Genomic DNA, 288,358 nt, shown 5'->3' with positions numbered 1-288,358 from the left:
TTTAAAGAGACAGTGTTCCCATGTTTTCTACCTCTGTGTGCCGCCACATGAGTGAACTACCACAGTAAATATAAATATATATATATATATATATATATATATATATATATATATATATATATATATATATATATATATATATATATATATATATATATATATATATATACAGCTCTGGCAAAGATCAAGAAACCACCACATCAACATCTGTCATGGGCAACCCAATCTCCAGACCTGAACCCCATTGAAAACCTCTGGAATGTAATCAAGAGGATGATGGATAGTCAAAAGCCATCAAACAAAGAAAAACTGCTTAAATTTTTGCTCCAGAAGCAGTGTGAAAGACTGGTGGAAAGCATGCCAAGACTCATGAAAGCTGTGATTAAAAATCATGGTTATTCCACAAAATATTGATTTCTGAACTCTTCCTGAGTTAAAACATTAGTATTGTTGTTTCTAAATGATTATGAACGTGCTTTTTTTTTGCACTATTTGAGGTCTGCGAGCAATGCATTTTTTTGTTATTTTGACCATTTCTCATTTTAAGAAAATAAATACAAAATTTATAACTTGGAATTTCGGAGACATGTTGTCAGTAGTTTATAGAACAAAAGAACAATTTACATTTTACTCAAAAATATACCTATAAAGCGAAAAATTTGCAGTAGTCTCTTAATTTTTGCCAGAGCTGTATATATATATATATATATATATATATATATATATATATATATATATGTATATATATATATGTATATATATATATATATATATATATATATATATATATATACATTTTTCAGAGTTAGGTAACTTAAAGACCACATGTTTCCGTCCTTCCTCAGAACACAATTAAAATTCAGTTGGCTAAACAATGAGTGATTTGCTTTATATATAAAAACTGCTCAATTAAGGGATTATTCAAGAAACATTTTAACTGGCAATCTTTTTAAGAAAAGAAGCATAATGACATTTTTGCCAATTAACCTAATTTGACAGTAATAGGAGTGAACAGGTAAAATAAGTCTTTTAAGCTAACCAATCTTAAGTAATAATTACATATTGTTGCAGAATAAAAAAAACATTTACTAACATAGGATAGTAAAATTGTTAATAATTTCAGAAAAACATTGCATTGATCTATGAGAAAGTAAAGCTATAGTTGTTTGCTTTGAAATTGCCACCTTAAAGTGAATCTGTCACCTACTTTTTTGCATATAAGCTGTGGCCACTGCCATCAGGGGCTTATCTAAAGCATTGCGTAATGTTGTAGATAAGCCCCTGGTGTAACCTGAAAGATAAGAAAAACAAGTTGGATTTTACTCACCTGGGGGGGGGCGGTCCGGTGCCTCCCATCTAAATGCAATGACGTCCTCTTCCTTGCTTCCTGTCGCGGCTCCTGCACAGGCGTACTTTATCTGCCCTGTTGAGGGCAGAGTAAAATACTTGAGTGCGCAGGCGCCAGGAAAGATCAAAGAAGCCCAACGCCTGCGCTCTGCAGTACTTTGCTCTGCCCTATGTGGTTCTGTCGTGTGTGCTCACCGTTCTTGTGATCATTTAGACCCCATGGGGTGAGATCTTTGGTGGAGCCCCAGATTGAGAGAGATTATCAGTGGTCTTGTATGTGTTTCATTTTCTTATTATTGCTCCCACAGTTGACTTAATCACACCAAGGTGCTTTCCTATTGCAGATTCAGTCTTCCCAGCCTGGTGCGGTGTAATAGGGTGCAGGGTAGACTATGTCACCACGGAACAGACAGACCAACTGTTGAGGGGAATTTATTAACAGGAGTAAGATTATCCTCACAGGGAGTAAACAGGGGGTTAATAGAGATAAAGCAAACAGTAAACAGTTAAGCAGAATCAAAATAGTTAATGAGTGTTCTTGTAACTTATCAGTCAAGGGAGGTCCTGACTGGAGGGTCCTTATTCCAATGTGGGTACAGTCACCAGCAGCGCTTGAGATCCTGAAGTCTCTCCTCTGTCCCCTGGAAACTGGAGACTCCGGGGTTAAGTATTTTCAGTCTTTTCTCCCAGTGAAGCTGGAAGCAGGAAGTAACACAGCCACTCTGCTGCACAGTCTCTGTATATTAGCCTGGCAGTCTTTCTGCAGTAGCAATGCTACACACACACTGAGCAGTTTACTTCTCACACTCAGGGGTCCTGGCTTGTCACTGCGGTCACCATGGCTGCGTGCTCAGGTCACTGTCAGGGGATACGTCTACTCTGATTACGGAGGCTTCCAAGTCCACACTCTCACATCCAGCCTTCACTACGGCTGGTATCTCAGCCTCAGTGCCCTTACAGGGAGCACTCTCCCTCGGGGAGCGCGGCGCTGCAGCCTGCTTTGTCTCTGGCGTGCTGTCCCCTCTGTCTCACGCACTCTGTTCTCCCACTCTTTTCTGACCACACCCCTCTCTCTTCCTCTCTGCCCCCAGCAGTCACATGGACCCCCTCTGTCCAGGGCAGAAACTCCTCCCCCCAACAACCCAGCTGTCTGACTAAGTGGTTCCAGGTAAGGAGCAGGGAAAGCAACCTCCTTACAGCAGGGCAACAATTTTGTTTCTGGTGTCCTTAGGCAGCTCTTTGGTCTTCAATAGTGATGAGTAAGTATACTCTTTGCTCAGGTTTTCCAGAGCATGCTTGGGTGGTATTTGTTAGTGTTCGGAGATTTAGTTTTCATCTCCGCAGCTTAATGATTTACAGCTACTAGCCAAGCTGAGTATATGTGGGGGTTGCCTGGTCGCTAGGGAATCCCCACATGTAATCAAGCTGTCCAGTAGCTGTAAATCATTCAGCTGCGGGTGATGAGAACTAAATCTCCGAACACTAACAAATACTCAGAGACCACCCGAGCGTGCTCAGGAAAACCAGAGCAACGAGTATACTTGATCATCACTAGTCTTCACCATAGTGGAGTTTGGAGTGTGACTGTTTGAGGTTGTGGACAGGTGTCTTTTCTACTGATAAGTTTAAACAGGTGCCATTACTACAGGTAAAGAGTGGAGGACAGAGGAGCCTCTTAACCCCATTACCCCAAGGGTGATTTGCATGTTAATGACCAAGCCAATTTTTACAATTCTGACCACTGTCCATTTATGAGGTACAGGAAAGATATATATCTTGGTACCGTGTTAGCCAGTAGATAGAAAAATATTTAGAACTGAGAGTCCTCAGTGGTTGATACCTTTTAATGGCTAACTGAAAAGATGGTAACAAATTGCAAGCTTTCGAGACTACTCAGGTCTCTTCATCAGGCAAAGACTAAAAGAAATTCTGAAGAATCACATATTTATGCACAACATAGCACAGAAAAAAAAAAAAAAGGAAAAACCATGGATAAGACAGGTGACATGAAGCAGAATTACCATGAGTGATAAACAGTTATGTCCATAAATATTGGGCCAGTTCTTAGATAAGGATTGTTTTATTGATGTCTGGTTCTGTTGTGATGACCCCTCATAGTCTGAGGGGCAAGTTCCTTAGTTGATGTAAAAAGACATAAATCCGTGCAACACATTCATTCCTGAAGTGAGACTGTCAAAGGTCGTCATTAGGGTTGAGCGACTTTTAGGATCGAGTCAGGTTTCGTGAAACCCGACTGTCTCGAAAGTCGGATCGTGTGAAATCGGCCGATTATTGTGAAAAGTCGGGGGGCCGACCGAAACACGAAACCCAATGCAAGTCTATGAGGATTTTTCTCTCTCTCTCTCTCTCTCTCTCTCTCCTCCGTCCCTGCAAAGTTTGTGTTTCACTGTGCAAATCGCTATATCCCAAACGTTAAGATGGCAGCTTTACCCCCTGTGACGCCGCACAAAGCAAGCCGGAACCTATGTCATCACGCTGCCCACACTCCTTCATTGGCTGAAAAAATAGCGGGGAAAGCGTCATATGAAACGCGACTTTGGCGCGAAGATCGCCAACCGCATGGCCGATCCCACAGTGGGATCGGGTCGGGTTTCATGAAACCCGACTTTGCTGAAAGTCGGCGATTTTTGAAAATGTCCGATCCGTTTCGCTCAACCCTAGTCGTCATCAGTTTATATTCCCAGACTCTTCTGTCTCTCTGAGATTTGAAGCTACCTTTTATCACAAGTAATTTCATGTCCATAATGTTATGATTTGGGAGACAAAAATGTATTGCCACAGGTATATCCATTCTTTTTTCTCTTATTGTATGGCGGTGAGAATTCATTCTTGTTCTAAGCTTTTGCCCTGTCTCCCCTACATACAGACCCCCAGTTGGACATTTAGTACAAATAATTAGGTACACCACATTAGAAGTGACGCAGCTGAAAGTACCTGGTATCTTGTAGTCCTGATGTGAATTGGGGATCTTTATCTTGCCCGTGGTCATTCTAAATGGACAGGTTTTACATTTTTTCTGATTGCAAGGACAGGTACCTGCAGCTGTTGGAGAGGACAGGGAGCTCTTGACAATGATGCTTCTTAGATTTGGGGGCTGCCTAAAACACAGTAGTGGGGGGTCAGGAAAAATGGATTGTAATCGGGCATCTTTTTGTAGTAAAGGTTGTAATTTCCGTGCAGCTTCCCTGAGCACCTGCAGATTTGGATTGTAGGTAACTACTAGAGGTACCCGGTTATTTTCTTCTTTAGCTTTGTAATGTAGCAGGTGATTTCTTGATATTCTGGTGGCTCCTGTAATCTGGTTTTCAATTGTTCTTGGATGGTAGCCCTGATTCAAAAAGGTCTTTCTGAGGTGACCAAGGTGTTCATCCTTGTCCATTGTATAAAACAAGAGGGGATTATAGGGAGAGAAATGGGAAGCGCAGACTTCTGAGTGTAGTAGTTAGTTTCCAAAGGTGTGTACTCAGTGTGAATCCACTCACCTTTTTGGTGTCTTGATATACTGTGTATAGATCCAATCCATGGATCACTCCATGCCTCTTTCCACTCAGTTTGCTGCAAAGATCTGGGAACTGATGAGCGCACTGAACAGTGCTTTCATAGGCGATAACACTTTGTGAATGTTTTTCCCAGCAATATGCGCTCCTGAAGGATGATGATGGAACTCGATATTCTGATTCAAGGATGATTTTTATTTCAAACTAAAATACAACCGGTTTCGACTTCTTGGAGTCTTCCTCAGGTATAATGTCATGCATCCATCATCATCCTTCAGGAGCGCATATTGCTGGGAAAAACATTCACAAATCCTTGTCCATTGGGTTGGAACATATACGATTGTATCTGATGGCTTGGCTGTAGAGAATAGAGTTTTTTATGAGTTTTGGATGGAAACTGTCCCATTTAAGGTATGTTGGATGGTCGATTGGCTTCTGATACAGGGATGTCTCTATTTTATTGTTCTGCAGCTTAATGATGGTGTCCAAAAAGTTAATTTCAGTGCAGGAGTAGTTGAGGGTCAAGTTGATGGTAGGATGAAATTGATTAAACTGTTCATGGAACGACTTTAGCTGTGGCTCAGACTCCGTCCAGATGATTAAAATGTCATCAATGTAGCGGTAGTACGCCAGAGGCCTGATGGGACATGAGGACAAAAAGTCGCTTTCAAGCTTGGCCATGAATAGATTTGCATACTGTGGGGCCATTTTACTTCCCATTGCTGTGCCAGTCTCCTGTAGATAGATCTTCTTGTCAAATTGAAAGTAATTGTGGGTGAGGATGAATTTTATAAGTTTCACCACAGAATGTGCATCAGTCCCTGTGTTTTCCAGGAAGAATTTGCAGGCATTTAATCCATCCTGGTGTGGGATATTGGAGTACAAAGATTCCACATCCATGGTGGCCAGGATGGTTCCTTCTGGTAGAGAACCTATTGCTGATAGTTTATTCAATAGGTCAGTTTTGTCCTGAATGAAGCTGGGTGTATCCTTTACCAGGGGTTTAAGAATACCCTCTACCCATGAATTTTCATGCCCTTAAATCACAGAGATACGTCACAAAAAATACTTAAGTAATATTTCCCACACTTCTACTTTATATCAGCACAATTTTGGAACCAACATTTTTTTATATAGGAAGCTATAAGGGTTAAAAGTTAAACAGCGATTTCTCAATTTTACAACACAATTTTTTTTGTGACACCATTCTAAAAACTGCACCCTTCAAGGTGCTCAAAACCAAGTTCAAGACATTTATTAACCCTTTTAGGTGCTTCACAGGAATTTTTGTAATGTTTAAAAAAAATAAACATTTAACTTGTACTTCAGATCCAATTTTTTTCATTTTACCAAGGATAACAGGAGAAATTGGACACTATAAGTTGTTGTGCAATTTGTCCTGAGTATGCTGATACCCCAAATGTGCAGGTAAACCACTGTGTGGACGCATGGCAGAACCCGGAAGGGAAGGAGCGCCGTTTTACTTTTTCAACGCAAAATTGGCTGGAATTAAGATCGGACACCATGTCGCGTTTGGAGAGCCCCTGATGTGCCTAAACAAGGGAAACCCATACAAGTGACACCATTTTGGAAATCAGACCCCCAAGGAACTTATCTAGATGTGTTGTGAGCACTTTGAACCCCCATGTGTGTCATGATCTCTGCAGGCAGAGATCATAGCAAGCCTATAGAGGGACAAGCTCTCGGAAGATGGAACTATACTGACCATGAACTAAGCCTGCCGCGCAACTAGAAATAGCCAGGTAGCATTTCCTATTTATAGCTAGATGCCCAGCTCTGGCCTAAGACCTAAATAGCTAGCAGAGGGAAATATAAGACCTGGCTCACCTCTAGAGAAATATTCCAAAGAAGACAGTAGCCCCCCACATATAATGACGGTGAGTTCAGATGAAACAACAAACGCAGCAGGAAAATAGTCTTAGCAAATTTGAGGTCCGCTTACTAGATAGCAGAAGACAGATAGTATACTTTCATGGTCAGCAGAAAAATACTAACAAAACACCATCCAGAGATTACCTTAAACTCTGGCATTAACTCATAACGCCAGAGTAGCAATCCCTGATCGACGAGAGCTCTCCAGACACAGTAACAAAACTTCAGCTGCGAACTGGAACAAATAGGCAAAACAAAACATGGACAAAAGTCCAACTTATCAGTAGTTGTCTAGAAGCAGGAACAAGCACTGAGAGGCATCAGATAACATTGTTGACCGGCAAGAAACCACCAGAGAAATGAGCTTAAATAGCGACACCCACTACTGATGGAATCAGGTGAAACAGGAAAGAGGATGACAAGTCCAATTCCACAAGCGGCCACCGGGGGAGCCCAGAATCCAAATTCACAACAGTACCCCCCCCTCAAGGAGGGGGCACCGAACCCTCACCAGATCCACCAGGGCGACCAGGATGAGCCCTATGGAAGGCACGAACAAGATCAGAAGCATGAACATCAGATGCATTGACCCAAGAATTATCCTCCTGGCCGTAACCCTTCCAGTTGACCAGATACTGGAGTTTCCGTCTGGAAACACGAGAGTCCAAAATTTTCTCCACAACGTACTCCAACTCACCCTCAACCAACACCGGAGCAGGAGGCTCAAGAGAAGGTACAACAGGTACCTCATACCTGCGCAATAACGACCGATGAAAAACGTTATGAATGGAAAAGGACGCAGGGAGGTCCAAACGGAAAGAAACAGGATTAAGAATCTCCAATATTCTATAAGGGCCGATGAACCGAGGTTTAAACTTAGGAGAAGAGACCCTCATAGGGACAAAACGAGAAGACAACCACACCAAATCTCCAACACAAAGCCGAGAACCAACACGACGATGACGGTTGGCAAAACGCTGAGTCTTCTCCTGTGACAACTTCAAATTGTCCATAACCTGCCCCCAGATGTGATGCAATCTCTCCACCACCGCATCCACTCCAGGACAATCCGAGGATTCCACCTGACCGGAGGAAAATCGAGGGTGAAACCCCGAATTACAGAAAAACGGGGACACCAAGGTGGAAGAACTGGCCCGATTATTGAGGGCGAACTCTGCCAATGGCAAAAAAGCAACCCAATCATCCTGGTCAGCAGAGACAAAACACCTCAGATATGTCTCAAGGGTCTGATTAGTCCGCTCGGTCTGGCCATTAGTCTGAGGGTGAAAAGCAGATGAAAAAGACAAATCTATGCCCATCCTAGCACAGAATGCCCGCCAAAATCTAGACACAAATTGGGTACCTCTGTCAGAAACAATATTCTCAGGAATACCGTGCAATCGGACAACATTCTGAAAAAACAGAGGAACCAACTCAGAAGAAGAAGGCAACTTGGGCAGAGGAACCAAATGGACCATTTTAGAGAAACGGTCACAGACCACCCAGATGACAGACATCTTCTGGGAAACAGGCAGATCTGAAATAAAATCCATCGAGATGTGTGTCCAAGGCCTCTTAGGAATAGGCAAGGGCAACAGCAGTCCGCTAGCCCGAGAACTACAAGACTTGGCCCGAGCACAAACGTCACATGACTGCACAAAGACTCGCACATCTCGTGACAGAGAAGGCCACCAGAAGGATCTTGCCACCAAATCCCTGGTACCAAAAATTCCGGGATGACCTGCCAATGCAGAAGAATGTACCTCAGAGATGACTCTGCTGGTCCAATCATCCGGAACAAACAGTCTATCAGGCGGACAACGATCCGGTCTATCCGCCTGAAACTCTTGCAAGGACCGCCGCAGATCAGGAGAAAAGGCCGACAAAATTACTCCCTCCCTAAGGATACCTGTGGGTTCAGAATTACCAGGAGAGTCCGGGTCAAAACTCCTAGAAAGGGCATCTGCCTTAACATTCTTAGAACCCGGTAGGTATGACACCACAAAATTAAAGCGAGAAAAAAACAAAGACCAGCGCGCCTGTCTAGGATTCAGGCGTCTGGCAGTCTCAAGATAAATCAAATTTTTGTGGTCAGTCAATACCACCACCTGATGCCTAGCCCCCTCGAGCCAATGGCGCCACTCCTCAAACGCCCACTTCATGGCCAAAAGCTCCCGATTCCCAACATCATAATTCCGCTCTGCGGGCGAAAATTTGCGAGAAAAGAAGGCACAAGGCCTAATGACGGAGCAGTCGGAACCTCTCTGCGACAACACTGCCCCAGCTCCGATCTCCGAAGCGTCAACCTCAACCTGAAAAGGCAGATTCACATCAGGCTGACGCAACACAGGGGCAGAGGCAAAACGGCGCTTAAGCTCCTGAAAGGCCTCTACAGCATGAGGGGACCAATTAGCAACATCAGCGCCTTGTCTGGTCAAATCAGTCAGTGGTTTAACGACATCCGAAAAACCAGCAATAAATCGGCGGTAAAAGTTGGCAAAGCCCAAAAATCTCTGAAGACCCTTAAGAGAGGAGGGCTGAGTCCAGTCACAAATAGCTTGCACCTTGACGGGATCCATCTCAATGGAAGAGGGAGAAAAAATATACCCCAAAAAGGAAATTTTCTGGACCCCAAAAACGCACTTAGACCCCTTCACACATAAAGAATTAGACCGCAGAACCTGAAAAACTCTCCTGACCTGCTGGACATGAGAGTCCCAGTCATCAGAAAAAATCAGAATATCATCCAGATATATTATCATAAATTTATCCAGAAAATCGCGGAAAATATCATGCATAAAAGACTGGAAAACTGAAGGGGCATTAGAAAGACCAAAAGGCATGACCAAATACTCAAAGTGGCCCTCGGGCGTATTAAATGCGGTCTTCCACTCATCCCCCTGCCTGATCCGCACCAAATTATACGCCCCACGAAGATCAATTTTAGAGAACCACTTAGCACCCTCTATACGAGCAAACAAATCAGTAAGCAATGGCAATGGGTATTGATACTTAACAGTGATCTTATTCAGAAGCCGATAATCAATACATGGTCTCAAAGAGCCGTCTTTTTTTGAGACAAAGAAAAACCCAGCTCCCAAGGGAGAAGAAGATGGACGAATATGTCCCTTTTCCAAAGACTCCTTTATATATTCCCGCATAGCAGCATGTTCCGGCACAGACAAATTAAACAAACGACCCTTTGGATATTTACAACCCGGTATCAAATCTATGGCACAATCGCACTCACGGTGCGGAGGTAACGACCCAAGCTTGGGTTCGTCAAAGACGTCTTGATAATCAGAGAGGAACTCAGGGACTTCAGAGGGAATGGACGACGAAATAGAAACCAAAGGTACGTCCCCATGAATACCCTTACATCCCCAGCTCAACACAGACATAGCTCTCCAGTCCAAGACTGGGTTGTGAGACTGCAACCATGGCAATCCCAGTACCAAATCGTCATGTAAATTATACAGCACCAGGAAACGAATAATCTCCTGGTGATCCGGATTGATACGCATGGTTACTTGTGTCCAGTATTGTGGTTTATTATTAGCCAATGGGGTGGAGTCAATCCCCTTCAGAGGAATAAGAGTCTCCAAAGGCTCTAAATCAAAACCACAACGATTGGCAAAGGACCAATCCATAAGACTCAGAGCGGCGCCAGAGTCAACATAGGCGTCCGTGGCAATGGATGACAAAGAGCAAATCAGAGTTACAGACAAAATAAACTTAGACTGAATGGTGCCAATGGAAACAGACTTATCAAGCTTCTTTGTACGCCTAGAGCATGCCGATATAACATGAGTAGAATCCCCACAATAGAAACACAATCCATTCTTCCGTCTAAAATTCTGTCGCTCACTCCTGGACAGAATTCTATCACACTGCATACTTTCTGGCGTCTTTTCCATAGACACCGCCAGATGGTGCATCGGTTTGCGCTCCCGCAGACGCCTATCAATCTGAATAGCCATTGTCATGGACTCATTCAGACCTGCAGGCAAAGGGAACCCCACCATAACATCCTTAACGGCATCAGAGAGACCTTCTCTGAAAGTTGCCGCCAAGGCGCACTCATTCCACTGAGTAAGCACAGACCATTTACGGAATTTTTGGCAGAAAACTTCAGCTTCGTCTTGCCCCTGAGATAGTGCCATCAAAGTTTTTTCTGCCTGAAGTTCCAAATGAGGTTCCTCATAAAGCAAGCCCAAGGCCAGAAAAAACGCATCCACATCGCGTAACGCAGGATCCCCTGCTGGCAATGAGAAGGCCCAATCTTGAGGGTCACCCCTGAGCAAGGAAATCACAATCCTAACCTGCTGAGCAGGGTCTCCAGCTGAACGAGACTTCAGGGACAAATAAAGCTTACAATTATTTCGGAAATTCTGGAAGCTAGCTCTATTCCCTGTGAAGAACTCCGGCAAAGGAATTCCCGGCTCAGATACCGGAGCATGTACTACAAAATCTTGTAAATTTTGTACTTTCGTGATGAGATTATTCAAACCCGCAGTTACACTCTGGAGATCCATTATTGTCAGGTGCACACAGAGCATACAGAGATTAGGAGGAGAGAGAGAAAAAAGACTGCAGCAAGGCAGACTGGAGGAAAAAAAAAAAAAAAATTCCAGCAGACTTCTTATAACTCTCCTTTCTCAACCTGGGTCTTTAACACTTTAGTGGGCCGGTCAAACTGTCATGATCTCTGCAGGCAGAGATCATAGCAAGCCTATAGAGGGACAAGCTCTCGGAAGATGGAACTATACTGACCATGAACTAAGCCTGCCGCGCAACTAGAAATAGCCAGGTAGCATTTCCTATTTATAGCTAGATGCCCAGCTCTGGCCTAAGACCTAAATAGCTAGCAGAGGGAAATATAAGACCTGGCTCACCTCTAGAGAAATATTCCAAAGAAGACAGTAGCCCCCCACATATAATGACGGTGAGTTCAGATGAAACAACAAACGCAGCAGGAAAATAGTCTTAGCAAATTTGAGGTCCGCTTACTAGATAGCAGAAGACAGATAGTATACTTTCATGGTCAGCAGAAAAATACTAACAAAACACCATCCAGAGATTACCTTAAACTCTGGCATTAACTCATAACGCCAGAGTAGCAATCCCTGATCGACGAGAGCTCTCCAGACACAGTAACAAAACTTCAGCTGCGAACTGGAACAAATAGGCAAAACAAAACATGGACAAAAGTCCAACTTATCAGTAGTTGTCTAGAAGCAGGAACAAGCACTGAGAGGCATCAGATAACATTGTTGACCGGCAAGAAACCACCAGAGAAATGAGCTTAAATAGCGACACCCACTACTGATGGAATCAGGTGAAACAGGAAAGAGGATGACAAGTCCAATTCCACAAGCGGCCACCGGGGGAGCCCAGAATCCAAATTCACAACACATGTGCTTCACAGAAGTTTATAACTAGTGATGAGCAAGCACTAGTGTTGAGCATTCCGATACCGCAAGTATCGGGTATCGGCCGATACTTGCGGGTATCGGAATTCCGATACCGAGATCCGATACTTTTGTGGTATCGGGTATCGGTATCGAAACAACATTAATGTGTAAAATAAAGAATTAAAATAAAAAATATTGCTATACTCACCTCTCCGACGCAGCTTGGACCTCACCGAGGGAACCGGCAGCGTTCTTTGCTTAAAATGCGCACGTTTACTTCCTTCCGTGACGTCACGGCTTGTGATTGGTCGCGTGCCGCCCATGTGGCCGCGACGCGACCAATCACAGCAAGCCGTGACGTAATTTTCAGGTCCTCAATGCCTAATTCTAGGCATTCAGGATTTTAAAATTACGTTCCGGCTTGTGATTGGTCGCGTCGCGGTCACATGGGCCTAATTCTGCATTCAGGACCTGAAATTAAGTCACGGCTTGCTGTGATTGGTCGCGTCGCGGTCACATGGGCGGCACGCAACCAATCACAAGCCGTGATGTAATTTTAAAATGCGCGCGTTTCCTGCCTCCCGTGACGTCACGGCTTGTGATTGGTCGCGTCGCCCATATGACCGCGACGCGACCAATCACAAGCCGGAACGTAATTTTAAAATCCTGAATGCCTAGAATTAGGCATTGAGGACCTGAAAATTACGTCACGGCTTGCTGTGATTGGTCGCGTCGGGGCCACATGGGCAGCACGCGACCAATCACAAGCCGTGACGTCACGGAAGGAAGTAAACGCGCGCATTTTAAGCAAAGAACGCTGCCGGTTCCCTCGGTGAGGTCCAGGCTGCGTCGGAGAGGTGAGTATAGCAATATTTTTTATTTTAATTCTTTATTTTACACATTAATATGGATCCCAGGGCCTGAAGGAGAGTTTCCTCTCCTTCAGACCCTGGGAACCATCAGGGATACCGTCCGAAACTTGAGTCCCATTGACTTGTATTGGTATCGGGTATCGGTATCGGATTAGATCCGATACTTTGCCGGTATCGGCCGATACTTTCCGATACCGATACTTTCAAGTATCGGACGGTATCGCTCAACACTAGCGAGCACTAAAATGCTCGGGTGCTCGTTGCTGGGGTCGAGCAAATTGGAATACTTGGGACTCGACCAGAGCAACGAGTTCAATGTAAGTCTATGGGAAACCCGAGTATTTTTACCACAATCCCTTGTAAGGTCTAAAAATGTCTGAAAATGATGGAAACACCGCTTAAATGACACGGGAACATCATGAGGATCGCCCCTGAAAGCATTTCTGATTCCAAGGTCACAGCCGTAAGGAATGTTGTCCGAGTTTCACGCCATTTTTACAGGTGCACCAAAAACATACAAAAACGAAACCAAAATGGATTTGGCTGGGAAAAACAGTGCCTTGTGAAAGTATTCGGCTCCCTGGAACTTTTCAACCTTTTCCCACATATCATGCTTCAAACATAAAGATACCAAATGTAAATTTTTGGTGAAGAATAAACAACAAGTGAAACACAGTTGTGAAGTTGAACGAAATTTATTGGTTACTTTAAATTTTTGTGGAAATTCAAAATCTGAAAAGTGGGGCGTGCAATATAATTCAGCCCCTTTAACTTAATACTTTGTTGCACCACCTTTTGCTGAGATTACAGCTGCAAGTTGCTTGGGGTATGTCTCTATCAGCTTTGTACATCAATAGACAGAAATTCTTGCCCATTCTTCCTTGGCAAACAGCCCGAGCTCAGTGAGGTTTGATGAAGATCATTTGTGAAGAGCAGTTTTCAGCTCTTTCCACAGATTCTCAATTGGATTGAGGTCTGGAATTTGACTTTGCCATTCTAACACCTGGATACGTTTATTTGTGAACCATTCCATTGTAGATTTTGCTTTATGTTTGGGATCAATGTCTTGTTGGAAGACAAATCTTCATCCCAGTCTCAGGTCTTTTGCAGACTCCAACAGGTTTTCTTCAAGAATGGTGCTGTATTTGGCTCCATCCATCTTCCCATCAATTTTAACCATCTTCCCTGTCCCTGCTGAAGAAAAGAAGGCCCAGTGGGGATGGTGTGTTCAGGGTGATGAGCTGTGTTGCCTTTACGCCAAACATATCATTTGGCATTGTTGCCAAAATGTTTGATTTTGGTTTCATCTGACCAGGACGCCTTCTTCCACATGTTTGGTGTGCCTCACAGGTGGCTTGTGGCAAACTTTAAACAACACTTTTTATGGATATCTTTGAGAAATGGCTTTCTTCTTGCCACTCTTCCATAAAGGCTAGATTTGTGCAGTGTACGACTGATTGTTGTCCTATGGACAAGACTGTCCCACCTCAGATGTAGATCTCTGCAGTTCATCCAGAGTGATCATGGGCTTCTTGGTTGCATCTCTGATCAGTCTTCTCCTTCTTTGAGATGAAAGTTTAGAGGGACGGCCGGGTCTTGGTAGATCTGCAGTGGTATGATACCCCTTCCATTTCAATATGATCGCTTGCACAGTGCTCCTTGGGATTTTAAAGTTTTGGAAATCATTTTGTATCCAAATTTGGCATTAAACTTCTCCACAACAGTATCACAGACCTGCCTGTTGTGTTCCTTGGTCTTCATGATGCTCTCTGTGCTTCAAACAGAACCCTGAGACAATCATAGAGCAGGAGCTTTTATGCGGAGACTTGATTACATACAGGTGGATTGTATTTATCATCATTAGGCATTTAGGACAACATTGGATCATGCAGAGATCCACAATGAACCTCTGGAGTGAATTTGCTGCACTGAAAGTAAAGGGGCCAAATAATATTGAACGCCCCACTTTTCAGTTTTTGAATTTTCAAAAAAATTTAAAATAACCAATACATTTCGTTCAACTTCACAATTGTGTTCAACTTGTTGTTGATTCTTCACCAAAAATATACATTTGATATCTTTATGTTTGAAGCATGATATGTGGGAAATGATTGAAAAGTTCCAGGGAACCGAATACTTTTGCAAGGCACTGTATGTTAAGGTACATCCTTTCCAGGGTAATGACTTGTATATAAGGCAAAATAATTAACCCCAGACCAAAATGTTCCTCCACCACTTGGGCTATGTTCACATGCAGCTTTTTTGATGCGTTTTTCAACTTTAACATTGCTTTCAACCAATACAAATGCATTCACTGGGAAATGTAATTGTAACTTTTAACAACCCTAGCTGGCCATATGGTGTGTGACACATAAGGAGTAGTGTTGAGCGATATCTTCCGATATGCAAAGGTATCGGTATCGGATTGGATCGGCCGATATCCAAAAAATATCGGATATCGCCGATACTGATACCCGATACCAATGCATATCAATGGGACACAAAATATTGGAATGGTTCCCAGGGTCTGAAGGAGAGGAAACTCTCCTTCAGGCCCTGGGATCCATATTCATGTATAAAATAAAGAATAAAAATAAAAAATATTGATATACTCTCCCCTCCGACGGCCCCGGTTCTCACCGGTCCAAGCGTCTGCCTCCGTTCCTAAGAATGCAGAGTGAAGGACCTTCGATGACGTCGCGGCTTGTGACCGCTCACGTGACCAATCACAAGCCGCGACGTCATCGAAGGTCCTTCACTCCCTGCATTCTTAGGAACGGAGGCACCGCTAAGAGCCAGGGTCCGCCGGAGGGGTGAGTATATCAATATTTTTTATTTTTATTATTTATTTTTTACATGAATATGGATCCCAGGGCCTGAAGGAGAGTCTCCTCTCCACCAGACCCTGGGAACCATACGCACCGCACACTTCCGATTCCGATTTCTGATATCGCAAAAATATCGGAACTCGGTATCGGAATTCCGATACAGCAAATATCGGCCGATACCCGATATTTGCAGTATCGGAATGCTCATCACTAATAAGGAGACATATCTTGTTTAATTTATGAAGGAGGGACTCTTAAGGTACCTTCACACTCAGCAACGTTACGAGAACGACAACGATCCGTGACGTTGCAGCTTCCTGGTTAGCGATCTCGTTGTGTTTGACACGCAGCAGCGATCTGGATCCCGCTGTGATATCGCTGGTCGGAGCTAGAAGTCCAGAACTTTATTTGGTCGTCAGGTCGGCGTGTATCGTCGTGTTTGACAGCAAAAGCAACGATGCCAGCAATGTTTTACATGGAGCTAACAACCTGTAAGAACGATAAGTGAGTCACCGTTACGTCACAGGATCGCTCCTGCATCGTTCTGGAGCTGCTGCGTTTGACGTCTCTACAGCGACCTAACAGCAACGCTGCAGCGATCGGCTCGTTGTCTATATCGCTGCAGCGTCGCTAAGTGTGACGGTACCTTAACAAATATTAGGGACTTCGTGCTGCACCCATAGGTTATGTATTATCCTTCACGGGGGTCTGCCTGCCGGGGGTCTGTACGAGCCTGCCGGGGTCTGTGTGGCCTGCCGGGGGTCTGTGCGGGCCTGCCAAGGGTCTGTACGGGCCTGCCGGGGGTCTGTACAGGCCTGCCGGGGGTCTGTGCAGCCTGCCGGGGGTCTGTGCGGCCTGCCGGGGGTCTGTGTGGCCTGCCGGGGTCTGTGCGGCCTGCCGGGGGTCTGTGCGGCCTGCCGGGGGTCTGTATGGGCCTCTCGGGGGTCTGTGTGGCCTGACAGGGGTCTGTGCGGCCTGCCGGGGGTCTGTACAGGCCTCTCGGGGGTCTGTGCGGCCTGCCGGGGGTCTTTGCGGCCTGTTGGGGGTCTGTACGAGCCTCTCGGGGGTCTGTACGGCCTGCCGTGGGTCTTTGTGTTTGTGTGCAGGCATCGTCCGATGGGACTACAAGTCCCATCGGTCTATGCCTGCTACAATGGCAGTGATTGACACATTAGCCAATGATGGGACAGTAGTAGTCCCATCATCCGGCTAATGTGTTGAATTTAAAAAAAACAACAACTGCATACTACATACATACAACATACATACATGCATACTACATACATACTACATACATACTACATATATACTACATATATACATACTACATACATACTACATACAACATACATACATACATACTTCATGCATACATACATACTACATTCATATTACGTACAACATACTACATACATACTACATACATACTGCATACATAAATACATACTACATACATACTACATACATACATACATACATACTACATACACACTACATTCATGCAACATACTACATACATACTACATACAATGCATTCATACATACTACATACATACAACATACAATACAGACTAAAAGTTTGGACACACCTTCTTATTTAAAGATGTTTCTGTATTTTCATGACTATGAAAATTGTACATTGACACTGAAGGCATCAAAACTATGAATTAACACATATGGAATTATATACTTAACTAAAAAGTGTGAAACAACTGAAATTATGTCTTATATTCCAGGTAGCCACCTTTTGCTTTGATGACTGCTTTGCACACTCTTGGCATTCTCTTGATGAGCTTCAAGAGGTAGTCACCGGGAATGGTTTTCCAACAATCTTGAAGGAGTTCCCAGAGATGCTTAGCACTTGTTGGCCCTTTTGCCTTCACTCTGCGGTCCAGCTCACCCCAAACCATCTCGATTGGGTTCAAGTCTGGTGACTGTGAAGGCCAGGTCATCTGGCGTAACACCCTATCACTCTCCTTCTTGGTCAAATAGCCCTTTTTACAGCCTGAAGGTGTGTTTGGGGTCATTGTCCTGTTGAAAAATAAATGATGGTCCAACTAAATGCAAACCGCATGGAATAGCATGCAAGATGCTATGGTAGCCTTGCTGGTTCAGTATGCCTTCAATTTTGAATAAATCCCCAAAAGTGTCACCAGCAAAGCACCCCCACACCATCACACCTCCTCCTCCATGCTTCACGGTGGAAACCAGGCATGTAGAGTCCATCTGTTCACCTTTTCTGCGTCGCGCAAAGACACGCTCATCAGACCAAAGCACAGATTTCCACTGGTTTAATGTCCATTCCTTGTGTTCTTTAGCACAAACAAGTCTCTTCTGCTTGTTGCCTGTCCTTAGAAGTGGTTTCTAAGCAGCTATTTTACCATGAAGGCCTACTGCACAAAGTCTCCTCTTAACAGTTGTTGTAGAGATGTGTCTGCTGCTAGAACTCTGTGTGACATTGACCTGGTCTCTAATCTGAGCTGCTGTTAAGCCTGCGATTTTTGAGGCTGGTGACTGGGATAAACTTATCCTCAGAAGGAGAGGTGACTCTTGGTCTTCCTTTCCTGGGGCGGTCCTCATGTGAGCCAGTTTCTTTGTAGCACTTGATGGTTTTTGCCACTGCACTTGGGGACACTTTCAAAGTTTTCCCAATTTTTCGGACTGACTGACCTTCATTTCTTAAAGTAAAGATGGCCACTCGTTTTTCTTTACTTAGCTGCTTTTTTGTTGCCATAATACAAATTCTAACAGTCTATTCAGTAGGACTATCAGCTGTGTATCCACCAGACTTCTGCACAACACAACTGATGGTCCCAACCCCATTTATAAGGCAAGAAATCCCACTTATTAATCCTGACAGGGCACACCTGTGAAGTGAAAACAATTCCCGGTGACTACCTCTTGAAGCTCATCAAGAGAATGCCAAGAGTGTGCAAAGCAGTTCTCAAAGCAAAAGGTGGCTACCTAGAATATAAGACATAATTTCAGTTGTTTCACACTTTTTTGTTAAGTATATAATTCCACATGTGTTAATTCATAGTTTTGATGCCTTCAGTGTGAATGTACAATTTTCATAGTCATGAAAATACAGAAAAATCTTTAAATGAGAAGGTGTGTCCAAACTTTTTGTCTGTACTGTACATACTACATACATGCAACATACTACATACATACATACATACAACATACTACATACATACTACATACATACATACATACTACATACATACATACATACTACATACATACATACTACATACATACATACTACATACATACAACATACATACTACAAACATACATACATATTACATACATACTACATACAATACATTCATACATTACATACAATACATACATACAGACATACAGTACATATAACATAGAGTACTTACTCACCATCACTTGTCATTTTGATCCCCGAAGCCAGTGTTATCTGTAAAAAAGATTAAAATAACACCCAATATACTCCCTGATCCGCAGAAATCCACGAGTGTCCCAAGACGATTAGTCCTGGTTATTTTCAGGATGGTTGTCAGCCTTCTACCTTGATCAGTATTCCATTGGTGACCGCCGCATTTTTCCCTCCGTATTTTCAGCACAGGTGACAAGTGTGCTTGGAAGGTGAGATTGTGTCCTTCCTATCTATCTGGGGCTACTATTTGCCGGTTTGTTTTGTGCTCTATATGTATATATCTTTGGGGGAATATCACTACCCGGGGTTCTCGTGTGGCAGTCTGACAGTACTCTGTTATTATGGTTCTGAGCATATTGTGGCGGACTTGCCAGTGATTATCAAACTGTGTACACACTATTGACCAAGTGTTATATTGGATATATGTCCTCCATTATCATATGGGAGCTGTGTGCATACTGAGTAGTTTTGGAAGTATATACACGGAGGGAGTTTTGTTCACATGTTTTTAATTGTTTTTATATGTATCAATAAAGCTTGTTTGATTCACTTTATATTTGGTGGTGTGCATAAATTATAGTGGCTTTCTTTTCTTCTGTTACTATTGCTTGTCCTATTAGCCACGTTATGCACCCCCAATTGTTATTTATTTATCGATATTATAGTGCGCCAGCTATTTCTATATGGTTAACATACATATTACATACATACTACATACAATACATTCATACATTACATACAATACATACATACAGGCATACAGTACATATAACATAGAGTACTTACTCACCATCACTTGTCATTTTGATCCCCGAAGCCAGTGTTATCTGTAAAAAAGATTAAAATAACACCCAATATACTCCCTGATCCACAGAAATCCACGAGTGTCCCAAGACGATCTCCCGTGGAGAACGGCAGCATCAGCTGATGCGACCGCTCTCTAGGGGCTCCAGGAATACAATGACGGGAGGAAGGTGTCCATCCGCACTGTATTCCTCCGCTGCTGTAAAAAAATAGTCCCTAGTCTCACTTTTGGCATTGCTGTGTGAGAAATTTTCCCAGGCAGCAATTGCCATAAAGTGAGACTTTGTCCTAAGGTAACCTCTCAGTGATGCACTGCAGGAGCCATTGTCTCCTGTCAGTGTGTCACTGCAGGTCCTATAGAGTAGTGACATCACCTGATGTCACTGTTCTATAGGGGAGATCTGTTGTGAACTATACTTTTTGGCTCCCTCTTGTGGTCACTAGTGATTTGGCACTTGGATTGTCTTTTACCAGGTTGGTGCTCACCTGCTTCGTTAGGCCTGGGGTGTTGCTATTTAAACTTCCTGGATTCTCAGTCCAGTGCCTGGCATCGTTGTAATCAGTTCACTTCTGTTTGCTCCTGTCTTCAGGTCCTGGTTCTTTGCAAGATAAGCTAAGTCCTGCTCGTACTCTTGATCTTTTGCATTGTTCATATTTTTGTCCAGCTTGTACAATATGTGATTCCTGTTATTGCTGGAAGCTCTTGGGGGGCTGATATTCTCCCCCCACACCGTCAGTCGGTTTGGGGGTTCTTGGATATTCAGCGTGGATATTTTGCAGGGTTTTTGCTGACCATATAAGTCTTCTTACTATATTCTGCTATTAGTCAGTGGGCCTCTCTTTGCTAAATCTAGTTCATTCTTACGTTTGTCTTTTCTTCTTACCTCACCGTTATTATTTGTTGGGGGCTTGTATTACTTTGGGGTCTTTTCTCTGGAGGCAAGAGAGGTCTTATTTTCCCTGATAGGGGTAGTTAGTTCTCCGGCTGGCGCGTGACGTCTAGGATCAACGTAGGTACGTTCCCCGGCTGCTGTTAGTGTTTGCGCTAGGATCAGGTATATGGTCAGCCTAGTTACAACTTCCCTATGAGCTGGTATTTATGTTTTGCAGACTTTGCTGTAATCTTTGAGGTCCCCTGCCATTGGGATCATAACAGTATGCCAGGCCATAAATAGTTAATGCATTGCTGAAGTGGGATTAAAAGAAAAGAAGTTCTGAGTTTTTTGTTTTTTTTTCTTCCTCCCCTTTATCTCTGAGTGGCTTGAAGCTTTGCTGCAGACATGAATGTTCAGACCTTGATTACTAGTGTGGATCAGCTTGCTGCACGTGTGCAGGGCATTCAGGATTTTGTTGTTAGCAGTCCTATGTCAGAGCCTAAGATACCTATTCCTGAGCTGTTCTCTGGAGATCGATTTAAATTTAGGAATTTTAGGAATAATTGTAAATTGTTTCTATCTTTGAAACCTCGTTCGTCTGGAGATTCAGCTCAGCAAGTTAAAATTATTATCTCCTTCTTGCGTGGCGACCCTCAGGATTGGGCTTTCTCGTTAGCGCCAGGAGATCCTGCATTGGCGGATGTTGATGCGTTTTTTCTGGCGCTCGGATTGCTTTATGAGGAGCCTAATCTTGAAATTCAGGCAGAAAAAGCTCTACTGGCCATCTCTCAGGGCCAGGATGAAGCTGAGGTGTACTGCCAAAAATTTCGGAAATGGTCCATGCTTACTCGATGGAATGAATGTGCTCTGGCCGCAAATTTCAGAAATGGCCTTTCTGAAGCCATTAAGAATGTGATGGTGGGTTTTACAATTCCTACAAGTCTGAATGATTCTATGGCGCTGGCTATTCAGATTGATCGGCGTTTGCGGGAGCGCAAATCCGCTAAACCTCTGGCGGTGTTGACTGAACAGACACCTGTCTCAATGCAATGCGATAGAATCCTGACTAGAACCGAACGACAAAATCATAGATGTCAGAATGGGCTGTGTTTTTACTGTGGTGATTCTACACATGTTATATCAGCATGCTCTAAACGCCTAACCAAGGTTGTCAGTCCTGTCACCATTGGTAATTTGCAGCCTAAATTTATTTTGTCTGTGACTTTAATTTGTTCATTGTCTTCCTACCCTGTTATGGCATTTGTGGATTCAGGTGCTGCCCTGAGTCTTATGGACTTGTCGTTTGCCAAGCGCTGCGGTTTTGTCCTGGAGCCTTTAAAGGTTCCGATTCCTCTCAGAGGAATTGATGCTACGCCACTGGCGGAAAATAAACCGCAGTATTGGACATAAGTGACCATGTGCATGACTCCTGAACATCGGGAGGTGATTCGTTTTCTTGTTCTGCATAAAATGAATGATTTGGTCGTTTTAGGTCTGCCATGGTTACAGACCCATAATCCTGTTTTGGATTGGAAGGCTATGTCTGTCTCAAGTTGGGGTTGTCAGGGAATTCATTGCGATTCTCCGCCGGTGTCTATTGCTACTTCTACTCCTTCAGAAGTTCCTGAGTATTTGTGTGACTATCAGGATGTATTCAGTGAGTCCAGGTCCAGTGCTCTTCCTCCTCATAGGGACTGTGACTGCGCTATAGATTTGATTCCTGGCAGTAAATTTCCTAAGGGACGATTATTTAATTTGTCTGTACCTGAGCATGCCGCGATGCGTTCTTATGTCAAGGAGTCTTTGGAGAAGGGGCATATTCGTCCATCCTCTTCCCCTCTCGGTGCGGGATTCTTTTTTGTGGCCAAGAAAGACGGGTCTTTGAGACCTTGTATAGACTATCGGCTTCTGAATAAAATCACTGTTAAGTTTCAGTATCCATTGCCGCTATTGTCAGACTTGTTTGCTCGGATTAAGGGCGCCAAGTGGTTCACCAAGATAGATCTTCGTGGTGCGTACAACCTTGTGCGCATTAGGCAGGGGGATGAATGGAAAACTGCATTCAATACGCCCGAAGGTCATTTTGAATACTTGGTGATGCCCTTTGGGCTCTCTAATGCCCCTTCAGTGTTTCAGTCCTTTATGCATGATATCTTCCGGAAGTATCTGGATAAATTTTTGATTGTGTATCTTGATGATATTCTGGTTTTCTCGGATGATTGGGATTCTCATGTGAAGCAGGTCAGGATGGTGTTTCAGGTTTTGCGTGATAACGCTTTGTTTGTGAAGGGCTCAAAGTGTCTCTTTGGAGTGCAGAAGGTTTCCTTTTTGGGTTTTATTTTCTCCCCTTCTGCCGTGGAGATGGACCCAGTCAAGGTCCGAGCTATTCATGATTGGACTCAGCCCACGTCTGTGAAGAGTCTTCAGAAGTTCTTGGGGTTCGCTAATTTCTACTGTCGCTTTATCGCTAATTTTTCTAGCGTTGTTAAACCTTTGACGGATATGACCAAGAAAGGTTCTGATGTGGCTAATTGGGCTCCTGCAGCCATGGAGGCCTTCCAGGAGCTGAAGCGCCGGTTTACTTCGGCGTCTGTTTTGTGCCAGCCTGATGTCTCACTTCCCTTTCAGGTTGAAGTGGATGCTTCTGAGATCGGTGCTGGGGCTGTTTTGTCGCAAAGAGGCTCTGGATGTTCTGTGATGAGACCATGTGCCTTTTTCTCTAGGAAGTTTTCGCCTGCTGAGCGGAACTATGATGTTGGTAATCGGGAGTTGTTGGCCATGAAGTGGGCATTTGAGGAGTGGCGTCATTGGCTCGAGGGTGCTAAGCATCGTGTGGTGGTCTTGACTGATCACAAAAATCTGATGTATCTCGAGTCTGCTAAGCGCCTGAATCCTAGACAGGCTCATTGGTCATTGTTTTTCTCTCGTTTTGACTTTGTGGTCTCATACCTGCCTGGTTCGAAGAATGTTAAGGCTGATGCTCTCTCTAGGAGCTTTGTGCCTGACTCTCCTGGAGTCTCGGAGCCAGCTGGTATTCTTAAAGAGGGAGTGATCGTGTCGGCCATATCTCCGGATTTGCGACGTGTGTTGCAGAGATTTCAGGCTGGTAGACCTGACTCGTGTCCACCCAACAGACTGTTTGTTCCTGATAAATGGACCAGCAGAGTCATTTCCGAGGTTCATTCCTCGGTGTTGGCAGGGCATCCGGGAATTTTTGGTACCCGAGATTTGGTGGCTAAGTCCTTTTGGTGGCCTTCCTTGTCACGGGATGTGCGGTCATTTGTGCAGTCCTGTGGGACTTGTGCTCGGGCTAAGCCTTGTTGTTCTCGTGCTAGCGGGTTGCTTTTGCCCTTGCCCGTCCCGAAGAGGCCTTGGACGCACATTTCCATGGATTTCATTTCTGATCTTCCGGTGTCTGGGGGAATGTCTGTCATCTGGGTGGTGTTTGATCGTTTTTCCAAGATGGTCCATTTGGTGCCCTTGCCTAAGTTGCCTTCCTCTTCTGATCTGGTTCCTTTGTTTTTTCAGAATGTGGTTTGTTTGCACGGCATTCTGGAGAATATCGTGTCCGACAGAGGATCCCAGTTTGTGTCCAGGTTCTGGCGATCTTTTTGTGCTAAGATGGGCATTGATTTGTCGTTTTCATCTGCCTTCCATCCTCAGACTAATGGTCAAACGGAGCAAACTAATCAGACACTGGAGGCTTATTTGAGATGTTTTGTTTCTGCGGACCAGGATGATTGGGTGACCTTCTTGCCATTGGCGGAGTTTGCCCTTAACAATCGGGCTAGTTCCGCTACTTTGGTTTCGCCATTCTTCTGCAACTCTGGTTTTCATCCTCGTTTCTCCTCGGGTCATGTTGAGTCTTCTGACTGTCCTGGGGTGGATTCCGTGGTGGATAGGTTGCAGCGGATTTGGAATCATGTGGTGGACAACTTGAAGTTGTCACAGGAGAAGGCTCAGCGTTTTGCCAACCGCCGCCGCGGTGTGGGCCCCCGACTTCGTGTTGGGGATTTGGTTTGGTTGTCTTCTCAGTATGTCCCTCTGAAAGTTTCCTCTCCTAAGTTTAAGCCTCGCTTTATTGGTCCTTATAAAATTTTGGAAGTTCTTAACCCGGTTTCTTTTCGTTTGGATCTTCCGGTGTCGTTTGCCATTCACAACGTGTTCCATAGGTCTTTGTTACGGCGGTACGTTGTGCCTGTGGTTCCTGCTGTTGAGCCTCCTGCTCCGGTGTTGGTTGAGGGCGAGTTGGAGTACGTGGTGGAGAAGATCTTGGATTCTCGTCTCTCTAGACGGAGGCTCCAGTATTTGGTCAAATGGAAGGGCTATGGTCAGGAGGATAATTCCTGGGTGGCCGCCTCTGATGTTCATGCGGCCGATTTGGTTCGTGCCTTCCACGCTGCTCATCCTGGTCGCCCTGGTGGTCTTGGTGAGGGTTCGGTGACCCCTCCTTAAAGGGGGGGTACTGTTGTGAACTATACTTTTTGGCTCCCTCTTGTGGTCACTAGTGATTTGGCACTTGGATTGTCTTTTACCAGGTTGGTGCTCACCTGCTTCGTTAGGCCTGGGGTGTTGCTATTTAAACTTCCTGGATTCTCAGTCCAGTGCCTGGCATCATTGTAATCAGTTCACTTCTGTTTGCTCCTGTCTTCAGGTCCTGGTTCTTTGCAAGATAAGCTAAGTCCTGCTTTCGTACTCTTGATCTTTTGCATTGTTCATATTTTTGTCCAGCTTGTACAATATGTGATTCCTGTTATTGCTGGAAGCTCTTGGGGGGCTGATATTCTCCCCCCACACCTTCAGTCGGTTTGGGGGTTCTTGGATATTCAGCGTGGATATTTTGCAGGGTTTTTGCTGACCATATAAGTCTTCTTACTATATTCTGCTATTAGTCAGTGGGCCTCTCTTTGCTAAATCTAGTTCATTCTTACGTTTGTCTTTTCTTCTTACCTCACCGTTATTATTTGTTGGGGGCTTGTATTACTTTGGGGTCTTTTCTCTGGAGGCAAGAGAGGTCTTATTTTCCCTGATAGGGGTAGTTAGTTCTCCGGCTGGCGCGTGACGTCTAGGATCAACGTAGGTACGTTCCCCGGCTGCTGTTAGTGTTTGCGCTAGGATCAGGTATATGGTCAGCCTAGTTACCACTTCCCTATGAGCTGGTATTTATGTTTTGCAGACTTTGCTGTAATCTTTGAGGTCCCCTGCCATTGGGATCATAACAGAGATCATCGTGGGACACTCGTTATTAATTGGACTACGGCGGACAGGTAGTATAAGGTTTATTATTTTATGTTTTTTGCAGGCACTGAAGTATTGTAAGTATGGTTAAATGAAGAATATTAAAATACTTTTTTCCTAAGGTGTGTTTTATTAACCCTTTACTAGTATTGGATTAATAATGGAGAGGCGTCTTATTGACACCTCTCCATTATTAACCAGGCTTAATGTCACCATGCAATAGCAAGGTGGCATTAACCCCTTATTACCCCATATCTCACCGCTACACGGGCGTGGGAAGAGAGGGGCTAAGTGCCGGAATTGGTGCATCTTACAGATGCGCCATTTCTGGGGCGGCTGCGGACTGGTATTTGTAGCCGGGGGGGCCCCAATATCCATGGCCCCTCTCTAGGCTATGAATATCAACCCGCAGCTGTCTGCATAGCCTTTCTGGCTATAAAATATAGGGGGACTCCACATCATTTTTTGGGGGGTCCCCCTATTTTAATAGCCAGTAAAGGCTACGCAGACAGCTGCGGGCTGATATTCATAGCAGGCTACAAATATTGGCCCCCGGCCGCTGGCTTTCCCCTTGTGGCGCAGAAAATTGCGCTGGAGCCCACCCTGTTTTTTTCAGTTTTTTTTTAAATTTAACGCTCATTAAGGCCTCTTTCACACTTGCATCAGTACGGGTACGTTGCTATGTGTGGAGCCGACGTACCGACACACATTGTGAAATTTGTGCATGACGTGGGTGGCGGATGCAGTTTTTCAATGCATCCGCTGCCCATTCTGAAGTTCGGGGAGGAGGGGGCAGAGTTTCGGCCGCGCATGTGCGGTAGAAAATGGCGGACACGACGGACAAAAAAGTGTTCACTTGAACATTTTTTGTGCCGACGGTCTGCCAAAACACGACGGATCCATTGCACGACGGATGCGACGTGTGGCCATCCATCGTGATCCGTCGCTAATACAAGTCTGTGGGTAAAAACGCATCCTGCGAGCACATTTGCAGGATCCATTGTTTTCTGCTGGATCCGTTTTTTTCTCATAGAGTTGTATTAGCGTCGGGTTGCGCCTGTTGGCCACACGTTTCATCCGTTTTTTGCCGGATCTGTCAAAAAAGCTGTTTCTGCCGGACGGAAAACACATACAGAGGAACGGTTTTTCTGTCCGGCGAAAAAATGCACAGCGATGGATCAGGCGAAAAACGGATGAAACTGAGATGTGAAATGATGAATCCGGCCTCCGAATCCATTTTTTCATGTATATTTCCATTCAAATCATGCACATTTCCCGTTTATTTATTTATTTCCAAAAACTGCATCAAAACTGCGCAAAACCCGCACCAAAAACTGCATCAAAACTGCACCAAAACTGCATCAAAAACTGCATCATAACTGCACCAAAAACTGCATCAAAACTGCACCAAAAACTGCATCAAAACTGCACCAAAAACTGCATCAGAAACCGCATCAAAAACTGCACCAAAAACTGCATCAAAACTGCAACAAAAACCGCATCAAAAATCGCACTGAAAACTGCATCAAAACCTGCATCAAAAACTGCACCAAAAACTGCATCAAAAACTGCATCAAAAACCACATCAAGTGGATTTTGATGCGGATCCGCAGCGTTTCTGCAGCTGCGGATCCACAGCGGTTTCCCATGAGTTTACAGTACAATGTAATCCTATGGGAAACCAAATCCGCAGTGCACATGCTGCGGAAAAAAACACGCAGAAACGCAGCGGTTTATTTTCCTCAGCATGTCAATTCTTTGTGAGGATTCCACTGCGGGTTTGCACCTGCTCCAATAGAAATCTGCAGCTGAAAAACCGCAGAGGAAACCGCAAAAGAAACCGCGATAAATCCGCAGTAAAATCTGCAGCAATTTTTCACTGCAATGGAATCCGCAGCGTGTGCACATGGCCCAAAAATCGCACCAAAAACTGCATCAAAACCTGCACCAAAAACTGCATCAAAACTGCACCAAAAACTGCATCAAAAACCACATCAAAAACCGCACCAAAAACTGCATCAAAACTGCACCAGTTTTTGATGCAGGTTTTGATGCAGTTTTTGGTGCCGTTTTGATGCAGTTTTGATGCAGTTTTTGGTGCAGTTTTGATGCAGATTTTGGTGTGGTTTTTGATGCAGTTTTTGGTGCAGTTATGATGCTGTTTTTGGTGAAGTTTTTGATGCGGTTTTTGGTGCAGTTTTGATGCAGTTTATGGTGCAGTTTTGATGCAGTTTTTGGTGCAATTATTGATGCAGGTTTTGGTGCAGTTTGATACAGTTTTTGGTGCAGTTATGATGCAGTTTTGAATGCAGTTTTGGTGCAGTTTTGATGCAGTTTTTGGTGCTGTTTTTGCACGGTTTTGATGCAGTTTTTGGAAATAAATAAATAAATAAATGGAAAATGTGCATGATTTGAATGAAAACATGCATGAAAAAATGGATTCAGATGCCGGATTCATCATTTCACATCTCAGTTTCATCCATTTTTTTTTTGATCCGTCGCTGTGTGTTTTTTCGCCGGACAGAAAACCCGTTCCTCTGTATGTGATTTCCGTCCGGCAGAAACAGCTTTTTTGAAGGATCCGGGAAAAAAGCGGATGAAATGTGTGGCCATCAGGCGCAATCCGGCGCTAATACAACTCTATGAGAAAAAAACGGATCCGGCGGAAAAATATGGATCCTGCAAATGTGCTCGCAGGATGTGTTTTTTACCCATAGACTTGTATTAGCAACGGATCGTGACAGATGGCCACACGTCGCGTCCATCGTGCAACGGATTCGTCGTGTTTTGGTGGACCGTCGGCACGAAAAAACGTTCAAGTGAACTTTTTTTGTCCGTCGCGTCCTGCTATGAATATCATCCCGCAGCTGTCTGCGTAGCTTTTACTGGCTATTAAAATAGAGGGACCCCCCAAAAAAATGATGTGGGGGTCCCCCTATATTTTATAGCCAGAAAGGCTATGCAGACAGCTGTGGGCTGATATTCATAGCCTAGAGAGGGGGCATAGATATTGCCCCCCCCAGCTACAAACACTAGACCGCAGCCGCCCCAGAAATGGCGCATCTGTAAGATGCGACAATTCCGGCACTTATCCCCTCTCTTCCCACTCTCATGTAGCGGTGGGATATGGGGTAATAAGGGGTTAATGTCACCTTGCTATTGTAAGGTGACATTAAGCCGGGTTAATAATGGAGAGGTGTCAATAAGACGCCTATCCATAATTAATCCAATACTAGTAAAGGGTTAATAAAACACACACACATTAGGAAAAAAGTATTTTAATATTCTTCATTTAACCATACTTACCATTTTTCAGTGCCTGCAAAAAACATAAAATAATAAACCGTATACTACCTGTCCACCGTAGTCCAATTAATAACGAGTGTCCCATGACGATCTCCCCTATAGAACAGTGACATTGGGTGATGTCACTGCTCTATAGGACCTTCAGTGACACACTGACAGGAGACAATGGCTCCTGCAGTGCATCACTGAGAGGTTACTAGAGTTCAAAGTCTCACTTTATAGCAATTGATGCGTGGGAAAATTTCTCACACATCAATGCCAAAAGTGAGACTAGGGACTATTTTTTTACAGTGGCAGAGGAATACAGTGCAGAAGGATACATTTCTCCCGTCATTGTATGCCTGGAGCCCCTAGAGAGTGGTCGCATGAGCTGATGCTGCCGTTCTCCACGGGAGATCGTTTTGGGACACTCGTGGATTTCTGCGGATCAGGGAGTATATTGGTTGTTTGTTATTTTAATCTTTTTTACAGATGACACTGGCTTCGGGGATCAAAATGACAAGTAATGGTGAGTATGTACTCTATGTTATATGTACTGTATGTCTGTATGTATGCATTGTACGTAATGTATGAATGTATTGTATGTAGTATGTATGTAGTATGTTGTATGTAGTATGTATGTATGCATGAAGTATGTATGTATGCATGTTGTATGTAGTATGTATGTATGTAGTATGTATGTACAGTATGTATGTAGTATGTTGTATGTAGTATGTATGTATGTATGTAGTATGTTGTATGTATTGTTATGGTTCTCAATGGCAAGAGAACATAGCCCAGCAAACATACGAACTAGCTCTTGGAAGGATGGAAACTAAACTGACCATGAACTAAACCTGCCGCACAACTAACAGTAGCCGGGTAGCGTAGCCTGCGTTTTATCCCTAGACGCCCAGCGCCGGCCGGAGGACTAACTAATCCTGGCAGAGGAAAATACAGTCCTGGCTCACCTCTAGAGAAATTTCCCCGAAAGGCAGACAGAGGCCCCCACATATATTGGCGGTGATTTTAGATGAAAATGACAAACGTAGTATGAAAATAGGTTTAGCAAAATCGAGGTCCGCTTACTAGATAGCAGGAAGACAGAAAGGGCACTTTCATGGTCAGCTGAAAACCCTATCAAAACACATCCTGAAATTACTTTAAGACTCTAGTATTAACTCATAACATGAGAGTGGCAATTTCAGATCACAAGAGCTTTCCAGACACAGAAACGAAACTGCAGCTGTGAACTGGAACAAAATGCAAAAAACAAACAAGGACAAAAGTCCACTTAGCTGGGAGTTGTCTAGAAGCAGGAACATGCACAGAAAGGCTTCTGATTACAATGTTGACCGGCATGGAAGTGACAGAGGAGCAAGGTTAAATAGCGACTCCCACATCCTGATGGGAACAGGTGAACAGAGGGGATGATGCACACAAGTTCAATTCCACCAGTGGCCACCGGGGGAGCCCAAAATCCAATTTCACAACAGTACCCCCCCCTCAAGGAGGGGGCACCGAACCCTCACCAGAACCACCAGGGCGATCAGGATGAGCCCTATGAAAGGCACGGACCAGATCGGAGGCATGAACATCAGAGGCAGTCACCCAAGAATTATCCTCCTGACTGTATCCCTTCCATTTGACCAGATACTGGAGTTTCCGTCTGGAAATGCGGGAGTCCAAGATTTTTTCCACAACGTACTCCAACTCGCCCTCAACCAACACCGGAGCAGGAGGCTCAACGGAAGGCACAACCGGTACCTCATACCTGCGCAATAATGACCGATGAAAAACATTATGAATAGAAAAAGATGCAGGGAGGTCCAAACGGAAGGACACAGGGTTAAGAATCTCCAATATCTTGTACGGGCCAATGAACCGAGGCTTAAACTTAGGAGAAGAAACCCTCATATGGACAAAACGAGAAGACAACCACACCAAGTCCCCGACACAAAGCCGAGGACCAACCCGACGCCGGCGGTTGGCAAAAAGCTGAGTCTTCTCCTGGGACAACTTCAAATTGTCCACTACCTGCCCCCAAATCTGATGCAACCTCTCCACCACAGCATCCACTCCAGGACAATCCGAAGATTCCACCTGACCGGAGGAAAATCGAGGATGAAACCCCGAATTACAGAAAAAAGGAGACACCAAGGTGGCAGAGCTGGCCCGATTATTGAGGGCAAACTCCGCTAAAGGCAAAAAAGCAACCCAATCATCCTGATCTGCAGACACAAAACACCTCAAATATGTCTCCAAGGTCTGATTCGTCCGCTCGGTCTGGCCATTAGTCTGAGGATGGAAAGCAGACGAGAAAGACAAATCTATGCCCATCCTAGCACAGAATGCCCGCCAAAATCTAGACACGAATTGGGTTCCTCTGTCAGAAACGATATTCTCCGGAATACCATGCAAACGAACCACATTTTGAAAAAACAGAGGAACCAACTCGGAAGAAGAAGGCAACTTAGGCAAGGGAACCAAATGGACCATCTTAGAGAAACGGTCGCACACCACCCAGATGACAGACATCTTCTGAGAAACAGGAAGATCTGAAATAAAATCCATCGAGATGTGCGTCCAAGGCCTCTTCGGGATAGGCAAGGGCAACAACAATCCACTAGCCTGAGAACAACAAGGCTTGGCCCGAGCACAAACGTCACAAGACTGCACAAAGCCTCGTACATCTCGTGACAGGGAAGGCCACCAGAAGGACCTTGCCACCAAATCCCTGGTACCAAAGATTCCAGGATGACCTGCCAACGCAGAAGAATGAACCTCAGAAATGACTTTACTGGTCCAATCATCAGGAACAAACAGTCTACCAGGTGGGCAACGATCAGGTCTATCCGCCTGAAACTCCTGCAAGGCCCGCCGCAGGTCTGGAGAAACGGCAGACAATATCACTCCATCCTTAAGGATACCTGTAGGTTCAGAATTACCAGGGGAGTCAGGCTCAAAACTCCTAGAAAGGGCATCCGCCTTAACATTCTTAGAACCCGGTAGGTATGACACCACAAAATTAAACCGAGAGAAAAACAACGACCAGCGCGCCTGTCTAGGATTCAGGCGTCTGGCGGACTCAAGATAAATTAAATTTTTGTGGTCGGTCAATACCACCACCTGATGTCTAGCCCCCTCAAGCCAATGACGCCACTCCTCAAAAGCCCACTTCATGGCCAAAAGCTCCCGATTCCCAATATCATAATTCCGCTCGGCGGGCGAAAATTTACGAGAAAAAAAAGCACAAGGTTTCATCACGGAGCAGTCGGAACTTCTCTGCGACAAAACCGCCCCAGCTCCGATTTCAGAAGCGTCGACCTCAACCTGAAAAAGAAGAGCAACATCAGGCTGACGCAACACAGGGGCGGAAGAAAAGCGGCGCTTAAGCTCCCGAAAGGCCTCCACAGCAGCAGGGGACCAATCAGCAACATCAGCACCCTTCTTAGTCAAATCAGTCAATGGTTTAACAACATCAGAAAAACCAGCAATAAATCGACGATAAAAGTTAGCAAAGCCCAAAAATTTCTGAAGACTCTTAAGAGAAGAGGGTTGCGTCCAATCACAAATAGCCTGAACCTTGACAGGATCCATCTCGATGGAAGAGGGGGAAAAAATGTATCCCAAGAAGGAAATCTTTTGCACCCCAAAAACGCACTTAGAACCCTTCACACACAAGGAATTAGACCGCAAAACCTGAAAAACCCTCCTGACCTGCTGGACATGAGAGTCCCAGTCATCCGAAAAAATCAGAATATCATCCAGATACACAATCATAAATTTATCCAAATAATCACGGAAAATGTCATGCATAAAGGACTGAAAGACTGAAGGGGCATTTGAAAGGCCAAAAGGCATCACCAAATACTCAAAGTGGCCCTCGGGCGTATTAAATGCGGTTTTCCACTCATCCCCCTGCTTAATTCGCACCAAATTATACGCCCCACGGAGATCTATCTTAGAGAACCACTTGGCCCCCTTTATGCGAGCAAACAAATCAGTCAGCAGTGGCAACGGATATTGATATTTAACCGTGATTTTATTCAAAAGCCGATAATCAATACACGGCCTCAAAGAGCCATCTTTCTTAGACACAAAGAAAAAACCGGCTCCTAAGGGAGATGACGAAGGACGAATATGTCCCTTTTCCAAGGACTCCTTTATATATTCTCGCATAGCAGCATGTTCAGGCACAGACAGATTAAATAAACGACCCTTAGGGTATTTACTACCCGGAATCAAATCTATGGCACAATCGCACTCCCGGTGCGGAGGTAATGAACCAAGCTTAGGTTCTTCAAAAACATCACGATAGTCAGACAAGAATTCAGGAATCTCAGAGGGAATAGATGATGAAATGGAAACCAAAGGTACGTCCCCATGCATCCCCTTACATCCCCAGCTTAACACAGACATAGCTTTCCAGTCGAGGACTGGGTTATGAGATTGCAGCCATGGCAATCCAAGCACCAACACATCATGTAGATTATACAGCACAAGAAAGCGAATAATCTCCTGATGATCCGGATTAATCCGCATAGTTACTTGTGTCCAGTATTGTGGTTTATTACTAGCCAATGGGGTGGAGTCAATCCCCTTCAGAGGTATAGGAGTTTCAAGAGGCTCTAAATCATACCCACAGCGTTTGGCAAAGGACCAATCCATAAGACTCAAAGCGGCGCCAGAGTCGACATAGGCGTCCGCGGTAATAGATGATAAAGAACAAATCAGGGTCACAGATAGAATAAACTTAGACTGAAAAGTGCCAATTGAAACTGACTTATCAAGCTTCTTAGTACGCTTAGAGCATGCTGATATAACATGAGTTGAATCACCACAATAAAAGCACAACCCATTTTTTCGTCTAAAATTCTGCCGTTCGCTTCTGGACAGAATTCTATCACATTGCATATTCTCTGGCGTCTTCTCAGTAGACACCGCCAACTGGTGCACAGGTTTGCGCTCCCGCAGACGTCTATCGATCTGGATAGCCATTGTCATGGACTCATTCAGACCCGCAGGCACAGGGAACCCCACCATAACATCCTTAATGGCATCAGAGAGACCCTCTCTGAAATTCGCCGCCAGGGCGCACTCATTCCACTGAGTAAGCACAGACCATTTACGGAATTTTTGGCAATATATTTCAACTTCATCTTGCCCCTGAGATAGGGACATCAAGGCTTTTTCCGCCTGAAGCTCTAAATGAGGTTCCTCATAAAGCAACCCCAAGGCCAGAAAAAACGCATCCACATTGAGCAACGCAGGATCCCCTGGAGCCAATGCAAAAGCCCAATCTTGAGGGTCGCCCCGGAGCAAAGAAATCACAATCCTGACCTGCTGAGCAGGATCTCCAGCAGAGCGAGATTTCAGGGACAAAAACAACTTGCAATTATTTTTGAAATTTTGAAAGCAAGATCTATTCCCCGAGAAAAATTCAGGCAAAGGAATTCTAGGTTCAGATATAGGAACATGAACAACACAGTCTTGTAAATTTTGAACTTTCGTGGTGAGATTATTCAAACCTGCAGCTAAACTCTGAATATCCATTTTAAACAGGTGAACACAGAGCCATTCCAGGATTAGAAGGAGAGAGAGAGAGGAAGGCTGCAATATAGGCAGACTTGCAAGTGATTCAATTGGAAGCACACTCAGAACTGAAGGAAAAAAAAAAAAATCTTCAGCAGACTTCTTTTTTCTCTCCTTTCTCTGCCAATTAATTTAACCCTTTGCGGGCCGGTCAAACTGTTATGGTTCTCAATGGCAAGAGAACATAGCCCAGCAAACATACGAACTAGCTCTTGGAAGGATGGAAACTAAACTGACCATGAACTAAACCTGCCGCACAACTAACAGTAGCCGGGTAGCGTAGCCTGCGTTTTATCCCTAGACGCCCAGCGCCGGCCGGAGGACTAACTAATCCTGGCAGAGGAAAATACAGTCCTGGCTCACCTCTAGAGAAATTTCCCCGAAAGGCAGACAGAGGCCCCCACATATATTGGCGGTGATTTTAGATGAAAATGACAAACGTAGTATGAAAATAGGTTTAGCAAAATCGAGGTCCGCTTACTAGATAGCAGGAAGACAGAAAGGGCACTTTCATGGTCAGCTGAAAACCCTATCAAAACACATCCTGAAATTACTTTAAGACTCTAGTATTAACTCATAACATCAGAGTGGCAATTTCAGATCACAAGAGCTTTCCAGACACAGAAACGAAACTGCAGCTGTGAACTGGAACAAAATGCAAAAAACAAACAAGAACAAAAGTCCACTTAGCTGGGAGTTGTCTAGAAGCAGGAACATGCACAGAAAGGCTTCTGATTACAATGTTGACCGGCATGGAAGTGACAGAGGAGCAAGGTTAAATAGCGACTCCCACATCCTGATGGGAACAGGTGAACAGAGGGGATGATGCACACAAGTTCAATTCCACCAGTGGCCACCGGGGGAGCCCAAAATCCAATTTCACAACAATGTATGTAGTAAGTATGTGGTATGTTGTATGTATGTAGTATGTATGAATGTATTGTATGTAGTATGTATGTAGTATGTTGTATGTATGTAGTATGTATGTAGTATGTATGTATGTATTATGTATGTAGTATTTTGTTTGTAGTATGTACAGTATGTAGTATGTTGTATGTAGTATGTATGTAGTATGTTGTATGTATGTAGTAAGTATGTAGTATGTTGTATGTATGTAGTATGTATGAATGTATTTTATGTAGTATGTATGTAGTATGTATGTAGTATGTATGTATGTATGTATGTAGTAAGTATGTATGTATTATGCATGTAGTATTTTGTATGTAGTATGTATGTAGTATGTATGTATGTAGTATGTATGTTGTATGTAGTATGTATGTATTATGTATGTAGTATGTATGTATGTAGTATGCATGTTGTATGTAGTATGTATGTAGTATGTATGTATGTAGTATGTATGTATGTATTATGTATGTAGTATGTATGTAGTATGTAGGGTTTTTTTACATTCAACACATTAGCCGGATGATGGGACTACTACTGTCCCATCATTGGCTAATGTGTCAATCACTGCCATTGTAGCAGGCATAGCCCGATAGGACTTGTAGCCCCATCAGACGATACATGCACACAAACACATAGACCCCCAGCAGGCCGCCCAGACCCCCGAGAGGCCCGTACAGACACCCGGCAGGCCGCACAGATCCCCAGCAGGCCACACAGACCCCCAAGAGGCCCGTACAGACCCCTGAGAGACCCGTACAGACCCCCGGCAGCCTGCACAGATCCCGGCAGGCAGCACAGACCCCCGAGAGGCCCGCACAGACCCCTGAGAGGCCCGTACAGACCCCTGGCAGGCCCACACAGACCCCCCACGGTCCCACACAGACACGCAGTCTCCACCCACGCACTGCCCACACTTTTCCCCCCTCCGGAACAAGATGTACAAGGAAAGAAAGGGCTTATTTTCATTCCGATATTTGTGTCCCATTGACTTGTATTTGTATCGGGTATCGGTATCGGCGACATCTGATATTTTTTGGATATAAGCCGATGCAATCCGATCCCGATATTTCCGAATATCGGAAGGTATCGCTCAACACTACTGTGAGCTAATAAATTACAAATATTATCTCAATACATGCTTATGAGTACTATTATTGTCTGCACAATATATCTATATTACGGTACCGCTTTGTCTTTGGTACTGTATCTATATTATGCACTAAGCACCTTATTAATTCAAAATTTTATTATTTTTTATTCGACAGGAGTACTTTTTCTCTAGCTGTGGTTTTGAACCCCCTCTATTTTATTCTGACACTTTCTATGCATATTATACCATTTGCTAGTGGCGCAGTGTAGTGCCACCATTAGGGCAGAATTGTTAAATGGGTTGGCTTTTTCATTATAGCCAGGATCTTCAGGGTTTTGACTACAGCTTTTCTTTACTTACCGTATATACTCGAGTATAAGCCGACCCGAGTATAAGCCGACCCCCCTAATTTTGCCACAAAAAACTGGGAAAACTTATTGACTCGAGTATAAGCCTAGGGTGGAAAATGCAGCAGGTACCGGTGAATTTCAAAATTAAAAATAGATACTCCATACCGTTCATTATGGCCCCATAGATGCTCCACATAAAGCTGTGCCATATATACAATGCTCTGCACCATTGCCCCATAGATACTCCACATAAAGCTGTGCCATATATACAATGCTCTGCACCGTTGCCCCATAGCTGTGCCATATATATAATGCTCTGCACCGTTGCCCCATAGCTGTGCCATATATATAATGCTCTGCACCGTTGCCCCATAGCTGTGCCATATAATGCTCTGCACCATTGCCCCATAGCTGTGCCATATAGTGCTCTGCACCGTCCATTATTGCCCCATAGCTGTGCCATATAGTGCTCTGCACCATTGCCCCATAGCTGTGCCATATAGTGCTCTGCACCATTGCCCCATAGCTGTGCCATATAGTGCTCTGCACCATTGCCCCATAGCTGTGCCATATAGTGCTCTGCACCGTAAATTATTGCCCCATAGCTGTGCTGCTGCTGCAATAAAAAAAAAAAAACACATACTCACCTGTCTTGCTTGCAGCTCCTCGGCGCCATCTTCCCGGCGTCTCCCTGCACTGACTGATCAGGCAGAGGGCGGCGCGCACACTATATGCGTCATCGCGCCCTCTGCCTGAACAGTCAGAGCGGAGAGACGCCGGGAAGATGGCGCGACACCCGGCGTGTGGAACGAGGACAGGTGAATATGTCATACTTACCTGCTCCCGGCGTCCAGCTCCTTCCCCCTGCCTGTCTTCGGTGCCGCAGCCTCTTCCTCTATCAGCGGTCACCGGCACCGCTTCATTAGAGAAATGAATAGGCGGCTCCGCCCCTATGGGAGGTGGAGTCGCCTATTCATTTCTCTAATGAGCGGTCCCACGTGACCGCTCAGGGGAAGAGGCTGCGGCACCGAAGACAGTGTGACAGGCAGGGGTGGAGCCAGGATCGCCGGGACTAGGTGAGTATATGACAGTGCTCACCCGCCGACCCCACCACCGATCATGACTCGAGTATAAGCCGAGATAGCACTTTCAGCCCAAAAATTTGGGCTGAAAATCTCGGCTTATACTCGAGTATATATGGTAATTTCATGGTCCTTGTTTCTTTTAAAGGCAAGAGGTCACTTCAATACTGAATTTACACATATTTCGTAATGGTAGGTACCATGCGAAAATAAAGGGAAGGGATCATAAAAATAGCTTAAAAGAATAACCTTTATTAAGTAACATTAAAATAAACAAATTTAAAAAGACAGAGTATATAGCCTCCAATTAGGAGGGGGATTTTTTTCTGTGGCAGAAAATATATATATCAAATACAGTGGAGTTATATTGGAACCTTGAGTAAATACAAAATAAAGGGATTATTACACTTGTCTTAAAAGCAGCTGAGCAAGAAATGAAGGGGTGATTGGGGGGAGGAGGTGTTACTTAGTGGAAACCATAATATGTATGTTTTTTGCCACCAAGTTTTTGTAATAACAATACTGCACACTGCCCAATACAATGGAAAAACAATATATAACAGGATGAGTCCCCAATACTGGTAATAAAGAGGGCTTATAGGATTGTGTATATGAGAAAAAGAGCAGGTATATGATTGCAGTTAAATGTGGAATTTTTACCTGCTGGTAGATGGATGCTCAGAAAGGTACTGCAACTGTCATGTTCCTCAAATCAAATGCCCGACAGGCGCCATTTCGCTATTGTAGCTTCTTCCAGGGGCCCTTCACTTTATTTTCGTATGGTACCTACCATTACAAAATATGTGCAAACTTTTCTATACTTACCTTACTCTACAGTTAGCCAAACGTACCCTTGGAGCACCCTATTTACTTATTATTTTTTATGTGAATTACAATTTACTTCACACTCATCTAGTAATTTTTGGTCAGATGGGTTATACCCTGTGCTTGAAGCCTCTTTTGTGTATTGTATCCCCATCTTTTTATATGTGTTAATATATGTTTAATAAAATTTGTACTTTTGTTTCTAATTATTAAGGCATTTGCTTCCCATTGTCTATAGGATTTATTTGAGATTAGAAGTGCCAGTAATCTAAGTCTATTAATTGTTAATATTCTTAGATAAGTAATAGTGTCTGGGCAACTGGAACTGTGGGACTATGACAGGCATCAGCTTTCGGAAAGTACCTGTATACACCAGGTGGAAAAGCAGCATTTCCGTAGCTAACAGATTGGAGATGGTGAAGTTCAAGCTATTAGCTTTGCCATTTGTAGGAGGAAACAATCTTTTACGTGACCACAACTGCATGACCAAGGGATAGCTGCTGTGCTGTGAGCGACTGGAATAGGGAGAAAACAACAAACTGCTGAATTGTGAATGAAATGTTATGGTGGATTGAGAAAAATGTGATGTGCTTTGTGTGTGAGATCTGTCAATAATGGAAGGCGTGTTCACTTCCGTAACAGCTGCTTAGCTCTGGGAAATGAACAATTGCATAGATAGCACCACAAAAATAATAATCATAAACAGAAGTGCAACTTACTGCGCTGAAATATGATGCTTCAAAAAGAAAAAGCTGGGCAAAAATATAGTGAACACTTGTCTCAACGGCTTAGGCCTCTTTCACACTTGCGTCGGTACGGGTCCGTCGCTATGCGTCGGGTCGACGTACCGACGCACGTTGTGCACACAGTTTTTCAACGCATCCGCTGCACAATCTGAAGTCCGGGGAGGAGGGGGCAGAGTTTCAGCCGCGCATGCAGAGACACAAGTCTTGTCTGGGGTTCGCTGCGTGCTGTGTCAACACCAAAGAGTAGCATAAAATATTCAGTCACTGAACCGCAAAAGAACGTGGTCCGTAAAGTCAATATACCTAACTAACTATAGCCCTTGTATCTCCTGGCGCTAAAAATATATTGTGATGCGTGTACCTTTACTTAGTGCAGCGTCACAGTGGGCTTTAGAGTCCTTTTGCAAGGTCTGCTCTGAACAAAATAACCAGCACACGCAGGCGGAGCTCCTTCAGCTGATGAGCAATACTGAGGATGCTTGTTGTGTGACTCTCTCACGGAGTGTAGCACCTTTCTCTCCAGATCCCAGTCCCTTCTGTTCCTTAACAGCTTGTATGACAGGATTTCCCCCGCATCAGGACAGGTTCGGATCCCAGACCAGCTCAGCTCTAATCTGCGGCCTTCTTCTAACTCAGAGAGGTGCTGTCACGAGAAGATATAATTGGATCCTTCTCCATCACATCTTCACTCATCCCTCATTCCTGCAGACCCTGCACAAGATGGCTGCGCTTCCTTTTTCTGTGTTTAATGTTATATAACCCTCCTATAACAGCTTATGGGCATAAAACAGTCTCTTAACCATGTTCAACAACAGCAACTCTTGTGGCCAGTTAACAAAATTAACTATAAAGAAACAAATATATTTACAACAAATACAGGGATTATTCAGGTGTGCGTACAAGTATCCTCAATTATACCACCCTGGTAGGCTGACACATATCTCATATTTTAGCGCAGTGAGATTCCCAGACTAACGCATGTTGAGAGCGCATGTTTGAATTCATGCATGCAGTAGTCAAATTATTGCAATTTTTGCCTCTACTGAGTGTTTTTTTTTACAAAATTGGCAGATAACGTGAGTCGGGTTATCCTTGTCAATCTAAAAAAATGCCTGGAATAGGCAACCCTTGCCGCCCATGCGAACTGCAGACTTGCCACCACTGCTTGTCGTGTGTAACGGAACAGAGGCGGCTTAGCTTAGTTAGCTTACACTCCCACGCCACCAGGCCATGATTAAGTGGGACGTGCATCCCAGGTGGTAATGGAATGTGGACCCACTGGACCATAGAGGGGGACACTGGCATACCTGGACTAGGGAAGGGCAGCGACTGGAGTCTGTGGCAGCTGAACATGTGGGCAAGGTGATGACATGCAGGACTAGGTGACACCGCACAACTTCAGGTATGAAGAAACATAAAGTTTACTTAGACAACGTCATCATACAGAACAAAACACATAACAATGCTAGGCTCCCAAACATCACAGGTCCGCAGATGTCAGATGATGGCAAGAGGTCAACACAGGTTGCTGCAGTCCAGGGTCATCTGGCACAGGCATATCAGGAGAACCTCTCTCTCAGGCCTCAGGCGTAGCACAGGCACAGCAGGAGAACATCAGACACCGCCCTCGGACAGACGTCATAATGAGATAGACCCCAGGGAACAGGCCGGACATCGGGACACAAGCAAAACACTGACAGCACGGATCCAGGAACACCAACATAGAAGCTCAAGACATCGGCTGGTCAGATCAAGGACACACAGGCAGAGCCGTCACTGAGGAACACGAGTAGACTGGAGACTCCCTAGAAACAAAGAGGAGGAGCCCATCCAGGAGCAAGATTGGAACCGAATCTGAAACACCGGCTGGACCACCAGGACCACGGACTGTATATCTGGACACAGGCTGGACATCTAGGACAAAGGCAGGACATCTGGACTGCGGACAACAGACATGTCTCCAGGCAGGAAATGTCAGGACACAGGCAGGGGTAGTCAGTCAGGCTCCAGGTACCAGGCAGTGTCATCAGACTCCAGGCACCAGACAGCAGTCATCAGGCTCCAGGCACCAGGCAGCGATCGCCAGACTCCGGACATCAAACACAACCTAGAAAGGAACTCAAGCGGTATGGTGCAAGCACCGCAGGATCATACCGGAGCTGTACAGAGACAGCACCGCATAGCAGGCTGAACACAGCATAGTAGACACTCAGCAGGAACACTGGACTTCAAGACATGGAAGGACTTCAAGAACATCACACAGCAAGAATCCATATTCAAGGGCAAGGACTGTGGTATCAACACATAGACAAGATGGGTCCAGGGACAAAGACATCAGCTTTCCTATAACTGATAGCAGGCAGAAGACGAGGCAGACCAGGAGCCACATGGAGCACCAAACACACGTGGCTAGGTTCTGCAACCTAATGAGAAGCTCTGGCCTTTAGCGTGGCGATCCCTCAGTCACTATCTAGCAAGGGCAAGGTCGTCGATCTGCATGAGTCCTCGACAAGGAATGGTGAAGGAACAGATGGTATTTGAAAAGACGGAGCCAAGTGCCTTGGTTCTTTTTGATCTGCCACCTCACTAGCACGCTCACGGAAGTGGAGATTTATACAGATGGTGAGGGAGATCAGGTTGTCGAGGGTAGTTGGTAGGTCTCGACCAGCACCAGCTAGTTCATCCTTAATATCTCTGGAAAGCCCCTCCCGGAATGTCACCACCAAAGCTTCGTTATTCCATCCGAGTTCGGATGCCAGGGTGCGAAAGCGTACCGCATATTGCCCCACAGAAAAATTGGACTGACATAAACTCAGAAGAGTGGAAGCTGTCGAGGTGGTTCACCCGAGGTTCATCAAACACTTTGCAAAAAGCTTCCAAGAATGCAGGCAAACTGGAGATGATCGGATCCTCTCTCTCCAATAATGGGGGCAACCAAGCCAGGGCCTTGCTTCCAAGGTGTGACATAAAGAATGCTACTTTTGCTTGGTCTAACAGGAAGTGGAACTTTAAGTAGGAGCTGCCCCTCAGCAATAGGCTGGGGACAGCAATTCAAGCGCACACACTGTCCCAAATAAAATAAAAGCAGGGAAGGTGTGGCTGCGCGCACCTTAAGCACAGACAGAAACCAGTACAGCATAGCCAGCACAGGAACTGAGGCCTAAGGTACCTGGCAGCGGCTGCAAGCCTAGACACATGTGGAAAGTCAAACACCAGCTACAGAGGACCTCGCAACCCGTGAATAGCTTCTACAGTGACAGCCAGGGACCGAATGTGCGGATGGTCATGCAGCGCAGCAAAGACATTACAACACATGTACGGCTATGTAGCAGAGCAGGGAACTGAGCAGCATCCATACAGGTAACAGTCAACAGTATCTCAGCTGATTAGGGGGAAAAGAACAAAGGGTAAGAGCACAGACATGCAGAGTAGTGCTGGGGAAACAAGGCACAAACACACCGGTGTAACTTTGTGCTTGCATCACCCGGTATCTGTGCGGAAAGACGCAATGTAAGCTCCTCGTCTTCCTCCTCCTCCACCTCCTCTGCTGAGTAACTCAGCTGTGTGCCTCTGGGTTCACAACAAGTGTGATCTACAACCTCACAGTAATCCACTCTATTCTCCCACTCCTCCCTCTGAGAGTCACTCTTCTCCTCTTGATGCAGCACTTGCCATTCACTGGAGCAAATGTTCTTTCTGGCCCTCATCTGCCAGACATAGAGGAGGGCATCCCACAACCACCTCTCCTGACAAGCCTACAACCTACAGTAGCCGTCGTTCCTGCATACTGCTGCACAAGCAACTCTACCCTCACCTCACCCATCCCTTGTAGACTGTGAGCCCTCATTGGCAGAGTCCTCTCTTCTCCAGTACCAGTCGGTGACTTTTATTGTTTAAGATTATTGTACTTGTTTTTATTATGAATACCCTTTTCACATGTAAAGCTTCATGGAATAAATGGCGCTATAACAATAAACAATAGTAATAATACCGCCTTGCAGCTGCCAAAGAATGGGAGTTGAGTAGCCCGTCCAGTAGCAGAAGTTATCAAAAAGTTGTGCAATTACAGTATTTTCACTCTGGGGAAATTGATACCACTTTAGTGGTGTGTGACAATAATTTTTTGAAATGTGGACAATCCAAGTTAGCTCTCCATCTGGTGGGTTGCCTGTAGAGGAAGGGGTGTCGGAGGTCCATTATCCTATTTTGACTCAGGGGAAGTTGATACCACTTTAGTGGTGTGTGGAAATACTTTTTTTAAATGTTTACACTCCAAGTTGGGTCTCCTTCATGTGTGTTGTCTGTAGCAGTAGGGCTCCCAGACTGGCAGGCCTGCACTTACTTTCAGTCAACTAACTGTGTCACTAGCCTTAAATTCTTATAACATTTGTGGTCTAACAAGCTGATATTTGTGCCACCTGAGTGTGGCTGAGAAAAAAAGCAGTTTGAGCTGTTGCATGAAGTATCAGGGCTTCCAGCAAAAAAGGCTTACATCTCTCCCTCATCCATCTCGTCTTAATTGAAACTTAAATTCAAAGCTCTAAATGCTGGCCCAGACCCTGATACCTCATGCATGGCCCATGGCTGACTGTTGCTGTGCCATTAGCAAATGTTCTACTGTGGGTTCATTGATGCCACTTTTCCTGATGTTTGCCCCTAAGTTTTGGAGATGTTTGGACTCCAAGTTGCCTCTCCTTAATGTGTGTTGCCTGAATTTGGCAGATCTCTCAGAGCAGGAGGCCTACACATGTCACTCATCCACCTTTTAATTATCAATGTTTCACCTAGAAATGCTGTTGCAAAACCTGCCCCATGCATCCATGCTGCGCAGTTATAATATTTGGACTCTGGGTCAATTGATGCCACTTTTATTGGTGTCTCCCCCTAATTTGACCTGTTTGGTAAGTTTTTACTCCCCCCTTAAGGTGTTGCATATGCATTTGGTTTTGCCTCTAATTGAATTCATTTTGGGGAACATATTCGGCGAACATGGGGACATTCGTCTAACTGAACATGAAAGGTTCGCTTATTTCGCTTCTCTACTCCTACGTCCAAAACGATTTTGATTTGTAAATGTGATTCCCTGAGTCTTGACTGCAACAGAGTATTACCCCAAATGATTTGTATTAGGAAATGGGGTCCCCAATATTAGCAAAAACTATTTTGATTAGTAAATGTGACCCCCTGAGTCCTGACTGCAACACAGTATTAGGCCAAACGATTTAGAATAGGAAATGGGATTTGGTGCCTGCACCCCAATATTAGAAAAAAACATATTGATTAGTAAATGTGAACCCCTGAGTCCTGAATGCAACACAGTCTTAACCTAGATGATTTGGATTAGGAAATGGGGTTTGGTCCCTGCACCACAATATTAACAAAAATGTTTTGATTAGTAAATGTGACCCACTGAGTTCTGACTGCAACACAGTATTAGCCCAAACAATTTGGATTAGGAAATGAGGCTGGGTGCCTGCACCCCAATATTAGCCTAAACAATTTTGATTAGAAGTTATGACCTACTCAGTCCTGACTGCAACACAGTATTAGCCCAAATGATTTTGAGTAGGAAATGTAGACTCCTGCCTTCTCCTCACACATCAAAATCCACAATAGACCACTTCAAAAGGCTCATGCTGAAGGTTTTACCATGGCCCTCATAGCCATCTGATCTGAACATCATTGAAAATCTGTGGTTAGACCTCAAAATAGCAGTGCATGCAAGACAACCTGTAACAACCCTGCCGGCATCACTGCATGGCCTTCCATTCCCTACCTGCCTGTTACATCAACTCACTCACCCATTGCCATGCTGTGAGATCTGTCTGCTGCCGGCTCCATGCCATGTGCTTCATGGCCGCTTGCTCTGTGTACACTTTCTGTCTGTGTGCATAGGGGGGCGGCGCCAGCAACTCCGGATTCTTATTGAGACTGTGTGAACCTCCCTAAGGTATCCCTGGCCAATAGCCTAGAGGCCTCTAATACTTAAGGCATCCTCCCCCATTGGAGGATGCCTGAGCAAACTATTTCCCTCAGTTAGCATTTGCTACTGAGCTGCCAGGTCATGTCTGTTTCCTGTCTCTGAGGGCTGCAATATGCAGGCCTATATCTGTGTTCTGTTTGCGTCTCTGTGTACGCCACCCAATGGGGCGTTGTACCCTGGTCTGAATCTGTGTTCCGTTACTTCTATGTCTGAACTCTGGTCTATGACTGTTCCTTCTTTGTTTGTTTACCATTCTCACTCTGAGGTGTTTACCCCTGCGTTACCTCCCTGCTCTGCTTGCCACTATCAGTGGCTCTGCATGTCTCTGCTCTGTTCACCACTACCTGTGGCTCTGTGCTTCTCTGCTCAGTTCTGCCACAACCTGTGGTTCTGTGCCTCTCAGCTTTGCTCGCCACAACCTGTTGCTCTGCACCCTCTGGCTCTTGGCTTTGCCTCCTGCGGTTCTGGCTCTTGGCGTTGTCTCCTGCGGTTTGCTCTTGGCTCTGCCTCCAGCGTCTCTGCTCTTGGCTCCACCTCCAGCCGCTCCATTCTTTGCTCCGCCCCCAGTGGCTTTGTCCTTGGCTCTGTCTCCTCCTCTGCCTTCTCCTTCTCTGCTCTTAGCTCTGCATTCTCCTTCTCTGCTCTTAGCTCTGCCTTCTCCTTCTCTGCTCTTAGCTCTGCCTTCTCCTTCTCTGCCCTTAGCTCTGCCTTCTCCTTCTCTGCTCTTAGCTCCGTCTTCTCCTTCCTGCTCTTACTCCGCCTCTTGTGGTTCTGCTTTGCATCCGCTCTTGCTCTACCTTTGTTCAGCAACTTGCCGTACAGGTCTCTACCTGTTTCTTTATATTCACCAGTCTGCACAGGTTCTTACCTGTTTCCATATACCCTCCAGTCTGAACAGGTTCTTACCTTTTTCCATACACCCGCCTGTATACCAGTTCCTACCAGAGTATCAGCCCTGTCCACCTGTCTGCCAGAGTTCCAGCCATGCCCGTCTGCCTGCCTGTATCTCCGTCAAGCCCGTCTGCCCATCAGGGCCTCTGCCTTACCCGTCCGTCAGCCAGTGTCACAGCCATGCCTGCCTGCCTGTGTCTTGTCCCCCGGTGGGATCAGCATCCACAGTCAGACTCCACCCTGGAGTGGTACCTGGTAGCTACCTACTGCACAAGTCTGACCTCACCATCGGAGACTCCAGCGAACACCTAGGAAGCTACTTAGTTACGCCCCTTCCAGGGAAGTCTGGTCTGTGGTCCAGTGGGGCCACACCCCTGCACGCCCGCACCAACCAGTCTGGGCGCGAGCGTTACACAACCCAGGAATCTCACAGAACTGGAATAATTTTCCTAGGAAGAATGGATGAAAATCCATCAAACAAATACTTACAGAATATTGGCTGTTAAAAGGAGGTGCTACTAGGTACTAACCATGCAGGATGCCCAAACTTTTGCATTGGTCCATTTTCTTTATAGAAATTTTAAAAATGTGAAAGATGAAAATATTTTTTTGGCCTAAAATACTAACAAAAAGTGCCATCTTTAACTTTAGATCTTTTAGAGATCATTTAATCTTCAACTTGCTTAACTGTTCAAAATAATAGTAATTTTGACCAGCAGTGCTCAAACTTTTACATGTGTGAATTGATTTCTCTGCCTATGTGAATTGGATGGGTTGCTACTGATATCTGGTGAGAATTTCAATAGCACCTTTAGAAATATGTACTTCGAAAATTGGTGACATGTTCAATGCTCAGTTCACCCGCTGTTTATATATATATATATATATATATATATATATATATATATATATATATATATATATATATACAGTATATATATGCATATATATACTGTATACACTGTAAGAATCATGTCGGTCTGGTAGTCGGGGGCAGGTATATCTCGCCCAGGTATTTGTCCTATGTGAATTAGGCCGCTCAGTATCTTCAGGATAATGATGGGTTAATGAGTGCGGGAATAAAGGATGACCAGCTGAGGGTTTCCGGTGTCAGCCTGGGGCACACAGATTGCCTGTCTGTGTGAGTCAAACGTGAGTGAGAGCTGTGATCAAGCACTGTGTGTTGTTAGCTGGGTGGGAGAAGCCCCCCAGTTGTTAGATAGCAGCGTATTTGTTTAGTTAGTGCCGGACAGGCTAGGATTTATTTTTATGCTTTGTTTTATCTATGTTGCTTTCACGTTAATAAATCTGACTTGAAGTCAGTCTGCTAAGAAACCTGCTGTACGCCTCAGATTCAATGCACAAACCACGTGACCTTTGACCCCAGCAAAGGCGATCCCGAAGTGTTTTGTCACATTGTGGTGGAGAACGCGGGCAGTTACGTGGCACAGGCGACAGTATGGAAGACGTGGTGAAAGCCCTAGTACAGTCCACTGCCGTACAGCAGCAGGCCACTGCCGCACAGCATGAAGCTAATCGCTTGATGTCCGCACAGCTGAAGGAGTTAATGGACATGACGGTTTCAGACCGCCAGCTCCTCCAACAGGTGGCGCAGCGCCTGGTGAGCATGCCTGAGGCAGACCCGGAAGCAGAGTCCAGAAGGATCCATGTGAGTCGATACTGGCAAAAGTTGACTGCAGAAGATTACGTCGAGGCATACCTGACAACGTTTGAGCGGACGGCATTGAGGGAGAAGTGGCCGAAGGCACGCTGGGCCGATTTGATTGCTCCGTTTCTCTCCGGCGAGGCCCAAAAAGCTTACCATGACTTGGACCCGGAAGTCGCTCAGGACTTCGAGAAGCTGAAAGTTGAGATCCTGGCCCGGCTGGGTGTAACGACGGCTGTCCGTGCACAGAGGGTACACCAGTGGACACACCAGCAAGATAAACCGGCGCGTGTCATGAATCCCCAATGGCTAGGGATAGCACAGGATTAGCAAAGTATAATAAATATCGGACGAGCTCTAGGGTGATGGAACCTGGGCTGACCGCTGCCCTACGCCTGACAAACGCAACTAGAGATAGCCAGGGAGCGTGCCTACGTTGGTTCTAGACGCCACGCACCAGCCTAAGAGCTAACTAGTACTGCAGAGAAAACAAAGACCTCACTTGCCTCCAGAGGAATTAACCCCAAAGATATAGTTGCCCCCCACATGTATTGACGGTGAAATGAGAGGAAGGCACACACATAGAGATGATGTATATAGCTTTAGCAAATAGAGGCCCGCTGAAAACTAGAAAGCAGAATGACACAAAAGGGGACTGAGCGGTCAGCAAAAAACCCTAATCAAAAAAACCATCCTGAGATTACAAGAACCCATGTGCCAACTCATGGCACATGGGGAGAACCTCAGTCCACTAGAGCAACCAGCTAACAAAGAGACATTCTAAGCAAGCTGGACAAAAAACCAAACAACTGAAAATCAGCACTTAGCTTATCCTGAAAGATCTGGGAGCAGGTAGGCAGGAACCAAACAGAGCACATCTGAACACATTGATAGCCGGCAAGGGAAATGACAGAAAGGCCAGGTAAAATAGGAAATACCCAGCCTCTGATGGACAGATGGAAACCAAAGGCCGCAACCCACCAAAGTCACCCAGTACCAGCAGTAACCACCAGAGGGAGCCCGCAAACAGAATCCACAACAGTACCCCCCCCTTGAGGAGGGGTCACCGAACCCTCACGAGAACCCCCAGGGCGATCAGGGTGAGCTCTATGGAAGGCGCGGACCAAATCAGTCGCATGAACATCGGAGGCGACCACCCAGGAATTGTCCTCCTGACCATAACCCTTCCACTTAACCAAATACTGGAGTTTGCGTCTGGAAACACGAGAATCCAAGATCTTTTCAACAACATACTCCAATTCTCCCTCCACCAGCACCGGAGCAGGAGGCTCGACCGAAGGAACAACAGGCACCTCATACATCCGCAACAACGACCGATGGAACACATTATGAATAGCGAACGATGCTGGGAGATCCAAACGGAAAGATACAGGGTTAAGAATCTCCGAGATCCTATAAGTACCGATGAACCGAGGCTTGAACTTAGGAGAAGAGACCTTCATAGGGACAAAACGAGAAGACAACCACACCAAGTCCCCAACAAGAAGTCGGGGACCCACGCGGCGACGGCGATTAGCAAACTGCTGAGTCTTCTCCTGAGATAACTTCAAATTGTCCACCACCTGATTCCAAATGTGATGTAGCCTGTCCACCACCACGTCCACTCCAGGACAATCCGAAGACTCCATCTGACCAGAGGAAAAACGAGGATGAAACCCCGAATTACAAAAAAAAGGAGAGACCAACGTGGCCGAACTAGCCCGATTATTAAGAGCAAATTCGGCCAGTGGCAAAAAAGCAACCCAGTCATCCTGATCAGCAGAAACAAAACACCTCAAATAAGTTTCCAAGGTCTGATTAGTTCGCTCCGTCTGGCCATTCGTCTGAGGATGGAATGCAGACGAGAAAGACAAATCAATGCCCATCTTGGCACAAAACGTCCGCCAAAATCTAGACACAAACTGGGATCCCCTGTCAGAAACGATATTCTCCGGAATCCCATGCAAACGAACCACGTTCTGAAAAAACAAAGGAACCAACTCAGAGGAGGAGGGCAACTTAGGCAAGGGCACCAAATGAACCATCTTAGAAAAGCGGTCACACACAACCCAGATAACGGACATTTTCTGTGAAACCGGGAGATCAGAAATAAAATCCATGGAAATGTGCGTCCAAGGCCTCTTCGGGATGGGCAAGGATAACAACAACCCACTAGCCCGTGAACAGCAAGGCTTAGCTCGAGCACACACTTCACAAGACTGCACAAAGGTACGCACATCCCTAGACAAGGAAGGCCACCAAAAAGACCTGGCCACCAAGTCTCTTGTACCAAATATTCCAGGATGACCAGCCAACACAGAAGAATGGACCTCGGAGATGACTCTACTGGTCCAATCATCCGGAACAAACAGTCTTTCTGGTGGACATCGATCCGGTTTATCCACCTGAAACTCCTGCAATGCGCGTCGCAAGTCTGGGGATACGGCGGACAATATTACCCCATCCCTAAGGATACCAGCAGGCCCAGTGTCTCCAGGAGAGTCAGGCACAAAACTCCTGGAAAGAGCATCTGCCTTCACATTCTTTGAACCTGGCAGGTATGAAACCACGAAATTGAAACGAGAAAAAAATAACGACCAACGAGCCTGTCTAGGATTCAAACGCCTGGCAGACTCAAGGCAAATGAGATTCTTGTGATCAGTCAAGACCACCACGCGATGTTTAGCACCCTCAAGCCAATGACGCCACTCCTCAAATGCCCACATCATAATTGCGCTCGGCGGGCGAGAATTTTCTAGAGAAGAAAGCACATGGCTTCATCACCGAGCCATTAGAACTTCTCTGTGACAAAACCGCCCCCGCTCCAATCTCGGAAGCATCAACCTCCACCTGGAAAGGAAGTGAAACATCTGGTTGACACAACACAGGAGCAGAAGAAAACCGGCGCTTAAGTTCCCGAAAGGCCTCCACGGCCGCAGGAGACCAATCAGCAACATCAGCACCCTTTTTAGTCAAATCAGTCAAAGGTTTAACAATACTGGAAAAATTAGCAATGAACCGACGATAAAAATTAGCAAACCCCAAGAACTTCTGAAGGCTCTTAACAGATGTAGGTTGTGTCCAGTCACAAATAGCCTGAACCTTAACGGGATCCATCTCAATAGTAGAAGGAGAAAAAATGTACCCCAAAAAAGAAATCTTCTGGACTCCGAAGAGACACTTTGAGCCCTTCACAAACAGAGAATTGGCCCGCAAAACCTGAAACACCTTCCTGACCTGTAGAACATGAGACTCCCAGTCATCAGAAAACACCAAAATATCATCCAAATACACAATCATAAACTTATCCAGATATTCACGGAAAATATTGTGCATAAAGGACTGAAAGACTGACGGAGCATTGGAGAGTCCAAAAGGCATTACCAAATACTCAAAATGGCCCTAAGGCGTATTAAATGCGGTTTTCCACTCATCACCCTGTTTTATCCGCACCAGATTATACGCACCACGAAGATCTATTTTAGTGAACCACCTAGCCCCCTTAATGCGAGCAAACAAATCAGTAAATAATGGCAATGGATACTGGTATTTGACTGTAATCTTATTCAGAAGGCGATAATCTATACAAGGCCTCAGGGAACCATCTTTTTTTGCCACGAAAAAAAAACCTGCTCCCAGAGGGGACGAAGATGGATGAATATGTCCCTTTTCCAAGGACTCCTTAATATAATTCCGCATAGCAGTATGCTCTGGCAGTGACAGATTAAATAAACGACCCTTAGGGAACTTACTGCCAGGAATCAATTCTATAGCACAGTCACACTCTCTATGGGGAGGGAGCGAATTGAGCTTAGGCTCCTCAAAAACATCCCTATAATCCGACAAAAACGCAGGGATCTCCGAAGGAGTAGATGAAGCGATAGAAATCGGAGGTGCATCATCATGAACCCCCTGACATCCCCAGCTTAGCACAGACATTGTTTTCCAGTCCAGGACAGGATTATGAGTTTGTAACCATGGCAGACCAAGCACTAGTACATCATGTAAATTATACAGTACAAGGAAGCGAATCACCTCCTGATGAACGGGAGTCATGCGCATGGTCACTTGTGTCCAATACTGCGGTTTATTCATAGCCAATGGTGTAGAATCAATTCCTTTCAGAGGAATAGGAACTTTCAGAGGCTCTAGACTAAAACCGCAGCGTTTAGCAAATGACCAATCCATAAGACTCAGGGCAGTGCCTGAATCCACATAGGCATCGACGGAAATGGAAGACAGTGAAAAAATCAGAGTCACAGACAAAATGAACTTAGACTGCAGAGTATCAATGGCAAAAGATTTATCAACCCTTTTTGTGCGTTTAGAGCATGCTGATATAACATGAGCTGAATCACCACAATAAAAACACAAACCATTTTTCCGCCTATAACTTTGCCGTTCACTTCTGGACTGAATTCTATCACATTGCATAGTCTCAGGTGCCTGTTCAGAAGACACCACCAACTGGTGCACGGGTTTGCGCTCCCGTAAACGCCGATCAATCTGAATGGCCATAGCCATAGACTCATTCAGACCTGTAGGCGCAGGGAACCCCACCATAATATCCTTAATGGCCTCAGAAAGACCATTTCTGAAGTTTGCAGCCAGGGCGCACTCATTCCACTGAGTAAGCACCGACCATTTCCGAAATTTCTGACAATATATTTCCGCTTCATCATGCCCCTGAGAGAGGGCTAATAAAGCCTTTTCAGCCTGAATCTCTAGGTTAGGTTCCTCATAGAGCAATCCCAATGCCAGAAAAAACGCATCCACACTGAGCAATGCAGGATCCCCTGGTGCCAATGCAAATGCCCAATTCTGAGGGTCGCCCCGTAGTAGTACTGCAGAGAAAACAAAGACCTCACTTGCCTCCAGAGGAATTAACCCCAAAGATATAGTTGCCCCCCACATGTATTGACGGTGAAATGAGAGGAAGGCACACACATAGAGATGATGTATATAGCTTTAGCAAATAGAGGCCCGCTGAAAACTAGAAAGCAGAATGACACAAAAGGGGACTGAGCGGTCAGCAAAAAACCCTAATCAAAAAAACCATCCTGAGATTACAAGAACCCATGTGCCAACTCGTGGCACATGGGGAGAACCTCAGTCCACTAGAGCAACCAGCTAACAAAGAGACATTCTAAGCAAGCTGGACAAAAAACCAAACAACTGAAAATCAGCACTTAGCTTATCCTGAAAGATCTGGGAGCAGGTAGGCAGGAACCAAACAGAGCACATCTGAACACATTGATAGCCGGCAAGGGAAATGACAGAAAGGCCAGGTAAAATAGGAAACACCCAGCCTCTGATGGACAGATGGAAACCAAAGGCCGCAACCCACCAAAGTCACCCAGTACCAGCAGTAACCACCAGAGGGAGCCCGCAAACAGAATCCACAACAGGCGCGGTCTCAGATGTTCGACCTGATCTGCTTGACAAAGAAATGGCTGCAACCCGAGGTACTGACAACACCCGAAATAATCCAGCGGATTGTCTTGGACAAGTACCTGAGAGTACTACCACCAGCGCTGAAAAAGTGGGTAAGCCAAGGAAATCCCACGACAGTGGATCAACTTGTGGAGTTGGTCGAGCGTTATTCCGTGACAGAAGGACTTCCCGACGAAACCGCTAGCACCCGGTCTGTGCCTTCTCCTCGTGGAACCGGTAAGACTGTTCCAGCGACTACGGGTGAAGGAAAATTGCCAAAAACTGTGGGGGAGGAACACGGGACTGCTCGTACTCCGAGACCGAGAGGGTTGGACGGTGGTCTCAGTAGGGGGCCTGTTAGGTGTTTCCGCTGCCGTGAGAAGGGCCATATCTCTGCGAACTGTCCTGTTACCACTGAACCCATGCAGTGCGATGTTACAGACTCTAAGAAACGCATGTCTTTGGTTACACGGCTAGTGAATGTGAATGCGGGTCAAAAGGATATAGCGAAACACCTGTGTGAATTATCTGTTGATGGGAAAAGTGTTGTGGCATTACTAGACTCTGGAAGTGTGGTGACTCTGGTGAAAGCTAGTCTGGTGGCACTTCCATCTGGTTCGTCTGACACATTTTCTGTAACGTGTGTGCATGGTGACACCTGCTCGTACCTAACAGCGGTCATATCGATTTCCACTCCCTATGGGTCTGTGCAACACAAGGTGGGACTCGTTCCCGCATTGTTACAGGATGTAATCCTGGGCAGGGATTTTCCCCATTTCTGGCAGTTGTGGGATAATCAGTGGCTCCTTCACGGTAGTTGTGAGTCTTTTCCCATGCCATCTGGAGGTCCCGAACTCCTAGAGGAGGTCCCACAGGAAGACGTTGCTGGGGAGGTTATTGAAACTAACCTTCAGTTCCCCTTCTCAGTTCTGGCGGGGGAAACTGAGGAAACTGAGGAAACTCAGCGAGAGGCGGAGGCAGACAGCCATCCAGCACCTGGCCTGCCAGATTTGGGAGTCCAGTTGGATGACTTCCACAGCGAGCAAATGAAAGATCCTACCCTGATTCCGGCTAGGAAAAATGTAAAAATGATAGATGGGGTACCCATAGAACCTGACACTAGGCTAGCGTACCCGTACATGGTTCTTGAAAATGATTTGCTCTACCAGGTAGAGAAAAAAGGAGAAGACACTGTGCAACAGTTAGTGGTACCCAAACCTTATTGGCGGAAGGTACTGGACCTGGCCCACGGACATATAATGGGGGGACATCTGGGGGTACAGAAAACCACAGAAAGGATATCGCATTGTTTTGTGTGGCCCGGAATACATAGTGATGTACGTAACTATTGTGAGTCCTGTCCAGAGTGCCAAATCTCTGCGCCTAAAACTCGGTTCTGTAGCCCTTTGGTACCCCTCCCTATCATTGGAGTCCCTTGTGAGAGAATTGGGATGGATCTGGTTGGGCCCCTTCCCGGTCCGCACGTGGGCACCAACATATCCTCGTCATCATGGACTATGCCACTCTTTACCCAGAAGCCGTCCCTTTACGTAACACTGCTACCAAAACGATCGCCAAAGAGTTGATACAAGTGTTTAGTCGGGTGGGAATTCCAAAACAGATACTCACCGACCAGGGGACTCCCTTTATGTCAAGGGTGATGAAGGAGCTCTGCAGACTCTTACAAATAGACCAGTTGCGTACGTCTGTCTATCACCCTCAAACAGATGGCCTGGTTGAGCGGTTCAACAAAACCTTAAAACAGATGCTCCGGAAGGCAATAGACAAAGATGGGAAGAACTGGGATTACTTGCTACCCTATTTGCTGTTTGCCATTAGGAAAGTTCCCCAGTCTTCCACAGGGTTTTTGCCTTTCGAACTGTTGTACGCCCGTCGTCCCCGGGGACTGTTGGACGTCGCAAAAGAAACCTGGGAAGGTCAAGTCACTCCCTTTAAAACGGTGATCGACCATGTAACACAAATGCAGGACCGTATTGCCGCTGTCATGCCCATTGTTAGGGACCATATGTTACAGGCCCAGGGAGCCCAGAGGCAAAGTTATGATAGAGGTGCTAAGGTCCGTACGTTTGCATCCGGGGATAGGGTGTTGGTCCTAATCCCTACAGTGGATAGTAAAATTCTGGCGAAATGGCAGGGCCCCTTTGAGGTCATGGAAAGAGTTGGTGAGGTGAACTATAAAGTGTACCAGCCCGGTAAGAGAAAACCAGAACAAATTTATCATGTGAATCTGATAAAACCCTGGAAAGACCGCTCTGCCCTAACGGCGGATCTGCCCCGTCCGGTTTGCGCACCTACCGTACCGGAGGTGCAGATTGCCGAAACTCTCTCGAAACAACAAAAATCTGAGGTTAAGCAGTTTTTGTTACAGAACCGACAGTTTTTCTCGGAAAAACCTGGCCGGACTAAGCTGGTGAAACATGAGATTGTTACAGAGCCTGGTGTCACAGTTCATGTGAAGCCATACCGGATTCCGGAAGTATGCCGTGAAGCCGTCTCCCGGGAGGTGGTGGCAATGCTGGACTTAGGAGTCATTGAGGAGTCACACAGCGCCTGGTCCAGTCCAATCGTGTTGATACCTAAGCCGGATGGCTCTATACGGTTTTGTAATGACTTTAGGAAACTGAATGCGGTTTCTAAATTTGATGCGTACCCTATGCCTCGGGTCGATGAGTTAATCGACCGGCTGGGTAAAGCCCGATACATTACGACCCTGGATCTAACAAAGGGGTACTGGCAGATCCCTCTGGCCGAGGCGGCCAGAGAGAAGACGGCATTTGCTACACCGGAAGGTCTGTCTACATGCCGTTTGGACTTCACGGAGCTCCAGCAACATTCCAGAGGTTGATGGATCGGGTCTTGAGGCCCCACAGGCAGTACGCTTCGGCCTACCTGGATGACATCGTAATTTACAGCTTGGACTGGGAAACTCACCTCCGGAAGGTACAGGCGGTGATTGATGACCTGCGAGACGCAGGCTTAACGGCAAACCCCAAGAAATGTCACATCGGGCTTGAAGAAGCCAGCTACTTCGGCTACGTGATTGGCAGAGGAGTGGTTAAACCACAGATCGACAAAATACAGGCAATTCAGGGCTGGCCGCAACCAGTGAACAAGAAACTAGTACAAGCTTTCCTGGGGATCGCCGGCTATTATCGCCGGTTCATACCCAATTTTGCAGCCATGGCTACCCCCTTGATGGATCTTACCAAAGGGAAGGGTTCCGTCATGGTAAAATGGACCTCAGCGGCTGGAGAGACCTTTCACAGCCTGAAACGAGCTTTGTGCTCTCAGCCCGTATTAGTGACTCCTGATTTCAGCAGCGAGTTTGTGGTCCAAACTGATGCTTCTGATACTGGGGTCGGAGCTGTACTTTCCCAGGTGAGGGACGGAGAGGAACACCCCGTCCTCTACCTCAGCCGGAAACTGAATGTACATGAGCAGAGGTATGCCGTGGTTGAAAAAGAGTGCCTAGCCATTAAATGGGCTCTCGACTCCCTCAAGTATTACCTGGCAGGTAGGAAGTTTAAGCTGGTCACAGACCATGCCCCTCTCAAGTGGATGCACCTCCACAAAGACCGTAATAGTCGGGTAACCCGGTGGTTCCTTGCCCTGCAGGCTTACTCTTTCACGGTGGAGCACCGCCCCGGGGTGCAGATGGGGAACGCTGGTGCCCTGTCCCGAGTGCACTGTTTCGAGAGTGTTCTTGCTCGACCTGAGTGGTCTGAGCAGGGGGGGAGGATATGTAAGAATCATGTCGGTCTGGTAGTCGGGGGCAGGTATATCTCGCCCAGGTATTTGTCCTATGTGAATTAGGCCACTCAGTATCTTCAGGATAATGATGGGTTAATGAGTGCGGGAATAAAGGATGACCAGCTGAGGGTTTCCGGTGTCAGCCTGGGGCACACAGATTGCCTGTCTGTGTGAGACAAACGTGAGTGAGAGCTGTGATCAAGCACTGTGTGTTGTTAGCTGGGTGGGAGAAGCCCCCCAGTTGTTAGATAGCAGCGTATTTGTTTAGTTAGTGCCGGACAGGCTAGGATTTATTTTTATGCTTTGTTTTATCTATGTTGCTTTCACGTTAACAAATCTGACTTGAAGTCAGTCTGCTAAGAAACCTGCTGTACGCCTTAGATTCAATGCACAAACCACGTGACCTTTGACCTCAGCAAAGGCGATCCCGAAGTGTTTTGTCACAACACACACAGTATCTATATATATGTCTATACATATATATTTATCTATACATATATATATTTATACTGTATATATACATACAGTTGTGTGAAAAGGTTTCCTATTCTTTTGCATGTTTGTCACACTTAAATGTTTCAGATCACCAAACAAATTGAAATATTAGTCAAAGAGAACACAAATAAACACAAAATTCAGTTTTTAAAGGAAGGTCTTTATTATTAATAGAAAAAAATCCAAACCTACAGGGCCGTGTGAAAAAGTGATTGCCTCCTAAACCTAATAACTGATTGGGCCGCTCTTAGCAGCAACAACTAGAATCAAGCATTTGCAATAACTGGCAATGAGCCTTTTATAATGCTCTGGAGGAATTTTGACCCACTCATCTTTGCAGAATTGTTGTATTTCAGCCACATAGGTTTCGGGGCATGACCTTTTTAAGGTCATGCCACTGCATCTCAATCAGATTAAGGTCAGGACTTTGACTTGACCACTTCAAAGTCTTAATCTTTTTTTCTTAAAGGGACTCTGTCACCTGAATTTGGAGGGAACAATTTTCAGTCATATGGGCGGAGTTTTCGGGTGTTTGATTCACCCTTTCCTTACCTGCTGGCTGCATGCTGGCCGCAATATTGGATTGAAGTTCATTCTCTGTCCTCCATAGTACACGCCTGCGTAAGGCAAGATTGCCTTGTGCAGGCATGTACTACGGAGGACAGAGAATGAACTTCAATCCAATATTGCAGCCAGCATGCAGCCAGCGGGTAAGGAAAGGGTGAATCAAACACCCGAAAACCCCGCCTGTTGTGAATTTGGATTCTGGGCTCCCCCGGTGGCTACTGGTGGAATTGAACTTGTGACATCATCTTCCCTGTTCACCTGTTCTGATTAGATCTGGGTGTCGCTATATAACCTGGCTTCTCTGTTAGATGCTTGCCGGTCAACAATGTTATCAGAAGCCTCTCTGTGCTTGTTCCTGCTCCCAGACATCTACTAGATAAGTTGGACATTCGTCCATGTTTTGTTTTTGTATTTTGGTTCCAGTTCACAGCTGCAGTTTCGTTACTGTGTCTGGAAAGCTCTTGTTGATCAGGAATTGCCACTCTGGTATTATGAGTTAATGCCAGAGTCCTAAAGTAATTTCTGGATGTGTTTTGTTAGGGTTTTCTACTGACCATGAAAGTATGCTTTCTGTCTTCTGCTATCTAGAAAGCGGACCTCAAATTTGCTAAAACTATTTTCCTGCTGCGTTTGTTGTTTCATCTCATATCACCGCCAATATATGTGGGGGGCTTCTGTCTCCTTTTGGGCATTTCTCTAGAGGTGAGTCAGGTCTTATATTTCCCTCTGCTAGCATTATTTAGTTCTCCGGCCGGCGCTGGGCATATAGGGATAAAAAGTAGGACATGCTACCTGGCTACTTCTAGATGATGCGGTAGGTTTAGTTCATGGTCAGTACAGTTACATCTTCCAAGAGCTTGTTCCTATAGAGGCTTATGCTAGTTCTCTGGCCATGGAGATCATGACAGTTTGACCGGCCCACTAAAGGGTTAAAATCCTTGGCTGAGAAAGGAGAGAAATAAGAAGTCTGCTGAGAGTTTTTTTTTTTTTTTTCCTCTGTGCTCTTAATTGGATCACTTGCCAGTCTGTCTATGCTGCAGTCTTTCTTTTTTTTCTCTCTCCTTATAATCTTTGAATGGCTTTGTGTTCACCTGTTAATAATGGATCTTCAGAGTGTAACTGCAGGTTTGAATAATCTCACCACGAAAGTACAAAATTTGCAAGATTTTATTATTCATGCTCCGGTATCTGAGCCGAGAATTCCTTTGCCGGAATTCTTCTCAGGGAATAGATCTAGCTTTCAGAATTTTAGAAATAATTGTAAGCTATTTTTGTCCCTGAAATCTCGTTCTGCTGGAGACTCTGCACAGCAGGTTGGGATTGTGATTTCCTTGCTCCGCGGCGACCCTCAAGACTGGGCTTTTGCATTGGCACCAGGGGATCCTGCGTTGCGCAATGTGGATGCGTTTTTTTTGGCCTTGGGCTTGCTGTATGAGGAACCTCATTTGGAACTTCAGGCAGAAAAAACTTTGATGTCCCTATCGCAGGGGCAAGATGAAGCTGAAATTTACTGCCAAAGATTCCGTAAATGGTCTGTGCTTACTCAGTGGAATGAGTGTGCCTTGGCGGCTACTTTCAGAGAGGGTCTCTCTGATGCCATTAAGGATGTTATGGTGGGGTTCCCTGTGCCTGCAGGTCTGAATGAGTCCATGACAATGGCCATTCAGATCGATAGGCGTCTGCGGGAGCGCAAACCTGTGCACCATCTGGCGGTATCCACTGAGAAGACGCCAGAAAGCATGCAGTGTGATAGAATTCTGTCCAGAAGCGAGCGGCAGAATTTTAGACGGAAAAATGGGTTGTGTTTCTATTGTGGGGATTCTACTCATGTTATATCAGCGTGCTCTAAGCGTACTAAAAAGCTTGATAAATCCGTTTCCATTGGCACTTTACAGTCTAAATTTATTTTGTCTGTGACCCTGATTTGCTCTTTGTCATCTATTACCACGGACGCCTATATCGACTCTGGCGCCGCTTTGAGTCTTATGGATTGGTCCTTTGCCAATCGTTGTGGGTATGATTTAGAGCCTTTGGAAACTCTTATTCCTCTGAAGGGGATTGACTCCACCCCATTGGCTAATAATAAACCACAATACTGGACACAAGTGACTATGTGTATTAATCCGGATCACCAGGAGACTATTCGTTTTCTAGTGCTGTATAATCTACATGAGGATTTGGTGCTGGGATTGCCATGGCTGCAGTCTCACAACCCAGTCCTTGACTGGAGAGCTATGTCTGTGTTGAGCTGGGGATGTAAGGGGACTCATGGGGACGTACCTTTGGTGTCCATTTCATCATCTATTCCCTCTGAAATCCCTGAGTTCCTGTCTGATTATCATGACGTCTTTGAAGAACCCAAGCTGGGTTCACTACCTCCGCACCATGAGTGCGATTGTGCTATAGATTTAATTCCGGGTAGTAAATACCCAAAGGGTCGTTTATTTAATCTGTCTGTGCCTGAACATACTGCTATGCGAGAATATATAAAGGAGTCCTTGGAAAAGGGACATATTCGTCCATCGTCATCTCCCTTAGGAGCCGGTTTTTTCTTTGTGTCAAAAAAAGACGGCTCTTTGAGACCATGTATTGATTATCGGCTTTTGAATAAAATCACGGTTAAATATCAATACCCATTGCCGTTGCTGACTGATTTGTTTGCTCGCATAAAGGGGGCCAAGTGGTTCTCTAAGATTGATCTCCGTGGGGCGTATAATTTGGTGCGGATCAGGCAGGGGGATGAGTGGAAAACCGCATTTAATACGCCCGAGGGCCACTTTGAGTATTTGGTGATGCCTTTTGGTCTTTCTAATGCCCCTTCAGTCTTCCAGTCCTTTATGCATGATATTTTCCGCGATTTTTTGGATAAATTTATGATAGTGTATCTGGATGATATTCTGATTTTTTCGGATGACTGGGACTCTCATGTCCGGCAAGTTAAGAGGGTTTTTCAGGTTTTGCGGTCTAATTCTCTGTGTGTCAAGGGTTCTAAGTGCGTTTTTGGGGTTCAGAGAATTTCCTTTTTGGGATATATTTTTTCTCCCTCTTCCATTGAGATGGATCCTGTCAAGGTTCAAGCTATTTGTGATTGGACGCAGCCCTCTTCTCTTAAAAGTCTTCAGAAATTTTTGGGCTTTGCCAACTTTTATCGTCGATTTATTTCTGGTTTTTCGGATGTCGTTAAGCCATTGACCGATTTGACTAGACAGGGTGCTGATGTTGCTAATTGGTCCCCTGATGCTGTGGAGGCCTTTCAGGAGCTTAAGCGCCGTTTTTCTTCTGCCCCTGTGTTGCATCAGCCTGATGTGACTCTTCCTTTTCAGGTTGAGGTCGACGCTTCTGAGATCGGAGCTGGGGCAGTGTTGTCGCAGAAAAGTTCTGACTGCGCCGTGATGAGGCCTTGTGCCTTCTTTTCCCGTAAATTTTCGCCCGCTGAGCGGAATTATGATGTTGGGAATCGGGAGCTTTTGGCCATGAAGTGGGCGTTTGAGGAGTGGCGCCATTGGCTCGAGGGGGCCAGACATCAGGTGGTGGTATTGACTGACCACAAAAATTTGATTTATCTTGAGACCGCCAGGCGCCTGAATCCTAGACAGGCGCGCTGGTCATTATTTTTTTCTCGGTTTAATTTTGTGGTATCGTACCTACCAGGTTCTAAGAATGTTAAGGCGGATGCCCTTTCTAGGAGTTTTGAGCCTGATTCACCTGGCAACTCTGACCCCACAGGTATTCTTAAGGAGGGAGTTATCTTGTCAGCTGTTTCTCCAGACCTGCGGCGGGCCTTGCAGGAGTTTCAGGCGGATAGACCGGATCGTTGTCCGCCTGATAGGCTGTTTGTTCCTGATGATTGGACCAGTAAAGTCATCTCTGAGGTGCATTCTTCTGCGTTGGCAGGTCATCCTGGAATTTTTGGTACCAGGGATTTGGTGGCAAGATCCTTCTGGTGGCCTTCCCTGTCACGAGATGTGCGAGGCTTTGTGCAGTCTTGTGACGTTTGTGCTCGGGCCAAGCCTTGTTGTTCTCGGGCTAGTGGATTATTGTTGCCCTTGCCTATTCCTAAGAGGCCTTGGACACACATCTCGATGGATTTTATTTCAGATCTGCCTGTTTCTCAGAAGATGTCTGTCATCTGGGTGGTGTGTGACCGTTTTTCTAAGATGGTTCATTTGGTTCCCCTGCCCAAATTGCCTTCTTCTTCCGAGTTGGTGCCCCTGTTTTTTCAAAATGTTGTTCGTTTGCATGGTATTCCTGAGAATATCGTTTCTGACAGAGGAACCCAATTTGTGTCTAGATTTTGGCGGGCATTTTGTGCTAGGATGGGCATAGATTTGTCTTTTTCGTCTGCTTTTCACCCTCAGACTAATGGCCAGACCGAGCGGACTAATCAGACCCTGGAGACATATCTGAGGTGTTTTGTGTCTGCTGACCAGGATGATTGGGTTGCTTTTTTGCCATTGGCGGAGTTCGCCCTCAATAATCGGGCCAGCTCTGCCACCTTGGTTTCCCCGTTTTTCTGTAATTCGGGGTTCCATCCTCGATTTTCCTCCGGTCAGATGGAATCCTCGGATTGTCCTGGAGTGGATGCGGTGGTGGAGAGATTGCATCATATCTGGGGGCAGGTGATGGACAATTTAAAGTTGTCCCAGGAGAAGACTCAGCTTTTTGCCAACCGTCACCGTCGTGTTGGTCCTCGGCTTTGTGTTGGAGATTTGGTGTGGTTGTCTTCTCGTTTTGTCCCTATGAGGGTCTCATCTCCTAAGTTTAAGCCTCGGTTCATCGGTCCGTATAAAATATTGGAGATTCTTAACCCTGTTTCCTTCCGTTTGGACCTCCCTGCATCCTTTTCTATTCATAACGTTTTTCATCGGTCGTTATTGCGCAGGTATGAGGCACCGGTTGTGCCTTCCGTTGAGCCTCCTGCTCCGGTGTTGGTTGAGGGTGAGTTGGAGTACGTTGTGGAAAAAATCCTAGACTCCCGTGTTTCCAGACGGAGACTCCAGTATCTGGTCAAGTGGAAGGGATACGGCCAGGAGGATAATTCTTGGGTCACTGCATCTGATGTTCATGCCTCTGATCTGGTTCGTGCCTTTCATAGGGCCCATCCTGATCGCCCTGGTGGTTCTGGTGAGGGTTCGGTGCCCCCTCCTTGAGGGGGGGGTACTGTTGTGAATTTGGATTCTGGGCTCCCCCGGTGGCTACTGGTGGAATTGAACTTGTGACATCATCTTCCCTGTTCACCTGTTCTGATTAGATCTGGGTGTCGCTATATAACCTGGCTTCTCTGTTAGATGCTTGCCGGTCAACAATGTTATCAGAAGCCTCTCTGTGCTTGTTCCTGCTCCCAGACATCTACTAGATAAGTTGGACATTCGTCCATGTTTTGTTTTTGTATTTTGGTTCCAGTTCACAGCTGCAGTTTCGTTACTGTGTCTGGAAAGCTCTTGTTGATCAGGAATTGCCACTCTGGTATTATGAGTTAATGCCAGAGTCCTAAAGTAATTTCTGGATGTGTTTTGTTAGGGTTTTCTACTGACCATGAAAGTATGCTTTCTGTCTTCTGCTATCTAGAAAGCGGACCTCAAATTTGCTAAAACTATTTTCCTGCTGCGTTTGTTGTTTCATCTCATATCACCGCCAATATATGTGGGGGGCTTCTGTCTCCTTTTGGGCATTTCTCTAGAGGTGAGTCAGGTCTTATATTTCCCTCTGCTAGCATTATTTAGTTCTCCGGCCGGCGCTGGGCATATAGGGATAAAAAGTAGGACATGCTACCTGGCTACTTCTAGATGATGCGGTAGGTTTAGTTCATGGTCAGTACAGTTACATCTTCCAAGAGCTTGTTCCTATAGAGGCTTATGCTAGTTCTCTGGCCATGGAGATCATGACACCCGCCCATATGACTTAAAATTGTTCCCTCCAAATTCAGGTGACAGAGTCCCTTTAATTCATTCAGAGGGGGACTGGTGTGTTTTGGATCATTGTCTTGCTGCATAACCCAAGTGCACTTCAGCGTGAGGAAACGAACATATGGGCAGACATTCTCCTTCAGGATTTTTTGTTAGACAGCAGAATTCATGGTTCCATTTACCACATTGTCTTCCAAGTCCTAAAGCAGCAAAACAGTCCCAGATCATCACACTACCACCACCATATTTTACGGTTGGTATGGTGTTCCTTTTTGAAATTGAAATGCTGTGCTACTTCTACTCCAGATGTAATGGGACACAAACTTTTGTCTCGTCAGTCAACAGAGTATTCTCCCACAAGTCTTGGGAATCATCAAGATGTCTTATGGCAAAACCGAGACAAGCCTTTATGTTCTTAATGCTCAGCAGTGGTTTTCACATTTGAACTTTGCTATGCAGGCCATTTTTGCCCAGTCTCTTTCTTATGGTGGAGTTATGAACACTGACCTTAACTGAAAAAAGGGAGGCCTGCAGTTCTTTGGATGTTGTTGTGGGGTATTTTGTGACCTCTTGGATGAGTTGTTGCTGTGCTCTTGGGGGAATTTTGGTTGGCCAGCCACTTCTGGGAAGGTTCACCACTGTTCCATGTTTTAGCCATTTGTGGATAATGGCTCTCTCTGTGGTTTACTGGCGTCCCAAAGCATTAGAAATTGCTTTATAATCTTTTCCAGACTGACTTTGCTTCTCATTTGTTCATGAATTTCTTTGGATCGTGGAATGATGTCTAGCTTTCCAAAGATGTGATAAACCACAGTAATTTATGTTTTAAAGTGTGTAGGGCAATCACTTTTTCATATAGGTCACTGTAGGTTTGGATTTATTTTTTCCTTAATAATAAATACCTTCATTTAAAAACTGCAATTTGTGTTTACTTGTTTTATCTTTCCCTAATATTTAAATTTGTTTGGTGATCTGAAACATGTAAGTGTGACAAATATACAAAAGAATAGGAAAACAGGAAGGGACAGCACATTGCACGCAATGCTGATAGGGGCTTACAACTCTGGATGGACACCCCTCCCCTTTGTATATTAGGGAACCTCCTTTCATCTTGATCTTTGGAGTTCTCTCCTCTGGTTGATGATTCAGATAAGTCTTACTTTTGATATCTGGCATTAAGTATGTCTCCTGATGAACCGACTTTTGGAGAAATGCGTCGAGATAAGCATACTTAATAAGATATGGCTATGGAATATTCAATGGAGAAGTCATCAAGCACAAAGTAACACTGTGGCCGAGAGTGAATAGGTGTCACTCTCCCATCATAATCACCAAACAAAGGTAATTGAACGAGAATACTCCCAGATACATTGCATGCAAAAACATGGAGTAGAAACAAAATCTCACCAATCATTATAAAACAATTCATTTATTTAGTTAAATAGTACATACAAATACCTCAACATACATATTACAATTAATACCCAGATTCAGGAAGTACAAAAGGAAAAAACTAGTGGTAAACCAGGGAAACAGTGGGAGATATAGTATATTCCCTCATGGTAACAGCATGACTCCAATCACACTGCGCAGAATTCTAAGACACAGTCTGTCAGTGAGTCTATCACATAGTTATTTAATTCTATCAACCACTGGTCCAGAACTGCAGTTATTCAATCAGCATGCTTACCCATGAATTGGGGTGACTCCCACGACTTCCCAAACGCCCCTGACGCGCGTTCCGCGGTCCAGCTTTCTCAAAGGGGGGGTCGGAATGGAATATTGTAGCCTTATTTTGCTGATTGTGGTACATTATGGAGTATAATCAATATGAAGGTGAATTGTCATTTGACCATTTTACTGTGAATTGTCATTGGATCATTGTACTGTGAATTCTGACTGGGGGGCTGCTCGTTATGGTATATGAATAATTATGTGTCCTGCTTGCTGCCTATGGTACATTGAATCTATTGCTCAAAAAGTAAAGGGAACACTTAAACAGCAGAATATAACTCCAGGTAAATCAAACTTCTCTGAAATCAAACTGTCCACTTAGCAACACTGCTTGACAATCAATTTCACATGCTGTTGTGCAAATGGAATAGACAACAGATGGAAATTATTGCCAATTATCAAGACACACTCAATAAAGGAGTGGTTCTGCATGTGGGGACCACGGAACACATCTCAGTACCAATGCTTTCACTTTTCTCACTTTTGAATGTTGGTTATGCTTTCACACTAGTAGCAGCATGAGACAGACTCTACAACCCACACAGGAGGCTCCGGTAGTGCAGCTCATCCAAGATGGCACATCAATGCGAGCTGTGGCAAGAAGGTTTGCTGTGTTTGTCAGCATAGTGTCCAGAGGCTGGAGGCGATACCAGGAGACAGGCCAGTACACCAGGAGATGTGGGGGCCGTAGGAGGGCAGCAACCCAGCAGCAGGACTGCTACCTTAGCATTGTGCAAGGAGAAGCAGGAGGAGCACTGCCAGAGCCCTGTAAAATGACTTCCAGCAGGCCAAAAATGTGCCTGTGTCTGCAAAAACGGTTAGAAACTGACTCCATGATGATAGTCTGAGTGCAAAACGTCCACAGATGGGGGTTGTGCTCACAGCCCAACACCATACAGGATGCTTGGCATTTGCCACAGAACACCAGGATTGGCAAATTCACCACTGGTGCCCTGTGCTCTTCACAGATGAAAGCAGGTTCACACTGAGCACATGTGACAGACGTGACGAGTCTGGAGATGCCGTGGAGAGCGATCTGCTGCCTGCAACATCCTTCAGCATGACCAGTTTGGCAGTGGGTCAGTAATGGTGTGGGGTGGTATTTCTTTGGAGGGCCGCACAGCTCTCCATGTGCTCGCCAGAGGTAGCCTGACTGCCAATAGGTACCAAGATGAGATTCTCAGACCCCTTGCGAGACCATATGCTGGTGTGGTTGGCCCTGAGTTCCTCCTAATGCAGGACAATGCCAGACCTCATGTGGCTGGAGTGTGTCAGCAGTTCCTGCAAGATTATTATTATTTATTTACATAGCACCATTGATTACATGGTCCTGCACATGAGAAGGGGTTACATAGAAATTACAGATATCACTTGCAGTAAGCAAACTAACAATTACAGACTGATACAGAGGGGCAAGGACCCTGCCCTTGCGAGCTTACATTCTACAGGGTGGTGGGGAAGGAGACAGTAGGTCGAGGGTTGCAGGAGCTCCGGTGTTGGTAAGGCTGTAGCTCCAGTAGTGGTGAGGAGGCAGTGGGGTCAGTGCAGGCTGTCAGCTTTCCTTAAGAGGTGGGTTTTCAGGTTCCATCTGAAGGACCAGAATGTAGTTGATAGTCGGACGTGTTGGGGCAAAGAATTCCAGAGGATGGGGGATATTCAGGAGAGGTCTTGGAGGCGGTTGGGTGAGGAGCAAATAACTGGAGGAGTGAAGGAGGTCTTGGGAGGACCGGAGATTATGTGAGGGAAGATATCGGGAGATTAGTTCAGAGATATATGGAGGAGACAGGATATGGATGGCTTTGTAGGTCAGTATTAGTAATTTGAACTGGATACTCTGAGGGAATGGGAGCCAGTAAAGAGATTTGCAAAGGGGGGAAGCGAAGGAGTAGCGAGGAAAGAGATGAATTAGTCAGGCAGCAGAGATAAGGAAGAACTGGAGAGGTGCAAGGGTGTTAGCAGGGAGGCCACAGAAAAAGATGTTGCAGTAGTAAAGGCGGGAGATGATGAGGGCATGCACAAGTATTTTACTAGATTGATGGATGAGGAAAGGACGGATTCTGGAGATATTTTTGAGCTGGAGGCGACAGGGGGTGGAAAGAGCTTGGATGTGTGGTTTGAAAGACAGGGCAGAGTCAAAGGTTACTCCGAGGCAGCGGACTTCCGGTACGAGGGAAAGCGTGATGTCGTTAATTGTGATAGATAGGTCAGGTAAGGAAGACCTATGAGATGGAGGAAAGATGATGAGTTCAGATTTATCCACATTGAGTTTGAGTAAGTGAGAGGAGAAGAAGGAGGATATGGCTGATAGACACTCCGGGATTCTGGACAGCAGAGAGGTGACGTCTGGGCCAGAAAAGTAGATCTGAGTGTCATCAACATAAAGGTGGCACTGGAAGCCATAGGACTTTATGATTTGTCCCAGGCCAAGTGCATAGATTGAGAAGAGTAGGGGTCCTAGAACAGAGCCTTGGGGGACTCGAACAGAGAGAGGGTGGGATGAGGAGGTAGTGTGGGAGTGGGAGATGCTGAATGTGCGGTTGGAAAGGTATGAGGAGATCCAGGATAGGGAAAGGTCTTTGATGCCAAAGGAGGAGAGGATCTGTAGTAGGAGGCAGTGGTCAACTGTGTCAAAAGCAGAGGACAGGTCTAGAAGGAGGAGTAAAAAGTATTGTCCATTAGCTTTGGCTGTAAGTAGGTTGCTAGTAATTTTGGTCAGGGCTGTCTCAGTTGAGTGATGGGGCGGAAACCAGATTGTAGATTGCCAAAGAGCAAGTTAGATGAGAGGTGGGAGGAAAGTTCAGCGTGGGCGTGCTGCTCCAGGAGTTTGGACATAGCAATTGGATTGAGGGTTGGCTTTTTAAGGATAGGCGTGATTGTGGCATGTTTGAAAGCAGAAAGGAAGGTGCCACAAGTTAGTGATAAGTTGAAGAGGTAGCTTAGGGATGGGATAAGAGTGGCGGTGAGGTTGGGGAGGAGGTAGGACGGGATGGGGTCGAGCGCACAGGTGGTGAGGTGCGATTTGGAGAGAAGACAATTAAGCCTCCCTTCAGTGATGTTGGATAGGGAGGTTATGGGGTTTGGGCATTGGTCTGGTATACAAAGGGGTTGTGGTGGTTGAACAATGAAGATTTGCCTCACTTGGTCGATCTTATTTTTAAAGTGTGTGGCAAAGTCCTCTGCAGAGATGAGGGAGGTTGGAGGGGCAGTGGTGGACGGAGGAGGGAGTTAAAGGATTTGAATAACTGTTTGGGGTTGTAGTATAGGGAAGATACGAGGGTTGTGAAGTAGGCCTGTTTAGCAGAGGTGAGAGCAGATTTAAAAGCGAGTGTTGCCTGTTTGAATGCAGTGAAGTCATCTTGCGAATGTGTTTTCTTCTAATGCCGCTCTGCAACCTTGGATGAAGGCATTGAAGCTATGGACTGGCCCGCCCGTTCCCCTGACCTGAATCTGATTGAACACATCTGGGACATCATGTCTCGCACCATCCACCAACGTCACGTTGCACCACAAACTGTCCAGGAGTTGGCGGATGCTTTAGACCAGGTCTGGGAGGAGATCCCTCACGAGACATCTGTCGCCTCATCAGGAGCATGCCCAGGCATTGTAGGGAGGTCATACAGGCACATGGAGGCCACACACACTACTGAGCATCATTTCCTTGTCTTGAGGCATTTGCACTGAAGTTGGATCAGCCTGTAACTTCATTTTCCACTTTGATTTTGAGCATCATTCCAAATACAGACCTCTGTGGGATATTAGTTGTAACTTACGTTGATAATTGCAGTTTGAGACCCCTGATATATACAATGGGTACGGAAAGTATTTGTCATGAATATACACAGCTCTGCTACATCTCTCTGTTTGTGTGACTGACAAGCTGCAGCTGTGGTTTTCCCACAGCCACTCCTTTCTCCCCCTGCACGAAATAGCTCTTCTTCTCTCTTTGCCTGCAGGCAACTCCCTCCCCCTGCATGCAGCTGTAATGTGAAACCAGTGTGCTGTGAGCAGGCCTACTCAGCCATCTGCAAAAAGCACATGGTTGGGGGGCATTCCCTTTGTTCTCTTAAACTGGTATATAATTGCGCAGCTTAGGTCTGGAAGCAGGACAAATACATTTTTGGCCTCTGCATCGGCCGGGCCATCACACAGTGTGTTTTCTAAGCTCAGCACCTGGCAGAATTTGAAAAACGCATTACTGCTTAACCAGGGCTCAAAGCCAAGCCATGTTTGGATTTAAATGAACCCCTATGTCATGTTGAGCACAATGATAATTGTGTCGTCCTTCCCTGAGATATGTTTAATAGATGGTTTTTCATAACTTTGGAAAGGGGAGTGGAGTCCATGTCACAGCCCACTCAGTGAGGTCAGCACAGGGGGAGTGCCTTGATTTTGGGCACAGGTATAAGATAGTATGACCTCATTTTGCACTAGTCTTTGTCCAGGGAACTAGCTGAGAGACACTCTGTGATGCATTTTGATGTATCACCACTCCCCCGCTCTGCATGGTCTGCTATGAAAGGACATAACCAACTGTAAGTTTATTTTCCTCCTTAATCCCTTTTATTTTTGCAATTGTCTGTACATACGATACTTGTCTCCTTTTATAATATCTTTTTACACTTTTGTAAACACTGTCTACCTTTTGGAGTAAAATATATAAAATTACTAGCTTCGTTTCTCCTTGCTCTATAACATGCTTTCACGTTCTCTGAAATAAATTTCGCTACTAATTGGGTTGGCTCCTGACCCGTTATTAATTAAGAAATAGGAGCTGGTGGCAGCAAAAGTGTCCTCCTGAGCCTTTGGGAAATTTGGCAGCGACAGACAGCGTTGATAATTATTGTTCCCTCCTGAGTGGGAGTAGTTATATTGTCCTCGCTGCAGTGTACCCAATAGTCAGTACCTAGCAAGGCAGCCTTTCTGGTGACTAATCATCCTAGGTGCAGTTTCCTGTCCGATCTGAGGGTAAGGGGGGCACCAGAGAGCTGCAAGTTCCAAACTGGAACTGGGAAGTGGGATATAAATAAATCCCCTTCAGAAAAGAATTGGGGGCAACCAAACAACCCCGGTTCATGACATATTGGTGGCAGCGGTGGGATGATAAAAAATATCCCCCCTGTGATTCCTGAAAGTCAGTATTCATAGTCCTTTAAGTTTTTCACTCTTTGTTTCATTGCAGCCATTTGGTAAATTCAAAAAAGTTAATTTTTTTCTCATTAATGTACACTCTGCACCCCATCTTGACTGAAAAAAAACAGAAATGTAGTAATTTTTGCAAATTTATTAAAAAAGAAAAACTGAACTATCACATGGTCATTAGTATTCAGACCCTTTGCTCAGTATTGAGTAGAAGCACCCTATTGAGCTAGTACAGCCATTAGGCTACTTTCACATTTGCGTTTTAATCTGCAGCGTTTAATCCGCAAACGCAAGGACACGAAAAACGCAAGAAAATGCGTGTAAACGCAGCATTTTAAAACCCGCATATGGTTACCGCATGCGTCATTAAAACGCTGCGTTTACATGCTTTTTCTTGCGTTTTCCATGCGTTTGCGTTTTTTGTTGAAAAAAATTACAGGAGAAAAATCTAGATCACAAGAAACAGCCAATGGAACTACAGAGGGCGTGTATTATGGGATATCTATATTTAGACCCTAGGACAGCTGAAATCTTCAGATTTTTCTCCTGTATCCTGTGACAAGATGGATCTTCACATGGATAGCTTTTACTTCAAACTGGATCTGAGCATCAAGATTTTTCTGGCGTGTGCGTTTGCTTGGGAGCAACACCAAAACCGGGAAAGACAGAGAAGGACACGGCGTAGGCGGTTTTGGCAACACCCCATAGTAGAACTGCGGGAGAGCCGTGGTGCATATCACACCCTGTATGGCGAGCTCAATGAGAACCCAGAAAAATTCCCGGAATATACAAGGATGTCACAAGACTCTTTCCGGGATTTGCTTGATCGCGTCCAAGGAGCCATCCGGAGAAAGGACACACAGCTCCGTAGAGCCATTCCACCAGAGGAACGTCTCCTGGTTACCTTAAGGTACGTAATAATTCTAATCAAAAGCTATCCATAATGTTTGCAGGTCTGACATGTATTTTTGGCATTTTTGTAAATTATTTATTCTTTCTACAGATTTCTAGCAACTGGAGAGAGCTTGTCATCCCTTCATTTCCAGTACCGCCTTGGAATTTCCACGCTGTCCGGAATTGTTTTTGACACCTGCCGGGCTTTATGGACCATTCTCCGTGAGGAATTTATACCCATACCCACGGAGGACATGTGGAAAGAAATTGCAGAAAAATTTTGGACTGTTTGTGATTTTCCCAACTGTTTGGGTGCGGTGGATGGGAAGCACATCCGGATTATCAAACCAGCCAGAACGGGATCACAGTTCTTCAACTACAAGAAATATTTTTCAGTAGTTCTCATGGCAATAGCCGATGCGGACTGTCGCTTCATTGCTGTGGACATTGGTGCTTTTGGCCGTGGCAACGATTCACAGACTTTTAAAAACTCTGATATGGGCCGACGTGTTTATGGCAAAAATTTTAATTTCCCACAGCCACGACCACTCCCCTACACTCAAGGCCCACCGCTGCCATTTGTAATGGTTGGGGATGAGGCCTTTCAGATGAGTGAAAATCTCCTGAAGCCCTATTCAAGTCGGGACTTGAACCGCACAAAACGGATCTATAACTACAGACTAACCAGGGCACGCAGAACAGTAGAGTGTGCCTTTGGGATTATGGTGTCCAAATGGCGCATTCTAGCAACTGCCATAAATCTAAAAATGGAGACAGTGGATGAGGTGGTTAAAGCCTGTGTGGTTCTCCACAATTTCATTCTGGCTAAGGAGCGACCCACCATAGAACTTGATGAACCTGTTGCAAACCCTGATTACCGTCATCACCCGCTGCGGTCAACAGTTGAAGTAGGCCACATGCGTGACCAATTTGCTGCCTTTTTTGATTCTGACATTGGGCGTGTGCCATGGCAGGACAATATGGTGTAAAATGTACTGCTGGCTTCGGGTCTGTAAAGTTATATTTGAAATGTTAATGTTTTTTCTAATAAAATAATTGTGTTTTACTTTCTTCACCATGTCTCCTATCTATTTCCTTAACAAACCACTTAGGGTTTTTGGGCTTAGGTTGTTGACGTCATTGCATCCTGTCTTGGTTCACCAGTAGCTATTTGCCACAGACTGTATAGACGATGGCTGTTAGGTGTCGCAGTATTTGTCCAGTACTTAACATCAGCATTTGTAAACCAAAACCAGGAGTGGTAGTTAAATGCTTTTAGTGGTGCATATGTGTTTATTGAACTTTTTCTCACATAGTTCCACTCCAGGTTTTGGCTTATAAATAGTGCTGTAAAATACTGAGCAAACACTGACAGTGTGACGGCAGCCTACACCACAGGTCTATAGTCATCAAGTCAGGTGTCAGAAATAATGAATTCATGATGCAAATGGCTCTTGAATTCATTTTTCCTGACACTTGTCCGGGTGAGTATAGATATGCCATGTATGACGTACATTGTCCCTTCACTTTGTGTGAAATATATGTAATGTACCAAGAAGATAAAATGGAGGTAATACTAGGGTTGAGCGAAACGGGTCGGCAATTTTCAGAAGTCGCCGACTTTTGGCAAAGTCGGGTTTCATGAAACCCGACCCGACCCCTGTGTGGGGTCGGCCATGAAGTCGGCGATCTTCTGAATCTAAAATCGGAATTCCGATACCGATTCCCGATATGTTTAAGATATCGGGAATTGGTATCGGAATTCAGATTTAAGTGTAAAATAAAGAATTAAAATAAAAAATATCGCTATACTTACCCCCTGACGGGCCCTGGTACTAACCGGGAACCTTCCTTCCTTAGAATCAGCCTTCCAGGACCTCGCGGTGACGTCGCGGTGACGTCGCGGCTTGTGATTGGTGCGCGGCCGCCCATGTGACCGTGACATCACCGGAGGTCCTGGAAGGGCTGATTCTTAGGAAGGAAGGCTGCCGGAACGACGCAGGGCGTGTCCGAGAGTGAGTATATACCTAATAGGAATATACTCACCCTCGGCTTCGTTCCGGCAGCCTTCCTTCCTAGGAATCAGCCCTTCCAGGACCTCCGGTGACGTCACGGTCACATGGGCGGCCGCGCACCAATCACAAGCCGCGACGTCACCGCGACGTCACCGCGAGGTCCTGGAAGGCTGATTCTAAGGAAGGAAGGTTCCCGGTTAGTACCAGGGCCCGTCAGAGTGTAAGTATAGCGATATTTTTTATTTTAATTCTTTATTTTACACTTAAATATGGATCCCAGGGCCTGAAGGAGAGTTTCCGCTCCTTCAGACCCTGGGAACCATTGGAAACCCAATGCACTGCATTGGGTTTCGAGTTTCGGCCGACCCCGACCCCGACTTTTTTATAGGATCGGCCGATTTCACTCGACCCGACTTTTGAAAAAGTCGGGTTTCGTGAAACCCGACCCGATCCTATAAAAGTAAAGGTCGCTCAACCCTAGGTAATACAATGCATTTCTCAAATCAGCAGGTCAGGGGTCATAAATAATGTTTCTGATAAGACACGACCTGTTGAGTATAGTTGTGCTGTGTATTACCACCATTTTGTCTTCTGTGTGCGACCAAAAGTCACGGAGTAAACTGAAAGAAGTGTTTTTGGATAAAATACAAGTGTTATTTTTGGGGTCAACCTCATATCTCTCAACCAAACACACACCACGCTTCAGTGTTCTGCTAAGTAACTACTGGAGGTTGGAGGTGGCCCCCAAAAAAGTGTTCAACGCATTTTTGGTTATTGGCGCACGGTGTGTGTTGACGGCGGCGAAATACACAATTAAACAAACCTTATTGGGGCAAAACACAGGTTTATTAAACACAAACAAAAAAAATAATTAACTGCGCCTGCTTGGGGTTGAGTGCCGATATTGTGGGGTGTCGAGCTGTGAGGTCTGGCTTATTGTAGCCGACATAGGGGTGGCAGGAGAAGGCGCTATAAAACTGCTGGGGTCAGGAAGTTAATGGATTGGGCTAGACACATGAGAGGGCTGAGACACACTTGAAGGGTGAGACAAACCAGACATTACAGACACATTGGGAGGTGAGGGGGGAGGGATAGCAATGTTTTTTTTTGCTTTGTTTTGCCTTTCCCTTTCTTTGGTTGGCGCGGGTTAGTTGTTGTGGTGGGGGGGAACGCCAGGGCAGGGTCCGGCAACGGCAGTCTTGTGGTGGTGGCGGGGAACGCCAGGGCAGGATCCGACAACGGTAGTCTTGTGGTGGTGGCGGGGAAGGCCAGGGCAGGGTCCGGCAACGGCACTCTTGTGGTGGTGGCGGGGAATGCCAGGGCAGGGTCCAGCAACGGCACTCTTGTGGAGGTGGCGGGGAACGCCGGGCAGGGTCCGGCAACGGCACTCTTGTGGTGGTGGCGGGGAACGCCAGGCCAGGGTCCTGCAGCGGCAGCATGGTGGTGGCAGTGGAGGAGGCCCAAGCAGGAGCAGCAGTTGTCATGGTGGTGGCGGTGGGCTGACCCACTGCACTGGGCATGGTGGTGGTGCTATAATACAGTCCGGCAGTGTTTGGAATGGAGGTGGCCGTGCAGTGGTATGCAGCAGATGTCGGCATTGACGTAAAGCGTGACAGTGTGGGCACTGGTGGAAATGCCCCCACTGTCTGCTGAAAATACCGACTCTGCTGCATAGCCTGCACGTAAGCAGCATTGCAGGCCTGCATAACAGTAATCTGGAGATCGGGACTAAGGTGTTCCGACATGCCCTGTTCTATTTGATTAAAAAAATGATGTGCTGGCCTCTGGAGGTCGGTTTTCACTTGGGCAAGGGCTGTGGTAACCTCCTGGATACGTGTGCTCATATGACTAATGGCAGTATCCAGTCGGTCACCCATCGCCTTGAGTCCCTCGTGGAAGACCGAGCTCAAGTGCAGAAACTCGGGCATGAGTGACCTGTCCGCGGCCCTCTGCCGCTGCCGGGAGGAGCCCATAAAAAATTGGCTAGAGGCAGAGGACTGGGGAAGGGGAACACCTGATGGACCAGCTTCCTGGTCTCCAGGTTGTGTGGCAGGCCCACTTGCTGCAGCGCTGGAGGATGGCTGGGACGGGTCCGTGGCTGACTGATGAAGGACCGCTCCAGAACCTGGGCCAACAGTGGAGCTCCAAGTGCTGTGGAAAAAAAAAAAAATTAATACCAAACATTTACAAAAAGATAACTCAAGAGTTATATAAACATTCAGATAGGGAAAGGTCACACTAGCACTATTTGGAGTGAATTTTACATCAGAATTTGCAAGCCAGGAGTGCAACAGTAGGAAGAAAAGTTTCATAAAACCACATGCTCAACTTCTGCATGCATCAACCACTACTTGTTTTGGATTAAAAATACTGATGTAAAATATGAAGAGACGATGGAGGCGATACAAGCCATATCTCTATACGAGACACATGTATACTCACCAGGACAAGTGCCAGGAAAAATGAATTCAGGAGCCATTGGCATCCTGAATTCATTATTTCTGACACCTGACTTGATGAGTATAGATCTGTTGTGTAGGCTGCTGTCACACTGTCAGTATTTGCTCTGTATTTCAAATCAGTATTGGTAAGCCAAAACCTGGAGAGGAACTATGTGGGGAAAAGTATTCAAAGAACACGTACCCCACTTCTGCATGTATCAATCACTCATGGTTTTGGATTCCAAATACTGATGGAAAATACGAATGGACGATGGAGGTCATACGAGACACATGTATACTCACAGGACAAGTGCCAGGAAAAATGAAGTCAGGAGCCATTGGCATCCTGAATTCATTATTTCTGACACCTGACTTGATGAGTATAGATTTGTTGTGTAGGCTGCTGTCACACTGTCAGTATTTGCTCTGTATTTCAAATCAGTATTGGTAAGCCAAAACCTGGAGAGGAACTATGTGGGGAAAAGTATTCAAAGAACACGTACCCCACTTCTGCATGTATCAATCACTCATGGTTTCACATTCCAAATACTGATTCAAAATAGTGACCCAAAAAAGCTAGCATTATACAAAACGTTTTTTTTTCTTTTTTAACCAATATACTTACGTTCTTCGTGCAAGGACCGGTCTCAAAAACGCAAGGATGCGGTGGTACTTGTATTTTCGTATCCTTGCTCCAGAACCACTTGGAAGCCGGCTCTCTTGGCGCAGGTCCTTGTTGAAGCGGTCCTTCATCGATCGCCAACGTGTTTTGACTTTTGACACTGTTGACAAAACAAAACATAATAGTTAGGACAATGGTCTTTTGACCGTGGTCACACAACTGGGTGTGCTGTGAAAAAGTAATGACTTTTTCTCATCATACACAGTTGTGTGAGCATGGACAAGGTATTGACTACATCACACTGCATTGCGATACTTACCAAATGCAGAACGGACCCGAGCCGGGGCGTTGGCCCAGCCATCCCACAACGCTGTGGCCACCTCATTCCAAAGCCTCCGGATCGTCACGTTGTTGGCGTGCAGTGGATCCCGGGTTTCCCACAATGGGACTCGCTCATGGACAAGGGAGATGAGGTGTTCATTCTCAATGAGGTCCTCATCCCCTTCTGGAACCTAAAAACAAAAAGGACATTAATATTGGAGGCATTCACATACGGAAGACAGAAAACAGAATCAGAGGAATGGCATGAATATTGAAATAAAAAAAACACTGGTGCTGAAGCAAAAGGGAAAGAAAGAGAGTAGTATAAAGAAATGAAGATTCAAGATTTGTAAAGTGAGGATACAATAAACAGTCATCCAGGTATACTTACACGCTGCGGCCGTGCCACCCGACCGTGACTACGCTGCTCCTGCCCAGTCTCCTGCCCAGTCTCTTCCGCTGTAGAAGAAGTGGTCTGAAAAAAGGAAAATATACATTGTCATATGTGTAGATGTGACAGTAAATACTTACCAATCTGAGGAGGTGAATACTCACTTCGCTGACATGTTCCCCTTGTGCAGGCCCAGGCGTTTCCTCATCAGAAGAAGAAGACATTCTGATGTGTGCAGAAAGAAAGAAATGGCAGAAATTAGGGCATATAAACACAGATTATAGAAAAGAAATGCATTGGATAGGATATACTCACATAGTTCTGAGGCTTGTTAGCTTGTTTGCTGCTCCAAGAGGTTGTGAGGCGTCTAGTCTGCAAGACAGTCTGATGAGTAGTGAACTGCAAATGTCCACTTCCTCCCTTTATCACCTTGTATGTGGAGGGTGGCTTATCAGTGTCTAGACATGTTTTTCTCAATTGAGACGCATGCGTCGGCAAACGCAAGCAAACGCATGTGCTGAAAAACGCATGCGTTTACATAGACTACAATGCGTTTTTTTGGCGCAAAACTTGCGCAATCAGCCGCTTACGTTTCAAGGCGGCAAAATGACTCCTCTAAAAATTACTACATGTTGCATTTCCGCGCCAAGACGCAGACGACTAGACGACGCATGCGTCGTCAAACGCGGCAGAACGCGAACAAACAAAAACGCATGCGTCGTTAATGTTAAAGATAGGAATACACAACACATGCGGATATTTGCGGAAGAAACGCTGCGGACACAACCGCAAATGTGAATGCGGCCTTAGTCTTCTTGGGAATGATGCAACAAGTTTTTCACGCCTGTATTTGGGGATCCTCTGCCATTCTTCCTGGCAGATCCACTCCAGTTTCATCAGGTTGGATGATGAACGTTGATGGACAGCCATTTTCATGTCTCTCTAGAGATGCTCAATTGGGTTTAGGTCAGAACTTTGGCTGGGCCAGTCAAGAATGGTCATAGAGGTATTCTGAAGTCACTCCTTTGTTATTTTAGCTGTGTCCTTAGGGTCATTGTCTTGTTGGAAGCTGAACCTTCAGCCAAGTCTGAGGTCCAGAGCAGTCTGGAAGAGGTGTTCATCCAGGATATTTCTGTACTTAGCCGCATTCATGTTTCCTTCAAGGACAGCCAGTTGTCCTGTCCCTGCAGCTGAAAGACACCCCATGACATGATCCTGCCATGTTTCACTGATGGGATTGTATTGAGCAGGTGATGAGCAGTGCCTGGTTTTCTCCACACACACCTCTTAGAATTATCACCAAAAAGATCTATCTTCATCTCATCAAACCAGAGAATCTTATTTCTAATAGTCTGGGAGTTCTTCATGTGTTTTTTTCAAACTCTATGTGGGCTTTCATATGTCTTGCACTGAGGAGAGGCTTCCATTGGGCCACTCTGCCATAAAGACCCAACTGATGGAGGCCTGCAGTGATAGTTGACTTTGTGGAACTTTCTCCCATCTCCCTACTGCATCTCTGGAGCTCAGCCACAGTGATCTTTGGGTTCTTCTTTACCTCTCTCACCAAGGCTCTTCTCCTACGATTGCTCAGTTTGGCTGGATGGCCAGGTCTAGGAATACTTCTGGTGATCCCAAACTTCTTCCATTTAAGGATTACGGAGGCCACTGTGCTCTTAGGAACCTTGAGTACTGCAGAAATTCTGTTGGAACCTTGGCCAGATCTGTGCCTTGCGGCAATTCTGTCTCTGAGCTCCTTGGCCAGTTCCTTTGACCTCATGATTCTCATTTGGTCTGAAATGCACTGGGAGCTGTGAGGTCTTATATACACAGGTATGTGCCTTTCCAAATCAAGTCCTATCGGTTTAATTTATGCGCTAAGCATTCTCAATTTTTTCATATTTCTAGTTCAGTAATGTGATTCTATTTTCATATTTCATATTTACATGCCATAGCGCTACAGAGTGCTACCTGTTGGTTTTAGGTATATTGTGCAGGCAGAACCAGGGGTGGGATTCAGCCGGTTCTCCCCGGTTCGATGAAACCACTTGTTAAAAAAGCAGCCGATTCCCCGAACCGGGGATATTCAGAGCAGCGATCCGGTGCCACACCTCCCAACTGCGCTGTATCCCATGGGGCAGTCCCGATTTTGAGAGTGCCCCGTGGTACCGCACTGCAGAGTCGCATCCCTCCACCCGCAGAGAGCTGCACACCACATATATGGCTGCCGCTGCTCTGTGCACACAGGACCTGTGATGAGGTCACAGGAGGGGAGGAGTCAGGTGTCACATGATCAAGAGCCTCCATGTATTGCAGGGCTCTGCCGTACTGTCATGATGCTGGATGAAGGTAAGCTTATGTGTGGGGTCAGGAGGTGTTTACAGTGTGGATGTAGCAGAGCCGTGGCCGTGTGTGTACGAGGTGCACGGAGCAGAGCCGTGAGTGTATGACGTGTACGGAGCGGAGCTGTGTGTGTGTATGAGGTGTACGATGCGGAGCCGGGTGTGTACGAGGTGTACGAAGCGGAGCCATGTGTGCAAGGTGTACGAAGTGGAGCAATGTATGAGGTGTACGGAGTGGAGCCATGTGTGTACATGGTGTACGGAGCTGAGCCGTGTGTACGAGGTGCACGGAGCGGAGCCATGTGTGTACAAGGTGTATGGAGCGGAGTCGTGAGTGTACATGGTGTACGGAGCTGAGCCATGTGTGTACGAGGTGTATGGAGTGGAGCCATGTGTGTACGAGGTGTACGGAGCAGAGCTGTGTGTAAAAGGTGTACGGAGCGAGCCATGCGTGCAAAGTGTACAGAGCGGAGCCGTGTGTGTACGATGTGTATGGAGTGGAGCCGTGTGTGTACGAGGTGTACGGAGTGGAACTGTGTCTGCAGGATGTAAGGAGCAGAGCCGCATGTGTACGAGGTGTACGGAGCATAGCCACGTGTGTACGAGGTGTACGGAGTGGAGCCGTGTGTGCAAGGTGTACGGAGTGGAGCCGCATGTGTAGGAGTAACTATGTGTGGCCATAATACTGTACGCAATATCATGTGTGGCCATTATACATTATTGAGCATCATGTGAGGCCATTATACAGTATTGAGCATCATGTGTGGCCATTATACAGTATGGAGCACTGTGTGGCCATTATACAGTATTGAGCATCATGTGTGGCCATTATACAGTATGGAGCACTGTGTGGCCATTATACAGTATTGACCATCATGTGGCAATTATAAAGTATTGAGCATCATGTGTAACCATTATACAGTATGGAGCACTGTGTGGCCATTATACAGTATGGAGCATCATGTGGGGCCATTATACAGTATTGAGCATCATGTGTGGCCATTATACAGTATTGAGCATCATGTGTGGCCATTATACAGTATGGAGCATCATGTGTGGCCATTATACAGTATGGAGCATCATGTGTGGCTATTATACAGTATTGAACATCATGTGTTGCCATTATACAGTATTGAGCATCATGTGTGGCCATTATACAGTATGAAGCATCATGTGTGGCCATTATACAGTATGGAGCACTATGTGACCATTATACAGTATTGAGCATCGTGTGGCCATTATACAGTATTGAGCATCATGTGTGGCCATTATGCAGTGTGGAGCACTGTGTGGCCATCATACAGTATGGAGCACTGTGTGGTCATTATACAGTATGGAGCATCATGTGTGGCCATTATACAGTATGGAGCATCATGTGTGGCCATTATACAGTATGGAGCATCATGTGTGGCCATTATACAGTATGGAGCACTGTGTGGCCATTATACAGTATTGAGCATCGTGTGGCCATTATACAGTATTGAGCATCATGTGTGGCCATTATACAGTATTGAGCATTATGTGTGGCCATTATACAGTATGGAGCATCATGTGTGGCCATTATACAGTATGGAGCATCATGTGGGGCCATTATACAGTATGGAGCATCATGTGTGGCCATTATACAGTATTGAGCATCATGTGTGGCCATTATACAGTATTGAGCATTATGTGTGGCCATTATACAGTATGGAGCATCATGTGTGGCCATTATACAGTATGGAGCATCATGTGGGGCCATTATACAGTATGGAGCATCATGTGTGGCCATTATACAGTATTGAGCATCATGTGTGGCCATATTTTTGTTTAGAATTAATGTTTATGAAACAGTGTGATCAGCAGTGATAAATGGGTGTGGTTGGGACGTGGATATGGGTGTGACTAGTTGTGAAATGGGTGTGGTCAGAGGCGTGGCCTAAAATTTGCTACGACGCACTGAGCGTGCCCCAACTTTGTCCCTCTTTCCCTTCTTTAAAAGTTGGGAGGTATGGTTTGACTGCGCCCCTACATGTATATGTTTGAGGAAAAAGTGTGTGTAATTGGGTGTGGCTTAAAAATGGGTGTGGTTTTCCTACACACAAACACAGAACCTGTTGTTAAAAATTTGAATCCCACCCCTGGGCAGAATCCAACATTTCATAAGTTTAACCCAGCTTCAGCCATCATAGCCAGTTAGAGCGAATACTGAAATACAACAATTAACAATCAGCATATGCTGTTTAACAATTTAATGCATAAGTATTTTATTGTTACTTGAAGTTTGTATGTTCTCTCCGTGTTTGTGTGGATTTCCGCTAGGTACTCCGGTTTCCTCCCACATTCCAAAGACATACTGATAGGAAATTTAGATTGTGAGCCCCATCGGAGACAGCGATGATAATGTATGTAAAGCGCTGCGGAATATGATAGCGCTATATAAAAATAAAGATTATTATAAGTAACTATGCCTATCTTCAGCGTTAGTATTCGGAGCCATCAGAATATTCAGACAATTGTTTCATATTTAGTGTTGAGCATTCCGATACCGCAAGTATCGGGTATCGGCCGATACTTGCGGGTATCGGAATTCCGATACCGAGATCCGATACTTTTGTGGTATCGGGTATCGGTATCAAAACAACATTAATGTGTAAAAGAAAGAATTAAAATAAAAAATATTGCTATACTCACCTCTCCGACGCAGCCTGCACCTTACCGAGGGAACCGGCAGCGTTCTTTGCTTAAAATGCGCGCTTTTCCTTCCTTCCGTGACGTCACGGCTTCTGATTGGTCGCGTGCCACCCATGTGGCCGCGACGCAACCAATCACAGCAAGCCGTGACGTAATTTCAGGTCCTTCAGGATTTTAAAATTACGTTCCGGCGTTGTGATTGGTCGCGTCGCGGCCACATGGGCGACGCGACCAATCACAAGCCGTGACGTCACGGGAGGCTGGACACGCGCGCATTTTAAAATGTGCGCGTCTCCTGCCTCCCGTGACGTCACGGCTTGTGATTGGTCGCGTCGCCCATGTGACCGCGACGCGACCAATCACAACGCCGGAACGTAATTTTAAAATACTGAAGGACCTAAAATTACGTCACGGCTTGCTGTGATTGGTCGCGTCGCGGCCACATGGGCGGCGCGCGACCAATCACAAGCCGGGACTTCACGTAAGGAAGTTAAAGCGCAAATTTTAAGCAAACAACGCTGCCGGTTCCCTCGGTAAGGTGCAGGCTGCGTCGGAGAGGTGAGTATAGCAATATTTTTTATTTTAATTCTTCATTTTACACATTAATATGGTTCCCAGGGCCTGAAGGAGAGTTTCCTCTCCTTCAGACCCTGGGAACCATCAGGAATACCGTCCGATACATGAGTCCCATTGACTTGTATTGGTATCGGGTATCGGTATCGGATTAGATCCGATACTTTGCCGGTATCGGCCGATACTTTCCGATACCGATACTTTCAAGTATCGGACGGTATCGCTCAACACTATTCATATTATATCTTCCCCCATTATAGACTTAGAGATGCATTTCAAATCTTATACTTATGTGCAATGCTTTTCCTCTTGTTTTATTATTGTCCTATTATTAACAGTTTGTTTTCTTGCTGCTGGTTAAAAGAAATGTGAAAGACATCTTCTATGTAAAAATGTTTTTGCCTTTATTACACATTATTCTGCACAAAAGCAAGATTATGGAAGTAATTTAGGCCTGATGGTCGAATGTAAATGAATAGTGGCATAGTAATCAATCCTGATACGTTCTGTATGGAAAACACATTATTCACTGATAATATATGTGTTTTCCATGGCTAATACGATAACCAGAGCTGACACACAAGGAATAGTTGTTACACATGGCTCTGCATTACACTAGCTTTGCAATTACTAATTTATTGACAAAGGCGCTATAAATCTTTTGCATTCATCAGTGTAGATGATACCATTAACCCGATGCTCCAATATGCTAAAGGACATATAAATAATAAGGTGTGATGTAAAGTATAGAGCAAACTTGCTGCACACTGATGTGTATTCTATAACTAGAAAGTTAAATATCAATGTTAAATTTTATGAGAATTGGGACACTATTATATAGTGTCATTAATATTCACTTGTCTCCTATATCTACCCATAAAAATGTATTATTTTTTTAAATACTCTTGTCAAGCTAAAGAATGGAAAAAATACTTATGAAGTGTTTTACAATATAATAAGGCCCCTTCGTGACTCCTGAAAATATTATTAATAATAATAATTTTATTTCTATAGCGCCAACATATTCCGCAGTGTTTTACATTTTAGAGGTGACTTGTACAGACAATAAAAGACATTAAAGAATAACAATAATCACATAAATCAACAGATACAAGAGGAGTGTGGACCCTGCTACTATCAAACCAGTCCAGAAAAATCTGAGCTCCAATATGACGCTCATTCACATCTGAGCTTTGCACTGTGCCTCAAAACTCGATGGGGTATCGGTGTACTCATTAAAAATTGCACAACAAATTTTGGGATCCATATTCACCTGTTGCCCTTGTGAAAATGCAAACTTTGGGGCTAAAAAACATTTTTGAGGAAAAAAAAACATTTTTTTTACTTTCACGGCCCAACATTATAAACTTCTGTGAAGCACCTGAGGATTCAGGGTGCTCACCACACATTGAGGTAAATTCCCTGAGAGGTCTAGTTTCCAAAATGGTGTCACTTGTGGGGTGTTTCCACTGTTTAGGTACATCAACGGCTCTCCAAACATGACAAAGCATCTGTTAATTATGCCAGCAAATTTTATATTCAAAAAGTCAAATGGCACTCCCTCCCTTCCAAGACCTGATGTGCATCCAAACAGTAGTTTTTCCCCACATATGGAGTATCAATGTACTCAGGAAAAATTGCACAACAGATTGTATGGTCCATTTTCTCCTGTTACCCTGTGTCCCCCGATATGCCTGGGCCTAATTTCATCCTCCTGCGTCCCCGCTGAGATCTGCCGACCGGCACCTGGCAACAATATGAAGATTTTTCCTATTGGTTCATTTTAGTCACTGTGATAGACCCTATCACAATGATCAAAATAAAAAATAGTAAATAAACCCCCCTTTATCACCACCTTAGGGAAAAATAATAAAATAAAGAAAATATATTTATTTCCATTTTCCCATTATGGTTAGACTTTGGCTAAAGTGAGTTAGGCTAAAGTTAGGGCTAGGGTTAGTTTTAGTGTTGGGGCTAAAGTTAGGGTTAGTGTTGGGGCGAAAGTTAGGGTTAGAGTTGGGACTAGGGTTAGGGTTGGGGTAAGGGTTGGGATTAGGGTTAGGGGTGGGATTATAGTTAGGGTTGGGATTAGGGTTAGGATTTGAATTAGGGTTTGGATTAGGGTTAGGGTTGAGATTAGGGTTAGGGTTGGGATTAAGGTTAGGGTTGGGATTAGGGTTAGGTTTTTGGTTATGGCTAGGGTTGGGATTAGGGTTAGGTGTGTGTTGGAGTTAGAGTTGTGATTAGGGTTATGGTTAGGGTTGTGATTGGGGCTAAGGGTGTGTTGTGGTCAGGGTTGTGATTAGGGTTATGATTAGGGTTGGGATTAGGGTTAGGGGTGTGTTGGGGTTAGGGTTGGAGTTAGAATTGGGGGGTTTCCACTGTTTAGGTACATCAGGGGGTCTGCAATGGCGCCACCATTGATTCCAGCAAATTTTGCGTTCAAAAAGTCAAATGTGCTCCCTCCCTGCTGAGCTCTGCCGTGCACCCAAACAGTGGTTTACCCCCGCATATGGGGCATCAGCATACTCAGGACAAATTGGACAACAATTTCTGAGGTCCAATTTCTCCTGTTGCCCTTGGGAAAAAATTTGGGGCTGAAAAATTGTTTTTGTGGGAAAAAAATGATTTTTTATTTTCACGGCTCTGCGTTATAAACTTCTGTGAAGCACTTGGGCATTCAAAGTGCTCACCACACATCTTGATAAGCTCCTTGGGGGTGTAGTTTCCAAAATGTTGTCACTTGTGGGGGTTTCTACTGTTTAGGCACTTCAGGGGCTCTGAAAGCGCAACGTGATGCCCGCAGACCGTTCTACCAAAGTCTGCATTCCAAAAAAGTGCTTTTTCTCTTCCAATCTCTGCCATGCGCCCAAACAGTGGTCCCCACCCACATATGGGGTATCAGAGTACTCAGGACAAATTGCACAACAACCTTAATTATCCAATTTCTCCTGTTACCCTTGTCAAAGTAAAAATTTTGTGGTGAAAAGATCATTTTTGTGAAAAAAAATATGATTTTTTATTTTCACGGCTCTACATTATAAACTTCTGTGAAGCACTTGGGGGTTCATAGTGCTCATCACACATCTAGATAAGCTCCTTGGGGGGTCTAGTTTCCTAAATGGGGTCACTTGTGGGGGGTTTCTACAGTTTAGGTACATTAGGGGCTCTGCAAGTGCAACATAGCGCCTGCAGACCATTCCATCTAAATCTGCATTTTAAAACATCAATACTTCCCTTCCAAGCCCCGATGTGTGCCCACATATGGGGTATCGGCCTACTCAAGACAAGCTGGACAACAACTTTTGGGGTCCAATTTCTCGTCTTACCCTTGTGAAAATAAAAAAATATAATTTTTGAGAAAAAAAACTTGGGGGTTCAATGTGCTCACCACAAATCTAGATAAGTTCCTTAAGGGGTATAGTTTCCAAAATGGTGTCACCCGTGGGGGGTTTCCACTGTTTAGGCACATCAGGGGCTCTCCAAAAGCGACATGGGTCTGATCTCAATTCCAGCCAATTCTGCATTGAAAATGTCAAATGGCGCTCCTTCCCTTCCAGCCCTGCCCTGCGCCCAAACAGTGGTTTACCCCCACATAAGGGATATCAGCGTACTCAGGACTAATTGAACAACAACTTTGGTTGTCTAATTCCTCCTGATACCCTTGTGAAAATAAACATTAGGGGGTGGAAAATAATTTTTGTGGAAAAAATATGATTTTTTATTTTCACGGCTCTACGTTATAAACTTCTGTGAAACACTTGGGGGTTCAAAGTGCTCACCACACATCTAGATAAGTTCCTTAAGGAGTCTAGTTTCCAAAATAGTGTCAATTGTGGGGTTTTCCACTGTTTATGCACATCAGGGGCTCTCCAAACGCAACATGGCGTCCGATCTCAATTCCAGCCAATTCTGCAGTGAAAAAGTCAAACGGCACTCCTTCCCATCCAAGCTTTGCTGTGCGCCCAAATAGTGGTTTACCCCAACATATGGTATATCAGCGTACTCAGGACAAATTGAACAACTATGGTGATCTAATTTCTCCTTTTACCCTTGTGAAAATAAAAATTCCACTATTGGTCAATAAATTACCTCCATGTCTACGTCTACATTCTTCTCCATCATAATTATTTTTCTCTATTCTGACTAGAAGCTATCATATTTTTTAGATTCTTATTACATCTGTAGACTACCACTGGATCAGTAGGTACATTTTTAATAAAATGTGTCAAATTATAACATTCCATATTTTTCTTTGTTACAACCTTTTGCATCATATCTAGGAATATTGTTCCATATATTCTTCCAATTCTGCAATATTTGCTTCATTGTTCCTAAAGAGTAAGGTATAAGTTACAAAATTACTTGGTTGGAAAAATCAAGTTCTTACGAAGAATTGAAAAGGACAAAGCAAAGGGGAATGTGTGCAACCACAATGCATGATCCATTGCTAATTTTTCCCTCCTAATCCCAATTGCTGATCTACTGGACCAAACATTCAAAAAAGAACCTTGTACATAAAAGCACCAAGCATTTTTTAAACGATTCCTGCTGTGACCAGCTCGTGAAGTAGACTATATCACAGAATAATAATTTTTATGGTAAAGAAGGTCTGTCTCCACTGGAGATTTAAACTTTCTTTCTCAAGACAAAAAGAGTGTCCCCTTGTCTTTTGAGGGGATTTTACAAGAAACAGCTTTTAATACTTTTTGTATGGACCATTTATGTACTTGTACAAGTTAATTATGTCCCCCTTACTTTCTCAAGACAAAATAAATTGAATTATTTTAATCTTTCCTCATAACCAAGATCCTTCAAGCCCCTTTTCAGTATTGTGACTCTTCTTTGTAACTTTTTTTGATCTCCAGGGCATCCTTTCTATCAGCTGATGGCTAGACTTGAACTGCATATTTGAGATGGGGTGACACCAATGCATTGTAAAGTGGTAATATTGCATTCTTGTCCCTCTACTACCTCTTTTAATACGTCAATTTCCTGCTGGCCCTAAAAACTGCTGTTTGATATTGCATGTTGTGATTTAGTCTGTAAGATCCTTCTATACAAAGTTACCCTCTTATAGTGGATAACTTTACATTTCTTTACATTGAGACTCATCTGCCACATGGATGTCCAAACACTCAGTTTTTTCCAGTTAGCTTGTAACTTATTGACATCTTCTATACCTGCACTACCTACTTACATAGTTTTTTGTCACCTGCAAAAATAGAAACACAATCCACTGTTTTAATTAGAAAATCAATTAAATAATAGTGGACCAAGCACTCATCTTTGAGGTACACCTTTTATAACCAGTGATCATTCAAATTGGCAGTACATTTACTACTCTGTGGGTGCAGTCTTTGAGACAGTTTTCAAACAATTTACAAACCCTACTTTCTAAGCCTATAGACCATAATTTAACCATTTGCTGTCTGTATGGGAAAGTGTCAAATGCCTTTGTAAAGTCCAAAAACACTATGTCCACAGCTATCCTTCTAAGTTTCTGTTCACTGCTTCATAAAAACTTATCAGATCGGTTCAGCAACTTCTGGCTTTCACAAAACCATTCTGGCTATAATTTATAATAATATTTTCTATTACTCCTGTATATTATCCCATACGAGGTATATTTTTCCCACAATGGATTTTATGTTTACTGGTCTGTCTATAATTACCTAGGAAAACATTTTTTGAAAATGGGCACAATCAGCTGGAAAAATTATGCACAATGGCCAAGAATCACAGTGGCTTGTGAAAGTATTTACCCCCCATACTTTTACATACTTTATTACATTACAACATGTGTTTATTAAAAACATTTAAAAAAAATGGTGTGTAGTCTCCCTCTACAGTCTGGGAAGGGTTTAATAAACATTAAGCTTCCCTGGCTATTAATATCAGCTCACAGCTGTCTACTGGTTATTTAAAAAATGGACCCCAAAAATGACGTAGGGTTCCCCCTATAATTAATAACCAAAAAAGCTAAACAGGCAGCTGCAGGCTGATATTAATAGGCTAGGAAAGGGCATGGATATTTGCCCCCTCCCAGACTAAGAACATCAGCCATCAGCAACTCCAGAAATGGCGCATCCATAAGATGTGGCAGACAGCTGCAGGCTGATATTAATAGGCTAGAATGGGGCCAAGGATATTGGCCCCTCCCAGACTAAGAACATCAGCTCTCAGCCACCCCAGAAATGGTGCATTCAATTCTGGCGCTTAGCCTCTGCTGTTCCCACTTGCCCTAGTTTGATAGTAAGTGGGGTTGATAAGGCCGATTTATGGTTGCTAACATCAAGCCATCAAATATTAACCTTTAGCTGTCTGCCTACTCTTTTTTATTAATTATAGGGGGACCAGATGTCATTTTTGGAGGCGTCCTCCCATTTTAACAACTAGTAATGGCTAAGTTGAAAGCTGTGAGCTCATATTAATAGCCTGGGAAGCTCCCTGTGTATTATCCCTTCCCAGGCTACACACATTAGCCCCAGCTCTTAGCTTTCCCTTAGCGAGTTAACAAAAATTGTAGGTTATCCTATGTCATTTTTGGGGACATATTTTTTAATCATTGTAAAAACTTGTTAAACTTCAAAATGTTGGTCACTAAAATACACATCAAGAGAAAATATAAGGTCCTTATATGCAAAGGAAACTCATCACTGCTATAGGCCTAGTTAGGTATTTTACGTCCCCCTTTCTGTAAATCTGTTAACAAAAATTAAGTTTAAATGTAATATTTTTGATTGCAGATATGTTGTAACACTACTCAAAATTGCATGCTTGTGTGAAATAAAGAACAAGGCGCTTTGAATTTTCAAACAATATTTTAATAATGGTAGATACAAAATAAAAAAAATAAGACATTAACGTCATACGCCAAACCATCAGTAATATAAAACAAGCCAAACTTTAAAAAAAGCATTACAATTATAATAAGAAGGTGGAGACAAAGGACTGGAGATATAGAGGGTAAGTGAAGGAAAGGTGGGAAGACCCCATGGTCTGAAGTGTTGGATAAGAAAGGGTTGTCCACCCCAAATATACCACCCTACTCCTGTGGCTGTGGTGGCATCTCAGCACAGAAATCCTCAGTTATATATTTCCCTCAGCCATTGTCCTCTGGGTTTTGCCCCACATTCTAACCACCCAAAGCTGACAGTGGCAGGAGACATGGTGGTAAGGGGTTGCTGAGTGCCAAGATGGTTGCAGTGAAGGAAATGGTGGTGGCTTCTGGGTGGCTGACAATGAAGGAGGTGGTGGTAGCTTACAGGTGGCTGGCACTGGAGGAGGTGGTGCTGGCTTCTGGGTGGCTGGTACTGGAGGTGGAGTGTGTCGTGCAGGTGGCTTGGCTAAATGGCCTTCTTTGAGTTCCAATGGCCGGTTTTGGTTTTCCACAGAAATCTGCAACCTATACGTAGGTCCAGGCTGCATAGTGTTGACTGTGGTTCCCATAACCTTCATCCCTGGTGTTCCACAATTTGGGCCTCTGATGCACCAGAACAAACATCAGTTTCACATTGATGATGTGAGACATGTTGCTAGTTTCCAGGGAAGGCATGTTTTTTTTCTATTTATAACATCCCTTGTGTCAAATGATGGGGCAGCATGGTGGCACAGTGGTTAGCACTGCAGCCTTGCAGTGCTGGAGTCCTGGGTTCAAATCCTACCAATGACAACATCTGCAATGAGTTTGTATGTTCTCCAAACTAACAGAATTAACCCTATAGCTTCTAGAGTGGTTATAGTCACAAATCCCAGGAATAAAATAGGGCTACCGAACAATCACTCTGCATCGGCCAACAATCGAATCAGAAAGATGGGACCGACACGGATGTCATAGTATGAAGTTTTGGGGCCTTGTGTGTTAATATTGGATATAAAAGAAGACAGAAATTTGGCAGTATTTGGTGTCAATATTTTATATAACACTTTAACTTTCTGCATTGCTACGACCCAGATACACTTTGAAGCCATTCTAAAGTGTTTGAATTGTAATGCATAGTGCCACCCAAGACGAACTCCAACTCAACTTTGATGACCTATTCAAAACTAGGCTGGTCATTGAAAAGTTTAGTAACAAATTTGTTAAATTCTACATCCAGCAAAGAGCTATCTGCATAGATGGCTGCTTTATACATTTCAAAGAGAGATTGAAGTTCCTGCAATTCGTGCCCAGTAAGAGGTGATGTAGCAAAATTAAAAAGTACAAGCTGTGCTAAAGTTCTTCAGGGTACACCCACACATTTGGATGAGTCTTTTTGCATTTGGATTTTCTGCATCTTATGCAACTCTATGGGAAAATCTGAACTTAAAACTCTGAGTCCCCCTTGGAAAAATTGACATGTTGTGGATTTAAAACGTGCACTGCAGGTCAGATTACGCTGAGCAAAAAAGAAGCACAGTGGGCAGGAGATTTCTATAAATCCCACCCACTCCGCTGGAACTTTAAGATACTGCGGATTTCACACAGTGAAAACACTCCGCTTCAAAAACTCATTGTGGCCACACTGCCTGACGTAAAATAAAAGTAGCATGTTACTCTTGTCACAGAGTTGACACTGAAAAGACCCAACAAAAGGCAAAAAAAAGTTTTGTTTTGTTATTTACTTTCCTACCAAAGATAAGTTTTCCGATACATCATAAATGCCTGTCAAATGATAAAATATTTGACAGCTCTGATTCTAAAAACCCTTTTAAGTAAAACTTTTTTCTTTCAGCCAAAGAGCCTAGAAAAAGTGCTGCTAGGTGTTCTGGTCTTAGTTGAAACACATACAAAATGCATGTAAACCACACATGACTGTATCAGTAAAGTATTGTCAAAGCCAAATATTAAGAAGTGTTAAACACAAAATGTTGTTTTATTTAAAATATGAAACACCAAAAGGAGAAAAAAAAGAGAGAGATAAAAACGCATGTAAAAAAAAAAGGAACACAATAACGCAGTAAAAAAAGGAGGTTAACTAATTTACTTGATAGGTGCATAAATGGTGCAGAACATTTGAAACATCAACAATTCACCAAAAGCACATCATGGGAAAGAAGCCTTAGTGTATGTACACACGTTGCAGATTTGGCTGCGGATCCACAGCGGATTTGGTCCTGTGGATCCGCAGCAGTTTTCCATGCGGTGTACAGTACCATGTAAACCTATGGAAAACCAAATCGGCTGTGCACATGCTGCGGAAAATTCAGAGCGGAAACGCAGCAGTTTATTTTTCGCAGCATGTCAATTCTTTGTGTGAATTCCTCAGCGTTTTGCATCTATTCCTTTATAGGAATCCGCAGGAGTAAAAACACAGGCGAAATCCGCACAAAATCTGCACAAAATTTGCAGAAAACCCACAGGTAAAACGTAGATCAGTTTACCTGCAGATTCTGCAGAATCCACAAGGAAAAATCCACAATGGAATCCGCAACGTGTGTACATATCTTTAGGGTACGTGTCCACGATCAGGAATTGCTGCGGTTTTGACGCTGCGTATTTATGCAGCATCAAAAACATAGCGGCCACATGTTATAGCATAGTGGATGGGATTTCTAGAAATCCTATGTCCACTGTGCGTGTATGTGAACCTGCGGATCACTCGTGGAAACAAAAATGAAGTGTGTCTTTCAAGACCGCAGCATGACAATTTCTCAAGCGGAGACGCTAGTCTCCGCAACAGAAATTTCATCAACAGAATGTGTTGAAAGCGGTAAACACACATGGTTCAGTGAACACATGCGGATTCACCCGCATTCAGTAAAAGGCACCATTTTGAAAGTAGTGAAAGTTAGAGTTGAACGACTTTTACTTTTTTAGGATCGAGTCGGGTTTCACGAAACCCGACTTTGTCAAAAGTCGGGTAGGGTGAAATCGGCCGATTATTGCGAAACGTCAGGGGCCGACTGAAACACGAAACCCAATGCAAGTCAATGGGAAATCAAAGTCGGCAGTGAGTGGAGGACAGGAAAACACCTACAGTGCCCATTTTAATGCCAAAAACATCAATTCTTATTACTGAAGCTTGTCAATCTTAATTTACTTTATAATAATAGTTAGGCATTGAAAACTGGGCATCATTTGGCTAAAGTTGTGGGGGGATAGGGCTGGCTCAAGATTTTCGTGGGCCCAGGAAACGCGGAATACGTCACGGCGGTGGAGCAGGGAGAGGTAAGTATTTCAACTTTGCAAGTGCTGTGATCCTGAGCAAGCAGTGGGGGCCCACTCGTTGGCATTGGCACTGGCACAGGGCCCCTTATAGTACGGCGGTGTGTTTGACGGCGGGTGGCGCCTCCCACCGGCAGAGACACTTTTGCGTACTATGAGGGGCCCTGTGCCAGTGATGTCGCCAACGAGTATGCCCCCCCACCTGATGAAGGAATCTGCACTTTCATCTCCACCTTCCTCTTTGTCCCCGTGTAAGGTGGTATAGTATGCGGCAAGGGGAATCTGACTTTCAGCAGGGTCAGATTCTGGCTGTGTAGAGTGCAAGGGGAATGTAGTGGTCTGGGTCAATGTACCAGCAGACTCATCTAGCAGTGGCTGGGCAATTGGCAGGATGAGGAGGAAACACAGATATAAGCCCAAATAATAAAGTGGGCTAAATGCAGTTCAAAATTGGTAACAGGACTAACCAGGCGGCATTGCTTTGTTCAGCGGAGGACAACTGTAATGAGAGGCTGACACAGTGAGTAGGCCAAAATAAGTAAGTAGGCTAAATGCAGTTCAAAATTGGTAACAGGAATAACCAGGTGGCATTGCTTGGTTCAGCGGAGGACAATTGTAAGGAGTGGCTGACACAGTGAGTAGGCCCAAATAAGTAAGTGGGCTAAATGCAGTTCAAAATTGGTAACAGGAATAACCAGGCGGCATTGCTTGGTTCAGCGGAGGACAATTGTAAGGAGTGGCTGACACAGTGAGTAGGCCCAAATAAGTAAGTGGGCTAAATGCAGTTCAAAATTGGTAACAGGAATAACCAGGCGGCATTGCTTGGTTCAGCGGAGGACAATTGTAAGGAGTGGCTGACACAGTGAGTAGGCCCTAATAATAAAGTAGGCTACATGTCTGCCAAAAATTTTTTCAGAAATAACCAGGTGGCATAGCTAGGTACAGGGGTGGGCTCCTCTGCTGAGTAGCAGACAGTGGTAGTAGGCGCAACATATTAACTGGTCTAAATGGAGGCCAGGGCCCCTGTATATTTTAACTATCATCTATCATTTCAACAAATTTGTATTGGCAGTGCCATTGAAGGATTTAACAGCACAGACTACACAGTGGTGGAGCAGGGAGAGGTAAGTATTGCAAGTGGTAGAGCACTGTTCGAGCTGGGGGGGAACACTCTCTCGTGGGCTACGGTACTGGCACAGGGCCCCTCATATTACGACGGTGTGTCTGACGTTGGTTGTGCACCACCACGGTCAGAAACACTTCATTGTACTATGACGCACCCTGTGCCAGTGCCGTCGCCCAAGAGTGGGCACACCCACCTGTCCAGGCAAACGGCACTTGCACGGGTGCTTGCGCCAGGTGGTGACCACGGCCCTGTAGGGCGAGTCAGCCCATTTAGGGAGGTATATAAATGGCCTATGGTGGACATTCAGCAGCTGCAAATGGAGAAATTGGAGAAGTCAGTAAGAGGAGGCCAAAAGCAAGACATTTTTCAGGCAAGCTACGTGTCAGCAGGGGAAGGTGGGGCCAAATAATTTGAAATCCATGATTGGTTCATTTTAATGAAGGTTAGATCATCAACATTTTGGGTAGCCAGAAGTGTCCTTTTTTGGTCAGTATTGAACCAGCAGCACTGAATACTCTTTCTGATAGCACACTAGCAGCAGGGCATTCGAGCTCCTGTAATGCATATTCTGCCAATTCAGGCCAGGTGTCTATTTTAGATGCCCAGTAATCAAAGGGGAATGACCTGTGAGGGAGAACATCGATAAGGGCGGAAAAGTAGTTCATAACCATACTGGACAAATGCTGTCTCCTGTCACTTTGAATCGATGCAGCAGTACCAGTCGTGTCAGCGGTCGTTGCGAAATCACTCCACAACCTGGTCATAAAACCCCTCTGTCCAACGCCACTTCGGATTTGTGCACCTCTAACACCTCTGCCATGTTGCCCACTACGGCTCGTGTGAGAACCATCACCGCCGCTGTGTGCTGGGAATGCCTGAACCAAACGGTCTACAAGAGTTGCTTGTTTGGTAGCCAATATTTGCTCAAGGTTCTCATGTGGCATGATATTTTGTAATTTTCCTTTATATCGTGGATCCAGGAGGCAGCCCAACCAGTAATCGTCATCGGTAGGGTTGAGCGAAAAGGGTCGTTCATTTTCATAAGTCGCCGACTTTTGGCAATGTCGGCGTCTCATGAAACCCGACCCGATCCTTGTGTGGGGTCGGCCATGCGGTACGCGACTTTCGTGCCAAAGTCGCGTTTCAATGACGCTAAAAGCGTCATTTCTCAGCCAATGAAGGTGGACGCAGAGTGTGGGCAGCGTGATGACATAGATCTCAGTCCCCACCATCTTAGAGAAGGGCATTGCAGTGATTGGCTTGCTTTCTGCGGCGTCACAGGGGCTATAAAGGGGCGTTCCCGCCGACCGCCATCTTACTGCTGCTGATCTGAGCGTAGGGAGAGGTGCCGCTTCGTCAGAAGCAGGGATAGTGTTTTGCAGGGTACATTCACCCCCAAACCGCTTGTGCTGTAGCGATTTCCACTGTCCAACACCACCTTTTGTTTGCAGGGACAGTGGAAGCTACATTTCTTTTTCCTCAGCGCTGTAGCTCATTGGGCTGCCCTAGAAGGCTCCCTGATAGCTGCGTTGCTGTGTGTATACGCCGCTGTGCAAACCAACTGCTTTTTTCAAAGCACAAATCCTGTTGTTCCTTCCTTTCTGCACAGCTATCTTGTTTGTGTGTCCACACTTTTGTGTGCAGCAGTCCTTTTTATAGCTGCCTGCCATACTTTTCTGAGATTACTGCAGGGAGATAAAGATTGGCAAGTCTGCCTCTGTGCCAGTGCTGTGTGTGGCATCTGTCTCTCAGTGTGTGCCACAGAAAACCTAGTGTGTAATACTGGGCCTTTTTTTTTTTTTTTTTTTTTTTTTAATTCTCCCTGAAAAAAAATAAAAATAAATAGTGGGAGATAAAGATTGGCAAGTCTGCCTCTGTGCTATTGCTGTGTGTGGCATCTGTCTCTCATTGTGTGCCACCAAAAACCAGTGTGTAATACTGGGCCATTTTTTTTTTTTTGTAAATTCTCCCTGTAAAAAAATAAATAAATAGTGGGAGATAAAGATTGGCAAGTCTGCCTCTGTGCCAGTGCTGTGTGTGGCATCTGTCTCTCATTGTGTGCCACCGAAAACCAGTGTGTAATACTGGGCCATTTTTTTTTTTTTGTAAATTCTCCCTGTAAAAAAATAAATAAATAGTGGGAGATAAAGATTGGCAAGTCTGCCTCTGTGCCAGTGCTGTGTGTGGCATCTGTCTCTCATTATGTGCCACCGAAAACCAGTGTGTAATACTGGGCCATTTTTTTTTTTTTGTAAATTCTCCCTGTAAAAAAATAAATAAATAGTGGGAGATAAAGATTGGCAAGTCTGCCTCTGTGCCATTGCTGTGTGTGGCATCTGTCTCTCATTGTGTGCCACAGAAAACCAGTGTGTAATACTGGGCCATTTTTTTTTTTTTGTAAATTCTCCCTGTAAAAAAATAAATAAATAGTGGGAGATAAAGATTGGCAAGTCTGCCTCTGTGCCATTGCTGTGTGTGTCATCTGTCTCTCATTGTGTGCCACCGAAAACCAGTGTGTAATACTGGGCCATTTTTTTTTTTTGTAAATTCTCCCTGAAAAAAAAAAAAATAGTGGGAGATAAAGATTGGCAAGTCTGCCTCTGTGCCATTGCTGTGTGTGTCATCTGTCTCTCATTGTGTGCCACTGAAAACCAGTGTGTAATACTGGGCCATTTTGTTTTTTTTTTTGTAAATTCTACCTGTAAAAAAATAAATAAATAGTGGGAGATAAAGATTGGCAAGTCTGCCTCTGTGCCATTGCTGTGTGTGTCATCTGTCTCTCATTGTGTGCCACCGAAAACCAGTGTGTAATACTGGGCCATTTTTTTTTTTTTTGTAAATTCTCCCTGGAAAAAAAAAAAATAGTGGGAGATAAAGATTGGCAAGTCTGCCTCTGTGCCATTGCTGTGCGTGTCATCTGTCTCTCATTGTGTGCCACCGAAAACCAGTGTCTAATACTGGGCTATTTTTTTTTTTTTGTAAATTCTACCTGTAAAAAAATAAATAAATAGTGGGAGATAAAGATTGGCAAGTCTGCCTCTGTGCCATTGCTGTGTGTGTCATCTGTCTCTCATTGTGTGCCACTGAAAACCAGTGTGTAATACTGGGCCTTTTTTTTTTTTTTTGTAAATTCTCCCTGAAAAAAAAAAAATTGTGGGAGATAAAGATTGGCAAGTCTGCCTCTGTGCCATTGCTGTGTGTGTCATCTGTCTCTCATTGTGTGCCACCGAAAACCAGTGTGTAATACTGGGCCATTTATTTTTTTTTTGTAAATTCTACCTGCAAAAAAATAAATAAATAGTGGGAGATAAAGATTGGCAAGTCTGCCTCTGTGCCATTGCTGTGTGTGGCATCTGTCTCTCATTGTGTGCCACAGAAAACCTAGTGTGTCATACTGTTAATTTTTTTTTTTTTTTTAATTCTCCCTGAAAACAAAAAATAGTCGAAGATTAAGATTGGCATTTCTGCTTGAGTGCCGGTCGTGTGTGTGCCATCTGTCTCAAATTATTGGGGCACAGAAAACCTAATGTGTAACATTGGGCCTGGTTTTCCTTTCAGTGTCAGCCACCTATAAAGGTGTATAGAAATCCTACAGAAGTTAGAGTTCACCTTATAAGTTGTTTTACAGTAACAAATACCGTTACTTTGGTTACGTTTTGCAAACAATGAGGAAGTCTGGTGGAAGAGGTCGTGGCCGTGGGCGGTCATTGTCAGCTGGTAATGATGGTAGTGGTGGTGGAGCATCAGGTGGTCATGGTAAAAGCAGTACAGCACCTAAGTCTCGAATTGTTGAGCTAGGTTCGTCGTCTGGCTACACAAGGCCTCGAACGCTCCCTTTTCTGGGAGTAGGAAAACCGCTTTTAAAGCCGGAGCAGCAAGAACAATTTTTGGCTTTCCTTGCTGACTCAGCCTCTAGCTCTTTTGCCTCCTCTTCTGAAAGTGCAAAATGTAAAAGCAGCGCATCGTTAGTGGATGTTCACGGTCAGGGACAAGTCGCTTCCTTGTCTTCTTCACCCAGAACAAGAGAGAAGGATGCGTCAGGAGACACAACGGGTTACTCCATGGAGCTCTTTACACATACCGTTCCTGGGTTAGACAGTGAAACAGTTAACAGGCCATGCCCATTAGAAGTTGAATCGGACATGGAGTGCACTGATGCACAGCCACAGCCAGATTACTATGCTGTTCCTTTGACTCAGACCAGAACATTGCCCTCGCAGTGTACTGAGCCAGAATCAAACCCAGCTGAGACTATGGTGCCCCGTCACGAACGCTCTACCACCGGCTTACACGGTGACACAGACGAAGTTGCACACGAGATAGAAGAGGAGGTCATAGATGACCCAGTTGTTGACCCCGATTGGCAGCCATTGGGGGAACAGGGTGCAGGCGGCAGTAGTTCTGAAGTGGAGGAGGAGGAGGAGCCGCAGCAGGCATCAACATCACAACAGGTTCCATCTGCCGGGCCCGTATCTGGCCAAAAACGCGTGGCAAAACCAAAACCAGTTGGAGGACAGCGTGGCCATCCGGTTAAAGAAGCTCAGTCTACAATGCCTGAAAAGGTATCCGATAGTAGAAAGAGTGCAGTCTGGCATTTTTTTAAACAACATCCAAATGATCAGCGCAAAGTCATCTGTCAAAAATGTTCAACTACCTTAAGCAGAGGTCAGAATCTTAAAAGTCTAAATACAAGTTGCATGCATAGACATTTATCCACCATACATTTGCAAGCCTGGACTAACTACCAAACGTGCCTAAAGGTTGCAGCACCCTCGGCCAATGAAGCTAGTCAGCAACGCTACATCCCTTCCCTCACTGTAAGCCCACCATTTCCCGCAACACCTGCAGTATCTGTGCAGCTTTTGTCTCCAGGCCAAAGCAGTCAGGGAATCACCAGGTTCGTAGTAGGAAACACTGCATTTAGGGCACCGGCAAGAATACCATCTCCAACCCTCTCTCAGTCTGCCATGTCCACCGGCACCACCGCTAGTTCCACGATCTCCAGCTCTCCAGTCCAGCTCACCCTACATGAGACTCTTGTTAGGAAAAGGAAGTACTCATCCTCGCATCCGCATACACAGGGTTTGAACACCCACATTGCTAGACTAATCTCATTAGAGATGATGCCCTACCGGTTAGTTGAAAGCGAAGCTTTCAAAGCACTGATGGACTACGCTGTACCACGCTACGAGCTACCCAGTCGACACTTCTTTTCTAGAAAAGCCATCCCAGCCCTCCAACAGCATGTTAAAGACCGCATCGTCCATGCACTCAGGCAGTCTGTGACTACAAAGGTGCACCTGACAACAGATGCATGGACCAGTAGGCATGGCCAGGGACGTTACGTGTCCATTACGGCACACTGGGTGAATGTGGTGGATGCAGGGTCCACAGGGGACAGCAATATTGGGACAGTTCTGCCTAGCCCACGGTCAAGGAAAGAGTTGGCTGTAGGCGTTCGCCCCCCCTCCTCCTCTTCCTCGTCCTCCTGCAGAAGCGAGAGCTCGTCCACAGACCGCAGTCGCACATCCACTCCATCCGCAGCTGCCACTGTTGCACACCAGGTGTGCTATTATGGGACAGCTAGTGGCAAGCGTCAGCAGGCTGTATTGCCAATAAAGTGTTTGGCCGACAACAGACACACCGCGGAAGTTCTGTCCGAGTTCTTGCAGAAAGAAACTCAGTCATGGCTGGGCACTGTACATCTTGAGGCAGGCAAGGTAGTGAGTGATAACGGAAGGAATTTCATGGCTGCCATAGCCATTTCCCAACTGAAACACATTCCTTGCCTGGCTCACACCTTAAACCTGGTGGTGCAGTGCTTCCTGAAAAGTTATCCGGGGTTACCCAAGCTGCTCCTCAAAGTGCGCAGACTTTGCTCGCATATCCGCCGTTCGCCCGTACACTCCAGCCGTATGCAGAACTATCAGCGGTCTTTGAACCTTCCCCAGCATCGCCTAATCATCGACGTTGCAACAAGGTGGAACTCCACACTGCACATGCTTCAGAGACTGTGCGAACAGAGGCGTGCTGTTATGTATTTGTGGGAGGATACACGGGCAGGCAGTTGGATGGCAGACATGGAGTTGTCAGGTGTGCAGTGGTCGAAGCTACAGGACCTGTGTCAAGTCCTTCAGTGTTTTGAGGAATGCACACAGCTGGTTAGTGCAGACAACGCCATAATAAGCATGAGCATCCCCCTAATGCGTCTGCTGATGCAAAGTTTGACGCACATAAAGGAGCAGGCGTCTGCAGCCGAGGAAGAGGAAAGCCTTGATGACAGTCAGCCATTGTCTGGTCAGGGCCGTGTAGAGGACGCGGTAGCGGGCGAAGAGGAGGAGGAGGACGAGGAGGATGATGGGGATGAGTACTTTTTTAATGAGGAAGCTTCTCCTGGGCCAACAGAAATTAGTGGCGTTGCAAGGCCGGGTTCTGTTTTTGTAAGGGAGACAAGTGACGTAGATTTGCCTGTAACTGCCCCTCAAACCAGCACAACCGCAGATTTGACAACTGGAACTTTGGCCCACATGGCGGATTATGCCTTACGTATCCTCAAAAGGGACCCACGCATTATTAAAATGATGAGCGATGACGATTACTGGTTGGCCTGCATCCTTGACCCTCGCTATAAAGGCAAATTGCAAAATATTATGCCACATGAGAACCTCGAACAAATATTAGCAACCAAACAAGCTACTCTTGTAGACCGTTTGATTCAGGCATTCCCAGCACACAGCGCCGGTGATGGTTCTCACAGGAGCTGCAGGGGGCTACAGGGCAGAGGTGTTAGAGGTGCACAAATCAGAAGTGGCGTTGGACAGAGGGGTTTTCTGAACAGGTTGTGGAGTGATTTCGCAATGACCGCAGACAGGCAGGTACTGCAGCATCTATTCAAAGTGACAGGAGACAACATTTGTCCAGTATGGTTACTAACTATTTTTCATCCCTTATCGATGTTCTCCCTCAACCGTCATTCCCATTTGATTACTGGGCATCCAAATTAGACACCTGGCCTGAATTGGCAGAATATGCATTGCAGGAGCTTGCTTGCCCAGCAGCTAGTGTGCTATCAGAAAGAGTATTTAGTGCTGCTGGTTCAATATTAACCAAAAAAGGGACTCGTCTGGCTACCCAAAATGTGGATGATCTAACCTTCATTAAAATGAACCACTCCTGGATTTCAAATTATTTTGCCCCACCTTTCCCAGCTGACACCTAGCTTTCCTATAAAAAGGTCTTGCTTGTGGACTGGTCTTACTGAGTGTTCCAATCTCTTAATTTGCAGCAGCTGTTTGTCCAGCATACGACATGTTTACACCTCCCTCAATGGGAAAACTGCGCCCACGGGGCCGTGGTCTCGCCACTTGGCGCAAGTACCCGTTAGAGTGCCGTTTGTCTGAAGAGGTGGGTGTGCCCGCTTTTGGTCGACGGCACTGCCACTGGGTCCCTCATAGTACAATAAAGTGTCTCTGGCGGTGGTGGCGCGCACCCAACGTCAGACACACCATTGTAACATGAGGGGCCCTGGAATGGTACCGCCGGCCACAAGAGAGTTCACCCCCCCCCAGCTCAAACTGTGCTCTACCACGTGCAAAATTATCTCTCACAGCTCCACCAATGTTTAGTCTATGCGCTGACATCATTCAATGCCTGGCACTGACAATACCAATTTGTTGACATCTATGATGCTAGTTAAAATAGTCTGGGTCAGTGTCCTATATTGACACCAGTAAATACTGCAAAATTACTATGTCAGAAACTCAGCAGATGAGCCCACCCCTGTACCTAAGTATGCCACACTTTAGTTTTTTTGCTTTGTTGTTTTGCGAGACATTAAAATCTGTTTATTTTTTGGGAGTACTAACTGTGTCAGACACTCCTTGCAATCGTCCTCCGCTGACCACACCAATGCTGCCTGTGTACCCATGTAACCTATTTTAAAGTGCATATAGCCTATTTTTATTTATTTTAGGCCCAGTAAGCCTGTCTGCGGTCCCTCCTTGCAATCGTCCTCCGCTGAGCACACCAACGCTGCCTGTGTACCCATGTAACCTATTTAAAACTGCATAGAGCCTATTTTTATTTATTTTAGGCCCAGTAAGCCTGTCTGCGGTCCCTCCTCGCAATCGTCCTCCGCTGACCACACCAATGCTGCCTGTGTACCCATGTAACCTATTTAAAACTGCATAGAGCCTATTTTTATTTAATTTAGGCCCAGTAAGCCTGTCTGCGGTCCCTCCTCGCAATCGTCCTCTGCTGACCACACCAATGCTGCCTGTGTACCCATGTAACCTATTTAAAACTGCATAGAACCTATTTTTATTTATTTTAGGCCCAGTAAGCCTGTCTGCGGTCCCTCCTCGCAATCGTCCTCCGCTGACCACACCAATGCTGCCTGTGTACCCATGTAACCTATTTAAAACTGCATAGAGCCTATTTTTATTTATTTTAGGCCCAGTAAGCCTGTCTGTGGTACCTCCTCGCAATCGTCCTCCGCTGACCACACCAATGCTGCCTGCGTACCCATGTAACCTATTTAAAACTGCATAGAGCCTATTTTTATTTATTTTAGGCCCAGTAAGCCTGTCTGTGGTCCCTCCTCGCAATCGTCCTCCGCTGACCACACCAATGCTGCCTGTGTACCCATGTAACCTATTTAAAACTGCATAGAGCCTATTTTTATTTATTTTAGGCCCAGTAAGCCTGTCTGCAGTACCTCCTCGCAATTGTCCTCCGCTGACCACACCAAAGCTGCCTGTGTACCCATGTAACCTATTTAAAACTGCATAGAGCCTATTTTTATTTATTTTAGGCCCAGTAAGCCTGTCTGCGGTCCCTCCTCGCAATCGTCCTCCGCTGACCACACCAATGCTGCCTGTGTACCCATGTAACCTATTTAAAACTGCATAGAGCCTATTTTTATTTATTTTAGGCCCAGTAAGCCTGTCAGCGGTCCCTCCTCGCAATCGTCCTCCGCTGACCACACCAATGCTGCCTGTGTACCCATGTAACCTATTTAAAACTGCATAGACACTATTTTTATTTATTTTAGGCCCAGTAAGCCTGTCTGCGGTACCTCCTCGCAATCGTCCTCCGCTGACCACACCAATGCTGCCTGCGTACCCATGTAACCTATTTAAAACTGCATAGAGCCTATTTTTATTTATTTTAGGCCCAGTAAGCCTGTCTGCGGTCCCTCCTCGCAATCGTCCTCCGCTGACCACACCAATGCTGCCTGTGTACCCATGTAACCTATTTAAAACTGCATAGAGCCTATTTTTATTTATTTTAGGCCCAGTAAGCCTGTCTGCGGTCCCTCCTCGCAATCGTCCTCCGCTGACCACACCAATGCTGCCTGTGTACCCATGTAACCTATTTAAAACTGCATAGAGCCTATTTTTATTTATTTTAGGCCCAGTAAGTCTGTCTGCGGTACCTCCTCGCAATCGTCCTCCGCTGACCACACCAATGCTGCCTGTGTACCCATGTAACCTATTTAAAACTGCATAGAGCCTATTTTTATTTATTTTAGGCCCAGTAAGCCTGTCTGCGGTCGCTCCTTGCAATCGTCCTCCGCTGACCACACCAATGCTGCCCGTGTACCCCTGGAACCTATTTAAAAGTTCATAGAGCCTATTTATATATTTTATTTAATATTAATAAAGCCATGATGGACTACGCTGTACCACACTACAAGCTAACCAGTTGACCCTTCTTTTGCGAGAAAAGCCATCCCAACCCTCCACCAGCATGTAAAAGACCACATTGTCCATGCACTCTGGCAATCTGTGAGTACAAAGGTGCACCTGACAACAGACGCATGGACCTGTAGGCATGGCCACGGAAGGTTACGTGTCCATTACGGCACAATGGGTTAATGTGGTGGATGCATGGTCCACAGGGGACAGCCTACTAAGTCTGTCTGCAGTCCCTAATTAAAATTGTCCTCAATTCAGGTTTTCGGGCTTTTTTAAAAAATAGGAAACTGCATTTGGGCTACTAGTTTGGTTGGGGCCTACTAGTGATATCTGCCGCTCCTGGGTGTTCTCCTCCTCCTTGGTGTTCTCCTCCAGGTTTCCTTGTCTGAGCTTCAACCTTCTGGCTCTCATTAAGTATTTGTTGGTAAAAATTGGTGGTTGGGGCCTACTAACGGTGTCTGCCGCTCCTGGGTGTTCTCCTCCTCCTGAGTGTTCTCCTCCTTGGTGTTCTCCTCCAGGTTTCCTTGTCTGAGCTTCAACCTTCAGGCTCTCATTAAGTATTTTTAAATGTAACACTACAGTTGCCATATTACTTGGGTTGGGGCCTAGTAACGGTGTTCTCCTCCTCCTTGGTGTTCTCCTCCTCCTTGGTGTTCTCCTCCAGGTTTCCTTGTCTGAGCTTCAACCTTCTGGCTCTCATTAAGTATTTGTTGGTAAAAATTGGTGGTTGGGGCCTACTAACGGTGTGTGCCGCTCCCTGGTGTTGTCCTCCACTGTATAAATCTGAGCTTGAACCTTTTGGCTTTCGGCCTATAGTAGCAGATATTAAACTGCATTTGGCCTTCAACTTTGGTTGGGCCCTACTAATGGTGTGTGCCGCTCCCTGGTGTTGTCCTCCACTGTATAAAGCTGAACTTCAACCTTCTGGCTCTCATTAAGTATTTGTTGGTAAAAATTGGTGGGTGGGGCCTACTAACGGTGTCTGCCGCTCCCTGGTGTTGTCCTCCACTGTATAAATCTGAGCTTCAACCTTCTGGCTCTCATTAAGTATTTGTTGGTAAAAATTGGTGGTTGGGGCCTACTAACGGTGCCTGCCGCTCCTGGGTGTTCTCCTCCTCCTGAGTGTTCTCCTCCTCCTTGGTGTTCTCCTCCAGGTTTCCTTGTCTGAGCTTCAACCTTCTGGCTCTCATTAAGTATTTGTTGGTAAAAATTGGTGGTTGGGGCCTACTAACGGTGTGTGCCGCTCCCTGGTGTTGTCCTCCACTGTATAAAGCTGAGCTTCAACCTTCTGGCTCTCATTAAGTATTTGTTGGTAAAAATTGGTGGTTGGGGCCTACTAACGGTGTCTGCCGCTCCCCGGTGTTGTCCTCCACTGTATAAATCTGAGCTTCAACCTTCTGGCTCTCATTAAGTATTTGTTGGTAAAAATTGGTGGTTGGGGCCTACTAATGGTGTCTGCTGCTCCTGGGTGTTCTCCTCCTCCTGAGTGTTCTCCTCCTCCTTGGTGTTCTCCTCCAGGTTTCCTTGTCTGAGCTTCAACCTTCACGCTCTCATTAAGTAATTTTAAATGTAACACTACAGTTGCCATACTACTTGGGTTGGGGCCTAGTAACGGTGTTCTCCTCCTCCTTGGTGTTCTCCTCCTCCTTGGTGTTCTCCTCCAGGTTTCCTTGTCTGAGCTTCAACCTTCTGGCTCTCATTAAGTATTTGTTGGTAAAAATTGGTGGTTGGGGCCGACTAACGGTGTGTGCCGCTCCCTGGTGTTGTCCTCCACTGTATAAATCTGAGCTTCAACCTTTTGGCTTTCGGCCTATAGTAGCAGATATTAAACTGCATTTGGCCTTCAACTTTGGTTGGGCCCTACTAATGGTGTGTGCCGCTCCCTGGTGTTGTCCTCCACTGTATAAAGCTGAGCTTCAACCTTCTGGCTCTCATTAAGTATTTGTTGGTGAAAATTGGTGGGTGGGGCCTACTAACGGTGTCTGCCGCTCCCTGGTGTTGTCCTCCACTGAATAAATCTGAGCTTCAACCTTCTGGCTCTCATTAAGTATTTGTTGGTAAAAATTGGTGGTTGGGGCCTACTAACGGTGTCTGCCGCTCCTGGGTGTTCTCCTCCTCCTGAGTGTTCTCCTCCTCCTTGGTGTTCTCCTCCAGGTTTCCTTGTCTGAGCTTCAACCTTCTGGCTCTCATTAAGTATTTGTTGGTAAAAATTGGTGGTTGGGGCCTACTAACGGTGTGTGCCGCTCCCTGGTGTTGTCCTCCACTGTATAAATCTGAGCTTCAACCTTCTGGCTCTCATTAAATAATTGTTGGTAAAAATTGGTGGTTGGTGCCTACTAACGGTGTGTGCCGCTCCCTGGTGTTGTCCTCCACTGTATAAATCTGAGCTTCAACCTTTTGGCTTTCGGCCTATAGTAGCAGATATTAAACTGCATTTGGCCTTCAACTTTGGTTGGGCCCTACTAACGGTGTGTGCCACTCCCTGGTGTTGTCCTCCACTGTATAAATCTGAGCTTCAACCTTCTGGCTCTCATTAAGTATTTGTTGGTAAAAATTGGTGGTTGGGGCCTACTAATGGTGTCTGCCGCTCCTGGGTGTTCTCCTCCTCCTGAGTGTTCTCCTCCTCCTTGGTGTTCTCCTCCAGGTTTCCTTGTCTGAGCTTCAACCTTCAGGCTCTCATTAAGTATTTTTAAATGTAACACTACAGTTGCCATACTACTTGGGTTGGAGCCTAGTAACGGTGTTCTCCTCCTCCTTGGTGTTCTCCTCCTCCTTGGTGTTCTCCTCCAGGTTTCCTTGTCTGAGCTTCAACCTTCTGGCTCTCATTAAGTATTTGTTGGTAAAAATTGGTGGTTTGGGCCTACTAACGGTGTCTGCCGCTCCCCGGTGTTGTCCTCCACTGTATAAATCTGAGCTTCAACCTTCTGGCTCTCATTAAGTATTTGTTGGTAAAAATTGGTGGTTGGGGCCTACTAATGGTGTCTGCTGCTCCTGGGTGTTCTCCTCCTCCTGAGTGTTCTCCTCCTCCTTGGTGTTCTCCTCCAGGTTTCCTTGTCTGAGCTTCAACCTTCAGGCTCTCATTAAGTATTTTTAAATGTAACACTACAGTTGCCATACTACTTGGGTTGGGGCCTAGTAACGGTGTTCTCCTCCTCCTTGGTATTCTCCTCCTCCTTGGTGTTCTCCTCCAGGTTTCCTTGTCTGAGCTTCAACCTTCTGGCTCTCATTAAGTATTTGTTGGTAAAAATTGGTGGTTGGGGCCTACTAACGGTGTGTGCCGCTCCCTGGTGTTGTCCTCCACTGTATAAATCTGAGCTTCAACCTTTTGGCTTTCGGCCTATAGTAGCAGATATTAAACTGCATTTGGCCTTCAACATTGGTTGGGCCCTACTAATGGTGTGTGCCGCTCCCTGGTGTTGTCCTCCACTGTATAAAGCTGAGCTTCAACCTTCTGGCTCTCATTAAGTATTTGTTGGTAAAAATTGGTGGGTGGGGCCTACTAACGGTGTCTGCCACTCCCTGGTGTTGTCCTCCACTGAATAAATCTGAGCTTCAACCTTCTGGCTCTCATTAAGTATTTGTTGGTAAAAATTGGTGGTTGGGGCCTACTAACGGTGTCTGCCGCTCCTGGGTGTTCTCCTCCTCCTGAGTGTTCTCCTCCTCCTTGGTGTTCTCCTCCAGGTTTCCTTGTCTGAGCTTCAACCTTCTGGCTCTCATTAAGTATTTGTTGGTAAAAATTGGTGGTTGGGGCCTACTAACGGTGTGTGCCGCTCCCTGGTGTTGTCCTCCACTGTATAAATCTGAGCTTCAACCTTCTGGCTCTCATTAAATATTTGTTGGTAAAAATTGGTGGTTGGGGCCTACTAACGGTGTGTGCCGCTCCCTGGTGTTGTCCTCCACTGTATAAATCTGAGCTTCAACCTTTTGGCTTTCGGCCTATAGTAGCAGATATTAAACTGCATTTGGCCTTCAACTTTGGTTGGGCCCTACTAACGGTGTGTGCCACTCCCTGGTGTTGTCCTCCACTGTATAAATCTGAGCTTCAACCTTCTGGCTCTCATTAAGTATTTGTTGGTAAAAATTGGTGGTTGGGGCCTACTAATGGTGTCTGCCGCTCCTGGGTGTTCTCCTCCTCCTGAGTGTTCTCCTCCTCCTTGGTGTTCTCCTCCAGGTTTCCTTGTCTGAGCTTCAACCTTCAGGCTCTCATTAAGTATTTTTAAATGTAACACTACAGTTGCCATACTACTTGGGTTGGAGCCTAGTAACGGTGTTCTCCTCCTCCTTGGTGTTCTCCTCCTCCTTGGTGTTCTCCTCCAGGTTTCCTTGTCTGAGCTTCAACCTTCTGGCTCTCATTAAGTATTTGTTGGTAAAAATTGGTGGTTGGGGCCTACTAACGGTGTGTGCCGCTCCCTGGTGTTGTCCTCCACTGTATAAATCTGAGCTTCAACCTTCTGGCTCTCATTAAGTATTTGTTGGTAAAAATTGGTGGTTGGGGCCTACTAACGGTGTCTGCCGCTCCTGGGTGTTCTCCTCCTCCTGAGTGTTCTCCTCCTCCTTGGTGTTCTCCTCCAGGTTTCCTTGTCTGAGCTTCAACCTTCAGGCTCTCATTAAGTATTTTTAAATGTAACACTACAGTTGCCATACTACTTGGGTTGGGGCCTAGTAACGGTGTTCTCCTCCTCCTTGGTGTTCTCCTCCTCCTTGGTGTTCTCCTCCAGGTTTCCTTGTCTGAGCTTCAATCTTCTGGCTCTCATTAAGTATTTGTTGGTAAAAATTGGTGGTTGGGGCCTACTAACGGTGTGTGCCGCTCCCTGGTGTTGTCCTCCACTGTATAAAGCTGAGCTTCAACCTTTTGGCTTTCGGCCTATAGTAGCAGATATTAAACTGCATTTGGCCTTCAACTTTGGTTGGGCCCTTCTAACGGTGTGTGCCGCTCCCTGGTGTTGTCCTCCACTGTATAAATCTGAGCTTCAACCTTCTGGCTCTCATTAAGTATTTGTTGGTAAAAATTGGTGGTTGGGGCCTACTAACGGTGTGTGCCACTCCATGGTGTCCTCCACTGTATAAAGCTGAGCTTCAATCTTAAAGCTCTCGTTAAGTAGTTGTTTTTAAAATGTGTGGTTGGGCCCTTAAAACGGTGTCTGACGCTACTGGGTTTTCTCCTGTTTTGTTGTCCCGACCTTCAATGTTCAGGCTTTCGGCTTACATTTTAAATAATTAAACTGCAGTTGGCCTACTACTTTGGTTGGGCCTAGTAACGGTGCGTGCCGCACCTTGGTGTTGTCCTGTGTTATTTTCCTGACCTTTAATCTTCAGGCTTTCGGCCTTCATTTGTAATATTAAACTGCATAGGGCCTACTAGTGTGGTTCGGCCCTACTAATGGTGTCTGTCTGCCGCTCCTGGGTGTTCTACTCCACTGAACTAAGCAATGCCACCTGGTTAGTCCTGTTACCAATTTTGACCTGCATTTTACCCACTTTATTATTTGGGCCTATATCAGTGTTTCCGCTTCATCCTGTCCATTGCCCAGCTGGTGCTAGATGAGTCTTGTGGTACTTTGACCCAGACCACTACATTCCCCTTGCACTCTACACAGCCAGAATCTGACCCTGCTGAGAGTCAGGTTCCCCTTCCCGCATACTATACCACCTTACACAGGGACAAAGAGGGAGGTGCAGATGAAAGTGCAGGTTTCTTCAACAGGTAGGGGGCCATACTCGTTGGCGACGTCACAGGCACAGGGCCCCTCAGAGTACGCAAAAGTGTCGCTGCCGGTGGGAGGCGCCCCCGCCGTGCAAACACACCACCGTACTTTGAGGGGCCCTGTGCCAGTGCCAATGCGAACGAGTGGGCCTCCCTGCTTGCTCAGGATCACAGCACTTGCAAAGTTGAAATACTTACCTCTCACTGCTCCACCGCCGTGATGTAGTCCACGTTTCCTGGGCCCAGTAAAACCTTGAACCAGCCCTACCCCCCACAACTTTTGCCAAATGACCCCCAATTTCCAATGCCCAACTATTATTATAAAGTTAATTAAGATTGACAAGCTTCAGAAACAAGAATGGATGTTTTTGGCATTAAAATGGGCACTGTAGGTGTTTTCCTGGCCTCCACTCACTGCCGACTATGCTTCCCCATTGATTTGCATTGGGTTTCATGTTTCGGTCGATCCCCGACTTTTCGCGATAATCGGCCGACTTCACTCGACTCGACTTTGGACAAAGTCGGGTTACGCAAAACCCGACTCGATCTTAAAAAAATGAAAGTCACTCAACCCTAGTAGTGGTATTTGAGTATATTTATGCGCCCCTTACATGCACTTGCTTATTGACTACTAACTGAGTGGGCTTTTCCTAGACACATTTCTAGGTGTTTTAAGGTTTTATAATGTGTTATATATTGATACCAGCCATATAAGTTTAAATGTGCCTCTTTTGGATCTGCCACTTTCCCTTCTTAAATTATACCATTATGGTACAACTAGGAGCCAGTTCATGACCTGCATGTCATATTTTTTGCACAACAACGGTCCGTCCATGTTTTACATTGTTTCCAACATCGTGTTCTATGTCATGATCTGATTTTTTATGTCATGTAATTGTATCTAATAAAGAGTAATCATTTTATAGCTAAAAAAACTTTTTTCTCTTTTGTCATATTTCTTGTGGTTTCCACTTTCCACATCTCCTCCTAGCATTATGTAGCTACGACTGAGTTGGTGATTAGTCCGACTAGCGTGTAATACTGTGTGCATACAGGTACTTGATTCACGCGATGTTGTCATTTAATACCGTCGGCTTAATATTATATTCTATAGAGGGTATCATGTGGAATTGCTGCTATGACCTTTCTTCAGTGTTCCACATATAATGCTAGATCCTTATATTTTTGTATTTATTTTATCACTTGCAACTTCATTCATAAGCCAATGATTATCGTTTTATTATTAGATATGTGACCTGTATTCTATAAAGGATTATGACAATTAGAAAACTGTGGATGTGGAGATACGGGGTCAGTGGGTGCTCTCGTCCGCTGGCCCGGCTGTCTTTAGCAAGACTCATACCACTGAATGCCCGCTCTATCTCCCCATGGGCAATACACAGACAACACAGGGTTAAGGTAAAACAGTGTGGCAATACTTTATTGAACCACAACACACAATAGCAAACAGAACATTCCCACCATGGCTGGAATTGTTTGGTTACATGGGCGCATATAAAAGGTCACTGCGTCTCCATGTATTTCCAGTATGACATGATGTCAGAGCTCCCAGGGTCGCTACTCCATCTGTGGATGAACGCACAGGGAAGGGGTAACGACAAGCATAGGGAGATGACCAAGAACTGTCCATAGAGTCCATACAAGGTCAAAAGCCAGTTGAGATGATGTCAGAGCTCCCAGGGTCACTACTCCATCTGTGGATGAACGCACAGAGAAGGGCACTACCTATCACTACAGGCCAGCATACACACCGGTCTCCCGAGGACTCACATGGATTAAGGTATTTACTCTTTAGGGGCCTTATCTGTTATCATCACGATACCAGTTTCTTTTTAGAGCGTTTTTTCTTATAACAGGATTGGCTGATTCCCCTTAGTTGTTTTCAGATTTGGTCAGATCACAGGTACTAGTTGCATTAAACTTATGGTGTATACCTGGTCTCTCGGTTTTACTATGGCGGCACTGGTTTTTCCTTTTACTCCATTTTGGTTTCTTGAGGCTTCTACTAGGTTCGTATGGTTTATTATTTATGTTTCCTGCTATACCTTTTTTTCATGTTCCTTATTATAGTGGCAATATGAACTCACTAATTTTCGGTGACTTTCTCTTCAGGATCTCTCACTACCATGTGGAACTACATGATATTCAATGTATACAGATAATGAAATAAATTGTTCTGTATGTTACATTATTTGATAAATGATTGTTTATTGTTTATCTTAGACAACCTTGTAAAAGGATAAAAAAGCCGAAACGTTGGAGATTGTCTGTTTAATATGACCGGTAGTGAATAAATCCGTTAATATAAAGCAAAGAAAGTTGTATTTTTTGAGTGCCAGAGATTATACATATATTTTATACTGAATTTTTTCCTCTGAGCACCATTTGAGACTAAATATAGAGTGCGCCCCTCCTGTCTTTGTTTATGATGTCAGAGCTCCCAGGGTCGCTACTCCATCTATGGATGAACGCACAGGGAAGGGGTAACGACAAGCATAGGGAGATGACCAAGAACTGTCCATAGAGTCCATACAAGGTCCAAAGCCAGTTGAGATGATGTCAGAGCTCCCAGGGTCACTACTCCATCTGTGGATGAACGCACAGAGAAGGGGTAACGACAAGCATAGGGAGATGACCAAGAACTGTCCATAGAGTCCATACAAGGTCCAAAGCCAGTTGACACGAGAGTCACCACCTTGCTTATCTGACCATCTCCATGGAACCAGGCGACCAGCGGGTCCCAACCCTGGCTTTCTCCAAACATGTCCATGGTTCAGAGATGGTCACTGGATCAGATCTGTGTCCTTCCAACCGGAGCCAAAAACCCCTAGGTTGTATCCTATAGAATCCTAGATCAGTATCCCTCGTGATGGTGCCATGATGAATTGGCTGCAGTCCTTTCTATTGTCTGTTGGGTGGTTTGCAGAATGTCTGGCTGGTAGCTTTGTCTTACTTCAGTCTCCCAGGATGTGATCTCTGAGTCTTTTTATACCCAAGGCATGTAAGCTATTTTTAGAATTAGGGTACTGTCACACAGTACCATTTTGATCGCTACGACGGTACGATTCGTGACGTTCTAGCGATATCGTTACGATATCGCAGTGTCTGACACGCAGCAGCGATCAGGGATCCTGCTGAGAATCGTACGTCGTAGCAGATCGTGTTGAACTTTCTTTCGTCGCTTGATCACCCGCTGACATCGCTGGATCGTTGTGTGTGACAGCGATCCAGCGATGTGTTCGCTTGTAACCAGGGTAAACATCGGGTAACTAAGCGCAGGGCCGCGCTTAGTAACCCGATGTTTACCGTGGTTACCAGCGTAAACGTAAAAAAACAAACAGTACATACTTACATTCCGGTGTCTGTCCTCCAGCGTCTCAGCTTCTCTCCACTGTGTGAGCGTCTGCCAGCCGGAAAGCGAGCACAGCGGTGACGTCTGACGTCACCGCTGTGCTTGCCGGCTATGGCGCTTACACAGTGGAGAGAAGCAGAACGCCGGGGACAGACACCGGAATGTAAGTATGTACTGTTTGTTTTTTTTACGTTTACGCTGGTAACCACGGTAAACATCGGGTTACTAAGCGCGGCCCTGCGCTTAGTTACCCGATGTTTACCCTGGTTACCGGGGACTTCGGCATCGCTCCAGCGCCGTGATTGCAACGTGTGACCGCAGTCTACGACGCTGGAGCGATAATCATACGATCGCTGCGACGTCACGGATCGTGCCGTCGTAGCGATCAAAATGGTACTGTGTGACAGTACCCTTACCCAGGGTCTTTCAGTCCAATATCAAGTTAAGGTAAACAATGGTGATGGGATTAAGTAGCACTATTAGCATATAAGCACACATCAATAAACAAAGCTTAACACACTCAATGTACAGTCACTATTACAGACTTACACAGTATGTTAGATAGTATATCAGTTGGCAAGTCTGTCTTCTTGACCCACCAGACATAAACACTTAAATTCACAAGCCAATATACAGATAAAAAGCCAGTTCTTTTGGTTTGCAAAAAAGACATGGTTGTCTGGGAAATTAAGATACAATCTGGTTTCTTCACAGTGGATAAGACATCTGATTGCAAATCTCAAGGTATCATTTTATTCAGTTTCTTACGACCTACATGTCCAGAAAGATGGCTTAGGCTGCTTTCACACATCAGTTTTTAGCCATCAGGCTCAATCCGGCGAATTTTGAAAATAACAGATCCGTCGCAAATTGTGAAAAACTGATGCGACAGATCTGGTTTTTCGCCGGATCCGACTAGCTTATCCGGTCTGGAGCCGAATAGCTGGTCCGGGAGATGGTCCGGGGGGAGAGAGAGAGAGAGAGAGAGATAAATTTTTGCCGGATTCGTTCTTTTCAAAATTTGCCGGATTGTGCCTGGCGACAAAAAACTGATGTGTGAAAGCAGCCTTAGGCTACGGTCACACTATCAGTATGTGGTCAGTGTTTTACATCAGTATTTGTAAGCCAAAACCAGGAGTGCAACAAACAGAGGGGAAAGCTATAATAGAAACATGTCACCAAGTCTGTATTTTTGACGCACTCCTGGTGTGGTTTTGGCTAACAAATACTGATGTGACATACTGACCAAATACTGATAGTGTGACAGTAGCCTTAGGAGGGTTGATCCTACTGACAGATCATCTTTAAGGTGATTGTTGATAGATCAATCCAATCTGAAAAGGAGAAAGGGAGCAAAAAGTACTGTTGACGGGACAAGGACAATTGATTACCGTATTTTAGTGTTTGAACACTGTACCAGTTGCCTTGCATTGTGTGTCACTGCTATTTATACCCTGGACAGTACAATTTTTTTGCTATGTATGGTGATGATGATACTCTATACCAAAGGTATTTTGCCATTTGTATAAAAGTTTTCATTTGGCCAACATTTTGCACTGTTAGAGAAACACCATATTGTTTTGCCATAACAGTATCACATTGTATGGTATTGTTTTTTGTGCACTGTTTGGAGGAATGCCGGGGTAAAAGAAAGTGCTACTCAGGGAACAACAAAAACATAATGTCAGTGTTTAGAATGTTTTTACGGTTCTCCTTGTCTACCATGGGACACTGCAGCAAATAACGTGTGTGCTTGGTTAGGCAATGTAATGATTGGTGGAATGTGAGGAGATCTGTCAATGACTTTGTGAGATCTGTCAATGACTTTGTGAGATATCTGCATTCTTAAGATATATTTCTGATCTGTATCAATTTAATATTTATTATTATCCAGATCTTAATATTTAAGGGGGCCAAACAAGCATTGTCCTCTTAAAAAGACACCAGTATTGTAACTGACACATGGTGGGCAGGATTTCCTATTAAAATTTTCCATTGAAGGACCAGAGCTCTAAGTTAATCATTGAATTCAGTAAATATAATTTCGACTCTACTTAAATTAATAAGGATATTGCACTTTAGCCTGGGCAAGAGGCAAAAATAAAGAGAGAACTAAAGGCATCTTTTCAGTATTGAATTAAGCGATAGATAGATAGATAGATAGATAGATAGATAGATAGATAGATAGATAGATAGATATTGATGTCAATGCAAATACCGTAAAATAATGAAGCAAAGAATATAGTTCATAAGAAATTACAAGAAAATCTTATAACTGTTTACATACTATTTATTCAACCACAGTTTCCATTTCCAATTACATTTATCCGTGCATTTCAAAGCCATTTGGAATTATCATTATGTAGAATATTTTTAAGGAACATTCATTGCAACAGACCACTCTAGCAGCATGAAGCTGGCATGACTAATGAAACATCCGCCAAGTTAAGCTTCTAACATCATGCAATCTCCATGTGATGCTGGGGTGACAGATTGATGAATCCCAATCTTCCAATTTTTCTCCACTTTATGAAAACACAAAACTAACCATTAACCTGTTAAATTAATGAAATTGAACATGTCATTATATTGATGCTGATGGAACTACAGGCAGTATGAATCAGGGCTTGTCTGATTGGAGTCAGGTATGCATTTCAGCCATGCCGTTTCAGAAAATATATCATTTAGAAAGTCAGGACTATGTGGAGAGACCCCTCCAGTCCGATGACATTCCCAGCCATCTTCTCTCTGTCTCACTTCAGTTGGGTATGTAGGTGTGTACATAGGCAGAGACGTGTAAATCAACTGGAGTCGGGCAAGGGGAAGCTGGTCAGGGACCAAACTAGGATTTTTCTGAAATACTGCATTTACTATCTTTGCTTACAGTTGCCTTGGTTCTCTGCAAACTAAAGGCAGATTCTTTTGAAACTATATTATTTTACTTGGATAATAATGGTGTTACCTACTTTTGGAGGCAACTTTTTTCTTACTTAAATTTGTGTATTTGGGACCAATAATAATTTTTGCAATTCAACTGCATTAACAAAACTTGCACCATTTGCCTTATATACTTTCTCTGTGTTGCAAAGTCTATTTCTTAACCTTTGTTAAGACTAAGTGAGCATTATCAAAGAGTTTTCACTGGGAGCATGTATTTCTACCACTTGTATTATGTTGACCAATCATAAGCAGGCACAAATACTCAAGGGAAAGAAGAACAATCCCCCTCCATAGCTTAGAAAATTATACTCTTCTGTTAGACATAAAATGGCAGACATCATGATTTCACTGCATAGCAATTACAAGTTGCTTTGAGCAGACATATGTGATTGCTGACACCTTTGAGCATTCATCAGCTGAGTTTAGCTGTGTCACATTACAAACCTTTCTATCATCTGTCACCTCTTCTGTAGTGCCCCTCTGCCCACACTGTCTGTCTTGATATGAAAGCTCAAAGGTGTCAGTAATCTAACTTTTGTCTCTTGTGTTCAACTCACCTGATCACACTGCACGTCCATCACTAAATAAATAAATAATATTCTGCAGGGTCACAGAAGAGTCTAACTCACAACTAGGGTTGAGCGAAACGGGTCGGCCATTTTCAGAAGTCGCCGACTTTTGGCAAAGTCGGGTTTCATGAAACCCGACCCGACCCCTGTGTGGGGTCGGCCATGAGGTCGGCGATCTTCTGAATCTGGTATCGGAATTCCGATACCGAGTTCCGATATGTTTGCAATATCGGGAATCGGTATCAGAATCCATATTTAAGTGTAAAATAAAGAATCAAAATAAAAAATATTGATATACTCACCCTCGGACGCGCCCTGGTACTAACTGGCAGCCTTCCTTCCTAAAAATGAGCGCGTGAAAGACCTGCGGTGACGTCGCGGCTTGTGATTGGTCGCGTGAGCGGTCACATGGGCGGTCGCGACCAATCACAAGCCGCGACGTCATCTAAGGTCCTTCACGTGCTCATTCTTAGGAAGGAAGGCTGCCGGAAAGAAGCAGGGCACGTCCGAGGGTGAGTATATACCTAATAGGAATATACTCACCCTCGGACGCGCCCTGCTTCTTTCCGGCAGCCTTCCTTCCTAAGAATGAGCGCGTGAAGTACCTTAGATGATGTCGCGGCTTGTGATTGGTCGCGACCACCCATGTGACCGCTCACGCGACCAATCACAAGCCGCGACATCACCGCAGGTCATTCACATGCTCATTCTTAGGAAGGAAGGCTGCCAGTTAGTACCAGGGCGCGTCCGAGGGTGAGTATATCAATATTTTTTATTTTGATTCTTTATTTTACACATTAATATGGATCCCAGGGCCTGAAGGAGAGTTTCCTCTCCTTCAGACCCTGGGAACCATAGTATCCCATTGCACTGCATTGGGTTTCGTGTTTCGGCCGACCCCGACCCCGACTTTTTTATAGGATCGGCCGATTTCACTCGACCCGACTTTTGAGAAAGTCAGGTTTCATGAAACCCGACCCGATCCTATAAAAATAAAAGTCGCTCAACCCTACTCACAACTATGCAGCCCATAAAAAGTAAGTTTACTTCTGTTGAAGCTCCTTAGTGTGCCCACTCACTGAGATGCCAAATTCATGGCCCCAATAAAGGATGATGCCAAAAAACATGCCCTCAAAACACAGTATGATGTCCCCACAGTGAATTCCTCCACAGTACTCTTCATACATACAATATGATGACCCTACAGTACCCCCTGTAAAGTATGACACCCCCAAAGTGACCCCAACACAGTATGATGCCACCTCAGTGACCCCATTGCAGTAGTGTGGCTCCAACAGAGACCTCCACAGAATATGATGGCCTTCACACAGCCGTCCATATAGTGTTATGGTTCTCCATCCAGTATTATGACTCTCAATACAGTGTAATCTTCCTCCATACAGTATTATGGCCCACACACAACCCTCCACACAGGATGATGGACCACACCCAAACCACAGCACTGTATAATGGCTCGCACACTGTATAATGGTCCCCACTAGCCCTGAAAACATTATAATACCCACCTTCATATAGCCCTCTAAACAGTATAACAGTCCCTTATATAGACCTTCAAACAGTATAATGGCCTACACATAGTCTTCCAAACAGTATATTGGCCCCCACATAGCCTACCAAACAGTATACTAGTCCCTACATAGCCTGTCAAACAGTATAATGATCCACAGCATAGTCCTCCAAACAGCATAATGGCCTACACATAGCCCACCAAACAGTATAGTGGCCCATCCAATGTACTTATTGTTTTAAAAAGGATAAAAATAACTGGTTGGTCTGCCAGTATTAGCATTAGTGTCACTGATAAGGAGATGAGATGACATCTCAAAGGTGTCAGTAATTACTTATACAAAAAGGAAAAAAAAATAACCAGCTCACCTGTAGCAGCATGCGGCGTGTAGAAGCGTGGAACCCATGTAGTCTCACGTAATCAAAAAATAGGTGTTGTTCCAGCTTCTTATAAAATTCTATTTTATTTATCAAAATTAAAAAGAAAGATGATGACAGACATGAAGTAACATGATAAATGGCTATGCGTTTCAAACACGAAGTGTCCTTTTTCAATCACTTATGTCTGCTATGCTCACAGCAACTTTTTATCATTCCACAGTTAGATCAGGGTGTCCATACTCATATGTCTAATACAGAAGTAACCTGCTCTAAGCTATTGTGGGAGAGTGTTCTACTTTTTCTTGAGTATTGTTGCGTACTTATAATTGATCAATATCATACATGGGGATGAAGTTCACACCCCTAGGGAAAACTATCTGATACAAATACAACTATGCTTTTTCATCATACTGCTGAACAAAAAGTGGAATAAAATGCGATGAAAAAGTCAAATGCAAATAAAAATGGTATAGCTGAAAAAGTAATTTTGTTTGGCAAACAACAAGCTGCCATACAGCTACATCCGTGGAAAAATAAAAAAACAATAGCTCTCAGAATAGAACAATGCAAAAACAATTCTATTTTTCCATAAAATATTTTTTATAAAATTATATAAATGTGGTATTGCTGTAATCGTATTCACCCGAAGGATAAAGTTGTCTTATCGCTTTTAACACACAGTGAATGGCATAAAAAAAAACCTCCTGAATTGCTGGTTTTTATTCATTCTTCCTTCATATCGTAGTTTGAGGATTAAATGACACACCGGACCATAACACACACCCCAAATTTGAAGGAGGAAAATAACAAAAAACTGTTTAATGTGTCAAATGGGTTTCCATCTTGTGGTCTGAATTTAGCTTACCTTGGGGAGGCAGAGGTGGAGCGTGGTCACAGGAGGCAGGGTCACCGCTGCAGAAAACCGGTGGCGGCACTTCCTGATGAACCAAGATATCAATCTGCACATGCACCGCCTCTGGCAGCCATTCTCCTGGAGCCCTCTGCCTGGAGAGCAATGTGTAGAGCGGGCACTCCGCTCCTGCCTGCATGGCCGACATTTTCAAGAAGCCCACACTCCCCTGACATGTGAAGTCTTCCCTACATCCCCCTCACTTTACAACAACCCTCCAGAGTTGCCTTAAATAGGTATACTTTGCTTCTCCTACCTCATCCTCTTACTTGTTCCTTAACTGAGCCTTTATGATCATTCCTGTTGACTTTTACCTATTTACTGTCTTGCTACCATTATGACCAACTGTTTATGATCTCGTGGTATATGGTGGTCATTTTGCATTGTGTATAGTCAGGTACTATTGGATACTGTATTTTATGGGCCTATTGATTCACTTGAATCTCACCATAATTTATGAACTCATAGGGTAAGGACTAGTGTGTGTTTATTTTAGGAAAGGCGCCATTGACATCACTATTTTTCACCATAAACTTGGAGGGTTTATATGAACCCCTTTCTTTTACACATGTGTGCGTTAAGTATTGTTGGAAATATTAAACATGGAGGGTATTATTCCCCCAGTTGTGGTTCATGAGATCTGCTGTATGGACAAACTGTTGTTCGGGATGTATTTTGCACTCCTGATTGAATGTTAAGTGCTTTTGTATATTACAATATTTTGGTGTGCAAATCTTAATGCAGTGTCTTTTGTCCCCCATTTTTTCCTTGCATTGTCTTCTACATTATGTAACACCTCATCGTTGTACGTTCTTAACTGAGTGCACCCTCTCATCTTCCACACAACTGGAAAACCCTCTTCCCAGCCCAGGGCCCGCAGCATCGCCACACTCCTGTCATTGCTGGCTTCCTGGAGTAGCAACCCTGCCTCCTGTGACCCCGCTCCACCACCGCCCCCCACAGTAAATAAGTTAACCTTACCATGGTTGATGGGCATATATGAATTGGCCAATTTATGTGCTCAGAACATTCATTTTTTGTAAGTACATTTTATTTAGCAACAATGCAGTTTAGATCTCATCTATTTAGTGTTTGCATATATCTTGGCCCTTACAAAGTACTGCTGTGCTCTATTTTTGCTGTTAGTAAGCACTTACTGACCTTGGACATATGGATATGGCTTGGCTATTTTGCATGCACAGCATCTGTGCAAATGCGATTGCCGTGGAGTGTTCAGCTGATATGACAGCTGAAACCCAACAATCACTGTCAGGAGCGCTGCCCGCAGATTTTGAAAAAAAAAGTGTCTTTTAGTGTGTGACAGCAGCCAAACATAAAAAATAATATAAATCTGATAATGCTGTAATTGCAACTACCCTAAGAATTAAGTCATCTAGTCACTTATACCACACGAGGAACAGCGTAGAAAATAAATAAAACCAATTCTTGACTTGCTGTTGATTTGTTCATTCTGCCTTCCAAAGATCACAGTAAAGCTCAGCACACATTCATCTTGCATTGAGCACTTACACTGGAGTTTCCATGTAAATCTCTGAAACATGTGATTCAGACTAGCTGGGCTGGCTGCATAGCATTCTATGGGGGCTGGCTGCATTACATTCTATGAGGGTGCATTACATTGCATGGGGGCTGCATTATATTCTATGAGGCTACATTACATTCTATATAGCTGCATTACATTCTATGGGGGCTGTGTTACATTCTATGGGAGCTGGCTGCATTATATTCTATGGGGGCTGCATAACATTCTATGGGGGTGGCTGCATTACATTCTATGGATGCTAGCTACATCACATTCTATGGGGCTGCATTACATTCTTTGGGGGCTGCATTACATTATATGGGGCCGCATTACATTATAAGGCGGCTGACTGAATTACATTCTGTGGGGCTGCATTACATTCTATGTGGCTGATTTACATTCTGTGGGGCTGCATTGTACTTCTGTATGTGGCTGCATTGTGCTCCTGTGTGGGGCTGCATTGAACTTCTGTGTGGGTCTGCATTGTACTCCTGTGTGGGGCTGCATTGTGATCCTGTGTGGGGCTGCATTACATTCTTTGGGGCTGCATTGTGCTCCTGTGTGGGACTGCATTGTACTCCTGTGTGGGGCTGCATTAAACTCCTGTTTCAGGGCTGCATTGTACACCTGTGTGGGGCTGCATTGTGCCCCTGTGTGGGGCTGCATTGTACTCCTGTGTGGGGCTGCTCTGTACTTCTGCGTGGGACTGCATTGTACACCTGTGTAGGGCTGCATTGTACTCCTGTTTGGGGCTGCATTGTACTCCTGTGTGGGACTGCATTGTACTCTTGTGTGGTGCTGCATTGTGCTCCTGTGTGAGGCTGAATTGTACTCCTGTGTGGGGCTGCACTGTACTCCTGTGTGGGACTGCATTGTACACCCGTGTGGGGCTGCATTGTACATCTGTATGGGACTGCATTTTACTCCTGTGTGGGGCTGCATTGTACTCCTGTGTGGGGCTGTATTGCACTCCTGTGTGGAGCTGCATTGTACTCCTGTGTGGGGCTGCATTGTACTCCAGTGTAGGACTGCATTGTACACCTCTGTGGGGCTGCACTGTACACCAGTGTAGGACTGCATTGTACTCCTGTGTGGGGCTGCATTGTACTCCTGTGTGTGGCTGCATTGTCCTCCTGTGTGGGGCTGCATTGTACACCTGTGTGGGACTGCATTTTACACCTAAGTGGGACTGCATTGTACTCCTGTGTAGGGCTGCATTGTGTACCTGTGTGTGGCTGCATTTTAGTCCTGTGTGGGGCTGCATTGTACTCCTGTGTGGGGCTGCATTGTGCTCCTTTGTGGGGCTGCATTGCACTCCTGTGTAGGGCTGCATTGTACTCCTGTGTGGGGCTGCACTGTATTCCTATGTGGGGCTGCACTGTACTCTTTTGTGGGGCTGCATTGTTTTCTTGTGTGGGACTGCATTGTACTCCTGTGTTGGGCTGCATTGCACTCCTGTATGGGGCTGCATTGTACTCGTGTGTAGGACTGCATTGTACACCTGTGTCGGGCTGCATTGTACACCAGTGTAGGACTGCATTGTACTCCTGTGTGGGGCTGCATGGTACTCCTGTGTGGGGCTGCATTGTACACCTGTGTGGGACTGCATTTTACACCTGTGTGGGACTGCATTGTACTCCTGTGTAAGGCTGCATTGTGTACCTGTGTGTGGTTGCATCTTACTCCTGTGAGGGTCTGCATTGTACTCCTGTGTGGGGCTGTATTGCACTCCTGTGTGGAGCTGCATTGTACTCCTGTGTGGGGCTGCATTGTGCTCCTTTGTGGGGCTGCTTTGCACTCCTGTGTGGGGCTGCATTGTACTCCTGTGTGGGGCTGCACTGTATTCCTATGTGGGGCTGCACTGTACTCTTATGTGGGGCTGCATTGTTTTCTTGTGTGGGACTGCATTGTACTCCTATGTGAGGCTGCATTGCACTCCTGTATGGGGCTGTATTGTACTTATGTGTAGGACTGCATTGTACTCCTGTGGGGGGCTGCATTGTACTACTTTGGGGGGCTGCATTGTACTCCTGTGTGGGGCTGCATTGTCGTCATGTGTGGGGCTGCATTGTACACCTGTGTGGGACTGCATTGTGCACCTGTGTGGGACTGCATTATACTCCTGTGTAGGGCTGCATTGTGTACCTGTGTGTGGCTGCATTTTACTCCTGTGTGTGGCTGCATTGTGCTCCTGTGTGGGGCTGCATTGTACTCCTGTGTGGGGCTCCATTGTACTCCTGTGTGGGGCTGCATTGTGCTCTTGTGTAGGGCTGTATTGTACACCTGTGTAGGACTGCATTGTACTCCTGTGGGGGGCTGCATTGTACTCCTGTGTGGGGCTGCATTATACTCCTGTGTGGGGCTGCATTGTACTCCTGCGTGGGGCTGCACTGTACTCTTATGTGGGACTGCACTGTACTCCTATGTGGGGCTGCATTGTTTTCTTGTGTGGGACTGCATTGTACTCCTGTGTGGAGCTGCACTGTACTCTTGTGTGGGGCTGCATTGTGCTCCTGTGTGGGGCTGCATTGTACTCCTGTGTGGGGCTGCATTGTACTCCTGTGTGGGGCTGCATTGTGCCCCTGTGTGGGGCTGCACTGTACTCCTGTGTGGGGCTGCATTGTACTCCTGTGTGGTGCTGCACTGAGCTATATGGAGGACTATGGGGTGTGTATTATACTGTATGGAGCACTATGGGGCTCATTATATTCGACAAGCAAAATGCTGCTTAGGGCAGAGACAGATTGCCATATTTTTCGTGTGAGAATCACATCGTAAAACTCGTACTGGCTGTCAGCTCTCCTGACCAGAGCTTGACAGCTGCATAAAAATACATCATACTGTCTTGCTCAGGTCAGGAGAGGTGCCAGGTCAGTCCGTGCAGTGCGATGCGATTCTGGCACGAGTTATACGGCTGCCTGGCTCAGCCCTGATTCATCAAGTGATTGGATTGTTTATGCCGAAACAGAAATAATTGTTCTCAGCCGCACATCGCCGGTGTAAATTACACATGTGCTGCTGATAACATGATACTGTATGAGGACAGATTGATCTATTAATGATCGTTTTGTCCCCATCATTCTTAATCAGCGTAAAGAGGCTGGGAAAAGAGCGTCGAACTATTTCAATATTGTCGGTCACGTTCATTTATTTGCCTGAACTCAGAGCATGTAAATACAGCCAAAACGTTTATGTGATGCTGCAATATATGAGCATTTGGGGACCCACTTTAAACTTTTGCCCAGGGCCCCACTTTGTCTAACCCCTTAATGACCGTCAATACATCTTTTTATTGACTTGAGATAAAAGAGAATAGCATCACCATACAGGTGACAATCCAGCAGCTGTCAGATGTACACTATAGCTGACAACTTGCTGCATTAGCCACAGAGGCGTAGCTAGGGTTTTGGTTCAGGGGGGGCCAAGCTTCTGAGTGTGCCCCTAACCAGGTAACCTTGATTACAACTGGGTGACGCACCCTAATAGTGGAGGAGAACCTCAGCAGATGACCGCGCTGTTACTGAAGATAATCTCTATATAAAGACCAACATGGGTATTACCGCCATATGGTCAGTGGTAGATACCAGCCCTCCAGAACATATAAGAGATCACAGCACAGTTACAGATAGTGACTTACCGCTGACGTTCTTTATGATGGGAGTTGTCACTTTTCCCGTCTTTTCCATCTGGCTCAGACCTACACAACTTCTTCCAGCCAGTACTATCTGCAGAGAATACAACAAAGACACATTTCACTTCTCATATTCCAGCCCCATCACCATCTATTCCCAACCTGCACAAACTCCTGATCCTGCTGATACCCCAATACTGAGCCGCTGCTGCTGTATGTGTCACTATTACTGCACCTGATACTCCAATACTGAGCCGCTGCTGCCGTATGTGTCCCTATTACTGCACCTGATACCCAATACTGAGCCTCTGCTGCCGTATGTGTCCCTATTACTCCACCTGATACCCCAATACTGAGCCGCTGCTGCCGTATGTGTGCCTATTACTGCACCTGATACCCCAATACTGAGCCGCTGCTGCCGTATGTCCCTATTACTCCACCTGATACCCCAATACTGAGCTGCTGCTGCCGTATGTGTCCCTATTACTGCACCTGATACCCCAATACTGAGCCGTTGTTGCCATATGTGTCCCTATTACTGTACCTGATACCCCAATACTGAGCCGCTGCTGCTGCCGTATGTGTCCTTATTACTGCACCTGCTGTGTGCTTCTGTGTGCCCTCTAAATTCTAAAGCAACCCTCTATAATATAGTAATGCCGGGTGCAAGTGCCCTAGAAAACAGTGCCCATATTTTGCCCCCTAGAAAGTAATAATGCCCTGTGTGCCCCTTTGAAAGTCACAGTAACCTGAGTTCCTCTATAACAATAAGTGCTCACTTTACATTTAATAATGTCCTGAGTCTCCCCCTGTCCTCCTATACACAGTATGATGCTCTCTTATACTCAGTATAATGCCCCCTCACTGTATAGTACCACCCACACAGTATACTGACCCCTTAGTAGCCTCCAAACTGTTTGATGGCTCTAACACTGTATAATGCCCCCTCACTGTAATCCCCACACTGTACGATGGCCCCCTCACTGTAATCTCCACACTGTATGATGGCCCCCTAGATAGCCTCCATATAGTATAATGCACCAGATAGTCCTAAATGTAATATAATGCACTCCCCATAAGCCTCCATATAGTATTATACACTCCCAATAGGCCTACTATATATTGTATAATGCACCCCCATAGGCAAACTCTATACTGTACAATGCAACCCCCATAGGCAGACTCTATAGCACAAGGCAGCACCCATAGGCAGACTCTGTAGTATAATGCAGCACCCCCATAGGCAGATCTTGTAGTATCGAGCCCCCTGTCATTGTCTGTGTCGGTGACGTCAGACGCTGAGAAGGGGGATGATGGGAGAAGGAGCTAAATGTCGGTACTGCTGATCTTCCGATGATGGCAGGGGGCCCACTGCTGGCATTGGGCCCCCGCCTGCTCAGGGGCCCCATAGCGGCCGGGCAGCAGAGCAGGGAGATCGATTCTCCCTGCTGGGCTGAAGAATGTAACTGCGTGCGCAGATACAGTTATAGTAGCGTAGCTCCGGGTGGGTCCCCTCTGAGCTCCGGCCCCGGGGCGCTCACACCCTCTGCGCTCACCCCCCCAACCCTGGTAGCTACTGATTAGCCATGATCAGCGTTGACACCATCCATATCTGTTTAACCCCTAAGATACTGCTGTAAAAAGTGATTGCATCATATAAATGGTTAACAGAGTGTGGGGGCTTCCTATCTAACCCAATCGGCATACAGACATCATGATTGTGTTGTCCTGATGTTTGCCATGGCTATTCATGGCCAAATAGTGGCCTTGGAGTCTCCCAGCTACAGCGGCCTTTTCAGAAGTTAGCGACATTTAGGTGGTAAAAATACAATTTTTCATTCCTGTTATGCCACTTTACAATAATTCCTGAAAATCACCTGAAGGGTTAATAATAATAAACTACCTGACAGCAGTTTTCAATATGTTGAGGGGTTCTGTTTTTAAAATGGCATCACTTTTAGGGGTTTTTCAATATATAGACCTCAAAGTCACTTCAAACCTGGATAGGTCCCTAAAAAAATTAATTTTGTACATTTCCTTGAAAAAGTGAAAAATTGCTGCTACATTTTTAAACCTCCTAAAATGCAAACAAAATAAAATAACATTTTACAAATGGTGCTAATGTAAAGCAAAGATGTGAGAAATGTTATTTATTAGGCCGGCGTCACACTAGCGAGTTTTACGGATGTCTGAGAGGCGCAAAAACTACGCATTGCACACGGACCAATGATTTTCTATGGGGCAGCTCCTATCTGCCGTATATTTCTCAGCTGTATTTTACGGGCGTAGAAAATCGCAGCATGCTGCGTTTGTCAGCGTATTGCGCAAAAAATCCACCAATGAAAGTCTATGGAGGCGAGAAAAATATGGATTACACACGGCCCAGCAGTGTGACTTGCGAGAAATACACACCAGTGTTCTAGAGAAAAGCCGGCAATTCAGTGCGGTGTACAGTAAAATCACACTGACAGGTTAGAATAGAATAGATCAAATTAATGTCTACACATAGTATAGGGAGATATATATATATATATATATATGTCATTGAGACACATATATATATGTATATTTCATACAGCGCTAGATAGCAGAAAAGCCGGTAATTCAATTGCCGGCTTTTGCTATCTCCTTCCCAAACCCGACATGATATGGGACATGGTTTACATACAGTAAACCTTTTCATATCCCTTTTTTTTGCATATTCCTCACTACTAATGTTAGCAGTGTGTGTGTGCAAAATTTAGGGGCTCTAGCTGTTAAAATAAAGGGTTAAATCGCGGAAAAAACTGGCGTGGGCTCCCGTGCAATTTTCCCTGCCAGAGTGGGAAAGCCAGTGACTGAGGGCAGATATTAATAGCCTAGAGAGGGACCATGAATATTGGCCCCCCTGGCACTTAGCCTCTCTCTTCCCACTCCCCTGTAGCGGTGGGATATGGGACAATAAAGGGTTAATGTCACCTTGCTATTGTAAGGTGACATTAGGCCAGGTTAATAATGGAGAGGCATCAATAAGACACCTATCCATTATTAATCCTATGGTAATAAAGGGTTAATAAAACACACACACATTATGAAAAAAGTATTTTAATGAAATAAAGACACAGGGTGTTGTAATAGTTTATTATACTCTTAATCCAAATGATGACCCTCGTTCTGTAAAAAAGGAAAAATAAAAAAACAACAATATCCCATACCTCTCCGGCATTACAGTCATGTCCCACGATGTAAATCCATCTGAAGGGGTTAAATAATTTTACAGCTAATGCAACTCTGCCCCTGCCTGTAAAATCTGGGGAATGAATGGAAAGCAGGGGAACGTAGCTACCTAGACTTGCGGTGCTGCGCCCCCTGCTGGCATAACCTCATGTGAACTCGAGCGTGAGAAAATATTCAGAAAAATTCCCGCGCTCTAGTTCATATGAGGTTATGCCAGCAGGGGGCGTAGCACCACAAGTCTAGGTAGCTACGATCCCCTGCTTTCTATTCATTCCCCACTTTTTACAGGCAGGAGCACAGCTGCATTAGCAGAGCTCCTGCTTGTAAAATTAGATGTGCCTTTTCTGGGTGGCTGCAGGCTGCTATTTTTAGGCTGGGGGGCCAATAGCAATGGCCCCTTAGCAGCCTGAGAATACAAGCCTCCAGTTGTCTGCTGTCTGTTTCAGCAAGACTGGTTGTCAAAAATGGGGGGGGCCCCACATAGTTTGAAATCCAAATGTTGCTATGGAATTGTTAACACTCTACTGTTCCGTCTAAGCTGTACAGCCTCTAAATTCTCCATCCTGATTATTACCCCATGCACTGAGCTGGGTATGCCATGCATCAATTTGTTTTTGTAATAGAGCTTAAAAATCAGGCTAAAAGAGACCCAGCATGCATTTTTTTAACTATAAATTACAGCAAATTTTGATTTCCTCCAATTGTCATCATACTTGCAGTAGAGACCCTCATTTTGGGAAGTGGGTGTTGGAGAGAAGCATACGCCAGTGTGCTTTCAAATTCCAGAGCTGAATTTCAGTCCAAGTCCGGTCCTGCGAGCACAGTAGGTTTGCTGTTTGGAAAGAGAAGACGCTACAACTTTTCAGCATCCTTTTCAAAAATTATCCTTTTTTGAGATCACCAACAGGCTTTCTGTTTGGAAAATGAAGAAGCAATGGCATTTTAACAAGTCTTCCAAAGTAATCCTTTTTTATGAATTTTTCTATGAAAGCAGTAACAGGTTTGTCGCTTAGAAAGTGATCCAGCATTTACTTTTTGAAAAGCAATCCAACAATTATTCCTTATTTGGGCGCAATTACAGGTTAAATTACCTTGTAGAAGTAAGGTTTCCAAGCAGCAGTATAGTGTAAAACCCGATGGACAAGCAGAACATGTGAGACTTTCTATCAGCCGTGGTAGTGGCATCAGCCACAAGGTATAAAATTTGGACGGACAGGAAGGAGATGTTTGGCTGTGAAAGGCCAGCACTGGCAGTCTTGACTGCAGCAGTACAGTATAGTGATAGGAAACAATGGACAGGCAGGAGATATGTGGCTGTTTATTGGAAGTGGTAGCAGCTGCAAGGAATAAAACTTGATGCGACAGACAAGAAGATGTCCAGCTATGTAGGACCAGCAATGGTATCCCTGGCAGATGCAATAACACAGTATAGATATAATATGATGGACAGGCAGGAAATGCCTAGCTGGTGGCAGCAGAACAGTGTAGAACACAGTGTACAGACGCTAATCATTGGCATCAGCCATCGATGAATGAAAATTGACATTGATCCATACCTGATTTACTGTATTTTGGTAAATGTAATGTATTCCACACCTGCAGATGACAGTATGGACTACTTCAAGATGACAAAGCCAAATGTCTCACCAAATACCTTCTCTAACAGTACACTGGGGGCTGGACAATACATTATGCTCTTGACAAACTGGGCCAGTGCTTGCCACTCGTCTGATCTGCTGATGAAGAAATCCATGGAATCAGGGCTCATGGTATCTGCCAGTGAAAGGATATAGTCCATATATGACTGAACCTGGCTATTCAGGTGTCTGCTTGGTTAAAGCTTTGCTGAGCTGGTAGCACAGGTTATCCTAGAAATGCATCAATTTTGACTCCCTTTATTGAGTCAGAAAAGAATTACCTTTTTTTATATTGAGGGTTTAAAAGCATGGCAACTCAATAATTATCCTTTTGTTTGATGCTAGCAATACTCCTGGCATTCCACAAGCAATCTTGCATATAGTTTCATGCGCTCCAGCACAACCAAGTACCCCAATGGTACTTACTGGGACGGTTGCTTTTTATGGCCGGTATCATCATCATCAATTTCACACTGATTGTCAGCTCATATTGTGCCTGTGCTTAAGATAACTCCATATCCCTCTCCACTCCTACCTGCTGCTGCCCCATCCCCCCACTTACACATCCTGTGACATGTAATGCTGACTTTGGAAACAGTCCCAGGGCAGCAATGAACTTCTACAAGTTACTGATCATCCCGTTACATCTTTGTGAGTATTTTTTTCCAATATAAAAATGAGGGGAATGACATAATTGATGCCACAGTTCTCTCTACTCTCTACTCACGACTTTAGTAACCTCTTCAAATGGCTTCAGTTGATGACACACATCTCTCATCAAGTACTAATGGTGGATTTCAAAGTAACCCAAGCTCCAGTTTGCCTGCTGCGTAATATAGACAGTCAGTGCTTTACGCTGAGTGCACCAGAAACGCTTTGATTTAACTATGAAGCATGTGAAGATGTTTTAATCATATGCAAATAAAGCTGAAGATTTTGTACTGTTGAGCTGAATTTCTCCTACTACATTCCAATCATCATCGTTGCTGGCAGAGACATTCATTCATTGCTCGGGTGGGACTAAGCAACTGTGGCGAGCTGGCTCTTTCTCCTTTTTCCAATTCATACAGTGGTCCCAACATATGCAACATTTAATTCCAGCCATTGTGACACTGCAAATCAGACGGCGCTCAGGCAGACCATCTTGTTTTTTTCAAAGCCTGGAGGAGGTGTTTCACCACGTAAAAACTGCTAAAATCCCAAGCTTTCTCCTGACCCTGGACACCACCTAGTTCAAGAGAGTGCATTTCTTTAAGAACTGTTAAACGATTTAATTCAGGGCATGTGCCATGCATGGGATAGGAGGTGCTTTAACTAAACATATAGCACCCAGAATGTTCAAGGCACTGATGCTTATGACAATGCCCAGTTGCAGGTAACAAGGAGCCATCCAGCTTGAGATTTGTTGAACTCATCCACTATATGTTTTTCTCCCATGCTCAGAACCTCTAAAACTGTTACAAGAATGAATAGACCTGTTACTGTTGGGGATGGAAGTCATGTTCCTTGAGGAGTGAGGCAAGGGAGCCATTGAAGCAGGTGGATAACCGACCGCCACTCGGGCTTCTGGAAATAGCCAAGAACACTGCTCTCCTCTGCATGGCTTCAAAACTTTTGTTAAATTAGGTGAAGTAAGGATTCAACCTGGTACAAACTAAGCAAAGGTAAATATGCAGTGGTTCTCAATCCTTGGTTCCCCATAGGGTAAGTGTAAGGAGGAGGAGAACCAGGCTGCAAGTAGCTGTATTAAGCCGGATCCAGAACTGTTGAGGCTGCATCCTCTGTTCCCGAGGGGAAGCAATAGCAAGCTGGACCTTCCTTCTGACCGAGGGGGGAGGGGATATTAATGGAGAAAGTGCAGAACAGTTTGGTGCGAATGGAGGGAAGCATGCAGTCAGGTGAGTGGCACGTCCCACTTCCCCTCCCCACTGAGCACTGGCAACAGGGCCCCACTGTCTACAGAGAGACTGCTTCCAGGAAAGAAGTCAGGCATCTGCAGCAGTCCAGAGATAGGGACCGCTGCACTGAGGGGAACCGTGCCTTCAGCAGCAGCTCAGAGAAAGACTTAGCTGGAACAGATAGTGCGCAGCAGGGACCAGTGAGTTCTGCGACCCCGGAGCTTCCGTACAGTGCAGGTCCACGTTTTATTATCCCTGTTGCCACTTACAGAGACTGTGAGGAGATGTGCAGGGTGCCCGTTGGTCACCACGGAGCGCGCAACATAGAGAGAAGAGTGCAGCGCGCCCAGTGGCTGACAGAGATCGAAGTGCCATGTGGTTCATGACCGTGAGTACAGCGCATGTGATGCAAAGAGAGAACCGAGTGCTGGATAGACTTGTGTAACCCACCTTACCAGCTCATACTTTCCCGCTCACAGGAGACTATGACTTTGCCAGTGTATATTTGCAGAGCCATGTTGGGCTCATACAGTACTGTGGCTTGCGCCCTTATCAGCCACTATAGCATATGGACTAGGCCCAGCGGAAGGTACCAGACGCCGACCACTGCCTCCAGAAGATGGGACATTGTTGCCCATATGGCCTGATAGGAAAAGATCTGGCATCATCTGTTGCCGGCGCCATGACTTCCCAGCAGGGGTCACAGTTTGAGAAACTTCTGATATAAGTGTTTCACAAGAACTGCCATTAACTGATCCTTTATTTCTGAACTCTGCATATCCTTTGCAAACTGAACCGTTTATTCCCCTGTTTAACCCATTGCCTCCCTGCGTAGAGTATTCCCCTGTTATTAAACTTGTTAACCCTTGCTCTGACTCTGGTCCATTACTGCATCCCGCAACCTGCTCACATATGCACCACAGGCTAGCATAGAAAAAAAAGAGATTGGGCTGAAGTTTCAGCCCATCTTACTCAAATGACCATTAATTTTAATTATCAGTTTACTATTACACAAAAAAATTGATGGAAAGCTATGGGAATAGATAAATAAATGTAATGTCATTATATATTAATTTCTAAATTCCTTTAATTAGAAAGTTACACTCCTTCTACATGGCAAGATAATCACATTAATACATTAAAATGGCTGCCATCTTTTTACACTGATAAAAATTTCTTCTATAATCCATGTTTCAGTAAATATTATTATCTACCATATATACTCGAGTATAAGCCGACCCGAGTATAAGCCAAGGCACATACTTTTGCCACGGAAAACTGGGTAAGCTTATTGACTCGAGTATGAGCCAGTCCATATATTAGAAAATAGCCAACTGCACAACTGACATAGGGATGCCTGTCCTAGTTCCACTGGACCCAAATGGAAGAGTACATACCATAGCATAGCATTTGGCACAATAAAGAATTTTTTTTACTTCACCTGGATTGGATGCTGTCCTTCACTTTGCTATCGAGTATAAGCCAGGTCTGCATTGTCCCCTCATTCCTGACCTGCTATGCATGGCTTCCCCCTTCCCTGTCCTGGTATGAATGCCTCCCCATCCCTGTCCCTGTCTGCATGACTTCCCTGTGTCTGTATGCATGCCTCCCCCTTCCCGGTCCTGGTATGAATGCCTCCCCCGTTCTGTCCCTGTATGAATGCCTCCTCCATTCTGTCCCTGTATGAATGCCTCCCCCATTCCGTCCCTGTATGTATGCCTCCCCCGTTCTGTCCCTGTATGCATGCCTCCTTATTCCCTATCCCTGTGTGCATGTTTCCTAAAAACCCATCATACTCACCTACCTGCGCTCCCTGGGTGCTAGCCCTGCATCTCGTTCCAGCCGCTGGCGCCTGCCTGCAGCTCTTCCTGTGCTCAGCGGTCATGTGGTACCGCTCATTAAGGTAATGAATATGCACTCCATGCCTATGGGATTGGAGACGCGTCCATATTCATCACCTTAATTAGCAGTACCACGTGACCACTGAGCACAGGAAGAGCTGCAGGCAGGCGCCGGCGGCCGGAACGAGATGCAGTGCCACCATCGAGTGCGCGCAGGTAGGTGAGTATGATGTGTGTGCCGGCTCCTGGCACCCGCTGCTCCGCCGCGCCCCTCCTCCACCGGCTTTCTGTACCGTGACTCGCCTGAGGGGGGCGTTTTCAGCACAAAAAAGTGCTGAAAAACTCAGCTTATACACGAGTATATACGGTAATACTGGAGATACCAGGGCTTAAGAGGTAAGAAGAGGCTGCTCAGACTGCTGTGTACTATGTCTTTCTGATCAAATACTGGTGATACAAGGGATGCTGTGGTAAGAAAAGGCTGCTCACCCTGCCGTTCACCCTGTGTTTCTGAATACTGAGTGACTGCTGTTACCAAGGGATAACCTATATTCTTACCTCATAGTTTCAAGCTATCTCATGGTCACAGCAGCAGAAGTCTGCTCTTCGTCAGTCTTCCTTTCCTGCAACTGCCTCATATTCTACCTGTGAAATTAAAATTTTTTGAAGGAACTGCCAACAGAGGCTTAATATAGGGCTATGCTCACATTCATGTCTATTTTAATATTTATAACATATGGATTTATTTGGGTACAGGGTTGGAACTTCTTGTTGCTTAGGGTGATTGGCTTGAAAAGGTTGAGAAACACTGAACTAGAGAATAGTAAGACTAAGAGTATACAAAATGCATTCCAGATATGGCATCTGTCAGTAAACCTCTGAGATAATTAACTCATAAAGCAATGGCATGGAACTGAGGTTCTGCTGAACAAGGCAGTATACAATTATATTGCATCATGAACTCCATTAGAAAATATTATTATTATTATTATTTATTGTTATAGCGCCATTTATTCCATGGCGCTTTACATGTGAGGAGGGGTATACATAAAATATAATTTAAAAACAATTACAGATTTATTGCTTTTTTGCTCATGCAACTGGCCAAAAATGCAATAAAAAGTGATCAAAAAGTTGCTTGTGTCCAAATAAAGTACCTGTAAAAGAAACTGCTTGTTATGTGTATCAGAAATTGGAGACCAAAAATTTGGCATTGTAATATTATTAACCAGCAGTTAGTGTTGAGCAATACCGTCCGATGCTTGAAAGTATCGGTATCGGAAAGTATCGGCCGATACCGGCAAAGTATCGGATCTAATCCGATACCGATACCAATACAAGTCAATGGGAATCAAGTATCGGACGGTATCCCTGATGGTTCCCAGGGTCTGAAGGAGAGGAAACTCTCCTTCAGGCCCTGGGATCCATATTAATGTGTAAAAGAAAGAATTAAAATAAAAAATATTGCTATACTCACCTCTCCGACGCAGCCTGGACCTTACCGAGGGAACCGGCAGCGTTCTTTGCTTAAAATGCGCGCGTTTACTGCCTTCCGTGACGTCACGGCTTGTGATTGGTTGCGTGCCGCCCATGTGGCCGCGACGCGACCAATCACAGCAAGCCGTGACGTAATTTTCAGGTCCTGAATGCCTAATTCTAGGCATTCAGGACCTGAAAATTACGTCACGGCTTTCTGTGATTGGTCGCATCGCGGTCACATGGGCGACGCGACCAATCACAAGCCGTGACGTCACGGGAGGCAGGAAACGCGCGCATTTTAAAATTACGTCACGGCTTGTGATTGGTTGCGTGCCGCCCATGTGACTGCGACGCGACCAATCACAGCAAGCCGTGACGTAATTTTCAGGTCCTGAATGCAGAATTAGGCATTCAGGACCTGAAAATTACGTCACGGCTTGCTGTGATTGGTCGCGTCGCGGCCACATGGGCGGCACGCGACCAATCACAAGCCGTGACGTCACGGAAGGCAGTAAACGCGCGCATTTTAAGCAAAGAACGCTGCCGGTTCCCTCGGTAAGGTCCAGGCTGCGTCGCAGAGGTGAGTATAGCAATATTTTTTATTTTAATTCTTTCTTTTACACATTAATGTTGTTTCGATACCGATACCCGATACCACAAAAGTATCGGATCTCGGTATCGGAATTCCGATACCCGCAAGTATCGGCCGATACCCGATACTTGCGGTATCGGAATGCTCAACACTACCAGCAGTATAAAGATACCATGTCAATTAATTAATATATATATATATATATGGTATATAATTTTGGCATTGTAAAATTATTGACCAGCAGTATAAAGATACCATGTCAATTAAACCTAACAGTGAGTGAGCCATGTTTAGAGGAATGGAAAAGAACTTATAATAACAGTTTAATTTTCAATTTGCCTCCCCAAGAGAATACTAAAAAGTCTTATGTAACACAAAAGGATACCAATGAAAACAACAGCTTGTCACACAAAAACTATGTCTTCTCACTGCACCGTTGACAAAATTGTAAAACGTATAGCTCCCACAATATGGCAACCGAACAAATGATTGTTTTTCAAAGAGTATTGTTTATATTTCTCCCCAAAAAGGTTTTCTAAAAGTATTTGAATAAGATACGTGTATCTATAAATTATGTCACTGGTAAAAAATAACTCGTCATACAAGAAACAAGCCGTCATGCAACTAAGTGAATGAAAAAAGTTGTGGCTCCAGGAACGGAACAATAAAGAAGTAATTTGGCATAAATACCAAAACTGGTTTCATGGGGAAGGGGTTAACATAACCGTATTTTCTGTTTAACTTCCAAAATAAGCACTATTAGGAAGGGTGATCCGCCTTCACAATGAACCAATTGGCATGACACTTAATCTTACCATGTTTCTATTTTTATGCTTGTAGTCTATTTCCGTAACAGGCTTTAAGAGGTTTAAGACAGATCTTTACTGTGATATGAGCAGCGTTTTGGAAACATTGGGACAAGTGAATGAATCTGTGGAGCCTTGTATATGGAGTGCCAAGCACAGCATTGCCTCAAATAAGCAAAATGGGTGCAGCTAGCTCAAATGCAGATGATATTAATGCTATGGAGATACATCACTGGTACGGAAAATTTATGAGAGAGTGTCCATCTGGCCAACTAAGCTTGTATGAGTTTAAAGGATTACTTGGCCTACAGGGCATGAATCCAGAAGCGAACAGATACATTGAGCAAGTGTTCAGTACTTTTGATATGAACAAGGTAAGAATTTAATATTGAATCCAATTATATCTGTGCATTATCTGGCGGTTGATGGAATTCTCCAGCAATCTAATTTGGCCATTCTGATATAGCTTTATGTCTTATTTCACTTTATATTATAGTTGGTAAGTTCTGCTATGATAAACAAGTTATAGTAAAATAAAATATTTATAAAGCTAAAAAAAAAACAGAATTTTCCCAAATTGATTGTCTTTGAAAAATTTCAAGATAAAAATGTAATGATATTTTAAAATTATGTATATTAAAAAACTAAAGCTAAACTTCAGAAAACAAGCAGTTTGACATTTTATTAGGGATATGGTCACTTTACTAATGCTATGAAAAATCACTCACATTGTATTTAGACACGCTACGTGCCATCAACCTAAAATCTCTGCAGAGGGTCTAGCTAGATCAAGAACCAAACACGTTTTTGCAACTTATGAACTTTTGTCACAATATATCACAAAATGATTTGTTAAGCAAAGGCAATTCACAACATTAAATCTTCTTTCATTTTACTCCAAAAGAATAAAAGGAAACATCACATTCCCAGTTAAAAGGGTTTTTTTTTATCACAGTGTTTAACGGATCTCTAACAGATAAAATGAATGGAGGAAGCAGTCTGCAATAATTATTTCAGTGTCTTTATTTATAGCTTCACATCAGTGCTAATATAATGATACCATAGCTAAAAATGTTCTTAAAGTTATTGACCATAACATATCTCTTATTTTATCTTTAAATGATATGATCATATCATATAATATAAAAAAAGTATCAAACTTCAATATTACACAAGTGAAAAAGTAATTTCTCTACATAAAAGGTTTTGTCCACTATTGCACAAAAATTCATGCACCTACTTGCCTAGCGCCGTGCTTCTTTATAAAGTAGTATGTCCTACGGCAGTCAATTTCGATCAACATCTGGTGGAGTCATCACAAGTTCACTGCAACCAATCAGTAACCCAGGAATGCTGTACTCACGTGATGACCAGCCAGATGTTGATCCCAGCAGACCAACTGGAGACAACATGGCTGACTACAAAGGAGTTGCGCAAGTCTGAGAGATGATGATTCATTTATTTTATTGTTCTCAGCTCCAAGGACATATTAAAAATGAGTTGTACAGTAGTGGGGAGCCCCTTTAATACTTAGTTGTGATAACTTTAGCAGTAATAATGTTTCTAATAACTAGAGCTTTTTGGTACATTCCATCCTTTAATAACTTTTTTCGCCATTTCTTCAAGGATTTCAATTAAGGTACAATGTGCTGCTTATTGAAACCAATGACTCTAGTTCAGCTTTGTAAAATATTTCTTTTGGACAGTAGGAGTCATTTTAATTTCATATAATATTAGCGATTGGATAAAACTTAACCTTTAATAGGTATAAATATAAAAATATACAACTACAAAACATGAAAAACAGGGGAAAGGGAGAGGACCTTTGTGCTATAGTGAACCCTAGCCAACACAGAAATGGGGAAGGAAAGAAAAACAATAGGAAAAGGAACAATATTACTGACAGTGCTAATTGGTCACTAAATATACCACATTCTAGTGTCAGATACCATACCAGACAAAATCAACATGTAAAATTTCCAGTATAGGCAGTTGGCGTAGTGACCAGTACCTTTATAATACACAATAATACCCGTAACTGTCAAATGTCCCTATAGAAATAGTGAGATACTCATAGGTGGTTCATACAGGTATCCCGGTATATTGTCCCTTTGTACTGTGGTATACTATCCCACACAAGTGTCAATAGTCATTAGTAATAATCATTTATGATGGTCACTGACTCAGTTATCCCGGTATACCGTCTTTTTATACCGTAGATTCTCTATCTCACATATGTATCCATGAACACACACAGTGGCCTCTGGCCCAAACTATATCCAAACCATATAATTGTAACCCTAAAAAAGTTACTGACTATGTATGTTTTATAAATTAGCCACTGTCAATAAGTTATAGCAGCACTAGGAGGCTTTTCAAACAAATCCTGACCGAAAATGTATAACCAAACTTAGAAAAAGTAGGATCATGCTGCCCCATGAGACTTCATCATGAGCGTCCCTTTTGATCATTATGATACGGTCAATATATTTTTACACCAAACTCTGTTACCATCAGGCACCAGCATGTGTGGATTTGTCAAATGTATAAAGCCCATCCGAATGGGTAGATCTCACCCGAGGTTGGAGAGAGTCATCCTGTCTCCCCGAGGGGTGAGAAAGCCTCCATTAGACATGGCGTCTCCCGACGCGTTTCTTCCGATAGGACTCATCAGGGGAGTGTGACAACCTTTAGTAGCCGCTTTACAGGTCTCCCCATATCTGTGGTTTAAAAGCACTGAGCATGGAGGCGTGCCCGCGAGGCTCCGCCCCTAGCGTGTGACGCACTTCCGGTGCTTTGCGAGGTACTTCCGGTATTTCGGAGCGCTCGTCCAGACTGTGAAGCGCTGGGTGCCATGGAGATGAAATGCAAGCGCTCCACTCAGCAACCAAGCGCTGCCCGGCACAATGGCTAAGTAAGCTCCATACCTATAACTCAGGATGAACTTCATACCTGATAGATGTGAGACCCTCACGGAGCCTATCACATATTGTGCTAAGTGCATACCAGAACATGTCCAAATAAATATAATAGACTTAACTGTTAGGCACGGCACTTCAAAGGATGGACATGTTATTTTTAACCCTTTCCTGTCCACCCATTGATATAATTCATTGTTTCTTAACCATTTTAAAAGACACTTCCAAACAAATGGTTCTAAGAGACCAGATGTAAATTAATGAAAGACCGGAGTGAGGGTTCCCTACTGAGAGGGACCCTTCCTTGAGAGGTGGCATTTCGCGGGGAAGGAGGAGGAGCTAAACTATGATGTACCTAAATAGGATGTATAACTTAGGGGAATACCAATGGTGAATATATGTATGTGAGAATTAAAAGGAATACGGGACACCACGAACACCCCCGTCATGAGTTAAAAAGAGATCAGGTAGGGATCAGGAGAATAGTGGTTCTGGGTAGGGCACAATAGGGCGCCTTCTTTCATCTCTTTTTAACTCATAATGATCAAAAGGGACGCTCATGACGAAGTCTCATGGGGCAGCATGATCCTAGTTTTTCTAAGTTTGGTTATACATTTTCGGTCAGGATTTGTTTGAAAAGCCTCCTAGTGCTGCTATAACTTATTGACAGTGGCTAATTTATAAAACATGCATACTCAGTAACTTTTTTAGGGTTACAATTATATGGTTTGGATATAGTTTGGGCCAGAGGCCACTGTGAGTGTTCATGGATACATATGTGAGATAGAGAATCCACGGTATAAAAAGACGGTATACCGGGATAACTGAGTCAGTGACCATCATAAATGATTATTACTAATGACTATTGACACTTGTGTGGGATAGGTATTCCACGGTACAAAGGGACAATATACCGGGATACCTGTATGAACCACCTATGAGTATCTCACTATTTCTATAGGGCCATTTGACAGTTATGGGTATTATTGTGTATTATAAAGGTACTGGTCACTACGCCAACTGCCTATACTGGAAATTTTACATGTTGATTTTGTCTGGTATGGTATCTGACACTAGAATGTGGTATATTTAGTGACCAATTAGCACTGTCAGTAATATTGTTCCTGTTTTTCTTTCCTTCCCCATTTCTGTGTTGGTTAGGGTTCACTATAGCACAAGGGTCCTCTCCCTTTCAAGTTTTTCATGTTTTGTAGTTGTATATTTTTATATTTATACCTATTAAAGGTTACGTTTTATCCAATCGCTAATATTATATTATTCCTCTTGGATTAGTTACCCAGCTTATTATAGTCATTTTAATTTCCTTTTTTCATAACTCGATAGCACACATGTAAATAAGCAACTATGTAATATATCTTATCATAAAAAGAAATCAGCTTCTTTCTCATCCCAGAGCAATCATTCATTCTCAAAATGTCGTTCCCATTACTGGGATAGAAGATGGCAGTTGGTGCTCAGAAAATTCTACAGATAACTGTGACTGTTGTTTCAGGAGAACTTGCAGCAAAATGTCTGCCTCTAGCTTCTCTTACTACTTCCCTTCCCTTCTCAGTAGAACTTTAAAAGCACCAACTGTTATATCCTATCTTAGTAAAGAAGACAGATTTACTGATTTTACCCCTCAATTAAGAGTGAAAGATAAATGGAGATTTTTCTGACCATATATATTACAAAATTGCACATGTATTATTGATTGAAAAAAAATGTAAATAATGGTTACTTTCTAATGGTTTGGGGTAAATTTGTACACATGATAGCAATAAAATGCACTTTGAGAACAAATAGGCTTCCTTGACCTGTTTGTTTTGTGGCTTGTAACAAATGCAAAAGTATACACTGCTCAAAAAATAAAGGGAACACTTAAACAACAGAATATAACTCCTAGTAAATCAAACTTCTGTGAAATCAAACTGTCCACTTAGGAAGCAACACTGTTTGACATTCGATTTCACATGCTGTTGTGCAAATGAAATAGACAACAGATGGAAATTATTGGCAATTATCAAGACACCCTCAATAAAGGAGTGGTTCGGCAGGTGGGGACCACAGACCACATCTCAGTACCAATGCTTTCTGTCTGATGTTTTGGTCACTTTTGAATGTTGGTTGTGCTTTCACACTCGTGGTAGCATGAGATGGAATCTACAACTCACACAAGCGGCTCAGGTAGTGCAGCTCATCCAGGATGGCACATCAATGCTAGCTGTGGCAAGAAGGTTTGCTGTGTCTGTCAGCGTAGTGTCAAGAGGCTGGAGGCGCTACCAAAAGACAGGCCAGTACACCAGGAGATGTGGAGGGGGCTGTAGGAAAGCAACAACCCAGCAGCAGGACCGCTACCTTAGTCTTTGTGCAAGGAGGAACAGGAGGACCACTGATAGAGCCTGCAAAATGACCTCCAGCAGGCCACAAATGTGCATGTGTATGCACAAACGGTTAGAAACCGATTCCATGAGGAACGTCTGAGTGCCCGATGTCCACAGATGGGGGTTGTGCTCACAGCCCAACACCATGCAGGACGCTTGGCATTTGCCACAGAATACCAGGATTGACAAATTCGCCACTGGTCCCCTGTGCTCTTCACAGATGAAAGCAGATTCACACTGAGCACATGTGCCTTGGCATTTGAAATCACACAGGCCCATGTTGTCCCTGTCCTCAAGCACTAGTGGGGATATATTACTAATGTTACCCTGGATGGAGGAAAGCAAGATTTACTACAAGACCAATATTTCTAATGATACCAGTGGCCTGGTGGGGTAAGTGACGGAGTTAGTGACTTTGAACTCCATCACAATTCTTACCAGTATGGGTATCTTGAGACCACCGATTCTGTTAACAACGTAGCAGACAAGGCAGCCCACAACCAGACAGGCCCTTCTGGCATTTGCCAGAATTTCCAGATGGCCAGTCCAGCCCTGGCTGTAAGACATAATCATCAACATTAACAGAAATAAACACTTGAAATAGATCACTCTATAATGACTATAAAATGTATGAGTTTCACTTTTTGTATTGAAGAAATGAAATAAATTTACTTTTTGATGATATTCTAATTTTGTGAGAAGCACCTGTATATTTATCAATAATAAATGAATAGCAAATTTCATTTTGCTTTTCTTTAGAAATAATGAAAAAATAAGTTGTAATAAGGAGTTATCAAATTAACAAATAAGAGCACCAGATTCATGTATATTTGTTATACTTATATCATAATGTCAGATTTTTGCATTGAATTTGTTTTGGATATTTTCATTTATAAATAACAGGGAAAACCTTATCTCTTGGAGCCTAGTAAAGTTTAAAGTTTGACTTTTATATGTACATTATTTCTGTGAAGATTGGTCTGTGAGGAAAAATCTTTATTTTCTGTGCAGTACAAACTGACATAAGATTTAGGTAATTTCAAATACAGTCAATGAGAAAGGAGCAAAATGGAAAAAATTGGAGTTATATTTTTAGCATTGCTGATTAACCCCTTAAGCCCCGAGGGTGGTTTGCACGTTAATGACCGGGCCAATTTTTACAATTCTGACCACTGTCCCTTTATGAGGCTATAACTCTGGAACGCTTTGACGGATCTTGGCGATTCTGACATTGTTTTCTCGTGACATATTGTACTTCATGTTAGTGGTAACATTTATTCGATATAACTTGCGTTTATTTGTGAAAAAAATGGAAATTTGGCGAAAATTTTTAAAATTTCGCAATTTTCCAAATTTGAATTTTTATGCCCTTAAATCACAGACATATGTCACGCAAAATACTTAATAAGTAACATTTCCCACATGTCTACTTTACATCAGTACAATTTTGGAACCAAAATTTTTTTTTGTGACGGAGTTATAAGGGTTAAAAGTTGACCAGCAATTTCTCATTTTTACAACACCATTTTTTTTAGGGACCACATCTCATTTGAAGTCATTTTGAGGGGTCTATATGATAGAAAATACCCAAGTGTGACACCATTCTAAAAACTGCACCCCTCAAGGTGCTCAAAACCACATTCAAGAAGTTTATTAACCCTTCAGGTGTTTCACAGGAATTTTTGGAATGTTTAAATAAAAATGAACATTTAACTTTTTTTCACACAAAATTTATTTCAGCTCCAATTTGTTTTATTTTACCAAGGGTAACAGGAGAAAATGGACCCCCAAAGTTGTTGTACAATTTGTCCTGAGTACGCTGATACCCCATATGTGGGGGTAAACCACTGTTTGGGCGCATGGCAGAGCTCGGAAGGAAAGGAGCGCCATTTGACTTTTCAATGCAAAATTGACTGGAATTAAGATGGGACGCCATGTTGCGTTTGGAGAGCCCCTGATGTGCCTAAACACTGAAACCCCCTACAAGTGACACCATTTTGGAAAGTAGACCCCCTAAGGAACTTATCTTGATGTGTGGTGAGCACTTTGACCCACCAAGTGCTTCACAGAAGTTTATAATGCAGAGCCGTAAAAAAAAAAATCATATTTTTTCACAAAAATGATCTTTTCGCCCCCAATTTTTTATTTTCCCAAGGGTAAGAGAAGAAATTGGACCCCAAAAAATGTTGTGCAATTTGTCCTGAGTACACTGATACCCCATATGTGGGTGTAAACCATTGTTTGGGCGCATGGCAGAGCTTGGAAGGGAAGGAGCGCCATTTGACTTTTCAATGCAAAATTGACTGGAATTGAGATGGGACGCCATGTTGCGTTTGGAGAGCCCCTGATGTGCCTAAACATTGAAACCCCCCACAAGTGACACCATTTTGGAAAGTAGACCCCCTAAGGAACTTATCTAGATGTGTTTTGAGAGCTTTGAACCCCCAAGTGTTTCACTACAGATTATAACGCAGAGCCGTGAAAATAATTTATTTTTTTTTTCCCAAAAATGATTTTTTAGCCCCCAGCTTTGTATTTTTACAAGGGTAACAGAATAAATTGGACCCCAAAATTTGTTTTCCAATTTGTCCTGAGTACGCTGATACCCCATATGTGGGGGGGAACCACTGTTTGGGCGCATGACAGAGCTCGGAAGGGAAGGAGCGCCATTTGGAATGCAGACTTAAATGGATTGGTCAGCAGCCGTCACGTTGCATTTGCAGAGCCCCTGACGTACCCAAACAGTACAAACCCCCCACAAGTGACCCCATATTGGAAACTAGACCTCCCAAGGAACTTATCTAGATGTGTTTTGAGAACTTTGAACCCCCAAGTGTTTCACTAAAGTTTATAGCGCAAAGTCGTGAAAATAAAAATTCCTTTTTTTTTTTCACAAAAATGATTTTTTAGCCCCCAGTTTTGTATTTTCACAAGGGTAACAGGATAAATTAGACCCCAAATGTTGTTTTCCAATTTGTCCTGAGTACGCTGATACCCCATATGTGGGGGGGAACCACTGTTTGGGTGCATGACAGAGCTCGGAAGGGAAGGAGCGCCATTTGGAATGCAGACTTAAATGGATTGGTCTGCAGGCGTCACGTTGCATTTGCAGAGCCCCTGATGTACCCAAACAGTACAAACCCCCCACAAGTGACCCCATATTGGAAACTAGACCTCCCAAGGAACTTATCTAGATGTGTTGTGAGAACTTTGAACCCCCAAGTGTTTCACTACAGTTTATAACGCAGAGCCGTGAAAATAAAACATCTTTATTTTCCCACAAAAATGATTTTTAGCCCCCCAAATTTTTATTTTCCTAAGGATAACAAGAGAACTTGGACCCCAGAAGTTGTTGTTCAATTTGTCCCGAGTACGCTGATACCCCATATGTTGGGGTAAACCCCTGTTTGGGCGCACGGGAAAGCTCGGAAGGGAAGGAGCACTGTTTTACTTTTTCAACGCAGAATTGGCTGGAATTGAGATTGGACGCCATGTCGCGCTTGGAGAGCCCCTGATGTGCCTGGACAGTGGAAACTCCCCAATTCTACCTGAAACCCTAACCCAAACACACCCCTAACCCTAATCCCAACGGTAACCCTAACCACACCCCTAGCCCTGACACACCCATAATTCTAATCCCAACCCTAATCCAAACCGTAAATGTAATCCAAACCCTAACCCTAACTTTAGCCCCAACCCTAACTTTAGCCCCAACCCTAACCCTAACTTTACCTCCAACCCTAACCCTAACCCTAGCCCTAACCCTAAACGTGACTGAAATACGTGGCACTGAAATACGTGGCACTGAAATACGTGGCACTGAAATACATGATACATGGCACTTAAATACGTGGCACTGAAACACGTGGCACTGAAATACGTGATACATGGCACTGAAATACGTGGCACTGAAATACGTGGCACTGAAATACGTGGCACTGAAATACGTGCAACTGAAATACGTGGCACTTAAATATGTGGCACTGAAATACGTGATACGTGGCACTGAAATACGTGATACGTGGCACTGAAATACGTGGCACTGAAATACGTGGCACTGAAATACGTGGCACTGAAATACGTGCAACTGAAATACGTGGTACTTAAATACGTGGCACTAAAATATGTGGCACTGAAATACGTGATACGTGGCACTGAAATACGTGATACGTGGCACTTAAATACGTGGCACTGAAACACGTGGCACTGAAATACGTGATACGTGGCACTGAAATACGTGGCACTGAAATACGTGGCACTATGACTGTCAGAAAATGTTCATTAAACGGTTAGGGGTGAGGTTAGTGGTAGAGTTAGGGTTAGGGTTTGGATCTCTTTATCACCTTGATGGTGGTGGGTGGCTTTTCAGTGTGTTTTCTGTTTTTTTTTCTATAAAAACGCATGCGTTTTTAACGCAAACGCATGTGCTTAAAAACGCAAGAAAATACTGCAGGTTGTATTTCTGAAAATGAACGCATGCAGAAAAAAAACGCATGCGTTTGAAAACGCGACCAAACCCGTACAAAAAAACGCATGCGTTTTCAATGTTAAATATAGGGAAAAAACGCATGCGTTTTTTTGTGCAAAAAACGCTGCAGACAAAAACGCAAGTGTGAAACCAGCGACGCTTTTTATAGCAAAAAAGTTTTTGCGTCTCCACATTTTGAGACCTATAATTTTTCCACATTTTGCTCCACAGAGTCATGTGAGGTCTTGTTTTTTTGCGGGAGGAGTTGACGTTTTTATTGGTAACATTTTCGGACACGTGACCGTTTTTGATCACTTTTTATTCCGATTTTTGTGAGGCAGAATGACCAAAAACCTGCTATTCATGAATTTCTTTTGGGAGAGGCGTTTATACCGTTCCGCGTTTGGTAAAATTGATAAAGCAGTTTTATTTGACGGGTCAGTACGATTACAGCGATATCTCATTTATATCATTTTTTTATGTTTTGGCGCTTTTATACGATAAAAACTATTTTATAGAAAAAATAATTATTTTGGTATCGCTTTATTCTCAGGACTATAACTTTTTTATTTTTTTGCTGATGATGCTGTATGGCGGCTTGTTTTTTGCAGGACAAGATGACGTTTTCAGCAGTACCATGGATATTTATATCAGTCTTTTTGATCGCGTGTTATTCCACTTTTTGTTCGGCGGTATGGTAATAAAGCGTTGTTTTTTGCCTCGTTTTTTTTTTTTTTTTCTTACGGTGTTTACTGAAGGGGTTAACTAGTGGAGCAGTTTTATAGGTTGGGTCGTTACGGACGCGGCGATACTAAATATGTGTACTTTTATTGTTTTATTTTTTTTATTTAGATAAAGAAATGTATTTATGGGAATAATATATATTTTTTTTTTATTATTTATTTAGGAATTTTTTTATTTTTTTTTACACATGTGGAAAAATTTTTTTTTTACTTTTTTACTTTGTCCCAGGGGGGGACATCACAGATCGATGATCTGATAGTGTGCACAGCACTCTGTCAGATCACCGATCTCACTTACATCGGTGCAGGCTTACCAGCGTCTGCACTGAGCAGACACTCGGTAAGCCACCTCCTTCCCTGCAGGACCCGGATGCCGCGGCCATCTTGGATCCGGGACCTGCAGCCAGGAAGGAGGTAGGAGACCCTCGCAGCAACGCGATCACATCGCGTTGCTCCGGGGGTCTCAGGGAAGCCCGCAGGGAGCCCGCTCCCTGCGCGATGCTTCCCTATACTGCCGGGACACTGCGATCATGTTTGATCGCGGTGTGCCAGGGGTTAATGTGCCGGGGGCGGTCCGTGACCGCTCCTGGCACATAGTGCCAGATGTCAGCTGCGATAGAAAGCTGACACCCGGCCGCGATCGGCCGCGCTCCCCCCGTGAGCGCGGCCGATCGCGTATGACGTCCTATCCCGTCACCCGGAATTAAGTCCCAGGTCACCTTGACGGGATAGTACGTTATACGGGATTAAGGGGTTAAAAGAAGCACCAAAATAAAATCCAAGAAGTCAAAATTTATTAAACTAAATAAACAAAAAGATACATAAAAGGGGCAACGTGTTTCAACATCGATATTATGCCTTCCTCAAGCCAATCATGCATAATACAGACACACTGGAGAAGATATAGATAGGTACAAATGCCAGAAAATGAAATAGACAGTGACATCATGCAGTTAAAGGTACTGTACATTGGGTGTGTGGAACTGTTTAGGGGAAACTCAAAAGGGTTCAGACGTTTGACAGTTTTGATCATATCAGGAAGGCGATTGATCAGAGACAAGAGCACACAAGCAGGGCTTCTTGGTGTACTGGCTTGTCTGATCTCAGAAGCAAATCACAAGTTTTTATTACAAACACAGAGACAAAAAAAAAATAGGAATGGCTTCTTACGTTACATTACCTAAGAGAGAAGCTATTTTAATTGGAAAATAGGGAGTCATAAATTATAACTCCTGCAAAAGTTTATTATGAATTCCATAGAAGTCCTTGAAGCTCGCTTTGTCCAATTTACTAGACTTTCAAAAACAGAAAATTAAAGCTTAACACTCAGACACCTGTATATAGAGACAACGTCCTGTATTATTGCTTTCATGAATAACACTTATACATCCTGTCGTGACACCTCAGGTGTCACTGGCGCTGCCCAGGAGGCACGAATAAACATAGTAAGTGTTGAAACAAGTCACGCCGAACTCAAGGACCTTACTCTAATGCAGTGAGCACAGGACCTGGCACAGAGCAGTCACGTGACTAGGGGGTGGAACCACAGCACGTCAGTGTAGGGAATGACATGGAACACACAGTGTGCAGGGCACAGACAGAAAACGAAGTCAAATAGAGCCGAGGGTCAAAGCCAAGGTTCAAAGCCAGGAGGGAGTGAAGTACCTTAGGATAAGACAAAGAGTAAACAGGGACAAACCAGGAGAGACAGAGCAGTACAAAGCAGAATGCAAAGATGGAAGTCAGAGAACAAAACTGAGTCATACACAGCAAGGCACACTAGCACAGAGGCACAACATTTACAGACGAGAACCTGGGTTGGCAATCACAAGCCAAGTATATGGAAGTATCACCGACACACAATCCAGGATCTGCCAACATTAAATAGCCAAACAGAGGAGGACTAAAATTAACCCTGACCAGGATGGAGGTGGCCCATCCTGTCCAGAGTCATGACAGTACCCCCATCTCAACGGGGGGGCCACCGGACCCCCAGGTTTCCCAGGAAACTGGGCATGAAAGGAGCGCACCAGACGATCGGCATGAACCGATCGGGCAGGAACCCAGGATCAGTACTCAAGACCATACCCCTTCAAGTGCACAAGATACTGGAGGGAATGGAGGACCAATCAGGAATACACGATGCTCTCCACCTCGAACTCCTCCTTGCAATCCACCAACTCAGGCGGCGAGGGACGCAATGACGCTTCTTCCACAGCCCCCAATGGTTTCAGCAGGGCCCTATGGAAGACATTGGAGATCTTAAAAGATGCTGAAAGATGCAAACGAAATGCCACTGGGTTGACCACCTCCGTGATTTCATACGGGCAATATACACTTAGGTCCCAAGTTTGCCGAAGGAACCTTAAGTTTAATGTTCCTGGTAGACAGCCACACTTTATCCCCAACCCAAAGGGTGGGTCCCACAGTCCATTTCCTGTCAGCAAAAAAACTTAAACTTCCTCTGAGCCTCCCCAATATTTTTTTGGACCTCCCGCCATAAATTCTCCAACTGTAGTACAGCAATATCAGCCCCCAGGCAACCGGAATCCAGGCGAGAAAAATCTCCAAAGTGTGAATTAAACCCATAATTACAGAAGAAAGGGGAGTTACCTGTAGAGTGGTTAACATGGTTATTAAATGCAAATTCTGCTAAAGGCATTGGACCAGTCCTCTTGACTGGAAGTGGCAAGGCAACGCAAAATTTGTTTTAACGACTAATTGGTCCGTTAGGTTTAACCATTGGTCTCCGGATTTTAAACAGATGAAAAAGACAACTCAATACCCAACCTTCTGCAAAACGCCCTCCAGAACATAGACACAAACTGCACACCACGGTCAGACATCACATTCAAGGGCACACCATGCAAACGAACCAATTGTTGAACGAACAACCTAGACAAGGTCTCAGCAGAGGGTAGAGCCACTAAGGGTACAAAGTGTACTTGTTTCATAAGCCTGTCTACCACCACCCAGATGACAGAATAACCCTTGGAGGGAGGAAGATTGGTGATAAAGTCCATTGATAAATGTGTCCATGGTCTATCATGAACTGGTAAAGGAACCAATTCCCCTGCCAGCTGGTTATGAGAGCTCTTAGCGCGGGCACACACTTCACAGGCAGACACAAACTTCCTCACGTCAGATGCATGCGAGGCCCACCATAAACCCCTCGTGATGGCCCCACGAGTGGTCAAAATCCCCGGATGTCCATTTAGGGCCGAATCATGGAACTCCTGGAGGACTTTCAGTCGAAGTTGAACCGGAACAAACAATTTTCCCACCGGCTTGGACGGAGGAGCCTGAGACTGGGATTCCTGAATCTCCCATTCCAAACCTGCAGACACATCAGCCACCACCAATGGAGGTGGAACAATGGAGGATGGAGGTTCAGGGGGGAGAAACTGGGTCCAGACTACGAGACAAGGCATCGGCCTTCACATTTTTGGATCCCGGACGAAACGTGATCGAGAACTGGAAAAAACTGACCATCTGGCTTGCCTTGGGGTCATCCTTTTCACAGACTCAATATACGCCAGGTTCTTGTGGTCCATAATTGCAGTAATGGGATGAACCACCCACTCCTAAAGATGCCTCCATTCCTCAAAGGCCAACGTAATGGCAAGAAGTTCCCAATTACCCACGTCATAATTTCTCTCCACCGGGGAGAACTACCTGGAAAAGAATATTAGAAAAAAACTTAGCACTCAATACGAAAAAAACATTTTTGTTTGTGCTTCCTTTTATTAATGCATCCAGACCAAAAATAAACGTTTTCGGGTCCAACAATGGACCTTCATCAGACAAATCTTTGATATGGAACAATAAATACATAAAATGAGAAAAACATCAGAAAACCAGAATTGTCACATGATGCAAAATATATCAGAAACAATTGCTATACAATGTTGATAATAATAATTAGAACCGGTAAATATGATTCACAGACAAACACCAATAAAGAGCTCTATCCGTGAGTGCTCCGTGAGTGCTCCGTGAGTGGTGGAGGTTCCAATAAAATTGCAGACCGTGCTGTATAGCAAATATAAGGGAAATAAGGGAAATAAGGTGAAATAAGACTATATGACTGAGTAGAGCAACAATATTAATGCGTCATGATAGCACCAAGTGGTAAAAGGATACGTAGGTGGATATTAATGCCATAAAGTGGATACGGTATACACTGTAATACAGGTCTTTTTGATAGAAGTATCAAGTGAAGGTCTATACGTCAGGTGAGGGTATAAGCGACCAATATAAGTGAGTAACGTGCAAAACCTAAAAAATAAATACGTATTAATAATGACCTGTAGACAAAATGGGAATAACAAAGTGAGGAGACTGGCACTAATAGTGCCTAATATGGAATGAAAGTAAGTAGACAAAGGGTTAAACAGGCCAAAGAGCGACTAGAAAGGGTTGAACAGATGGAATAAGGCCAAATAAACCTGGATGTGGAAGCAATCCAGGTGAGGTAAGGAGCATACAAAGCTGTATTGCAGCCAAGGAAACCCCAAAACCAAACCAGCAGTGAGGTTGTCCAGAATGAAACAGGCTATATGCTCCAAATGAACAGACCCCACCTTAAGGATGAACTCTTTAGTAACAGAGCGGATCCCTTCCTTGGTTAATGGGGTTAAGTCAATAGCCACCACTTTCATGGGTTTGTCCAACCTGACTGTCCCTATCTCACAGTAGGCCACCAACCATGAGTCAATCAAGTTCACTGAAGACCCACAATCCCCAAAAGCAGAAGAGGGAAAAAAACAATTGTTCACACTTACTTCCACCTTTAACAGTAGTCTGAAGGATGAGGAAGAAAGTACCTGTGGGTCTGGGTAACCTCCTTGGCAGTTACCCAGACCTAGTAGACCTAGTCATTTCCGGAGACCTTGGAATCCGGAGGACAGGAGGGACAGTCCTTAATCCAATGACCTGGCTCTCCAGAATAGAAGCAGAGTTTTTTCTCTCTGCGGCGTCTCCTCTCCTTTTCCTTCATGGAGACTCTCTCTCCTGCGGTCCATACGGACTGGGTCATGGCCTCCTCCAGAGAGTCGGGTGGTGGGTGCAGGGCCAAGGCATCCTTTAAATGCTCGGAGATACCCTGTTGGAATAGCCCTCTGAGTGCCAAGTCATTCCAGGAAACCTCGGAAGCCCATTGCCTGTACTCAGAACAGTACCACTCAGCTGAGTGCTTTCCCTGGGTCAGACTCATAACCGTGTCCTCTGCCAGTCTCACACGATCAGGTTCATCTTATATAAGACCCAATGCCTTGAAGAACTGATCAACAGACATTTGCTCATCAGAGGTAGGAGATAGAGAGAAAGCCAAGGATTGTGGCCCCTCACGTAACAGGGAAATAACTATCTCCACCCTTTGACTCTCATCACCCGAGGATGGAGGGTGCATAGAAAAAAGTAGTATACAGCTTTCTTTAAATACCCAGAATTTTTTCATATACCCAGAAAAAGTATCAGGAAGTTTGATAGAGGGTTCAGGAGAGGATAAGGAAACACCAGACACTGTATCCTCCCCTTTGCCGGACAGAGAGGAGGCACCCCGAACAACATCAGCAGTATCTGCCATCTGTACCTGTTGGTGAGAGGAAACCAATGCCCTTTGCTCAACAGATAGATTCTGCATCATCTTACTCAGGTTAGATACCTGATCAGTCAGAGCATGCAGCGGGTCCATAACAAATACACAAAAAAAACCTGAAAAATTGTATGGGTTGGTGATAATGTCGTCTCGTGACACCTAAGGTGTCACTGGCGCAGCCTAGGGGGCACTATCAGGGGGCACGAATAAACATAGTAAGGGCAGAAAAAAGTCACGCCGAACTCAAGGACCTTACTACCAACATTAAATAGCCGCCCCAGAACCAAAGAGAGGTGGACTAAAATTAACTCTGACCTGACCAGTATGGAGGCGGCATCATCCCGTCCAGAGTCATGACAGATCCCTAATAGGGTGAATGATGAGATCACCAGGCAAGAAGAGGAGACACAGCTTATAGCTAGAGAAAAAAAACATTTTTTCATAAAATATTTGTCACAGTTACCTCCGTTAGTGTGCCTGGGATGCAGTTACTGACAGCTCAGCCGTCCAATCTGGTACAGGGGAGTGCTGAAGATGTCAATGCTTCAATTGACAGCTCAGTCATTAAGTCTGGTGCAGCCATCAGTGTGTTGATTGACAGAAGGCCAGGAGGCTCTGGCTTTCTCCAGGTGTTCATTATCCCAGGTGACTACCAAGCTATTTAACTGAACTATTTCTCCCAAACCTCTACCAGACATACATTCAGCTACTGTGTGGTTTGTCTCCCTGTGCCTTGCATTCTGTTTATAGATCTTTTGTTGCCTGACATAGGACCTCGTTCTGACCATCTTTTTGTTTACCTCCTGCTCTGATCCGCTATCCTCCTGGTATTCTGACCTTGGAATGTTACCTGACTACGCCTTTGTCTCTTCCTTCTGTTTATGACGTACCCTCCTGACTTCTAACATTGGACTCCTTGACTGTCCTGACTCACGACTTGGCAGTGAGAAATGACTCCGGGTCACAATAATACAAAGTTTCTAAATTTACTTGTAGTATTTAGATAGCAACATTTAGACTTGAAGAGAGGATCTTTCACCATTTTGTGCATGTTAAACTGGCCACATTATGGAATACTGGCTGCAGAGCTGAATAAAACATAGTTTCTATTTTTTAGAAAAATCTACAAAAGAGTCCCCTAGGCTAACAGAGGACACACCCCCAAGCCAACACATATAAACCGAAAAAACACGGTAATGGATCAATATAATGGTATAATCATAAATACTAATTTGTTCGCAGTGTGGTAATGCACAAAATCCATACCAAGATCGGGGTAAATATTCAATACAAAATTTATTAGAAAAATTATATTAATAATAATAATAATAATAAATCACACACACAAAAATAGAGGAGTAGGTGAGCAGTCAAAGATAAAATAATCACTGTATGAGATGGTATAAAACACGCTGATAAACAGCACAAGTATCACTGCCTGCTATACATGATGCAACGAAGTCATAGATATAACAGACAGGGTGCCAATAGGATCTTACTGAGGGAAAATAAATACAAGGCTGAAATAGGCTGACAATGATCTTAGTGGACACTCAGAATAATAATTTACTGAAGCATTTAATGTAAGGTAAGGTATTAAAAGATTCAAATACTGCCAAGCTTGGCTAAATACTAATACCTTGAGACATCGTGACAGGAGAGTGCAGGCGTGTTAGCAGGATACAGAGGAGCCTCGATGCGTGTTTCACTGCCTTGGCTTCGTCAGGAGGCGTGGTCTATAAAAATGGGCCGGGGTATTTATGGGAAAGTGCAAGGGACCCCTGGCGAATCGGCGCTCATACAAGCCGACAGTGAAGCGGGCTGCCACGCGATATGGATCATGGGCTTGAGATGGCCCTGTCCATCTCCACAGCAACACTCCCAGCCAGCGACGCTGCCGGAACGACACAGCGCATGCGTGGGGCGCGTCTGCACCGAAGGGGATTTATAAGAAGAAAATGGATCACCGTAAAGACAGTCAGAGTCCTTGCCATGTTTGTAACGATATTATTTTACAAATGAGAAAATGCATTTCATAATAAATGCATTAAGGTGACATGAAGGCTCATCCCTATAATATCCAGATAGAACACTTATGTCACAAGATTGGCATAGTGTGTACACCATGTCAATAAATGTGACAGTCAGGTAATCAATGCAGAGATTGTTACAGATTGTAAGGGACAAAAGATAGCATATCAATGACACTAGAAGGAGTCACACGATGTCCCTTCGAAGTACAATAAATAATATTGTGTTGATAATAGACAATACATACATACATTAATATGCCATATAGTAAATACTGCATACAATAACATAGTATGCTACAGATCGATTCTATTAGCATGTTCGGTTGGAACACAGGACTGAAAAATTAATTAATATAGTATGAGCATACAATCGCAAAAATAATAATTGTGTTGTTCACACATATTTAGTGAAACAACCATGCTCTACTAGCTCAATAATTATTCCAACCGAAGATGACAAGATAATGAAGCATACCACTGCCAGGCATTCCAGAATTGTAATAGTGATCAATTTCCATATGCATATTAGAAAATATAAGTAAGTGTGGGGGGTTTTTTTTGTTTGTTTTTTTAAAGTCCATGAATCTTCAAATATAATGATGTCATCTGATGGAACATCCGATATGGGGTCCCTTTGATAGGTGATTGAAAGATGAGGAAAGTATGAAGGTCTTACATAGAACAGCATCTAATTTAATAAAAAATAGAATCAATGAGTAAATAAACTTGAAAATTAAAAGCAGAAAAGTAACCAGGCCCAAAACTTTAAGGGTATGTGCACACGTTGCGGAATTTGCTGCGGATTTTTCCGCAGCGGATTTGGAAAATCCGCAGTGCAAAACCACTGCGGTATTCACTGCGGATTTTCACGCGGTTTCTTCTGCAGATTCCTCTGCGGGTTTTCAACTGCACTTTCCTATTGGTGCAGGTTGAAAACCGCTGCGGAATCCGCAGAAAGAAGTGACATGCTACTTCTTTTTTTCCACAGCGTTTCCGCGCAGAATTTTCCGCAGCATGTGCACAGCGGGTTTTTTTTTCCCATAGGTTTACATGGTACTGTAAACTTAGGGAAAACTGCTGCAGATCCGCAGCGTCAAATCCGCTGCGGATCCGCAGCAAAATCCGCAGCATGTGCACATACCCTAAGAACAATAGAGATTATAGGAAAGACTTGAAACTGAGGGCTTCATTCAGGCCCTTTGGTGAAAGCGTATCTAGGGTCACTATCCATCGTGCTTCTTTTTTAAGCAATCTTTGTTTTACATTCCTGCCCCGAATCCCCATATAGACGTGGTCAATGCCACAAACTGTGAACCCTTTAGGATTGCTATTGTGCCTTTCAAAAAAATGTTTCGGAATTGGTTTGAGTAGATGTGGTTCAGAACATTTGGCTGAATTTTTTATATCTCTTATATGTTCCTGCACACAAACTTTTACAGATCTGATTGTCATGCCAATATAAATACGGTCACATGGGCAACGGGCATGATATATCACTGCTTCAGTATTACAAGTAATATGATGCACAATCTTATAACTTTTATCCCCAGCTGAATCTGTAAAGTTTTTTGTTCTTACAATAGAGCAACAGGCCGAACAGTTCCCGCATGGAAAACAGCCCAATGGGGGACGCTGCTGCTGGAACCAAGGAATTTGTTCTTCGGAGAGACATAATGGCTGTTACATAATATCTCCCAAGGTGCGGGATTTAATAAGAGGATATGGAGTAATTTGGTTAGACAGGTCCCTATCTGATAGCAGTACCGGCCAATGTTTTCTGAAGATCCCATTAATCTCACACCAGTTGGAATTGAATCTAGTAATAAACCTTGGTGCTATATCTGAATTTTTGGTAATTCTTCTGGGCGACCTTGCCAGCAGAGTAGACCTGTCTGAATATAAAGCTCGAGAAAAGCCTCTATGAATGTCCCTTCGTTTGTATCTTCTATTCCTGAAACGTGTTGTTAGATCCATAGCTTGACTAAGGAAATTGCTGTCATCAGAACAGATACGGTGTGCCTGCAAAAATTGTCCTACAGGTATCGAACTTAAGTTTACGGGGATGAGAGGATGTAAAGTGCAGTAGTGCATTAGTGGCCGTTTTTTTTACGGAAAATGTTTGTCTTGATGATACCATCTATAGAATTAGAGATTTCCAAATCCAAAAAGTCAATAGAGCTTTGACTGTATTTCCAAGGTTATCTAATGTTGAATTCATTAGTATTTAGGTGGTTCAGAAATACGTCCAGCTGTGACGTTTCTATTTTTTAATTTGCCATCTCAAATTTTAGGTTACAATTTATAAAAAGCACAACTGGGTATTACTAGAGATTTGTCTCATGTATGTCTTCCCCTACCTGACACTAATTAATCATAAGCAGGAGGCATCATGCAGGGGAAAAAGAACATGCCCCCACAATAGCTTACAGCATGCTTTCTCACTGTGAGACATGTAATAACAGGCAGTCTACTCTCACTGATCTCATGGCAGAGCTGTGTTTGTGATTACAAAATGATTGGAGTAGAGCAGAGATAATTGTGATTACTAACACTTCTGCATCTTATGGTAGTCAGTGTGAGGGAAGCAGCAGTGCAGTAGAGCTATGTTTTATTGATAACACTCCTTGCAGTTTTCCTCTTACAGTGCCCCCAACACACACTAAATGCAGTAAGTAGAAAGCTGAAGAAATGTTATTAGTCACACTAATCTCTGCTCAGCTCCCAGCACTATGCACATTGCCTTGAAAAAGTATTCATACCCTGTGAACTTTCCCACCTTTTTTCACATTACACATACAAACTTAGATGTATTTTATTGGGTTATTGTGTGATATACCAACATAAAGTGGCAAATATTTGTGAAATGTTAAGGAAATAATTTGTAGAAGAAAAGATTAGAAAGCAAAAATGTAAACCTATGTATGTGGAAAGCAGGTGGAGACATACCCCAAAAGACTTGCAGCACTAATTGCAACAAATGGCGGTCCAACAAATTATTGACTCCAAGGGGGGCTGAATACAAGTGCACATCACAATTTTCAGAGTTATATTTTTAAAATAATTTAAAAAAAGCATGTATCATATCCTTTAGGCCTCCCTCACACATCCTGGTGATTCCGGTACAGGAAAAGCCAGTACTGGTGAGATTCGTGGTCCTTGTACATGTGCCATCCGTATGTATGTGACATCTGTGTGGTTGTCCATGTGACATGTACCAGAGCCTGGGAAAAGCAGTACATTTTGCAGTGATGTCAAGCACCAGCTGCTGAAGACAGCTCTCATCATTGTCACCAGGTTTCCCTGAGATTAGCGTGACCAGGCGACTATGATGGGAGTTGTATTCAGTACCCGCTGTGTACATCCTGTATAAAATTAAGAATTAAATTTTAAAAATGGTGTGGATTCCCATATAATTTTCATAACCAGCAGGGGTAAAGCCCAGAGATAGCGGCTGATGTTAATATTCTGGGAAAAGAGAAAATATCACAAAAGGTTCCCAGGCTATTAATAACAGCTCACAGCTGTTTACTTACCCTTAACTGGTGAGTTTACAGGGGACTTCAGAAAAAAAGAAGTAGGGTCAAAGGGTTGGGTTTGATATCAGCTTTCTATTGTCAGTTGAAATCAAGCCAAGAGGTTAGTAATGGAGACGCGTCTATAAGACACCCACATTACTAACCCCATAGTAAGTTTTGAAATAAACACACTGCAAGAATAAAATCCTTTATTTGAAATAAAAGTTAACACCCTCTTTTACACATTTATTTAAAAAAACAACAAAGTTTTCCAGATTATCAACATCAGCACCCAACTGTGGACTTTCCCTCTGCTGGTTATGAATATGACGCGGGAGCGCACACCATTTTTTTATTTAATTCTTAATTTTACAAACAGCAGATGATGAATACCAGAGCCATCATTGTTGGATGGTCGCGCTGATCACAGGGAGACCAGGAGACTATAATGAGAGCTGTCTTCAGCAGCCAGCACCTGGGAACAGTGAAAACTGTACTGCTTCTTCTCAAGCTAGTATGTATTACGCTAATGACACTCTGATATCATCCATGTGTCAAGAGTGTGCACATGTGGGCAGAGTCATATCTAGGGGTAGGGCTGCTAGGGCATGTGCCCTGGGCACAGCCAGCAGGGGGAGCAGTCAGGCCACCTAATGCAGCAATCCAAAGTGTCTTCACTGGTGGCTGGATTCTGCTGCCACCCGGACTGGAAGTCAGCAGTTCTCTGAGCTGGCTGTCAATCTGACAGCTGGCACAGAGAAACTGCAGTGTGCCTCCCAGTTTTCAATAGTACTCGCGTCTAACAGACACGAGTACAATTGAAGCTCTGACCACCGGGTCAGAGCAACGCCAGCAGTGTGATCATGTTATGTGATTACACTGCTGGCGTCACTTGCCGGCGCTGCAGAGGCGCATATGGGTGGTAAGTGGAGCTGAAGACACCAAAGATAGGAGGGGGGATTTACGGGGTCGTATTTACTGGGGGGGGTGTATTTAGTGTGTATGTGGGGGGTATTTGCTGTATGTGGCAGTGGGGGGGTTACAGTGTGTGGGGGTATTTACTGTGTGTGGGGTAATTACTGTGTGTGTGGAGGGGGTATTTACTGTGTGTGTGTGTGGAGGGTGGTATTTACTGTGTGTGTGAGGCGTGCATTTACTGTGTGAGGGGGTATTTACTGTGAGTGGGGGTATTTACGGTGTGTGTGTGTAGAGGAGGTATTTACTGTGTGTGAGGGGGTATTTACTGTGTGTGTGAGGGGGTATTTACTGTGTGGGAGGTATTTACTGTGTTTGTGAGTAGAGTATTTACTATGTGGGGGTATTCACTGTGTGTGTGTGAGAGTGGTCACTGTGTGTGGGGGTATTTACTGTGTGGGGAAATTTAATGTAATTGGGTTTTTAGCATTATGGAGCAGGGTGAGATTTCGGGTAATGGGGTATGATTTGAGGACACAAATGTGGGGAGCAAGGTATTGATAGGTGCTGACACAATATGGGGAGCTAGAGAAATTTGAAGACACAATATCAGGAAGAAGGTATGAAAGGAGGGCATGTATGGGGGAAGGGTGCAGACACAGTATGGTGAGTGGTGGTATGGCTGTGGACACAGTATGAAGAGCAAGGGGAAAATGTATGAGAACACAGTATGGGGGTGATGGGATGGGTGTGGACACAGTATGTGGAGTTGGAGGGATGTGTGAGGAGGCATTATGGAAAGCGAGAGGGTAAATATATGAGGAGGGAGGGGCAAACTTGCAATGAGACAGTATGGGGGGGAAAAGTGTGGGCACAGAATTGAGACTGAGTAGTGTGGGGTGTAGCATGGGGCACCAGTGTAAGGGCACAGCCAGGAGGTGACAGTATACCAAGGAGGGGTGTGATGAAAGGGCATATACCAGCCTGAGAATAGCAGCCCACAGCTGTGAGTTTTGCCTGGTTCGTTGGAAAGTATAGGGGGAACCCCACATCTGTTTTTCTTTCATCCCTTCTCTCCTGCTCGCGCTGCTTTTGGCAGAGCAGGGGAGAGTGGATGACAGCCGGCTTCAGCACCACACGCAGGGGACAGCAGCTTACTGTAGCGCTGCTTCCCGGCGGCCTTCCTTGTGGTCCTGATATGGCACGTGGACGGCACATGGCTGCTGCACGTGTGCCACACGGATGTAAGACATGAGCACACGGACACGGATATCTCCGGTACCAATTTTTCCAGTACTGGAAATATCTGGACGTGTGAAACCACCTTAAAACAGACTTCTGGAAAAAAGCCTATGTTCAGTGTTCGGCATCGGACACCAGATGTCCAGTATGAACCCTGAACTTTACAGTTCGAGGTTGCTCATCCCTATTACTGGATTATACATATGCTATTAAAAAAAACTGAGATAGTTTATGTAATGCTGTAGGCCCAGAGCGTCATGCCCTTCCCATGATCTATGCACGGAATAATGAGCTATCCATATACTCCAAGCAGTTAAAGTGTAATTATATGCGTACACATCAACCTTATTTTTTAGGACAAAAAATAGTGATTTAGCTGAAAAATATTCCAAAGTTTCTTCATAAATTGCCCCATTTGAAATTGTAATAATAAGTATATTTCAGTAGTTCTCTGTGCCTGTTAGAAAGATGAAAGGAGACCATTATTCAAGCTGAACTCAGCATATAATCTCCTTCTCCATGTGATGATATTTTCTTTTACCAAATATAAACCTGTAGAAAATCATCTCGTCATGTTATAATGTGAAGTAACTGTTCATTTCTATACTGCATGCTTGAGGATACCTGGAAATGCTGTTTGTCACGGATAAGAACCAACAAGTGGAACTATTCATAATGTGATCATCATAAGACATAGCGTTATCATCCATCCACAAGTTTGCTTATGTAAAAGTAACTTTCAAAGGCGTTTTGCTTGTGCTTTCATGACCACCGGCATTATTTCCAGGCAGTGAATGGAAAATTATCAGTCAAATATGACAAAATAAAACTTTAAGCTAGCATAGAGGTTTCTGTCTAAGAAAGAGCTTTCTGCCACATTTTATATCTATTCCATGATATATATTCCCAAACAAAGCGTTTTTAACTGAATCTTGAAGCAGGAAGTGAATTTAGTCACCTATCAATATCGATAAAACTTAAGGCCTTTTTACACAAGCAGATAGACGATTAAAGAAGTATGAAACATTACAGTAGTCAGTGGACAATCATTTGTCCCCATACCGTTCCCATTGGCCCATGTAAAAGGGTTAATTGGAGTTTGTTATGCCCTTTAAAATTGCCTTTTCAACCTGAATATTTATTTTATCTCATTTGATATACATAATGCAGAAATCCACTCCTAACAACTTACTTTTGCCTGATATCATTCTCCCCTTTTAAAAAGAGCCTCATTGTGCCTTAGAGTGAAGCACATTGTGCCCCAGAGCAGTTTTTCCTTCTCTTACTGCCAAGTGAAATTAATTCTGTTTAATATTAATATCAGCATATTATTATTTTATGTGAAATATTTTAAATGGTGGCGCAAATTGTCACAGCTATTATAGATTCCTGCAGCAGTACCAACAAACCTCCACAAATAGTTTGTAAACAAATGAATCTCAGATAATATACACTAAATAACAAAGCCACTAAAGACTCAAGGTCTACAAAAATTCAATTTTCAACAGCAGAAAAAAAAAAAAGGCAGCAACACTTACCTGCCCAGATCTTGGAACAAATGCACTGCAAGGTGCAGCCAGCCCATAAAGCAAGATGTTTGCAACACAGGTGCAAAATACCAGATCAACAGCCACTCACACATACTCACTCCTGGAGGGGGTGACTGCCCAGTATACAAGTGCACAATAAAGACCCACATAGGGCGTTGTTCACACAATGGTACTGCATAGTGTCTGGTTCACAGCCTATTAGTCATGCCCCTACTTTTCGAGGGCTACTCATGCGAGGGGTGTTCACACTGGGATGCATTGAGAGTGTGCTGGCCAGCCCGCCTAATCGAAAAGTAGGGGCGTGACTAATAGGCTGTGAACCAGACACTATGCAGTACCATTGTGTGAACAACGCCCTATGTGGGCCTTTATTGTGCACTTGTATACTGGGCAGTCACCCCCTCCAGGAGTGAGTATGTGGTGAGTGGCTGTTGATCTGGTATTTTGCACCTGTGTTGCAAACATCTTGCTTTATGGGCTGGCTGCACCCTGCAGTGCATTTGTTCCAAGATCTGGGCAGGTAAGTGTTGCTGCCTTTTTTTTTTTCTGCTGTTGAAAACAGATAATATACACCTAGGTGTATACAGATACGCGCTGAAAAAATAGCAAAAAGAGATAAAAACTAAGAATGTCCTTTAGAGTCAATAACCACTTATAAAATGTCCAAGTGTGTTGTGATCTAATACCTGGATCGACACAGGTATATCCCCGGTACGCTCACTTCATGTAACCACAGAGTTAATGTATAAAGGCTCTTCCTACCTCCATTGGTGATTAGAAGACTGTAGCGTTATTCCTCCGGATATGTTCAGGCACAAAAGATATTGTGAACAGGTGGCTTCCCCGGCCGGCAGCAAGCCAGCACTAACTAACCTCCGAATAGAGACGGGGTCCTGCAGAGCCGACGCCGCATGTGTTTTCAGCAGTGAGTACGGACGGTGCGCAGGACCTGAGTGACGTAGTAGGTCACGTGACCGTTATCCCCGGGGAGTGAGTACGATGTGCAGCTAGGACCAGACAACCAACGCGTTTCGGAGACACCTGTCTCCTTCCTCAGGGTACATTACCTCTGTGGTTACATGAAGTGAGCGTACCGGGGGTATACCCGTGTCGATCCAGGTATTAGATCACAACACATTAATTTTATCTCTTGATATTGAACAGAATTAATTATGTTGACTGGCTGCTACTGCAAATTCATATTACGATAAAGCTTATTGTAACATATACTCTTATCAGTAGCAGCTAATCAAAAGCCTAGAATTTACTGCTTTTTATAAGGTTTATAAAATGCAGTATATCATACTGCTCCTATTATTGCCTGTTTGTTAGGCAATCCCCACATGTTTTGCAGCAGTCTAACATGCATGAAACACGCAGCTGTGGGAACTCAAACATATTATTCGAGTTCGCCGAAGATACTCTAATAACACTTGAGCATGCTCGGATAACACGATATCTGAGCACGATCGCTGATCAATAATCAGCAGCTCTTCCACACACAGTATGATATCCCCCCATACACAGTATGATATCCCCCCACACAGTATGATCAGCATTAGCCGCAATAGTATATCTCCACATTAGCCTAACACAGTACGATGGCTCCGAATGGTACGATGTGCCCACATTTAACTTTCACACATGAATGATTTTTTTTTAAATTAAGCTCTTTGCCCCCGATCCCCTGGTTGCTGCTGAAGTATTTGCTGTGTGCAAACTGAGGCTCCGCATGGCAGACACAATCTAGTGATATCTTTGCACCTGCTGCACTGAGATTCAGTCCCTTAGGCTGAATGGTGGAAGAGGGAGCCGACTGCTCTTTCTTCCACCTTTACATTTACTAGAAATTGCATTGACAGGTCAAGAAAGAAGGGCAGGTGTGTGGTGTGGCCTGCAGACCACTTTTTCCAGCACTTTTGATGTCCCGGTCCATAGACCACATCAGACCTTCCTATCAGGCTTGTGGTTTGCAATGGTCTGGCCTAGACTAGCACAGTAGAAGGTTGTGGAGCATTTCATTTATATAGTTATTATGCTTTGCTTATATAAATCCAAAAAACAAATTTCATACTTTGTGAGTTTATACTATATACAATTACTACATACAGGTGCTTCTCACAAAATTAGAATATCATCAAAAAGTTAATTTATTTCAGTTCTTCAATACAAAAAGTGAAACTCATATATAATATAGTCATTACAAAAATAGTGATCTATTTCAAGTGTTTATTTCTGTTAATGTTGATGATTATTGCTTACAGCCAATGAAAACCCACAAGTCATTACCTCAGTAAATTAAAATACTTCATAACACCAGCTTGAAAAATGATTTTAAATCCGAATTGTTGGCCTACTGACATGTATGTTCAATAAATGCACTCAATGCTTCGGGGCTCCTTTTGCACCAATTACTGCATCAATGAGGTGTGGCATGGAGGCGACCAGCCTGTGGCACTGCTGAGATGTTATGAAAGCCCAGGTTGATTTGATAGCAGCCTTCAGCTCGTCTGCATTGTTGGGTCTGGTGTCACTCATCTTCCTGTTGACAATACCCCATAGATTCTCTATGAAGTTAAGGTCAGGCGAGTTGGCTGCTCAATCAAGCACATTGATACTGTTGTTTTTTGACCAGGTATTGGTACTTTTGCCAGTGTGGACTGGTGCCAAGTCCTGCTGAAGAATGACATTTCCATCTCTAAAAGCTTGTCGGCACAGCAAAGCATGAAGTGCTCTAAAATTTCCTGGTAGAGAGCTCCCTGACTTTGGTCTTGATAAAACACAATGGACCTACACCAGCATATGACATGGCTCCCCAAACCATCACTGATTGTGGAAACTTCACACTAAACCTCAAGCAGCTTGGATTGTGTGCCTCTTTATTCTTCCTCCAGACTCTGGGACCTTAATTTCCAAATTAAATGCAAAATTTACTTTCATCTGAAAACAATACCTTGGACCACTGAACAACAGTCCAGTTCTTTTTCTCCTTGGACCATGTAAGATGCCTCTGGCATTGTCTATTGGTCATGAGTGGCTTGACACAAGGAATGCGACATTATAGCCCATGTCCTGGATATGGCTGTGTGTGGTGGTTCTTGAATCAATGATTCCAGCAACCGTCCACTAATTGTGAATCTCCCCCAAATTTTTGAATGCTCCTTTCTTAACAATGCTTTCAAGGCTGCGGTTATCCAGGTTGCTTGTGCAGCCTTTTCTACCACACTTTTTCCTTCCACTCAATTTTCCATTAATATGCTTGGATACAGCACTCTGAACAGCCAGCTTCTTTAGCAATGACTTTTTGTGGCTTACCCTCCTTGTGGAGTGTGTCAATGACTGTCTTCTGGACATCTGTCAAGTCAGCATTCTTCCCCATGATTGTGGAGCTTTCTACTAAGGAAACTTTTTAAACGCTTCTGAAACCTTTGCATGTGTTTTTGTTATTTATTTTAATTTACTGCGATAATGACTTCTGGCTTTTCAATGACTGTAAGTCATTATATTCAACATTAACAGAAATAAACACTTGAAATAGATCACTCTGTAATCACTCTATATATGATTTACACTTTTGGTATTGAAGAACTGAAATAAATTAACTTTTTGATGATATTCTAATTTTGTAAGAAGCACCTGTATATGGACACCTGGTAATATACAGAATACCCTTGTATCTATCACATGACCAGGACAGAGTTAAATCCACTGGGAAATAAAGGATTACATTAAAGGACTGAAAGCAGAGATATTGGTAAGCGAGAGAAATTGATACAGAAAGTGTTGCAGGAAATTATACAACTTTTAATTTTACTATGAATAACAAATATTTGCAGAAACCGCATTAAAACAGCAGGCATTCAGGGTACTTATTCCCTCATTGCAGTATCGGACAGGGCCGGTTTTGCAACCGATCAGTGCCAATTATCCTCCTAATCGTGAAAGCGGTATTTAAGTTGTTGCAAGTGGGCCACAAGACCCTCTTAGTAACCATCAAATCCTCGCGATGACAATCGCGGGTCCCGATGTTTACCATGGTAACCTGAGGTCATGTGATGACCCCAGCGTACAGTGAGATCCAGCAACAATCAGTGAGACACTGACTGTCTCATGCACTGCCCTATGTGTATGAGATCAGTGACCAAAATAAAAATTATACATGTCCCACAGTGGGACTAGGTTAAAAAGTAAAATAAAATAAATCAATAAATAAAAAAAGTAAAAAAAAGGGTAACACAAGTTACTAAAATCCGTTTCGCCATTCAAAACACAGCGTTTAAGATGAAAAAATAAACAAAAACTTACACGATTGGTATCTCTGCGTCAAGGACAACCCACTCTATAAAAATGGCACATTATTTATTCCGTTTGACGAACGCTGTAAAAAATAATAATAAAAACACGGCAAAAATGTTTTTTAAATCATATTGACTCATAAAAAATGGTATAAATGAAAACGCCAAATTGTCCTGCAAAAAACAAGACCTAATATGGCTCATTCGACAAAAAATATAAAAGTTACAGCTCAGAATTGACGACACAAAAACAAATTCATTTTTGTAAAATATTGCTTTTAGTGTGTAAAAAGAGCAAAACATAAAAAAAATATAAATCTGGTATCGCTATAATTGTACCAACCCGACAAACAAACCAATCTTATCTCTTTTACCACTTGTTGAACAGAGCAAATAAAAACCCTTTAAAACAATAACTGAGTTACTCGTTTTTATTCACTCTGTGTCTGAAAAATCAGAATAAAAAGCTATCAAAAGATACCAAAGTACCCCAATATGGTACCAAAACAATCTGCAACTCGTCCCTCAAAAAATAAGCCCTTGTACAGCTCTATTTGCCAAAAAATAAAAAAGTTACAGCTCTCAGATTATGGCGACCAAAACACCTACTTTTTACAAAAAAGCATTTTTACTGTGTGATAGCAGCAAAACCTAAAAAAAACCCATAAATCTGGCATTGCTGTAATCCCCATGGACCCGAAAAATAAATCCGCTTTATCACTTATATTGCATAGTGAACCGTGCATAAATAAAAATAAGAACTATTCTTGTACTGCTGTCTATTTGTTCATTCTACCTCCTAAAAGTCAGACTAAGGCTCCACTGACATTTATCCTGTGCTCTCCGCTGAGCGCTTACATCAGGGTTTCCGGGCAACTTCCCCAAAACAGAAATTCAGACAAAACCCCCTAGGGAACGGCTCACTTATGAGACAGAGTCACTTTGTACTGGTCTCTGCTACGGTGGTGTCCCTTAATTTTAGGCGTCTTTTTAGAGCACAACTGTGGGCGATCACAGATCTGTGCATGCCTAAAAGATAGCTACTACCAGAGCAAACCCCAAATAGAGTACGAAGTGTTTCCGTCTGCCTCATTGTGGTGGGTGGTTCCATTGGGGGTTTTGTCTAGATCGCAATTTTATTGGATTTATACAGAAATCCCCAGGTAAGTGTTCAGTGTAGAACAAAAGATTGTAATCCCAGCCTTATTCTGGAAGTGATCAAAATTTATTATTTACCCCAAAATGTTACCAAAAAACCCTAATTTATCCCACACAAAACCACCCCCCACTCAGGTTTATCATCTGTCACTGGAACTATAGAGAGTTCCCACGTTACTGGTAGCACAAAGACTCTGGAAAAGAGACAGGGCTCCCGCCCCCTCAAATAAAATCCAGTTATTTCTGCGCTTTTAAATCCAAATGGCCCCCTCCTTCAGAGTCCCATTGTGCCTAAATCACAGTAAGAGGCCACATGTTTGGCATTATTGTAGAGAAGGCACTTAATTTATGGGTGTGTATCACCAGAAACATAAGCTGGGCACAATGTATGGGTGCGCTACAATATATGGGGGCACAATGTATGGGCACTAAACTGGCATATTTGCAATTCTCCATGAGTTCATTGAGAGGTTCAGTTTCCATAATGGGGTCACTTTTGGGGATTTTCTGCTGTTTTTCTGGCACCTTTGGGGCTCCTCAACTGTTGCCCGCAAACTATTCTAGCAAAATCTGTGCTTCAAAAGCCAAATAGCGCTCCTTCTTTCTCATCCTTGACGTGTGGCCTAAGAGTGATTTCTGACAACATTTGGGTGTTTAGGAGAAATCGCACAATACATTGTGATGTCTGGCTTCACCTATTTACCCTTGTGTACCTGACAAATTTGCAGGAAATACAAAAATTACATTTTTACCACTAAAATGTCATATTTCCACATCTCAACGTTATAATATTCTGTGAGGCACCTATTGGTTAAAAATACTCACTACACCCCTATATGAATTCCTTGAGGGGTCTAGTTAACAAAATAGGGTCACTTGTGGGGGGTTTCTGCTGTTTTCACATCTCTTGAAATGCAATATGGCATTCACAAGCCCAGACAAATAGTGCCCAAGCTGAAATTTTTGACAAATTATGGGGTATAATCGCATTCAGGACAAATTGTGCAACAAATTATTGGGTCCATTTTCTCCTATTATCCATTGTGAAAATAAAAATTTGAAGGCAAAACTACATTTTCATGAAAAAAATGAAAATATTCAATATGACGACTTAATGTTATCAAATTCTATGTTGTACCTGTGGGTTCAAAATGCTCGCTATACCCTGGATAAAATGCTTGTGGGGTGTAGTTTCTAAAATGGAGTAACTTGTGTGGGGTTTCACTGTTTAGGCACATCAGGGGCTCTCCAAATCTGATATGACGCCCGCAGACCATTCGATCATAGTCTGCATTCCAAAACATCACTCCTTTCTTTCCGAGACCTGCTGTGCACCCAAACAGTAGTTTTCCTCCACATAAGGGGTATCGGCGTACTCAGAAGAAATTGCACAACAAATTTTGGGGTCCATTTTCACCTGTTATTATTGTGAAAACAAAAAATTTGGAGCTAAAAAAATAAATTTTTGTGATTTTGTATTTTCACAGCTCTATGTAATAAACTTCTGTGAAGCACCTTGGGGTTAAAGCTGCTCACCACACATTTAAGTATATTCCTTGAGAGGTATACAGTAGTTTCCAAAATGGGGTCATTTGTGGGTTTCTCCACTGTTTAGGCACATCATGGACTCTCCAAACACGACATGGCATCCGCTCTCGATTAAAGCCCTTTTTGAAAAGTCTAATGGTGCTTCTTCCCTTCCAAGCCCTGCCGTGCACCCAAATAGTATTCCCCCACATATGGGATATTGGCGTACTCAGTAGAAATTGCACAATACATTTTGGGGTCCATTTTCTCCTGTTACCCTTGGGAAAATAAAAACAATTGGGACTAAAAGTACATTTTTGTGAGTAAAATATGATTTTGTATTTTCACAGTTCTACGATATAAGCTTCTGTGAAGCACCTGGGGGTTCAAGGTGCTCACCACACATTTAGATACATTCCTTGAGGGGTCTAGTTTTCAAAATGTGGTCACTTATAAGGGATTTTAACTGTTTATGTACATCAGAGGCTCTCCAACCTGCCAATTGTTGTAGCAAATTTTGTATTCAAAAAGTCAAATGGTACTATTTCCCTTTCAAGTTCAGCTATGTGCCCAAACAGTGTTTTCCTCCCTCATATGGGATTTCAACATGCTACGGAGAGATTGAACAAAACATTTTTGCGTTCAAACAGTCAAACGGTGCTCCTTCCCTTCCAAGCCCTGCCAAACGCCCAAAGTAGTATTCTCCCACGTATGGAGTATTGGCATGATCAGGAGAAATTGCACAACACATTTTAGGGTCCATTTTCTACTGTTACCCTTGTGAAAATAACAAATTTGTGTTCATTTTTTTTACCTTCCACTGTGCTTTATTTCCTGTGAAGCACTGTAAGGGTTAATAAACTTCTTGAATGTGGTTTTGAGTACTTTGAGAGGTGCAGTTTCTAGAATGGTATCACTTTTGGGTAGTTTCTGTCATATTGGACCCCCAAAGCCACTTCAAATGTGATGTGGTCCTTAAAAAAATGCTTTTGTAAATTTTGTTGAAAAAAGGAGAAATTGCTGATCCACTTTTAACCCTTCTAACTTGCTAACAAAAAAAATGTTTAAGAAATGATGCAGATATAAAATAGAAATGTGGGAAATCTTATTTATTAACTATTTTGTGTAACATAGCTTTCTGATTTAAGGGCATAAGAATTAAAAGTTTCCAAAATTGAAACATTTTTAAATTTTTTGCAAAATTTCCAATATTTTCACAAATAAATGCAAGTCATATTGAACAAATGTTACCACTATCATGAAGTACAAAATGTCAGGAAAAAATGGTCTCAAAATCGGTGGGATCCATTGAAGTGTTCCAGAGTCATTACCTCATAAATTGACACTGGTCAGATTTCAAAAATTTGGCCTGGTCATTAAGGGATTAAAGTAGAATAATTATTCTCTGTCTAAGGGCTCATACTCATCTGTGCTCTGACCAATGTTTATCTATGATTCCCTGCTCATCTGTGATTTTTTTTTTCTCAGCTGGAATCGGACTGAGAAAAATCTGAAAAGTCAATGGGTGTGATAAAAAAAATCACACAGCACCAAGTGAGTGCTGTCCGATTTTTACACACCTATGTCTTAGGAAACTCGGCATTTCACCTGCGGTGTCCAGTAAAATCACAGCGTGACCCGATAAAATAGAATAAAGTCACATATAATAGATAGATATAAAGATGTAATTGACATATATTATTAATAAAGTGCTTGAGTAGCTTACTGTACATGTATTTAATCAATAAATAAATATCTGTAAAAAATGGCGTTCGGTCCCTTGACATTTTATTAACCAGTAGAGGGAAAGCAGGCAGATGTTTATAGCCTGAAAAGAGGCTGTTAATATCAGCTCACAGGTGTAAACTTAGCCTTTCCTGGTTATTAAAATTGGGGACTCCCCAAAAAAACAGACGAAGGATCTTCCTATAATTAATAATCAGCAAAGGCTGAGAAAAACATGCATATGTCTTTTTATATAGTGTACGTAGATTTCTGGTTTCAACTGTATATATAAGGCCCTTATCCTGGGCCTCATCCTGATATATACAGTTATATGAAAAAGTTTGGGCACCCCAATTAATCTTAAGCTTAATGTTTTATAAAAATTGGTTTTTTTGCAACAGCTATTTCAGTTTCATATATCTAATAACTGTTGGACACAGTAATGTTTCTGCCTTGAAATGATGTTTATTGTACTAACAGAAAATGTGCAATCTGCATTCAAACAAAATTTGACAGGTGCATAAGTATGGGCACCCTTTTCATTTTCTTGTTTTAAATACTGCTACCTACTTTTTACTGACTTACTAAAGCACTTTTTTTGGTTTTGGTTTTGTAACCTCATTGAGCTTTGGACTTCATAGCCAGGTGTATGAAATCATGAGAAAAGCTACTTAAAGTGGCCACTTGCAAGTTATTCTCCTGTTGAATCTCCTCTGAAGAGTGGCATCATGGGCTCCTCAAAACAACTGTCAAATGATCTGAAAACAAAGATTATTCAACATAGTTGTTCAGGGGAAGGATACAAAAAGCTGTCTAAGAGATTTAACCTGTCAATTTCCACTGTGAGGAACATAGTAAGGAAATGGAAGAACACAGGTACAGTTCTTGTTAAGGCCAGAAGTGGCAGGCCTAGAAAAACATCAGAAAGGCAGAGAAGAAGAATGGTGAGATCAGTCAAGGACAATCCTCAGACCACCTCCAGAGAGCTGCAGCATCAACTTGCTGCAGATGGTGTCACTGTGCATCGGTCAACTATACAATGCACTTTGCACAAGGAGAAGCTGTATGGGAGACTGATGCGAAAGAAGCCGTTTCTGCAAGCACGCCACAAACAGAGTCGGCTGAGGTATGCAAAAGCACATTTGGAGAAGCCAACTTCTGTTTGGAAGAAGGTCCTGTGGACTGATGAAACCAAGATTGAGTTGTTTGGTCATACAAAAAGGTGTTATGCATGGCGGCAAAAAAACACGGCATTCCAAGAAAAACACTTGCTACCCACAGTAAAATTTGGTGGAGGTTCCATCATGCTTTGGGGCTGTGTGGCCAATGCCGGCACCGGGAATCTTGTTAAAGTTGAGGGACGCATGGATTCCTCTCAGTATCAGCAGATTCTTGACAATAATATTCATGAATCAGTGACAAAGTTGAAGTTACGCAGGGGATGGATCTTTCAGCAAGACAATGATCCCAAAAGACCGCTCCAAATCTACTCAGGCATTCATGCAGAGGAACAATTACACTGTTCTGGAATGGCCATCCCAGTCCCCAGACCTGAATATCATTGAACATCTGTGGGATCATTTGAAGAGGGCTGTCCATGCTCTGCGACCATCAAACTTAACTAAACTTGAATTGTTTTGTAAAGAGGAATGGTCAAAAATACCTTCATCCAGGATCCAGGAACTCATTAAAAGCTACAGAAAGCGACTAGAGGCTGTTATTTTTGCAAAAGGAGATCTACTAAATATTAATGTCACTTTTCTGGTGAGGTGCCCATACTTATGCACCTGTCAAATTTTGTTTGAATGCAGATTGCACATTTTCTGTTAGTACAATAAACCTCATTTCAAGGCAGAAACATTACTGTGTCCAATAGTTATTAGATATATGAAACTGAAATAGCTGTTGCAAATAAAACAATTTTTATAAAACAGTAAGCTTAAGATTAATAGGGGTGCCCAAACTTTTTCATATAACTATATGTCCCTCACCTTGGCATGCTATAACATATTTAATATGCTCCTATAACACAATGCACATTAAACAGCACAAAATATTGAATATGTAGTATAACACACCTATAACATTGCTCATATACTATAATCCAGATAACATTGCAGCTACTGCCTTGATTACGTACAATGGTCTTTATAACACAATGCACATAACATCTTGCATGTAACAGTACCAATATTTCATATGCTCAGATTGCACAAAAAACATAACACCTGTACACCTATGCTCACATCTGTGCAGAAGGCTCTTTTGTAAGCCTCCATGGCAGATTCAGTAATAATTCCGTGCTGAAAGCAGCATTGTATTTCTAGTAATAACAACAAATAACTTGGCGGAACCCAAAGGACACCCTTGTAAATCAGGAGAGTTTGCTAAGGCTGGTGGCATCTGTCATCCAATGCATCCACCAATGTGCTGTGGCTTCAGTTATAAATAGGATCCACAATGCAAGTGTGTACAGAGACTAACACGGCATACATCACACATGTACATAATGTGTCACACATAACATAGCAGCACAGAATGTCATACTTGTAAGATAAAGCACATAATATAATGCACATCACTTAGTAATAATAACGCAATAATACAAACGCTCTTCTTCTTGCCTGTACTTACTTTGTATTTTTTTTGTTCACTTTCAGGATGGATTTATTGACTTTTTGGAATTCATTGCTGCAATAAACCTAGTTTTACGAGGAAAAATTGATCAAAAATTAAAGTGGTATTTTAAACTATATGATGCAGATGGAAATGGATCAGTTGACCGAAAAGAATTGCTAAGTATACTAACGGTAAGGAAAAGCAAACTTCTCTCTAGGGATTGAAGCCTGTTTATAGAAGTAAATGTACATTATTTTTAGTCATCACTCTTCTTTGCTTTGTCTGCTAAAGTTTCTACCCAACATTTTATATGACCCAAGTGACAAATAAATTTTCGTGGCATGATTCAGGTATTGTGTAGAATTCAAAAGGGAGTATTGAGGCCAAAGAAAGTTCGGCTTACATTAAATAGTGCAGTCATTGAAGATTGGGTTTCTGGCAAATTTTTAAAGCGAAAAATATTGTGTGGCATAAATATTATACCTTCTTCAGTCCAATTGTGAGGCAACCAGAAAAGTGAAAGAAATTAAGGGTAAAAGATTGAATGTGCAAAAGAAGCAAAGAGAAAATGTACATATGTAAAGCATGATAGAAGAGGAAAGTACCATGTATGCATGTTAAAGTAGGTTTCCTGACATGCTTTATTTCTGGGCATCTTCTTTCCTGCATTGTGCTGCTCCTCTGTCAGGCCACGGTCACACGTTCAGTATTTGGTCAGTATTTTACCTCAGTATTTGTAAGCCACAACCAGGAGTGCGTGATAAATGCAGAAGAGGTGACGTGTTTCTATTATACTTTTCCTCTGATTGTTCCACCCCTGTATTTAGTCAGTATTTTACCTCAGTATTTGTAAGCCAAAACCAGGAGTGGGTGATAAATGCAGAAGAGGTGACGTGTTTCTATTATACTTTTCCTCTGATTGTTCCACCCCTGTATTTAGTCGGTATTTTACATCAGTATTTGTAAGCCAAATTCAGAACGTCTGAATGTAGCCTTAGTTTTCTTGTAATACATTTCCAAGGGAAAAAAACAGCAGCCTAATGACACAATGCAGGGTTTTCAAAAAAAGGAATCTAAAATACATAAACATTTTTTATATTATATATTTACTAAAACAGACATTTAAAAAAAGCACATAGATCCTTTTTAAATCACTTCTAATAATAAGTCCGGATCCCTCAAAAGGATCCAGCTTCCCACGACGTTGCTGTATGTGTGAAAAGCAAACGATAAAAAATTTTTGGAAGCAACAACAAAAATATTTATTTTGTGTTTCTCACAAAATACCGTACTTAAATAAATATTCACACCCAGGTACCTTATTAGTGACGTTCTCTTTGATGGGAATTTTTCTCATCGGTTTCATCTCCATTCAACTGAAATGTCATGATGACTTTTGACAGTCACATCTCATCTCAGTAGATTTATCTCATTTCTGGTCTTCTGCAGTACATCCTCACATGGTACGCTTAATTAATAATTAATAAATAAAAGTGTCATTATAATGCCCATGTATATAAATATCTTTCCATGCTAAATTCATACATAAATAATTGCTCCTCACTGTGCTCCCTTTGTAAATTATGACCTCCATGCTGTTCATCTTTTGGTAAATTGCCTCTACGTTATCCACCATTATGATTTAAAACTCTACACCATCCTCCCTTATGAACAATGCCCCACACGCTATCTGCTAGAATGAGCTATACTGTATTTACCTCACTCTTCCCCCTTAGGCCTCTTTAACACATCCTGATATTTCCGGTACCGGAAAAAACAGTACCAGAGATATCAATGTCCATGTGCACATGTGTATAATATGTGTGGCATATGTGTGGCATCAGTATCACATATACCAGCGCCTGGGAAGCAGTGGTACTGTTCGTGCTGTTCCCCGGCACTGAGTGCTATAGACAGCTCTCATCATTATCCTCTGCTGGCACTGCAATCAGAACAAGTAGGGGAGAATGTTGAGCATTGTATTCCACTGATAACAGTGGGGGGTGGCTGATGAGAGTATTTATCACCTGCTGCCTGAGCTATAAATAAATAAATAAATAGAAAAACGGCATGGATTCCCCTGCGTTTTTGATAACCAGCACAACAAAACTGACAGCTGCGGGCTGCAACCCTCAACTGTCAGCTTCAGTAAGGCTGATGATCAAAAATAAAGGGGTTCACACACTGTTTTTTTAATATTTAAATAAATAATGAAAAAATCCGGTGTGTGGTCTCCCCCATTTTTGACAATCAGCCAAGCTAAAGTAGACAGCTGAGAGCTGGTATTCTCAGGCTGGTAAGAGGCCATGGATATTGACCTTCCCAGCCTACAAATAGCAGCCCGCAGCTGCCCAGAAGTGGTACATTAGATGCGCCAATTCTGGTGCTTTGCGTGGATCTTCCCCCTTGTCCTGTGTCAGTGGCAAGTGGAGTTTACACTGTGTTCCAAATTATTATGCACATAGAGTTTAGGAGTGATAAGGTTAGAATTTTTTTGTTTGTCATTTAAACTCATTGATGGTGATGTGTGTCAAGGATCTTTATATCACTGAAAGCAATTGCAGATACCTGTGCAAATTAGTTTGGCAGGTGTGTCCAAATAAAGGCAAGACTACTTAAGAAGGCTGTTCCACATTATTAAGCAGCCTACATTTTTTGCAAAAATGGGAAAGAAAAAGGATGTGTCGGCTGCTGAGAAGCAACAAATTGTGGAGTATTTAGGTCAAGGCATGACTACAATCAACATTGCCAAGACACTTCATCGTGATCATCGCACAATCAAGAAGTATGTAGCTGATTCCCAGCACACACGTGTGTGCTGATAAAGAAAAATTGAGGACTCTTTCCAACAGGCAATTGCGTAAGGTTAAAAGAGCAGCTGCAAAAATGCCTTGTCATAGCAGCAGACAAGTTTTTGAAGCTGCTGGTGCTTCCAACGTCCCCAGAAAAACAAGATGCAGGATCCTTCAGAGGTTTGCAGCTGTGCATAAGCCATCCTGTCGACCACCTCTATCCACTGCACACAAGCAGAAATGGCTTCAGTGGGCCAAACGATACATGAAGACTGACTTCCAAACTGTTTTGTTCACCGATGAGTGCCGTGCAACGCTCGATGGTCCAGATGGATGGAGTGGAGGATGGACACCTCATGAAAACACGTCTAAGGCACCAACAAGGAGGAGGTGGAGTAATGTTTTGGGCTGGAATCATGGGGAGAGAGATTGTCGGCCCCTTTATGATCCCTGAAGGGGCAAAGATGAACTCCATAATCTATTTGGAGTTTCTAAAACAACACTTCCTGCCATGGTTCAATAGGAAGAACCGTGCTTTCCGCAGCAAGATCATTTTCATGCATGATAATGTACCGTCTCATGCTGCAAAAAACACATCTGCATCTCTGGCTGCTATGGGCATAAAAGAGGACAAACCTTTGGGGTGTCTTCCCCTGACCTCAACCCCATTGAGAACCTCTGGAGCATCATCAAAAGGAGTGTCTATGATGGCGGGAGGCAGTTCACATCTTAGCAACAATCTCAAAAAAAGGAAAAAAGATGAAGCACACTCACCGGTTAATGAACCCAAGGATTTATTCGGACATAACTTAATGTGCTGCAGGGAGGGTAGTGAACACACGGACGACGGCCGTTTCGTGCTTAGCGCACTTCAACAGGTCCTGTGACGGGAGGAAGTGAGGTGGGTCTTTTACCTGTAAGGTTTTCATAACCCCTCCCTCTTTCTCACACGTCACTATGGCTGAATGGCCACAAAGGAAAACATGTGAAATAATAAGTGCAAAGACAAAATACATATCAAAAGATTAAAAACAATAGCACAATATAACCAAATGCTTACAGAAGTTCAACATCTAAACTTATTACAAAAAGACCGACATATCAATTTTTTCATTGAAACCAAGTGGTCCTGACTCATCCGCGCGCAGGATCCACTTGGCCTCCTGTCTCAGCAAAATTCGATGAAGGTCTCCTCCTTGCTGAGGTAAGGAGACCTTTTCCAACCCTGCAAAACGTAATGCTTGTGAATTCCCTGCATGTTCTCCTTTCATGCATGTCCTTTCTTGAAGTTTTTCCTTTTCTGATGTCTGGCAGATTTTGGGTCAAGATTCTGACTTAAAAGAGATAGTAGAAAGAGGTCCGTTATTCGCTTGCCGTCGCAGTAAGAACATTAGGGATTGCCTGGTACGTAATAGGATCACATCTCCACACAACAATTGGTTAGAGTCAGGAATCCCCAATGGTAATTATAAGTGTGGACACTGCAATTTCTGCAGTTTCCACTTAACAGGTAAATTCATCCAAGTAGGTCCGATAGCTCATACTGTGCGTTCTTTTATTTCATGCAGAACTACGCATGTTGTTTATGTTATGTTCTGCCCATGTGGATTTTTTTACGTGGGTAAAACAATTCGTCCATTATTTGTGCGTATTAGAGAACATTTTAATTCAATACGCACGGGTAAGGGAGTACCCCGCCTTATTAAACACATGAAAGAAGAACATGCAGGGAATTCACAAGCATTACGTTTTGCAGGGTTGGAAAAGGTCTCCTTACCTCAGCAAGGAGGAGACCTTCATCGAATTTTGCTGAGACAGGAGGCCAAGTGGATCCTGCGCGCGGATGCATCAGGACCACTTGGTTTCAATGAAAAAATTGATATGTCGGTCTTTTTGTAATAAGTTTAGATGTTGAACTTCTGTAAGCATTTGGTTATATTGTGCTATTGTTTTTAATCTTTTGATATGTATTTTGTCTTTGCACTTATTATTTCACATGTTTTTCGTTGTGGCCATTCAGCCATAGTGACGTGTGAGAAAGAGGGAGGGGTTATGAAAACCTTACAGGTAAAAGACCCACCTCACTTCCTCCCGTCACAGGACCTGTTGAAGTGCGCTAAGCACGAAACGGCCGTGGTCCGTGTGTTCACTACCCTCCCTGCAGCACATTAAGTTATGTCCGAATAAATCCTTGGGTTCATTAACCGGTGAGTGCGCTTCATCTTTTTTCCTTTTTTTGAGATTATTCATGGACTGTCATATAGCAGCACCCTGGCAGAACTGTTTTATAGGCTGAAGCGGTAATTGGCTACAATTGAAGGGAGACAAAAGGGTCTAACTCATAACAGCGGTGCAGAAGTGTTTTTCTCTTTCATTTTGGCACATCTAAGCAACAGCTCTGGGAGGGTATTCTGTCCACATGCAAAACAATTGAAGCAGAAACCATCCAAAAACTGACAAATTCAATGGACGAGAGAGTTCAGAAGCTTCTTTCGAGCAAGGGGTCCTTTGTGCAAATGTAACATCACCTAGAATAAAGTTTTCACTTGAAAACTGTTTGATTTCATTTTGTAATAAGCTGATAATGCTTATAACTTCACAATTAACCATTTTTTTGTTCAAAATAAAAAAAAAAGGTTGAAAACTCTGCTGTGCATAATAATTTGGAACATGCATTTTGAGTGTTTATTTTTTTTTAAAAGATACTGTTTTCATAGGCAGTTTGTTCCAAAACATTGCAATTATACTAGAATAGTAGATGACTGGAAAATAACAATAACTGCAATTCAGATAGGTAATTTAGAGAAAATATGAGGAAATATTATTTGCATAATAATTTGGAACACAGTGTATATTTGTGGGGTTGATGTCACCTTTGTATTGATTGGTGACATCAAGCCCATGCCTTAGTAATGGAGAGGCATCTATAAGACACCTATCCATTACTAATCCTATAGTTGTATTGTAAATAAGCACATAGCAAGTATAAAGTCCTTTATTTGAAGTAAAAACAAAACACACTTTTCCTTTTTTACTTAAAAATAATAATCACAGTTAGACTCACCTAACACATTCCATTGAAGCCATGGTCTCCTGCAATAAAACAAAAATAAAAAACAACCATATCCCTCACCTGTCCAATGTTCGGTCACACACTGTAATCCAAGTCTGGTGATAAATAGTTTTCAATATGGACGGTGTCAAGATGCAAGTGTCCAGGCTGATAACCACTGATGAATGAGCTGCTGCGAGCTCAGCATCAGGGACCAGCAGTGATGTCATCGAGGTTATCGCTGGTAACTGAGACTATGTTCCCAGTCGGGCTAAACTGAGGTGACCTCATCAGCATGAGAAAAAGTAACTGAGTTCACCACAGTTCAGCTCAGTGAGTTCACAGCAGATCACTGAATACTCACATCAGTCGCCACCTGGTCTCAATGTTATTACGGGCAGCAGGTGTAGGCTGATGATAGTAGTAGTCCTATTAGCAGCCGCCTGCTCTCACTGTTATCAGTTGAATACAACTCTCAACATTCTACCTTGATAGCGCTGTTTGCAACTCGAGCAAGTGAGAATTATGAGATCGATCTTCAGCACCCGGCGCCGGAAAACAGCGCTAACAGTACTGCTGCTTCCCAGGCACCGGTATGTGTCACACTGATGACATATGGATGTCATCCATAAGTCATCAGTGTGCACATGTGCGGGACATGTTGTGGCCTGTGCTGCTGTTAAAAAAAGGACATGTCAGAGTATTTTGCCCACGGACACCCCTTCATCCCCTCCATACACACTACCCTATTTCTATAGTGTGCCTTCCATCCATACTGTCACTCACTACACACTGTCTCCTTGCACTGTACCGTTTCCCACACTGCCTCCTCATTGAACTGTGCCCCCCTTTCACTTTTCTACCCTCTGCATACTGATTCCCATACAGTGCCATCACACTAACTGGCCCTTTACTCTGTCTACACAAAAAGTCCTCTCTATCATCTGCTCAACAATGGAGTAGTTTCCTTCTCCACTTCTCTGCAGCCTCCGCGGTGCAGCAGTGAAAGCAGCAGCATTATAAGATGATCTCATTAGCTTGATGCTTCTTGTCGCATATGCCCCAGTAGTGGTGGCAATCAGATCTTCAATTGCATTTATGCCTAAAAGTCAAGAATACAATTAAATTCAGAAAGCAGGGAACTAACATTCTACTGGTGGTCCAAATCGGCTGCCAGTTTTTCAAACTGGTTGTTAAGCTGACAGAGTGTGACTCCATGGATATGGCAGAATGCGGTCACTGGGAGACAGAGCAGACTGCCTCTTCACAGGCTGGTCCCATGGCAGGAGTGGCCTTGTCTGCACCTATATCATTACCTAAAAGATAGTAGAATGGACTTTATACACAAGTTCAGGAATCAGCTATTTTTGTGTCCAAAAACATCCAATTTTCATCAGCGTTTTAAATCACATTTTCTTCGATATTTGGTCAGAATGTTAAGTTTTAACGAGAGTTTCGCCAGTTTTTTTTTTTCAAGAAGGTTTCTCAACCTGCTCCTATTAAAAAAGCATGAAAATTTGAAAGCACTGTATTGCAGCTAGGATGGCATCACAAAGCTGTCCAATTTGTTTTCAAGGACCCATAGGTTTACTTTGTCAATGTTTGTTCTTAGACTAGAATCAAAAATGGTCAAGTCCCTCTTTTGTTTTTTATTGAACACCAGAAAAAGCTTGAACATATGAATATGCCCATAGACAATAATGAGTACAAGTTCTCTCTGCAAATAGCACGGATAGAACTTGGACAGGATTCACGGACATCTGAATGAGCCCTTAGCTGGGTAGCAGTATGGTGCATCATTAATAGAAAACTTTCTATCTTGACTGTGAAGTACGGTTGGTTTACCCTAATTTATCAACTTTGTGACAAGTAAACATCATAACATTCTCTTTTTACTATTTTAGTCGAATGTGTTAAAAATAAAAGTCTGTAACAGTAAAAATATTGTTGAGTGTTAAAAAAAGACATTGAGCAGAAAAACAAGTAATTCAGCTATTTATGCTTCACCATACCTTCCATCTGTCTGTTCTTTGAAAATCATAAACAGACTAATCAAATTCTAAGACAGTGGTCCCCAACTTTTCTTCACTTAAAACCACATTCATCTCTGGCAGATTGCTGTGAGCCACATCCAGAGCCCCTTGAGTAGTGAAGTCTTGGCCCCTACCCCCAATAGTGATACCCAGTGCCCCTCATTACTAATATAATAACAATCAAATCTTAACTGCAGAAATCACACTGAGACCATGTGCCTGCCTCTGTTATAGCCAGTATTCTTAAGTCTAGAGGTTCCCACCTTGCCCCAATCAGTGTGGAGGGAGTGATTGATGCAAGAATAACATCACATCTAGCTTAAGGATCCTCTAACTGGCAGGTTCATTTTTTCTCCAATGTAAAATATTAGCCTATTACCTGCACGTCGAGTATATGTGTATCCAGATCTGCTATTCTCTGCTGGGATAGTTACAAAAGTCATCATTTGACACCTGCTCTTCATAGCTTTTTGCTATATCTCATAGTAATGCACCAAGCTGGCAAACAGGTGTGAGCCACATATCATGGGCTCGCGAGACACATGTTGGGAAACCCTGTTCTAAGACATATATAACATCTTAAACCTTTTAGGACCTATGACATATAGGTGTATATGTGTCAGAGCCTGCAACTTTTAAGGTACTATAGCTGATTTGATCAGCTGTCATGTTCCCCCAACAGCCGTGGGTGGAATTGTGATCCACCAGCGGATGTTAACATGTTAAATGCCGCTGTCAATCTCAGAGTGGCATTTAAATCGCTCTTACCGGAAGCGCATCACAAACCCCGCCCATTGACGCCCCATCACATGATCTCGGGGTACTGATGGTTGGCATGACAGCCGGGAGTCTGCAGAAGACCATCGGCTGTCATTGCAGATCTCCTATGGATGCCGGCCTGTGGAGATGATCATTTCTACAACACATAGCAGGACTGAAGCAAAAGCAATCAGATGATCGCAACTTCAAGTCTACTAAGAAGACTATTAAAGTAAGTAAAAAGTCAAAAAGAAATGCTTTAAAAATATATAAAAAAAAAATATATATATAACAGTTCAAATCATTCCCTTTTTGCCTTACTCAAAAGAAAACCATAAAAAATACACCTTTGGTATTTCTGGATTCAGAAATGCCCAATGTATCAAAATATAAACTAAATTAATCCTATCGTTAAATTGAGTAACAAGAAAAAAAAATCAAAACTCCAGCATTATGTTTTTTTGGTCGCCTCAACATTGCAATAAAATGCCATAACAGGAGATCACAACATCGTATCTACCCGAAAATGGTATCAATAAAAACATCAGCTCAGTGTACAAAACTAACCCCTCACCCAGCCCAGATCCCGACAAATAGAGATGCTACAGGTCTCAAAATATGGCAAATTTTTTATATATTTGTTTTACTTTCAATTTTTTTTTCACCAATTAAATAAAAAAGAACCTATACATGTTTGGTATCTACAAACTCGTAACGAACTGGACAATCATAATGACAGGTCAGTTTTAGCATTTAGTGAACATGGTACAAAAAAAATCTATTGTGGAATTGCACTTTTTCGAGGAATTTTTTTCATATTAACTGAAAAACAAAAAAGTTATGGCTCTGGGAAGGAGCGGAGCAAAACATAAAAACAAATAAACTGAAAATAGAAAGGTCATGAAGGGGTTAACGAAAAATTATGATCTGGAACATATTTACAATTTCGATCAAAAGCATGAGCACTACTGTTCATGCAATGGTTTTCTCTGTTCTTATTAGAATGTGCACATTGTAGATTCACATTGAAGGTAGCAAAACCACATAGATATTCATATTGAAACAAGGATTACAGAAACGTGTGACCCAAAATAGAATATGTGTTAAAAGTATCTTAACCCCTTTGTGACATCAGACGTAATATTCTGTCCATGTGACCTGGGCCAATTTGACCATGGACGGAATATTACGTCTGAGCGATCAGCCGCTCTGGGTGTCAGCTGATTCTGACAGCTGACACCCGGCATTAGCTACCAGGAGTGGTCACAAACCACTCCCGGCACTTTAAACCCAGAAGCCGGCACAGGACTGACAGCTCCTCTGCCTTTGGATCGGAGACCTCGCGACGTGACGCAGGGTCCCGATCGTTGCCATGGTGAGCGGATGTCGTCATGACGACATCCGGGACAGCAGAGCAAGGAAACTTGTTGGTCATGCGCAGTACATGATCAGCAAGTTTCCCTGTCAGTGCAGCGCTGATAGCTTCTATGGGATGCCGATGCTGATTCATCTGTATGCAATAGAAGCGATCAGCCTGCAAAAAATGTTTGTCCTATAGTGGGACAAAGTAAAAAAGTTTGAAAAAAGTAAAAAAAAAAATTTAAATCATTGTAAAAATATAAAACAAAAATAAAAAATAATTATAAAAAATCAATATATAGTCTATCACTAAATAAATATTTTATTGAAAAAAAAATCTAAACAACAAAACTACACATATTTGGTATCGCTGCGTCCGGAACTACCCAACCTATAAAACTGTCCCACTAGTTAACCCTTTTAGTTAGCACCATAAAAAATAAAAAAACAAGACAAAAAACAATGTTTTATCATACTGAAAAAAGTGGAATAACACACGATCAAAAAGATGGATATAAACAAACATGGTACCGCTGAAAACATCATCTTGTCCTGCAAAAATAAAGCCGCCATACAGCTCCATCAGAAGAAAAATAAAAAGGTTATACAGTGCCTTGCAAAAGTATTCGGCCCCCTGGAATTATTCAACCGTTTCCCATATCATGGTTCAAACATAAAGATACCAAATGTAAATTTTTGGTGAAGAATCAGCAACAAGTGGAACACAATTGTGAAGTTGAATGAAATTTATTGCTTATTTTAAATTGTTGTGGAAATTAAAAACCTGAAAAGTGGGGCGTGCAATATTATTCGGCCCCTTTACTTTCAGTGCAGCAAACTCACTCCAGAAGTTCATTGTGGATCTCTGAATGATCCAATGTTGTCCTAAATGCCTAATCATGATAAATATAATCCACCTATGTGTAATCAAGTCTCAGTATAAATGCACCTGCTCTGTGATAGCCTCAGGGTTCTGTTTGAAGCATAGAGAGCATCATGAAGACCAAGGAACGCAACAGGCAGGTCCGTGATACTGTTATGGAGAAGTTTAAAGCTGGATTTGGATACAACATGATTTCCAAAACTTTAAACATCCCAAGGAGCACTGTTCAAGGGATCATATTGAAATGGAAGGAGTATCATACCACTGTAAATCTACCAAGGCCCGGCCGTCCCTCTAAACTTTCATCTCAAACAAGGAGAAGACTGATCAGAGATGTAGCCAAGAGGCCCATGATCACTCTGGATGAACTACAGAGATCTACAGCTGAGGTGGGACAGTCTGTCCATAGGACAACAATCAGTTGTACACTGCACAAATCTGGCCTTTATGGAAGAGTGGCAAGAAGAAAGCCATTTCTCACAGATATCCATAAAAAGTATAGTTTAAAGTTTGCAACAAGCCACCTGGGAGACACACCAAACATGTGGAAGGAGGTGCTCTGGTCAGATGAAACCAAAATCAAACTTTTTGGCAACAATGCCAAACGATATGTTTGGCATAAAGGCAACACAGCTCATCACCCTTGAACACACCATCCCCACTGTCAAACATGGTGGTGGCAGCATCATGGTTTGGGCCTGCTTTTCTTCAGCAGGGACAGGGAAGATGGTTAAAATTGATGGGAAGATTGATAGAGCCAAATACAGGACCATTCTTGAAGAAAACCTGTTGGAGTCTGCAAAAGACATGAGACTGGGACGGACATTTGTCTTCCAACAAGACAATGATGCCAAACATAAAGAAAAATCTACAATGGAATAGTTCACAAATAAACGCATCCAGGTGTTAGAATGGCCAAGTCAAAGTCCAGACCTCAATCCAATTGAGAATCTGTGGAAAGAGCTGAAAATTGCTGTTCACAAACGATCTCCATCAAACCTCACTGAGCTCGAGCTGTTTGCCAAGGAAAAATGGGCAAGAATTTCTCTCAATGTACAAAACTGATAGAGACATACCCCAAAAGACTTGCAGCTGTAATCACAGCAAAAGGTGGCACAACAAAGCATTAAGTTAAAGGGGCTGAATAATATTGCATGCCCCACTTTTCAGTTTTTGAATTTCCACAAAAATGTAAAATAACCAATAAATTTCGTTCAACTTCACAATTGTGTTCCACTTGTTGTTGATTCTTCACCAAAACTTTACATTTGGTATCTTTATGTTTGAAGCATGATATGTGGGAAAAGGTTGAAAAGTTCCAGGGGGCCGAATACTTTCGCAAGGCACTGCACACACCAGACAAAAGTTCAGCAGCACCTTGTCATATATATATATATATATATATATATATAGTGGTGTAGTGACCCATGTTACAGCCAGGGGGCACTGTGTGTGCACTTCAGGATGCGCTTGGAGGCATAATTATGATGATAATGCAACAGTGTCCGGCATGATTGTAAATGACCGGTATGAGTCTGCGCTGTAAACCTGTAATGTTGTTGTTCTGGGACCTGTAGTGCCACAAGTATTTGTATAGTTTATAGAGGGAGGCTTGCAGGGCTAGTTTGAGAGCTGGGCGGGTTGAACTAGCCACACATGCCTCCCACCTATGGGAGTGGTTACAGGTACATAATGTGGCGAGGGTTTGGGTTACATGTTCAGAGTGTGAGTTACTGTATAGCCTGTGTGTTGGAATGTCCTGGGATGGACTGGATTCCTGGAAGCACACGGTGAGACCATGGACTGAAGGCTTGTGTGTTGGAAGTGCCTGGGACTGGACTGCTACTGTGTTGGGAAAGCTGTGTTGGGGAAGCTACAGTTCCTACTGCGGGTCTGGACTATCTGAGGTGCCCTGGTCACATGGATAGTGACCCCAGTGAGGCAGCTTTCCCAAGGGAACCAGCACTGACAGGAGACAGGAGCTCCTGTAAGGTAACTCCAGTTAATGGGGGGTTACGGGCAGAGAAGTATCTGCCATTGGAACAGATTGTCGGTGGTTAATGTGTTCCGTTGACGTGTATAATGAACTGTTTGTGACATGGTTTATGAGTCTTAATAAACCGGAAAGACTACTTTAGAGTGCTTTAATTCCCATTGCCAAGCAAGTTTCCCCAACCCACTCGGGTAGCGTTATCTCACATTATATATATACTGTATATATATATATATATATATATATATATATATATATATATATATATATATACATATATATATATATATATATATATATATACACAGTGGGTACGGAAAGTATGTGTAGGTTTTAATTTTTTTATTGTTTTATTTTGAATGGGGCAAAGGGGGGGGATTTAAACTTTTATATTTTTAAAAACATTTTTTTTTACTTTTGCCATGCTTCAATAGTCTCCATGGGAGACTAGAAGCTGTCACAACTTGATCGGCTCAGCTACATAGGGGCGATGTTCAGATCACCTCTATGTATCTGATTTGCTATGTTGCTATGAGCGCCGATTGTTCTGTCCCCACATGAGGCGAATGGAGGTGTGAGTGACTAATAGGTGTTGTGAGAAAGATTCATACCTTCAGTATTTTCCTCGCTGTGAGGCAGACGGGACCAATGCTGCTCAGCGTCCGAAGAGATGATGCACACCAGGGATTGTGCAATCCAGACTTGTTTATTTGTAAATCCGGACATACAGCGTATAACTGGTAATACAGTACTTTCTCCAGAAATGCAGGTGTAGACAGGGTACAGTAACATGTAGCACCAAGTGTGACTGCAAGTGTGAGCAACAAAAGAGAGAGTGTGGTCGAAAGACTGATGCCTTCCTAAGCCTGGTTAAAATGTGTCCTCTCACAACAGCAAGTAAACTGAAAATGAAATGGCTGCCAGAGGAAGAGAAGACTTGACCCCTGAACCGGAAGTGGAAGACATGCCCACAAGAATAATTAATAACAAGCTGCCATACGGGAAAAGGCCATTGGGTGGCAGCAGAGTAAAATATAGCAACATACATGAAACTGAAGAATATAACTTATATGGAACAGCACACTCCCCGTCTGAAATTCCGTAAGGGATTTCATTATATTAATGTCTTTGAAATAAAGTCCAACAACCTAGAAAATGAAACCAAACATGCATGTAATGCAATAATAACAACTTTAAACAAGATAAGACATTAATTTAAGTCAGTTCCTGAGATAATCCAAAGGAAAACCCATCTTCGGATCGGAGAAGCCGCACTAGGCCAAACTATCTCCGACCCAACTGTAATCCAATGGACAAAGTACTATTGCAGAGTTCTGTTCACAGTTTATCCTACCGGAATGTGATAAGTAGAGATTGGTTTTTGGCAGAGGTGCCAACCATGACAGTCTTTGTCTCCATGTGAATTGAGATAAGATCTCCCAATGTGGACTAACCTTGCGATAGTCTTGACAAGTTTCATCCAATTGGAGAAGCGTTCGAAGCGCTGGCAACCGAGGGTGGAGGTTGGTTTAGCGTTCGTGGTCAGAGCACTGACCTCGGAGTGGACTTCTGGATCATCATCCAGATCCTGGATGCTGAAGACTTCCTGGACACATTCACTTCCCCTCTGTTCCAGCAGAAACTTTGGACCTGAAAGCCAAGAAGAGTTAGCAAAGGAATTTATAGACATAGGTCTAGTGGCATGGTCGGCTGGATTAAGTTCAGATGGGATATAGTGTCACTGCTAAGGTTTGGAAGACCTTCTTCTCTCAATGCGGTTACTGATGTACACGTAGAAGCGCCTCATCTGGTTGTAGATGTAACCTAAGACAACTTTGCTGTCGCTGTAGTATTGTATGTCATCTATGTGAGTGTCCAGCTCGTGCTGAATAAAGTCTGCAAGTTCTACTGCAAGTACGGTCGTACAGAGTTCCAGCCTGGGAATAGTGTGGTCAGGCTTGGGAGCCAACTTAGCCTTGCCAAAAACGAAACCAACGTGATCTTGATTGTTGGATCCCGTCACCTTCAGGTAGGCAACAGCTGCAATGGCCTCTGTGGATGCATCCGAGAACACATGGAGTTCCGTCTTAGTGCTAGCAGCAAGTGAGATTCCAGCGTAGCATCTCGGTATATGGATCTTATCAAAGGCACACAAAGACTGCTTCCAGGTTTCCCATTTTGGTTCCTTATCAGGAGGTAGCGGGGCATCCCAGTCCTTGATGGTTTCGGGCTGTCTCAGAAGGGATTTACCTTGTATGGTAATTGGTGCTATGAATCCCAATGGGTCATGTAGGCTATCTAGCACTGACAGGACACCACGTTTAGTGAATGGTTTGTCTGCACAGTTGATTTGGAAACCGAAGGTGTCGGCTGACAGGTTCCACCTCAGGCCTAAGCTTCTCTGCACAGGTGGATGGTCTGGTCCTAGGTCTATGTCCTTGAATCCAGGTGCATGGTCACTTGACTCAAAGGCTCTCATGACAGCCAGGCTGTTTGAAGCAATTTTATGCAGTCTAAGCTTAGCTCGGTACAGCATACGTTGGGTCCTTTTAAGTAGGTCGATTTCCGCTTCTCTGTGTAGAGATTTTAGTCCATCATCTACGTAGAAGTCTTTCTCTACAAAGTCTCTGGCATCTGTTCCATACTCGGACTCTCCTTCTTGTGCAGTTCTCCGCAGGCCATATGTTGCCACTGCGGGTAAAGGGCTGTTCGCGAATACGTGCACCCGCATGCGATACTCCACCATCTCTTTGCTGGGGTCATTGTCCTTGTACCACAGGAACCTGAGGAAATTCCTGTGGTCCTCTCTGACTATGAAACAGTGGAACATCTGTTCAATGTCGGCGGTGATGGCAATGGGCTCTTTCCTGAACCTCATCAACACTCCTACTAGGTTGTTTGTCAGATTAGGACCTGTGAGGTGGACATCATTGAGAGATACGCCTTGATGTTTGGCGCTTGAATCGAAGACAACTCTAACTTGCTTAGGTTTTCTCGGGTGATATACTCCAAATGAGGGTAGGTACCAGCACTCCTCGTTTTTCTTTAAGGCAGGCGCTGGCTCAGCATGGTTGTTATGGAATATTTTGCCCATAAAGGTGACGATGTGTTCTTTCATCTCTGGTTTACTGCTTAGTGTGTGCTGGAGAGAGTTGAATCTGGACATGGCTTGTTCATGATTGTTCGGGAGCCTTAACCTGGTAGCTCGGAAGGGTAAGGGAAAAACCCAGTGATTGGTCTCGTCCTTAAGGAACTCATTGTCCATTATCCTGATGAATTCCTTGTCTTCCATAGATGGGGCTACTTTGTTGTCATCCTTAGTGGTACGAAACACCGATCTTCCCAAGTTGTCTGCATAGGGAGAAGGGATAACATCAGGCAGCTCTACAGGATCTGGAGGCTTTTCCTTCACCTCATAGTGATGAGGACATGGTTTGCAGAAAGTAGTACGCCCGTCTCGGCGTACGTAGGTCTTAAAGTAATGTAGTCCTGTTCGGTCCAAGCATATGTTTCCTATGACTATCCACCCCAAGTCAAGTCTCTGGCATAGGGGGCGTAGTCAGGACCATTACACTGTCGGCGGACCTTATGTATCCTCAAATAGTCTCTGCCGAGCAGAAGTAGGATTTCAGCATCTGTGTCCAAAGGTGGGATAACGCTGGCTAGGTGCCTTAAGTGTGGTTGGTGGAAAGCAGCTTCCGGGGTTGGGATCTCATCCCTTTGGTCTGGTATTTGATCGCATTCGATTAGCGTAGGTAGGGGTATCTCTACATCTCCTTTGACAGGAGAAGCAATGAAACCTTGTGCTCTTCTGCCGCTAGTCTCTATGCGCCCCGAGCAAGTATTCAGAGTGTAGGGTATTACTAGTCCCTTGATTCTAAATGCTTCAAAGAACTTAGGTCCAGCTAGGGATCGATTTCTCTGATCGTCAATGATGGCATACATTTTTACTGCCTTCTCTGGTTGCCCTTCTGGATAAACTCTGATTAGACATAACCTGGCACAGCATTTAATACTTTGATTCTCCCCACATACCTCTGAGCATGAGCAGGAAACAGCTGTGGTGGACTTGGCGTGATTCTGCGGCTCCCCGCCATGGCTTGTAGCGGGACTAGAGGTAACTGTGATTGCTGGATCGCTGGTGGCTGAGGCTGGGTGCAAGGCTGATGGGTGTATGTCGCTGTGACACTCTTCACACTTAATGGCAGATTTACAGTCCTTGGCCATGTGTTCTGATGAAGCGCAGCACTTAAAACATACCCCAAGTTCGCTGAGGATTTTCTTGCGCTCCTGCATGGTTTTGGACCTGAAGCCTCCACATTTGTTCAGTGAGTATGGTCTTTTGTGAATGGGACACTCACGATTGAAAGACTTATCCCTCGACGGAATAGTGTACTGTTTATCGGCAGATACTGCAGGTGATGGCAGGTTAGTCTTTCTGACGCTTACACTGTTCCTCGAGTCCTTGCGTCTATGTGCGACGCTTTCATACCTTGATGAAGGTGTTGCTGGAGCTGCAGTGTTAGACTCCAGGAAGTCGAGGCTAGGGTCGTTCCTCATTTGGGCTTGTTCGTCAATGAACTTGCAGAACTGAATGAACGGAGGAAAGGTGATGTCATGTGACCTTTTATACCTGGAGACACATACTGCCCACTTCTCTTGCACACTATGTGGCAGCTTTGAGACGATTGGGTTCACCCCATGGTAGCACAGTCCAGACAAACGAGGGTCACTTTTAGCAAGTTCCAGCTCCATAAGCAGGTCACTTAGGTCCAGAAGCTTGTGGGCTTCCTTAAGGTTGATCTGTGGAACATTCTGCAGTCTCTTGAATAGGGACTTTTCTATAGCTTCAGCACTGCCGTAGGTTCTTTCGAGTCTCTGCCAGGCAGCTGCGAGACCTGCTTCAGCTTGCCCCACATAGACAGTCCTAAGACTCTTGATACGGTTTGTGGATTCAGGACCCAACCATTTTACCATGAGGTCGAGCTCCTGCTCCGCGGATAGGTTGAGATCAGCAATGGCGGCCTTGAAGGTTGCTTTCCAGGCTCTGTAGTTCTCTGCACGGTCGTCAAATTTTGAGAGGCTAGTGCTGATTAGCTCTCTGCTCACCATGAACCTGGCAAACTCGGACATGTCCGATCCTTCACTCCTTGTTATTGTATTAGCTTGTGGTGCCCCTCGGGCATATAAGCTGTGTGGCATGGAAGGGTGAATTGTTCCCGGGTAAAATGATGTTGCTGCAGGGTTGAGCTGTGGTTTATCCTCTGTAGATTCTGACTGCTGCTTGAACTGTGGAGGCAGGCTGGAGTGTGCCTTGAAGTTGTCTTGCGGTGATGACTGCTTCTGAGGGGTGCATCACGGCGTTGGTCTTGGGTCTCTGTAGGGGCTGTGGGTGATACTGGCACCATAGGTTGGGCTGACTTGGATGTATCCACAATGTTGGGTTGAACGTCGCTGGAGAAGGTGTGCACTGCAGGTATCTGTTTCTGCACGTAGTCTCTGGTACGAACAGCTGGGTCATCTTCTTCCTGTGGTGGCAGGCAAATCGGGTCGAGGTTTTGCTTTAATATTTGCTCGAGTATTTTTACTTCTGCTAACGCGATTTCTTCCTCCATTTCTGTTTGAAGAATCTTTGCTCTAGCCTCTGCTTCTGTTTGAAGAATCTTTGCTTTTGCCACTGCTTCTGTTTGAAGAATCTTTGCTCGAGCCTCTGCTTCTGCTTTCTTTGCTTCTGCTTTAGCCTCTGCTTCTGCTTTCTTTTCTGTGTATGAACGTCGTAGGTTGGACCGCTCTGCGTTTAAACGGGCCTCTAGAATTCTGTCGCTGAGGGTCGAAGTTCTTGAGCAGGATGACTTGTATGACTGAACAGAGTGTTTAGACGAGGCTGACCTGTGCGATCTAGTTTCTTGCAGATGGGCGATACGAAGCTCCGCTTTATCTTTGGCGTCTTGCACGGCGGCATCCCTTTCTCTGTCTGTTGAATCTGCCTTGCTTAACTCTGATAGGGCTTCGTCTATTTTAGAGTCTTTTAGGAAGGCAGCATACTTTGCGGACAGTCTCTTGTATCTGCCGTGGGCCATGTCTAACTGTCTTATAGTGTCCTGTAAACTCACTGCATCATCTTTGTGGCGTTGGACGCTTGACATGAGGGAGGCAACTCGTTTCCATAGGTCATCCAGGTTGTCATTGAACTCATCCCTTGTGGAATGGTAATTCTTGAGGACCTTTAATGTTGGCTTGATGGAGCGTACTGGTCGTGCATCTTGGTCTGCTGCGGAATCCGGCTCTGCTTCCTGGTCTTCATAATGGACAGTATCGGGCTGTATTTGCTCTGTTTCAGCATTGGGGAACTGTTGTGAACTCTGTTTTTGGGCTCCCTCTTGTGGTCACAAGTGGTACTGTGTAGTGCTGTCTTTGGGCTCCCTCTGGTGGCTCTTTGTGTCATTCTGCAGGTCTGAGGCTGGATCAGCTGTCTCGTTATCTGTTAGCTGGTTCCCTATTTAGCTCACCTGGACTATCAGTGGTTGCCTGCTGTCGATGTATTCAGTGCTATTTTGATCGCTCCTGAATTCCTTCGTTATCAGTCTCGCCAAGAGAAGCTAAGTTTCTGTTTGGTTATTTTTTGCTCATCAGTGTTCAATATGTTTCTTGGTTATTTATTTGTCCTTGTCCAGCTTGCTAATATGTGATTTCCTTGCTTGCTGGTAGCTCTAGGGGGCTGAGTTTCTCCCCTCACACCGTTAGTTGGTGTGGGGGTTCTTGAACTCTCAGCGTGGATATTTTGTATAGGGTTTTTTACTGACCGCACAGTTCCCTGCCTGTCTTCTGCTATCTAGTATTAGTGGGCCTCATTTGCTGAATCTGTTTTCATTTCTACGTTTTGTAATTTCCCCTTACCTCACCGTTATTATTTGTTGGGGGCTTCCTATATCTTTGGGGTCATTTCTCTGAGGCAAGTGAGGTCTTACTTTCTCTATAGGGGTAGCAAGTTTCTCAGGCTGCGTCGAGACGTCCAGGAATTTAGGCACGTTCACCGGCTACCTTTAGTGTGTTTGGTTAGGATCAGGTTTTGCGGTCAGTCCAGTTACCACCTCCCTAGAGCTTGTTCTATGTTCAGTAACTTAGCTAGTCCTATCTGTGATCCTCAGCCACTAAGGATCATAACAGGGAACTGCGTAAGGTCCTTTTCTGCCATTTTGATTTAAGGTGCACTGTCCCTTTAAGAAACTGAACTTTTGAATTGGGGGCTGGAAAATGCAATGCAGCTTAGTTGCGACCCCCTGATAAGATTCCCAAGGTGTTTTTAGAGAATTGTGGGGTTCTGCGGTTTGACAATCTGCAGCAATGTGGTATAATACACAGAGAGTCTTTGTTCACAATGCGGTCTGAGGTGATGCTGCAGGAGATTTCTTAGCAGAGCAGGGCTGCAGTATGTGAGCAGGCAGAGTGCGGGCACATGGATAGGAATATAAGGATGATTCTGGCCGGGCTTCAAGGCAGTCTTTCGACTGTTCTGTCCCCACATGAGGCGAATGGAGGTGTGAGTGACTAATAGGTGTTGTGAGAAAGATTCGTACCTTCAGTATTTCCTCGCTGTGAGGCAGACAGGACCAATGCTGCTCAGTGTCCGGAGAGATGATGCACACCAGGGATTGTGCAATCCAGACTTGTTTATTTGTAAATCCGGACATACAGCGTATAACTGGTAATACAGTACTTTGTCCAGAAATGCAGGTGTAGACCAGGTACAGTAAGATGTAGCACCAAGTATGACTGCAAGTGTGAGCAGCAAGAGAGAGTGTGGTCGAAAGACTGATGCCTTCCTAAGCCTGGTTAAAATGTGTCCTCTCACAACAGCAAGTAAACTGAAAATGAAATGGCTGCCAGAGGAAGAGAAGACTTGACCCCTGAACCGGAAGTGGAAGACATGCCCACAAGAATAATTAATAACAAGCTGCCATACGGAAAAAGGCCATTGGGTGGCAGCAGAGTAAAATATAACAACATACATGGAACTGAAGAATATAACTTATATGGAACAGCACACCGATCACTGGGTGGTGCTCATAGCAATCCGGCACTGACAACCATAGACGTCTCAAGGACACCTCTGGTTGTCATGCCGATGTACTGATGACTCCCGATCATGTGACGAGGTCACAGTGCATGTATTTAGCGCAATGTAAATGCCGCTGTCAGAGTTTGACAGCGGCATTTAACTAGTTAATAGCCGCGGGTGGATTGCGATTCCACCCGCAGCTACTGCTGACATGTCCCCGGAAAGATGTGGGCTCCGGCGGAGATGATACTGACATCGTATACTAATACGTCCGATGTCAGTAAGGGGTTAAGAAAAACTAACCAGTCTGTGAGAGACAGAATTCTTGCTGGTTGGCAGTTGATGAAATACTTGCAATAAAGTGCAATTTAATTATGTAAAAATCATACAATGTAATTTTCTGTTTTGTTTTTTTTTTAGGCCGGAGTCACACTATCGTACAATACGGCCGAGTGCTATGCTCTAAAACATCGCACAGCACTCAGCCTAGTGTTACTCTATGGGGCAGCGCACCTCTGTGATTATTTTCTCATGAGTCACGGCTCACTCACACCCATATAAGCTTATGGGTGCGAGTGACACAACGCACAGCTCTCGGATATCCTCTGAGTGCAGTGCGATATACTCCAGTGCCAGCAGCTGGGGAGATGGAGAAATAAATTTCTTTGCAAGAGAATTGGAGCACAGTAGCAAGACACTCGGCTCACGCTCGCAGCAGAGCAGGAGAAAAGAGTCATTAGCATATCGCATCTGATACTCTCGCATCGGCTGTGGTACACTGTGTGACTCCAGCATTAGATTCTGTCTCTCACAGTTGAAGTGTACCTACGATAAAATTACCGATCTTTCCATTCTTTGTAGGAGGGAAAACATGCAAAATCGGCAGCGTATCAAATACTTACTTTCCCCACTGTAAATATTTCTGACTAAATAATCCACATTCAAAATTATATTAGAAAGGAAAGAAAGGTTTTTGGCATGTTTTTTTGTGCATGAAGCATTTTTTAAGCATTTTTAGCATTTAGTGAACCTAGCAAAAAAGCCAAACAAAAAACAAGTGTGGGATTGCAATTTTTTGATGCTGCTTAAAGGGGTCCACTGGGGTGATGTCATGGCAGCTAAGATGGTATAGCATCCCACTGGTGAAGCTGGGTCCCCAGGGCTCCCGGTGTGGAGATGGAGATGGTGGGTAGTGTAGAAAGAAACGGAGGATACAGTTTTGCAGTCTCTTTACCTTTTTACTGAAGGTTCAGGCAGCCACAGTCCAGGTGTTGATGGTCCGGCCAGCTTGGAAGCGAATCCAGAACTCCCTTACCAGATGGAGTCGTAAGCCTTCCTTCTAGCGCTGTGGTGTAGTCCCTTGCTGCCTTAGGCCTCACACAAAGTCCTCACGTGTTCTTTCTGTCCCCCTTTAGGTAGGACAATATCTGTATGACAGGTAACTCGAGCCTTTTTACAGGATCTCTATCACGATCCAAGCTCTATATGTTACTGCGTCTTCAGGTGTGGGATGGACAGGTAACTTGCAATCAGCTGTCTCGCTGGTTTCTGCTGTGAGATGTAGAATAAGGCACAACCTCGGGCTTCCAGCTACCGGTTTCATGCGCTCAGTAGGGCGGCAGCTCAGTCGCAGCTAACCTCCCTAGGTCTGTCTTCACTTCGCCTGTGTTTCGTTTCTCCTTCACGCTCTCTACAATCTATTCTGCTTTCCTTTCTCTCTCTTTCTAGGAGCTGGAGCACTTCTCATGGCTGCACTGCCCCTTTGCTTCCTTCTCCTCTGTCTCTCTGACAGGAACTGACTGACTTTACCTCCAGACCAGAATATATATATACGTATATAGGGAAGCCACCCACAAGCTGGATCAGAGCTCCCCCTTCTGGCCTGGAGTGTGAACATATTGCATGCTTGTGAATACCTGATAAGAGAGATCCTTCATCTCTTCCAAGCATGACATCACTCTCCCCGTGAGGAAAGCAATGCCACTGTAACAAGCAGTTACCTGGGGTGTTACATATATCCATGCTTGATAAGTTAAAATTCCAATCTCAACACTCCATAAATGATGCATAAATATCTAAAAGAGTTGTCCTAGACTTTTCTTATGAGCCTAAAAACTTACTAAACTAAAGACAATGGGTAAGAGCAGCTTGTAGCATGTGGGGGGGGCTTCTTTTTTATTCTTTTAAAGCGATATACACCTCTTTTTTCCTGGGTATTGATTAACTCTGTCCCGACCTGTGACGCCATGTAGACATCATGAAAGTCAGTGCCAATCCGACCTGTGACGCCTATGTGGCGTCATGGTGGGATCGCGTTCCTGCAGGTCAGGTGAGTGGGTTAACTCAAATGTCAACCAACCTGCAGGAACAGGGGACTTGTACTTGAGCCCGGGGGGTGGCTTTGCCCCCCCCCCCCACCCGTGGCTACGATTGCTTTTGGTGACCTATTTGTCACCCCCAGAGCTGATTGGAGCAAACATCCATGTGACGCTATCTCTCCAATCAGATGTGGAGGGGTGGAGTAAATTATGGCTGCCTCGCTCTCCAGCTTCATCCAGTTCCAGGAAGCTGAAAAGCGACGTGCCTTAATGCTTCCCTGCCACAGACTAATGGCGATCACCGCCGCCGCCGCTGCTGCTGCCGCTCCATTAGGTAGTCCCCTCTGCTGACCTCTGCTCCCCTCATCATCCGATTCCTCCCCACTGACCTCTGCTCCCTCCCCCCTGCCCTGGTGATCATCCCCTGCCCCCCCCCTGCTTCTGCTGCCATCTCCTCAGCCAGCTCCTGCCCCCCAGCGCCTGATATCCCCCTCCTCCCCCCGGTGATCACCCCCCGCCCCAGTGATCACCCCAATCCCCTCCTGCCCCCCTGATCCCCCCTGCCCCGCTGATGGCCCCCCTGCCCCGGCAATCGCCCCCTGCCCCAGCGATCGCCCCTGCCCTGCTGATGGTGGCCCCCTGCCCCTGATCACCCCCTGCCCCACTGATGGCCCCTCTGCCCCAGCAATCACCCCCTGCCCGCTAATTGCCCCCCTTTTCACCCCCTGCTTTGGTGATCGCTTCCTGCTCTGATGATTGCCCCCTGCCCCAGCGATTGCCCCCTTGCCCCCTGATCTCCCGTTGCCCCGCTGATGGCCCCCCTGCCCCGGCGATTGCCCCCTGGCCCGCTGCTTGCCCCCCTGATCACCCCCTGCCCCGGTGATCGCCCCCTGCCCCAGCAATCGTCCCCTGCTTCTCTGATTGCCCCTTGATCACCCCCTGCCCCGCTGATGTCCCCCTGCCCTGACGATCACCCCCTGCACTGCTGATCGCCCCCTGCACCTCTGATAGCCCCCCTGCCCCACTGATGTCCCATCTGCCCCCCTGATCGCCCCCTGCCCCGCCGATCACCCTTTGCCCCGCTGATGGCCCTGGTGATGGCCCCCTGCCCTGTTGATGGCCCCCCTGCCCCTGTGATCACCCCCTCCACCCCAGTTTACCCATTAGGGTTTGAGATGGGCTAAAGTGAGTTGGGCTAAAGTTAGCGTTAGGGTTGGGGCTAAAATTATGGTTAGGGTTGGGGCTAAAGTTAGGGTTGGGATTAAGGTTAGGGCTAGGGTTGTGATTAGGCTTAGAGGTGTGTTAGGTTTAGGTTTGTGGATAGGGTTGGGATTAGGGTTAGGGGTGTGTTAGGGATAGGTTTGTGGTTAGAGTTGGGGTTAGGGGTGTGTTGGGGTTAGGGTTGGAGTTAGAATTGTGGGGTTTCCACTTTTTAGGCACATCAGGGGCTCTTCAAATGCGACATGATGCCCGCAGACCATTCCATCAAAGTCTGCATTCCAAAAAGTCACTACTTTCCTTCCAAGCTCCGACATGTGCCCATACAGTAGTTTTCTCCCACATATGGGGTATCAGCATACTCAGGCCAAATTGGAGAACAACTTTTGGGGTCCAATTTCTCCTGTTACCTTTAGGAAAAAAAATTGGGGACTAAATGATCATGTTTGTGGAAAAAATAAATTTTTTATTTTCACTCCTGGACACTATAAACTTTAGTGAAATACTTGGGGGTTCAAAGTTCTCACCACACATCTAGATAAGTTCCTTGGGGGGTGTAGTTTCCAAAATAGGGTCACTTGTGGGGGGTTCCACTGTTTAAGTACATCAGGGGCTCTCCAAACGCGACATGACACCCGCGGACCATTCCATCAAAATCTGAGTTCCAAAACGTTACTACTTCCCTTCCGATCCTCGACATGTGCCCATACAGTAGTTTTCTCCACATTTGGGGTATCAGTGTGCTCAGGACAAATTGGACAACAACTTTTGGGGTCAAAATTCTCCTGTTACCCTTGGTGAAATAAAAAATTGGGGACTAAAATATCATGTTTGTGGAAAAAATATGACTTTTTTTTATTTTCATGCCCTAGCGCTATAAACTTTAGTGAAACACCTGGGGGTTCAAAGTTCTCACCACATGTCTAGATAAGTTCGGGGTCTAGTTTCCAAAATGGGGTCTCTTGTGGGGGAGCTCCAATGTTTAGGCTCACAGGGGCTCTCCAAATAAACACATGACTGGACAACTCAGTGTTCTAATAGTTTAGGAAGATCACTCCACAAAGCACTTGGACACAGCTAGGAGTTTTTTGGCATACAAGCTATCAACCACACTAAATGCAAGCCAGTGTTATAACTTGAAGTTCAGGGGCCCCAATGTAAAATCTCCATCATGACCCCTAGCAATCATGGGCCTGTTGTATTGGTCTTCTTATATGGGCTTAACCCCTTTCCCACCTTGGACATATGCATACGTCCCTGTGACCTGGGCCTTATTGACCTGTGACAGATGGATAAGTCCAGACAATCGTACACAATCACCACTGGGAGTAAGGTGATTTGGAAAGCTGACACTCGGCACTCAGTGTCAGGAGTGGTCCCGTACCGCTCCAGCTCTTTAACCCCTTAAAAGCTGTGATTGAACTCGATTGCAGCATTCTGAGAGTAGGCATAGGGAAGACAACCCCTCTGCCCTTGGATCGGAGACCCAGCGATGGGGTCCTGATCGTTGCCATGGTGACCTGATGTCCTTAGGACGACAGCTAGGTCACCAGAGCTAGTAAAGTTGCTAGGTCATGCTCAGAGCATGATCAGCAACTATCTCTGTCAGTGCAGAGTTGACAGTTTGCATAGCACAGGGATGTTGCTGCATCCCCATGCTATAAAAGAAATCAGTCTGCAAAAAATCATAGTCCCATATTGGGACAAATTAAAAAAGTTAAAAAAGAACAATGCTTTATCATCATACCTTTGAACAAAAAGTTGAGCAAAACATGATCACAAAAACGAATATAAATAAACATAGTGCTTCTGAAAATGTCATCTTGTCAGGCAAAAAAGAAGCTGCCATACAGATCCATCAGTGAAAAAATAAAAAAGTTATAGCTCTCAGAATAAAGCGATGCAAAAATAATTATTTTTTCTATAAAATAGTTTCTATTGTGTAAAAGTGGCAAAACATAAAAAAGCTGTATAACTGTGGCATCGCTGTAATCGTACTAACCCAAAGAAAAAAACTGCCTTAGCAATTTTACCACACATGGAATGACATAAACCCCACCAAAATTTTTCTGAATTGCTAGTTTTTGTTCATTCTGTCTCCAAAAAATCAGAATAGAAAGCAATCAAAAAATGTCATGCGTCTGAAAATGGTACTAATAAAAACATCAACTCGTCCCGCAAAAACAAGCCTTCACATGACTGTGGGCCAAAATATGGAAAAAATTATAGGTCTCAAAATATGGTGATGCAAAAACTATTTTTTGCAATAAAAAGCGTCTTTTAGTGTGTGACAGCAGCCAAACATAAAAACCTGATATAAATCTGGAATCGCTGTAATCACACCGATCCGAAAAATAAAGTTGCCCAAACACTTATACCGCACTAGGAATGGTGTAGAAAATAAATAAAACCAATTTTTCACCCGCTGCTAATTTTTTCATTCTGCCTCCTAAAGGCCACAATAAGGCACTGTGCACATTTATCCTGTGCTCTGCGCTGAGCTCTTACACCAGAGTTTCCATGTAAATCTCTGAAATACTTGATTTAGACGGAACCCTCGTTTGAAGATTCTCTATAATGAGGCAGATGGAGGTACTGTGCACGTTATCTGACCTGTGAGTCGGCGGTGTCTGTCTTTTTAGGATTGCACAAAAGTGCTGTCCGCCACAGTTTTGTGCACTTCTGAAAAGGACACCACTGAACAGAGGCCAGATGGAGTCCAGAGAGTAACTCTGCTGCCTCATTATAGTGAATGGATTCCTTGGGGATTTCAACTGAATCACGTCACTCAGAGATTTAGATGGAGACCTCAAAGTAAGTGCTCAGCGTAGAGTGATGAATAAATGTGATGCCAAACGTTATGTAAAATGTTTTCAAAAAAAGCTTCTACTCAATCCACAAATAAAGCAAGTCCCCACTCAGGTCCGTCATCTGTTAATGGAAATATAGGGAGCTTACATGTTACTGGTAGCACACAGGCTCTGGAAAAGCAAAATGGCTCCTCACCCTCCAAAAGAAATTAAGCAAATTCTGCGCTCCCAAATCCAAATGCCTCCCTCCCTTCTGAGCCCCACAGTGTACCTTAACCACATATAGCATCCACATATTTGGCATTTTTGAAGCGATGAGAGCCTGCCTAACTTACAGGTGCATGTCTCCAGGAGCACGAGCTGGGCATAACGTACTGGTGACTGCAACATACTGGTCACTACAGTGTACTGGTCACTACAGCGTACTGGTCACTACAACAGCAGTTTGCATTTTTCACTCGACAACATTCATAGCTGCTTGTTTCTGGATAATACCCATGGAGTAAAATTGTCACTACACCTGTAGATAAATACTCAAAGGGGTGTAATTTACAAAATGGGGTCACTTGAGCTGGGATTCTGCTCTTCTAGCATTTAGGGGCTCAGTATTAGGAGTCCGCAAACTGTTCTAAGAATATCTGCACTCCAGGAGGCAAACAGCTCTTCGTTCCTCCCGAGTCTCTCCGTATGGTTAAGTAGTACTGTACAGCCACATATGGGGTATTGCCACTTTCAGTAGAAATTGTGGGATAAATGATGGTGCCATCTTTACCCACTTCTTGTATGACATTGTAAAATCTGGGGCTTAAACAACATTTTGATAGTAAAAATGTAGTTATTTTTTCATCACTGCCCAATGGTATAAAACACACCCGTGGTGTCAATATGATCACTGCACCCCTAGATGAATTCATTGAGAGGTGTAGTTTGTAAAATGGGGTCACTTATCAGGGTTCTGATCTTCTTACACCTCTTTGGCTCTCCTAGTGAATCGTGGCACCCACAAACCATAACAGTAAAATCTGCACTATAGAATGCCGCTCCTTGCCTTCTGAGCTTTGCACTGTGCCTGAAAAATATTTCCCGATTACATGTAGGGCATTGGCACACTCAGGAAAAAATGGACCTCAGTTTGTTGTAAAAAAAATTCTATTAGCAGTTGAAAAAATTAAAAATTTGGGGCTAAAACAACATTTTAGTTTTAAAAATGTAATTTTTACCATTCAATGGTATAAAATTGTGTGAGGCACATGTGGTGTCAATATGATCACTGCACCCCTAGATGAATTCATAGGCGAGTGTAGTTTGTAAAATGAGTTCACATATATGGAGTTTCTGCTGTTCTGGCACCTCAATAGCTCTGACAATGTGACAGGGCACCCTCAAACCATTCCAGCAAAATCTGAACTCCAATATTGTGCCTCTTCCCTTCTGAGCTTTGCACTGTGCCTCAAAAGTAGTATTCCTTCACATATGGTGTATCGGCGTACTCAGGATAAATTACACCACAAATTGTATGGTGCAATTTCTCCTGTTACCCTTATGAAAATGCAAAATTTGGGGCCAAAATAACATTTTTGAGGGTACAATTTGATTTTTTTATTTTTACGGCTCAACATTATATTATAAACTTTTGTGAAGCACTTGTGGGTTCAAGGTGTTCACCCCACATCTAAATACATTCCTTAAGGGGTCTAGTTTCCAAAATGTGATCATTTATGGGGGATTTTCACTTTTTAGGTGCATCAGGGGCTCTCCAAATAGGACATAATGCCTGCTAATGATTCCAGGAAATTTTACAGTCAAATGACGCTCCTTCTCTTCCGAACCGTGCCATGCGCCAAAACTGTTGTTTTATCCCTCATATGGGGTATTGGCGTACTCAGGAGAAATTGCACTACAAATTTTATGGTGCAATTTCACCTGTTACAATTATGAAAATGCAAAATTTGGGGCTAAAAACATTTTTGTGGGGAAAATGTGTTTTTTTTTTTTATTTTCAGGCTCAATGTTATAAATTTCTGTGAAGCACCTGGGGGTTCAAGGTGCTCACCCCACATCTAAATACATTCCTTAAAGGGTTTAGTTTCCAAAATGGGGTCACTTGTGGGGGATTTCCACTGTTTAGGCACATCAAGGACTCTCCAAGCAGGACATGACGTCCACTAATGATTCCAGGAAATTTTATATTCAAAAAGTCAAATGACACTCCTTCCCTTCCGAGCCCTGCCGTGTGCCAAAACAGTAGTTTTTTCCTCATATTGAGTACCAGCATACTCAGGAGAAATTGCACAACAAATTGCATAGTGCAATTTCTCCTGTTACCCTTATGAAAATGCAAAATTTGGGGCTAAAACATATTTGTGGGGAAATGTGATTTTTTTAATTTTCATGGCTCAACATTTTAAACTTCTGTGAAGCACCTAAGGGTTCAATGTGCTCACCACACATCTAGATTAGTTCCCTGAGGGGTCTAGTTTCCAAAATTGTGTCACTTGTGGGGGATTCTAACTGTTTAGGTACATCAGAGGTTCTCTAAACGAGACATGGCGACCGCCAATTATTTTAGGAAATTTTGTATTCAAAAAGTCAAATGGCGCTCTTTCGCTTCCGAACTCTGCCGTGCATGTTACCCTTGTCAAAATAAAAAAAAATTGGATCTGAAGTAAATTTTTTGGGAAAAAAAGTTAAATGTTCATTTTTTTTCCACATTCCAAAAATTCATGTGAAGCACCTGAAGGGTTAATAAACTTCTTGAATGTGGTTTTGAGCACCTTGACTGGTTTAGTTTTTAGAATTGTGTCACTTTTGGTTATTCATATTGACCCCTGAAAGTCACTTCAAATGCGAGGTGGTCCCCCAAAAAAATGGTTTTCTAAATTTTGGTGGGAAAAGGAGAAATTGCTGGTCAACTTTTAACCCTTGTAACTTCCTAACAAAAAAAAATGTTTAAAAAATTGTACTGTAATGTTATTTATTAACCATTGTGGGTCACGCATCTGACACTGGTCAGAATTGTAAAAATTGGCCTGGTCTTTAACGTGCAAACAACCTTAGGGGGTAAAGGGATTAAAGGACCATTTGGGACCCTTATAGGCCTGCATGAGACAGAAACCCCTGATCCACTTCGCGTTACACCCCTCACCCCTGCCTTTGGTCCACTCACAAGCAGAGGCCAAAAAGGATATACTTTTGTCCTGCTTTTTCTGGTTTATTTTAATTTTTTTTTTTTCTTGTGTTTTGCAATAGTATACAGGTGCCTCTCACAAAATTAGAATATCATGAACAAGTTAATTTATTTCAGTTCTTCAATACAAAATAGTGAAACTCATATATTATATACAGTGATTACAAATAGAGTGATCCATTTCAAGTGTATATTTCTGTTAATGTTGATGAATATGTCTTACAGCCAATGAAAACCCAAAAGTCATTATCTCAGTAAATTAGAATACTTTATAACACCAGCTTGAAAAATGATTTTAAAATCCGACAGCTGGCCTACTGAAATGTATGTTCAGTAAATGCACTCAATACTTGGTCCGAGGCTATTCAGTTTGTCTAGCAGACGCAATTCATGCAGCTGGGGGAACACAAACATAAAACATGAGCACGCCCCAGATACTAGGAGAACACCCGAGCATGCTCGGAAATTTCGAGTTATAACATACATGAACATGAAATGCATTTAACCATTGGGTGTCAGGGAGCAATCCATCAGCTCCCATCACTGTTACACAAGGACTACCTTTTGCAGCACTGAAAGGTCATTTATGTGGTTATGAGTAAAGACCATATACAGTTGTAATCACAATTGTTCTGCGCAAATTACACATTAAGGTTATTATCCTTGCTTGGTTTAATTCAAACATCAGAACATTTCTAAATATTGCTAATAAACTTTAGTTGCAATGGGGTTTTAATCATTTTGATTGCAAATGTAGGTCTGAAACTATACAGTCACATTTTTGGTATCTGTAGAGCTTACTGTTAATGAACAATGAGTATCATCACCACTGAATCAATCATTCGAAAAATGTTAGAAAATTAAAAGTTTAGATGATGAGGATAATATATAAATGAAGTTGGCATGATAGTCATCAACGACCAACTAAATCACAGTCAGGACACATGAATGGTTGCCTTTAGTGTTGACTGAGCAGTGAAATTCTCAAGTGCTCAGTACTCTAATAGAGCACGTCAGACACTTGGCTTGACTCGAGTAGCGAGCATAATGGAAGTGATTTGGCAAACTCGAACATTTTTCCGGAGGATGGAAATATTCTCTGTCTCTCTCCATCTCTCCCTATCTTCCTCTCAACCTCTGTGTCCGGCTCAGATAATTCACTTACAGTGATCCAAGCACTCAACCCCCAAGGGATACTCGGCACTGCTTGCTTCTCAATTGATCACGCGGATGCTTGATCGAGTATCGTCCAGTGGCAAGCACGCTCGCTCATCACTACTTGCCATAATTTTGTTTCTAAATGGTGGATTATATACTCCGATATTTAACCAAAAATTCATAACACAGAAGGTCAGAGACAGAAAGGGAAGAAAATGAAGACTCACAAATTCCAGTCTCAGTGCAAAGCAAGGTTAAGTTTGCATATGTGAGCAGAGAAAAAAAAATAAAAACTAATATTTGTAGAGGATAAAAAAATCTCAAATATAAATGGGTTTCTCTTTCACTAATAGATTATATTAGACATAATTTGTGAGGATGAGAATCTGAGTTATTCGTTGAAAACTACTTCATACCACAAAAAAAGATTTTACACTGGAATAAACTGAATTATTAATCCTTATATATCCCTATAAGTAAATTCTGCTTGATTAAAGATACTGTAGATGATTGAATCTTTTTGGGCTCATGTATATGGTCGTATTTTAGGTCTGAATGTTATCCAACAAAACATCGGAATGCACTCGGACCAATGTTAGTTTATGTGGCCATGCACATTTCAGATTTTTTCCTCGGACAGAGGCAGTGCTGTTGTTGCATTAGCAATGTCTGTCGTACTGTATGTACCTTAATTGCATTTCTGGTGGTATTTTTCCAAGGTTTGATAAGTTTAGTTAAACTTTTTTGCAAACTATATATTTATGTCTAAAATGTTTGGTAATCGAAAGAGTGGTGCTGCCAAAGGATATGGTAGCTTAACCCCTTGAGACTGAGCCAATTGTGACCTCAATGACAGGCCAATTTTTACAATTCTGACTACTGTCACTTTATGTGGTTATAACTCTGGAACACTTCAACATATCTCACTTATTCTGAGATTATTTTTTCGTGACATATTGTCCTTCATGATAGTGATAAAATTTCTTCAATATGGCTTGTGTTTATGTATGAAAAAAAGGAAATTTGGCAAAAATTTAGAAAATGTTCAGTTTTTCAATTTTTGTCCCCTTAAATGACAGTTATGTCACACAAAGTATTTCATAAATAACATTTCACACCTGTCTACTTTACATCAGCATAATTTTGGAAACATCTTTTTTTTTTTGTTAGGAAGTTATAAGGGTTCAAAAATTGACCAGCGATTTCTCATTCTTCTAAGTTTTACGAAACCATTTTTTTTAAGGACCACATCACAATTGAAGTGACTTTGAGTGGTCTATATGACAGAAAAAACAAAAGTGACACTATTCTAAAAACTGCACCCCTGAAGGTGCTCAAAACCACATTCAAGAAGTTTATTAACTCTTTGTGTGCTTCACAAGAATTTTTGGAATGTGGGAGGAAAAAATGAACATTTAACTTTTTGTCACAAAAATTGTAATTTAGACTTTTTTTATTTTCGCAAGGGTAACAAGACAAAACGGACAGCAATATTTGTTGTGCCGATATCCCACATATGCGGGGGAAACCCACTGTCTAGGCACACGACACAGCTCGGAAGGGAAGAAGCACCGTTTTACCGAAGCACCGTTTGACTGGAATCGAGAGCAGATGCCATGTTGGGTTTGAAGAGACCCTGATGTGCCAAAACAGCAGAAACCCCCCACAACTGATGCCACAATTTGTTACCCACTTTCTTATGAGCGCGGCAATACCCTACATGTAGTCAAAAATTTGGGTTTGGGCAAACAGCAGAGCTTGGAGCAGTAGGAGCAATATTTGAATTTTGGAACACAAATTTGGCTGAAAGAGATGGCAGGCACCATGTTGCATTTGCAGGGCCCCTAAGGTTCCTAAACAGTAGAAACCCCTCATATCTGACCCCTTTTTGGAAAACTACACCCTTGAAGGATTTTACCTAGAGGTATTGTGAGCATTTTGAACCCACAGGCACGATACAGAATTTGATAACATCGTGTCATCATATTGAAAAAGTTCATCTTTTTCACAAAAGTCTTGCTTTAGCCCCAAATTTCTCACTTTTGTCAGAGATAACACCAAAAAGTGGACCCCACAATTTGTTACCCACTGTCTTAAAAGCGCAGCAATGCCACACATGTAGACAAACATCAGAGCTTGGAACGGAAGGGCCACAATGTGAATTTTTTAACACAAATTTGGCTCTCTTTGGAGTACATTGTCATATTTGTCGAGCCTGTGTGGTTCAAGATCAACATAAATCCACCATAAATGTATTTTTGGGAAATTATACTATCTAATGTATTTATCTAGGCAGGTAGTGAGTAGTTTGATACCACCATTTTTTATGCAGTTGAGTCAGCACAAGTTTGAAAATTTACAATTTGCATTTTTTCCACTGTCTCTTTTATAATTCATTTTTGCACATTCTGAAAAAGATTTCAAATTTCATTGCATTAGTTTTTCAGTGTTCAAATATACATCCAATATGGCACCAATGTGAGTACTGGACACATGGCTGTGTCTATAATTAAAGATAGTGATGGGCGACCCCCCCGATGTTTGGGATTGGCAGGTTCGCCGGAGTTTTTTGTAAAGTTCGAGGCCGGAGATGACACGAACTTGCGTCCAACCATGAACTCGGACTTTACATATATGCAATGGGGAGGGGGACCTGTAAAAAAAAAAAAGCAGAAAATGAATAAAAACATTAGAATTATACTTACCTGTCCAGTGACGCATCCTCCCGTCCCGCTGTCTCCCTGCCGCATCTGGTTCCGGGGCCGCTCATTAACTGCCGGCAGCATTCACTGCACTCGGCAGTCTTCGGCTTTTTCCGGCAGTGTTTGTGCGGTGACGTCAGAAGGTAATGAGGACGACGCATTGCTGGACAGGTAAGTATAATTCTAATGTTTATTATTAATTTGAAGCTTTTTTACAGCCCGAACTGGACCAAAACTGTAACACGGGTTTCCCATGTTACATGACCGAACACTATGAGTTCGGTACGGTCCTGAACTTTACAGTTTGGGTTCGCCCATCCCTAATCATAGATGGCACACCATTTGGTCTTTAGTGTAAAATTGAAGAAATTCTAGGACTCATTCAAATTGTCAGAAGAGTCTGGGAATATAAACTGATGACGACCTTTGACAGTCTCACTGCAGGAATGAATGTGTCGCATGGATTTATGTCTTTTTACATCAACTAAGAAACTTGCTCCTCAGACTATGAGGGGTCATCATAACAGAACCAGACCCCAAAAAAACAATCCTTATCTAAGAACTGGCCCAATATTTATGGACATAACTGTTTATCACTCATGGTAATTCTGCTTCATGTCACCTGTCTTATCCATGGTTTTTCCTTTTTTTTCTATGCTATGTTGTGCATAAATATGTGATTCTTCATAATTTCTTTTAGTCTTTGCCTGATGAAAAGACCTGTGTAGTCTCGAAAGCTTGCAATTTGTTACCATCTTCTCAGTTAGCCATTAAAAGGTATCAACCACTGAGGACTCTCAATTCTAAATATTTTTCTATCTACTGGCTAACACAGTACCAAGATATATTTCTTTCCTGCATCACTCTCTGAAAGTTGCTCTACTTTGGAGGCAGATTCAGTTTCAGCTCACTGCCGGAGCTAGGTAGGCTGTACGCTTGCTCCACGCTGAATGTTCTGCAGGCCATTGCTTTATTCGCCTGCCTAACAAAAAAAATAACCCTAATCGAACTATGCTAGCTCTAAACTGCTTAACCCTAACTGCAAAAAATGAAAAATGATATAATTTTTTTTTTATCTGACAACTTTCCACTTTCTCTTCTCTGACAGGGTAGCACTCGGACGTAGTGTATCTGTCTTCTCTCCCAGAACAATTACAAGTAGAGAAGAGAGAGGCACAGCCCAAGTGCTGACATATTTACAAATATTGTTGGCTTTTGATCACTGTGATAGAGTCTGTCACAGTAACCAAAAGCCAGCAGCCAATCAGAAAATTCCCAGTGGTTGCCAGGTACAGGCAGGCAGATCTTGCTGGGCTACTAAGTATGCACCCAACATTTTCTTTCTGCAGAAGGAGGAGGATCATGGGTCCGGTATCTAAGGTACCGTGGGGGGCTCGTGGAACCTCATTTCTCTCTTCTCTGATATGCTAGACAGTGGCGTAACTACAAAGTTATGGGCCCCGGTGCGAACTTCCAAATGGGCCCCCCCCACGCCCCCCCCCACCTTCCCCTAGATATGCCTCGGACTGTTGCAGGAATCTCCTGCACTGCAACATGGTGTTGGGTGCCAGCACAGCCCGCACAGTGGTATATCCAGCACAGCCCGTACAGTGGTATATAGAGCACAGCCCGCACAGTGGTATATCCAGCACAGCCCGCACAGTGGTATATCCAGCACAGCCCGCACAGTGGTATATAGAGCACAGCCCGCACAGTGGTATATCCAGCACAGCCCGCACAGTGGTATATCCAGCACAGCCCGCACAGTGGTATATACAGCACAGCCCGCACAGTGGTATATAGAGCACAGCCCGCACAGTGGTATATAGAGCACAGCCCGCACAGTGGTATATCCAGCACAGCCCGCACAGTGGTATATAGAGCACAGCCCGCACAGTGGTATATAGAGCACAGCCCGCACAGTGGTATATCCAGCACAGCCCGCACAGTGGTATATACAGCACAGCCCGCACAGTGGTATATAGAGCACAGCCAACACAGTGGTATATAGAGCACAGCCCGCACAGTGGTATATAGAGCACAGCCTGCACAGTGGTATATCCAGCACAGCCCGCACAGTGGTATATCCAGCACAGCCCGCACAGTGGTATATCCAGCACAGCCCGCACAGTGGTATATACAGCACAGCCCGCACAGTGGTATATAGAGCACAGCCCGCACAGTGGTATATCCAGCACAGCCCGCACAGTGGTATATCCAGCACAGCCCGCACAGTGGTATATCCAGCACAGCCCGCACAGTGGTATATCCAGCACAGCCCGCACAGTGGTATATCCAGCACAGCCCGCACAGTGGTATATCCAGCACAGCCCGCACAGTGGTATATCCAGCACAGCCCGCACAGTGGTATATACAGCACAGCCCTCACAGTGGTATATACAGCACAGCCCGCACAGTGGTATATCCAGCACAGCCCGCACAGTGGTATATCCAGCACAGCCCGCACAGTGGTATATACAGCACAGCCCGCACAGTGGTATATACAGCACAGCCCGCACAGTGGTATATCCAGCACAGCCCGCACAGTGGTATATCCAGCACAGCCCGTACAGTGGTATATACAGCACAGCCCGCACAGTGGTATATACAGCACAGCCCGCACAGTGGTATATACAGCATAGCCCGCACAGTGGTATATACAGCACAGCCCGCACAGTGGTATATACAGCACAGCCCGCACAGTGGTATATACAGCACAGCCCGCACAGGGGTATATAGAGCACAGCCCGCACAGGGGTATATACAGCACAGACCGCACAGGGATACATACAGCACAGCCCACATCTCATCCCCCCCCCCCCGATAATGGCCCCACAGTCCAGTTAAAAAAAAAAAAAAAAACTCTCCTCACCTTTCCTTTTGCCCGCGCTGCTCCCGGCGGCTGCAGTCTGCCCAGGACACAGCAGGTGCGCGATGATATGACGTAATCGCGCACCCGCAGTGTACTGTCAGAGGCAGAGCGGGGAATGATGGGAGAGGGAGCATCAGGTGACGCTCTCTCCTCCATCATTGCATTGAACTGTACCGGTGTCATAGACGCCGGTATAGTTAAATGCGGCGGCGGCACTGGCGGGGGGCGGGGGGGAACAGTGCAGCGGGCGGCCCACTACTGGCACCGGCTCTTCTGGCATTTGCCAGAAGTGCACGATGGCCAGTCCGGCCCCGCAGGTCAGGGGCCGGCCCTGGGCCCCTGACCTGCGGGGCCCGGTCACAATGGCGACCGCTGCGACCGCGGTAGTTACGCCCCTGATGCTAGATCATATCAGAGGAGAGAGAAATGGATTTTAAATCTGACTTTTTTGAAGTGATCCCCGATATTCAGTGAATAATGGTGATCACATGACAGGAGACCGGCCCTGATCATGTTCTCTTGGATCTCAACTACCCCTGGTTTCTGATGCCGAAGGGCACTATACACTTATTTCTCAGCACAGTTAAAAAGCAGCGCTGAGGAATAAGTACCCTTAACTGCCACTGTTAAAGGTGTATTGTGGCCATTAACGGGTTAAGAGAGAAACCCAACACAGCAAAAAATGTGGGAGCAGCTAGCAGCAACATTACCAACTTAGCTGACATAAGCTAGCCCAGAAGTAGCGGTACAATTGGCCTCCTTTACCTCTTGAAAGCGTATTAATAGAGAGGAAGTGGAGGGTTTAATTAAATATATAGCACATCACTCATCTCAGTAAAAGCAGTATGATGTGTCCTCTGAAAACGAAACAGTCATTTTGAGTTCTTTACAGTTCAATCAAAATCTGCCTCCACTAAAACTTCAAATTGTTTACACAGTGGACTTTCAATTCTGCAGGTTAATAGCATTCTAAACCCGCCTGGCGCCAGCACTTACACCCGTTCTGGAAATTAACTTTATTCCCCCTGCTGAGCCTCCTGTCAGTAAGTGCAGTGGCATGGTCTATACACAGAGCGCCACTGAACTGGTGCCACCTTGTGACTGAAACCTGAATGCCACTGGGAGGAATAAAATTCATTTCCTTCCGACAGTGAGGGTCTAAGTGCGGGCACTGGGCAGGTTTGAAGCACTATTAACCTTCAGATTAACCGCTTGTCTGCAGGTCAATAGTGTTTCTTCATGTGTCAAGTTCCCCTTAATGACCAATTTGGATGGTAGCACGATATTCGGCTGTGCTTCTGTAATAAAGAATCCTTAGGGCCAAGATGAGTTGAACGTTTTTATTTCCACAAGCATTTCAATGCTGGACTGGCGTCTTTTTCAAGGGAAAAAAACAATTGCATAGTAAGTGTTCAAGGGCAGGGGATTTAGAAAGGCTGGAGGTTCCCTTTAATGGTGCTAAACAATATACCGTATATAATCATGTATAAGCCGAGTTTTTGAGCAAATTTTTTTGTCCTGAAAACGCCCCCTCGGCTTATACATGAGCCACAGTACAGAAACCCAGCGGAGCAGCGGGTGCAAGGAGCCGGCGCACACATCATACTCACCTACCAGGGCGCCCTCGGTGCTGGCACTGCATCTCATTCCAGCCGCCAGAATCTGTCTGCATCTCTTCCTGTGCTTAGCGGTCACGTGGTACCGCTCATTAAGGTGATGGAGCACATATTCATCACCTTAATGATCGGTACCACGTGACCGCTGAGCACAGGAAGAGCTGCAGGCAAGCCCCGGCAGCCGGAACGAGATGCAGTGCCAGCACCCAGGGCACGCAGGTAGGTGAGTATGATGTTTTGTTTTTGTTTTTTTCAATAGGAAGCATGCACACAGGGATAGGGGATAACGAGGCATTCATACTTCATACAGGACGTAATGGGGGGAGGCATGCATACAGGGACAGAACGGGGGAGGCATTCATACCAGGAAGGCGAGGCATTCATACAGGGACGGAACGGGGGGAGGCATGCAGACAGGGACAGGGATGGGGAGGTATTCATAGCAGGACAGGGAAGGGAGAGCCATGCATAGCAGGACAGGGACAGGGGAGGCATGCAGACAGGGACAGAGATGGGGTGGCATTCATACCAGGACAGGGAAAACGGAGCCATGCATAGCAGGACAGGGATGAGGGGACAATGCATACCCGGCTTATACTCGAGTCAATAAGCTTACCCAGTTTTCCATGGCAAAAGTAGGTGCCTCGGCTTATACTCGGGTTGGCTTATACTCGTATGTACGGTAACTGAGTAAAATTAATAAATAAATACTTATAACTCTTTCAGTACAAATAACCTTATAGATGTTACCTGTAGGGCACTAAACAATCACCGATCAGCTACTTATTTGCTGACCGTTTAAATACCTGTGTTCAACTGCGCACTGAACAATCAGTGATAGTGTAACATGGCGTGGGGCGGTAGTCGTGGACGAGAAACTTGCCTCTTAGGCTACTTTCACACCAGCGTTTGTTTAAATCCGTCGCAATGCGTCGTTTTGGGAAAAAAACAGATCCTGCAAATGTGCCCGCAGGATCCGTTTTTTCCCATAGACTTGTATTAGCGACGGATCGTGACGGATTGCCACACCTTTCGTCCGTCGTGCACTGGATCCGTCGGAATTTGGCGACACGTCGTCTGGAAAAAAGTTCAATTAAACGATTTTTGTCTGCGTCGGAAAAACGTGTTGCGACGGATCCTGCGGCATACGTTGTTGACTAGAATGGAAGCCTATGGACGCAGGATCCGTCGTGACACGTCGTATGACGGAATCCAGCGCTGGAATCCGTTTTTTTACACTGAGCATGCTCAGAATCAGGATTTTGTAGCCAATTGGCCAGACAGCCCCAAATCTATATAAACCTGGCCTGGGGCGTCACCCCCAAATGTGCCAGCAAGACTCCTGCCAGAAGACAGCCAGCATCCAGTATCCAGCCAGCCAGAAGACAGCCAGCGTGCAGCTATAAAGCCTGCCAGCGTCCAGCTATAAAGCCTGTATCCAGCCGGAGGCCTGCCAGTGTGAAGCCAGCATCCAGCCAGCATCCAGCCAGCATCTAGCCAGAGGCCTGACAGTGTGCAGCCAGAAGCCAGACAGCATCCAGCTAGAGGCTTGCCAGCCAGTGTGAGTCCTGCCATTTTTGCGTGCTTCTGTGTGTGCATGCGTGTGTGTGCGTCTGTGTGTTTGTGTCCGCCTGTGTGCTTTTGTGCATGTGCAGGTGTGCATCTGTGTGTTTGCGTGCGCCTGTGTGCTTTTGTGCATGTGCAGGTGTGCATCTGTGTGTTTGCGTGCGCCTGTGTGCTTTCGTGTGTGTGCATGCGTTGTGCGTGCATTTGTGTGCTTTTGTGTGTGTGCATGCGTTGTGCGTGCTCTTGTGTGCTTGCGTACGCCTGTGTGCTTTCGTGCATGTGCATGCGTTGTGCGTGCGCCTGTGTGCTTTCGTGAGTGTGCATGCATTGTGCATGCGCCTGTGTGCTTTCATGCGTGTGCATGCATTGTGCGTGCGCCTGTGTGCTTTTGTGCATGTGCATGCGTTGTGCGTTCCCCTGTGTGCTTTCGTGCGTGTGCATGTGCATGTTTTTTTACTGTGATGTATTTAACAAGTAGTGTGGTCTGTGCAGCATGTGGTTTCAGTGTGTGTGTAATGGTGGTGTGAGCGTGTGTCTTGCGTGTGTGTTTGTGTGTGTGTTTGGTTTTTTTCTTTAATTTTTTTTGAATTGCATTGTTGAAAACATTTACAGTGAATGTACTTGTATTTAAAATAAAGAGCATTGTAGCTCCTAATTGTGATGGTGAAAAAATTAAAAAATAATTATTAAATTTTTTTTATTCTAAATGTCCGTAGTATAATTTCATAAAGGTAAATTTTAAACTGTGGTGTATGTACAAATGTCCACACATGCAATACAGAGTTGGTTGAGGTTTTATTTTTTAATATAAAAGGTTATTGAAAATTTTCAATAGGTTTTTTTAATTTATTTTTTTTTAGTAATTTTTAAAGGGATCTGTACAAATCACATATTTGTTCAATACATTTTCAACTGGTGTTTAGGCACTTCAATTTTACATGAGGGTATTATGTTGTTTTTGTTTTTTTGGGGGGTGAGGGGGAAATGGGTTTTACAGCTTTCACATATTATTGAACTAGGTAATCCAGCTCAGACTGGTGTGCCTTGGGTATATTTTTGTGGGGTTGTTTCTCAAAACTTTGTTTGTTGGCCTGCTTGAACATTGCTCAGATCATTTGAGCAGGGTGGTGTTTAAATCTTTTACATTAGCTAGTTTGGGGGGTTTGTGGGTCTAAGTATAAATTCTTTATACTTACAGATCCACCAGGAACCACAGCCAGCAGGGACCACAGCCAGCAGGGACCGAGCCAGCAAGCCACTTTCCTGATGTTAGCATTAAAGACCACAATGCTTCTAATTCAATTTGTATAGTAGCTTACAAGTGTCTTTATGCTTACCGATACACCAGGGACCACTGAGCAAAGAAATGTCTTCTTCTGGGAGCCCTCCTCCACAGCGTCTGCGTAGTGAGGTAATTTAAAAAATTATTAGTTTTTGGTGTTCTTGTTAAAATTTCTGTTACACACTATATGCATTAATTATGTTTTCACAGGAAGCTGAAGCAGCCGAGGGCCTCTCAGAAGGGGACGAGATGGGTGGAGAAACACAAGGAGCGGGCGCACAGAGTGTAAGTTGTGCCGAAACAGTCGCTTCACACATCACAGTGCACCCAACACATACAAAACAGATCATCATGCATCACAGTACACATACAACATATGCCTACATCCAACATAATTCTTTTTCTTTTTTTTTAGTCTGCTGCACATGAAGGTCCTCCCAGCCGCTCCCAGAGTTGGCGTCGTAATCGCCGCAGCAGTCAGCCAGCAGTGGGTTGGGGTTTTTTTTCTTTTTTCTCTTGGTACTTTTGTGTTTAAGTGTACAAATTTTTTTTTTTTTGCTATTTTCATAGTCTTCACAGCGAGCTCCCGACTCAGATGGTGATGATGTGGATGTGGACCGCCTCAACGAGGAGGTCCGCGAGCGGGAGCCGCTGTGGATCATGGCTGACTGCAGGCATGCAGATCAGTTAGTCACACGTCGGCTCTGGGAGGAAGTATGTAACAATGTTGTAGGCAACTGGGAGGACCTTGATCCAAGGCAGCAGACTCGAGAACGTAAGTAGTCACATTTCAGTAATTTCTGGAGCAGGTCGGAATGTGTTGTACTTAACCCATTTTTCTATTTCATTCTTCTCTTTACAGGTGAAAGGGTTATGAAGCGGTGGCGGTCACTCAGGGATCGCTTCAAGAGGGAGTTTAACGAGGAGATGCAGGCCCCGAGTGGCACAAGAGGACGAAGAAGGCCGCGGTATAAATACAGCTGTGCCCTGTGCTTCATCTGGGAAACAATGTTGAGAAGAAGGTAAATATTCAACATTCCATTGAATAATTCACTATGTTTTCCTGTCTAACCTTTTTTTTGTTTCAGGCAGGGCTTTTTCCTATCAATATATTAATTGGGTTTTTTTCTATTATTTCACAGCACCTTCTGTAGCACTCGGGAGCCTGCTTCTACCTTGGACACCTCTGGAGCGACCTCTCAGGAGTCCACCACCGTGGGCCACGTCAGTAGACCCCACCCCTCTGACCCCTCGTCTGGCCCTTCCAGGACCTCTGACCCATCCACTTCAACCTCTGCCAGCACCGGAGCATCATCGCAGCCTTCGTTACTTGAAGCTGCTGGTGACGAGTTAGTGTTCCCTTTACCCCACCGCTCTGATCCTGCCACCTCTAGAACACCATTAGGTTCAGGGCGGCAGCGACAGAGGGGTCAAGAATGCATCTGAATGCATCCTTCCAGAGCTTTTTCAAACTTATGGGAGAGCAAGTGACTGCTGGGTTCAGCATGGTGCAAATACGCATCAGTGAACTCAGCAGTCGCTTGGATAGGATGCATTCAGATGCCAGGGAATCTCCAAACAACCTTTTTTTTCAATCCATGCTCAGGAGCATGAAAAAGCTAACTCTTGACCAGCAGATGCAGGAAATGCAAGGCTGCCATGCTGCTCTAGTGCAGACCATCACCCAAGCCCCTCCAACTCCCACACTTCCCCACACAGCCACTGTCTCTCCTACCAACCCTTTCCAAACCACTTGTCGTTTCCCAACCCAATTCCCAACCCAGGCCCAATTCCCAACTCAATTCCCAACCCAGGCCCAATTCCCAACCCAGGCCCAAATCCCAACCCAGGCCCAATATCAAACGTCCTCCCCAGTGTTTCCTTCCCTATCAAATTTTCCTTCCCCTTTTACTTTGCCACCTACACCAACACCACCCCCTGTCCATCCTGACCTCCCTGCTCAGCCTCATGTTTTTCCCCCCCTTCCACTTCACATCAACCCCAACCCAGTAGGCTTTCCCCCACTATCGATGTGGTCCAACCTTCCAGCCCCTCCGTTAGTATCTCCACCCCACAATTTACTGATTTGTAAATTTGTTTGTGTAATAAAAATTGAAAAAAAAAATTTGGTGAACCCAATAAGGGTTTTAGTTTTAAAAAAAATAATGTTTAACCAAAAAAGGTTGAAAAAAAATCTTTCATTAAAGATGTTAAGTACAATATTTAAATAAAATATAGTTTGGTTTAAAAACAATTTTATTGTTAAGTGTCTTCATTTAAGTATGATAAGAAACAAAAGGTACAAAAACACAACACACGTTGACATGGTATAACATGTGTGGTTTATTATAAAACATACCAAAATTTAGGGAATTAGGTAAAACATGGTGTCAATAAAACATAAAACTTCATATAGAAACATTATTGACAAAGACATCAAAGAAACATCTCAAACTATGTCATCTTGCCATGGAACTCGGCCTTCAGGTGACATGAAATAATCGGCGAAGTGGTCGCGCATTCTGGAAAACGCAGTGTCACCATCAGCCGCTCCGCTGGTGAAATGGAACACCTGAACAGTGTGTCCTGCCTTCGGATGACATCCCCAACAAGTTCCAACAAAACATCAAAGTGTTCCTGTCTCATCCAAACATAATTAAAGAATTTATCCGGGTTCTGCGGCAACTCCATGTAGAGAGTTGAATACACGCCCCGGGTCATTCGCTGGGCTTTTATGGGATGTAGCCATAGGCGGCGACGTCGCTGTTGAAGAATCCTCTCTCTTACTGCTGTCTCCTTCTCCCGAACTATTATTGCCAGCCTATTGGTCTCAAAAATAACATCAGAACATATGGTCGCAATCTTCACAAGTACTCCTTCCATCTCTGCCACTTTCTCTAAACCCTGTCAAAGATGGGGTGTAAAACAGTCAATATATAGGTTTCCCTATTTTCCAGTAGCTAATCACATTTGGTAGACTCCCATTTTTTTTTTAGGCATGGAAAAGGGATCCGTCAAAAAAACGGATGAAACGGATGGTAAAAACGGACAAGACGGATGCAACGCATCCAGTTTTTTTATGGAACCGTCTAGGGGATCCATCGAAATCCTGGATGCGTTGCATCCGTTTTTCACTATTTTTGACGCATACGTCGATCCGACGCATTGTGACGGTTTAAAAAAAGCGCTAGTGTGAAAGTAGCCTTAGGCTACTTTCACACTAGCATCATACGACGCACGTCGCAATGCGACGTGGCGACGTACCGACGCATACTGTGAAAGCGCCGCACAACGGGGGCAGCGGATGCAGTTTTTCAACGCATCCGCTGCCCCATTGTGAGCTCCGGGGAGGAGGGGGAGGAGTTCCGGCCGCACATGCGCGGTCGGAAATGCTGGACACGATGCACCAAAAAACGTTACATGCAATGTTTTTTGTGCCGACGGTCCGATGCAACACGGCGCAACCGTCGCACGACGGTTGCGACTTGTGGCAATGCGTCGCAATGCTTCGCTAATCTTAGTCCATGGAGAAAAAACGCATCCTGCAAGCAATTTTGCAGGATGCGTTTTTTCTCCAAAACGACGCATTGCGACGTGCATCGTACGACGCTAGTGTGAAAGAGGCCTTACACCCCAACACGTTACATGAAGGTGGGGATCCTGGTTGGGTGTGTGGACTTTGTCTACGGGGGCTATATGATGAAGGATGGCCAGGACTGGATGTTGAACAGTTTAATGAGGGAGATCACGACTCAAATATAAACAGTCTTTTACTTGATATCAGCTTTATGGGGATTATGTACAATAGATGACGGGTAGTGTTGAGCATTCCGATACCGCAAGTATCGGGTATCGGCCGATACTTGCGGGTATCGGAATTCCGATACCGAGATCCGATACTTTTGTGGTATCGGGTATCGGTATCGAAACAACATTAATGTAAAAATGTGTAAAAGAGAGAATTAAAATAAAAAATATTGCTATACTAACCTCTCCGACGCAGCCTGGACCTCACCGAGGGAACCGGCAGCGTTGTTTGCTTAAAATTCGCGCGTTTACTTCCTTACGTGAAGTCCCGGCTTGTGATTGGTCGCGTGCCGCCCATGTGGCCGCGACGCGACCAATCACAGCAAGCCGTGACGTAATTTTAGGTCCTTCAGGATTTTAAAATTACGTTCTGGCTTATGATTGGTCGCGGTCACATGGGCGACGCGACCAATCACAAGCCGTGACGTCACGGGAGGCTGGACACGCGCGCATTTTAAAATGCGCGCGTGTCCTGCCTCCCGTGACATCCCGGCTTGTGATTGGTCGCGTCGCCCATGTGGCCGCGACGCGACCAATCACAGCAAGCCGTGACGTAATTTTAGGTCCTTCAGGATTTTAAAATTACGTTCTGGCTTATGATTGGTCGCGACGCGACACGACCAATCACAAGCTGTGACGTCACAGGAGGCTGGACACGCGCGCATTTTAAAATGCGCGCGTGTCCTGCCTCCCGTGACGTCCCGGCTTGTGATTGGTCGCGTCGCCCATGTGGCCGCGACGCGACCAATCACAGCAAGCCGTGACGTAATTTTAGGTCCTTCAGGATTTTAAAATTACGTTCTGGCTTATGATTGGTCGCGACGCGACACGACCAATCACAAGCCGGGACGTCACGGGAGGCAGGACACGCGCGCATTTTAAAATGCGCGCGTGTCCAGCCTTCCGTGACGTCACGGCTTGTGATTGGTCGCGTCGCCCATGTGACCGCGACGCGACCAATCATAAGCCAGAACGTAATTTTAAAATCCTGAAGGACCTAAAATTACGTCACGGCTTGCTGTGATTGGTCGCGTCGCGGCCACATGGGCGGCACGCGACCAATCACAAGCCGGGACTTCACATAAGGAAGTAAATGCGCGAATTTTAAGCAAACAACGCTGCCGGTTCCCTCGGTGAGGTCCAGGCTGCGTCGGAGAGGTGAGTATAGCAATATTTTTTATTTTAATTCTTTCTTTTACACATTAATATGGATCCCAGGGCCTGAAGGAGAGTTTCCTCTCCTTCAGACCCTGGGAACCATCAGGGATACCGTCCGATACTTGAGTCCCATTGACTTGTATTGGTATCGGGTATCGGTATCGGATTGGATCTGATACTTTGCCGGTATCGGCCGATACTTTCCGATACCGATACTTTCAAGTATCGGACGGTATCGCTCAACACTAATGACGGGTGCATAATTTCACAAATATTTCTTCCACAATATGGAGCATCTTCACACACAGTCCCTCTAACTTTTCAAGTATACTTGTTCCTGCCTCAAGTTTCTCTATCTTCACCACCACCCAGCACACTACTACAGTCCAGTTAGTGATAGTCCTATTCTCAACCCTCGGTTCCGCATACTCTTCTTTCTTAAGGGAACTAATTTGCCAATATGACCGGTACTTAGCTACTCAACTTACTGACGCCTTGGAACTCCTGCCCAGGGCACTCTCTTCGTCTCACGTTCTCTGTTCTGTCCTCGTCCGTTATCTCTCCGAGTTATAAAATCAGAGTCATACTGCTAGGTATTCTATCCCAGGACTCATCTCCACTTGATCACCCTGTCCTTTGGTTACTTCTCCTTTCTTTACCCTGGATCTCGCTATCCACTGTCATGGTCCCATTTAGGTCAGGGACACCTACGTCATGCGGCTCTGCTGACTAGTCAGACTTTAGGTCTGCTTCGGGCACACGCCTTGCCCTATCTAACATCCTGACAGGAAACTACCTCTGTCCTTTCAATTTATCTCTCCCACTCTGAGCTAGTCCCACACATTAACCCTTATTCTCCCTACTGAACACAACACTATCACCAACAACGTTACATTACACATTACAACAATACACATTTCTTCATTGGGGAACATGGGCAGTATATCCATCTCCTTTCAATCGATCATTCAGTGGACCTTAACAATTTATCTTATTGTACAATTAGGTAAAGCTCAGCACACAGGCCTAGAATACTGTAGAATCAAGGAGCAGGACTTTCTGCTAGTTGCTCGTAGCAATCCTGTGTGGAAAGATAAGTACACTGAGAAGCATTATTGCATGTCACCAGCACAGATGCTGACTGGCTGACAGTTATAACTACAAAAATGGGACCAAATTACCATAACACCTTGACTTGTTCACTAAATGCAAATTGATCCTAACAGATTGCACAGACAGTTGAAAATACCAGATAGGCATGTACTTACATATTGAATATTTATATAACATAGCTGCCAACTGTCCTGTACTTCCTGCTGAGCTTAAAAATATCTGTCTTTGTTTCTGCCCAAGAGAACAGTATGATTCCTATCAATATGTAAAATAAATGCAAGACTCAAATGTCCTCAACTTTCTGGAGAAAGAGCTTATGCACACATGTAACTGTCCAGTTTCATACAAATGTATGAACAATTGTCCGTTTTTCATTCAAAATAAAAAAGTGTCAATTTTTCACACGTATAGTCACCTGTATGCCATCCATATGCCCGTTTTAGACATCCATATGGCATTTGTTTTTATACATCAATAAGTAAAAAGTTATAGAAGGACATATACAGCTGTGTAGGTTAATTCTTGTATATGCCCCCCATCCTTGTATATGTCCCCATATCCTGGTATATGCCAATCATAGAATAATAGAGCTGAAAGGGACCTGAAGGGTCATCTGGTCCAACCCCCTGCTCAATGCAGGATTCACTAAACCATCTTAGACAGATGTCTGTCCAGCCACTGTTAGGAGAACTCACCACTTTTCGTGGCAGCCTGTTCCACTTATTGATCACCCTCAAAAAGTTTTTTCTAATATCTAATCTGTATCTTCTCCCTTTCAGTGTCATTCCATTGCTTCTTGTATTTCCTTGTGCAAATGAGACTAAGGATGATCCCCCTACACTGTGACAGCTCTTTAGATATTTGTAGACACCTATTAAGTCTCCACTCAGTCTTCTTTTTTGCAAGCTAAACTTTCCCAGATCCTTTAACCGTTCCTTCAAGGACACAATTAGCAGTCTGCTCACCACCCTGGTATATGCACCCCATTCTTGTATACATGCCCCCATCCTTATATATGCCCTTCATCTTGGTATATATGCTCCCATCCTTACGTATGGTCCCCCATTGTTGTATCTGTCCCCCCATCCTGGTATATGCACCCCATTCTGGCATACATGCCCCCATCCTTATATATGCCCTTCATCTTGGTAAATATGCCCCCATCCTTGCATATGCTCCCCCATTGTTGTATCTGTCCCCTCATCCTGGTATATGCCCTTCATCCTGGTACATATGCCACCATCCTGATATATGTCCCCCATCCTGCTGGCGCCGCTGTTGTTCAACGCATAGAAAAAAAAGCAAAACAAACAATAACCACTCCTACTCACCTTCCTTCCTCTCCCCCTCTGCGCCGTCTTCTCACGTGTCCCATAGATGGTTTTCATTAGAAAAAAAAGATGAGACTTAGCACATTCCGTTATTTTATCCACAGTGTGTGTGGAAAAACGTGTATCCAGAAACTGTTTCATGTTCAAGCAATATGCCAGGAACTAAGCTATGTTTCCATGGACAGTTTTCAACACTCTGGATCTGTATACTATGCAGAACAGGTTTTAAGCATTTGAACAAATGCATACAGTACTGACCAAAAGTTTGGACACACCATCTCATTTAAAGATTTTTCTGTATTTTATAATATTAAATAAATGTATACATAAGAATGTATACATCAGTACCTGCGCTGGTATAACTGCCTGTCAGTACAACTTCCCCACAATGATTGAAGCAAAGGAAAAAAGGAATAATATAAACTAAAGGCTGTGTTAGTATACTTAAAATCCGATTTACAATAGGTGGACCGGCATACACGCCTGGTCGAAGGAAATGTTGCGTTCTTACCCTTAATATGAATCCATAAGGGAAGTAACAGTCATCCTGAATGAAGATATGCTGCTAAAAGAAATCCTCCAGATGCCGCTTTACTGCCTGGGCCGGTGACAGAACGTTCAACCCCTGTGTACAGCGCGGCAATCATGAGGAGACAACTCGAATCCCCCTCCGGTGCGGGTGGTGCAATCGGCGCCTGCGCAGGACCTGTGAGCCGTAGTATGCAGCGTGACCGCGCACGTGACGAGGGGTGTGAGTACGGATGGCGATATGGACCAAAAGAATAAACAACGCGTTTCGGAGACGTCTGTCTCCTTCCTCAGGTATGGTCCATACCTCCACATAACGGTCCTTATATAGACGCCAGCCGTACTGAAGGTTATTGAAACCCAAAAAGTTCTATCCCACAATTCAAACCCTTAGGGATAATAGTGTCCAAGGTAAAAATCCATTTGGTTTCTGATCTTGACATGGATTTAATGAAACTTCCTCCTCTCCAGTGTGGATATATTCTTTCAATTCCCGTAATCTTCATGCTTTGTACTTTTCCCGCATGTTGCTCAATAAAATGCTTTGAGAGTGGATGACCCAGGAATTTATTATTAATATTCCGAATATGTTCGTTAATTCGGACCCGCAAGGATCTTTTAGTACATCCAACGTATGTTTTATTGCAGGGGCATGTGATGGTATAAATAACCCCTGTGGATGAGCAAGTTATAAATTCTTTGATCCTCAATTCGGTATTACCAATCTTCTGTTGTTTCTGTGTTTGAGTATTTTTACACATATTGCATTTTTTACAGGGGAAAAAACCTTTTAGAACATTCCGTGAGAGAGTTGTTTGGATGGATACTGGTTTATTTTGCACTGTCGGAGCAATATATGTACCTAAATTACGGCTTTTCCTAAAAATAAAGCGAGGTACTTCCGTAATACTGTCTCCCAGTATCTTGTCTTTTTTCAATAAATGCCAGTGTTTTCTCACTATACCTCGCAGTATGTTTGAATTTGCATTGAACTGGGTGATTATTGGAATACAGTCCAGATTGTCATTTTTTAATTTGGTAGTAGGATTTATCAATTCCTGACGTGGTTTCAAAAGTGCTGCATCCCTGGATTCCTTCAGCACATCCAAACTATACCCCTTTTCCACGAATTTAGTGGTTAGGGCTTCCGCTTCATCCTCAAAATCCTGTGGCTTGGAACAATTCCTATTTAGTCGCATATATTGACTTTTTGGAATGTTCAGAAGCCATTGTGGGAGGTGACAACTGTTTAACGGGATAAAACTGTTGGTGTCTGTTGGTTTATTAAAAGTTCGAGTTTGAATGGTACCCTCCTCAATAAAAATGGTCAAATCTAAAAAATTAATTTGATGTGCACTGGTATTACTTGTAAAATTTAAAAAGAATTCATTTTTATTTAAATTAATTAAAAACCGATTTAGGGCCTCCTGCCCCCCTGACCAGATAAAAATCACATCATCAATAAACCGTTGCCAGAGGACCAGGTCCGCGCGCAGCACGCCCCCCTGCGTGTACACGAAGGTTTCCTCCCACCTACCGACGTACAGGTTAGCGTAACTGGGCGCGAACCTGGTCCCCATAGCAGTACCCCACTGCTGGGAGTAATAATTGTCCTGATACATGAAATAATTGTGGGTTAAAATATAATACATACATTCACCTAAAAAATTTATTTGTTCACCAGGAATAACTGAATATTTATTTAAAAAATATTTAGCGGCGTCACAGCCTTTGTTGTGGTCAATCACTGTATAAAGGGAAGCAATATCTAACGTGCCAAAAATGTAGTGATCCTCCCATTTTATTGTCTCCAGGCATTTTAAAATATGGGCACTATCCTTTAAATAAGCCGGTAAGTATGGTACCACTTTTTGAAGGTGGCAATCCACTAATTTGGATAAATTAGCTGTTAAGCATTGAATACCTGATACTATGGGCCTCCCAGGTGGGTCGTTTCTATTTTTATGTATCTTAGGTAGATGGTAAAATACCGCCAACCTGGGTTGCCCATTGTTAATGAACTCAAACTCCTGTTGGTTTATATATCCCATATCTAACCCTCTAGTAGTCAATGATTTCATTTCTCTAATATAGTTTTTAGTAGGGTCATTTTTCAGTTTTTTATATGTCCGTGAGTCGCTTAACAGACGTATTGCTTCCCTATGATAAGTATCGTGATCTAATATCACAATCCCCCCCCCCTTATCTGCTGGACGGATAACTAGGTCTTTCTTCTTTTGTAAGAGTATTAGAGCATTCCTTTCTCGACGTGTCAGATTATATTTAAATTTATGACATCGCTTTTCATTCACTTTACGTAAATCTTCTATTACATTGGTTTGAAAGGTCTCCATCTGTTCCGAATATTCATTAAATGGATGGAAGTGGGATTTATTCCTCAAATTAGTATGCACATAAATTTTATCAGATGTACCCTCCTGGTCCCTATTTATTGGATTTTTTATAAAGTGTCTGCGAATGGCCAATTTTCTCATAAAGAGTTTTATGCCAATATATGATTCAAATTTATTGAATTTACTGGCAGGGGCATATTTTAGGCCCTTAGATAGTAGAGATAGCTGGTCATTATTTAACTGGTGTTTGCTCAGATTATAAATCATAGATACATCAATATTTTTTGAACCATTTATTGACCTTTTCGTTTTTTTGGTGAGTTTCCCACCTCTGCACCCCCTCTTACGGATTTTTTTGGGGCCAGATGAAAAAAAGGATGTCTAGCTGATTTAGTGGGTAATCTTTTAGGACCTTTTGCCCCTGTCCTATGTTCAACTGATTTATTTTCTCTGGAGGGCATAGACTTCTTTGGAGGGGATTTTCTCACATAACCCCTAATGGATTGACTTGTTCCCTCCATAGGTGATTGTAAGTGATTAGTCAAAATTTCGTACCGGTTCTGAGTATTAGCACATGAGATGGGTGATGCCACTGGTAAAGGTGGATTACTATCCACCTCTGCATTAGGGTCATTTGTTTGTGCATCCAATTGTGACAGGGGAGGGGACGTTAGGTGTATAGAAAAAATCTCAGAAACAGACGAACAGTCCAAATTGCTAATTTCAACTTGATCAATGGTTTCAAAAGTAGATTCAATCTGAGAGCTCTCTCCAAAGGCACACTCTGGTACTGCATCCCTGCCAAACTTCTTCTTTTTCCTATTGATGATCTCTTGTTCTTTATTTTTAATTCTAATTCGAATGCTGGTGGATAATTTAATAATCTCAGGGTGTTCTTTATACGGTCTAATCGTGTCAAATAATTTTGAGATCTTCTGTTTACTCGCAACCAATTGTTGTCTTCTTTTTTCTATAATAAATTCCACCGCTTGTTTGGAAAAAGCTTTAAACATCTTATTCCATTGGATTAATGTCTCGGGGTCCCCAATATCCCCCGAAAGGGTCTTGTGGACTTCCAAACCTTTTGGGATGCAGTCAAAAGCAATGTATCTCTCTAGAGTGGCCACCTCCCACATGTCACGCATTTCTTTGAGTAGTAATTGTTCAAGAGTTTTTAATGCTTCTTTTATAGGGGTAATATTCTCCCTAGTTGATTTGGGAGTTGTTGGTTGATATGCTTGATGAAAGAATCTCTGAATATTATTGATACGATCTTTTCTATCTGTCCATAAATCACTCATATTATACAAAAGGGGATGGTGCTCAAAGCAGCCTGCTCAAGATAGTGGTGAATTAAAAGACACTGGTAAATAACTATGAGTGGCGCTATAAGTCACAAGGCAGTTTGCCTGCAGCGAGAACAACGATCACCACCGAAGATTGTAAATGATATAAATAATATTAAATAAATGTATACATAAGAATGTATACATCAGTACCTGCGCTGGTATAACTGCCTGTCAGTACAACTTCCCCACAATGATTGAAGCAAAGGAAAAAAGGAATAATATAAACTAAAGGCTGTGTTAGTATACTTAAAATCCGATTTACAATAGGTGGACCGGCATACACGCCTGGTCGAAGGAAATGTTGCGTTCTTACCCTTAATATGAATCCATAAGGGAAGTAACAGTCATCCTGAATGAAGATATGCTGCTAAAAGAAATCCTCCAGATGCCGCTTTACTGCCTGGGCCGGTGACAGAACGTTCAACCCCTGTGTACAGCGCGGCAATCACGAGGAGACAACTCGAATCCCCCTCCGGTGCGGGTGGTGCAATCGGCGCCTGCGCAGGACCTGTGAGCCGTAGTATGCAGCATGACCGCGCACGTGACGAGGGGTGTGAGTACGGATGGCGATATGGACCAAAAGAATAAACAACGCGTTTCGGAGACGTCTGTCTCCTTCCTCAGGTATGGTCCATACCTCCACATAACGGTCCTTATATAGACGCCAGCCGTACTGAAGGTTATTGAAACCCAAAAAGTTCTATCCCACAATTCAAACCCTTAGGGATAATAGTGTCCAAGGTAAAAATCCATTTGGTTTCTGATCTTGACATGGATTTAATGAAACTTCCTCCTCTCCAGTGTGGATATATTCTTTCAATTCCCGTAATCTTCATGCTTTGTACTTTTCCCGCATGTTGCTCAATAAAATGCTTTGAGAGTGGATGACCCAGGAATTTATTATTAATATTCCGAATATGTTCGTTAATTCGGACCCGCAAGGATCTTTTAGTACGTCCAATGTCATGTTCTCAATGGCAAGAGAACATAGCATCAGCATATATAGGAACTAGCTCTTGGAAGATGGGAACTGAGCTGACCATGAACTAAACCTAACGCACAACTAGCAGTGGCCGGGTAGCATGCCTACGTTGATTCTAGATGCCCAGCACCAGCCGGAGGACTAAATAATGCTAGCAGAGGAAAATATAAGTCCTAGCTCACCTCTAGAGAAATACCCCGAAAGGAGACAGAGGCCCCCCACATGTATTGGCGGTGAATTAAGATGAAATAACAAACGTAGTATGAATATAGGTTTAGCAAATTTGAGGTCCACTTACTACATAGCAGAAGACAGAAAGGACACTTTCATGGTCAGCTGAAAACCCTATCAAAACACCATCCAGAAATTACTTTAAAACTCTGGCATTAACTCATAACACCAGAGTGGCAATTCCTGTTCACAAGAGCTTTCCAGACACAGTAACGAAACTTCAGCTGTGAACTGGAACAAAAATGCAAAAACAAACATGGACAGAGTCCAACTTATCTAGTAGTTGTCTAGGAGCAGGAACAAGCACAGAGAGGCTTCTGATAACATTGTTGACCGGCAAGCAACTAACAGAGCAGCAAGGTTATATAGCGACTCCCACATCTTGATGGGAACAGGTGAACAGAGAAGATGACAACACCAGTTCAATTCCACCAGTAGCCACCGGGGGAGCCCAGAATCCAAATTCACAACAGTACCCCCCCCTCAAGGAGGGGGCACCGAACCCTCACCAGAACCACCAGGGCGATCAGGATGGGCCCTATGAAAGGCACGAACCAGATCAGAGGCATGAACATCAGATGCATTCACCCAAGAATTATCCTCCTGGCCGTATCCCTTCCACTTGACCAGATACTGGAGTCTCCGTCTGGAAACACGAGAGTCTAAGATTTTCTCCACAACGTACTCCAACTCACCCTCAACCAACACCGGAGCAGGAGGCTCAACGGAAGGCACAACCGGTACCTCATACCTGCGCAATAATGACCGATGAAAAACGTTATGAATAGAAAAGGATGCAGGGAGGTCCAAACGGAAGGAAACAGGGTTAAGAATCTCCAATATCTTATACGGGCCGATAAACCGAGGCTTAAACTTAGGAGAAGAGACCCTCATAGGGACAAAACGAGAAGACAACCACACCAAATCCCCAACACAAAGCCGAGGACCAACACGACGGTGGCGGTTGGCAAAAAGCTGAGTCTTCTCCTGGGACAACCTCAAATTGTCCACCACCTGCCCCCAGATCTGATGCAATCTCTCCACCACAGCATCCACTCCAGGACAATCCGAAGTTTCCACCTGACCAGAGGAAAATCGAGGATGAAACCCCGAATTACAGAAAAACGGGGACACCAAAGTGGCAGAGCTGGCCCGATTATTGAGAGCGAACTCCGCCAATGGCAAAAAAGCAACCCAATCATCCTGGTCAGCAGACACAAAACACCTCAGATATGTCTCCAGGGTCTGATTAGTCCGCTCGGTCTGGCCATTCGTCTGAGGATGGAAAGCGGACGAAAAAGATAAATCTATGCCCATCCTAGCACAGAATGCCCGCCAAAATCTAGACACGAATTGGGTCCCTCTGTCAGAAATGATATTCTCAGGAATACCATGCAAACGAACAACATTTTGAAAAAACAGAGGAACCAACTCGGAAGAAGAAGGCAACTTGGGCAGAGGAACCAAATGGACCATCTTAGAGAAACGGTCACACACCACCCAGATGACAGACATCTTCTGAGAAACAGGCAGATCTGAAATAAAATCCATCGAGATGTGCGTCCAAGGCCTCTTAGGAATAGGCAAGGGCAACAATAATCCACTAGCCCGAGAGCAACAAGGCTTGGCCCGAGCACAAACGTCACAAGACTGCACAAAGCCTCGCACATCTCGTGACAGGGAAGGCCACCAGAAGGACCTTGCCACCAAATCCCTGGTACCAAAAATGCCAGGATGACCTGCCAACGCAGAATAATGAACCTCAGAGATGACTCTACTGGTCCAATCATCAGGAACAAACAGTTTATCAGGTGGGCAACGATCCGGTCTATCCGCCTGAAACTCCTGCAAGGCCCGCCGCAGGTCTGGAGAAACGGCTGACAATACCACTCCATCCTTAAGGATACCTGTGGGCTCAGAGTTACCAGGCGAGTCGGGCTCAAAACTCCTAGAAAGGGCATCCGCCTTAACATTCTTAGAACCCGGTAGGTATGACACCACAAAATTAAACCGAGAGAAAAACAATGACCAGCGCGCCTGTCTAGGATTCAGGCGCCTGGCGGTCTCAAGATAAATCAAGTTTTTGTGGTCAGTCAATACCACCACCTGATGTCTGGCCCCCTCAAGCCAATGGCGCCACTCCTCAAAAGCCCACTTCATGGCCAAAAGCTCCCGATTCCCAACATCATAATTCCGCTCAGCGGGCGAAAATTTACGGGAAAAGAAGGCACAAGGCCTCATCACGGAGCAGTCAGAACTTTTCTGCGACAACACTGCCCCAGCTCCGATCTCAGAAGCGTCGACCTCAACCTGAAAAGGTAGAGCAACATCAGGCTGACGCAACACAGGGGCAGAGGAAAAACGGCGCTTAAGCTCCCGAAAGGCCTCCACAGCGTCAGGGGACCAATCAGCAACATCAGCACCCTTCTTAGTCAAATCGGTCAATGGCTTAGCAATATCCGAAAAACCAGCAATAAATCGACGATAAAAGTTAGCAAAGCCCAAAAATTTCTGAAGACTCTTAAGAGAAGAGGGCTGCGTCCAATCACAAATAGCTTGAACCTTGACAGGATCCATTTCAATGGAAGAGGGAGAAAAAATATATCCCAAAAAGGAAATCCTCTGTACCCCAAAAACACACTTAGAACCCTTCACACACAAAGAATTAGACCGCAAAACCTGGAAAACCCTCCTGACTTGCTGGACATGAGAGTCCCAGTCATCCGAAAAAATCAGAATATCATCCAGATACACAATCATAAATTTATCCAAATAATCGCGAAAAATATCATGCATAAAGGACTGGAAAACTGACGGAGCATTTGAAAGACCAAAAGGCATCACTAAATACTCAAAGTGGCCCTCGGGCGTATTAAATGCGGTTTTCCACTCATCCCCCTGCCTGATTCGCACCAAATTATACGCCCCACGAAGGTCAATCTTAGAGAACCACTTGGCCCCCTTTATGCGAGCAAACAAATCAGTCAGCAACGGCAATGGGTATTGATATTTTACAGTGATTTTATTCAAAAGCCGATAATCGATACATGGTCTCAAAGAGCCGTCTTTTTTTGACACAAAGAAAAAACCGGCTCCTAAGGGAGATGACGATGGACGAATATGTCCCTTTTCCAAGGACTCCTTTATATATTCTCGCATAGCAGCATGTTCAGGCACAGACAGATTAAATAAACGACCCTTTGGGTATTTACTACCCGGGATTAAATCTATGGCACAATCGCACTCTCGGTGCGGAGGTAACGAACCAAGCTTGGATTCTTCAAAGACGTCACGATAGTCAGACAGGAACTCAGGAATTTCAGAGGGAATAGATGATGAAATGGAAACCACAGGTACATCCCCATGAGCCCCCTTACATCCCCAGCTCAACACAGACATAGCTTTCCAGTCGAGGACTGGGTTGTGAGATTGCAGCCAAGGCAATCCTAGCACCAAATCATCATGTAGATTATGCAGCACCAGAAAGCGAATAATCTCCTGGTGATCCGGATTAATACGCATAGTTACTTGTGTCCAGTATTGTGGTTTATTATTAGCCAATGGGGTGGAGTCAATCCCCTTCAGAGGAATAAGAGTCTCCAAAGGCTCTAAATCATACCCACAGCGTTTGGCAAAGGACCAATCCATAAGACTCAAAGCGGCGCCAGAGTCGACATAGGCGTCCGTGGTAATAGATGACAAAGAGCAAATCAGGGTCACAGATAGAATAAACTTAGACGGTAAGGTGCAAATGGAAACAGATTTATCAAGCTTTTTAGTGCGCTTAGAGCATGCTGATATAACATGAGTAGAATCACCACAATAGAAACACAACCCATTTTTCCGTCTAAAATTCTGCCGCTCGCTTCGGGACAGAATTCTATCACACTGCATACTCTCTGGCGACTTCTCAGTGGACACCGCCAGATGGTGCACTGGTTTGCGCTCCCGCAAACGCCTATCGATCTGAATAGCCATTGTCATGGACTCATTCAGACCCGCAGGCACAGGGAACCCCACCATAACATCCTTAATGGCATCAGAGAAACCCTCTCTGAAAGTCGCCGCCAGGGCGCACTCATTCCACTGAGTAAGCACAGACCATTTACGGAATCTTTGACAGTAAATTTCCGCTTCATCTTGCCCCTGAGATAGGGACATCAAAGTTTTTTCTGCCTGAAGCTCCAAATGAGGTTCGTCATAAAGCAACCCCAAGGCCAGAAAAAACGCATCCACATTGAGCAACGCAGGATCCCCTGGTGTCAATGAAAAAGCCCAGTCTTAAGGGTCGCCCCGGAGCAAGGAAATCACAATCCTGACCTGCTGTGCAGGGTCTCCGGCAGAGCGAAATTTCAGGGACAAAAATAATTTGCAATTATTTCGAAAATTCTGAAACCCAGATCTATTCCCCGAGAAAAATTCCGGCAACGGAATTCTCGGCTCAGATACAGGTGCATGACAAACAAAGTCTTGCAAATTTTGTACCTTCGTGGCGAGATTATTCAAACCTGCAGTTACACTCTGAAGATCCATTACAAACAGGTGGACACAGAGCCATTCAAAGATTAGAAGGAGAAAAAAAAAAAAAAAAAATTCTCAGCAGACTTCTTATTTCTCTCCTTTCTCAGCCAAGGATTTTAACCCTTTAGTGGGCCGGTCAAACTGTCATGTTCTCAATGGCAAGAGAACATAGCATCAGCATATATAGGAACTAGCTCTTGGAAGATGGGAACTGAGCTGACCATGAACTAAACCTAACGCACAACTAGCAGTGGCCGGGTAGCATGCCTACGTTGATTCTAGATGCCCAGCACCAGCCGGAGGACTAAATAATGCTAGCAGAGGAAAATATAAGTCCTAGCTCACCTCTAGAGAAATACCCCGAAAGGAGACAGAGGCCCCCCACATGTATTGGCGGTGAATTAAGATGAAATAACAAACGTAGTATGAATATAGGTTTAGCAAATTTGAGGTCCACTTACTACATAGCAGAAGACAGAAAGGACACTTTCATGGTCAGCTGAAAACCCTATCAAAACACCATCCAGAAATTACTTTAAAACTCTGGCATTAACTCATAACACCAGAGTGGCAATTCCTGTTCACAAGAGCTTTCCAGACACAGTAACGAAACTTCAGCTGTGAACTGGAAGAAAAATGCAAAAACAAACATGGACAGAGTCCAACTTATCTAGTAGTTGTCTAGGAGCAGGAACAAGCACAGAGAGGCTTCTGATAACATTGTTGACCGGCAAGCAACTAACAGAGCAGCAAGGTTATATAGCGACTCCCACATCTTGATGGGAACAGGTGAACAGAGAAGATGACAACACCAGTTCAATTCCACCAGTAGCCACCGGGGGAGCCCAGAATCCAAATTCACAACAGTCCAACGTATGTTTTATTGCAGGGGCATGTGATGGTATAAATAACCCCTGTGGATGAGCAAGTTATAAATTCTTTGATCCTCAATTCGGTATTACCAATCTTCTGTTGTTTCTGTGTTTGAGTATTTTTACACATATTGCATTTTTTACAGGGGAAAAAACCTTTTAGAACATTCCGTGAGAGAGTTGTTTGGATGGATACTGGTTTATTTTGCACTGTCGGAGCAATATATGTACCTAAATTACGGCTTTTCCTAAAAATAAAGCGAGGTACTTCCGTAATACTGTCTCCCAGTATCTTGTCTTTTTTCAATAAATGCCAGTGTTTTCTCACTATACCTCGCAGTATGTTTGAATTTGCATTGAACTGGGTGATTATTGGAATACAGTCCAGATTGTCATGTTTTAATTTGGTAGTAGGATTTATCAATTCTCCTGACGTGGTTTCAAAAGTGCTGCATCCCTGGATTCCTTCAGCACATCCAAACTATACCCCTTTTCCACGAATTTAGTGGTTAGGGCTTCCGCTTCATCCTCAAAATCCTGTGGCTTGGAACAATTCCTATTTAGTCGCATATATTGACTTTTTGGAATGTTCAGAAGCCATTGTGGGAGGTGACAACTGTTTAACGGGATAAAACTGTTGGTGTCTGTTGGTTTATTAAAAGTTCGAGTTTGAATGGTACCCTCCTCAATAAAAATGGTCAAATCTAAAAAATTAATTTGATGTGCACTGGTATTACTTGTAAAATTTAAAAAGAATTCATTTTTATTTAAATTAATTAAAAACCGATTTAGGGCCTCCTGCCCCCCTGACCAGATAAAAATCACATCATCAATAAACCGTTGCCAGAGGACCAGGTCCGCGCGCAGCACGCCCCCCTGCGTGTACACGAAGGTTTCCTCCCACCTACCGACGTACAGGTTAGCGTAACTGGGCGCGAACCTGGTCCCCATAGCAGTACCCCACTGCTGGGAGTAATAATTGTCCTGATACATGAAATAATTGTGGGTTAAAATATAATACATACATTCACCTAAAAAATTTATTTGTTCACCAGGAATAACTGAATATTTATTTAAAAAATATTTAGCGGCGTCACAGCCTTTGTTGTGGTCAATCACTGTATAAAGGGAAGCAATATCTAACGTGCCAAAAATGTAGTGATCCTCCCATTTTATTGTCTCCAGGCATTTTAAAATATGGGCACTATCCTTTAAATAAGCCGGTAAGTATGGTACCACTTTTTGAAGGTGGCAATCCACTAATTTGGATAAATTAGCTGTTAAGCATTGAATACCTGATACTATGGGCCTCCCAGGTGGGTCGTTTCTATTTTTATGTATCTTAGGTAGATGGTAAAATACCGCCAGCCTGGGTTGCCCATTGTTAATGAACTCAAACTCCTGTTGGTTTATATATCCCATATCTAACCCTCTAGTAGTCAATGATTTCATTTCTCTAATATAGTTTTTAGTAGGGTCATTTTTCAGTTTTTTATATGTCCGTGAGTCGCTTAACAGACGTATTGCTTCCCTATGATAAGTATCGTGATCTAATATCACAATCCCCCCCCCTTATCTGCTGGACGGATAACTAGGTCTTTCTTCTTTTGTAAGAGTATTAGAGCATTCCTTTCTCGACGTGTCAGACCCTACTAAAAACTATATTAGAGAAATGAAATCATTGACTACTAGAGGGTTAGATATGGGATATATAAACCAACAGGAGTTTGAGTTAATTAACAATGGGCAACCCAGGTTGGCGGTATTTTACCATCTACCTAAGATACATAAAAATAGAAACGACCCACCTGGGAGGCCCATAGTATCAGGTATTCAATGCTTAACAGCTAATTTATCCAAATTAGTGGATTGCCACCTTCAAAAAGTGGTACCATACTTACCGGCTTATTTAAAGGATAGTGCCCATATTTTAAAATGCCTGGAGACAATAAAATGGGAGGATCACTACATTTTTGGCACGTTAGATATTGCTTCCCTTTATACAGTGATTGACCACAACAAAGGCTGTGACGCCGCTAAATATTTTTTAAATAAATATTCAGTTATTCCTGGTGAACAAATAAATTTTTTAGGTGAATGTATGTATTATATTTTAACCCACAATTATTTCATGTATCAGGACAATTATTACTCCCAGCAGTGGGGTACTGCTATGGGGACCAGGTTCGCGCCCAGTTACGCTAACCTGTACGTCGGTAGGTGGGAGGAAACCTTCGTGTACACGCAGGGGGGCGTGCTGCGCGCGGACCTGGTCCTCTGGCAACGGTTTATTGATGATGTGATTTTTATCTGGTCAGGGGGGCAGGAGGCCCTAAATCGGTTTTTAATTAATTTAAATAAAAATGAATTCTTTTTAAATTTTACAAGTAATACCAGTGCACATCAAATTAATTTTTTAGATTTGACCATTTTTATTGAGGAGGGTACCATTCAAACTCGAACTTTTAATAAACCAACAGACACCAACAGTTTTATCCCGTTAAACAGTTGTCACCTCCCACAATGGCTTCTGAACATTCCAAAAAGTCAATATATGCGACTAAATAGGAATTGTTCCAAGCCACAGGATTTTGAGGATGAAGCGGAAGCCCTAACCACTAAATTCGTGGAAAAGGGGTATAGTTTGGATGTGCTGAAGGAATCCAGGGATGCAGCACTTTTGAAACCACGTCAGGAATTGATAAATCCTACTACCAAATTAAAAAATGACAATCTGGACTGTATTCCAATAATCACCCAGTTCAATGCAAATTCAAACATACTGCGAGGTATAGTGAGAAAACACTGGCATTTATTGAAAAAAGACAAGATACTGGGAGACAGTATTACGGAAGTACCTCGCTTTATTTTTAGGAAAAGCCGTAATTTAGGTACATATATTGCTCCGACAGTGCAAAATAAACCAGTATCCATCCAAACTACTCTCTCACGGAATGTTCTAAAAGGTTTTTTCCCCTGTAAAAAATGCAATATGTGTAAAAATACTCAAACACAGAAACAACAGAAGATTGGTAATACCGAATTGAGGATCAAAGAATTTATAACTTGCTCATCCACAGGGGTTATTTATACCATCACATGCCCCTGCAATAAAACATACGTTGGACGTACTAAAAGATCCTTGCGGGTCCGAATTAACGAACATATTCGGAATATTAATAATAAATTCCTGGGTCATCCACTCTCAAAGCATTTTATTGAGCAACATGCGGGAAAAGTACAAAGCATGAAGATTACGGGAATTGAAAGAATATATCCACACTGGAGAGGAGGAAGTTTCATTAAATCCATGTCAAGATCAGAAACCAAATGGATTTTTACCTTGGACACTATTATCCCTAAGGGTTTGAATTGTGGGATAGAACTTTTTGGGTTTCAATAACCTTCAGTACGGCTGGCGTCTATATAAGGACCGTTATGTGGAGGTATGGACCATACCTGAGGAAGGAGACAGACGTCTCCGAAACGCGTTGTTTATTCTTTTGGTCCATATCGCCATCCGTACTCACACCCCTCGTCACGTGCGCGGTCACGCTGCATACTACGGCTCACAGGTCCTGCGCAGGCGCCGATTGCACCACCCGCACCGGAGGGGGATTCGAGTTGTCTCCTCGTGATTGCCGCGCTGTACACAGGGGTTGAACGTTCTGTCACCGGCCCAGGCAGTAAAGCGGCATCTGGAGGATTTCTTTTAGCAGCATATCTTCATTCAGGATGACTGTTACTTCCCTTATGGATTCATATTAAGGGTAAGAACGCAACATTTCCTTCGACCAGGCGTGTATGCCGGTCCACCTATTGTAAATCGGATTTTAAGTATACTAACACAGCCTTTAGTTTATATTATTCCTTTTTTCCTTTGCTTCAATCATTGTGGGGAAGTTGTACTGACAGGCAGTTATACCAGCGCAGGTACTGATGTATACATTCTTATGTATACATTTATTTAATATTATTTATATCATTTACAATCTTCGGTGGTGATCGTTGTACTCGCTGCAGGCAAACTGCCTTGTGACTTATAGCGCCACTCATAGTTATTTACCAGTGTCTTTTTCTGTATTTTCATGACTATGAAAATTGTACATTCACACTGAAGGCATCAAAACTATGAATTAACACATGTGGAATTATATACGGTACTTAACAAAAAAGTGTGAAACAACTGAAATTATGTCATATTCTAGGTTCTTCAAAGTAGCCACCTTTTACTTTGATGACTGCTTTGCACACTCTTGGCATTTTCTTGATGAGCTTCAAGAGGTAGTCACCGGGAATGGTCTTCCAACAATCTTGAAGGAGTTCCCACAGATGCTTAGCACTTGTTGGCCCTTTTGCCTTCAATCTGCAGTCCAGCTCACCCAAAACCATCTCGATTAGGTTAAGGTCTGGTGACTGTGGAGGTCAGGTCATCTGGCGTAGCACCACATCACTCTCCTTCTTGGTCAAATAGCCCTTACACAGCCTGAAGATGTGTTTGGGGTCACTGTCCTGTTGAAAAATAAATGATGGTCCAACTAAACACAATGGAATAGCATGCCGCAATGGAATAGCATGCCGCTGCAAGATGCTGTGGTAGCCATGCTGGTTCAGTATGCCTTCAATTTTAATACAGAAGACTTTACAGGCATGCTGGTATTAAACACATTTGTTGGCTGATTCATGTGATACATGGGATATGTATGCTTCTTTATTTGGAGCAAAAATTTAGATATTGTTACCAACGCTATTCACACCTATAGGACATCTAGGCAAAGGGATACATGTGCAAAGACATATTTATACAAAAGCTGCAAAGACAAAAAAACACCCCTGGTGGTGTATTACTAATGAAGTTAGTAATGAAGTTAAAATTAAAATGAAAAAATGTCTGCGCTGTATAGTGAGGACATGTAGGCACAAAAGAGCATAGTAAAACCAAAAACACTCAGTTTCAAAAAATCACAGTAATCCGCAAGTGCTAGTAAAAAGATGTAAAAAACAGGGTATTTGGTTGATACGTTTTTTGCAAAAAATGTATACTAGCTGCTCCACCAGTGTCACTTTGTGTGGTAAAAACGCTAGAACGCTTCAACAGATCTCATCCATTTTGAGAATTTTTTTTGTGACACATTGTACTTTATGTTAGTAGTAAATTTTTGTCAATATTTTCAGCGTTTATAAAAAAAATCCAAAAATTAGCAATTTTCAAACTTTGAATGATTATTCCCATAATTCATACAGTCATACCACATAAAATAGTAAATAAGTAACATTTCCCTCATGTCTGCTTTACATCAGCACCATTTTTAAAATATCCCTTTATTTTGTTAGAATGCTAGAAGGTTTAAAGCTGTAGTAGCAATTTTTCATTTTTTCAAGGAAATTTACAAAACTCACTTTTTAGGGACCTATTCAGTTTTGAAGGGACTTTGGTGGACCTGTATGTCATAAAATCCCCAAAAGTGAGACGATTTTGAAAACAGCACCCCTCAACATATTCAAAACTGCTGTCAGGCAGTTTATTAACCATTAGGGTGTTTTTCAGGAATTAGCATAAAGTAACATGATTGTCAGGAAAAATGTTATTTTCACCACCTAAATGTTGCTAACTTGTGAACAAGCCACTTCTAGCAGGCAGTTGCAGGATACTCCGGTCACATGGGAGCGCACTGGACACAGATGAAAGGGCTAAAAGTTTCTTTGTTTATTGAAATCCACAACAAGTTTCGACGGAACAGCTCCGTCTTCATCAGGTGGCAAGATACAGAGAGTGGGCCAGAGTAAGTATATAAAGGAGCACCAACCAATGAGATTTAAGGAGCATTTATTCGGAACACATGATTAGATGGGATCACATGATTAATTAAGATACAAGTTTATTCCTCTCCTGAGGCACCCGGCAGGAGCTGCATCGGACCTTTCTCAATCAACATCTCCCCTGATCGCCAGCTTGGCGCTCCGTTAGCCTGTCTTCTCTGTATCTATTTGCACTTATAGCAGGCAGACTCTAAGGCCGTTATTTAGCCATAAATTACCATCGTAACATCAGGACTACACAATCATGATCTTGAGGTGCTGATGGGGTTAAAGAGGGAGCCCTCCACACTCTGTTAACCATTTACATGCTGTAGTCACTATTGACAGCAGCATCTAAGGGGTTAAAAAGCCATGGTGGGTGCCAACAAAAATCAAGGCCGATACAGCAAGATGTCAGCTATAGGGTACACTTGACAGCTGATGCATTTTCAACATTCTGGGGCTGCAATACATGCAAGGTCAGTAAAAAGGCATAAATAACAATTACCACGTATCTACTTATTAGAAAGTTAGAAGCGTTAAAAGTTTATCAGCAATTTTTCATTTTTCCACCAAAATTTTAAAACCTATTTTTTAGGGTCTACATCACATTTGAACTTACTTTGAAGGACCTATGTGATTGAAAATACCCAAAAGTGACACAATTTTTAAAAATACACCCCTAAAGCAGCTCAAAATCACATTCAAGAAATGTATCAACCCTTTAGGTGCTTCAGCAAAATTAAAGCAATGTGGAAAAAAATAATACATTTAAATTTTTCACATAAAAAATGTAGCTTTTGCCACAAATGTTTCATTTTCACAAGGGTAACAGGAGAAGATATACCCGAAAATTAGTTGTGAAAATTTTCTTGAGTACACAGATGCCACATATGTGCTGGAAAACTACTTTTTGTGCGCACAGCATTGCTCGGAAGGGAAGGAGCACCATTTGAATTCTACAGCTCAATTTTGGCTGGAATAGATTGTGGACATCATGTTGCAGTTGAACAGTCCCTGATATGCGAAAACAGAAGAGACCTCACACAATGACACCATTTTGGAAACTAAACCCCTTAAGGAATTCATGTATGGGTATTGTGAGCATCTAGGTACCGCAGGTGCTTCACAGAACTGTATAATATTGGGATGTGAACATGAAAAATGAATTTTCTTTCACAAAAATTTGCTTTAGACCAACATTTTTAATTTTCACAAGAGAAGCAGGAGTATTTAAACTACTCAATTTGTTGCACAGTTTCTCCTGAATACAATGATGCCCTATATGTTAAAGAAAACTACTGATGGACACACAATGCAGGGCTCGGAAGAGAAAAAGTCCTATTTCAATTTTGGAGTCTCATTTTAGCTGGAATAATTTATAGAATTTGTAGACTTCATTTGAAAGCCCCTGACATGCCAAAACAGCAGAAACCCCCACAAGTGACCCCGTTTTGGAAACTACACCTTTTGAGGAATTCATCTAAGGGTGTATTGTGTGTTTTTAACCCTCAAGCAATTCACAGAATGATGTAACATTGGGCTGAGTAAATGTAAAATTACAATTTTTTTCCATTAAAGTGTTGCTTTTACCCCAAGTTTTTAATTTTAAAGGGGGTAATAAGAGAAAACAAACAGTACAATTTGTTGTACAGTTTCTCCTGAGTACTTTAATATCATATGTGATCAAAAACTACTTTTTAGGCACACTTCATAGCTCAGAAGGGAAGGAACGTCATATTATTATTATTATTATTATTATTATTATTAATAATAATTATTATAGCGCCATTTATTCCACGGCGCTTTACATGTGATTGGAGTGCAGATTTTGCTGGAATGGTTTGAGGGTGCCATGTTACATTGGCAGAGCCCCTGAATTGCCAAAACACTAGAAACCCTCATAAGTGACCCCATTTTACAAACTACACCCCTCAGGAAATTCATCTAGGGGTGCAGTGAGCATGTTGAGACCACATGTGCCTCACGGAATTTTATAACATTGGGTGCTGACGAAAGAATAATTACATTTTTACCACTAAAATGTTATTTTAGCCCCAAATTTTTAATTTTTATAAAAAACTAATAGGAAAAAATTTACCACATAGTTTGGTGTGCAATTTTTCCTGAGTGCGCCAGTACCCTAAATGTAATTGTTAACTACTTTCAGACACAGTGCTGCCATCGGTACATAATGTGGGACGTTATGAGACGTTGTGCCTGTTCCAAATTCAATTGTAAAATTCAAATACGAGCAACTCTAACACATTAACAATCAAAGCAGATCTCGTTTTATTACACACCTTGGTCAGGGGTTTTATAGGTTATTAGTATTCATGTATTGTAACAATATAATTGGCTCAGCTTATCTATAACTATGTACTGGCATTTGCATGCATACATCTCATTGGCTAAGTTAACACTGTTAATAGAGAGCCCCCAGACGCAGGGCCGCGGGGTACTCGGTACCGGGCCTCTCAGTCTCAGTCCTCGGGTTGTCACGGTGGCTAGACCCAGTCCGTGACCCTGCTAAGGGGCGTCCAATGAAAGGTGTGATGAGGGTGCGTGGTGCAGGTCGCGATGAATAACGAGGACACAGGGTTGCAGTCTCTTTACCTCTTTACTGAAGGCTTCAGGATCCGCAATCCAGAGTACTGCTAACAGGGCTGGCTGAGACCGGCCAGTCCGAAGGCACATCCAGAGTTCCCTTTACAGGTGGAAATCAGTGCCTACCTTCTAGCGCCTGTGTGTTGTAGTACTTCCCTGCTGAGCACCACGGGATAGTCCTCACAACTGTTGTGTCTGTTTCTGATGTTCTCTTCTCACAACTTGTATCTGTTCTGATGTTCTTTCTCTGTCCCTCAGATGATATGGCTAGGACGCACCCGTATGACGGGTAGGCCTGGAGTTCTTCCGGGACCCTAGCATCGCCCCTCTCCCACAATTGCCCCCTATGTCTGCTTAGGTGATTTAGGTGAGACAGCCAACCTATAATCAACTGTCCTGCCGCTGTTTGAAGTAATGCTTGGAGCCCAATACTTCCTCGGCGTTCCGGCCACCGGCTACGCGCCTCAGTAGGATGTTGCCACGATCTTAAGGCACGACTCCTACTGGTTTATCTTTTTGCTGCGATCTCGTTTCTCACTTCTCCACAATAAACCTCGCTTTGTTTCCTTTCTTAGGATGCCACCGCATTCAAGTGCAGGCGCGGCTCCGTAACGTTCTGTTCTTTTCGCTAGGCCACTGTCAGGATCCCACCCCTGACAGAGACCCCCCTGAATCTTCCCCTGCAACACCCTCTGCCACAGGATGTTGCCTGGTTCCAACCCAGTCAGCTTCTGGCTAACTTCCTGTCCAGCCCCCAGTTTTACCATATTGTGAGGAGTGGCCTAATACATAGAACCCTTTGCTCCCCCTGGTGGCCAGAGTTTGAAGTGTAATGTGTGACTGTGATACCTGGTCAGGTGAACTCCTTTAGTGCCATCAGACGTACCATCACTCCCCTTATGGTGGAGCATCAGTACTGCAATGACCAGGCCTCTGGGGCGCTGCATTAACATCCAGATTGTGGTCTAGGTGTTGTACTGCCCCCTAAGTTTCATTTCTCTGACTTTCCTATGTTTTTTCTAAGTCCATTGCACAAAGACATTCCTGAGCCCCCTTATCTGATCATGAACTCCAACTTGGAAAGAAAAAAATACGTGTAGAAAGAATCTAAAATGAAGTCAGGATAGATAAATATAACTCCTGCTCTCAAAAATTCCTTCTCTTGTGGCAGTGGGTGGCTGTTCCAGGCGAAATGCCCTTCTACAGACTCCCCCAGATGCGTTCTCCTCTCCTAATAGAGGAAGCCGATCTTCCTACACTGCTTCACTGGATTCTCCGGATCAGTCTGCCTGTCACACTGTCGGATGAACACACACACGCAATCCACAACAAGCAAGGAAACTATACGGTTGCCACGTTCATGTACTTTTCAGAATTGCATCCAACAGTTGACCATAGTAGATATAATTTATCTAGTCCACATTTTTATTTGCAGTAACATTGGAGAATAGTGATTCTAATCATACTGCTACTCGATCTCTGGCTTTGAACTCATCTGGTACTCCTCTTGGCACTCTAAGGGTACCGTCTCACATAACGATTTACCAACGATCATGACCAGCGATACGACCTGGCCGTGATCGTTGGTAAGTGGTTGTGTGGTCGCTGGGGAGCTGTCACACAGACCGCTCTCCAGCGACCAACGATGCCGAGGTTCGCTGGTAACCAGGGTAAACATCGGGTTACTAAGCGCAGGGCCGCGCTTAGTAACCCGATGTTTACCCTGGTTACCAGCGTAAAAGTAAAAAAAAAAAAAACGTACATACTCACCATCTAATGTCCGTCAGGTCCCTTGCCGTCCGCTTCCTGCTCTGACTGAGATCCGGCCGTACAGTGAGAGCAGAGCAGAGCGGTGACGTCACCGCTGTGATCTGCTCTCACTTTCCGGCCGGCAGACAGTCAGAGCGGGAAGCAGACGGCGAGGGACCTGACGGACATCAGATGGTGAGTATGTACGGTTTTTTTTTTTTTACTTTTACGCTGGTAACCACGGTAAACATCGGGTTACTAAGCGCGGCCCTGCGCTTAGTAACCCGATGTTTACCCTGGTTACAAGCGAACGCATCGCTGGATCGCTGTCACACACAACAATCCAGCGATGACAGCGGGAGATCCAGCGACGAAAGAAAGTTTCAAACGATCTGCTACGACGTAAGATTCTCAGCAGGGTCCCAGATCGCTGCTGTGTGTCAGACACTGCGAGATCGTAACTATATCGCTAGAACGTCACGAATCGTGCCGTCATAGCGATAAAAATGCCACTGTGTGACGGTACCCTAATAGTGTCAATGTACACGTGAGGGTTGAAAAGAGTAGGAATACTGGTGTCTCTGGTTTTCTGTTGCATATTCGTGGAGCTTGTCTGTATTTGGAGTCATAATCTGGAATGGTATCAGGAATTTAACAATAACACATGCACCCTCCCATCCCACTGGCAGTGCTGGATAAGTCAACATTTCCACACATCCACCACAAGTCAGCCCTAGCTACCGTCTGATTCAGGAGGACATGACCTTGTACCAAGTTACTGTAGTTGTGGTGGGACTACAGTACAAGGAACCTAAGTGATTTAGAAATTCTGGGAACACGTGTCATTTTTGGGATGTGTGCTATCTCCATTGTCCTTTAGGGTTTATGAGGAAGTGTATCTTTGGAAGCATAAGGTTGTGGGGTCTCAGTCTTATTTAGAATAGGTCGGTCTCTTGTATCCTTAAAATAAAAGTGTCCTAATTGGTCAGTGTCCATCAGGATATTTATGTCCTGCATACATAACAGAGGGGTTCTCTATCGTCAAGTTTAAGGGAAGATGGTTGTCAAGTACAAGTAAGACAGGACCCTACTGTACAGTGTTTGGTCAGGTATTCTGTTTGTAACAGTCATTCTACTAAGGAGGCCTCTACCCTTACTGTCTGCATTTTCTCAGACTACAGAAGGTTTGTAGGCCATTGATCAACCCCACCATACTTCAGGACTCACAATCAGACCCATAGTCCGTATTGGCGGTGGTGAAACATATATACTTTTGGGTGAGCCTATAGCTGTCCCCACATTACCCCTCCACCCTGGGGCAGGAGACGATGTTACACAGATCAAATTTATAACTGACTATAGGGTCTGAGATATTACACTAGAAAGTGGTAACTGTTTCCCCATTCTTCAAAGCAAAAAGAATAAGGCACAGGGTATGCGTCCACATCATTCGTTGGCTGTCTTGGGTCAGGAGTCTTCCTGCAGTGTGAGGCATGGATCTAGTTGGGCTTTCCTGACATGTCTTTTGACCACCACCCAGTCTCGAGGCTGCAGGGGGTGGCTCGCTTCCATAGAATCTGGAAGAGAATAGTAAACTCGAGAGCATATGTTAGACAAGCGTTTTGTAAGTGAAACAACATAAGAAGACAGCCTATCATGTTGCTTCTGGAGCTGCTGTAGAAACTACAACCCTAGCCTAGGGGCTGACTCAACTAACACATCATATGGGCTGAGGCCTGTCATTTCGTTGGGAGTATACCTGATTGAGAAGAGTGCGAGGAGCAAGAATTCTGTCCATGGTCTGCCCATTTCAGCCATGGCTTTTGGATTGATTTTCAGTTTCAGGGTCCCTTCCAATATCTCTACTCTACAACTACTTTGTGGAGGGTACACAGCATGAAGGCCACTCCACTCCCAGGGCGGACTGTTGTGAATCCGCTTTTTGGGCTCCCCTGGTGGTTGCTGGTGGTACTGGTGACTTGTGTGTGCTTTGCTGTCTCAGTTCACCTGCTCCCATCAGTGTTTGGGAGTTTCCTATTTAGCCTTGCTCTCCAGTCATTTCCTTGCCGGTCATCATTGTAACCAGAGCCTTCGGTTGCATGTTCCTGCTACTAGTCTGCTGATCAGCTAAGTGGACTTTGTCCTTTTGTTTTGTATCTTTTGTCCAGTTTGCAGTTTTTGTTATTCTCTGTAGCTGGAAGCTCTTGCGGGCTGAAATTGCCACTCCTGTGTCATGAGTTGACACAGGAGTCTTAAAGTAATTTCAGGATGGTTTTTTGAAAGGGTTTTCAGTTGACCGTGAAGTCCTCTTTTGTATCCTTCTGCTATCTAGTAAGTGGACCTCTCTTTGCTAAATCTACGTTCATACTGTGTATGTCTTTTCCTCTTAACTCACCGTTATTACATGTGGGGGGCTGCTATCATCTTTTGGGGTATTTCCCTAGAGGTAAGCCAGGTCTGTTCCTTCCTCTACCAGGTGTAGTTAGTCCTCCGGCTGGCGCGTGGCATTTAGGAAGTCGTAGGTATGCTCCCTGGCTACTATTAGTTGTGTGGTAGATTTAGCTCACGGTCAGCTCGAGATTCCATCACCCAGAGCTCGTCCGTTATTTTTGTGTTCTGATGTTTCCCTGCCATTGGGAATCATGACAGTATGACCGGCCAATGTTAAAGTTATTGGCAGAAGAAAGGAGAGAAAAAAGAAGTCTGTAGATTTTTTTTTTCCCCCCTATGCTTGCTCCATAGTTGGATCAGTTGTATTTCAGCTCTAATTACAGCCTTTGCCTTTCTCTCCTTCTAATCCTTGAATGGCTCTGATCTCACCTGTTTAAAGATGGACCCTCAGAGTTTGGCTGTAGGTTTAAATAATCTTGCTACCAAGGTTCAAAATTTACAAGATTTTGTTATACATACTCCGATGTCTGAACCTAAAATTCCTACACCAGAGGTGTTTTCCGGAGATAGATCTCGGTTCCTGAATTTCAAATATAATTGTAAATTGTTCCTTTCTCTCAGACCTCACTCCTCTGGAGATCCTGTCCAGCAGGTTAAGATTGTAATCTCTTTGCTGCGAGGTGACCCTCAAAATTGGGCATTTTCATTGACACCAGGGGATCCTGCGTTGCTCAATGTGGATGCGTTTTTTCTGGCTTTAGGGTTGCTTTATGAGGAACCTAATTTGGAGATTCAAGCTGAAAAAGCTTTGATAGCCCTATCTCAAGGGCAAGATGAAGCTGAGATATACTGCCAAAAATTTCGTAGATGGTCTGTGCTTACTCAGTGGAATGAGTGCGCCCTGGCGGCAAATTTCAGAGAGGGCCTTTCTGATGCCGTTAAAGATGTTATGGTCGGGTTCCCTGCGCCCACAGGTCTGAATGAGTCCATGACAATGGCTATTCAGATTGATCGGCGTTTGCGGGAGCGCAAACCCGTGCACCATTTGGCGGTATCTTCTGAAGAGACGCCAGAGAAAATGCAATGTGACAGAATTATGTCCAGAAGCGAGCGGCAGAATTATAGGCGTAAAAATGGGTTATGCTTCTATTGTGGTGATTCTGCTCATGTTATATCAGCATGCTCTAAACGTACTAGGAAGGTTGCCAAGTCTATTTCAATTGGCACTTTACAGTCTAAATTTATTCTGTCTGTAACCTTGATTTGTTCATTATCAGTTATTACCGTGGATGCCTATGTGGACTCTGGCGCCGCTCTGAGTCTTATGGATTGGTCCTTTGCCAGGCGCTGTGGGTTTGATTTAGAGCCTCTGGAAGTCCCTATACCTCTGAAGGATATTGATTCTACGCCTTTGGCTTGTAATAAACCACAATTCTGGACGCAAGTGACTATGCGTATGACTCCAGACCATCAGGAGGTGATTCGCTTCCTTGTGTTGTACAATTTGCATGATGTTTTGGTGCTTGGATTACCATGGTTACAATCTCATAACCCAGTCCTTGACTGGAAAACAATGTCTGTGTTAAGCTGGGGATGTCGGGGGGCTCATGGGGACATACCTTTGGTTTCCATTTCGTCATCTATTCCCTCTGAGATTCCGGCATTTTTGTCTGATTATCGTGATATTTTTGAGGAGCCAAAAATTGGTTCACTCCCTCCCCACAGAGATTGTGATTGCGCCATAGATCTGATTCCTGGCAGTAAATTTCCAAAGGGTCGTTTGTTTAACTTATCTGTACCTGAACATGCTGCTATGCGAGAGTATATTAAGGAGTCCCTGGAAAAGGGACACATTCGTCCTTCTTCATCTCCTTTAGGAGCTGTTTTTTTCTTTGTATCTAAAAAGGATGGCTCTCTGAGGCCTTGTATTGATTATCGTCTCCTGAATAAAATTACAGTCAAATATCAGTATCCGTTGCCTTTGCTGACTGATTTGTTTGCTCGCATAAGGGGGGCTAAGTGGTTCTCTAAGATTGATCTTCGTGGGGCGTATAATTTGGTGCGAATTAAGCAGGGGGATGAGTGGAAAACCGCATTTAATACGCCTGAGGGCCATTTTGAGTATTTAGTAATGCCTTTCGGCCTTTCCAATGCACCTTCAGTCTTTCAGTCCTTAATGCATGATATTTTCCGTGAATATTTGGATAAATTTATGATTGTGTATTTGGATGATATTTTGATTTTTTCTGATGACTGGGAGTCTCATGTTCAACATGTCAGGAGGGTTTTTCAGGTTTTGCGGGAGAATTCTTTGTGTGTAAAGGGTTCAAAGTGTGTTTTTGGGGTTCAAAAGATTTCCTTTTTGGGGTACATTTTTTCCCCTTCTTCTATTGAGATGGACCCTGTCAAGGTTCGGGCTATTTGTGACTGGACGCAGCCTACTTCTCTTAAGAGTCTTCAGAAATTCTTGGGCTTTGCTAATTTTTATCGTCGATTTATAACTGGTTTTTCTGGCGTTGTTAAACCTCTGACGGATTTGACCAAAAAGGGTGCTGATGTTGCCAATTGGTCCCCTGCTGCTGTGGAGGCCTTTCGGGAGCTTAAGCGCCGCTTTTTGTCTGCCCCTGTGTTGCGCCAGCCTGATGTTTCTCTTCCCTTTCAGGTTGAGGTCGATGCTTCCGAGATCGGAGCGGGGGCGGTTTTGTCGCAGAAAAGTTCTGACTGCTCAGTGATGAGACCTTGTGCGTTCTTTTCTCGAAAATTTTCGGCCGCCGAGCGAAACTATGATGTTGGTAATCGGGAGCTTTTGGCCATGAAGTGGGCATTTGAGGAGTGGCGTCATTGGCTTGAGGGTGCCAGACATCAGGTGGTAGTTTTGACGGATCACAAGAATCTGATTTATCTAGAGTATGCCAGGCGCCTGAATCCTAGACAGGCACGATGGTCGTTGTTTTTTTCTCGGTTTAATTTTGTGGTTTCATACTTACCGGGTTCTAAAAATGTTAAGGCAGATGCTCTTTCTAGGAGTTTTGAGCCTGACTCTCCTGGGGATTCTGAACCTGCTGGTGTCCTTAAGGATGGGGTGGTTTTGTCTGCTGTCTCCCCAGATCTGCGACGTGCTTTGCAAGAATTTCAGGCGGATAGACCTGATAGTTGTCCGCCTGGTAGACTGTTTGTTCCTGATGATTGGACCAGTAGAGTCATCTCGGAAGTTCATTCTTCTTCGCTGGCAGGTCATCCTGGAATTTTTGGTACCAGAGATTTGGTGGCTAGATCCTTCTGGTGGCCTTCCCTGTCTCGGGATGTGTGTGTTTTTGTGCAGTCTTGTGATGTGTGTGCTCGGGCCAAGCCTTGTTGTTCTAGGGCTAGTGGGTTATTGTTGCCCTTGCCTGTTCCGAAGAGGCCTTGGACGCACATCTCTATGGACTTTATTTCTGATCTCCCTGTTTCTCAGAAGATGTCTGTCATCTGGGTGGTGTGTGACCATTTTTCTAAAATGGTTCATTTGGTACCATTGCCTAAGTTGCCTTCCTCATCTGAGTTGGTCCCTCTATTTTTTCAGAATGTGGTTCGCTTGCATGGTATTCCGGAAAACATCGTTTCTGACAGGGGAACCCAGTTCGTGTCTAGATTTTGGCGGGCATTCTGTGCCAGGTTGGGCATTGATTTGTCTTTTTCGTCTGCATTCCATCCTCAGACTAATGGCCAGACGGAGCGAACTAATCAAACCTTGGAGACTTATTTGAGGTGTTTTGTGTCTGCGGATCAGGATGACTGGGTTGCCTTTTTGCCGTTGGCAGAATTTGCTCTTAATAATCGGGCTAGTTCTGCCACTTTGGTTTCTCCTTTCTTTTGCAATTCAGGGTTTCATCCTCGTTTTTCATCTGGTCAGGTGGAATCTTCGGATTGTCCTGGAGTGGATGCGGTGGTGGATCGGTTGCATCAGGTTTGGGGACAAGTGGTGGACAATTTGAAGTTGTCCCAGGAGAGGACTCAGCAGTTTGCTAACCGCCGTCGTCGTGTTGGTCCTCGCCTTCGTGTTGGGGACTTGGTGTGGTTGTCTTCCCGTTTTGTCCCTATGAGGGTTTCTTCTCCTAAGTTTAAGCCTCGGTTCATCGGTCCTTATAGGATTTTGGAGATACTTAACCCTGTGTCCTTTCGTTTGGACCTCCCGGCATCTTTCGCTATCCATAATGTATTCCATCGGTCGTTGTTGCGGAGATATGAGGTACCGGTGGTTCCTTCTACTGAACCTCCTGCTCCTGTGCTGGTGGAGGGTGAATTGGAGTACGTTGTAGAGAAGATCTTGGATTCCCGTATTTCCAGACGGAGACTTCAATATCTGGTTAAATGGAAGGGCTATGGTCAGGAAGATAATTCTTGGGTAACTGCCTCTGATGTTCATGCCTCGGATTTGGTTCGTGCCTTTCATAGGGCTCATCCAGATCGCCCTGGCGGTTCTCGTGAGGGTTCGGTGCCCCCTCCTTAAGGGGGGGGTACTGTTGTGAATCCGCTTTTTGGGCTCCCCTGGTGGTTGCTGGTGGTACTGGTGACTTGTGTGTGCTTTGCTGTCTCAGTTCACCTGCTCCCATCAGTGTTTGGGAGTTTCCTATTTAGCCTTGCTCTCCAGTCATTTCCTTGCCGGTCATCATTGTAACCAGAGCCTTCGGTTGCATGTTCCTGCTACTAGTCTGCTGATCAGCTAAGTGGACTTTGTCCTTTTGTTTTGTATCTTTTGTCCAGTTTGCAGTTTTTGTTATTCTCTGTAGCTGGAAGCTCATGCGGGCTGAAATTGCCACTCCTGTGTCATGAGTTAACACAGGAGTCTTAAAGTAATTTCAGGATGGTTTTTTGAAAGGGTTTTCAGTTGACCGTGAAGTCCTCTTTTGTATCCTTCTGCTATCTAGTAAGTGGACCTCTCTTTGCTAAATCTACGTTCATACTGTGTATGTCTTTTCCTTTTAACTCACCGTTATTACATGTGGGGGGCTGCTATCATCTTTTGGGGTATTTCCCTAGAGGTAAGCCAGGTCTGTTCTTTCCTCTACCAGGCGTAGTTAGTCCTCCGGCTGGCGCGTGGCATTTAGGAAGTCGTAGGTATGCTCCCTGGCTACTATTAGTTGTGTGGTAGATTTAGCTCACGGTCAGCTCGAGATTCCATCACCCAGAGCTCGTCCGTTATTTTTGTGTTCTGATGTTTCCCTGCCATTGGGAATCATGACAGCGGACACTGTTTCCTGTATCACCTCTAAAGTGCCTGCCTGTGTCAGTCTCTGTGGTCTCAGGCACCCTGTATCTGCAGACGACCTCTGAGATTTGTCTCTTCACAGTACACTTGGTGGTGGCTTTATACACACGGGGTATGCCTCTGTCCATCCTGAGAAGAGGTCAAAACACACAAGTACATCCTTGGGAAGTTGAATGCAGTCTTAAGGCTCTGGAATGGGTAAAGGGGCCTTGTTGTGTGTCTCATAGATGTCTTGGTAGTGTGTCCCATGTTGTTGAGCACACAGGTCAGGTCAGACAAGCTCGGACTTGTTTAGCTGCAGTAACAATGAACCCAAGGGCATATCAATGGCAGTGGACAAGGTCTGTCATGGCAGTCTTTGATTGGTGGGTACTGGTGTAGGTGACTTGAGCCATTATGTGATACAGAACTTGGAGAAGGCAAACTTTGTCCCCACGTGCTCCCTTCTCATGCCATCTGGCGAATTCTTCAATGCTAGTCTATAGTTGTAGCTTCTGGAGAAGGTCGTATGTCACAGGTGGGTCCGTAATTGAGGTCACTTGTGCAGCTGCCACCCCAGCAGGGCTGTCTCTTTGTAGGTAATTTTGCAGATTTTGAAGCCTGTTCGGTCATGTGGTTGCTTTTAGCTGTAGTTGAGTTGTCCTTTTCACGACCTTTGAGTTTCACAATGGCAACTTTCTTGAGTAAAAGTAGGGCCTCCATCAGGCATTGGAAGGATTTCTCATTCTGGATAGGCTTACTTGCCGCTGTGAGGAATGATCCAGCTCTCCATATAGGTCCATAGTCGTGAAAGCATAGTGGCTGTCTGTATAAATGGTGGCAGTCTGGTCTTTAGCATATCTGCAAGCTTCTTCTAGGGCATGAAGTTTGGTTTCCTGGATGGACATATGTGGGGGTAGCGGTTCAGCTTTTATAGTTTCATAGAGGGAAACGGCAGCATATCCAGTGTAGGACTGGCCATCTAGTGGGACATCGGTAACATGACTGAAACCCCCCGTGGGACATTAATTGGACACAGTCATGTTATTGTTGTGGTTCAACTATCAGGTCACCCAAGTTATTACTACCATCCTCACTCCCCTCCAGAGGCAAGATGGCTGGAATCAGTACCGCAACGTGAATGCTAATGTTGAGGGCACATTGAAACGTGAGATGTCAAGCAGTACTTGAGAAAGAGTGACCGTAACATCACGAGAGACAAACAGTGAGGTAGAAGGTTAGAACAATGAAAGCGACACATTAAAAGGTATCAACCACTGAGGATTCTCAAATCTTAACATTTTTGTAACTACTGGCAACACGGTACAAAGATATATCTTTCCTGTTACAGCTGCACAGCATTCTTGACCCTGACTCCCCCCGAAGAGACTGGAGAAGGGAGAGGAGGGGGGCTATCATGCTGCGCTCAGGGTATAGCAGACCTGCAGCTTCTGTGTGCAGACTTTTCGTAATCATAACATGTGAAATTTCTTTGCATTTGCCTGGTCTACATAAGAGGGGCTCTGGATCAGGTATACTATTTTTCTACTGACTCTGTGTTATCTTGTTGAATATCACCAAGGATGGCTGACTGGGAGACTAACCTGTCCTGACCACACTGGGTGAGTTTTCTCATACACTGCTTCCCCCAATCTAGTGAAGTCTCATCTGTGGTTGGGGCTCCTATTGCCCCTGCCACAAGTGGGTAGGAGGTGTCTCCTTCCTCTACTAATACCAGGTACTCTAAATCTCACAAACAGAAGAAAGCCTTTTTCATTCTTTTTTCTTTAGAACAAATGGCATGGGAAACATTTCAGTGTCTGGCATTCTACTCATCATGGCCAGCATTTCACTGGCATCACAGGGATGCCACACAATCTCCTGGGGCTCTACAGTATAGGGTCCTCTAGACTGGGGTGTGAGGTCTGGTGGTAGCAATCTGGGCCAGTGCTGTGAGTGAGCAGCAGGGGTTGAGGTGAGCTGCCCACCTTGACTGAGTAATTGTCCCAGTGAGTCTTGGCTTGCTGCAAAAGACTGACTTATAATTTCTTCATCCATTTGGGTTGTGTCAAGAAAGGAGCTGGAGGGCAGGGCAGGGTTTGAAGGGGCATTGGTGCCTTCCAGTGCAGACATGATGTTTAGGGGGGCTACACTATGCAAATGGATGTGTGGTGATAACAAAGGATATAATCCTATTTTAGGAGTAGGAGGTTTAATGGTTCCTATGTGCAAACAGAGAGCACCACATACTCAACAGGTCTCCACCCAAACTAAATTCTGGTTCCAATGTACACAACATGTCATCCTTCAGGGACAATGGAAAGGGGTGGAGTCAAACTGGGAGCGGCAGGGTTATCAGTGCCATCTTTGTTTTATACTCTAACATACATAAACTTATCACCATGCTTTCCTTCCTTCACTCCCTGTTTCTTCAATACACTTCCAGAAACCCTTATTAAGCCTTCTACCTGGTGGACAACCAGACACTGAACAAATCATATGCATTTTCTGCACAAATTTATTTTCTTTCTGGTCACCAATTTTCAACAGCACCTCTACCATGTTCCATCTGTTCCTTATCGAACAGATTGCCCATCTTCTTTCTCCTTGGAAACAGGAATACAGGACTAGAAAGGCAAACCTGCAGGGTCACCTACCACACACGCTATGGGTTATTTCAGTCACTCCATACCTGACATATCTATCTAAATGGAAAGAAAATCAGGCAGCACTCCAGTTCAAGGAAAAATTGTGGGCTTTAATCCAGCACCAAGCTTTGAGTTAAATATAGTTTTTATAGTTTTTATATTTTTCTGCTGACAGACATGTGAGGACTTGTTTTATGTGGGATGAATTTGAGTTTTTATTGGTACTATTTTTGGGCACATAGTTTTCTGTCTCATTCTATTCTACTTTTTGGGAGGCAAAATGAACAAAGAACAGCAATTCAGGAATTGTAACTTTTTTTTACACTGCTTACAGTGTTGTAAAAGTGATAAGACAGTGATACCACAAATATAATTTTAGTTTTTCTACTTTTACACAATAAAAACAATTTTATTTGCATGGCCTTGCTCTGACAACTATAGCTTTTTCATTTCTCTGCTGATGGAGCTGAATAGGGGCATGTTTTTCACGGAACAAAATTATGTTTTCAAGGATAGCATGTCTATTTACGTATGACTTTTTGATCACATCTTATTCCACTTTCCTGTCAACTTTTTTGCTACATTTTTAATTTAATTTTTTACAGTGTTCACTGAAGGGGTTCAATGAAAGTTTTATAGATTACATTGTTCCAGATGCAGCAATATAGGTACTTTTTCTGTTTTGTTTTTACATAAGTATACATGTTTATTTGTTTTATAGTGTACTTTTTTTTTGTTCCTTTTTTATACACATATTTCTATTTTTACAGTTCTTGTTTTTTTTTTACTTAGTCCCTCTAACTAACTTTAACTTTTATTACTCTAATCACTGGTATAGTGCATTGTAATGCACCAAAATGTTTTTAATCATCATGACTTGTTGAAGTGTTAGTATAACACAAAACGGCCATTGTCTGTACTTACCCACTCCTCCTTCAACAAATTTTTATGAGATTGAAATAAAGGATTTTTTATGGGATGGTGAGTGCCATTTTTTCTCAATAAACATTTATAATTACGATTCACCCTTAGGGTATGTGCACACGTAAGAATTTCTTGAAGAAAAACGGACATTTTCTGCAAGAAAACCGCATGCATTTTTTTTGCGTTTTTACTGCGTTTTTTTCGCGTTTTTTTCCGGAGCTTTCCCAATGCATTATATAGCGGGAAAAACGCGAAAAAAACGCAAAATTAATGAACATGCTGTGTTTTTTTACCGTGACGCGTTTTTTTCGCAGAAAAAAACGCATCATGTGCCCAAAAATTGCAGAATGCATTCTAAATGATAGGATGCATATGTATGCGTTTTTATGCATTTTTATCGCGTTTTTATAGCGAAAAAACACGAAACAAAAACGCAACGTGTGCACACACAGCCTGACTCTTTCACAGGAATGTTCTATAAAACACAGGACTTTTGACAGGAGTGCGTTTCTGTCAATACAATATTCACAGTGTAAATATTTTAAAACTCATTAGTAAAAATCATTAAAAGATTAAAAGGTAATGAATATGTCCCCAAGGCAACTATTATTTTATTCATAACTTAGTGTGCTTTCTATAATAAACATTATCCATATTGTTTAATAAAGAATATCATTCTGCTAAAGTTTAACATTCTACTAACTATTATTGATGGACTATTCAAAACAATGATACATAATTAGTTTTATCTTACATGTGATTCTATTTTTTTTTAGGCAGTTCAATCTATAAACGGTCACCAGGGAATAAGTCCTGAGGATTTCACATCAATGTTGTTCGAAAAAATTGATGTCAATGGAGATGGTATGTTTGCTTTCGTGTTTGGTAGTGTTAATAGAAGAAATGTGTTAATCTTTACTAGGCAAATTTGTCACATACACACTTCTCAGCATGTGACATGAAGTGCGCCTGCATGGGTTAATTTATCTCCTCTCACTCAATCTAGCTCTCACCCTCTGCTTTAGGCTATACATTGAGCGTAAATCACATCCCGACACATTCAACACACCCAAATATCTAACGCGCTGCCCCCACTCATCAAACACACGTGGTGATGATGAGTCGTCAAAATATGTTACAATCAGACAATCAAAAGGTCATACACTCTCTGTAGGGCAATAGATTATTTTAGAGCATACAAGTTATTAAAGATTTTAACCTTCAATATAAAAATAAACAGTACTTACAATAAATATATAGAAAGGTAAAAATAAAACGATACACAAATATGCAAAACAGTTTCGTTATAAACTAAAACTAAAAAGGGAGAAATAACAGAAATATCTAAACGTTTCTATCAGATACCTTCTGTATTTCTTGAGGAGCGGAGAAGGGAATTATGAATCACATCAGCCAATTAGGCCTGTCCCACACATCCAGATAATTCCGGTACCGGAAAAATCGGTTATGAGCGGTCCCCCTATGGGAGGTGGAGCCGCATATTCATCACTGTAATGGGCGGCACCACGTGACCGCTCATAGAGGAGAAGCTGCGGCCCGGAGAGGACGCATCGAGGGAGCTGGGTGAGTATTTTATTTCCAGAGGGCGGGCGCACAGGGGGTGGGAGGGGGTTGGTGACAAAGATCTTTATTTCAACCGCAAAAAAAAAACAATGATTTTTCATTTCTTCTCTCCAGCGAACGCTGCTGGAGAGAAGAAATGAATGGCGTCTTCAGCACCACAAGCTGGGGGGACAGTGTTTACTGTAGCGCTGTCTCCTGCACGGCACACGGACGGCACACGGACAGCATCCGTGTGCGGTACGTGTTTTACACGGACCCATTGACTTTAATGGGTCCGTGTGATCCGTGCGCTCCCACGAACACTGACATGTCTCCGTGTTTTGCACACGGACACACGGTCCGCAAAAAATCAATGACATCTGGAGAGACACATTGATTTTAATGTGTCTACGTGTGTCAGTGTCTCCGGTACGTGAGCAAACTGACACCTCACGTACCGGAGCCACTGACGTGTGAAACCGGCCATAGGTTGCCCTCACATGTGAACAACTTCTTTGTGTCACCCAGCTTTTATAGCCCTGACCATAGGCTCCTATTTCAAGGATGACCCAGATTGGCCCTTTAAAAGATGCTGTTTGTGAGTGGATGATGGGCTAAACTGTGGCATTTCAAATATTCTGTGTCTAGTACAGACCATTTGCTAACCCCTTTGAAGCTCATGGTCCAGGAGGTAAGGTGCCATGGTTGACACCTAGCCATGGTTGACATCTAGCAAAAGCCCCTCTGTGTCTGCAATACGGGTATATCCAGTTTCACCCTTTTGTCAACAAAATGTAACTCTACTTATTGATGATATATTTCCTTCACAAACTGATAACATCTCAAATTTTACAAATACTTTGAATTCATCTGAAAACTAATTGTTTTGCAACTTGATTCGTGCAATTTAGTCAAAATGGCATCCAACCTCCATTTTGCTGACGGTCATAAAAAAATGTCACTTTGCTCTACTGTCTCATTGCCACCATCTTGCGCATAGTCCTCCACTTGTGCTCTTTGGCTCTTCCATCATATTTCATGCATGTAAGAACAAAACTTGCTGCAACAGTGAAAAATGTGAACAGCAAGGTAACTTTTTTTCACTCCAATTTTATTAAGCTCCGGAGTTTATTCAAAAATGATAAGAAACATATGATTCACATAGAATTTAGTGAGAAACATATGATTCACATAGAATTTAGTGACCAAATAAGAGCAAATTGCCAAATTTTAATTTTGGCACACTTGATTATTAGTGATGAGTGAGTACTCTCATTGCCCGGGTTTTCCCGAGTATGCCCGGGTGATCTCTGAGTATTTGTTAGTGCTCAGAGATTTAGTTTTCTTGGCCTCAGCTGCATGATTTACGGCTGCTGGACAGCCTGAACACATGCGGGAATTCCCTACCAAACAGGCATTCCTCACATTCATTCAGCCTGTCTAGCAGGTGTAAATCATGCAGCTACAGCAACGAAAACTAAATCTCCGAGCACTAACAAATACTCGGAGACCACCCAAGCATGCTCGGGAAAACCCGATCAACGAGTATACTTGCTCATCACTATTGATTATCACTAGTTAGTAGACCCAAACTGGGCCTTCCTTGGGTTAAATGGCAGTCAGTATACAATTATTTATACCTCACATGGAAAGACAAGAAACTTGTTATATGATCTACACTAGCTTTAGATCAGCAGAATCACAAGAAGAATGAATGTTTTGCAAAACTGTATGCTTTTTATGCTAAAATGCACTCATTATGCATCAGTGTGAAACCAGCTTAAGCCTCTTACTAAATAAACATATTGACCTACCATTTTAAAAAGCACATAGATGAAGTACAATTTAAATGATTTCAAAGGAGAGGAGCAACTGAAGTGATAAGTAGAAAAGGTGACGTGCAACCCCAGAAAAAATTATTAACATTCAGAATGTTAAATTCAGACTCTAGACATTTAAAAAAAAATCAGATCTAACTCTAGATCCAAGAGATCTATTACCATAACAGAATAGAAAATATATTACATCTAGAATCCAGGCCCTTAAAAACCATTAGACCTCAGACTGTTATGACCTGGTGGTTAAGAGGCCACACTGATATGACCTGGTGGCTAAAACGCAACATGGGACGAGCTCTGAGGAGGTGGTATCTCTACTGACCGCAATCCCTAATCCTAACAACAACACTAGTAATAGCCGTGGGATGTTCCTGACTCTCCCTAGACACCTCTTCACAGCCTAAGAATTAACTACCCCTAAAGAAGGAAATAGAAAGCTATCTTGCCTCAGAGAAAACCCCCAAAGGAAAGATAGCCCCCCACAAATATTGACTGTGAGTGAAGAGGGAAATGACATACACAGAAATGAAATCAGTTTTCAGCAAAGGAGGCCAATACTAAACTTGATAGACAGAGAGAAAAGGATACTGTGAGGTCAGTATTAAAAACTAAAAAAATCCACGCAGAGTTTACAAAAATGAACTCCACACCGACTCACGGTGTGGAGGGGCAAATCTGCTTCCCAGAGCTTCCAGCTAGCCTGAATATGACATAGTGACAAGCTGGACAAAAAGAGACATATTTGCAAAACAATAAGTCCAAAGCAAATGGACAAACAAGAACTAGCAGAAACTTATCTTTTGCTGACAAGGACAGGCCATATGAGAAATCCAAGGAGAGAACAAAATCCAACCTAAGACATTGACAGCTGGCATGAACTAAAGCCCAGAGCAGGTTTAAATAACAAACCCAGGCAAGGCGATCAGTGATGGCAGCTGCTACATCTACCTAAAGGAGCAGCAGTTCAACTCGAAACCACCAGAGGGAGCCCAAGAGCAGAACTCACAAAAATACCATTAGCAACCACAGGAGGGAGCTCCAGAACGGAATTCACAACAGTACCCCCCCCTTGAGGAGGGGTCACCGAACCCTCACCAGAGCTCCCAGGCCGATCAGGACGAGCCAAATGGAAAGCACGAACCAAATCGGCAGCATGAACATCGGAGGCAACAACCCAAGAATTATCCTCCTGGCCATAACCCTTCCACTTGACCAAATACTGAAGCTTCCGTCTCGAAAAACGAGAATCCAAAATCTTCTCCACCACATATTCCAATTCCCCCTCAACCAACACCCGAGCAGGAGGATCAACTAAGGGAACCATAGGTACCACATATCTCCGCAACAAGGATCTATGGAACACATTATGAATGGAAAAAGAAGCTGGAAGGGCCAAACGAAAAGACACCGGATTGATAATTTCAGAAATCTTATAAGGCCCAATAAAGCGAGGCTTGAACTTAGGGGAAGAAACCTTCATAGGAACATGACAAGAAGACAACCAGACCAAATCCCCCACACGAAGCCGGGGACCAACACACCGACGACGGTTAGCAAAACGTTGAGCCTTTTCCTGAGACAACGTCAAATTGTCCACCACATGAGTCCAAATTTGCTGCAACCTGTCCACCACAGAATCCACACCAGGACAGTCAGAAGGCTCAAGCTGCCCTGAAGAAAAACGAGGATGAAAACCAAAGTTACAAAAGAAAGGCGAAACCAAGGTAGCAGAACTAGCCCGATTATTAAGGGCAAACTCGGCCAACAGAAAAAAGGTCACCCAATCATCCTGATCAGCAGACACGAAGCATCTCAAATAGGTTTCCAAGGTCTGATTGGTTCGCTCCGTTTGGCCATTTGTCTGAGGATGGAATGCTGAAGAAAAAGACAAATCAATGCCCATTCTAGCACAAAAGGACCGCCAAAACCTAGAAATGAACTGGGAACCTCTGTCAGACACAATATTCTCCGGAATACCATGCAAACGAACCACATGCTGAAAAAATAATGGAACCAAATCAGAGGAGGAAGGCAACTTAGGCAATGGTACCAAAATGGACCATCTTAGAAAACCGGTCACAAACCACCCAGATGACAGACATCTTCTGAGAAACAGGAAGATCAGAAATAAAATCCATGGAAATATGTGTCCAAGGCCTCTCAGGAATAGGCAAAGGCAAAAGCAACCCACTGGCATGGGAACAGCAAGGCTTAGCCCGAGCACAGGTCCCACAGGACTGCACAAACGAACGCACATCCCGCGACAAGGAAGGCCACCAAAAGGACCTAGCCACCAAATCTCTGGTACCGAAAATCCCAGGGTGACCAGCCAACACCGAACAATGAACCTCAGAAATTACCCTGCTAGTCCATCTATCAGGAACAAACAGTTTCCCCACTGGACAGTGGTCAGGTTTATCAGCCTGAAACTCCTGAAGTATCCGCCGCAAATCAGGGGAGATGGCAAAAAGAATCACCCCCTCCTTGAGAATCCCAGCCGGCTCAAGAACTCCCGGAGAATCAGGCAAAAAACTCCTAGAAAGGGCATCAGCCTTCACATTCTTAGATCCCGGAATATACGAGACCACAAAATCAAAACGGGAGAAAAACAGAGACCACCGAACTTGTCTAGGATTCAACCGCTTAGCAGACTCGAGGTAAATCAAATTTTTATGATCAGTCAAGACCACCACGCGATGCTTGGCTCCCTCAAGCCAATGTCGCCACTCCTCAAATGCCCACTTCATAGCCAACAACTCCCGATTGCCGACATCATAATTACGCTCAGCAGGCGAAAACTTTTTGGAGAAGAAAGCACATGGTTTCATCAAAGAGCCATCAGAATTTCTCTGAGACAAAACGGCCCCTGCCCCAATCTCAGAAGCATCAACCTCAACCTGAAAAGGGAGAGAAACATCTGGCTGATGTAACACAGGGGCAGAAGTAAAACGACGTTTAAGCTCCTGAAAGGCCTCAACAGCCGCAGAGGACCAATTCATCACATCAGCGCCTTTCTTCGTCAAATTGGTCAGAGGCTTCACCACACTAGAAAAATTAGCAATAAAGCGACGATAAAAATTAGCAAAGCCCAAACATTTTTGAAGGCTCTTTACAGATGTGGGTTGAGTCCAATCATGAATGGCCTGGACTTTAACAGGGTCCATTTCAATAGCCGAGGGAGAAAAAATGAAACCCAAAAAAGAAACTTTCTGAACTCCAAAGAGGCACTTAGACCCTTTCACAAACAACGCATTAGCACGAAGGACCTGAAATACCATCCTAACCTGCTTCACATGAGACCCCCAGTCATCGGAAAAAACCAAAATATCATCCAAATACACAATCATGAATTTATCCAGATAATTCCGGAAGATATCATGCATAAAGGACTGAAATACCGATGGAGCATTAGAGAGCCCGAATGGCATCACAAGATATTCAAAGTGGCCTTCGGACGTATTAAATGCTGTTTTCCATTCATCACCTTGTTTAATACGCACGAGATTATACGCCCCTCGAAGGTCAATTTTAGTAAACCAACTGGCACCCTTAATCCGAGCAAACAAATCAGAAAGCAAAGGTAAAGGGTACTGGAATTTGACCGTGATCTTATTGAGAAGGCGATAATCTATACAGGGTCTCAAGGAACCATCCTTCTTGGCAACAAAAAAAAAACCCGCTCCCAATGGTGACGAAGACGGGCGAATATGCCCCTTCTCCAAGGACTCCTTTACATAACTCCGCATAGCGGCATGCTCTGGCACAGACAGATTGAAAAGTCGGCCCTTAGGGAACTTACAACCAGGAATCAAATTAATGGCACAATCGCAGTCCCTATGAGGAGGCAGGGAACTGGACTTGGGCTCATCAAATATATCCTGGAAATCCGACAAAAACTCAGGAACATCAGAAGAAGGAGACGAGGAAATGGACATCAAAGGAATATCACTATGTGTCCCCTGACAACCCCAACCAGTTACAGACATAGATCTCCAATCCAGCACTGGATTATGTACCTGTAACCATGGAAAACCCAGCACAACAACATCATGCAAATTATGCAACACCAAAAAGCGAATATTTTCCTGATGTGCTGGAGCCATGTACATGGTCAACTGTGTCCAGTACTGGGGTTTATTCTTGGCCAATGGCATAGCATCAATCCCCCTTAGGGGAATAGGGCTCCGCAAAGGCTCCAAGGAAAAACCACAGCGCTTGGCAAATTCTAAGTCCATTAAGTTCAGGGCAGCGCCAGAATCCACAAATGCCATAACAGAAAAGGACGACAATGAGCAAATCAGGGTAACAGACAAAAGAAATTTAGGCTGTACAGTACTAATGGTAACAGACCTAGGGACCCTCTTAGTACGCTTAGGGCAATCAGAAATCGCATGAGCAGAATCACCACAGTAAAAACACAGGCCATTCTGACATCTGAACTTCTGCCTTTCTGCTCTAGTCAAAATCCTATCACATTGCATAGGCTCAGGACTCTGCTCAGAGGACACTGCCATATGGTGCACAACCTTGCACTCGCGCAGGCGCCGATCAATCTGAATGGCCAAAGACATTGACTCATTCAGACCAGCAGGCGTGGGAAACCCCACCATAACATCTTTAAGGGCTTCAGAAAGACCCTTTCTGAAAATCGCTGCCAGGGCATACTCATTCCATTTTGTGAGCACAGACCACTTTCTAAATTTCTGGCAGTATACTTCTGCTGCTTCCTGACCCTGACACAGAGCCAGCAAAATTTTTTCTGCCTGATCCACAGAATTAGGCTCGTCATACAGCAATCCGAGCGCTTGAAAAAATGCATCAACATTGAGCAATGCAGGATTTCCTGGCTCAAGGGAGAATGCCCAGTCCTGCGGGTCGCCACGCAGCAAAGAAAAAACAATCTTCACCTGCTGAATGGGGTCACCAGAGGAACGGGGTCTCAGAGCAAAAAACAATCTGCAATTATTTTTAAAGTTCAGAAATTTAGATCTATCCCCAGAAAATAAATCAGGAATAGGAATTCTAGGCTCTAATACCGGAGTCTGGACAACATAATCTTGGATACTCTGTACCCTTGCAGCGAGTTGATCCACGCGCAAGGACAGACCCTGAACCTCCATATCAGCACCAAAATCCTGAACCACCCAGAGATTAAGGGGGAAAAAAAGACAAAACAAGCTACAAAGGAAAAAAAAATGACTCAGAACTTTCTTTTCCCTCTTTTGAGATGAATTTAACACATTGTGGGCCAGCTGTACTGTTATGACCTGGTGGTTAAGAGGCCACACTGATATGACCTGGTGGCTAAAATGCAACATGGGACGAGCTCTGAGGAGGTGGTCTCTCTACAGACCGCAATCCCTAATCCTAACAACAACACTAGTAATAGCCGTGGGATGTTCCTGACTCTCCCTAGACACCTCTTCACAGCCTAAGAATTAACTACCCCTAAAGAAGGAAATAGAAAGCTATCTTGCCTCAGAGAAAACCCCCAAAGGAAAGATAGCCCCGCACAAATATTGACTGTGAGTGAAGAGGGAAATGACATACACAGAAATGAAATCAGTTTTCAGCAAAGGAGGCCAATACTAAACTTGATAGACAGAGAGAAAAGGATACTGTGCGGTCAGTATTAAAAACTACAAAAATCCACGCAGAGTTTACAAAAATGAACTCCACACCGACTCACGGTGTGGAGGGGCAAATCTGCTTCCCAGAGCTTCCAGCTAGCCTGAATATGACATAGTGACAAGCTGGACAAAAAGAGACATATTTGCAAAACAATAAGTCCAAAGCAAATGGACAAACAAGAACTAGCAGAAACTTATCTTTTGCTGACAAGGACAGGCCATATGAGAAATCCAAGGAGAGAACAAAATCCAACCTAAGACATTGACAGCTGGCATGAACTAAAGCCCAGAGCAGGTTTAAATAACAAACCCAGGCAAGGCGATCAGTGATGGCAGCTGCTACAGCTACCTAAAGGAGCAGCAGTTCCACTCGAAACCACCAGAGGGAGCCCAAGAGCAGAGCTCACAAAAATACCATTAGCAACCACAGGAGGGAGCTCCAGAACGGAATTCACAACATCAGACCAGATCAAATATCAAGTTGGACCTTAGATGAGTGTCCACCACTTACATTCTGTTCAGAGCTGAAAGTGTAAATACCTACTGCAGTACTCCTCACTTACCTGCTTATGCAGTATATACTACACACTCAATATACACTACACAAACAGAATACATTACAGTCACACTATATACATAGAAACATAGCATAGTTAGGTGCCATGCGCAATCTTAAAGGGATTGTCTACTACTAGGATAACCCATTCTTAAACTAAATGTCCGGCTCCAATGAGATAATAAAGCCTATACTCGCCTTCTGTGTCTGTGCCATTCCTGTGGTGTCGGCAGTCGTCTTTGGAGCTGTGATATAGTGTTGTGACGTGTGACTCCGGCGCCAAAATAGCTCTGGCATCACTGTCTCTGCCTTTGTACAAATTGAACATGAAGAGGAAACCACGGCTGCAGTTCTTCCCAGACTTCCTCTTCATGTGCAGTTTGTCCGAAGGCAGAGACAGTGATGCCAGCACTGATTGGGCATCACGTGGCACAACACCGCATCGCAGCCCATCGACTGTGAGTGTTGACACCACTGGAATGGAACCAGCTAGGGAGGTGAGAATAGGCATTATCATTTTATTGGGCTCAAACATGTACAGTGCTGTGCAAATTAATTGGGACAAAGCAAAAAAATAAAATGTTATAATGCACTGTTACATAATAATTCTGAAAATTACCTTTTTCCACTGGCTAGTTGACCAAGATTTATTTATTATATATTAAAAGTGGTTTGAATCATTGACTGGTAACCAACTAACGATTTTTCTTAAAAAATGCTTTGTCCCAATTAATTTGCACAGCACTGAAGTTTAAGAAAGGGTTGTTCTAGAAGTGAACATCCCCTTTAAAGAAGGCCTACTTTTGCTTTCCAGGAAACCATTTGTTTTATTCATGGGCTAAGGCTAAGCTACAAATCAATATGTCTGTAGCTCTTACTGTTATTTTTGTAGAAATTAGCACCACAATTGACAAGACATTTAATTAAATAGAAAAATTTCAATATCTCTAAGTAAAAAAGAAAAAAACAAAACAATGACTAAGCTTTGACTACTTGTCTAAGATTCATTAAAGGGAACCTGTCACCCCGTTTTTTGAAGATGAGCTAAAAATAGCGCTAAATAGGGGCAGAGCTGGGCGTTACATTAGTGTCTTTTGTGTGCCTTTATTACCCACCTATGCTGCCGAAATACCTTTGTAAAGTCGCCGTTTTGTGCTGTCACTCACGCTGGTCTGGTCCTATGGGCTTGGTGACAACGCTGTTTCTCCCCCAGAATCCTGCTCATCATTCCGTTGGTGGCGTAGTGGTGTGCGCATGTCCAAAAGGCGAATCCACTGCTCAGGTGATGAAAAAGAGCGCGATCTGCGCTATTCAGCCGTTTACCGGTGGGCGCGGCCATCTTTCCTGTGGCCGCGCATGCGCAGATGGAGCGCTCTGCTGCCTGGGGCTTCAGGAAAATGGCCGCGGGATTCTGCGCGTGCGCAGATGGAGATCGCGGCGGCCATTTTCCTGAAGCCCCGGGCAGCAGAGCGCTCCATCTGTGCACGCGCAGCCACAGAAAGATGGCCACGCCCACCGGTAAACGGCTGAATAGCGCAGATCGCGCTCTTTTTCATCACCTGGGCAGTGGATATTCTCTGTTGGACATGCGCACACCACTACGCCACCAACGGAATGATGAGCCTGATCTGGGGGAGAAACAGCGCTGTCACCACGCCCATATGACCAGACCAGCGTGAGTGACAGCAGAAAACGGCGACTTTACAAAGGTATTTCAGCAGCATAGGTGGGTAATAAAGGCACACAAAAGACACTAATGTAACGCCCAGCTCTGCCCCTATTTAATGCTATTTTTAGCTCATCTTCAAAAAGCGGGGTGACAGGTTCCCTTTAATATGGTATATGGATTTTATTCTTTTTTTGTAAAATACCCTGATTGTAGTACCTGCATGTTCTTTCAATGTAAAAACTGAATTCTGCACACCTTTTCATATGCTACCCTCTGCTTCTAGGTGAGCTGACCTTAGAAGAGTTTATTGGTGGAATAGAAAAGGACTCAGAGCTTTTGGAAATAATCTCAAAAAGTTTCGACCTCTCCAATGTATTGAAAATTATTCAGAATGGAAGACGGAGAAGTATTCCATAAATGGAATGTCGTTAACCTTGGATCTCTATATAACTGTCTTACATAAGAGGATGTCTTGTTTTCTGGGGGTCTATGCATTTATCATTCAGGAATGTTATATGAGGATGGTGGTTGATAAGACAAAATGAGCAAAACAGCAAATGTAAGAAATACTGCATGCTTCATGTACTTTACAGATATTGCCTTGAAAGAAAATGTATATTATGTAATATAACAAAACCATACCAGTCTGTACCAGATCAGCAAAAAGTAATCTGTCAGCTACTCATTGATTTAAATCCAGTTTAAGTGAGTTTAGAAGGAGATTGACTTCAATCTGGATTAAACAAGAATAAAGAAGATACTGTCTGACTTTTTAATGTAACTAACTAACTTTAAGGCTCAGCCGAAGGTTTATGAAAAGGTTCGGATAATTCTGACATAACCTTAAATTCTTAATAAAAGAACTTTACAACAATGGGAAGAAGCCTAATCTCATTACTACACAGTTAGATAAAAATTAAAATGAATAATATGGATTATCATTCATTATCTTACATCTTAATATTCCAGAAGTGCTCAGTGTATAAATTAGATACATACTGTATATGTTTCTACAGATGAAAATACAGTACGGGTTTAAATATTTGGAAAATTTCCTATGAATAAAAGGGCTAAAAGGCAAATTTGGTTGCATACATATTGGGGCTTTTTTTCTAGTGTTTGGCAACATTATGGAAAAAAAATACCAAAAATTGCGATGCTGAGTATTACAAAGCAAAATAAATAACATGACAAAGATCACAGAATAATTATGAAGTGTAGATACATTGTCATACTTCTCTGACATTAATCTGAACAGAGTTCAATAATGCCAACATGTAGAGAGTACTATAATGTCATAATCTCTCTGGCACAAACACTATAGTGGCACTTATGTAATCTTCGGAGCTTTGCATTAACACCCTATCCAGACAAATACCATATAGCTAAGGCTACTTTCACACTAGCGTTAACTGCAATACGTCGCAAATGCGTCGTTTTGCCGAAAATACGCATCCAGCAAAAGTTCTTGCTGGATACGTTTTTTCGTCATAGACTAACATTAGCGACGCATTTGCGACGCATTGCCAAACGTCGCGTCCGTTTTGCGACGCTTGGGCGTGTGGTAGCGGACCGTCGGAAGAAAAAAACGTTACATGTAACGTTTTTTGCTCCCGACGGTCCGCTTTTTCCGACCGCGCATGCGCGGCCGGAACTCCGCCCCCACCTCCCCGCACTTCCCCGCACCTCACAATGGGGCAGCGGATGCGTGGGAAAAGTGCATCCGCTGCCCCCGTTGTGCGACGGAGACCACGCTAGCGTCGGGAACGTCGGCCCGACGCACAGCGACGGGTCTTTCCCGACGCTAGTGTGAAAGTAGCCTAATATAAGCAGATTTTTCTGTCTCTGTTACATAAATGTTCATGAACTTCTTTGGTTTAAGGGGTATAGTTTCTCCTTGTGGAGAGTCACATACCAACTCTGGCTTGTCAAGGTAAGGAGACTTATTCGCCATGCAATGCTCCTCTGGGAAATGTAATATGCAAATTGCCTCTTCAGAGAAAAAGAGGACTTGAACTCTATAGCGCTACCTGTTGGATGCAGCAATCCTACAAGTCACAATCAACCCTTTAACGAGTCGTGCAATATGACTTAGGATAAGAGCCAAATCAGTATCTCAATTCGCAGACACAATTCGCCACTTTCAACAGGTGGCGCTATAGAGTTCAAGTCCTCTTTTTCTCTGAAGAGGCAATTTGCATATGAACTTCTTTGAAAATGAGCATCTACTTGTTAATGTCGCTTTATATAACATAATATGAATGTTCTATACTGTTTGCATTGATTATCTCCCAATAAAGTTGTATTAACCCCTTAATGACCGCCAATACGTCTTTAAACTGACCTGAGATATAAGAGAATAGCCTTCCCATACTGGTGACAATCCTGCAGCAGCTGTCGGCTCTACACTATAGCTGACAACTTGCTGTATCACCCACGATCAGTGTTGGCACCGTCCATATCTGTTTAACCCCTTAGATGCTGCTGTCAATAGTGACTACATCATTATAAATGGTTAACAGAGTGTGGAGGCTTCCTCTTTATCCAAATTGGTGCCCTCAGATCATGATTGTGTGGTCTTGATGTTTGCTATGGCAATTCACGACCAAATAGCGGCCTTAGGGTACTGTCACACAGTACCATTTTGATCGCTACGACGGTACGATTCGTGACGTTCTAGCGATATCGTTACGATATCGCAGTGTCTGACACGCAGCAGCGATCAGGGATCCTGCTGAGAATCGTACGTCGTAGCAGATCGTGTGGAACTTTCTTTCGTCGCTTGATCACCCGCTGACATCGCTGGATCGTTGTGTGTGACAGCGATCCAGCGATGTGTTCGCTTGTAACCAGGGTAAACATCGGGTAACTAAGCGCAGGGCCGCGCTTAGTAACCCGATGTTTACCGTGGTTACCAGCGTAAAAGTAAAAAAAAAACAAACAGTACATACTCACATTCCGGTGTCTGTCCCCGGCGTCTCAGCTTCTCTCCACTGTGTGAGCGTCTGCCAGCCGGAAAGCGAGCACAGCGCTGACGTCTGACGTCACCGCTGTGCTTGCCGGCTATGGCGCTTACACAGTGGAGAGAAGCAGAACGCCGGGGACAGACACCAGAATGTAAGTATGTACTGTTTGTTTTTTTTTACTTTTACGCTGGTAACCACGGTAAACATCGGGTTACTAAGCGCGGCCCTGCGCTTAGTTACCCGATGTTTACCCTGGTTACCGGGGACTTCGGCATCGCTCCAGCGCCGTGATTGCAACGTGTGACAGCAGTCTACGACGCTGGAGCGATAATCATACGATCGCTGCGACGTCACGGATCGTGCCGTCGTAGCGATCAAAATGGTACTGTGTGACAGTACCCTTAGAGTCTGACGGCTGTAGTAATCTGTTCAGAAGTTAGAGGCATTTAGGTGGTAAAAATACACATTTTTATTTCTGTCATACCACTTTGCATTAATTCCTGTAAAGCACCTGAAGGGTTAATAAACTACCTGACTGCAGTTTTCAATATGTCAGGGGGTACTGTTTTTTAAAATGATATCACGTTTGGAGGTTTCCCAATATATGAGACCCCTGAAGTCACTTCAAACATGGATAAGTCCCTAAAAAATACATTTTGTATATTTCCTTGAAAAAATGAAAAATTGCTGCTACAATTTTAAACCTCCTAAAATGCTAACAAAATAAAATAACATTTTACAAATGGTGCTGATGTAAAGCCGACATGTGGGAAATGTTATTTATTAATGATTTGCTGTGGTATGACCATCTAGATTAAAGGGATAATCATTCAAATTTAGAAAATTGCTATTTTTTTTACATTTTTCTCAAATTTTTGATATTTTTTTATAAATAAACACAAAACATGTTGACCTAAATTTACCATTATCATAAAGTATAAAGTGTCATGAAAAAACAATCTCAAAATCACTGGGATTTGTTGAAGCGTTGCAGAGTTATTACCACATAAAGTGACACTGGGCAGATTGAAAAAATTTGGCTCCGTCACTAAGGGGTTACAATGACATATTGTTCTGCATTGTTATGCATTTAATAAAGTAAAGAAACTGGGGGAAAAAAGTATACCTATATACACTGCTAAAAAAATAAAGGGAACACTAAAATCCCACATCCTACATATCACTGAATTAAATATTCCAGTTCTAAATCTTTATTCATTACATAGTGGAATGTGTTGAGAACACTAAAACCTAAAAATAATCAACGTAAATCACAACTAATATCCCACGGAGGTCTGGAGTTGGAATGATGCTCAAAATCAAAATAGAAAATGAAGTTACAGGCTGATCCAACTTCAGTGGAAATGCCTCAAGACAAGGGAATGATGCTCAGCAGTGTGTGTGGCCTTCAAGTGCCTATATGTTCTCCTTACAATGCCTGGGCATGCTCCTGATGAGGCGGCGGATGGTCTCCTGAGGGAACTCCTCCTAGACCTGGACTAAAGAATCCGCCAACTGATGCCCCAGATGTGTTCAATCGGATTTAGGTCTGGGGAACATGCGGGCCAGTCCATAGCTTCAATGCCTTCATCTTGCAGGAACTGCTTACACACTCCAGCCACATGAGGTCTGGCATTGTCCTGCATTAGGAGGAACCCGGGGACAACTGCACCAGCATATGGTCTCACAAGGGGTCTGAGGATCTCATCTCGGTACCTAATGGCAGTCAGGCTACCTCTGGCGAGCACATGGAGGGCTGTGCGGCCCTCCAAAGAAATGCCACCCCACACCATTACTGACTCACTGCCAAACCGGTCATGATGAAGGATGTTGCAGGCAGCAGATTGCTCTCCACGGTATCTCCAAACCTGCTATCATCTGTGAAGAGCACAGGGCACCAGTGACCAATAATTTCCATCTGTTGTCTATTCCAATAGCACAATAGCATGTGAAATTGATCGTCAAATACTGTTGCTTCCTAAGTGGACAGTTTGATTTCACAGAAGTTTGATTTACTTGGAGTTATATTCTGTTGTTTAAGTCATTTTTGCTAACATTTAGAAGGGTTTATCACATCTCAGATATTCAATACTTATCCAAAAGACAAACAACTATCTTGAGAAAAGGATTGAAGTGTGTAGAGAAAGCCACACAGGCTCGGCATCTTCTCCATTCACAACAGCTGCAAGACGGGGCCTCAGCCTGGGAATAAGAACAAGTGCTATAGTTGAAACCAGCATCTATTGCGCTTTAGATTCTATTTACTAATTTCGAATTATTATTTTCTTTGGATTGTATTCTTGGTTTTGTATTTTCTTACCAGGTACTACCTATAGTATGTTATTGTCTTTGTTAATTCAATAAAAGACAATATCTGGCAACATTTTTGTGTGCATTTATTATTCATTTGTGCTTTATTGGTCACACAAATACTTTATTATTTACTGCACATACTTCATGATTTTCTACTACACACTTACCTTTTGTAAAATTTTTAAACATTCTATAGTTATTGCCATGTATGTCTCACTTTTTTTTACTTCTCTATATACAGTATCTTTTTATCCTAAGCGCTTTATTCATTACACTGCTAGTCTCTCTCACCACGGTGCTTTACATACACAAACACTAATCTACTTTACACTCCATCCACATGTGTGTTCACTTAGTTCTCTTTATCCACTTAGACTACAATACATACTTACTTATTATTTTTATTTTCACCGGCTGTAAACTTGTATTACCAAGTTTTTAACACTAAGGTTCGGATACGGCTTTAAAGAAGGCTACTACTTGCGATATAATGCAATTTTATTTCAAAGTACAAAATTAAAGGAATAGTATGATTGAATATTATGATTGCGTACACTTTTGTATATTTTAAGATACAAAGGTTAAGTACATATAAAAATTAAATACATATAATGATTAAGTACGTATACTCACCTCTTCCGTTACCAAGAGGCTTTTAAACATCATCCATCTGGAATATCAGAGACCCAACATCAAGGCAGCGAACCCCTGGGAAATTCACAACACTGCACGGGCGTCCCCACTTATGCAGGTATCACAACACTGTACACATGTACAGGTACCCAAGTTTATGCTTCTGTCTAAAGGTACCTTCACACTGAACAACTTAATAACAATAATGATAGCGATCCGTGACGTTGCAGCGTCCTGGATAGCGATATCGTTGTGTTTGACACGCAGCAGCGATCAGGATCCTGCTGTGACATCGTTGGTCGGAGCTAGAAGGCCAGCACCTTATTTCGTCGCTGGATCACCCGCTGACATCGCTGGATTGGTGTGTGTGACACCGATCCAGCGATGTCTTCACTGGTAACCAGGGTAAACATCAGGTTACTAAGCGCAGGGCCGTGCTTAGAGTAACCTGATGTTTACCCTGGTTACCATTGTTAAGTAAAAAAAAAAAACACTACATACTTACATTCCTGTCGCGTCCCCCGGCGTCCGCTTCCCTGCGTCCCTGCGTCCCCCAGTGTCAGCGCCGGCCGGCCGTAAAGCAGAGCACAGCGGTGATGTCACCGCTCTGCTTTCCGGCCAGCGCTTACACAGGGCAGGGAAGCTGAAGGCGAGGGACGCGACAGGAATGTAAGTATGTAGTGTTTTTTTTTTACTTTTACAATGGTAACCAGGGTAAAAATCGGGTTACTAAGCGCGGCCCTGCGCTTAGTAACCCAATGTTTACCCTGGTTACCCGGGGACTTCGGGATCGTTGGTCGCTGGAGAGCTGTCTGTGTGACAGCTCTCCAGCTACCAAACAGCGATGCTGCAGCGATCGGCATCATTGTCTAGATCGCTGCAGCGTCGCTTAATGTGACGGTACCTTTAGTCATATTTCTCTGGCCTTATACAGGTCCTTCTCAAAAAATTAGCATATAGTGTTAAATTTCATTATTTACCATAATGTAATGATTACAATTAAACTTTCATATATTATAGATTCATTATCCACCAACTGAAATTTGTCAGGTCTTTTATTGTTTTAATACTGATGATTTTGGCCTACAACTCCTGATAACCCAAAAAACCTGTCTCAATAAATTAGCATATTTCACCCGTCCAATCAAATAAAAGTGTTTTTTAATAACAAACAAAAAAACCATCAAATAATAATGTTCAGTTATGCACTCAATACTTTGTCGGGAATCCTTTGGCAGAAATGACTGCTTCAATGTGGCGTGGCATGGAGGCAATCAGCCTGTGACACTGCTGAGATGTTATGGAGGCCCAGGATGCTTCAATAGCGGCCTTAAGCTCATCCAGAGTGTTCGGTCTTGCGTCTCTCAACTTTCTCTTCACAATATCCCACAGATTCTCTATGGGGTTCAGGTCAGGAGAGTTGGCAGGCCAATTGAGCACAGTAATACCATGGTCAGTAAACCATTTACCAGTGGTTTTGGCACTGTGAGCAGGTGCCAGGTCGTGCTGAAAAATGAAATCTTCATTTCCATAAAGCATTTCAGCCGATGGAAGCATGAAGTGCTCCAAAATCTCCTGATAGCTAGCTGCATTGACTCTGCCCTTGATGAAACACAGTGGACCAACACCAGCAGCTGACATGGCACCCCACACCATCACTGACTGTGGGTACTTGACACTGGACTTCAGGCATTTTGGCATTTCCTTCTCCCCAGTCTTCCTCCAGACTCTGGCACCTTGATTTCCGAATGACATGCAAAATTTGCTTTCATCAGAAAAAAGTACTTGGGACCACTTAGCAACAGTCCAGTGCTGCTTCTCTGTAGCCCAGGTCAGGCGCTTCTGCCGCTGTTTATGGTTCAAAAGTGGCTTTACCTGGGGAATGCGGCACCTGTAGCCCATTTCCTGCACACGCCTGTGCACGGTGGCTCTGGATGTTTCCACACCAGACTCAGTCCACTGCTTCCTCAGGCTCCCCAAGGTCTGGAATCGGTCCTTCTCCACAATCTTCCTCAGGGTCCGGTCACCTCTTCTCGTTGTACAGCGTTTTCTGCCACATTGTTTCCTTCCAACAGACTTACCATTGAGGTGCCTTGATACAGCACTCTGGGAACAGCCTATTTGTTGAGAAATTTCTTTCTGGGTCTTACCCTCTTGCTTGAGGGTGTCAATGATGGCCTTCTTGACATCTGTCAGGTCGCTAGTCTTACCCATGATGGGGGTTTTGAGTAATGAACCAGGCAGGGAGTTTTTAAAAGCCTCAGGTATCTTTTGCATGTGTTTAGAGTTAATTAGTTGATTCAGAAGATTAGGGTAATAGGTCATTTAGAGAACCTTTTCTTGATATGCTAATTTATTGAGACAGGTTTTTTGGGTTATCAGGAGTTGTAGGCCAAAATCATCAGTATTAAAACAATAAAAGACCTGACAAATTTCAGTTGGTGGATAATGAATCTATAATATATGAAAGTTTAATTGTAATCATTACATTATGGTAAATAATGAAATTTAACACTATATGCTAATTTTTTGAGAAGGACCTGTATAGTGATTTGCACTTCAGTGGCCAGCTTTCAAGATAAGATGAAACAGAGATACCATGGAATCATCAGACAATGGACAATAAACCCTTAGAATATAAAAAGCCACAAGGATTAGATAAAACCACCACAGACAGAGGTTAAATAAACATTAAAGGTACCTTCACACTAAACGATTTACCAACGATCACGACCAGCGATACGACCTGGCCGTGATCGTTGGTAAGTCGTTGTGTGGTCGCTGGGGAGCTGTCACACAGACAGCTCTCCAGCAACCAACGATGCCGAGGTCCCCGGGTAACCAGGGTAAACATCGGGTTACTAAGCGCAGGGCCGCGCTTAGTAACCCGATGCTTACCCTGGTTACCATTGTAAATGTAAAAAAAAAAACAAACAGTACATACTCACATTCCGGTGTCTGTCACACGTCCCTCGCCGTAAAACGAGATTGCAAAGACTTGCTTGATATACTATGATTAAGGATGCCCTGTGCGCCAGAAATGTGTCAGTCTTTCAATCTACCCTCACTTCTCAGTTTTTAAATGGATTGAAGCAAAGATTGATATACCTATTTTAACCTGGTAGAAGTACCAAACGTTTTCTTATTCTTCCAATTACCACTGTGCTTCACCAGCTGATCTAGGCACCCACAGCTACGGCTTTTCTTGGTTTCTTGGATGATCGGCAGGCGTGGTGAGCTTCGTTATCTCTTTTTATAGAAAGAAATAATAAACATTGAGTTAAAACATTGCATGTATGGGGAAGACTGGTAACTGGCCTGACAGCAAAAACTGAGACTGCATCTTTCCCCTGATACATTCTGAAATATTCTTTCCTTGACAGAAAACAGAAATGCCAGGCATCTTGGACTGATGGGAACTTGGTGCTTTTATATTTGCATTGGTAGTGATTTATATATATACTGCCTCTGCCTCAAAGATAGATCAGGAGTGCAAGAATTGAGGTAGATAATATGGATCGTACCCTCACTTTGAGATTTAACATTGTATTTTTAAACTAGAGGTATTTGAAATTAGTTTAATACAACTTGCTATTTTTTCAAGATACCTGATATTAATTTCAGGACAGACTAGAGAAAATTTAAAGATACCTAAACTTAGTTTTATAGAAAGGATCCAAATTCTTAGAATAGAGATTTTTCCAAGGTACCTGGAATTATTTTATAGAACCCATGGGAATCCTGAATAACAAAGACGCTATAGCCATAGTGAGTAGTACAATGCAGTAATGCTTTGAATAACATACAGAAAGTTCTTACAAAAGAAGGGATGTTGTCACACCTGCTGCCTGGATCTGAAGACTATGAGGAACAATACCATGGGGAGAACAACTAAGAGGGAGGTGTATGATACATCACCTACTCCAATGCACCAGTATTGCCCCAAGACCTGCCATGCAATTCTAGACCACTGCCTTCACAAATTTTCAGGATTGGCATTTCAAATCATGTGAGCAGAAGAGGGCGGTACAACACAGTGTAGCACTAGACAGAAATGGGGACTGAACTGGAGGAGGTTTATGGATAGGGAAGAGATGTAAAGTTACTGATGGACATGGACTAAAGGTCAGGAATAGTGTTGAGCGATACCTTCCGATATTCAAAAGTATCGGTATCGGATTGGATCGGCCGATATCCAAAAAATATCGGATATCGCCGATACCGATACCCGATACCAATACAAGTCAATGGGACACAAATATCGGAAGCTATCCTGGATGGATCCCAGGGTCTGAAGGAGAGGAAACTCTCCTTCAGGCCCTGGGATCCATATTCATGTAAAAAATAAAGAATAAAAATAAAAAATATGGATATACTCACCCCTCCGACGGACTCTGGACCTCAGCGGTGCAACCGGCAGTCTCCATTCCTAAGAATGCAGTGAGTGAAGGACCTTCGATGACGTCGCAGTCACATGAGCGGTCACGCGACCAATCACAAGACCGCGACGTCATCGCAGGTCCTACACTCACTGCATTCTTAGCAATGGAGGCTGCCGGTTGCACCGCTGAGGTCCAGGGTCCGTCGGAGGGGTGAGTATATCCATATTTTTTATTTTTATTCTTTATTTTTTACATGAATATGGATACCAGGGCCTGAAGGAGAGTCTCCTCTCCTCCAGACCCTGGGAACCATACTCACCTCACACGCCTGGGAACTTATAGGAACTTCCGATTCCGATTTCCGATATCACAAAAATATCGGAACTCGGTATCGGAATTCCGATACAGCGAATATCGGCCGATACCCGATATTTGCAGTATCGGAATACTCAACACTAGTCAGGAATGGTTGTCTGACCCACACGGAGGAAAGAATAAAAAGCTTTGCTATTTGTTTGTTTTAGGAGCATGAAGTTGATTAGGTTTTGATTTTAATGATATATCACTGGTTGATGATTTATACTAAAGATGCCATCATAAGGGGTGTACCCTCTTGTGTCTAGACTGTGACTGCTGCTGCCTAACATTTGTACAAAATGTGAGGTAGCTCTATTAGTAGTGTTGAGCGATACCTTCCGATATCAAGAAGTATCGGTATCGGATTGGATCGGCAGATATCCAAAAAATATCAGATATCGCCGATACCGATACCCGATACCAATGCAAGTCAATAAGACACAAATATCGGAATGTAAATAAGCCGTTTCTGTTCTTCTACATCCTGTTCCGGAGGGGGGAAGAGTGGGGGCGGTGCGTGGGCGGACACTGTGCGTGTCTGTGTGTGCGGGCGGGGTCTGTGCGGGCCTGCCGGGGATCTGTACGGGCGTCTCGGGGGTCTGTGCGTGCCTGATGGGGCTCTGTGCGGCCTGCCGGGGCTCTGTGCGTGCCTGCTGGGGCTCTGTGCGTGCCTGCTGGGGCTCTGTGCGGGCTGCCGGGGCTCTGTGCGGCGTGGCGGGGCTCTGTGCAGCGTTCCGGGGATCTGTGCGGTGCTCTGTGCGGCGTGCCAGGGCTCTGTGCGGCGTGCCGGTGTAACAGGCCAGATTAACCCCCCCCGCCCAGAATATACCCGGGGTTAAAGTGGCCTAGGCCAGATTATACCCCGGGTATATTCTGGCCTAGCCCAAACTATACCCCGGGGTATAAATTGGACTAGTCCAGTTTATACCCCTCTGGGCCAGAATATACCCCGGGTATATTCTGGCCTAGCCCTAACTATAGCACGGGGTATAAATTGGACTAGTCCAGATTATACCCCAGCAGGTCAGAATGTACCCCAGCTGCTGTAGATCAGGCAGCGCACAGGGCCCCAGGCAGCACACAGGCACCCCAGGCAGCGCACAGGGCCCCAGGCAGAGTACAGAGCGCCAGGCAGCACACAGGGGCCCCAGGGAGCGCATAGGGCCCCAGGCAGTGCACGGGGCCCCAGGCAGCGCACAGGGCCCCAGGCAGCTCACAGGGGCCCCAGGCAGCCCACAGGGCCCCAGGTAGCTCACAGGGCCCCAGGCAGCCCACAGGGGCCCCAGGCAGCGCAAAGGGCCCCAGGCAGCGCACAGGGCCCCAGGCAGCACACAGGGGCCCCAGGCAGCGCACAGGGCCCCAGGCAGCACACAGGCGCCACAGGCAGCGCACAGGGCCCCACGCAGCACAAAGGGGCCCCAGGGAGCGCATAGGGCCCCAGGCAGTGCACAGGGCCCCAGGCAGCGCACAGCGCCCCAGGCAGCCCACAGGGGCCCTAGGCAGCCCACAGGGTCCCGGGCAGCTCACAGGAGCCCCAGGCAGCGCACAGGGCACCAAGCAGCCCACAGGGCCCCAGGCAGCCCACAGGGGCCTCAGGCAGCTCACAGGGGGCCCAGGCAGCCCACAGGGCCCCAGGCAGCCCACAGGGGCCCCAGGAAGCACACATGGGGCCCCAGGCAGCGCACGGAGCCTCAAACAGCGCACGGTGCCCCAGGCAGTGCACAGGACCCCAAGCAGCCCACAGGAGCCCCAGGCAGCACACAGGGGGTCCCAGATAGCGCACAGGGGGCAGAGACAGTGAGCAAGGGGGTAATTGATAGCATGCAAGGGGAGGAAATAGACAGAGCGCATGTCCCCTGAGCGCTGTCTGTGCCCCCCTGTGCGCTATCTGGGACCCACTGTGCGCTGTCTGGGACCCCCTGTGCGATGTCTGGGGCCCTGCTCTTGAGTATATCACTCAATCCTAGTTTCACATTTGCGTACAGCCGTGCGCATGCGTACGCTCTCAGTGAAGCCTTGACCCCTGCTGCGCCCTGCCGGTTAAGCTTTGCCGACGTTCTTTTGACGGTGCTGCAACCCGCAGCGAAGGCAACAAGTTAGATTTTCTTGTATTCACCGAATCGTCAAAACAATGCATGCGGACGCAAACGCAAACATCTGCAGGGCCTGCGTACCCAATGATAAAGATAGGGTACGCAGGCCGCATGCGGCCGCATGCGCACCTGGGCGGAGCTTAATTGGTGGGCGTGACAATGGGCAGGGCTTCACTGAGAGCGTACACAGCTGTGCGCAAATGTGAAACTAGCCTAAGATGTCTAGGGCCCTTGTGCGATGTGCAATGTCTGGGGCCCCGTTCTTGAGTACATCACTCTATGGTTCTCATAAGCGTGAAAAATCTGATCTACAGCAGCAGGGGTATATTCTGGCCCGGAGGAGTATAATCTGGCCTAGGTATAATATACCCATGGTCTATACTCCTCTAGGGCAGAATATTAGTGTGTTTTTGCTGCTGTAGTGCTACAGTATGTATAGATGCATATACACAAACCACATACCATTTCATGCAGCTTTTGTCAGATTTTAATGCAGTCTGCAGCAGATTTCCCTCTTCCACGTGACACGGAGAAATCTGCTGTGCTTCTGCACACAAAAATCCACATCGTTGGGATGCGGATTTTGTTGCAGATTGACTGCTGATTTTTTCCCTGTTGAAAATCAGCAGCAAATCTAGTGCAAGGGAATGGGTGGACTAGACTTATAGCATGTGTTGGAGGCATTACATTGAACTGACAGTAGATGGTGCAGTTCCATCAGTGCATAGTTAATGTTATGTGTTGTAACTTGTTATGTATGTTTCTCCCTGCTCTCTATGATATGCACCTGAAGTTCTCCAGTGTGAGTTCCTATTCTATCCTGATAAGGTACTGTATATAAACTTGGAACACCTCCAACAAAAAAAAAAGTTTTCCAATTTTGACAACAATGGAAGACCAACTATATGATCAGCTTTTGAGATTCTACACTGCAACAGAACAAAAGTACCCCCAGTTGATCTACGATCTACCTCCAGAGAAACATTCAAATGCCAAGTCCCAGTTTAGACAAACATCTAAGCCATATTGAGCAGAGAAAGGGATAAATTACTATGGAAAAAAGGAGGTTCTCACTAAAAACCGACTGCCAAATATCCTGAAGGCCTGTCACGACAAACCAAATTCTGGTGGCCATTTTGGCAGAGATAAAACATTTGCCAAAATTTCTGACCGTTATTACTGGAAGGGAATGAAGAATGATGTTTACCAACATGTCAAAGCCTGTCAAAAATGTTTTGTCACATGTCCCAAAATCAGCAAAGAAGCTCCACCACTCAACAGTATACCAGTGCCTGGAAAAGTATGGAGCTTAGTTGGGATTAATATGATCGGTCCTCTTCAGGAAACATCAGACGGCAACAAATATATAGTTGCTGTCACTGATCATTTCTCGAAGTGGACTGAAGCAACAGCTGTTCCAGACAAGAGTGCCATGTCAGTGGCAAAATTTTTGTACACCATTATTTGCCGCTTAGGCTGTATGGACACTCTGATTAGCAACCAGGGAAGAGAGTTTGTGAACTCGATCATCGACAACCTGATGGATCATTTTAAAACAGATCACCGCATTTCATCTGCCTACCACCCACAAACAAATGGCCAGCAGGAGCGTGACAATCGAACACTCAAAGAATCTCTTTGCAAGCTTGTCAATGACCAAGGAACCAATTGGGACCAGTTCATCCCTGGTGTTTTGTTTGCCTATCACACATCTGTGCATGCCTCAACCAAGTGCACTACATTTGAGGTCATGTATGGACTAAAGGCTAAGCTTCCTATTGACCTCAATCCATCAGCAAATGACACTGTGGATGTCATGTCTCTTTCAGATGATGCCAACCCTGATGTGCTAAATACACTCACAACCATTCATAACAGGATCCTCTCAACTGTAAAGGTACCGTCACATTAAGCGACGCTGCAGCGATATCGACAACGATGCCGAACGCTGCAGCGTCGCTGTGTGGTCGCTGGAGAGCTGTCACACAGACAGCTCTCCAGCGACCAACGATGCCGGAAGTCCCCAAACAGTACATACTCACCTTCTGATGTCCGTCAGGTTCCTGGCCGTCTGCTTCCCGCACTGACTGTGAGCGCCGGCCGGCCGTAAAGCACAGCACAGCGGTGATGTCACTGCTGTGCTCTGCTTTTAGTTTACGGCCGGCGCTCACAGTCAGTGCGGGAAGCAGACGGCCAGGGACCTGACGGACATCAGAAGGTGAGTATGTACTGGTTTTTTTTTACATTTACAATGGTAACCAGGGTAAACATCAGGTTACTAAGCGCGGCCCTGCGCTTAGTAACCCGATATTTACCCTGGTTACCATTGTAAAACATTGCTGGCATCGTTGCTTTTGCTGTCAAACACGACGATACATGCCGATCTGACGACCAAATAAAGTTCTGGACTTTCAGCAACGACCAGCGATATCACAGCGGGATCCAGATCGCTGCTGCGTGTCAAACACAACGATATCGCTATCCAGGACGCTGCAACATCACTGATCGCTATTTGTTATCGTTGCAAAGTCGCTAAGTGTGAAGGTACCTTAAGTACCAACATCCATTCTGCTCAGGAACACCAAAAGTGTACCTTTGATCGCCGACACAAGAGCAACAAAGAAATCACTGCTGGCACCATTGTTTATATCAAGAATCAATGTCGTATTCATCGCATGGGTTCAAAGATGGCACCACGCTGGGTTGGACCCTACTTAGTTGTGGAATCCTTAACCAAGGGACAAGTAAAACTTAAGAACAATAAGACTGGCAAGATAAGATACTAAGCAACACCTACCATGCCAGCAACCTTAAGATTTACCAGGATGAAAAGACTTCTCTACTACCCCAGTATCCTGATGACTGTCCCAGTGACTCTGCCACACAGAAACACCAGCAAACCAAGACTTTCAACCCACTACCAAGTTCAGGAAGGAAGTATCTTACCACCACTCTTGACCTTACGTTTAATAGGGTTGTGTACTTTGAAGGCACAAGAGATCTTGGACAACCACGGCATACATATAAAACCAAAGGTGATGGGAACTGCTATTTTCAGGCCATCAGCTATTTCCTGACAGGAAAAGAGGACAACTACTCCCTTCTCAGAGCTAAAGTAATCCACCACATGAAAACTGACTTGTCCAAAAAACTACAGGGCTACTGTAATCAAGATGTGAATGAATATGTGAACACCTCTGGCATCTCTCGTGATGGAGTCTGGGCAACTGATGCTGAAATCATGGCCACCGCAAATCTGTTGAGTTGTGACATCGTCATCCACACCAAAGTTGGTGACCCCATGGTTGGTTGACCTATCCCGCAAGCTTCAATCTGCAGTCAACAACAGAACATGCACTTTATCTTGAAAACAATCATGATCATTTTAATGTTGTTATCAGTGATTACCTTTGAACGTTTATATTGTAGTGTCCTGTCACCAGCCATGTGTACGATTATCAGCCTAAAGCCTCTCTGGAACCAATAATCGCCCCATGTAAAAGTACCTTTATAAGTTGAAGTTTCATAATGTTATAACTTTTATTATATCCTGAACAGTTTTTTTTATGAACAGTCAAGGTTTTCAGGTTGAAGTAAAAAAAAGTCTGTGTTTAGAGTTTTAAAGAATAAAATTTTGAAAAATTAAGTAATTCTTGAGTATATCACTCAATGGTGCTCATAAACGTGAAAAATCTGATCTTTAATATGCTTTAATCTTTAATATACTCATGAACGGGGCCACAGACATCACACAGGGGGTCTGTTATGAACTGGTGGCCTAGGAGCAGCATGGACGAGCTCTGGAGTAGGTGGTCTCTATACTGACCGCAGACCCTGAACTTAACACATCAACTAGAAGTAGCCGTGGAATGTTCCTGTCACTCCCTAGACACCTCGTCACGGCCGGAGGACTAATTACACCTAAAGGAAGAAACAGGAATACTATCTTGCCTCAGAGAAAATTCCCAAAGGAAAGGCAGCCCCCCACTAATATTGACTGTGAGAGGAGAGGGAAATTACAAACGCAGACTGAAAACAGAATTTAGCAAAGGAGGCCACGCTACCTAGAAAGAAAAGACAGGAAAGAGTACTGTGCGGTCAGTATAAAAATACTACAAAATCCACCACAGAGAATACAAAAATCTCCACACCTAACTAAAGGCATGGAGGGTAACTCTGTGACTCCAGAGCTTCCAACTTGGTTGAGTAAATCTTAACACAGACAAAGCTGGACAAGAAAAAACATAGCAATTCACAGAACTATTAAGTCCACCGCATATGGACTGCAAAAACAGAGCCAGGACTTATCTTTGATGATTTGGACAATCCAGAAGGAGAAACCAAGCAGAGATGTGGATCCCTAGAAAACAATGGACAACTGGCACTCAATAAAGGAAGGAGCCAGACTAAATAGCCCCGTCCAAAGTGGAAGCAGCTGATGACTGTTGTGAAGGACAAACAGCAGCACTACCACTTATAACCACCGGAGGGAGCTTAAGAGCAGAACCCACAACAGAATTCACAACAGGGGTCCCAAACAGCACACATGGGATCCCAGACAGCGCACAGGAGACAGAGACAGCGCACAGGGGCCCTGCGCGCTGTCTCTTCCCCCTTGCACACTGTCACTTCCCCCTCCATTGTGCACTGTCTGTGCCCCCCTGTGCGCTGCCTGGGACCCCGTTCACTGTCTCTTCCCCCCTTGCACGCTGTCTCTTCCCCCTCCCTTGTGCACTGTCTCTGCCACTCCGTGTGCTGCCTGGGGCCTCGTGTGCTGCCTGGTGCCCTGTGTGCTGCCTGGGGCCCCATTCCGTCTCTGCCCCATGTGCTGCCTGGGGCCCCATGTGCTGCCTGGGGCCCTGTGCGCTGCCTGGGGCCCTGTGCGCTGCCTGGGGCCCTGTGCGCTGCCTGGGCCGCTGTGCTCTGCCTGAAACCCCATGTGCTGCCTGGGGTCCCATGTGCTGCCTGGGGCCCCTGTGCGCTGCCTGAGGCCCCGGTGTGCTCCCTGGAGTCCATGTGCTGCCTGGGGCCCTGTGTGCTGCCTGGGGCCCCCTGCGCTGCCTGGGGCCATGTGCGCTGCCTGGGGCCCGTGTGCGCTGTCTGGGTCCCCGTGCTCTGCCTGGGGCCCTGTGTGCTGCCTGGGGGCCCGTGTGCTGCCTGGGGCCCCTGTGTGCTGCCTGGGGCCCTGTGCACTGCCTGGGGCCCTGTGTTCTGCCAGGGGCCCCGTGTGCTGCTTGAGGCCCCTGTGCGCTGCCTGGGGCCCTGTGGGCTGCCTGATCTACAGCAGCTGGGGTATATTCTGACCTGGAGGGGTATGAACTGGACTAGTCCAATTTGTACCCCGGGGTATAGTTTGGGCTAGGCCAGAATATACCCGGGGTATAATCTGGCCCAGAGGGGTATAAACTGGACTAGTCCAATTTATACCCCGGGGTATAGTTTGGGCTAGGCCAGAATATACCCGGGGTATAATCTGGCCTAGGCCATTTAACCCCGGGTATATTCTGGGTGGGGGGTTAAACTGGCCTGTTACACCGGGGCTCTGTGCGGTGCTCTGTGCAGGCTGCCGGGGATCTGTGCGTGTGTGCAGGCATTGTCCGATGGGACTACAAGTGCCATCGGACGATGCCTGCAACAGTGACAGTGATTGACACATTAGCCAATGATGGGACAGTAGTAGTCCCATCATCCGGCTAATGTGTTGAATGTAAAAAAAAAAAAAGCCAAAACAAACATACATACTACATACATACTATATACAATACATTCATACATTACATACAACACATACATACAGACATACAGTACATTAAACATAGATTACATACTCACCATTACTTGTCACTTTGTTCCACGAAGCCAGTGTCATCTGTAAAAAAGATTAAAATAACAAACGACCAATATACTCCCTGTCCGCAGAAATCCACGAGTGTCCCACGACGATCTCCCGTGGAGAATGGCAGCATCAGCTGATGCAACCGCTCTCTAGGGGCTTCAGGAACACAATGACGGGAGGAAGGTATCCTTTCGCACTGTATTCCTCCGTCGCTGAAAAAAAATAGTCCCTAGTCTCACTTTTGGCATTGCTGTGTGAGAAATTTTCCCAGGCAGCAATTGCCATAAAGTGAGACTTTGTCCTAAGGTAACCTCTCAGTGATGCACTGCAGGAGCCATTGTCTCCTGTCAGTGTGTCACTGAGGGTCTTATAGAGTTTTTGGATGGTTTCTGCTTCAATTGTTTTGCATGTGGACAGAATACCCTCCCAGAGGTGTTGCTTAGATGTGAACTACCTCCCGCCATCATAGACACACCTTTTGATGATGCTCCAGAGGTTCTCAATGGGGTTGAGGTCAGGGGAAGATGGTGGCCACTAGGGTTGAGCGACTTTTATTTTTATAGGATCGGGTCGGGTTTCACGAAACCCGACTTTCTCAAAAGTCAGGTCGAGTGAAATCGGCCGATCCTATACAAAAGTCGGGGTCGGGGTCGGCCGAAACACGAAACCCAATGCAGTGCAATGGGATACTATGGTTCCCAGGGTCTAAAGGAGAGGAAACTCTCCTTCAGGCCCTGGGATCCATATTTAAGTGTAAAATAAAGAATTAAAATAAAAAATATTGATATACTCACCTCTCCGACGCAGCCTGGACATCGCCGCTGGTAACCGGTATCTTCCGTTCCTAAGAATGGCGCTTGAAAGACCTTTCGATGACGTCACGGCTTGTGATTGGTCGCGGCCGCCCACGTGACCGCTCAGCGACCAATCACAAAGCCGTGACGTAATTTTCAGGTCCTAAATTCCTCATTCTAGGAATTTAGGACATGAGAATTACGTCACGGCTTTTGATTGGTCGCTGAGCGGTCACGTGGGCCGCCGCGACCAATCACAAGCCTTGACGTCATTGAAAGGTCCTTCACACGCTCATTCTTAAGAAGGAAGGCTGCCGGAAAGAAGCCGGGGGTGAGTATATTCCTATTAGGTATATACTCACCCTCGGACGCGCCCTGCTTCTTTCCGGCAGCCTTCCTTCTTAAGAATGAGCGCGTGAAGGACCTTTCGATGATGTCACGGCTTGTGATTGGTCGCGGCCGCCCACGTGACCGCTCAGCGACCAATCAAAAGCCGTGACGTAATTCTCATGTCCTAAATTCCTAGAATGAGGATTTTAGGACCTGAAAATTACGTCACGGCTTTGTGATTGGTCGCTGAGCGGTCACGTGGGCGGCCGCGACCAATCACAAGCCGTGACGTCATCGAAAGGTCTTTCAAGCGCCATTCTTAGGAACGGAAGATGCCGGTTACCAGCGGCGATGTCCAGGCTGCGTCGGAGAGGTGAGTATATCAATATTTTTTATTTTAATTCTTTATTTTACACTTAAATGTGCATTCCGATACCGATTTCCGATATCGCAAACATATCGGAACTCGGTATCGGAATTCCGATACCAGATTCAGAAGATCGCCGACCTCATGGCCGACCCCACACAGGGGTCGGGTTTCATGAAACCCGACTTTGCCAAAAGTCGTCGACTTCTGAAAATGGCCGACCCGTTTCGCTCAACCCTAGTGGCCACACCATAAGTTTGTCCTCTTTTATGCCCATAGCAGCCAGAGATGCAGATGTGTTTTTTGCAGCATGAGATGGTGCATTATCATGCATGAAAATGATCTTGCTGCGGAACACACGGTTCTTCCTCTTGAACCATGGCAGGAAGTGTTGTTTTAGAAACTCCACATAGATTATGGAGTTCATCTTTACCCCTTCAGGGATCATAAAGGGGCCGACAATCTCTCTCCCCATGATTCCAGCCCAAAACATTACTCCACCTCCTCCTTGTTGGCGCCTTAGCCGTGTTTTCATGGGGTGTCCATCATCCAGCCATCCTCCACTCCATCCATCTGGACCATCGAGCGTTGCACGGCACTCATCGGTGAACAAAACAGTTTGGAAGTCAGTCTTCATGTATCGTTTGGCCCACTGGAGCCGTTTCTGCTTGTGTGCAGTGGATAGAGGTGGTCGCCAGGATGGCTTACACACAGCTGCAAACCTCTGAAGGACCCTGCATCTTGTTGTTCTGGGGACGTTGGAGGCACCAGCAGCTTCAAAAACTTGTCTGCTGCTATGACAACGCATTTTTACAGCTGCTCTTTTAACCTTACGCAATTGCCTGTTGGAAAGAGTCCTCAATTTTTCCTTATCAGCACACACATGTGTGTGCTGGGAATCAGCTACATACTTCTTGATTGTGCAATGATCACGATGAAGTGTCTTGGCAATGTTGATTGTAGTCATGCATTGACCTAAATACTCCACAATTTGTTGCTACTCAGCAGCCGACACATCCTTTTTCTTTCCCATTTTGGCAAAAAATGTAGGCTGCTTAATAATGTGGAACAGCATTCTTAAGTAGTCTTGCCTTTATTTGGACACACCTGCCAAACTAATTTGCACAGGTATCTGCAATTGCTTTCAGTGATATAAAGAGCCCTGACACACATCACCATCAATGAGTTTAAATGACAAACAAAAAAATTCTAACCTTATCACTCCTAAACTCTTTGTGCATAATAATTTGGAACACAGTGTAGATAGATATATCCTTAGATATGTAAGATGCGCCAATTCCGGCACTTAGCCCCTCTCTTCCCACTCCCGTGTAGCGGTGGGATATGGGGTAAATAAGGGGTTAATGTCACCTTGCTATTGTAAGGTGACATTAAGCCGGGTTAATAACGGAGAGGCATCAATTAGATGCCTATCCATTATTAATCCAATAGTAATAAAGGGTTAATAAAACACACACACATTAGGAAAAAAGTATTTTAATATTCTTCATTTAACCATACTTACCATACTTCAGCGCCTGCAAAAAACGTAAAATAATAAACCGTATATTCCCTGTCCGACGCAGTCCAATTAATAACGAGTGTCCCACGACGATCTCCCATATAGAACAGTGACATCGGGTGATGTCACTGCTCTATAGGACCCTCAGTGACACACTGACAGGAGACAATGGCTCCTGCAGTGCATGACTGAGGTTACTATAGTTCAAAGTCTCACTTTATGGCAATTGCTGCGTGGGAAAATTTCTCACACAGCAATGCCAAAAGTGAAACTAGGGACTATTTTTTTACAGCGGCGGAGGAATACAGTGCGGAAGGATACCTTCCTCCCATCATTGGATTCCTAGAGCCCCTGGAGAGCGGTCGCATCAGCTGATGCTGCCGTTCTCCATGGGAGATCGTCGTGGGACACTCGTGGATTTCTGCGGATCAGGGAGTATATTGGTTGTTTGTTATTTTAATATTTTTTACAGATGACACTGGCTTCATGGAACAAAGTGACAAGTGATGGTGAGTATGTACTCTATGTTTAATGTACTGTATGTCTGTATGTATGTATTGTATGTAATGTATGAATGTATTCTATGTAGTATATATGTAGTATATATGTA

General features: G+C 44.1%; 1 protein-coding gene across 1 annotated transcript; it reads left to right on the top strand.

Annotated features, from left to right (window-relative positions):
- Nucleotides 1-137,043: 137,043 nt before the first annotated feature.
- On the top strand, nucleotides 137,044-267,707 carry GUCA1C (guanylate cyclase activator 1C). Its single transcript, XM_077299542.1, has 4 exons — nucleotides 137,044-137,332; nucleotides 173,691-173,840; nucleotides 255,676-255,763; nucleotides 266,439-267,707. The coding sequence occupies exons 1-4, from the start codon at nucleotides 137,078-137,080 to the stop codon at nucleotides 266,570-266,572; spliced, it is 627 nt and encodes a 208-aa protein (XP_077155657.1). The 5' UTR covers nucleotides 137,044-137,077; the 3' UTR covers nucleotides 266,573-267,707.
- Nucleotides 267,708-288,358: the final 20,651 nt, after the last annotated feature.

Source organism: Ranitomeya variabilis, chromosome 3 (genome assembly GCF_051348905.1).
Source record: "Ranitomeya variabilis isolate aRanVar5 chromosome 3, aRanVar5.hap1, whole genome shotgun sequence".
Classification (NCBI taxonomy): domain Eukaryota; kingdom Metazoa; phylum Chordata; class Amphibia; order Anura; family Dendrobatidae; genus Ranitomeya; species Ranitomeya variabilis.
Note: the sequence above shows the minus strand (reverse complement) of the source record. Positions and strands in the feature narration are given on the sequence as shown.

What these genes read in the sequence shown, in the direction of transcription:
- GUCA1C (XM_077299542.1), top strand. Translation starts at nt 137,078, where the DNA reads ATGAATCTGTGGAGCCTTGTATATGGAGTGCCAAGCACAGCATTGCCT. An exon ending in GTACTTTTGATATGAACAAG is followed by an intron (nt 137,333 to 173,690) that starts GTAAGAATTTAA and finishes GTTCACTTTCAG; the next exon opens with GATGGATTTATTGACTTTTT. An exon ending in AATTGCTAAGTATACTAACG is followed by an intron (nt 173,841 to 255,675) that starts GTAAGGAAAAGC and finishes ATTTTTTTTTAG; the next exon opens with GCAGTTCAATCTATAAACGG.